General features: G+C 35.7%; 2 protein-coding genes across 2 annotated transcripts; one reads left to right on the forward strand and one right to left on the reverse strand.

Annotated features, from left to right (window-relative positions):
- Nucleotides 1–23,021: 23,021 nt before the first annotated feature.
- IL16 (interleukin 16) lies at nucleotides 23,022–192,091 on the forward strand. The gene is made up of 19 exons (XM_051981168.1): nucleotides 23,022–23,519; nucleotides 75,892–76,304; nucleotides 121,804–121,912; nucleotides 134,808–134,950; nucleotides 142,031–142,141; nucleotides 144,229–144,343; nucleotides 150,268–150,341; nucleotides 151,178–151,394; nucleotides 152,882–152,999; nucleotides 154,272–154,404; nucleotides 157,783–157,870; nucleotides 161,107–161,588; nucleotides 167,220–167,376; nucleotides 170,196–171,285; nucleotides 172,207–172,384; nucleotides 178,838–178,939; nucleotides 179,486–179,735; nucleotides 189,600–189,725; nucleotides 191,582–192,091. Exons 1-19 carry the CDS (start codon nucleotides 23,480–23,482, stop codon nucleotides 191,767–191,769), a joined length of 4,134 nt encoding a protein of 1,377 aa, XP_051837128.1. The 5' UTR covers nucleotides 23,022–23,479; the 3' UTR covers nucleotides 191,770–192,091.
- A 1,408-nt stretch (nucleotides 192,092–193,499) lies between these two features.
- STARD5 (StAR related lipid transfer domain containing 5) lies at nucleotides 193,500–216,386 on the reverse strand. The gene is made up of 6 exons (XM_051981169.1): nucleotides 216,228–216,386; nucleotides 215,322–215,371; nucleotides 214,721–214,853; nucleotides 209,991–210,108; nucleotides 205,164–205,257; nucleotides 193,500–196,230 (listed from the first exon to the last, which is right to left on the reverse strand). The coding sequence occupies exons 1-6, from the start codon at nucleotides 216,324–216,326 to the stop codon at nucleotides 196,083–196,085; spliced, it is 642 nt and encodes a 213-aa protein (XP_051837129.1). The 5' UTR covers nucleotides 216,327–216,386; the 3' UTR covers nucleotides 193,500–196,082.
- Nucleotides 216,387–223,795: the final 7,409 nt, after the last annotated feature.

Consider the following 223,795-nt stretch of genomic DNA (forward strand, 5'->3'; position numbering starts at 1 on the left):
CCTTCAGCTGATCCTTATCAGTGCTCTAGTAATCTCACTATTCTTTTCCCAGACATGTTTCAGCTTGTTTATATTTTTTATAAAACAGAGCAGAAAATGAATGAATAATAAAAGCATTCATGAAGAATTTACTATGTGTCAAGAGCTGGGCTTAGCTCTAGGAAAACAAAGGGAAAAAGTGAAGCAATTCATTTTTTTAATGAATTAGCATTCTGATTGGATGGAGACAATACATTTTAAAAAGTTCACCTAAGGGATAGCAGAAGTACTAGGTTTCAGCAGCAGGATGATGGTAAGATCCAGAAGTCCTTAGGTTACATACTTAGTTAAGATAATAGGCAGTGTTGGATGTGAGAACAGCACAGATGCTAAAGGCTATGGTGTAATATTCTTCTCTAAAATGTAATCTTCTCTGGGAGCAGGTTTCTTGGGGGGCTTCTGGGAGCAGCCTTTGTTTCAGTTCAGTAATCACTCCAAATGCAGCCAGATATTATTGTCTCTTTCCAAGTCTTGTCTCCTTCACTTGGGGCTTGGCTAGTTTTCTGGAGGCCTTCTGAATCTTGGTTTCAGTGTTCTCCACGGGATGGCCTGCCACCACTTCACTGTCTTCCTTAGTTCTCTCCAACTGCCGTCTCTGGCTTCTGAATCTCCCGGACTTCCAACGCTTTCTGCTTCAGCCTCCAGCCACAACAAAGGTGGAAGATGGAATGAATCTGTCTCAGCCACCCAGAGCTTTTACTGCTTTCTGGCCCTTAGAGCTCCTCCTTATATGTTCCACACTGAGCATATACCAATCATTATATCACTAGGAAACCATTATTTGTTGTATGGTTAAATCAATGCTAAACTAGATTTAACCATTGCTCCTCAATTCCACTTAGTACCTTGTTTCAAGATCTGACCCATAACATCTCCTTGTAGGATCAGATCAATCATACTGAACCATGCTAAATTAGATAATCATTGTATCTATCAATTCCACTGACTTAGCACCTTGTTTCAAGTTCTGGCCCATAACACTATGGATCCTCCATTTCACTGGAAGTAATAGAGTTCCTTACTTTTATTTTTATCTAAGCCCTGTTATCAATAAAAAAAAGCCCAGGAAAATTGCTAAGGCAAATGGGGAGGACCCCTGAAGAGATTTCCCAGATAGGCTCTTGCACAGGTGTGGTCAAGAGAGGGATAAATTGTGGGATAAAGAGTTTCCTTTCTCCTTCTCTTCTCTTCCTCTATCCTTCCCTCTTCTTATTGTTTGAATTTTCTAAAAATGGCCGATAGAAAAAACAGTTATATGAATTCTAACCTCTTAATGCAGCTCAGGAGACATCAACATTAACTCTTTTTCTATTGAGAATCCCACTTTTGATATCCCTTGAAACTCACATGAGCTTTTAATATCTGTTCCTTGGTCAAGACCAACAAATTCTAAATCCATTTAGTTTAAAACCTTTTTAAAAAAAAGTTTTATTGGTGTATTTTGTGAAGCATGATAAGGCATTAATCACTAGGGATTCCAGGAAAGATAACATGTACATATATAGATATATCAAGACCCATAGAAGGCAGAAACCAGGTAAGGAAAGGTACAAGCAATTGGAGGAATAAGGAAAGGCTTGCTAAGAAGGTGTTGCTTGAATTGAGTCTTGAAGGAAACAAAAGTTTAAGTGATAAGGGAGGAACCAAAATTTCAGAGCCACTATACCCTCCAAAATAATTCTATAATTCACTGTTAAGATGTAATATGACAGTAACTGAGAGGGCTGAAGTAAGTAAGTCAAGAAAGAGATAAGGCTTTAAATGGCAATAACTTGTGCTGAAAGTCTGGTGGAAAGGGAATGCTCCAGGGAAGGGAAAAAGTTTTCAATATTTAAACATGAAAAGATATTTCTGAATGAACATGACAAAAAGTATAGTGGAATGGAGGAGAAAGATGAAGAACTTTAAAAGAAAAACTTGGACATGCTATATTTTTAAAAAGACCAACAAAAGAGAGCTGTTCTCATAAAGTAAATTGGATTAAAGTATGAAGACATTATTAAGATCTTTAAGAGACTGTAGGAAGTTGACTAAGAGTAAAGTAGACATATACTCTGGAATGTCCAATCTAACAAATTGCAAATTGCTAGTTAAAACCACTAGAGTTTTTTTTTTTTTTAAAAAAAAGACAAATAGCACTTGTTTAAGAGAAGAATTTGAAGACAAGGAGTAGTACTTGATATTTTAGATAATCACAACAAAAGGATTTTAGAGCCAGTTAGTCAAATTTTTAAAGGGGAAAAGTATTGGTAAGCCATAGAGAAATAAATTTGCAGGTAAATTAAAAGGAAATGGAAAAGAGGAAGAACAAATAACTGTGATCTTAGGGATAAAGACTGTAGGATAACAGAGAGACTTGAGCCTGGAAATGGATATGAGTCAGTATTAAAGCTGGTCAGAAAGGAAAACAGTATGGAGAAGGGAGAAACACAACTAGGGAAAATGAAGAAAATGAGAGTGTGTTTTATTTCTAAGAAAGTTATATGAATGGTTAGATATTTGTGAGTGGTTGAATAGAAATTTATGAAAGTATTTTGAGAACGATACAGTAAGAAATATGTAGAATTTTGGCTGTGATATATACATAGTCCATGCATACCAACTTTTCTTAATAGATTCTTTTTTCTTTTATTTTATCCTCTGTTTCTAATAGAACTTAGATTGTTTTCACAGAGTATCCAAGTCTTTTTTTAAGTTTTTCAGGGAGTCTGATAATACTTAAATTATTTATCCATGATCTATCTTTTGATTAGTTATATCAGATATTTGAATTTTTCTTTTATGTTTTTTAAACTTTTAACTTTATTCTAAGCTATTTATTTAACTTCCTGCTATTTTTTTAGAGCAATTAATTTCTCTTTCATCTATTCTAGTTTTCAGGGAATACATTACTTAAATAAGATTTACCATTTTTCTTCTAAATATTCTCCTTTATTCTACCTCTCAGGATTGTTAAGAAAATTGTGAGATGGCATTTTTTAAAATAGCTTTTTACTTACAAGATATATGCATGGATAATTTTTTCAGCATTGACAATTGCAAAACCTTTCTTCCAATTTTTCCCCTCCTTCCTCCTGCCCCCTCCCCCAGATGGCAGATAGACCAATACATGTTAAATATATTAAAGTATATGTTAAATACAATATATGTATACATATCCATAAAGTTATTTTGCTGCACAAGAAGAATTGGACTTTGAAATAAGGTACAATTAACCTGTGAAGGAAATAAAAAATGCAAGCAAATAAAAACAAAGAGATTGGAAATGCTATGTAGTGGTTCACACTCATTTCCCAGAGTTTTTTCTTTGGATGTAGCTGGTTCTATTCATTTTTGAACAAATGGAACTGATTTGGTTCATCTCATTGTTGAGGAGAGCCACATTCATCAGAATTGATCATCATATAGTATTGTTGCTGAAGTGTATAATGATCTCCAGGTTCTGCTCATTTCACTCAGTATCAGTTCATATAAGTCTCTCCAGGCCTCTCTGAATTCATCCTAATGGTCTTCTTTCAGAACAATAATATTCCATAACATTCATATACCACAATTTACTCAGCCATTCTCCAATTGAGAGGCATCCATTCAGTTTCCAGTTCCTTGCCACTACAAAAATGGTTGCCACAAATATTTTTGCACATTCAGGTTCCTTTCCTTCTTTAAGGTTTTTTTTGGGACATAAACCCAGTAGTAACACTGCTATGTAGTGTTCTCTTCTTTTGTATAATATATGATGGTACTCTGGGAGCAGGTTTCTTGAGGAGCTTCTGGAGGCAGCCTTAGTTTCAATTCAGATCAATAATCACCTCAAATACATCCAGGGGTTAAAATCCAATCTTTTATTATCTCTTCCAAAATAGCCCGGTTAGTATTCTTAGAAGCCTATCTCTTTCCTTAGTTCCAAGAGTTCTTGCAGCTTCAGCCTCCAGCTCTCTCTGAATCTTGGTTCTGCTCCTATGAATACTTCATTCTGCCCAACTGCAGTCTCTAGCTTTTTAATCTCTGGAACTCAGTGACTTCTGGCTTTCAATCTTTTTCAACTGACTTCTCCTGACTGAGCTCAGCTCCTTTTATGCTCTTTTAGAGGTGTAAACTCAAAGTTTGACTCCTCCTCCCAGAGTGGGATTATGGGAGGTGTAAATTCACAAAGTTACAAAGTTAACTTTGTGTGTCGCCTGTATTTGTGAACTCCAATGTGTGAGCTCTAATGTGTGAACCAATAAGCATCGTTTCTATCAATTCCATTGAGTTAGCATTAGGATTCTAACACTGCTGGATCAAAGAGTATGCATGGTTTTTTTTGAGCATAGTTCCAAATAGTTCTCCAGATTGGCTGGATGTATTCACAATTCCACAACAATGTACCAGTGTCCTAGTTTTCCCACATCCCTTCCAACATTGTGGGATGACATTTTGAAAGTTCTTAAGATAGTGTCTGGCAAACAGAAGATACTTAATAAATACTTGTTTCATTTCTTTCTTTTAATTTTTTCCTGTAGAGCCTTTATTTCATTTTTGCTTTACTTTTACATTTATTTTCATTTTTACTTTACAAATTTTATTTCATTTGTCAACTTTTAAAATAGGAATTTATGTAGTTCTTGCAGAAAGTCTTTTTTTTTCTTTGAGTCACTGCTTTCAGTTGTTATAGAGTTAGATTTGAATTAATTTTTAATAATATTAAAAACACTGATCTATCTAGCTCTATTTAATTTTAGAATTGGGGCATCATGTCAGAAACATGCATCCAACTGTGCCATGTTTGTGGGTAGAGGTGAGAAGAACTGTTGGTCTGACCCTCAGTTTTTTACTTTTTGGGCTAACCTTCATCTCCCAGAATTCAGCCCCTCTGGATCTTTGAAGTCAAGAGAGCTTTATTTTTAGAATCTTCTCTAGTGGTTTAGGATAGAGCAATATCATATGGATTAGTGTCAGTCTGATTAGCCTTTCCCTGGAGCTTCCAAGCTCCCTAGCTTAGACATTTTTAAAGTTATCCCTCTGTTGTTGGACACAGAGCCTTGCAAGCTTTATGTGTTCCACTTTCTGTCACATCAGCACTCATTTTTCTGAAGGAGCATCCTTTCTTATTATCCTTGGGATGCTGGCTATCTTTCCGTGCAGATATAGGTTAGCAAAAGTCATTTAATCTATTTTCTAATTGGATTTCTTGATCATTATATGGTCTAGTATAAACTTTAGGGGTTTTCTTGGAGTAGATACAAAGGAGATTAGCCTGTCTATTAATTAGATTCAGGAATCTAATCTTGGCAGTAAGTCTCTGCCTTATTGCTTTGTGCAAAATCTTTGATTTGTTCATATACTGCCAAGTATGTAAAATAAACTCAGGTATATTGAAAATGCTAGAGTATTTGACGTCTATATGAGAAACTGTTTCCTATTTAAAACAGACCTCAAATACAGTAACATCAACAGCAATTAATGCCAATTTAGTATGGCATTTTTCAGGAAGATGATTGAAACCAATTAAGGTTCTGTCTAGTCTTAAATCCATTATTATCTTTGCTAAATATAACTGATTATAGTTTCCAATTTAAAGAGTGTCAGTCTTAAAGATCTTATTAATCATTTGAAATTCATGAATGATGTCAAACTTTATGGCTCCCCTGAAACTCTTAATCTTATGAAATGTTTTTCAAATTATATAAAAATGTAGATTCAATAAATATAAAATGTTTATAATATATTAAAGAAAGATATTTGGAGATCAAATTGAATCAATGGCTAAAAGTGATAATATTCTCTTGCATATGATTATTTTCATTATATAAACAAATACTAATCAACCTTTGTGGAGAGTTGAATTCGAGGTCATTTTAAAATTTCAAATCTTTTGGAAATTCACTTTGAAGTATGATAATAAAGCTAGAAATTAAGAGGAATAGAATGAGGATTAAGCAGAGATACATGTAGTTACCGGAATAAAGAACAGTGATAAAATCTAAAAGTGTCCTAAAAGATGTATCACTATTAGAAAAATTTAGTGCAGAATTTCTCAGTAATTCACAGAGAAATTCATAGAGACCACAAGGTCTCTAAATGAATTCTTCTATACAATTCACAATCTTGAATCAAAGAATTATTTCCATGTGCCTTTCTAAGAGAAAACACTGCACTATGAAAATGCTAGTTTTAGACATCCCCAAGTCACCATTCATAATTTTTTTCATAACTGATCATGTTGTCCTTAGCTATAAAATGGGTGTGTATTTTTATCTTTCTGCAATTATATCTAGTAATTAAAAGTTAATTAAATTATTTAAAAAGAAATACTTTGTTCCAGCAAGAAACTGAAGGGTTTTGAAATAAAACCATCAACTAAGTGTGTGAATATGTTGAGAGTTAATGGCGTCCTAAAATCCAAGCTGATTGGGAAGAAAACATTTAAGGCAAATAATACCTGTGAAATAGCAGGTTTAATGTTCAATTTTGAAACTGTAAAGTCTACTACCACAAATTTATAAAGTATCCCAACAAAAAACTGTGTTTTGTTAATACTAACAAAAAGCTATTTGTTAGTATTAACGAAACACAGGACCAAGAAGACTAAGGCAGCTATAGTAAGATTAAAACTTACTCATTAAAAAGGAGGAAGAACATTAATAGTTATTGTCAGAATTGATAGATTGTCAGAATTTTGTCAGAATTGTCAGAATATTGATAGATAAATAGGTTAAAAATCTATAGAAGTATTTTTGAAACAAACTGATATCATTTTATCTCACAGTTGACAATAAATATATGTAATTTGATTGGTTGCATTTAATTAAAATAATAAATCAAAAAGTCCTCCTTAGGCAATATCCACATGACCTTTGCTAACAATATGCAGACAAAAAAGTTTCAAACAAATAATACAGCCATGGATTTTTAGTTTATTATGGCAATTCAGAACCAGTATGTTGTCACCAGAAATGGCAGAAGGGTTATCCACAAAGAGTTCAGATTTCTATATCAATGTTTATTATAGAAAGAAATGGCAAAAAACAAATAATCAAATGTTTGTATAACATATACCTGTAAGGGGCAAAAAATCATCACTTATAAAAACTTAAATAGTCACAACTACAGCTACAATACTATATCTGAAATTTTCTATTTTCCAGTGGTCAGTACTATACCTGCCTCATATGAATATTTACTGATTGCTTGAGTAATATATGACAAATACTCATGTTCCAAATATCTTCAAAAATGCTATTATATATTTAACCTTATGGCAGTCAGGATTGTTGTTTAAAATCACCCAAGTATAGCATAGATTTGTGAAGCCTTAATGATAGTTTTCAACCAGATTTAGCCATACCAAAGATTCATCAAATTCAAGCTTCATGAATGAAAAGCTTTTAACATGTAAAGAAGAGATCAAAATCATTTGGTAATAGGATGAAATACATATCATTTTTAGCATCTCGTCTGCTACATGCAGTTGTAGCAAGGATATCTTCAGCAAGTCTTCAGAAGATGAGTTTCTATCTTAATACTTTTTTATTCAACTATAAAAGCAAAAAAAAATGCCAGACATTTTATCTATCACATCTTATCTATTTATGCAGTAGCCCATACATATTAAATGAAAAAGAATAGCAGCAGAATAACAAGTTGTCTACACATCATTTCTGTCTAGATTATGTCAGATAAAAGAATGTGATAATATTAGTAGTAGCTCACATTTATATAGTACTTTAGGTTTTGCTGATCACTAAATGAATAATCTTTGATTCTGTGATTCTGTGAGGTAGATAATAAGAATAATATTACCCCTATTTTACAGATGAAGGAACTAAAACTTGATTATAGTTACAAAATTTATAGATGTCAGAGATAGAATTAGAGTTCTGGGCTGCCTAAATCCAAGTCCTTAACTTTGAGAGAAAGGTCAAGAGACTAATAGACTCAACATATTGATATTAAAAAAACAAGCTTAGAAATCACTCACCCAACTCCCTCAGTCACAGGAGCTGACCCCCAAGGATTTACAAAGCTAAGGGAGACAGCCCAGTTTGCTAATATGATTCACATCCTCTGGCCAGAGATTCAGAATGGTTTTCAAATAAGTATAAAATAACCACCATAATTTTTTGGAAAGATCTTTAATGATATGAATGAACCTATCACCTCAATTTTCCTTCTTAGAAAAACTGTGAGTGATTAAAACTGAAAAAAAAATTCCCCAAAGCTCCAATGCCTTTAAATAAGTACAGTGAAATTCAGGTGGATTTGCTGCTTTCCAGGGTCAGAGGTGCCAGTGCTGCTGATTACCCACAGCAGACTGAGACATCATTCAGTGGCTTCAAACTGAGACCTCTCCACCCACCTCCTAGTTGGCTGTCATCAAATTGCTATAAATAACAGGCAGCTCTTTGAATTTAGTGCCTTCTAGAATGAGCAAAAGTGAGTCAAATGAGAAAACCATCTGCCTCACTATGAATGGGTGTGGTTTTTAAAGGCAATATTGTTTCTTGCTAAAGATGATTATTTTTGTTATAAAAGTGAGATGATAGCATGTTTTTCAGCTGCTCAGATCAGGGATTCATTTTTCTTCTGGATCCCCTTTTCCATGCCTCTAATAATCTCACAGTTTTCTAATTTTCAGAAAATGCTAAGTGTTGAGATAGTAGTATGTTTGGAGTCTTAACTGTTTTATAGATACTAAGAAAATAAATGTGGCCATGAAAATTAAGTTATAAGAAAAACTGAGTGCTGCAGAATCTATGCTTTTGAATTGTGAATGTTGAATTGAATGCTGGAGAAGAATTTTAAGAGTCCCTTGGATAGCAAATTAGTTAATATTTAAAGAAATTAATTCAAGCTATTCACTGGAAGGTCAAGATTAAATAAATACTTTGATCACATAAGGAGAAGATGAGACTCATTGGAAAAGACCTTGGTACTGGGAAAGATTGAAGGCAAAAGGAAGAGGGAATGACATAAGATGAGATGGATAGATGGTGTGATGTAAATAAGGGACATGAGTTTGGACAGGATTCAAGAGATAGTAAAGGGTAGAAGGGCCTGGAGTGCTATGGACCATAGCATCACAAAGAGTTGGATATGACTGCATGATTGAACAACAGAAAAAAGAAAATAAATTACATTCAGAATCATAAGAATCTCTGAGATGGAAGGGGACTTTAGAGACTTTTTAGAGAAAATTTTCCTGTACAACATCTTCCATCAAAGGGTTTCTAACCTTTGTATGAAGATATCTAATGAGGAGGAATCCATAATTTCCTAAGATTTCATTTTTTGAGAACTTGGATTTTCAGCGAGTTTTTCATCATATAAAAAATAAACTTGCCTCTTTACAACATCCACCTATCCCTCCTATTTCTATGTTGTAATACAACTAATCAATTCTTTTTCTATGTGACAACTCTTCAAATACTTGAAGAAAACTATTCCAACTTCATCTTTTCCTCTTCAATTTCAATTCTTTCAAAATTTCTACTTATTCTTTTAAAACCTTTATGAATTCAGATTTCTATACCCTGGACACTCCTAAGCTTATCAATACTTATTCAAAAATGTGACAAACAGACCTGAATCCAAGGATTAAAAAACAGATAACAGAAGATTATAGACTCCATTAGTCTGGACATATAATTTAAGATTCTATTAGCTTTTTTGACTATTAAGGAGAATAGTGGATAGAGCACGAGCTTGAAATCATGAAGACAAGTTGAAATCCAATCTGAGAGGCTTACCACAGGATTCTGGCAAAGCGACTTATTGCCTCAGTTCCTCAATTATAAAAAGGGAATAGTAATATTTATCTTTTAGAGTTCTTAGGAGGGTCAAATAAATGAAATAATATTTATAAAATGTTTAGTACAATATTCGGCACAGAGTAGGCTTAATAGATGAAAACATCTGCCTTTTTGTCTTCCTTCCCTTCTATATGACACTGACTAAGATGGAGATTGTAATCTATTAAAATGCAGATAATTTTCAGATGAACTATTATCTAGTCTTTCCTCCTCCCATTTTCTACTTTTGCAGTTGATTTTTAAAAATCCAAGTTACAGTTTTAAATTTAATCCCTTCTAAATTTCTTCTCAATTGATTGTACCCATCATCAAGATCTTGAATACTGATTCTTATCTAATATGTTAACTAACCATCCCAACAATTTCAATGAAATCTATGGACTCTTTTTTTTGTAATATATCCACATCTATGAGGCCTTTGGTTCAGTAAATTCAATTTTAATACTATATTAGTGATTGAAGCTAAATCAATCATCAGGGATCAATTAAATTTATCATTTTTTAAAGTGATTAAGCCCTAGCAAATGTCTAGGATGGTCACCATGGAACAAAGTGATAGAATCTTGAAGGAAAAAAAAAAAACAACTAAAAAACCCTACAATCTTTTTGAGTGACATAAGAATTATCTTTGTTGGTGGAAAATGGAATATTATTTTTAGTCAAAAAGTGCTAAATATATATTATGTATTCAATACCATGTCAGAAGGAAAAGGATAAAAAAAGAAACAAAACACTAGTTATCTTCCTTTAAGGACCTCTGTGGAGGTAGAGTCAAGGTAGTAGAGAAAAACAAGGAAATTGCCTGAATTCTCTCCAGTGACCAAGCCTCTGGCCCCAACATAAGAAAGTTGCGACATTGTCCTTTCTGCCTTAGGAGTAGAGTGGGTTAAAAAATGATCAAAACACTGGAAAAGAAAACCCTGGCCATAGAAAGCTACTATGGAAACAGGGAAGATTAAAACACAAATTCAGAAGAGGACAACAATGTCAAAATGTCTACTTGCAAAGCCTGTAAGGGAAATATAAATTGGTCTCAGGTCCAAAAAGTCTTTTTGGAAAAGTTCTAAAAAGGATTTTAAAAATGAAACAAGAGAAGTAGAAGAGTGAATTAAAAAACAAAATTCAACAATATGTTGTTTACAAAAAACACATTTGAAACAGAAACACACAGAGTAAAGGTAGATCTCTGGAGCAGAATGTATTATGCTTTAGGTGATGTTAAAAAAACAAAAACAGGAGTAGCAATCCTGAACCCAAACAAGAAAAAGCAAAAATAGATCTAATTAAAAGAGATAAGGATGAAAACAACATTTTGCTAAAATGTATCACAGACAAATTAATATCAATATTAAACCAATGTATCAACTGGTACAGCATTCAAATTCTTAGAAGAGAAATTAAGTGAGTTATAGGAAGAAATAGACAGAAAAACTATAGTAGTAAGAAATTTCAACCTCTCTCTCTCTCAAAACTAGATAGATATAGCCACAAAATAAACAAAACATGTTAAGGAATGAATAAAATTTTAGAAAAATTAGATATGATAGACCTGAAGAGAAAATTGAATAGGGAAAGGTATGTGGTAGCTACACAAAAAGTGACCATGTATCATGGCATAAAAATTTCACAATAAAATGTAGAAAGGGAGAAATAGTAAATTCTTTTCATTCAGATCATGATACAATAAAAATATATGAAATGAAGGGCCAGAAAGATTGATTTAAAATTAATTGGAAACTAAATAATCTATTCCTAAAGAATGAATGGATAAAACACTAAATATAGAATCAATTTCATCCAAGAGAATGACAATAATGAGACAACATGGCAAATTTATGGGATGCAGTCAAAGCAGTATATAGAAGACATTGTATATCTTTAAATGCTTACATAAAACAGAGAAAGAACAGATCAATGAATTGGGCATGCAACTAAAAAAGCAGAAAAAGAACAAATTAAAAATCCCCAATTAAGTACCAAATTAGAAATTCTGAGAATCAATGGAGAGATTAATAAAACTGAAAGTAAGAAAACTATTGAACTAATAAAACTAAGAACTGGTTTTACACAAAAATCCAACAAAATAGACAAAATTTTGGTTAATTTCATTAAAAAAAAGAAAGAATAAAACCAAATTACTAACAGAAAAATAAAAAAGAATAAATTCACCACCAATTGAGAGGAAATTAAAGTAATAATTAGGAGTTGCTTTGCCCAATTGTATGCCAATAAATCTGACAGTCTAAGTGAAATGGATTAATATTTACAAACATATAAATTGTCCAGATTAAAGGAAGAGGAAATAAAATAGTTATATAATCCCATTTTAGAAAAAAAGAAATTGAATAAATCATTGATGAACTCCCTAAAGAAAAAATCTCGAGGGCCAAATGGATTTACAAATGAATTCTACCAAATATTTAAAGAACAGTTAATTCCAATGCTTTACAAACTCTTATTTGAAATAATCACATGATTATTTCAATAGATACAGGAAAAGATTTTTGATAAAATACAACACCCAAAACTCCCAAAACTCCCATTAAAAACATGACAGAGTATAGGAGTAAAAGAAGTATTCTTTAAAATCATAAACAGTATCTATACAGTAGATATAACAAACAGCAGCTATAAAACCATTTTATGTATTTGGAATAAGCTAGGAGTTTTCCTGATAAGATTAGGAGTGAAACAAAGATATCTAATATCACTATTGTTTAGACTAGAAATGTTAGCTTTAGCAATAAGAGAAGAAAAAGAATTGAAGGAATTAGAACAGGCAACGAAGAAACAAAACTATCACTTTGGAGATGATATTATGGTATGCTAAGAAAATCCTAGAGAATCAACTAAAACCTACTTAAAATAATGAATAATTTTAGCAAAATTCTAGTTATAAATTAAAGCCACATAAGTCATCAGCATTTCTATATATAACAATGTTCAGTCGCAAGAGGTAGAAAAAAAATTCCATTTAAAATAACTATAGACAATATAAAACATTTTGAAGTCTACCTGCCACGACAAACCCAGGAACTATACCAACACAATTACAAAACACTTTTCACACAAATAAAGTCAGATCTAACAACTGGAAAAATATTGAAACATGGGTAGGACAAGCTAATATAATAAAAATGACAACTCAGCCTAAGTTAATATACTTATTTAGTACCATACCATCCAAACTAAAACTAAAAAAAATAATAACCAATTCATCTGAAAGAACAAAGAGTCAAAAATATTAATGGAATTAATGCAAAAATGCAAAGGAAGGTAGTCTAATCATATCAGATCTAAAACTTTATTATAAGGCATCATCATCAAAACCATTCGATTCTGGATAAAAAACAAAGTGGTAGATCAATGGAATAGCTTAAGTACACAGGACACAGTAGTAAATGACTATAGTATTTACTATTTAATAAATCCAAGGACTCCAGCTTCTGGGATAAGAACTCAGTGTTGTACAAAAATTTCTGAGAAAACTGGAAAATAGTATATTACAAACTAGGCATAGATCAATATCTCACACTGTATACCAAGATAAGTTCAAAATGGATATATGATTTAAACATAAAGGATGATGCTATAAGTAAATTAGGATAGCAAGGAATAGATTCTATGGAGTTCTATGGAGGAGGGAAGAATTTATGACCAAACAAAAGATAAAGAACATTGTGAAATGCAAAAAGGATAATTTTGATTATTTTAAATTAAAAAGGTTTTGTATAGACAAAACCAATGCAAATATAAAGTTGAGAAACAATTTTTTTTGATAAATGCTACAAGAATACAAAGGGAACATTTTCAGATGAAGAAATTAAAGTTCTCTATAGTCGTATGAAAAAAATGTTCCAAATCACTATTGGAAAAGTGCAAATCAAAACAATTCTGAAGTAAAACCTCCTATCTATCAGATTAGCTAATATGACTGAAAAGGAAAATTATAAATGTTGGAGAAAATGTGGGAAAATTGGAACACTAATGCATTGTTGATGGAGTTGTGAATTGATCCAATCATTTTGAAAATCAAAGCCCAAAGGACTATAAAACTGTTCATACTTTCTGATACAATCTTATCACTACCGAGTCTGTATCCCAAAGAGATCATTAAAAAATGAATGTTGAAAACTATCTTTACATGTAGGAAATAATTAAATACTATTGAATGGGGGAAAATAAAAGAAAAAAGGGACCTTTGAATCACTTTCACTTTTATGAAATAGGAGGTATAAGATTACATAGCCTGGTGAGTGAGAGGGGGGGAGAAACCACTATGCAAATCCTTTGCTTCACTTTCCCCCCCTCCATTTTTAATCTCTTTTTAGCCTCTTCCTTCCATCTCACTGCAGCATAATCATTTTAATGTAGCTAAAATAAATATCATGATTAGCTGTAGGCTGCAGCTTGATTATTAATAGTTCCCAGATAGCTGATTACAGTATAACTTTGGGTGGATTCATCCAATCCTGTCACTCTGGAAGTGTTTTCCTAATCTCTTATCTGTATACTACTCATTGGACCATTTCTCTTAATTGATCCTCTTGATTGCATTTCTTTCTATTTGACCTGATCTCTGATCAATAAATACTGCACAGATATTGTTAGAATTCTTAGAAAGTAATGTCAGTTGCCTAATTTAGCATAGTACTTAGCAAATCCTCTAGCTCACTAAATGTATTTAAATACTCATTGGAGTTCACACTTTTGGGAGATTCACAAGTCAGAAACCCATAATCCCACTCTCAGATCCCATCATCCCACTTTCTCAGAGGAGGAGTCAACCTTTGGGAGATTATCTATAAGAAGCTGACAGAGGCTCAATCATTTAGTTAGTTTGGAACATTGCCAGGAGTCAGAGAAAAGCACTCTGGGAGATACAGAAGCCCACAAGTCCTCTCTCAGAGGTGGAGTCAGATTCATTCCAACTTTCACCTTGGTGCTGGCTGGAGACCTTTGGAAGAAGAAAAGCCGAAGCTGGCAGAGGCAAAAGATTAGCAGCAAGAGCTCTTGAAATCAAGCAGAGAGATAGGTCTCTTAGAAAACTAATTGGGTTATTTTGGAGGAAGCAATGAAAGATCTAAACTTTTAACACCTGGCTGCATTTGGAGTGATTATTACTTTGAACTGAAACTAAGGCTGCCTCCAGAAATCTCCCCAAGAAACCTGCTCCCACAGAGAATGATCTTATATAAAAAAGAAGAGAACACCACAGATATCATCTTAGATTTGAAATATATAGAGAATGATACAATTTATTAACTCAGGTCGCTTTCTTACTTTGATATTCCTGACTTGGTGGTGGAAGACTTGGAGCTTCAGTTTTCTAAATCTGAAAAATATTGATAATCAGAAGCATGATATTTTACTGGATATTTTATTAGAGTGTATACCTGGAGGATATTTTTATTTCTTAAGGCAAGAACTTATTGAATATTTAATCATAAGGAACATTCTTACTCATCAAACTAAAGGGAGTAAAACAACTAATCTGAATTTTTAAAATTAACATCTATACTTTAAAAATATAAACACAAAAAATGAGAAACAAACATGCCGATTTTTTCATACTTTAGGGCATACCTGGGCAAAAGCAGAACACTTTGCACACATGCTTACAAGCATATTAAAATTTGTAATACTTACCTTTTAGTATTATTGTGAAGAAATTGCTTTGTAAACCTTAAGGTACTAGATAAATGAATTACTATATAAGTGAATTTTTCTTGTTCTTTTATGTTTTTCTTGTTCTTCTTGTTCTTGTTCTTCTTCTTTTTGTTCTTCTTTTTTTCTTCTTTTCCTCCTCCTCTTCCTCCTCTTTCTTCTCCTCCTTTTCTTCCATTTAGGTGGATACACAATGACCTTGCTCATGTAGTCACAACCCATCATCATTCCTTCTCATGCTATGTAATTCTTTTTTTTTCACTTAATAGCATTTTGTTTTTTAATTACATGTAAAATAGTTTTCAATGTTTATTTCTGAACAATTTTGAGTTCTAAAGTTTTTCTTCTCTCCCTCCTTTTTTCCTTCTTCCCAAGACAGTAAGTAATCTGATATAGGTTATACATGTCACTTTAAACATATTTCCATATTAATCATGTTGGAAAGAAATGAAACAAAAAGGAAAAACCATGAGAAAGAAAAAAAACTAAAAAATGAAAAAAAGTATGCTTTGATCTAATCATCTGACATAATTGGGACATTATTAGCCTTAAAAAATTGATTTTGCATCAGGGAAAGGCATAGAATCATTAAAGATTCTGTGAAATTTCTGAAATACCATTCAATCATTCTCTTCAAATAGTTTTTGTCCTCCAGTCTATTCAAGGTACTCAATGGGTAGCCCATTCAATTGCATTTCATAGTCAGAAGGATACAACTTCTTTTTTTCCTTTTGTGCATAACTAGGCTAATCACTTTTGAGAGATTTGAAAACACAGAAGAAATACTTTAATATGTTGGGACATAATGCAATCAGCAAATTTTATTGGCAGATAGGAACATCTGCAGAGCATCTCTGTTTCTTTTGGATTTTATACAAAGCATCATCCATGGCAGAATTTGCACGCCTTTGGCAAGTATACATTTCCCTGTTTTATGCCTTGCTCTATATTATAATCAGAGGAACACTGAACAAAGTTATTTCTTTGATTGCATCTATTCAGAATTCTTGTCCAATCTTAGCTTATAAATTCATGGCAGACACCTGATTAAAGCAAAGTTTTTATAATCATATTTTGTCTTTTATGCCAAATGTTTTATTTTTCCTCAATAAGCAATAAATGCAGTAGGATCTTATGCTTTATACACTGGCCATTTAAATGTATGACTATAAAGATGGGATCTTCTAAAGAAATTCATCCTTAAAAACCTATTTATTCTTTCCCCATATTTTCAAGGATATCATCCATAAAACCATAGACTATTTTCATAAAATTTTTTATAGAAATGAGAAAGTAGAAATATGGATTTCTATTTGCTAAAATCTTCTTAGTCACCTTAAAAAATCCATTGCTTTATTATCTTTTCCTCTTTGTGTTATATTTGAAATCAACACCTTCAAACTTCAAATCACCTCCAGTAAGGGTATCTTCTATGTGCACTTCATTGGGTTCAACTGCTCTTCCCTAACATCATCCTTTTAAAAATCATTTTTACTTCCTCATAAAGTAAAGAGAGTTTGGATGAATTTTGCTTTTGTTGTTCTTGTTCTTGTTCTTTTTTTCTTCTTTTCCTCCTCCTCCTCCTCTTTCTTCTCCTCCTTTTCTTCCATTTAGGTGGATACACAATGACCTTGCTCATGTAGTCATAACCCATCATCATTCCTTCTCATGCTATGTAATTTTTTTCACTTACTGGCATTTTGTTTTTTTAATTACATGTAAAATAGTTTTGGATATGATTGCCAGAGAAATCTTGCCAATTTTGTTTATATGCTTTCCTATTTTAAATTTTGACTATGAATGCACAAAGGATATTCTGGTTTAGTTAGATCTCACAATAAGATTTATGCAGGTCCATCTTTCCTTCCACTTTTTTCAACATTTTGTGAAATGGCATTGCTCATATTTTTGCATCTTCCTCCATTTTTTTTTACAATTAAACCTCTACTCTAATGTAATACTTCCCTGGCTATCACATCTCTCTGCTTGTTAGGGAGATTATTTTCTGGCTGTACTAGCTTCTTGGCTCTTTTGGCATTCCTGTTGCATAATTGTTCTACATTGGTTAAGCTTCCCTAAGAAATGGTGCTCAGCAAAATTAGTCTTTACTTTAATATGATTCTTAGTTATTAGAATCAATGGCTTGTCCAAATAGGTCAAATAGAAAAATATCATAATTACATGCCATGTTTTCTCATTTTTATCTTTTTCTTTAACTTTATGACAGTTTTGACTTTTTCTCTAACAAGTTGATGGTACAAATTGATACAGCGGATTTAGAAATGATTTCTACCTCAACCAGCTATATATGTGTGTGATATTATCAAGCAGTACAAATGGACAATTCTCTCAAGCTTTCCCAGCCACCAATGGAGTGAAACAAGGCTGTGTGCTTGTTCTTATGCTTTTTAGCATGATGTTCTCAGCCATGTTGTCAAAAGCTTTCAATGAGGACAAACGTGGCATCAAAGCCAGCTACTGCACTGATAGTAAATTCTTCAACTGAAAAGGGTTACAAAGTCAAAACTGAAGTGGAGGGAGTATTGGTACATAAGTTTTTGTTTGCAGATGATTGTATGCTCAATACAACCTCTGAAGTTGAGATGCAAGAAAGTGTGGATCAATTCTCTGTTGTTTGTACCAATTTTGGTCTAACAATTAACATTTAAAAAAACATAAGTACTCTTATCAGCCAGCACGATACCATCTATATGTGGAACTCTCAGTTACAACAAATGACGATGTTCTGAATGTGTAGATAAGCTCTCTTACCTTAGTAGTATACTTTCCAGGGATATTCACATTGATAATGAGATTGACACATGCATTGCTAGAACTAGCTCAGTGTTTGAGAGGCTCCAATGGAAAGTGTGGGAGAAAAGAGGTATTAAACCAAACTGAAGGTCAACAGAACCATTGTGCTGACCTGATTGTATGCCTTCAAAATCTGGATGGCATACCGGCACGGTGCCAGAAAACTGAATTGCTTCCATCTGAATTGTCTTGGAAAGATTCTGAAGATCACTTGGCTGGATAAGATAGCAAATACTGAGGTCCTTTCTTGAACTAAATTACCAAGCATTCCATCTCTATTGCAGAAAGCCCAACTCCATTGGGATGACCAAATTGTTTGAATGCCAAATGTATGCTTGTTAAAAAAATTTTTGTGGAGAATTCACACAGGGGTAGTGCTCACAAGGTGGTCAGAAAAAGTGAACATAAGGACTCTCTCAAGGTATCAATTAAGAACTTTACAATCAATTGCATGACATAAGGAGTCTTTACATTTTAAAGGTTGGACATCACTATGTCATGGGAAGAACCCTCAACTTTTAATCAAGAAACTTGGGTTCAAATTCTGATTTCTTTATTCATTATCCATATAATTATGGACAAAATTCTTAAACTGAGCCTCATTCTTCTCATTTCCTAAAATGGAGATAATATACCTGAACCATTTCCTCTGAAGCACCATTCATTCATTCATCCATGCAATAAAAAGTCCCAGGTCAAGTTTACTTGGTCTTTGTTTTAATCTTACTTGCCTCAAAATGAATGTAAATAGCAATTGTTGTTTGAACGGACTTTGCCTCAGTCAGACTGAAACCTATTAAAGATACTCTTAAGAAAGTTCAAAAATCTCTCATTGTATCCAAGGCTATCTTTAGTTGTTCTAATCTATATCTGGCTATTGAATTAGGGTAGTTTCAGAAGAAATAGTGAGGTTGGTAATCTTGCACAGCCTCCCTCCCTCAAATCCAATTCACTTGCATGTTATAGTCATCATAGTGATTAGAACAAAAGACAAACAACAATATTCATCTATCTGCTTATTTATAGTTGCCATATTTAGCCATTCATTTACCCATTTGTTCATTCACCTATTTAATCATCTATCTATCAATCTATCTATCTATCTATCTATCTATCAGTTTGGGGGAGGCTAGACTTGTGAATTCACTCCTTCTTTCAAAGTATATTAGTATCTACTTCTGTTTTGCTGGGGCTCTGAGAAGTTAAGTGATTTGTTTAGTCACACAGTCAGTTTGTATGTCAGACTTTGAACTTAGTTCTTTTTTATTCTGATTTTAGCATTCTTCCCATTATGCTCTGTTGATGCAAAAGTTTTCTCTCTCTATTGCTTTATTAAGAGATATGTCATGATGGCTAGAGGGATAGATATAAGGTTTAGGAGATCTGAGTTTGAGTTTTGCCTTTGACAACATGCATGCTCTGTGACTATTCAATTATAATCATTATATTATTTTTTCATATAAATATATTATATTTTCATACAAATATATGTTGAATACATTTGTAAATAACATAACAGACAAAATTCAAAATTATCTATAATACATTCATATCCAATATGTTATATTTAATATAATAGATCAACATTAGTCAAAATTTATGGAGGCCTTAAGGAGAGAACAATAGAGTTCCTATGACAAAGAGAAATGAAAAACACACATGAAGAGATAAAAGAATAAGGTAACTAGAACCCCCTAAAAGGCGGTTAAAAAAGAGATCAGCAGGCCTAAAGCTGAAATAGATAGGGGAAAAGGAATGTGGTGCTGAATTAATTGGCATACAATACTTCTGAATGAAGAAATTCTCTCTACCAATGCAAGGTAGTACTTTCTCTGCAAATAATGTCTTAGAAAGTTGCCTAGAATAGGGAGAACTTAAATGATTTGTTCAGGTTACACAGATGGTATTTATTAGAAGGTAGACTTGAACCCAGATTTTTCCTGACTCTGGGGCCTGCTGTCTATCTACTATTTTGTTTCTCATACTGAAACGAATGAAAAAAAAAATTCCTGTTCACTTCCATCTTTTTTCTTCACCTGTGGATCTTTACCATTAACTTGAGCCAAAGAAGTTTGTTTTAGCTCATTAACTATCCTGAGACATTCCTTTGGCTTAGATTCAAATATTAAAGTGAGGAGTAGATATCATGCTGAGATCTAGTCTCTGAGAGAGATGGAACCTTTTTTAAATTCTTGGGTTTATCCACCTATGAAAACAATTTTAGATTCTGCTATCATCATAAAAACTTACTGGAGTCATAACTTGGAGATTTTTTGACCGGGGTGAATATCACAAACTGAACCCAGGAGAAGCAGCATAAAATGCACATGAAATAGCATGGAGCATCACCTTATGGGGAGACAACAGAGAACTTGAGATGCTATGAAACCTTTGCTGGGGAGACCACCCAGTGTTGGCGGGAAGAGGTAGGAGTGATGTGAAGGACAAGACAAGTCAATAGAAAACTTCTATACAATTTCTGGGAACTTCCTATTTTAGTTTTTCTTGCTCTAAGTTTTGTGGTACAGTAGAAAGCTCATGGAAATTGAAGTCAGAAGCTACTGCTTTGTATGCTGGCTCTGTTAGTTGCTATAATTCTGATCTATGACCTTCAGGTTCTCGGACCCAGATAACCTTCGAGGTCCCTTCTAGTTCTTGAACTTTAATATAAATGAATTAATATGTTGTCAGCATCCTCCAAATTCTGTATTTCTAAATTTATTGACCTAAGATAAGACACTAGTTACTCCATCTAGTTCTGGCTCTGAGCTCACACATGACTTTCCCTTACACTTACAGAACGATCCATCTCTTATATCAGAGATACTGAATGTAAATTAAGTAGCTCAAGGAGAATAGGTTCTAGCTAAGCCTTAGTGTAGAGGTCCAAAAACTTTCTTAGAATCTTTCAGCTTGGAGTTCACCTCCACTCCTTTGATGTGCTGCCATGGATCACTTTTTAATTGTAGCTCCAGGTTGCATCTTATATTATATTTTTTTGGAAGTCTTAACATCTGTTTCAGAAGAAAATTTCAGTGGAATCAAGGAGGAAGGCCTGCTCAAGGAAACAAAGGATTAATTAATATTAGCTTACATTTCTATAAGGCTTTATAGTTTTAAAAGTGTTTCACTTATAATTCCTTGTAATTTACATTGAATACAATGAAATTTAAAAGGAATTACAAATTGCACATAATAGATTTGCACTTTCATGTGCAATCATTTTTTGGGGGGTTATATTATGTTATGGAAATGCTTGTTTAAAAGGAATCACAAGTTGTTCATAACAGATTTGCAATTTCATTGCAGTCTTTTTTTTGTCATACTACGTTATGAAAATGCTTGCTTTATTCCATAAATTAAATTAAAAAAAAACCTTAGTAGTACAAGTATTGCCACCCCCATTTACAGATGGAGAAACTGAAGCTTAGAGAAATTAAATAACTTAGAGAAATTAAATAAATAGAAAAAATAAATAAAAATAAATTAACATGACTAATAAATGCTAGAGCAGGAAGTCAAATCTGAGATTTTCCTTGACTTCAGGGTGAGTACTCTTTCCACTGTGCCATGGAATTTCCACAAAGATCTGAAGCAATATTTGGCTTAGTTGTTGGTGAAGGATCCAGCCAGAGATCCCCTAAATAAAGAAGCCCTTGGGGTGAAGCATTGTTTCTACTCAGGGTAAATAAAGGAGTAAGCTGAGAATCTTAGCTAGACACTATATAGGATGACAGCCAGACCTGAATCTTTAGATAATTTTATCTCTTAATCAGTAGTTCTTTTCAACCTTTCATCTTGCCCCGAGACCAATAATAATTAGCAGCTATGCATAATGTCTAATTTTATCCTCATAATAATCCTTATTATTATCACTGTTTTATATATGAGGAAACTGAGGCAGACAGGGTCTAAGAGATTTGGGGAGTCACACAGCCAGAAAAATATCTGATTGTAGGTCTAATGTTCTACCACTGCACTCCTTACTTTCTCCTACGTAGCTCTGAGCAAGTTTAATAACAGTCAATAAATGAGTATGGAGTGTTACATGATCTGTCCCTGCTTGTCCAAAGACAAGCGGCCCAGTAGCCCCAATTCACGGCCCCTTGGGGACAGCGCTACCTTTAGATGGTTGGCAATCTGGGAGGGGAGCACGATTGCACAGTCAAGACATAGATCATTTGTAAAGATAGTTGCGTGTCTTCCAAGTCCACAAATGAGATCTAGGGAGAAGTCCGCAGCAACATGTGGCTTGGGAGCACAGAGAGCAAAACAATAAACAAAACAGGATTGAACATCAGACTTGCTAATTGTTCAGTGTGGAAATTCTCCTCCCTCCCCTTCCCCCCATTATCCAACTTTATGCTTCCCCTTACACAGAAGAGGGTCTCAGCTCCCTCTATTTGTTTTGGGTCACTCCTGCCTCCACCTTTCCCCTGAGTTAAACTCGAACTTTTCAAGACACAGACTTTATTCACTTAGGGGGCGGTCCTCCCCAAGCCTTTTGCAGAGTTTATGAAAGGCGTTTTCACTTGGATTAAACAACCACACTGTGTGTGTGTGTGTGTGTGTGTGTGTGTGTGTGTGTGTGTGTGTGTGTGTTTAAATGAGGAGCAAATGAATCATTTCAATTTTGGGCAAGGAGTTGAGGTGTTGTATTTGTACCATGCAATTATATAAAAGCACCAAGGGCCAGTTAACCAGTGAGGGGGCAGGGATTCCAGAGCCCCAACCACTCTAAGGATTTTAGCACATTTTCCATACATTAGCCCTCCAGAGAAGGGGTATTTTACCTTCTTCTAACGGACACAGAGTCCAAAGGAAAGTTTGAGGTTTTACATTTCTGTTTGTAGTACAGGAAAAGGGTTACGATCTGAGTGGTGGATTCAGTGAAATTATACTGCCATTATACACATCTGCCTAGCTAAGAGGGAGGCAGTTGTAAGTTCCCAATCTTAAACATTAAAGATTTGTTGGCAAAAAAAGGGGGGGGGAGGAACTTTCGGCTGAGGAAAAGTTGCTATATTAAGAAGGCAGTCTGCTCACTTAAGAGTTACTTTCAAACACTAAAAAAAAAAAAAAAAAAAAAAAAGTAGGAGTTGCCATCTCTCGTCCACAATATATTGAACATCCTGAAGGGAGCTGTTTTCATCCATGAAATAACAGTTATGAGCCTGCAAAAGAAGATATTTTTAAGACGTGACAATGGTAAGTATAACTTTCTTTTATGATTTTTATACATTTATTCTTGAGACTTCAGCCTGGGAACAGACCCAGTTCTAAAAGTATGACTATTTAGTTCAATTTCATGTTGTGAGGGAGTGTTTGTGTGTGGGGAAATATACTTAAGAAAACGTTTACCATTTAAAGGTATTTTTGAAAAAGGAAAGCTTCTGAATTGGTTGTATTCATTAGAGCACTTTATAATCCAAAGTGGCAAAGTTTGGCTGAAGAAGTGATCAGTATTTGGATTGGGTGTGTGTGGGGTGGGGAGGGTGGGTGGGTGGGGAAAGAGGAGCAGGGGTCTCTGATCTTCAAAGAGGCTTTCAAAGTGATAAAATTTGCAAATGATGGCTATTCTCTGTTCTCTGGCATTTCTTTTTGAGTTCCCTTCTTGAATTCCGTGCGGGTGTCAGCGTGTGGACTGTCTGGACTGTCAGGGTCTCCCCTAGCTCAGATTTCAGTGAGATGGAAAAGGGAAGTGATACTAAGCAAATCGGGCAGTTTGAAAGGCCAGGGAGTGTGGAGAATACTAGAGGAGAATCATAGAATCAAAATATCATAGTTCTTAGACTTCAAAAGCACCTCCACTGTCTTCAGGCAGGTAAGATATTAAAATTGAGCTCATTTAAAAAACCTGTTTCTTTTCAGTCAAAAACCTACATAAACAAGAATCAGAAAGAAGGACTTTAACCCCTTTTTCCATCTTTTAAAGTCAACACAGAGCCTGGCTTTATGTCAGCTCTGTTGTAACTTTGGCATTTGAAAGTAAACACATGGTTTTCTTTAAAAAAAAATGAGGAGAAGAAAAGGCACATTTTGATTTTTCTAACTCCAGGGAGATATGGCCATGACCCTGGGATTAATTTACTTTGGTTCCATTAAAACATCCTCTGAAGTCAGAAAAAATTTAGAGACTAATAAGCTCCTTCTCCCATTTAGTAGACTTAGAGTAGGAATTATCTGATATCCAAAGCTTGTGGATGTCAATGAACACATTTAACTGTACCCAAGCGGCCCAATAGAATCAATGTGCCCCTGGTTATAACTAGTTGGGGGGAGAAGAGGGGGTTGAAACACTGAGATTCTATGTACATTAATTGGGAGGTTCTGTGGTAGAAGTGACTCAAGAGTAGAAATCAGAAGAACTGACTTCTAATCGTGGCTTATCCAATAATGAGCTATGTGACCTTAGGTAAGTCATATAACTCATTTCACTTAGATGTAAGATAAGGGAACTGGACTAGAGACTATTCAAAGGTCTAAAGATGATCAATTTTGGAGTAAAAATGAGCTCAAATTCTACTACTGTTACCAACTCCCTATTGTACCTTCAGCAAATCACTGAATTCTCTGGAGCTCAGTCTCTTCACTCCAAAGCATGGGGATTGAATGAGATGACCTCTAAGGTACTTTTTAGCTTTAGTTTGGTAATACCTAAGATCCTTCTAGCTTTAAACTTCTGTGATTCATATTGTATTTTTGTTTGTCTCATTCATTAGTCTTTCACTTCAGTTGTTAAAGTTAAATAGAAGCAGGGCTACTGATCCTTATATGAGGATCCCCAGAGGACACATATTGATTTAGTTTTAAAATGTGATAATATCTGAATTTTTATTTATTTTGCTAAATATTTTTCAATTATATTTTAATCTGGTTCAAGCCTCACTGGGGAGTATTGTGGGCTGTACACTGCCCCCAGGCCTCATGACTGATACCTCTGCTCTAGAGGAAAAAATACAAATGGCAGTCAAGGGGGCCCAGGAGGGAGCACAGTATTGTGGAAAGATGATTGTACTTTTCATCACCATGAATGTTGATTAATTTCGTGATTGTGACAAGTTATTTAATATCTCTAAGCCTCAGTTTCTTTATTTGAAAAGCAGAAAAAATGTTTCTCATAGCTTTAGTATGAATAGCAAATGAGATAATGTACATAAATATATTTAGTAAACTTTTTAGGGCTATATGAAAGTAATCTAGTTTTATCATAGTTGTTGCTCTATCACTGATAATGTGATTATGAGAAAATAATTGGACTCTTTCCCTAAGTTCTCCTATTGGTAGAATAAGGGAGTTCGGCTAGATGATCCCTAAATCAAAGGTCATAGGATCTGGATCTGGAAGAATATTTAAATCGTCTCACCCTTTCATTTTATCAATGAAGAACCCAAGACCAAAAGTTTTGCTCAAAGTCACATAGGTAGTAGATGTCTCTTTTTGGTTGTAAAGATATGATTTCATATGTTAGAAAAATAAGCTCTTATATAAACCTGTCTATAGAAAATGTTATATATATATATAGAGAGAGAGAGGCATGTACATTAAAAGGTTGCATTCAATGCAACAAATTTAAAAAATATTTTAAAATATTTTTATTGAATTTTAAAAATATCATCTATGTTTCTCAAGGTATTTTCCCCTTATCTCTTATAAAAGAGTGCCATCCTTTATAACTAAGAATTACAATGGGTTGAGGAGAATGGGGAAAAAGGGATGATAAAATAATTTGACTAATCTATCAAACATATCAAAAACTCTGTTATCATATGAATTGTTTCACATTCATAGCCCTTTCCCCTCCTACCTCTTCCGAGAAGCAGGAGGAGGTATCTTATATCTCTCCTTTGGGTCAAGATTGGTCCCTAAATCTTTTTAGCATTCAGTTTTAATTTGTTTGTGGCTGTTCTTTCCACAAACATTAGTGTAATCATGGTTTATGTTAATTTCCTGTTTCTGTTTATTTTGCATCAGTTCACATGTCTTCTTCTTATTTTTTAGAGCACAGCAATATTATATCACATTCTTTTGCAACTGTATGCTTAGTCCTTGTCCAATCAATGAGCAACTCCTTTATTTTAGGATTGATTTGTTACTACAAAATGATCCTATAATGTGTGTGTGTGTGTGTGTGTGTGTGTGTGTGTGTGTGTGTTTGTGTATTAGGATCTATTTTGAATTTAATTGTTACTAACCTCTTTGGGATGTATACCTAACAGTGGAATCTCTGGGTCAAAAAAAGATACTTTAGTCACTTGCTTCAAATTATTCCAAATTACTTTCCATATTGGTTGGACTACTTTGTAGTTCAAAAAATAATGCATTGACATATCCTTTTTCTATAACTCCTTGAAGCTTATTCCTACTTTTTGTCATTTTTGTTAATTTTGTGGGTATGATTAAAGCTCAGAATTGTTTTGGTTTGTATTTCTTTTAATATTAATGATGTGGAACTTCCTTTTTTATGATTAATATTAATTCATAATTATTCTGTAGAGAACATTTTGTTCATATTCTTTGATCATTTATTTATTGGGGGATGGCTTTTGCATTATATATATATATATATGTATATATATAGATATATATCTATATGTATATGGTAATTACCTACCTATCAAACCTTCATCAGGAATTTTGATACAAATATTTTCCCTGGTTAATTATTTTCCTTCTTTTCTTAGTTGTATTAATTTTGTCCATGCAGCTACTTCACAATTCATGTAACTAAATTTGTCTATTTTGTAATCACTTCTGATTTATTTAAGAATCTACCTCTTGGCCATACTGAAACATATTTGATCTTATTCTTTAAATTTTTTTGATATGATCTTTAATATTCAGGTCATATATCCATTTTGAGTTTATTGTGATATATGGTATAAAAATTAGTCTAAGTAGAATTTTTGCCAAATTGTAATTTCTAAGTTTCCTAGAAATTATTGGCAAAAAGGGAATTCTTTAGTTGAGAATTCATATTTTAAAGTATGTTTAAGGCCTGAATTGAATTCATTATTTCTTGTTCTTCCTTGTATGGTCTGTTCTATTGATCTACTTTTCTATTTTTAACTAATAGCAAATAATTTGCATGTCTACTCCTTTATGAGAGAGATGAGGTAAAGATATTTTTATATCTTTTTTATCATAACTTAATTTTTTTCCCTTTGATATTCTAGATATTTTGTTTCTTCATATGAATTTTGGGATCTTGTCTAGCAGTGTAAAGTATCCACTTAGTATATTTGATTTATATAGAACTAAGCCTAGTAATTAACTTTAGTGTGATTATTATTTTTTATTATATTGGCATAGTACTGAATATCCCTTTAATTATTTAAGTTGCTCTTTAACTGGCATAGTCTCAAGCACATTGTAAGAGATTCATAAACTCTTGTTACTTTACTTTATTTAAAGAGAATTTTGTAATCATTTTTATGAATATAAGTGTTTTTTGCAAGACTGACTAACAAATAATTTATTTTAAATAAGACTCCCCTTTCTATTATTACCTAATAGATTTTTTATTGTTATTTTAAAATGCTATTGATTTGTCATTTTATTTTTTAAAACTATTACTTTAATAAGCCTATTATTTATTCTCAATTAATTTTTTGACTGATTCTCTGGGATTTTCTAAGCAAATCATCATGCCATCTGCAATTATGGATGATTTTCTTTTCTTTTTCTTTATCTCTAAACCTTTAATTTCTCCTCTTGCTTTATTGTCATTGTTAGTATTTTCAGAATTGTGTCAAATAAAATACAGGAAAAAAGGGGCTAACAAAACTTTATTGAGTAATTATCATGTGCTCAATGTTGTGCTTATAGCACAGGTAGTGAAGAATCTACCTTTAAGGAACTTATGATCTAGATGGAAATTTGATGAGATGAATATGTATGAAGTAATTAGAGTAGAGTGAAAAAGCACAATTAAATGCAAAATCAAACAGTATTAGATTTCAGTCTTTTGTGGGCTTGAGTTGTAAAGAAAGGTGTTATTGGATTTGAGTTAGACTCTCAAGAGTTTGGATTGGCAAAGAGAAAGATAGACATAAATATTTTACCTGGGAGAAAACACTGTGAAGAAATGTGCTTGAAAGAGTCATAGTGCTTGAGAAAATTAGACTATTACTCTGAAAAAGAAGATACATATTTATATATATAGCATTAGAGGAAGATGAGTTTTGATTAGACAGATACTGCCAAAATAAGGAAGGTTCCATTGGTCAGGATGAGAATTTAGAATTTGACTTACGAGGTCATGATGAAATTATACAAATTTTTCATTGGGGCAATAGTTTATTTAAATTTTAGCAGAAGACTTGAAAAAAGTTTTTCATGTTTTTCTTGATAGAAGGGTAAGCTAGATAATATATCAGCACAATTAGGTGATTCTGGAACAGGGTAGACCTAAATCATAGTCATTAATGTTTTAAAATCAGTTTGACCCTCTTTCCTTTGACTTTCTGCCACTTAACATTTTTATTAATGGCTTAGATAGAGGTAGAACTAATATAGTTATCAAATTTTCAGATCATAAAAAAACTGACACTGCATGACAGTCAGGATCCAAAATGATCTTGAAGGACTAGAATGTTGTGCTAAATATGATAAGATGAAATTTAATACAATTACATGTTAATTTACACTTGGTTTCAAAAAAGTTTATTTTTAGAAGCACAAGACTGGAAATAAATGGTTAAATAATAATTTGAGAAAATCTGAAATTTAAAAGTTTTAGAGGATGGCACATTTAATATGAATGCTGTGATATAGCAGTAAAAAAAAAAATAAACCCTAATACTAGAGACTTTAGTAAGAGAGAGAAATGGCTTTCAGTAATAAGGATAGTCTCATTATATGACAAACATTTTTTTTTAAGTCTGGGCAACCTATTTTGGAAGGACATGGAAAAGATGGAGAGTCCAGAGGATGGCAAACAGTGTGATGATGGGCCTTGGATCCAGATCTAGACTTATTGAAAAACTGAAGATGCTTAGTTTGGAGGAAGGAATATAGAGTGGGAAGGAAAATAGGAATAGCTGTTTTAATGTATCTGAAGGAATGTTATGTGGAAGAGAAATTAGACTTGTTCTGTTTGCCCCAAAGACAAAACTGACAGTGAAGAATGAGAGTTACAAAGACAAATTTTAGTATTATATAAAGATACAGAGAAAAACTTCTTAATTTTTGTAGTTTTAAAGTTGTGTCTAACTTTCTATGAACTAATTTTGGGGTTTTCTTGGTAAAGATATTGGAGTAGTTTGTCATTTCCTTCTTCATGAGGAAACTGAAGCAGACAGGGTTATTATAGAAGCTAGAAAGCTTCTAACGTCAGATTTTAACTCAGGAAGATGAGTCTTTCTGACTCTAGACCTACTGCTCTATCCATTGAGCCATCTAACTGACCTTAGAGATGTCTAAAGTGGAATAGACTATATCAGAAAGTACGGGGTTTCTCAGGCCCTCTACAGCTCTTTGGGACTCCATCCAATAGCATTCATTTTAGACTTTTTTTTTTTTTGACTTCTCCATGCCCTAGCATGTCTGACGTCCCCACCTCTGTCTCTCCCTTTTTAGCTCCCTTTTCAGTGCTGTCTTCTAGCATTCAAATTATAAACTCCTTATAGGACTATATCGTCCTTATAGGACTGCCTTTCTTTTTTTAAAAAAAAAAATGTTTCCCTGGAGTTTAGCACAGTGCCTGACACACAGTAAGCATTTAATAAATGCTTATTATTATTTATTATTTATTAACTCTTATTAGACTTAAGCAAACTTGAATGACCATTTGTTAAGTATGTTGTAGTGAAAATTTGGAGGGGAATATAGGCTGAACTATGCAGCCACTGAAGCTTCTTCGAACTCTAAAATGTTGAGATTTTTCATGATTAGATACAACTACTTGTGTAATTTTGGGTAAAGCACTCAAATCCTCAGAACTCTAATGTTCTTATATCAAAAGATGAACTACTAATACTTATCTTGTCTACTCTCCAGGGTTTTTATAAAGGAAGTACTTTGCAAAAATTGAAGCTTTACCTAAATATGAGTTAATATTATTAAGGAAATCTCTAATCCAGTGCTTTGTGTTATTAATAATTTTACTACTAAGTTGGATAAGGACATAAATTACATACTTACCATATTGACAGATGATAGAAAAAGATCTCAATAGGTTAGAAAGTTAGACAGGATTTGAGATAAAATTTAAGAATACCATATACTTGGGCTCAATAAATCAACTTTATAAATTCAAAATGGTAGTGGAAGTATATCTAGATAGCAGTTCATTGTAAATAAATCTTGATGGATAGCAAATTCTTTATGAATCAGTAATATATCTACCCAATAGCCAGCATTTAGGTAGTACTTTGAAGTTTGTAACGTGATTTACAAGTATTTTCTCATTTGATCCTCACAACAACTAGAAATTAGGTACTATTATTAATCACATGTTTCATATGAGAAAACAGATACAGAGCAAATGCAGTATCTTTGATGTTCTAGGTTACTGTATCCTCACTCAGCTCTATTTCCAGCTCTTTTGTTATATGAAAGTTCTCCTGTTTTTGTTACAGTTCCTTTAACTAGAAGATGGAGAACAGGATATCTGGGTCCTTACAATGACTAATAACACAGGAGAAATCTTTGAGTTCTTTGAAAATAGTCAAAATAATTCCATGTATCATGCAGTTTGCACAATTAGTTATGCTGGTTTGAAGTAACCTAAGTCAGCACAGGGAAGTCTTGTACATAGCTATTCATGAGTGGTAAAATTCAACTTCTCTTAGGATAGTAGTAGCGAAAAGATGTTCTTTCTTGCTCTGCATCTTCAGAGCAAAATTTCACTCTGAGAACTTGGAATGGGAATTTATAACTGCTGTGCATGCTTTTATTTCTGTAAAAGTATATGTGTCTACATTTATGGCTGCAAAATACAGCATACATATAGATGTATACATATGTATGCATAGATACAATTTTATGTATATGGGCATGTGTAGGTCATAATAATTATAAATTTTCTCATTCCCTACTCCCATTAAGAAGTTGGATGCTCAGAGATAAATTTGATATATCTCTTCTTTAGAATTATAGGGGTTTGGGGGGGATATCCCTGAAGAAGTCAGGAGTTATTCTCTAATGATACCAGCTTGAGTCCCCTACCTGTGTGATTCTCTCCAAGATAATTAGTTAAAACTGAATTTCATCACTCATCTTTAAATAGCTTTTAAAAGGTAATATTCAATGAGGTAAGTAATAGCAATAATTTGGTATAAAACATTTTCTTCCAAGTCTGTGGCACATTCTTCCACAAGTCAGGGAAAAACTGACTCAAGCTTAGAGACTACATGTTGGCTAATTTCATAGTTCCTGGATACTGGGAGTTTTTTTCCTCCCATTCATGGGGTACTCAAGGAATTTCCTCTTAACCATGCATCCATATTTCTTTGATTTCAAAGTAAATATTGTTTTCAGCTAGTCTTAGGATATAGTTATAATACTGATGAGAAGATGGTGGCCACTTATGACCTTGGGGGTACAATGGTAGGATACCAATGGGAAGATGGAAAGTCAAGTATCCTTCAGATTCTTCAAAACTGGAAGTTCCTCCTTTAGTTAAAACTGGTGGGGGAAGATAGAATAAGACTTGATTAAGACCGAAGCCAAGGTCTCTGCTCCCTTCCAGAAGGTTTTCTTTTTAAGAATGTTCTGGAAAACCATACTTGGTCCATTTTCTGGAATAGTTTCCCAAGTCAAGGTAACTCAATGATTTTTATCTAGGATGTGGAGATGGTAATAAAATTCCATAGCTAATTGGAACAGATTTCTTGTTTGGAATATTTCACTTCAACTAAAACCTTCCAAAGACTTTTCATATTTAGTCATTAGTTTTTTGATCAGGCTAAAATGAGGTGCCATGATTTTGATTCAATGATTTCATATATATAAGTATATGCATATATGTATACACACATCATACATACATACATTACATACACACAGAGGCAGTTATATCATTATGGGATATAAGCATTTCCCAAAAGCATTGCACTATGCAAAATTCACAGTAAAAAATTCACAGAGCTTATGGGGGAAATGGAATTAAGGGCACAACACTCAAAAACTTCATCAGTGACACATACAGTAAATGACAAACAATAAAAACAGTCATACAGTTTTCTAAACATGAAATAGTTGAGATATATAAATATTGGAGAGTGGCTATAATAGTGCTTGGACCGTGGCAAAAGTGAATGGATATGCAAAAGAAAAATGATATGGACCTTTTCTTCCAATCACAACTCCTACCACCCTAGAAAAGATATACACAATAAATATAGCATTTTACTGTGAAAAAAAAGCCAGAATTTGTTAAAGTGGGTATTAGAAGTGTTGCATTTGCAAGGGTCAATGCTGAGAAATTACCAATGCATATATCTTGTAAATAAAAAGCTATAATAAAAAAAAGAAGTGTTGCAGATTATGAGGTACATATCTAGATTCATATTTGCATAATCTATATAATCTATATGATAATATATGTGATTTTATTGGCATAAGGAGCTCTAGGTAAAAAACTAAACCTTAAAGTGGCCCTAAAACTTTGGACTTTTGTCCAGCACAATATCTGAATTTAGGCAAATAAGAGCATAGATTTTTCTGATTATGCATATACCCATGTATAGTTGTAATTTTTATCTGTCTATTTCTCTGTCTATAACAAAGATTCACAGTGTACGGTTGTATAAATCACTCTATTCATATATAGGAGAGATTTTAAGTCTTTTTTTTAAGACAGAGGAGGAATAATTCCTACACTGACCACTGTGTAAGAGGTGAGGCTAAATGTGTTGCAGATGAATGACAGGATTATGCCTGCAGATGATTACGTTTCATCTAAATTTTATGGGTTGAACATGGTTGCTGAAGTCTTTTCCAACTCCAGTATTCTGGGGTGTCCATGCTTATTTGGGATTAAATGGAAATTGATCTAAGCTTTTCTTCATTTATTGGGGAAAGGAGACTTGTACTTTGTACAATTTCTTTTTTCTACTTCCAGGCAAATTTTATTACACATGTGGGTGTTTATCTCATTCATTCTTAAACAACTCTTACAAAGGATATTCCCCTCACTAACAAGGCAACTGGTAGCAGAGTGGATAGAATGCTGGTCCTGAGGAAGATCTAAATTCCAAACTAGAATTTTTTATACTTCTTAGCTGTGTGATCCTGGGCAAGTCACTTGATCTCTATTTGCCTTACTTTTCTTAATTGTAAAATGAAGATAATAAAAGCATCTGCCTCCCAGAGTTGTATGGATCTTATGAGATAATAAGTGTTAAAAAAATTCAGTAGTACACAGAGTAGGCACTCTATCTATCTACCTACCTATCTATCTATCTACTTATTGTTCACTTCCCTTGATTTCAGTGGCTTTAGCACTGTGAGGCTATATGTGTATATATATATATATATATATATATATATATATATATATATATATATACTATATATATGAATATGGATAAATTAGAAGCATAGAAGCATTCAATTTGTCTAACTGTTCACATTATATGATGTCTTAAGGCTTTCAAAGTGTTTCCCTTTCCCTTCTCTTTCTCTATTCCTCTGAGGTAGGCAGAGCAATAATACTATCCTAATTTAATAAGTGAAGAGAAATAATCCAAAAGGTAAATGACTTTCCTATGGTTAGATATTTGTAAATGTCAGAGACAGGATTTGGACCCAGATCTCCTGATTCAGGAAAATGGCTTACTTGGGGATATAGTATGAGTCCTAGAGTTTGGAAAACCTGTCTGAGTTTAAATAACAATTCAGACAATTATTACACTGGGCTAGTTACTTAATCTCTGTTTGTCCAAGAACCAATTGCAGAGCTTAATGGATAGCGTGTTGAGCTTGGAGTCAGGAAAATCTGAGTTCAAAACTGGCCTTAGATACTTGCTGCCTGCATGAGCGAGTTACTCTACTGGAGAAGGAAATGTCAGATCACTCCAATAACTCTGCCAAGAAAACCTTATGGACAATATTGATATACTACAATTCGCGAGATCATGAAGAGTCACACCTGAATGACAATTCCTGTTTCCCAGTTCAACACTTTTTTCACTGGACACTAATTCCAGATCCACCTCTCCACTCACTGGGAAAGCAGTCATTCTTTTTGATATGTCTGCAAACTCTAGTTCCACACAAAGGCAGGAAGGACTAAACTAATTTATTTATTTATTAATGTCTTTAACATGCCAAACTACATTTCTGTAGCTTTTGTCACAAGGTAAGCAGATGTGCACTGTGTCTTATTCATTTGTGTTTTCCCCATCCCACTGATGTCTTGCATGTGTTAGACTCAATAAATACTTGTTGAATTAATGAAAGAGGAAGAAAGAACCACTTAACTCTTCTTTTGAATGATGGTCAATGAATGAGACTGATAGAAAATTCAATTATCATTGTATATCTCTATCTTTACTGTTAGGAAGTTATTCCCAAAATCAAAACTGGATCATTCCAGGGTCTTTTCTTTCTCTTTCTAGTTATTAGAAAGTGAGTAATCAATGAACAAAAATGATAGGCTATAGCTAAACCTCTAGAACAAATCCCTAGAAGCAGGGCAGTGCAATGGAAAGACATGAACTTGGACCTGAGTTCCAAACTTTGCTTTGCTGGGTTACTACCTCATTTAACCTTTTCATATCTCAGTTTCTTTATTTCTAAAATAAGGAGTTTTGACAAATGACTGCTAAAGTCCCTTGAAACTCTAAGATCTTGGTGTAGAATAGCAACAAACATATCATTTCTCTATTTGTGGGTTCCTTGGAAAAAAGAGTGAGGAGAGTATTTTTAAAATTTTATTTAATGCAGGATATAATCAATTACAGTTGATATTCCCAAACTCCTGGAACTATAATGAATCTTAGAGAAGTATATTGGATCAATATTGGATCAATTGGATCAATTGAGACCAAGATTTGAGTGCTGACTTAGTTGCTATGTAAGCCTTGGTAAATCCTTTACGTTCTCTGAATCTCAGTTCCATTTTTTTTTTTTTTTGGTAAATGAGGGATAGCAGTAAACTGCAATATCTGACTCACAAACATTTGGTGGAAAGTATGAGATAATTTATATCAAATATTTTGTAGAGCCTTATTAGCTAATATTAATTTAATCCTATCATTTTATAGATGGGGAAACTGAGGTTCAAAATTTGCTTGCTATCCTATTTAGTTGTAGTTCAAACTACAATCCAGGTCTCATGCATTTCATTCTAGTGCTTTACCCACTATTCTATAGTGTCTATCATTGCTGAAATAACAACTTTTCTCCAAGTTATAATAAATCCATCTGACTATTGCCAAAAATATTTAAAGTCAATGGAGGTATAATGTCTTAGCAAACTGTGAAAAACAGGGATGTTAACTGCATTGAAAGGAGACTTTGTACATCACTGTGTAATGGAGAGAGCTCACTAAACCTTTATGAACTGCTTCCTTTGTGCCAAACCACGTACTAGCCACTAGGGATTCAAAAGACAACAGTTCCTGCTCTCATGGAGCTATTAGACTATGAGCTCCTTGAGAGTAGGAACTGTGTTTTGCCTCTTTTGGGATCACTTGAGCTAAGCACAGGATCTAGAAAATAGATGTAAATGTTTATCAACTAATATTCTACTGAATTTGGGAGGGGATGACAATCTTTTCACAGATAAATGAAAAAATGTACACAGAGTAAATTCAAGGTAATATTAAATAGGAAAAACAATGGAAATTGGGGAATTAGAAAAGATATTATAAAAGTTGATGGATATGACCTAAGTCTTGATGGATGACAAGAGGTAGAAGTAACATTGTTATTCTTGTCAAAGACACTGGAGTAGTTTGCATTTTTTTCCTCCTTATGGATTAAGGCAAATAGAAGTTAAGGGATTTGAACTCACATCTTCCTGACTCCAGGCCCAATGTTCTATCCATGAGCCACCTACCTGCCTTCTGATTGAAATAACTGAATGCATTATAAAGATAAGGGACAGTGCATTCAATTCACCACTAAGAATTAATTTCACATACCAGGCACTATGTTATGTCCTGGAAGTGCAAATGAAGGCACAGGATAATTTCTGTTCTCAAGAGACTCACAGCCTAACAAAGGAGACACCAAGCAAAAAATTAAGTACAAAGATACTCTAGACAGGATAAAGTGTAGACAATTCACAGAGGGAAGGAATCAATAGTAAGGGGGATCAGGAAAGTCTTCCTATACATGATGAACCAATCTGGAATTCTAAAGAAGTTAAGGAAGGCCAGAGGTAAAGGCGTGAAGTGATAATATTCCAGACAAGGGGGAGAAAATGCCAAGACTCCGGAGGTAGAGTATTGTTATGAGCCAGAACTTGAAACAAGGTGCTAAGAGTGTGGAATTACTAAATGGAATTGAAGAGGCAATGGATAAATGTAGTTTAGCATTGATTTAATCCTACAACAAATAATGGTTTCCTAGTGACATAATGATTGATGTATACTTAGTGTGGGGCATATAAGCAAGAAGCTCTCAGGGCCAAAAGGACAAGCACACTAGAAGCTCTTGCAGGCTGAGACAGATTCATTCCATTGTCCACCTTTGTTGTGGCTGGAGGCTGAAGCACAAACCCTTGGAAGTCAAGGAGATTCAGAAGCCAGAGAAGGCAGGCAGGAATTCAATCTCTCAGAACCAAGGCCAGACTGAAAGGCTCTCCAGAAAGCTGCCCAGCCCCAGGAAGGAGATAATAAAGGATTTGGACTATAAGAAAGCTATCTGGATCGCAGGAAAGGAGACAAAACTTGGAAAGAGACAATAAAGGATTTGGACTTTAACCCCTGGCTGCACTTGTGGCGATTACTGAACTGAAAAGAAGGCTGCCTTCAGAGACCCCAAGAAAACCCCAAATAAGAGAATATTACAGAGTATTTTATGTGAAAAAGAGTAAGGAAGGCAATAGCATTGGATTTCTGAATCTGTGGGGAGAGGGTATAGTTTAAGGTATGAAAAGATTGGAAAAGCAGAAAGGGGCCAGATTGTGAAGAGCTTTGACTACCAAGCAGAGGATTTTATTTTTATTCCTATAGATGAAGGGAGCCATTGGAGTTTATTGAGTAGGAGGATAACATAGAGCTACAATTTAGGGAGATTGCTTTGCTAAATGAGTGGAAGATTAATGTAGACTGATGTAGGGCAGACTTGAGGCAGGCAGATGCACCAGCACTCTATTGCAATATTCCAGGCATGAAACAATGACCACTTGTGTTCACCAAGGTGATGGAAGAATCAGAGGAATGGAAGAGGGCATAGGGAAGAGATGCTACAAAGGACCAAATGCAAAATTTGGGGACTACTAGGTTGGCTAATATGGTGAATTTAAGAATGTGTGAAGGAAAATAATAATTATTGAAAGGCAGATTGTGAAAAAAATTAAGTCAATTCCATTTTGAGCTTAAGATGCCTGTGACATATATGATGAAAACTTCTAGCATATAATAATTTGGAATTGGGGCATGAGGAAAGATTTGGGATGGATACTCAGATTTCAAACTTCCACTCCTCTTGGTCTTGGAAAAGTCACTTAAACTCCCTGGCCCTCAATGTACACATCATCTTTATCAATGTAGGGATGTCTAAGGTTCCTATTAGCTCTCATTCCTATGATCATAAAAATCTTGTCACTGAAAGAGTTCTTTAATTTTGGGACAAAGTTGGAGTTGAGTACAAAAATATTGAAATCCATTTCAATGCTTGTTTGAATATTGTTTGAAGGAACTAGGGTTATTTAGCCCAATGAAGTAAGAATACTCTTCTGAGAAGTGCACTTTTGAGTATTACCAGCAGGACATATGTAGCATGTGGTTGGTTAATGGATATATTGTGTTGTAGCACAATTGTAGCATTTTAGGACTATGTTCTTTGGCTTTTCCTAGTCCTGCATTCACCTACCCCATCAGTGTGGTTTGACATATAATATTTAATACAAAAAGCTATTCCATTGCAACCACTCATTTCTTTTCACTTAGACTATTGTGATAACTTCAAAGTCCTGCTTCCTGTCTTTCCTTTTTACCTTTTTAAGCATAATAGTGCTACCGAGTAGCCTTCTTGAGACATTGTCTCTGTGGTACATAATAATATCATAGATGTATTTTCATGTGCTGTACAATCAGTGTTGTTTACTTCAGTCTCTTGAACTTGAATGTGGGTAAGTTTGTTTTTGTTTGTTTGTTTGTTTTTGCTGAGACAGTTGGAGTTAAGTGACTTGCCCAGGATCACACAGCTAGGAAGTGTTAAGTGCCTGAGGTTAGATTTGAACTCAGGTCCTCCTGACTTCAGGGAAGTTTTAAAAAGAAGATTGATAGAACACTCTGGGAAAAAGTACTGAGACAGTAAAGGTAGAAGGCAAGGTAGTATATAATATCTGTAGGGATATCTTGAAAGCAATGGAAAAGGAAACTGAAGAGTTTTGGAGGATAAAAGAGAGGAAGATCTTGGCTAATGCCAATTCAGATACTGGAGTGTACCAACATCCTTTGTGATCGTTGATGAATATCATTTTTATTAAATACCCTTAGGTTTGTTCTATAGAACTCTATAAAGTTTATCACTGTATTAGCTAAACTTGGGATTAATGAGAATCTTTTACATTGAAAAGAAGCAAAAGATGGGTAATATAATTTGTCATCAGTTATCATAATGGTTGGCATTTCTAAGCTTTGAAGCACTCATCCTCTCACTTTTGAGTGGCACATTGGCTACAGAACACTACAACAGGGACAGAGTCTCTTCCCATGCAAATGTTAACCCAACTGCTCATATGAAAAATTAGCAGCTCCAAATGTTGAAGAGTGAATCCCCTTCCCCCTCAGCTGCAGCAAACTCAATCAGAGTAGTTGTGCAAATGGGATAAACCACTATCTCAAGGTACCAATCTTGGGGCATAGAGTCAAGAAGAAAGAAGCAGGAAATAGAATGAGATAGATCCATGGAATGCCATGATAGCATAAGTCACCAACAAAGCTGATGAAAAAGGAGAGAAAGTTCTGACAAAAAACTTCTCTTGTAGCAGAAGTAGTGGTCATACCCACTAGATCAGGCTAAGTAAGTCTAACTTCTCTGCAGCTCTAGCTTCTGGACTTCTGTGACATGCAGGAATAGTGAAGATGAGAAGAGATTTCTGTACCTCCTAACACTATTCTAGCCAGCATAGAACCTGCCAAAAGTTGAGGTTGGATACTTCATAGCTCAGGTTGAAGACTACCAAGCTTGGGATTGAGGAAAGACTGCAACAGAAAGTGATGACTTGGTCATATAGAGGCAAAGTCACTTCTGGTCATATAGTGTCTAGAAGCAAAAAGTGCTATGTGGATAAGATCAAATAGTATCAAGAAGCTAGTAAAGATATATTATCTAAGGACCAAGATTAATAAGCATTTCATGCTGATATAATTAGAGAATGAAGCTAGATAGCATAGTGGATCGAATGTTAGGCCTGGGGTCAGGAATACTTACCTTCCTGAGTTCAAACTTGATCTCAGATACTTACAAGCTGTGTTACCATGGGCAAATCATTTAACCCTGTTTGCCTCAGTTTCCTCATTTGTAAAATGAGCTAGAGAAGGACATGGCAATCTACTCTAGTATCTTTGCCAAGAAAACCCCAAATAGTTTTCAGACATAGCTGAAAATTATTGAACTGCTGTTCTACAATAGAATAGAGAGTATTTGTGTTTTGTATTAAGAATACATAATTTGGGAGTATCATTGATTCCTCTTCCTAGCAAGTAAAAACTTGGGTTCCTTACATAATTAAAAAATTGGATGTTGGCTAAATTCTACTAAATAAACAATGCTACTCAGGAGAGTTATGTAATGAGAAATTAACAAGTACACAGGCTTTGGGGGAATTTCAAATGCAGGACAAACATAAGAACTCATCAAATGTGATTTCCATAAAGAGAGGAGATAATTCTTTACAGTAACTCTAAAGATACAGATATACAAACATTTCTGTAAAGAATAAGAGATCAGATTACCTTCTTTTGTCTCAAATAGTGAAGTAATTCAGGCTTTTTACCTCCTAAGCAAAGAGAAGCAGAGAGAGATGGATGCAGAGAAACTGGGTCTGGGTGTTCCTTTATCCATCAGGTCAAACTGATGCTAGCTGCTGTTTCATCATCCACGAGAACAGGAACAATCCATCAATCAAGAAACATTTATCAAAAGCTTATTACTTATATTTATACTCCTATCGCTAGGAGTATAAATATAAGTAAAAAGAAAGGCAATCACTGCCCTCAAGAGCTTAAAATTTAAAGGGAAGAAAATACATAAGAAAAAACTGGAAAAGGGGAGAGGGGAGACAGTGCTGAATATAGGGACATGATGAAGCACAAAGGAGGGCATCTTGGTGGTAAATGAAGACACAAAACAATAGACACTTGCTCTGCTCAAAAAGAAGGGAGTGAAATGATCAGAACATCAAAGATGAGCTCTTTGGTAAATCCTTTCTACTCTTCTCAGTCTAGTTAAGTCACAGATAATTTATTAGAAGCAATACCAAATCATTCCTTTTGCTTGTCAAGCTCTACAAAAGACATAAAGTACCATTGGGGGTTGGGTGTGCTGCCCTCTTGAAAGGAGTAATTTTAAGTCAAAGAGATTTAATTTTCTATAGCTAAACTGAAAGGTTCTTCTGATTTCAACTTTGTGAAACAAGATTTCCTTCTCAGGTAAGTGTAGAGGGCAGGAACTCTGAAAAAGTATACTTAAGGCTCAGTATGATTGATTTAATCTTACAACAAGGTGTTAACTCAGTGGAATTGAGATAATGTTTACTTGTACTTAGTACTTAGTATAATTCTACAAATTGACACTATTCTACAAGATTGCACCAATGATAACGTACTTAGAGTATATAAGAGCTAAGAGCTCTGGGAAAGAGATAGACTTAGAGAAGACAGAAGACTGGAGGCTGGAGGCCAGAATTAAAGACAAAGACCCTTGTGGTGGCTCTCCTGTCTCCTTCACTTCTCTACTAAGACCAAGGCCCATCTGAAGGTCCCCCAGAAAGCTAACCAGGCTTCAGGTGAAGGAGACAGACAGTAAGGAGATAATAAAGACTTTGGACTTTATTCCTGACTATTCTTGTGGTGATCATTCTGCTGAAACCAAGTCCATTCTGAGGACCTCCAGAGAGCTAGTCAGAACATTACAGGTAAACATATTACCTCTAATCTCTTCATTATGCTGTGAACTCAGGCAACCCAACTCAACTGATACTGCATCCCTCTACATTCCCTTCTTTCTGGTTAAAGATCTGAAGAGTGGAGTAACAAATTCCTCCCAATGCCTTCCTTTATAGAGGGCAGAAATGGAGCTTTTTGGCTCACTTTACTCTGTTGCTCTGCTTGGTTTCAACTCCATAGAGCAAGATGGATACCCTCTGATTTCTGCCTCCTTCCTTCCTTCCTGCCTCCTTTAAAGTGCTGTGTACTTCCTCTCATTAGGTTGCAAGCTCCTTGAGAGCAGGGACTGACTTTCTTTTTATTTGTTGTATCCTCAGTACTTAGCACAGTGTCTGACAAATGTTTGTTGGGATAGATCAATACAAGATAGCTGCCTTCAAGTATTTGAAGAGCCATCATGAAGAGCCATACAAGACAAAATAGCTTACTTTTTTGGCCCCATTGAATCAATTGATGTAGATTAAAGGGAGTCAGGATCTTGAATGATATAAGGAAAGACTCCCAAATAATCATACTTGTTCAAAACTGGGACTAAGATATGTTGATGATAGTGAGCTTCCCTTAACCAGAGATAGGTAGAGCCTGGATGACCTTTTGTTAGCAGGTTATAAAGGAGATTTCAATTGAGTTCTTGGCTCAAGCAATTTTTAGCTTATTTTAATTGTTTGCTTCCAGGCCTGGCACTCTATCACTATGCCACCAGTGAGATGACTTTTCCCCCTGTCACAGAGCTACTTATTATTAAGCCAGAACTAGAATTTGAATGTTCTTGCTTCTAGTGCAAGTGCTCTTTCCACCACACCACACATTGTTTTCTTAAATTAAGTTCTTAAAATGTTTCCAAAATATGCTTCCAAATCTGAGTTTATGACTTCACAATTTCATGATTCCAGTTGAGTTTTGGGGAATTCCAAATTTCCTTAATTTATTTTTAAAAAGCCCTCAAATGACACTATTTTCCCTTAAGAAATTCATCTTCAATTTCATCTTTATAGAAAAATAAGTTTGGAAAATTCTGAAGAGAGGGTAATTCAGATAAAACAAAACGACAAAGCAACCACCCCAAACAACAAAATAAGGCACTTTCTACTGATATTTAGTATCTTTGCTAGCTTTACTTCTTTATGTCCACCAGGATTTTACAATTAAAATCTTCTTATTGATGTGAAAATGTATTTGAAACATATAGTGTTTAATGTAAGAAAATAGTGTGATCTAAGGAAAAGGGCACAGAGTCATTAAGAAGTTTTGTGACTTTGAGAATATCACTTAATCTTTCCCAGCCTCAATTTCCTCTGTAAAATTAGGCCCTGTCAGGCCTATGATCTTATGATACTCATTTACAAAAAAAAAAAAATGTTATCAGCATTTGTTTTTTCAGAAATAATTCAAGGATATAAACTGTGGTACATATGAGTCTGTGTGAATAAAATATTCCTCCAGTAATTCTTAAGAGTACAGAAAGTTGAATTATCTACTTTACAAGACCATTGTAGGAAAAGTGCTTTAAGACACTATGCAAAATGAGCATCATTATCCCTATTTACAGATGAGAAGACAGAGAATTTGGTGGTGGTTGTTTTTATTTTAAAGTACTTTATTTTTATATATTTTTAAAATATAACTTTTCATGGATAACTTTTCAAAATTAACCCTTGAAAAACCTTTTGTTCCAGTTTCGTCCCCTTCCCTCAACCCTTCCTGTAGATAACAAGTAATCTAATGTATTTTAAACATAGTAAAAAATATGTGTTAAATCCAATATATACATACATATTTATACAATTATCTTGCTGCACAAGAAAAATCAAATCAAAAAGGGGAAAAAATGAGAAAGAAAATAAAATACAAGCAAACAACAAAAGGTGAAAATGCTATGTTGTGATCCATACTCAGTTCCCACAATCCTCTCTCTGGAGTGTAGATGGCTCTCTTCATCACAAGATCATTGGAACTGGAAAATTTGTAACCTAGTCAAGGTCACATATCTAGTAAATGGCAGAATTGGGACTTAATACTCAAGTCATTTGAGTCAAGGTCAAGTTCTTGCCATTTTTTTCCACATTGCCTTCGATGAGGAAATAATGCTATTTCAATTGAACTTGTTGGCATACTCTTTTACACAATGATTTCCATAAGCCTGCATATGTTAGTCTGTACTCTCCAAAATTCATACATGTGCACATGCAGGCCTACTTTGATTGAAATTCTAGAATTGTTCCTGACAAGTTGCATATGAATCAAAATATTAATAGAATGGGTGTTGGGGGTGGGGAAGGAACAGTAAAAAAGCAGGAGTTAAGAAAGCAAAGGTCTGGGTTTAGTTTGGTCCTGGAGCTGAGGGCTAAAATGGAAAAATGCTCTTGAAAGGAAAGATATTAACTATAAATCTCTGCCCTTGTACTTGGAGTCCAGAGTGCCTGTGTGCATTTATGTAGTAACTTACAGAAATACTAAAAATGTCATGAATAAGTTTCTAAGGTATGAGCAAAGTACTACATTATTCCAACTCATGAATTTTTATAATAATTATAACAATAACTAACATATACATAGCACTTACTATGTGCCAAATGCTATACTTAGCACTTTGTAAAAATTTTCACTTGATCCTCACAAGAAATGTGTGAGATCTGCGCTATGATTACCCCCATTTTGCAGATAAGGAAACTGAGGTTAAATGGCTTGCCTGTAGTCATACAACTAATTGGTATCTGAGGCTGTATTTGAACTCGGGTCTTCTGCTTCCAGACCTGGCACTCATCACTGTGTCACTAGTGAAATGACTTTTTCCAGTGACAGAGAGTTACTTAGTGATGAAACCAGAACCAGAATTTGAGTTTCCTTACTTCCAATGAAAAATGCCCTTTCCACCACAACACACATTGTCTTATTAAGTCAACTTTTTGAAATTGCATTTCTCAAAATATTTTGGCTTGGTTCCTCCTTTGCATATCAGAAGTATTTATGATCTTGCATTTCTACCCATTATAGGTTTTTTAAAAGCGAGATTGTATCTTACTTAACTTTGTATCTTCAGTACCCAGTAAAGTGCCTTGGCCATTGATAAATATTTCAGTCTTTATAGACATCTTGGAGAGGATACCTTGATATGGGCTGGAGGGGTTGATGAAAGGCTTCCCAAGGCAGGGCCATGAGCTAATCTTTGAAGGGTGGGTAGTATTTAAGTAGACAGAGACGAAGGAAAGCATTCCATGCTCAGGGAGCACCATGATGTAACAGAGTGCCCTTTTATACCATCTTAAATAGAAGAGGAATGAGTACTGCATATGGGGATAACTGTCTCGAGGACAGGAGTATATTGGTTAACAATGGGAAAGGAGATGGGATTAGGGGCCAGAGCATACAGGGTCTTAAAAGGGGGAGGAGGGTCAAAAGTGTTTCCACTAGTGACTGTGGGCAGTGGGCTGCTGCTGAATGTTTTGTCTGAACACAAGGATAATTGTCCCAGTTTAGCTATATATTTTCATTTGTTACCTATTTTCCACATGGTAGAAGAGATAGGAAACATGATGAACTTCATTGTCTCTCTAAGTCACTTAATAATAGTGAGTTGGATTTAGTTTAGGTAGAGGGACTGATTCTGGAAGCACTCCTAAGTGGAGACTTTTTGGGAGCACATAGATTCAAAAGTAGAATTTAGGAAAGAATACAGGTCTGAGGGCCTGACTAGGGGATTAGTAAACACAGACCCTTGATGTTAACATTCCTCAATCTCTTTTCCTTCCAAGGCTCACACTGTAAAATTGAAAATAGGCATTGTCCAACAAAGGCAGCTTTATTGAAAGTATGCTGTTTATGAGATGCCTTCCATACAATTGTTGGCCTTCTATCTACCCTGGACTGTGAGTACAGCTTTCTCTGTCACGTGCTCTGCAACACACCAGCCTTTCATGAAATTTCAAGGGCTTCCTACATGTTTCACCTACACATTCATTAAAACCTACTTTTAGGCCCCCAGAGAGGCCTGAAAACATCTGGTTGTGAGGATTGGGGAGTCCCCTGCTGTTCCAGAGAGTGTGTGGAACATTATCCCTTTTCTTTATCCAGTGAAAACAGTATGTTCTAAAGAAGTAAAAAATAGAGCTTTTCAACATAACAAATGCCAATGATTAATAAAAACATCTCTTTGAAATTTGTTGCATATAGCGTGTCCAGAATAGAACAGACATATGAAATTCCACCCATAGATAAAGGCAATACCATTGTCCTTTGTCTTTAGGGGGGAGGTATCTAAAAGGGTAGGAGTATCTCAGCTCTTTACAGTAATTCTTACCATGGGGGTTTTCAATTTGAGGAAAAATATACCCCCAGGGGATACAAGAATTTTGTCAAGGTACATGTGGACTTTATTTTTCTCTTGAAATAATCCAAATAATCCAAAAGTAGTTATGTTGTTGTGAATAAAGTTTTCTCTCTAGGAGACAATTAGCTAGAATACTGGACCCAGAGTCAAAAAGATGAGAATTCAAAGACAAGTTGTATGATTTTGAGCAAGTCACTTCATCTGTTTGCTCATCTGTAAAATGGGGATCATAATAATACCTACTAGTCAGAACTGTTGCAAAGATCAAGTGGGAGAATGTTTGTAACTGCATTGCAAACCTTAATGTGCTATAGGAATGCTAGCAATGATAATTTATGAAACATCAATGTCCACTTTATTTACATGCACATGCACAATAAAATCTAAAATGTACAAGGGGTACAAGAAGGTTTACTAAGGCAAGGGGTTCAAGGATCAAAAAAGTTGGAAACTCTTGTCTTGGTGGCTGAAAAAAACAAGTCTTTATATAAATTTTCAATGTTTTGTAAGTTGGAAACTCTTGTCTTGGTGGCTGAAAAAAACAAGTCTTTATATAAATTTTCAATGTTTTGTAAGTTGGATGGTAATGATCTTAGCTTTGATGATCTCTAAGTAGAGGAAGTCAAATTCGGAAAGGTAAAGGGTCTTGAAAAGTACATTACAAATCAGTAGCAAAACTTTGAATGGAATAAAATGACTCATTCAGTAACTCTTCTCCATCTCTGAGACCTTCTTTTCTCTGCCTTCCTCATTTCATTATAGGACAGTGCCCTTTAAATTCTAGATCAACTTGACAAATGGTATCATCTTCTGTGAAGATGAAGATAAAGCAGTATTCAAAATGGAAATTTGCCAGTGAATCCAAGCTTCCTTCTGGACTTATGTGGGGGTGGGGGTATACATATGGTAGATATTCCTATGGAGAAGCCAGATGGACTGGTTGGGGAGTAACTCTTTATCTATATTCTTTGCCAATTTGGACATTATTTATCCTTCTGAGTCACCTGCCCTTGACAGGTGACAAGAGCTAAACCCTGGTTGACAGATCCAGAATAATTGAACTCTATACTTTCAAATCATTGCAGCTTGGATATTATAATGGAAATTGGTCTTCCTTCTTTGAAAAGTGACTTCATTCCTACCTTATTGTGACTTGGTTTACTGTGGCTTTGAAAAATGAACTCTTGTTCTTCCCGATTACTGCTCCATTGAGATGGTATGAAAATTCAGAAAAGAAAAAAAAACAACAAAAGAGTTTTTCTGAATATTGGAAGAGTGAAAAAGGCACAAGGTAAATCATCATTTTGAGGGATATTTGGAAGTACTAATACACAGGTGAGTTGCCCAGGTATTGTTCTTTTTTCTTATAGATATTCATCTGTATATCTTTTTTTCAACTTTGTATTGCTATTGAATGAGTAAACCCAAGGATAAATTACTTGTCTTTTTTTTTTTTTTTTTGAGGCAGGATCACAATTATTAAATGTCTGAGATAAGCTTTGAACTTGGGTCTTCCTGACTACAGGACCAGTGCTATATCCACTGTTACCCAGCTGCCCCTATTTACTTGTTTTTGCAGTGAGGTTTGCTGCTACCACCCAAGGACATAGTGAAGCCTGTTTCGCTTTTCATTTTTGGACACATAATGATCCTTTCTGTATGTTCTTCTATTTTAATCTCTGTAATGTTCCTTTCATGATTCTTTTTAGGGTTTTCTTGTCAAAGATACTAGAATGGTTTGCTATTTCCTTCTCTAGCTCATTTTAGTGATGGCAAAACTGAGGCAAATAGGGTTAAGTGACTTGCTTTGGGTCACACAGTTATAAGGGCCTAAGGCAGATTTGAACTCAACTCTTCATTATTCCAGATCTAGCATTCTATCTTCTATCTGTAATAAGACACTCCTATTATCCTGACTAATAGAAAACAACCTTATTTCAGTTGTGAGGATCTTTCAGGTTGCAAAACATGTAAGATTTCATACAAGTTTCAGGTAAAATGTTAATATCATTGAACTCTAAAGTTTTCAGAGTAAAATGTTATTTAGGTTTTTTTCATATTTTAAAAATATACATACATGTAATATACACATATTTTATATACACACACTTGTATATATGTGTCTGTGTGTGTACATGTGTTTGATCTCACCTTTTATTTCATCAGTACAGGGAGCTTCTGGTGAAGAACTCTTTTTACCAAAATAATCTGGTATTTTCCCCTTCAATTTTTAGTCTTAAAAGCATTCCTGAAGACACTGGGAGGTGAAGTCATTTGTCCTATGTCATCTGTCCAGTATATGCCATTCCAAAGTCAGTTCTCCATTCACTATGTCTTGTTGCCTTTCATTAATTCTAAAGGATCAAGGTATTTTGAGCTGAAAGAGACTTGGGAGATTATACAGCCCAATACTTTTATTTGACAGTTGAATTAATCCAGTACCAGAGAGACAGAGAGACCTTATCTAGTCACACAGGTAATAAGAATGTCTCTATATCCAATCAATTTCTGACTTAGGCCCTTTTCTATGGGACCATATGAGATGGGTTCTATGATACTCCTGCTTTGAAACCAAGTTAATGCTCTGTGACATCTTTCTATTCATTGAGGAAATAGGCTTCCTCTCCAAAGTTCCTTGCTTAGTCCCAAAACAGCTGAACTCTCTGGCTTTCTAGTTCCCCTGAGTTTTTGAGTCTAATTTCCAGCTTTGATGACTGTCCTCTCTTACTTCTTTCTAATATCTACTTTAGATTAGATATTTGGGGGAAAGCACTAAAATTTTTTTTATTTTCCTGACTTTCAAGGGGGAAAAAGAGGATCAATATGTTATATAATTCTTGGCCCTTTTTAAAAAAAGGATACTTTTTACCCCTTCAGAGCAAAAAAAAAAAAGTGACTGCATTAAATCCAAGTTGGAATTTTGTTTATGGTTCTTAAAATACAGGGCAATCTAATGTTGGCAACCTGATTTTGCACATGTGGAAAGACCAGGGATTTTGTTGTTGCCAGGTATACAATAGTAAATGCAAGAACACAGTGCAGAGTTAAAGGCTTAACTTTCATCAAATTCTTTAGTTTTTGCTCCTAGCTTCATTTGCATGCTGATCTAGGAGCAAAAAGGAAAGCCTCATTGAGGAAGCTCTCATTTCAACTCCTCTGGGTTTGTTTTTGGTGGAAACCCCCAAAGAAGTTTTAGGGACAAAGATGAAGAAACATTGCTCCAATTTATATGTTACATTGAGCTTCTCAAAAGGCTGAGATCATGGCATTTAATTATATCTCAGTCAAGGCCCTTTTGTCAAACTCTGATAGAATATGAACAAGCCATGTTGTTTTTTGATGTTCTAGTTAAGCTATAAGGATAGAGTTTTAAGAATCTAAAAGAATGGAGAGTTAGCATGTCATTTACATTGTTTCTTTTATATATGAGATGGCTCAAGTGAATGCTTGATACATGTTCTGGAATATAGTCAATACATGGATGAATTTTCTGATGAGTGCCAACATTCTGTGTTGTTGACTGAAGAAAGATCCATGTGCTTTAGATACCAGACTGCAGGAGGCTGAATTGACATTCTATTGTGAAAGTTTGGAAGCTTGATTTGTATCCTCGCCCAGACACGCCATCCCATTTCCACCCAGATGTCTGTGGGTAGGGCCAATATTTTCCTCAAAAGAGCTTTGAATCTGCCTAAGCATTTGAACAAATGTTCATTGGAGAGCCCAGAGTTCTGCACCATAAAATATGAAATAGACAATTTTGGCCTGAAAAAAAATTGAAAAGCAGGTGTTTTCAATTGACTGTCTTGACCATAAAAGTACCCTTTAGAATGACCTTTGTAGAACTTTTGATATTCAGTAGGACTGTAACCTGATGGGTAAAATAGGATGAGATGGCTGTAAAACGTGTCTCCAAGTAGCTGATCTTCAATTATAGACTTTCAGTCAGCTAAATGAACTGACTTTCAGTCATAGAATGTTAAAATCAGAAGTCTTAGAGAAAATCCAGTTCAAGTTGCTCCTTCATTCTTTAGATGTGGGCACTGAGGACCAGAATGGAGGAAAGGATTTACTCATGTTTCCCTAGAGGGCTACATTCAGATTCTAAACAAATCCTAACTCCTATTCTACCACACAATGTCCTGTTGGGTGAGATTTTTACATATTGTCCATTTTGAATATTATAGGTATGATGATTTTAGTTTGAGTGCAGATGGTCTTAACATGCCTTTCTTTCTACTTTGACTTATCAGCCTGTGGTAGAAACTATGTGTTTTATAATATGGACAGAAGGTTCCTTTGGAAATTAAGCCTGATAAATTGTCATCATAGAAATTTCCCGTCTTCCTATTCTGGTTATCTCTGAACATTTCTGTTGTTCTTAACAGTAGAGTCTATTGCCTCTAAGTCAAAACATAAACTTCTCTTTTGATATGTAAGGTCTTTCACAATCTTGTTCCTATCTATTTTCCTTGGATAGTTGCACATTATTTTCTTTCTCTTCCTACCTTTCCCCACCTTCCAGTCTTTGGTATTGCTTAGGGGTTTCTTTATAAAAAAATTTCAAGGAAATGTGAGAAATATTTGGAAAATAGATATATTTTCCTACTTATTTTAATCTCATTTAATTTTTATGTGTATATGCATCATTAATTTTAGGATTTATTTCCTTCCACATTGAATCTGATTCTTTCCTTGCATGTTGTATGGAAATGTTTACTGAAAGCCAAGGGATATAGGAATTGCAAAGGTTTGTTCTAGGGACAGGAATAAGGATTTATATAGGTCCTCTTCTGAGCCAGGGATTGGCTAACTGACCTATTTGGTGCCTGGTATGGAATATCTCATCTCCAATCTCTAGACTTTTGCACAGGCTATCCTTTTCTTCCTAGAATGTTTTCCTTCCTCACTTCTACTTTTGGGACTCCTGCTCCTTTCAACGCTCAATTTGAGCTTTCTAAAAGCATCCTCTCTTGATTTACCCAGATCTTATTCCCCATCAAAAAGTGACTTTTCTTTATTTGTATATATTTTATATTTCATTTCCTGTGTAAACATTGCTTCCCAATAACTCTTTCCCTCCTACTGCAAGTTGAATGTAGTCTCCATGAGTTCAGGGTTATTTCCTTTTTCCTTTGTATTCCCAGTACCTATCAAATAGTTGGTGATTAATAAATGCATGTTGAATTTAATTGAATTGGACATGTTATAGCTTATTTTTCTAGTGCCATTCTCTGAATTTCTGTAGGGATGATGGTGGTGAGAATGGCTCTAAAATCTTTGCTTGAAGATTCTGTTCATTCTGTCACTCAAAGTCCTTTCTACAAGAGTCCATGTAATAAATTATTGCTTGAATTTAGTTCTAGGAAATATTTTGTCTGCTTTCCGCTGTCAGAAAACACACACACAAACTCCCCCTATGTAACTATGCATATTTTCTCTTTCTCCTTGGCAGCCAAAAAACAATGAAATTTATTGTATTGTGTTGTCGCCTACTCAATTTTGGAGTTTGAGTGCTGATTTTTTTCTGATCTTTGTAGAGGATGACTGTTAAGTTTTAGGCTAAAATCTGTACAGTGCTTTTGGCTGTGTATTAGCTTATAAACCATCCCAAGCCCTTTAGGAAGTGGATGGATATAAATTTTAAATATACTTTAAAATGTTTATTCAAGCTCAATAATCCTGGGGATCCAATATTTATTTGTCCTCTTATTTTTTCTTCAAATCATCCTGTTAGCATTTATTCAATATTCCTTTGTTCAGTTCTAATTTTTAGTGAATAATTTTCTTCAGTTAGCTTTTTTGCCTCTTTTTGCAATTGACCAATTGTACTTTTCAGGAGTTGTTTTGTTCAGTGGATTTTTTTTTCCATTTCACCAATTCTATTTTTTAAGGAGTCATTCCTTCAGTATATATTTTTTCATTTCATCAAATTTACTTTTTAAGTAAATTTCTTCAATTTTCTTTTCTTTTCTTCAATTTCTGTGCTTTTCCCCCCTCAAAATGTTGATTTCTTCCCCACCCTAAACTTTCATAACTCTCTTGCAGTGCTCTCATTTCCTTTCCCCATTTTTCTTCTCTCTTTTTAGATCCTTTTTGAACTCTTTCAAGAAAGCCTTTTGAACAGGAGACCATTTCTTATTCCTCTTTGAGGCTTCATCTGCCTGCATTTTGCATTTGCTTTCCTTTTCTGGGTTTGTGTTCTGGTCTTCCCTGTCTCCATTCTCTATGGTCAGATCTCTTTTTGCTTTTTTGCTCACTTTTAAAGACTGAGGTCTGCTCTTAGGGCACAGGGGAGATTTTCCCAAGGTTTCTCTGCAGAGTAATTTCACTGGGGCTGGTACTACAGGATTTCCCACTGAGCTGAGTGGTTTGGCCACATCCCACCTAATATGCTGAGGTTCAGGAGCTCAGAATTTGCCTTCTGTAGTTGTGTTGGAAGTCTCACAGCTGGTCTGCTGATTTAGCCTTCTGAATCAGGACAGAATAATGAAAGCTGCTCTATTTTGGCTAAGAGTCTCCTGCTAGATTCTCTGTAGAAGGCCTCCCTACCCTGGGCTTCCCCACACTGGGACCTCCCAGCACCAAGCTTGAGATGAACTTCATTCCACCTCTGCCCAATTGAGACAGACCTTTCCTGAAGTCATTCCAAGATATCTTAAGCTGGAAAATTATTATACTCTGAATGTGCGTGGTTCTATCACTTCTAAATCTGTTTAGAATCTTGATCTAGTGTTGCTTCTGAGAGAATCCAGGAAGAACTCAGGCAATGTCATGCATACTTTCCTCCATCTTGGCTCTGCCCTCAACATTTCCTTGTTAACCGATTTTTTCAGTGGCACCTCAAATGAACTAGATTTGAATTCTCCAATCTTTAATAGCAAGAATTCTTAATGACATCAACAAACTTAAAAAAGCAACCCATCATTTTGGTATCCATTTCAATAGAACTGGTTTCCTTGGCAATTCTTTGTACTTTTTTTTTTTTGCATTTAAAAATATTATTCTGAAAGGGGGTCCTTCGGTAATCATAAGACTGCCAAAGGGCTTCATATACACATAAAAAGGTGAAGAACTGGCTATTGCTCCAAAATTTCATACTGGACATAAGAGAGCAATAAGGAGAAATATAAAGCCATTTTTGCTTTTGTTGTCAGGTCTGACTCTTCCTTACTTAAGTTGGAGTTTTCTTGGCAGAGATATTGTAGTGGTTTGCCATTTCCTTCTCCAATTTATTTTACAGATGAGGAAACTGAGGCAAACAAAACTAAATGACTTGCCCAGAGTCACAGGCCTAATTTCTGAGGCCAAATTTGGACTTATGAAGATAAGCCTCCCCATTTTTTAATCCTAATGCTTTTCACATCTCATTATTTGTATATATTTTGTATTTAACTTCCTGTGAATATTTTGCTTCCCAATCCATCTTTCTCCTCTTCCCCAAATTTCCTTCCATATGACAAACCAATCCCTCTCCCACCCCTGCCTCATCCCCTATATTTTCAATTTTTAAAAGTACTTTTGTGTCCTGTCTCATCTTTGTCACTGAGTTAATCGAAGAGCAAGGAACATGGCTGCTCTCCATGGTGAAAATCAACTTATAGGTTTGCAGAGATGACATAGGAACATGGCAATATAAGCATAGACTCATTGGTCCAAAAAACCAAAAGTCAAAATATCCAGGAGAATGAGAGATAATTTATCTCAGATAGTCAACAATATTTAAGAAAGACTTAAACTTAATCATTCTAGCTGGAAGGAAGTAGTTGTTAAGAATGAGCTATCAAGTCCAAGATCAAAGATGGCATTTTCTGAGCATCAGCACTCATCAATTATTTTGTTTTATCACACACACTGCCATCCTTCTGTGCAGGAGAAGAAGATAGCATCTCCATACCTCTCCATTCTGCTTAGTGAGCTAAAGCTATAACATTATAGATGGTTATAGACACTTGGGTGAGGAAACTTGTCAGAAAATCTGACTATTATCTAGTCCTGGACAGCCTTCCCATCCTCTCACTCCCCATCCCCCACACTAACTTTACATGCTTTCAAAGATTCTGAAAGAATTACTTTCTTTTCCTGGACAGAGCCAGGGCCAGGGCCAATAATGTATCACATTCCTTGTGTAGAAACTTCCCCCACTGATTTCTATAACATATACAGATGTTTTTAAAATATACTTTGGGGACCCTTGGGTATTCCCAAGATCCCTTGAAGGAATCTATTTTCATGATACTAATAGGATATTTTCATTATATATGGTTAAATATTCATAGATATGATGCATACAAACAAAAGCTCTCTGGGATTCTCAATAATTTTTAAGAATATAAAGGAGTGGGGCAGCTAGATTGTGCAGTGAACAGAGCACCATCCCTGAAGTGAGGAGGACTGAGTTCAAATCTGTCCTCAGACACTTAACAATTCCTAGCTGTGTGACCTTGGGCAAGTCAGTTAATTCCAATTGCCTCAGCAAAAAAAAAAAAAAAAAAAAAAAAAATATAAAGGAGTCCTGACACATAAAAGTTGAGAATCACTTACTTATAGTCTTAAAGATTAAATAATTTAGTAATTTATATATCCAATATCACATAGCTAGCATAAACATATATGTATATATGTGTGTGTATGAATATATATATGTGTGTGTATGTATTTATTCTATATAAATTGATATATGTATATACACATAAAATGCACCAAGATTTGGGGGATATTCTGTTAACATTTATGTGTATTAATACACATAAATTTATAATGTATGTATTATGTAATATGTGTTTATATGTATGAATGTGTATTAAATGTATTGATATATAGAAATACTTGGTCAACCTGCAATTTGGGGGAAGGGGTGGGAGGAAGGAGGAAAAGTTGGAACAAAAGGATATGCAACTGTCAATGCTGAAAAATTACCTATACATATATCTTGTAAATAAAAAGCTATAATAATAATAAAAAGATATATAGAAATATTTATTATGTGTATATATAACATACATGTGTATATACATTTGTATATATATATCTAAATATATGTATATGCACATGTATGTATATGCATATAAAATATATTTGTATAAGTATATTCAGTATAAGTTAACAAACAGTTATGAAGCACTTATATGTATCAGGTCCTGTGCTAAGTGCTGGGGATACAAAAAGAAGCCAAAAATAGTCCCTGTCCTTAAAGAACTTATAAGCTAATGGGGAGACAATATGCCAACAAATATAAACAAAGCAGGCTGTATGAAGTTTAAATAGGAAATAGTTAACAGGAGGAAAATACTGGAATTAGGAGGGTTTGGGGAAGGCTTCCTGTAGAAAATGGGATTTTAATTAGGAATTAAAGAAAGGCTTATAGTTGTAGTGAAGGAAGAAGGGCATTCCAGGCATTGGGAACATCCATAAAGAAGGGCTAGAGCCACTAGATATTCACAAGATAGCAAGAAGGATCAAAAAGTATGTGACAAGGAGTAAGATGTAAAAGACTGGAAAAGTAAGAGAGGGATGGATTATAAAGTGTTTCATCAGAGTAGTTTGTATTTCCTCCTGGAGGTAATAGGAAGCCACTGGATTTTATTGAGTGGGAGTGTGTGTGTTTGTATGTGACATAATCAGACTCACCTAATAAAGTAAAATATAGTATAGAATAGTATGGCATGGTATGGGGAGATCTGGTCTTATATGATGTGGTATATACTATACCATACTATGGTATAATATAGTGTGTGATATAAATATATATATGTGTGTATCTATTCATTTCATATAAATCTATCTATTTGCCTGCATATGTAGTTATCCCTTCCACACCAGGGGATTAGGGGGATGGCATTCCCTCCCCCAATCTGGAAAATCCCTATAAAATTTTTGGTCCTTCCCTCATAACAGAGGGAAAAGTCTGAATTTTTTCTTTTTATGAAGTGTTTACAATACCTTATTGTAAAATTTGATTAAGTATTTGGTCAAAGGCTCTATATTGTCTACTGGCCTTTGTATGTTGTTTGTAGTTTTAGCAAAACTCTTCCCAAATTCCCATTTAATTTCTTATGCCAATCCATGATATATTGAAAACATGATGGGGAAAATCATGATGTAGAAGGGATAACTGTAGTTTTTTTTTTTTAAATTTTATTTTATTTAATAATAACTTCGCATTGACAGAATCCATGCCAGGATAATTTCTACACGACATTATCCCTTGCAATCACTTATGTTTCATTTTTTCCCCTCCCTCCCTCCTCCCCCCCCCCCCAGGATGGCAAGCAGTCCTATATATGCTAAACATGTTGCAGTATATCCTAGATACAATACATATTTGCAGAACCGAACAGTTCTCTTGTTGCACAGGGAGAATTGGATTCAGAAGGTAAAAATAACTCGGGAAGAAAATCAAAAATGCAAATAGTTCACATTCATTTCCCAGTATTCCTTCTTTGGGTGTAGCTGTTTCTGTCCATCATTTCTCCAATGAAATTCAGTTAAGTCTCTTTGTCAGAGAAATCCACTTCCATCAGAATACATCCTCATACAATATCGTTGTCGAAGTGTATAATGATCTCCTGGTTCTGCTCATCTCACTTAGCATCAGTCCATGTAGGTCTCTCCAAGCCTCTCTGTATTCATCCTGCTGGTCATTCCTTACAGAGCAATAATATTCCATAACATTCATATACCACAATTTACCCAGCCATTCTCCAATTGATGGGCATCCATTCATTTTCCAGTTTCTGGCCACTACAAACAGGGCTGCTACAAACATTTTGGCACATACAGGTCCCCTTCCCTTTTTTAGTATCTCTTTGGGGTATAAGCCCAATAGAAACACTGCTGGATCAAAGGGTATGCACAGTTTGATAACTTTTTGGGCATAATTCCAGATCGCTCTCCAGAATGGCTGGATTCGTTCATAACTCCACCAACAATGCATCAATGTCCCCGTTTTACCGCATCCCCTCCAACATTCATCATTGTTTTTTCCTGTCATCTTAGCCAATCTGACAGGTGTGTAGTGGTATCTCAGAGTTGTCTTAATTTGCATTTCTCTGATCAATAGTGATTTGGAACACTCTTTCATGTGAGTGGTAATAGTTTCAATTTCTTCATCTGAAAATTGTCTGTTCATATCCTTTGACCATTTATCAATTGGAGAATGGCTTGATTTTTTATAAATTTGAGTCAGTTCTCTATATATTTTGGAAATGAGGCCTTTATCAGAACCTTTAATTGTAAAGATGTTTTCCCAGTTTGTTACTTCCCTACTAATCTTGTTTGCATTCGTTCTGTTTGTACAAAGGCTTTTTAATTTGATATAATCAAAATTTTCTATTTTGTGATTGGTAATGGTCTCTAGTTCATCTTTGGTCACAAATTTCTTTCTCCTCCACATGTCTGAGAGATAAACTATCCTATGTTCCTCTAATTTATTTATAATCTCGTTCTTTATGCCTAGGTCATGGACCCATTTTGATCTTATCTTGGTATGTGGTGTTAAGTGTGGGTCCTTGCCTAATTTCTGCCATACTAATTTCCAGGGGATAACTGTAGATTTAAGCTATTAGAATCTAGTGTATACACATGAAGAAGAACTTGTATCCAAGCCTTCCTAATTCTGAGCCTAATTTTATTTCCATTATTTCAAATTATCTTCTGAATTAGTTTCCTGGATTTTATAGATAAAGGGACTGAGACTCTATGAGGTCAGGTCATTTGGTCATGACCATGCAGCTAAATAACTATTAGAGACCAGATTTTAACTGAGGTCTCCTTGATTTGAAATGGCCTTTTCTTTATTTCCCAGCAACACTATATGATGAATGAACACACTCTGGGCATGGGACATAATTTGTGTGAGGTCACAGAGTTAGGGCATAGAGTGGTGAGTTTTCAGGTCCAGTTGGGCTGGAACTTTGAATGGTTGAAAAAGAATAATAAATTATTTCTCAATACTAGAAATGTAGATAGGAACTAGTCTGTGAAGGACTCAGAATCCAGGCTATTTCATACCAAGGCACTGGGAAGGTAATGAAGATGCTTGAATTAAAACTTGATATGATTAGTACTGTGCCTTAAGAAAATCATTTTGGTAGTTGTGTGAAGGACACTTAGAAAAGGGAGAAAATGGAAACGGAGAAATTTATTAAAAAACACTATTACAAGTAAGAGGTGATGAAGGCTTGATTTAATATGGTGGCTCTTTCAGTAAAGAGAAGGGATTGATTGTGATCAAAGTGGTATAGTTGGAGGCAGCTAGGTGCTGCAGCAGAAAGAGCTGAGCTTTAAGTTAGTAAGACTCATCTCCCTGAATTCTTATATAACCTTACAAGTTGTATGATCCTGAGTAAGTCATTTTACATTGTTAGCCTCAGTTTCCTCTTCTGTAAAAATGAATTGGAAAAAGAAATGACAATCATTCCAGTATTTTTGTCAAGAAAACCCCCAATACAGTCATGAAGAGTTGGACATAACTGAAAAAAATGACCAAACTATGTTAGTAAAATCATCAGACTTTTACAAATTATTGGATATTCAAGAGGAGTGCGAGAGAGGAAAGTTCAGTGATGACACAGAAGTTTCAAGTCTGAGTGATTGGGATAATGGTGTTGTCTACAATAGAAATAACTCAAAGTTTAGAGGAAAGGTAGGATTAGTGGAGAAAATAAGAATTTTTGTTTGGGGCATATTAAGTTTGATATGCTAATGCAGGGGTGGGGAACCTTTTTTTCTGTCAAAGACCATTTGGATATTAATATGTCATACAAAATTATCAAGTTATACAACTCAAACAGTGGGAATTGTTTTGTTGTACCTAGCTTTCAGCTTCATCATCCCCTGTGGTTGCCTTAGCAAATGATTTCTGGACTTTCTCCATAGCTGTGCTAGTGGGAAATCTAGATGAAGATGTCTTAGCAGGCAATTAAAGATATAGGGCAGTAATTTAAAAGAGCAATTAGGACTGGATCTATATGTGTATGCATCAATATTTTTGGGGGGTCATCTGAATGGACATAACCCAAATCCATGAAAGCAGAAGAGATCACTAAAAGAGAGAGGTAAAAGAGAAAGAAAGGGGTCTGGGAGAGAGACCTATAGGTCATCTGTATAAAGAGAGCAGAAGGAAAAGGATAATCCAGCACAAACATCTGAGGAGTCATGTCATCCAGAATTGAAATCTAGGAGTTAATTTCGACCTTCAGTCAGGCTGAAAGGAGCAATGTCACTGAAATCAAGGAAGGAAAATGTCTAGGAGGAGGAGTGTGTAATAAACACCATCAAGAGTCAAAGAGAATTCTGAGAGCCAGGGACTAAGAAGTGACTGATTACAGAGAGTATAGATGATTCTAGGAATTTTGCAATAAAGGGAAGAAATATGTTGGATGACAGAGTGAAGGAAGGCATGATAAGATTAAGTTTTGTTTTTTTTAAGGATGAAGCAGACATTAAGAATTTGTAAGCAGCAGGGAAGATAATGAGTAAGGAAGAATTGAGAAAGGAGAGAGGGGATAAGAGAAGGTGAGGTTAGAATGAGAGATTATTTGAAAAAGAGGGAGATATTTAGAAAAAAATAGAAAAGAATTGAGCTAAGATTGTGTGAAGGAACAGGAAGAAAGGCTGGCCTTGCCAAGGAAAAGGCCCTCTTCCTCAGAGGCAAAATAAAGGAGAAATGGAATGGATGGGTGAAGATGAAGAGGGTTGTTAGAGGAGATAAAGGGAGCTGATGAAGAATGGCCTCAATTTTCTCAGAAAAGTAAGGAGTAAGGATACCTATGCAAAGACAAAGGTATTGGGGAGGCATGGGAGTCTGGATTAAAGGACAAAACTTGGCACAGATGTTGAGAATACTGGGAGAAAGATTTAACAAAGGACAAAAAAGTTTTTGCTGTATTGTAGTGAGGATCAGGTTGGACTTAAGTAACGTGAATTTATAATGGACCCAATCACAAAATGGTGTGAGTTCTTCTAGCACTCAGTCTCAAGGGAGTAAGGGCAGAAAAATCTAGTAATTGGGAAAATCTAATGTTGCATATTTTCCTATTTGGAAACAATATTAACTTTCCAAAAACAACAATAATAATGAGGAGGGTGAATCATATTTCTTTGGTCCATTGAGAATTTTTAGAACATTTGTCTCACAACCACCATATGAGGTCAGTCATTCAAAATCCCCATTTTACAGATGAGGAAGCTGAGGATTAGGTGACTAAAGTACTTTCTCCATAATTATATAGTCAATAGACATTGGAGGTAGGATTTGAACCCCATTTCTCTTGCCTCCAAGTCTAGCACTCCAATGTTTGCTTAAGTATTTAATGAATCTCCTTGTTGATTTAGCAGCTATCAGTGACTGTTATGGGATAGTTTACTAAATTACTTGGGAAATGGATGAGCTCTTGATTTCTTTGATACTCAGTTATCTTTATATTTGTCTTACTGTTTAACAGAGTACATAGCCCAGCCATTGTCATCACCTGTCAGGAGCATGCCCATGCTGAAAGTCCTGTAAGTGGAAAAGATCTGAGAGGATCTGGGGCTAGCCCATGTTTTCTTGTATTATCTTTTCCTTGGTGGTGGAGGTCCTTTTCATTTTCCTGCTTGAGAAGGAAATTTAATTGGTTTCTAGTTTCTTGGTTGCCAGTCATGTGACTGATCTCCTCAGGTCCTTGTTGAGTCAGTCCAGGAAGTTCTGTCTTTGATTAGTTCAGTTTATTCTCCCTTCATAGATAGAGCAATTCTAGGAAAACTTTAGCATAGACATGGATGAAGCAAATGGCCCAGGGAGCCCAGAGTGAAGTAAAAGGCAGTACAGAGACGCCAGTCTCATAAGGGCTTGCCAGGTCTGCAGGGTTAACGCCCCATTCTCCAGAGAGTGGACTCACATTGGGCTGTGTTTCTCTGGCGCTGCTGACATTTTGTTCAATTAGGAAACAATAGTTGGTTCCAATGACCTGAATAAAATTACTGAAGCTAAGCCATGTGACTATGTGGATGTGTTTTCAATTATTCTCTCTCTCTCTCTCCCTCCCTTCCCCTCCCCCTCCCCCCAATCCCAGGCCTAAGAAGAAAAACAGCCCTTACAGAAGTCAAGTTTTTAATTCTCATTTGAATTCTTTTGTAATTATTCCCTGCTTTAAAAAGTTCTTCACAGTAATACTGCTCATTTCTGTAAATTATCTTTGCTATTTACTGAAAGGAGTTAAGTCACTGCCCCCTGGTTTTTCCTTTCTCTCCTACCCCACCCAATGTTTTCCTCTTCCCCCCTTCCCCTGAGCTTGGAAACCAACTAACTCATCAGTGATGCTTCTACCTCCCTGGAAAGACTCAAGCCTGAAACTGAGAGTGCTCATCAGATTCTCATTTAAAATGGGATGCTAGAGATTATGCTGTTACCACCAAGTAATTTAAAACCTCCTGTTGTTGCAGGCACCAGCAATGCCTAACTTTTCCACTGCTTAGTTAATAACAGAGCATTGCTGCCTGGTCTAGGAAGTGTCCCTAAATGGGTTTTCTCCTTGTAAATACTAGGTTTAATATCCTCATTCCAATTACTGGGGCTTTGGTGATTTGGGAGGAGAATAATGAGAGTAAGATCTGTAATATGAAGCTCTGAAGAAGAAAAAGGGGATTGGATGGAAAGGTAGAGTTTGACTTAAATTCAGATAAACAAGCCAATGTCTACTGGCAGTGTTCTGTGGAACAAGGGAGCAAAAGAATATAAAAAAAAAGGTGTGGGCACTGGGGAAATAGAAGTAATTTGGAACTTGGAAATAACTGGCTTTTCTCCTGTGACATTTAGCATCTAGTCTTGCTGCTAGATCAAGAAGGATTTGGAAAGCCTCTCAGTTCTTGGGCACCATCATTTTCCATGCTAGAAGCCATAAGCAAAAGAAAGTCTGCAAGGTTCCTAGGAAGCTTTTAAAAAAGACATTTTAGTGATAAGACTTTGATTTTTTGTAAACTTTTCAGATTTTCTACTTCTAGGCAAGTTATTGTTCGACTATTTGAACCAGTGCCATGCTAATGTAGTCTCCCTTTTGACCAAATCATATATGAATTGAAAGTAGTCCCTGTTGGGCTGAAGTCAGGGTAATCCAAATGGAACTGAAAGTTTTTCTATATTCTGTAAACTTCCCATGCAACAAATATTTATTGAAAGACAATTGTGTGACAATTGCAGTTTCCCAGCTGCCATACTTGTAAGTGCCATACTTGTTAACACTTAAGAACTTGGCAGTATTCTTGGGGCCATCTTATATAGACCAAGACCAGGATTGGCCTAATAATGTGGAACTTTTCAAGAAAAGTCTGTTCTGTTGATAACAACCACCTAGTATAAAGAAGCAAACTAAGGAAATAAAAGGCTGAAAACATTTTTAATTGTACTGCATGATTTTCTTTTGAAAATTGGTATGATTTTTTTATATTTAAGATAAAATATCAGAATAAAAAGTAAATTTTTTAAAAAAGAAAGACAATTGTGTTACGAATGTGTATTAATACTTATGGTCCTTTTTATGTTGAATATGGACATACAACAGGACAAAAGAATTCCTGGAAGACATGATGGGAGAATACAAACTGTGAACAATGGCATTGGAAGTAGGGAGAACCATTTGGAAGAAATGTGGAGCTTCTGGAGAAACTGTAGCTTCAGAAGAGGCGTTGAAATTTTTAAGTCAGAGTGGCTCAGTGTTTCTGGAAGATTTGTGCCAGGTAATAGAAGTTTCAAGATTCAGGTGGCTGAGAGGAGGACATTTTTGACGTAGAACTGGTGAATGGCCATGGAGTCCAGGCAAAAAGGTCGTCCATGACTAGTGCAGCTGAGCCAACTGTGATGTCTTGACTTTGGTCTCAGGAGAGAAGGAAAAGGGAAATAGTAAAGAGAATGGAAAATAACTGTATGATTCTGGTTTGTATGACTTTGAACAGTGGTACCTTTATTAACAAATTCTTAAGGTGTTCAATTCAGTTTGAATGAAGTGGATGTTGGCTTGTCTTTCCTCCACCTCATTTTCATAAACAAGTAGTATAGTTGATTAGAAGGCTTTCCCTGGAGTAAGGAAGATCAGAGGATAAAGCTTGCTTTTGACATATACTGGTTGTGTTACTCTACATTGCTTCTCAGTTCTCTGGGACATTCTTTAAGATTTTAGGTTTCTGAGCGTCCTAGTATGCATCAATATTTTGCAATAACAATAAAATCATGAGACCTTTTCTTTTTCATAAATTAATTCACAGGGGCATGATCCTATACAAGATTAGAAAGATGCGAGAAACAGAAGCTCTATCTCCTTTTTTCATAGGGCTTATGGATTCATTGTTGTCCACCAGATAAATCAGGGGAGATGTAATGAGCAAGCAGGGAGCCATTGATGTTTCCCCCTCATGTCCTCCCCCCCTACCTTTTCTATCCCTCTTCTCTCTTTTTCCTTTTTTTTTTTTTTTCTATTCCTATTCCTCTCTGTGTCCCTTTTCACCTTCTTTTTCTTCCTTCTCTTCTTTTTCTCTCTTCTTCTCTTTCCTCTTCCTTGTCCTGGTCTCTTCCTCAAATTTAGCCATAGGTACAGAAAGTGGCAGGAGCAGCCTGATTTAGGTCTGAGTGGGCTCAAGGGCTGCAACCCATCTCATTTGAAGAGCAGGTCTGTGCCTCTTTCTGGCTAAGTGGTTTCCATGGCAAAGGTGATTTCTAGAGGGCCTGCTGGGTAAGTGTTGATTGGTCTTGACATCCTGGCTGAGGCCCAGACATGCTGGCCCTTGAAAGATCCAAAGGCTGGTCCATCTGGCCCTGGTCATTTCCTACTACTTCAGTTAGCAACCAGGCCAGTTTAGAGGTAAAGACCCTCTATCATCAACTGTGTATTCCATCTGTGGGTAAATGTGATTTTAAAATTAAACATAAATTGCTATATTTCCTTCAAAGTTTTAAAAGAAATGTTATATGTTAATATTCAGATTAAAATATAATTTTTAAATAGTAGAACTAAAACCAGAAGAGATATGAAATACTGATGTGCCCCCTCTTTTTCCTTTTTAAGGTTTAAATTGCTATAGAAATGGAACTAGTATTAAAGCTATCTCTGGTAACAAAGATTCCAACATCCAAGAGTATGTTAGAATAAATTTTCTCTCCTAATAGAGGGATCTTGGTCATATGAGACTGTTTACCTATAATGTTCCCATTTTGTGTATTATTTGCATCCAGAGAGTCCATTGCCTTCTAGAGAAGTAGTTGTTCACTTTAAGGAGACTCCCAGAGAATTAGTATGGGTGTAGGGGGAGGGGGAAGTAGGAAAAATTGGGGGTGGGGGGTGGTGTTGTGATGCTCCAGCTCTCAGTATTTGGATAAGAAATCTGATCCTTTGAGTGGTGGGGATAATAAATTACTCAGGCAGCAGTGGCCTTCTTTATAGGAATGCCCTGAGGCTGTGTATGGTCAGATATGCTGAACCAGCAGATCTGGAACCAGCAATGCCATATACAGGTGTTAAACACATAAAGAAATACTGGGTGTGGTGACATAGGAAGAAGAGAAATCGAATAGAAAAGCAGATATACCACTCTAAGTCTGGATGGGATTTCTCTGAGCAGCTATATGAGCAGAAATTACAAAGGAATGGTAAAGATACCATATCTGGAACCTTGGGACTTGGATTCAAATTCTAACACTACTTTTCATTATTTAACTTTGGGTAAGTCACTTAAAGATATTTGCTTTCTTATCTGAAAAATGAGGAGACTGGATTGAAAGTCACTTTCCGTGACCCAAGGTTGTAAGAAATATGATGAGGTGATTTGTTTAGTACTTATGAGATATTTTAAGATGCTAGGATGCTTTAATAAGTGCAAAATGTAAAATTATTTGAAATTTATGAGGGTCTGAGCTCAGTGCAACTATAAAATTAAAACAAAATTAAAATAAACAAAACAAAATAAAGATTGTCATAGTAACAGAAAGGTTAACAGGTCTATGTGGATGTCAGATCAGTGCAAATATAAAATGAAAGCAAAAATAAAATAAAAATAAAAACAAATAAAACAAAACAAACAAAACCAAGATTGTCATAGTATCAAAAAAGTTAACTGCACATGTGGATGTGATAAATAATCTATCTCAAATCAATTCACCAAGACTTTGGACCAGTTTTTTCATTCATCTTGATTGAGTAACAATATATGTCAGATGAATGTCAGCTTCTTGAAAAGATAAGCTAGCTGCTTAATTCTTTGTATCTATATCTCTAATTTGTTGGTTGGTTGCTTTCCTTCTTTCTGGAAGAAGACCAAAATGACCTCACTGTGTTAGAGTAGAGTTACAGTGTGTCCAACTGCAGCTGATCACACCAATCAATACAAGCTTAGAATGCTCTGCTGCAGGTCAGATGTAAATAATATCTGTGAACATTTGGGGTGAATGGCACATAGAACAGTATCTATGTTCAGTCAAGAAACATTAGTTGATTGATTCACTAATTAATAGAAAATAATGGAAACTAATATAAATAATATAATAACTAATATATGTAATATTATATAACATATAATGAAATAATAAAAAATAAAATGGATCCCTTTTCTTTTCCAAGGTGAACCTTTCTTTTCTATAAAACTTTGGCAGCTAACAGAAGAGAACTAAGTTGATAATTTGATATAATAATCACTTAAAAGAAATTTTTTTCTTAGGATAAGGGAAACCTAAGCATGTATAAAAGAAGAGAAGGGATATTAAAAAGGAGAGAGTGAAGAAACCCAAAGAAAATAAGGGATAAATGAAAAGAGAAAGACTAGGAAGAGATACGATAAGGTGAGAAGAGGTTAAGACTTGGGAAGCTTTCTCTAAGACAGGAGAAAAAGATGAGAAAATTATTAAGATGGATTCAAGCATATTGTGTAGCAGGGAAGAGAAGGAAGATCATGCAAACAACATTGTTGTTATTATTGTTGTTGCTGTTGGTAGTGGTAGTGGTATTTTTAGGAAAGTAATAGTTGACATTTATACAGGATGTCCTGAAGGACTTCTGTAGTTTTAAGCTTTAATAGTGTCCAAAGTAGAAATGTGACCAACTTAAAAGAAACATCATTTGAAAATTAACTATGTACATTTTTTACATCTATTTTTTTGTGAATTTTGAAGAGTAACAGTTTATTTTTAATTTTAATTTTAACAACATGAAGCATTTTGTCATCATGCATTGTTTATGCCACAGTTTCTGGATGATACCTTCTCAGACTGGCAGATTGCTAGAGGAAATCCTCTTTCTTGACAGCCTCAGTCACCTGACCTATCTCCATTAGACTTTTTTTTTTTTTTAATGGGGTTATATCAAAATTGTAATGTGTGTGTGTGTGTCTGCATCAAGACCTCAGTCTTTAAGTGAATCTTATTGCTGGGTGTAGTTACAAAGGCAATTCTCTTAATTACTGAGTTATAGATGAGAAAAGTTTTTACAAATTTCAAAAATCAACCAGAGTGCTTTAGAGCCCAAGAGGGGGCTCATGTTAAATTTTAATAAAAAAGAATCAATATTTTAACATTTGAAATTGATCTTTCAAAAGTTGCTCTTTATAAGTTTGTAGCATTTGTATTTCAAAAGTTATTAAAACTTAAAACCACATTAAGACTTTTGGGCCACCTTGTATAATTCACTCCTGAAATCAGGAGTATTCATTTCCTGGACAAATGACTTTGGACAAATCACTTACTCCTGTTTGCCTCAGTTTCCTTAATTGTAAAATGATCTGAAGGAGATGGCAATCCAATCCAGGATCTCTGCCAAGAAAACCTCAAAAGAGATCATGAAGAGTTGAATATGACTGAAATATCTGAACAACAAAAACTGAAATATCTGAACAACAAAAACAAATATTGGTATTTCATATATTATTAAAGCGTGGAACTTGCAATAAGACTTGAATAATCTTCAAAGTAGAAGGTCTTTAGAAAATAGTAGGAATGGGTAATTGGGATTGGGGTTTTCAAGAGATAGCACCAGAGAATCAACAAACTATGGATAAAAGGAATGCTAAGCTACAAGATATCAGCAGAATCCCCCATAACTGGTCATTTAATTAGTGGATCTATAAATTAGTCACTCAATCAACATTTTATTAAATGTCTACCTTGTACCAAGATAAGCAACAGAGATAAAAAAAAGGAGGCAAAAATAGATGGTTACTTCCTGTAGGATGTGGGATTTTAATTTAAAGATTAATCTTAAATTAGATTTAAAGAATTTAATTTTAAAGATTAAATTTAAATCTTAAAATTTAAAGAAAAATCAGCAGTTAAAGACAAGGAGGGAAAGGTTCCAGACATGAAGAACAAACAGAGAGAAGTATCTTGATCCTGGAACAGCCAGGAAGCCAGTGTTATTGGTTCAAAGAGAATATATTGGGAAATAAGGTGCAAAGAAGAGTGGAAATTTTATAAAGGATTTTTGAATTCCAAACAAAACATTTTGTATTTGTTCCTGAAGATAACAGGAAACCATTGGTGAGTTTACTGAGTAAGGACAGGGATGGAATGCAATATGATTAGACTTGCATTTTGGGGAAATTATTTTGATGGCTGGATGGAGGATGGATTGAAGTAAAGAGAGACTTGAGGCAGGCAGATCCATCAACAAGCTATTGCAATAATCCAGACATGAGATGATGAGGACCTTTACTAGGATAGTAGCAGTATCAGAAGAAAGAAGGAAACATCTTTGAGAGATGCCACAAAAATAAATTGACAGGCATTGGCATTAGCTTGGATATTAATGTATGAGAGACATAGTGAAGAATCCAGAATGATCACTAGATTTTAAGCTTAAGATTAATGGGAGAATACAGTAATGTGGAAGATAGGAGGTGGTTGGGGAGAAAACATTAAGGAAAAAGATAATGAGCTCTGTTTTGGACATGATGAATTTAAGATGTCTACAGGACATCCATTTTGATATATCTGAAAGGCAATCAGAGATGAAAGAAAAAAGGTCATTGGCTGAGACAGGTGGGAATCTCTTTCCTCCTTCAACCTATGAGAATTATGAAAGTAAAAGGGCACAACCTCTTTATACTCTTTTAATAAATACCTACTAAACATTTTGTTGGGTAAAAAATGACCAAAGATCACTGATTCATGCAATCTTAGAGATGGATGGAATCTCAGGAGTGTAATTCTTATTATATAATTCCTAATAAGTGATAATCTAGTCTCTTTAAATAGATTTGCTGATGGGGACCTCACTATCTTATCTTTCCTTCCCTCTCCTCTCTTCTTATCTCCTTTTTTGCTTCTTATCTATATTCTCATTTCTTCTTTTCTTTTCTCCTCCTTATAGAGATAATTTTAAGATGAAGCAAGGTCAGTTCAATAAATTTCAGTTGTTAATATATGATATCATCAACTGTCATAAAGTTTGGGGGATCTCATGTAGTCAGAAGCATATTTTAGAAATGGCAAAAGATCACTAAATTTGTGTGTGGGTGTATGGAATTTCCATTTTTGAAGAGCTTTTATTAAGTGCATGCATGTGCGTATGTGTATGTGTGTGTGTCTATTTTCTCTCTTTATATACACATACATATATATATATATCAATACATTAATTTTTGCTAATAGTGTGGAGTTTTACATGTTTAAAGCATTTTTCAAGAGACTGGTTTTACTCAATATTCACTAAAGATGGGGATTAGAATAGGTCCCCCATAGTAAGAGTATCTCATCTTATTAATCAGAGTAACTATAAATTGAAATAAATAACTAGGTGCACTGTGATTAGAAAGGTCCAAGGTGCTATGTGCTCTCATCTGGACTGGAATACAGAATACAGAAACCATCCTGGCAACATTAGAAGCCAATGGACCATGAATCTTCCCTGGCAACTAAACTGGCTCTTAGCCACTTGGTAGCAGCTGTGTGGCCTGAAATAGCATTATCACTTGGCTGGAGAAGATCAGTAAGATCCAGCCCAACCTTAGCTATTCTTGTGCTACATATACTCTTGTCTAGTGCAGAATTAAACTTGCCTTTGGGTCAAGAAGGCAGAATGACACTGGATTCTGTAAAGAGTAAAAAACATAGACATAAAAATGAAAGAGACTTATTACAAAATATCCTAAGAGAAAAGAGAATCTGAATTCAAAGTTCAAACATAGATCACTCACTGTATAGCTTTTTTTAATCTGCCAAGAGATTAACCCTACCAGATATGCTTGTGTAGTGACATTTTTTGTTGGGGGTCAGTCCTTCTGAGATCTCCTAGACTTATAGTATTTAGGCTTTCCCATTTCTGCTAGTCTGGAAAGGATTAAAAATCTTTCCTCCCTTAATCCACATGAGGCAGGATAAGATCTGAAGTGCTCCAATGCCTCACCAAGGTGTGGACTCTTGTGTTCTTAATGGCTAGACCAATGAAGTGTAAACCCCAAAAGGTCCTAACTATCAAGTTGCAAAAGCTTTGAATGTGCATCTGAGTAGATTTTAAATCTGTTGTTTAAGGATCAGTTTGGCTAAATTCAGAGAAACTCATCTCTATGAGATTGGAAATGAGATGAGAAATTCATTTTGATCATAAAAACTCAAGAAATCATCTATCAACAATACAAGGAGGCATTACAATCTGCTGATATGAGTGGAATTAGAAATCTTCAAAGGTAGGCTTTAATATTTAAATTCAATTCAAACTCACCAAGCATATCATGTTCTAGGAACTGTTAGGTACTGAATAATTACAGTAAGCATTATATGTAATGCTTTACAAACATTATCTCATTTGTACCTCACAATGACCTTCTGAGGTAGAAGCATTTTATAACTGAAGAAACTGAGGTAGGCAGAGATTAAGATCCAAACAGCTAGTAAATTTTTGAGATTGGATTTGAACTTTATTTTTCCTGACTCCAGGCCCAAAGCCCTATCCACTGAGCTATTCTCACTGAAAAGATGAAGTAAAAAATGAAAACATTTATTGTATTCAAGGACTTTATATTTTACTATTCAAGTAATGGAACTAACAAGCAAGCATGAAAAGTCAAGTTTAGGTTGTTAGTTCACTAAGATTCTCAAAATTATACCCAACAAGTACTTACTAGGTGCAGAGTACTTCCTCAGATACTGTGCTATAAAACAAAATAAAATAATGCCTGTCCTTAAGGAGCTCATCTCTCTTGGTAAATGACATACATATAGGTGGGAAACTGGATACTTTCTGTACCAAGAGAAATGAACTTGAGGAGAAAGGTACACTAATAACTGAGAGAGGGGAATTAGGGAAAACTTTGTACAGGAAGCAGCATTGTGGTCCATCCTGGAAGAGATATTAGGAATCTAAAAGGATTGAGGAAAGATTGTATGCTTATAAGGTTTATTTATTTTTTAAACTCAAGTTTAGAATTTTATGTTTGTTCCTAGTAAAATTATTATTGAAATTTGGTTTAGATGATTCAATAAGTTCTGGATCTATCTATCTATCCTATGATCTATTTCATATCCCTATATTTTGTCAGCAAAGGTTACATGAAAGACCTTGTCAAGTGATTATGTACTTGTTGTCACCTCCTTTAGAATATTAGTTCCTAGAGGGCAGGTCCTGTTTTTTTTTTTTTTCTTTTCTTTCTTTCTTTCTTTTTATCCTCTCAGCACAGTATCTGACATATAGTAGATGCTTGTTGATTGATTTACTGAATGAATGACTAAAAAAGCATTTGTTAAACACTTAACATTCCAAGCACTGTATGAGGGATTAAAGATATAAATAGAAAAGCAAGACAGATCTTGTTGTTGGGCACCTCAAATTCTAATTGGACAGACAAAACATATAGATTTCAGCTTTCAGTATTTTGGAAAGGCCCAGTGTTCTTTAAGAGTGTAGCATAGCAGCGAAGCAGATTGCAACATAGCTTCCTTATATGATTTCCATTGATAAAATCATTCATTTCTGTGCTGGGAACAGGGTTGGTAGTTTGTAAGGTGCTACTGCTACTGGGATTTTTGACTCAGACTTCTGGGCTGTTTCTACTTTGGTCTGAGAGGAGGACATGGTGAAGTTGTTGGTACTGGTGTTTTTACCTGTCTGACCCTGTCTCTCTTTCAGGATGCCCTTTTGATCCTTCTAGTCTGGCTTGTGTATACAACTGGTAACAGATGAAATCTGAGAATATGATACTTGATCTACCAGCTTGACCATTCCCCCGTCAAAAAGGAAATAAGTAGTCTGCCATCACCTATTCTGAATGAAACCATGTGGACTATTAGTGAACTCCACTTCCACTTCCAAATGCTTATAAATTGCCTAAGAAAATATTTTTAAGATTTTGCAGGAATGGAAATCGAACTCCTAGGCCTATGGTATATTACACTCTACTCTCTTGCCTTTTTTTTTTAACTGGGGCATATTCATCTCATCATTCTATACTTGCCTTGTTCTTCTTGATCATTCAAATGTCTGTCTAATAGTTCTTGGTGGTTATGTTTTGATCAGGCATTTCTTCTGGCTATCCTAAGCTGCTTTTGTCTGTCCCTCTTGCCCTTTGCGTTTCCCATCTCCATTCCGGTGATACTTTGTTCCAGTACCAGCTCCTTCATCAGCTGAATTAGCATTTTTTGTGTCATGTCTGGCTTTCTCTGAGCACACTGAAATCGACTGATCTTGTGTCATTTAATGCTATCTGTGCAGCTTTGCCAGCTGTTTTTACTTTCTTATAACATGCAAAAAAAATGTGCTCCTCCTATTCTTCTGTTCAGTTTCTGTATCCCTGAAAGCTTGATTTTGTGGCTTCTATCTCACCACTAGGATGCCACAATTGAATAAGAAATAAAGAAAACCTCATGGAACATGGGCTGGGAGTCAGCACTGAGTGGTGATCTCTTTTGGCCTTTATGGTGTCTTCAATGATTCATCTTGCCCCTCATCCTTTCTAGAGTTTTTTAGTTATCACATTCCCTTGTTTATTCCTCCTCCAAGTAAAGAGGGACCATAGCTTCAGGGACAATCTGTTACAACCCCAAAACGCTTAAGATCAAGCCTTGGATTACCTGTTGTAGCTCAAGCCATTCTCTAGAAAAGTCTCCTGGGATAGTATTCATTCTCAGGAAGTTTTCCCCAGTGGTTACTAACTACCATGCCAGTGGGGAGAAGATTTGCTGCAGACCTCATTTATCACTGGGATTAATTGAATCTCACAGGACTTTCTGGAAGTCTGAAAGGTATCCTGCAAGACCTCCATCCACTTCTTCAGCTTTTGTTTGATTTTAGATTTTGAACTCTTTGTTCAAATCATCTTCCTTGATATTTTCATGGAGGGAAAACCCAATTTTTCATGTGAAACCCAATATCTTGAACCCAATTACAAAGAAAAGAAAATATCTTACCTGACAAATGAATAGCAATGAGCAGGTGTGTCCCCAAAACATAATGTAAATGATACTTTTCTTCTTCTGTCCTGCCTTAGGGTGGCACCATGTTTATAGGAACACAGCAAAATCATGCACGCTAGATATCTATTGTGTATGTGCCTGCACTATACCCATCTGTGTTTATGTTTCCTTTATTAGAATGTAAGCTCCTTGAGGCTGTTTCCCCTTCCTTCTGTTTTTCTTTGTATTACCAAAGCTTAACACAGTGCTCCACAGCAAAAGCTTAATAACACTTGAAGATTAATTGATCTCATTTCATTTTACACATGAAGAATCCAAGATCTTGAGAATTTAAGTAATTTACCCACAATCCCTCTGGCAGTTAGAAGCTAGGTCGAGCCTGGAACAAAACTCAGGCCTTCTGATTTCTGACCTCTGGCCACACTGCACCACAGTGCCTCTCTGGAAAAATGAGGGATCTTTCATCTTTATAAGCTGCTTTTCTGAGGCTGGAGTTCTTTCTTGCAAAGCAAATAGATAAAACAACATATGGTCCTAAGCTTCAGAGGGAAGAACTTCCCTCCTCCTTCCCTTCCTTCTCCTCTTGTCCAGTCTTGTCTCCTAATTTCCTTCAACAGCCTGGCTAATAACTGCCAGTCATTTGGCTGCTGCTGTTGCTGCAGGACTCTTCAGGCTGCAAAGCAGCGTGGAGAAAAAAATCAGTTCAGGAATCTCTTAGAGAAGCTAGAGAGTCCTGTGATAAATGTTCCCAGAGCACTATTCTCTCTGGTTTTATCACTTATCACCCCCTCCTTTTAGCATTCACTTGGTTAGAGCTGCAGAATCTAGGGAACAAGAGAATAAATTTCTCCATTCTTGAAGCATCACCCTGTCTTCCCCTCCCACCTCCATTCTAGGGCTGGGTTCCACAGCTTTATTACTTTCTGCTCTTCCTATTACAGAAAAATGAAGTTCAGTGTTTTGTTTTTTCAGATGCCTCTTTGCAAGCTAGCTTCTATGTAAGTATGCCTTAGAAGAATGAAGCCTAGCTGGGCATCCAAAAACCTGACTTCCTGTCCAGGATTCACAAACTAGTCAGTAGTGGGATTTTTGTGTAAGCCATTTCATTTATCTGAACCTCATTTACCCCTTCTGTAAAATGGAGACAATAATATTTGCACTGCTTAGTAGAGAGGGAGGCTGGTGAAGTGAATAGACTATCGAGCTTAAAGTCAGAAAAACCTTAGTTCAAGTCCCATCTTTGACACATGCTGTACTATGTGACTTTGGGCAAATCTGTGCTCTTAAGCTACTTGAAGGTGTAGAAAAGGTGCTGACTTCACAATGGAACTTTCCCAAGAATTCCCTATGTTGATTAGATCACAGGTATTATCCCAATCTATATTAGAGGTTTGGGGTAAGGTTTGCATGAGAATCCACATATAGCACTTTGTAATTTCAGCACCTTGTATAGATGTAAGGTATTTTTAGGATACTGGCATCCTTATTTTGGATCAACAGATGAAGAAATTGAGATACTGAGAAGTTTGATTTTATTCAGGATTGACAGCAAAGCACAATCTGGATCTTTGGCTTTTATTTTAGTTATTTTGTAGCCCTACTGAATTAGATTCTTTGAAACCATTTAGAATAATGATCCTGCCTATTGCTGGGGATGGTTGGCTTCAAGAATGCCCAAGTGAAAAAGGTAACAAGGAAATTCTAAAAGTTATATAATTTCAGTGTTTGGAAGAACATTTTTTAAAATTGTTTTAATGACAATATCGGTAGACTTCTGTGTTTGTGTTTGTGGCTTGGGCATGCAGAAGCAATCCTTTTTTTTTTTTTTTTACCAATAAAAGTTTTACAGATGTATTTTTTGATACCCCCTCCTCCCCAGTTGAACAAACAGTCATCAAAAGTCAAGAAGGTGAAGACATCTGTTCTTGGGCTGGGAGAGATACAAAGTTTAGATAAGAAATTATCCTTGTTTTTTGGAGATAATAGGAAAGATAATCATATTTGTAACAATCATCCTTCTTCCAGCAAGAACATACAGATACTTGAGAAAGACAAATAGATACTTTCTTTAACTCATTGGACTTAACCAAGGGACTGAAGAACTTCAATGTTAGATATTTCACTACTGTCTATAGAGGTAGGAAGCAAACATTTATTAAGCACTTAACTATGTGCCTCATCCTTTGCTAAACACTTAAAACATGGGCTTATTCAATCTACACAATAATCCTAGGAAGTTATTATCTTCATTTTATAGCTGAAAAAACTGAGGCAGACAGATGTTAAGTGATTTATTCAGTTAGGTAGCTAATAAGTGCTTATATACTAGTTTCAGCCTACCTCTAGTTATAACTCCTCTGAGAAGTGTGGCATAGGGAAGGAAAAATTGGGTGTTGTCAGTGTGCACAAATGAAGAGAGGGGGTACATTTGGGGAGTGTTCTCTAATCAGTAAATAGTAGGCATAGGTATGTTCCCCCATTATCGAAAATTATGATAGTGGGCTGAGACTAGTCTTCCCTCTCTTTGGTTGCAAATATCCCATTTGGGGTCAAGTTATAAGTAAATCAAGTCCTTAGGGGTATAAATTCAGGAGATATGGATTTAAATCCTGGACTTTGCCACTTGATCTTCCTTGGCATCAGTTTCCCAAATTGTAAAGTGAGGTAGTTTGATTAGATGTCTTATTTATAAGCTTTTATCTCTAAAATTTTTGGTCTTCTGAATTATTAATTATATGACCTTGGGACAATATTTTCTGAGTCTGTTTTCTTATTAAAACAAATAAGCAAATAAAAGCAATGGACTAGATTTAGGACAATATTAGGATTGTAAGGGCTTTTGTCTGTCATTCAGACCACGTGTTCTTAACAACTTTTGTTTCATGGACTCCTCTGGCAATTTAGTGAAGCCTATGGATCCCTTATCACAATGTTTTAAAATTAGTAGACTAAAATATATGTGATAATATTGGAAATCAATTCTATTGAAATAAAGATATAAAATTATAATTTTTCTCATTCAAATTTATATATCCCTTGAAATCTCTATAAAAGGGCCTTAGGTATCTATGGACTTCAGGTTGGGCATGTGTGATTTAGTCCAATCACTTATTTTTATAGATAATGAAACTGACTCTCAGAGATGTAGAATGCCCTGCCTTATATAACACAAAACAGTATCAGATCCATGACCAGAATCCCACATTTTACAGAATTCTGCCACTGTGCCCCTGACAAGATCTGTTCCAGTTCTAGCATTTAATGATTCAAGACTATGATTTATGCCATCTTGTTCATTGGGGGCTTAATCATACTGTGTCTGGAAGCCAGAAGGTATGGTAACACCCAGAGACATTTGCTCAGATGTCCCAGCCAGCCCAAAATAGCAGCAAGGAAGGATGCAGGGGTTGGTTTGGGAGCTCGGAGTCCAGCACTAGAATGAAATGGAGCAGTTTTAAGTCATGAGGCACCATGTGGCTGCTGCTGTCCAGAAGAGGCTCTGTTTATTTGGTTTACTCAGGATTTTCCAATGATTCTGTTAGTTAGTTGCAACTAACCACTCCTTTTTTTTCTTTTTTTTCTTCCTTTTTCTTTCAGGACCTTATGAGGCTTCTGAAAAACCCAATCAAGCAGTCTCCTCATCTGTGCCAAATCAGTGGGAGCAGCAAAGGAAAAGGGGCAGCATCACTTCCTCGCTGAAGATGGAGCAGCAGAGTAGTGCTGGGAAGAGCAGGAAATCCAAAAAGTTTCGTTCCATTTCCCGGTCCTTGATTCTCTGCCATGCCAAGAGCAGTGATGATGGATCTAGTCCTGATGAGAAATGTACCGATCCTTTTGAGATAACTGCAGACTATGCCCACGAGGGAGCTTTCCATTGCTCTGGGCAACTGGCAGACACATCAGAAGCAGAGCCAGGCATTCCTGATCTAACTCTGGGCTCCAAGGCTGCGCAGCTCCACACATCAGTGAATGACCGTGGCAAGATCCCCAGGCGAAAATGCTTTATTAAGGTATGTCCAGTGCCTGTCAACCCCAACAAAACAGCAGTGAGATTTCTGAGTTTTAAAATCTTTGGGCTAGTTTCTTAAGGAAAAAAAAAAAAGAATCAGGGATCCAGATGTTCCATCTGAAGGAAAAATATATCTATTTTATGGACGAATATAAAAGAGACTAATATTTTAGGTGGTTTAGAGACCACAGTTTTAACTTCTAATTTCTTAAAACAAAACAAACTCAGGGCTCCAGATGTTTTATCTAAAAAAAACAAATATCTTTTATATGGATGAAAAAATTAGGGATTAATATTTATCAGGTTGAATAAAGACTCTAGAGCCTTAACTTCTGGGTTAGTTTCTTTTTAAAAAAAAATCAGAGCTGCAAATGTTCTATTTAAAAAATGTTTTTAATATATAAACAGAATAGGGATTTAATATTTCTTAGATGGAATAAAAACCAGAGACTTATTCTGCTTAAGCCCAGAGAGAGAACCCTGATCAATGGATAGAAGCTATAAGTCTGCAGAGTTAGGCTTAATATAGGAGAGGAACTTAAGGACAATTATCCTATGATAAAATGAACTATTTATGAGGGAGTGACTTTCCATTCACTCCAATTATAAGCAAAGACAGGATGATCAATTATAGGGGACTTTGTGCTTTGTCCATCAGACAACATCAGACAGCAGAACCCCAGGTTGAAGGGTCTTCAGAAATCACCTAGTGCAACATATATTTGAACAGGAAGCTTCTCATTCATGTCCCTAAAAAGTGGTCAGCCAGCCTGTACTTGCATACCTCCAGTGGAGTGTTTGAGTATAGTCAGTGTAGTGGGCTCTCACTACCTCCATATTCTATTTTGGGGCAGCTCTAATTATTAGGAAGTTTTTCCTCTCATCATGCCCAACTCTCTGTAAATTTCATCCATCACTCCCAAGTCTTCTCTCTGGAGCCAAGTAATACAAATCTAATTCCTCTTCCAAGTCTAGGAATTTATAATTGACTACTGCAATGAACAGTATTGTTATTCAATCAAGGTCTTTATTAAGTGCTATTGGCTTCCTGATGGCTTCAAGGAAACACTATGTCTTGATAATCCTGACAATTAAAGAAAGTTATAATCAAACCTAGATCCTTACTGAATAGAAATTTTTTTTTTAATGTGTATGGCTCCAAGACTAAGAAAAGTACCTGGCACACAGGAGGTACTTAATAGATTTTTGTAGAATTGAATGCAATTGAATTTATCAAGGTGCTTAATATATTCTTGTGGAATTGAATTTAATTGTATTCATTATTATCATTGTAGAACTGCTGGTGAGATGGAAAATACATTTTAATTTATAGATAGGTATTTTCAAATTTAAATAAGGCAGGTTGTTCACATAAGTCAGAAATATTATTAAAATTATGGGGGTTATGAAGGAAAAAAGTTGATACTTTGCATTATTTTTCCTTTCAAATGAGATAACGTATGTTAAGGTATCTCATAAAGTACTATAAAAACTTGAGCTGTTGTTGGTATGGCAGTGGCTCCCTGGGGCATGGACTTTGTTTTTGCTTTTTTAATATATATATATCTTCATCCCTTAGCTCAGTATCTGGCACATAGGACACTTAAGAAATATTTATTTGGGGCAGAAAGGTGGCATAGTAGATAGAAAGCCGATCCTGGAGTCAGGAGGACCTGAATTCAAATGCAATCTCAGCCACTTACTAGTTGTGTGGCTTGGGCAAGTCACTTAAACCTGATTGCCTCAAAAAAGAAAAAAGAAAAAAAAAGAAAGAAGAAAGAAAGAAATGCTTATTCACTGTTGATTCAGTGGCAATGTTACTGAAGATAGCTAACTTTCCTCCTTGCCATTTCTCTTGAAAGTTTGATTGTTTTTAATCTTGAAAGTTCCACTTTTTTTTTGCTTTTGTTTCTATCTGAGAACAGAAAATAATAGTGGCCTAATGATGAGAAAGCAGTCTTGAAGTCTGGAAGATTGAGTTTAAGTCAACTTCTGCCTCTGGCATACACTGGCTACATTGAAAGGTTATTTAATCTCTCAGTGCACTGGACCAGGGCTTAAACTTTTTCCGTTTACAACCTCTTTTTATCCCCCAAATTTTAATGACTTCAGGGTATATGGGTATATAAAATCCATATACATATCATATACTAATAACACATCATAATTTTGTGACCCTCACATTCAGTTATGGAATCCCCATATGGGGTCAAGAGTAATAAGCTGAGTGTCTAGGCAACTCTCTGAGATTAGAAGTTGCCAAGATGTACTTTAATAGGGGAGTTTTTTCACCTTGGATTTCCTTATACTAAGGAAATTAGTCTTTTCCCTTCCTTCTGCCTAATTTTATTTATTAAAGAAAGGTTTCATCATGCTATATGATCATAGATAATTCATGTAATGTAGTGGTAGCTCAGTTTCCAAATCTGTAAAATGAGGGGGGGGTTAATTATAGCATTTCATAAGTCACTTCCAGATCTAAATTTCTATAAAATTTTACAAGATTGGAGTTTGAAGAAATTGTCTGCTTCACTTATCTTCTTGCACTCACAGATACCTGGATCTCCCCTGAAAGTACTCCATCCTTTGATGCCCTCTCTAGTACTGAATGTACCTTCTCTCATGGATCTTTGTCCCATTGGGGTAGAAGGAGCCATAGAAATGTTTCTTGTAGGCCATTGACCCTCCCAGGTTCTCCCCATATCACATACCACTTCTTGGCTTTCCTTCTTTGACTTTCAACCCATCCAGATCTTAGTTCCCATTCCTTACCAGTATCCTGGGTTTGGCTCATTGTATTTCTTTCTACCTTACCTATAGCTGGGAAATTTCATTTACATGCAGATATTTCCTCAAAGACTCTTGCTGCCCAGTTTTTTAATCTCACCAGTTTCTAGAATCTGTGCTATCATTCCCTGTCAACCATAGTCAGGGATAGATATTCCTTGGTATCCTTCTTACTCACAAGAGATCCACTTCCATAATCCACAATAGTGAAACCTCAACATCTCAACATGATGTCTTGCCCTGCCAGCTTTTTCTGTGTCTTACTCTTCCTTAATACAATCTCTACCATCAGAGATTTTATTCCTTCCTGAGTTGATCCAGGCCATCATCTCTGATATGATCTATTTTCCTTTTTTAAACTCTTGGCTCTTTAGTTCAAGTTCAAACTGTCATTAGTACTTAAATTCCTTGTCCCATTGGTATGCTGACTTATTTTTTTTCTAAACCTCTCTTCTCTTTACCTACTATCTTACTTAGATTGTTCCTTCTCATCATCTACTTTCTTCTTTCTGATTCTAATGCTCCTGGAGGAAGGTACACAACCAAATGGCTGGATCCACTGGAGCCAACTCAAGCTTAGTTTTGATATAAAAATAAATTTGAATTGGTCACTGCATTGATTCCTCATAATTGCTATTTCAAAACTTCTCTTCTGATTCTCTCCCCTCACTTAGCAGAGGCCTTTTCACTTACACTTTAGTGAAAAGATTAAAGCTATCTATGATTTCCTACTTCCAATAATCTTCAAAACATGCCCATCTTCTACACCATTGCTCCAGATTCAGAGGGTGATGCAACCCTTATCAAAAGCAAACACTTATGTCCTTGATCTCATTCTGTCTCATCTTCTCACACAGCATTTCCCTTTGATTATTTCCTCTCTCTCCTAACTTTTTAACCTCTATGGATCTTTCTCTATTTCTTATAAGGATATAGAAGTAAAGATTTGATCCTGTTATCCTCATATTATCATATGAGGATATTATATTCTTCCTTTTCATGAATAAATTCTGGAACTGAAGTGAGATGGGAGAACTTTTTCTACTCCTTGCTTCCATTTTTTGGCTTCCATTTATTTTTCAACCTCTTACAATTTGACTTTCATTTCTACTAATAGAATAAATCTGTTCCCTCAAAGTCAGCAGTGATCTCTTTTACTGATTGTCTTGTAGACATTTTAAACTCAACATGTCCCAAATTGGACTTTCTATCCCTTTCCACCCCTCCCTGCCCCAAGAAAATCTTTATTTTTCTAACTTCCCTATTATTGGTAAAAGTATAATTCATTGTCTTTTGAGTGACTAAGGTTTTAAAGTGTCTTCTTTGACTATTCACTCTCCCTGACCCCTTCTCCCCATTTCCAATTTTTTGTCAAGGCCTATCTCTTTTATCTTTGTAACTTCTCTCATATATACACACTTTCCTTCTCCTCATCTTATTCAATAAACTCTAGTGGCTCTCGACATCTCCAAGATCAAACAAAATTCTCTCTTGGGGTTTCAATGTCCTTTATAATTTGCTTTCCAACATCCTCTGCTTCCTCCCATTTCCATTATCCCAACTTTTTCCTTACTTCCAACTACATAACTAGTGACTTTGGACTGATTACTGCTCTTCACCTAAGGCTCTCCCTTTATTATCATTAAGCATGTTCATTGACTTTCTCCTAAGTATATAGTGCTCTCTGTTTTCATCCCTGCTTCCTACTTTCCTTGGCTTTGATTCCTAAAGGAAGAAGCTAATCTTCTACAGAAAGTCTTTAAGGATCCCTCTTAATTCTAGTGTCTCTACTCTGTTGATTATCTCCAGTTTATATTCTCTACTTTATCATGTTTGTAACATAATTATTTGCATGTTGTCTCCCCTCATTGGATTGTGAGATCCTTTGGAGTTGGGACTTAAAAAAAAACCAAAAAAACAAAAACAAAAACAAAAAACCTTTCTTTGTATTCCTAATGCTTAGCATATTGGCTGGCACATTGTAGATACTGAATAAATGCTTATTGACTGAGTCATTGACTTTATTGCTAACTCCAATGACCTTTTTTTCAGTCTTTATCCTTCTTAACTTTTCTGCAGCATCTCACACTATAGACCACTCCCTCCTTCTCTACACATTCTTTTCTCTCTGAGCATTAAAGAACAACATTGTTCTGTGGTTATCCTCTTCCCTTCCAAATCCAATTTTTTTTCCATCTCCTTTACATATTCATCATTTGTGTCTCATAATCTTTGAATGGAGATACAACATGGCTCTGGCCAAAGTCTGCTTCTTTTCACCCTCAGCCCTCAATATTAGGGCTTCCTAATCTTTTTGTGTGTATCATGGATCCAGGGATATATTGGAGTCATAGTGACTCTTGAGAGTTAATGATAAAATTTTCAGTGAGTGCATTTGATGCAGCTAGTGACAGTGCAGAGAGTTGAGGTATGAGAATACCCTTCTGGTTGGCACAGGTTCAATGTGAAAGAATTCATGAACCCCCAAAGTTTGACTGGCAAAAGGGAAGTTTTACTGGCATGAAAAGTCAGCTTTGCTAGGAAGACTGACTTCCTCAGTGGTAAGGTCCTGGTAGAGAAATAATTAAAGGTGTTCATTGAGAAAAGGTTCTCTTCACAGTGGGCAGGAGTCCTGACAGGCAGCTATGCCAAGGAGAAAGGTTCCTTGACAAGGTATAATCCTACTTTGGATATTATGCAAGTTATGAGTTTAAAATTGTGTTTTTTTATAGGAAATCTGAGACTGAGGTTTCAATTGAATGAGATTGCTTCAATGTTGTCATTCCTAGATTTCCAATTAAATGAGATCAACTAAATTCCAGCTATTAGGAGTGGTCCTGAACTAATTTTTAACTCAATAGAGGATGCAGCTAGTCCCAACAAGATAACAGAATAAAGCCACTTTATCTTGATTCCCTGAGGCGGGCCTCTCCCAGAGGAGAGTTTCTCAGAGTTCACCCCTATGGCTTCCACCCCTCTCCCCCCATAGTCAGGGAAGACATTTTCAGGGTTTCCCACATAACATTCAGACCTTGGAAATCACCAGACACTACATGTCAGGATTTGGTTTATTTTGTTGATTGACTAAGTTTAAAGTAATGGAGAAAATGTTAATAAGGTAGACTAAACTTAAAAGGATGTCATGTTTTTGGAAATTTGATTGTTAAACATTTACCAGCATAACTCTCCATGAAAATTATTGGCAATATGGCAAAGCCTATGGACCCTTCATAGAGCAATTTTTGCTGCTTATATTAATGATTGAAATAAATGCTACATATCAGTTTGAGATTCTAGTTGATTTATTAATTTAAAAAGGAACATCTCTTTGATTTACAGTTGCAACTGGATAATTTATATATTCTAACTAAATGCCAGCTCACAGTGTTTTCTGGGCGGCTAGGAAAATAAACTTGGATTAAACAAAAAAAATTTCCAAAACCAAATCTTTAAGAGAGAATGCAGGCTTTGAGATAAGAATTCAAATCTTGACCCTTAATAGCTAGCTGATTTGGATGAGTCACTTAACCTTCAAATGCTTTCAGAAGAAGAGGTGTCTCCTTCTCTCTCTCTCTCTCTCTCTCTCTCTCTCCTCGCTCTCGCTCTCGCTCTCTTTTTTTGGTCTTTTTTTCTTTTCTTTTGGATAATCTACAAAGTACAAACATAAAACCAGCAGCTCTCATTTATACTTAGAGAAAGAGGAACTTGGCAAAATGTAATCTACAACATGTAATTCTCCAAGTTTCCTATTTGTCAATTCATAGTTTCAGTTACTTTACACTGCAAATTTTCCCCAAGAATTTTCAGTTAGGGATAACAGCAATAATTAATTTGATTTTCATTTAAATGTGAATTAACCTTAGTTATCTAGTTGTATCAGTGAATTCTAAAAAGATTCCCTTAATTTTCAATTTTTTAAATGAGTCAATCAGAAAAACGTGTCTTTTAAGCCTTTAATTAACTGATTTCTCAAATGATTAACATTTTAAAATCTTTTTTTTTTTTTTTTTGGCTTTTAACTTTAAAGCTAATTGATTGAAGTTAATATCTGTGTTACAATCTATTCAGTCCCACTCCCTGAGGGTCATCATTCATTTAGCCATTCATTGAACAAATATTGAGGGTCATTTTTTTATTGATCCCAAACCATTCCTTCTTTTGTTCATCTGCTCATGAATTTGCATCAGTAATTCTGCTTTTTTGGGTTAAGATATCAGCACCTTCCCTTTACTAACAGTACTAAAGTAGAAAAGTTCATTTTAAGAAAGTCTTCCAATGTATCTTGTAAAGTTTCTGACTTCTGACTATAAGACTTTGCTTTATATAGAGGATGCTGATACAGTTCAACTTTGCATAGTCTTATAAATGCCAGAAAAATCAGTACTATTAGCATGTCAGCTATGCAGGAATAGAAAGCTGAAGCATAATTATGGATGCTATCTACTAGAATATCTGGAGGAAAACATGATCAAGAAAAGTTTGCAGAAAAGTAGATACCTTTTCCCAAATCTCATTTACTAAGAAAATATTGTTTTTTTGCTTTATGCTACAAAAATGGAAATATTAGATTCATCATTATCTCCCCAAAATGCTGTTTCTGTTGTTGCAAAGAACTGAAAAGAAAGGGGGGGGGGTTGCTGAATAATAGTGACTGAGCAAAGTATAGTGCAGAGTGTATATGTGTGTGTATGTGTATTTGTGTGTTTATATATAATACATGTGTATATATATATAATTTTATTTTATTTTACTGAGTTAATTGGGGTTATGTAACTTGCTTAGGGTCACAGACGTAGTAAATGTTCAGTGTCTGAGGCTGGATTTGAATTCAGATCCTCCTGACTTTAGGGCTGGTACTCCATCTACTTTGCTTTCTAGTTGCCCTTCAAAGTATAGTATATTAATGTAATGGATTATTCTTGATCATTATGAAAGACTGAAAGGCATGGTGTTAGAGAAATTGGAGATGACTTTCAAGAATTAATGTAGAGTGCAGTTATAAGAAAGCAATTTTTATGGTGACTATAATATTATAAATGAAAATGACTTTGAAACAATAGTTAATTCTGATTAATGTAATTTCCAATCATGACTTCAGAAAATTAATGAGTTATGCTTTCCTATTTTTTGGCAGAAAAGTATTGGAGGTACGTGATGAGCCATACATTTTCAGATCTAGCCAATTAATTAAAAGGAAGGCTTTTACTTTTTAGTAGGGGAGATTTGTAGTTGGGAGTAAGAAATAGTAATATTGATGCAAAAAAGAAAAAAAAGTTCAAACATACAAATAAACAAAAATATATATAGAAGAGAGGAGAGGGAAGTTTGGAAGGGACAATAGAAACTGGGCAATGTTGGCAGTATTATGTTAAATTTAATATATACTTGAAAATCATAAACTACACATAGTATAGTTTCATATATACTCCTTTCTATTCTTTGGATTTGGCAATATTCAAATTTGATGATATTTGTCAAATACAAAATAATATAAGAAATTTTTAAAAGGAACAAAAGGAATGAAGTAGGTAACTATTATCCACATGTTATGATTTGATATTATGACAAAAAAAGAGATTTTCCCCATGAATTTCAATGAATCAGGCAATACCCCCAGGAAGGTTACTCTTTAAAATTTTATTTCTAGGAGTCCTCTATTAACATTTCTGGACGAATAGGATGTTAAGTTGTTATGAGCTATTTTAATATCTTATGTATGAATTCCATGATAGAATATTTGTGGATCACATATCCTTCATCTAATGAATAAGAGAGCAGGGTCTTAAAGAAATGAAGACACAGGAAGAAGAACAAAGATCAAGCAAGGTTATAGAGATCAAGAACAGCACAGAAAGGGGAGGTGGCAGGATATCAAAGACAAATGTAAACAGTTTTTCATTGGCCTGGTATGATCCTACTTTAAAAGTACTTGGTAACAATCTCCTCTTTTATTTGGTCGTTGTGAATGAGACTCAATATTGCTATCATGGGATTATACAAAAGTTAAAATAAAATTTTTGAAATAATCTATAAAGGAAGTAGAGGAGCTGACAATGAAAAAAGCCAGCAACGAAAACAATGATGTCCTTTATTCAGATGTAGCCTGATTTTCCTGTGACTTGCATATGCCCAGAAATGTACTATGGGATTGAGAGATTGTGGCTGGTTATTTGATACTAGAAAAAGACAGTCATAAATATAGGGATTCTGCCCACTGGGCAGAATGAGCTCCGTCTGGTAGAGGGCAAGCTCACTGTGTGGGTGGGAATTACTTTTCAAACCCACCTGATTTTCAAGTCATAGTTTGGCAAGAAAGTTATTAAATGAAGAAATCCAACTTGTTTCTATTTATTGGGGGGGGGAAGAGAAGCCATAATATGGGATAGGGTACCATAAAGAGCCAGTTTTAATCACCTATTATAGACCACAACAGATTTAACAGAAACACAGACTTCTTTCCCCTTTTCAAAATGTCAGTCAAGTCACTCTCATATGCTTAATTAATTGACTCACTATTTTCTTACTGCCAGCACAAAGCACCAGTTTATTCCATTTCAAGCTCAGTGTATATGCATGATGAGGCTCAGGATGAGAGACATAGGATTCACTATCCTCCAGCGGTGCCATGGTTACACTCCTTTCAAAATAACATCTGGATTGAGAAATTTGGAGATTGCTCTGTCTCTTTCTCTGTCTCTCTGCCTCTGTTTCTGTCTCTGTTCTGTCTGTTTTTCCTTCTCCTTCTCTCTCCTTCCCTCTCTCTCCACTTCTTCTTTTTCTCTCTCCTTCCTTCCCTCCTTCCCTACCCCCTTCTTTTCCCATAAATGTATAACATAAAAATTAAAGGAAAAGGAATTATGGAATCAACCAAGATAAAACCATTCTAGTGTGGCATATATTTGGCAGGACCCAAAAGGATTAAATCATTAGTCCCATTACATGCTGGATTGGTAGATGTAAATGCACTTTGGATCCAAATTAAGCACTGACCTAGCAGTCAGCACCTCTAAAGATCAGAGAATCACTGAAGTTAATTTCCTAGTCAACAACAACAAAAAAAGAAAAACAAGTATACCTAGGATTATTGGGAGGGAAAAAAGATCAGTAGCTTTGTGCCACAGAACACATTAGAGGAGAGAGAACAGGATTGGTGGGAGGAAATCCAGGGAGTCTGAGAGAATAGGGAGACAGCCTTGTGAGGCTAAAGGTGGAGAGAAGAGGTCCCCAAGAAACATAAATTCAATCCCCAAAATGTTTCAAGCTGTATCAACACAGGGAATTTTATTCTTAGCTTTTCAACTCAGAATTGACTCTATGTTTATATCCTTCCCCTCCATTTAACTCCCCTCCCCCTTTTCTGAACCTGTGATTTCTTCTAATTAGAAACTTCTAACATGGAAACTCCCTCTCCCAATACAGATCCATAACTTCTAGTTATGTTAAGAAAGCTTCCTGAGACACTGAGACATTATATACTTAGCCTGGAGTCAGGGGTGAGAGTTGGAGGTAGGAGCATACAATTAGCAGGTACCAGATTGAACCCACACCAAAGTCTATCCACTGGGCATCCTGCTTTCTTTGGACCCTTAAAATGCTAAAATGCTCTTCAGGACTAGGGAGAATGTCCCAATCATTTGGCACTTGAAATGGAAAGCAAATTCTATAACCTTGATACGCTAAACAAGAGAAAGAGGCTAATAGAAGGCCATTGAATCAGAGAAGACAATTTCACATATTAATGGTACCCTGGGGTGGATAAAGCACTTACCTTATGGCCCTATGAGGCAGATAAGTTCATGTGTTACTAAATCCAATTTACAGATGAGAAAATAGAGGCTCAGAGATGTAAAATTACTTGCCCAAAGTCACATCATAGCTAATAAGTTGCAGAGCCGCGATTCAAACTTGTATCTTCCAACTTTAAATCCATTGTATATTCTATTACATCACACTATCTCAAATAAAAAAAATTTTTATCCATTAGATTTTATCCATTTTTTAAAATTTGTGATAACTGGTGTAGGTGTCAGGGACTCAGACATAATATTCTTGCTACACATTCATGACCAAAATGATGACAATGACTTTGTGTACCTAGGACTGAGTGTTTCTGAGGCAATTCTAAACCCAGTGTTTTATCCATTGAGCCACCTAGTTGCCTTCTAAGTTGCTTATGTAGCTACGTCCTTTTTTTTTTTTCAATTTCCTGTACTCAAAATTATTTTCTCTTTTTAATATAGCAAATAGATTAATTATAACTCTGTAAATATTTTTTAGCAGAAGATCTGACTCTAGGTCAAGTTTAGAAATAGTGGTTTTCCTTCCCCTCTCATTTTGTACCTTCTGACACTTCTGGCTACTCCTTTCTCTGTACCTCCACCCCTAACCCCACTTTTCTCTCTGTCCAGCATTCCTTACACTGACACCCTACCTAGACCTGTCCTCCTTTGGAATGTTCTGTGACATACAGCTACTCAATTATTTTCCTTCCTCCAAAAAACTACCATCCTTTTAGTGCAACGATCATAGCAAGGAGGTAGAGATAAAACGAATCCACCATAAGGTGATGAACTTTCCCTGCTAAACCTTCACAATCCTTCAGTCACTTAAAATCATGATTTATCAGATCTGGAAGAAACCTTTTTTGTTGTTATTTAGTCATGTGACTCTTCATGATGACTCCATGGACCCCAAGATGAATCTTCCTGACTTCCTGACTCCAAGCTCAGAACTCTATCTACTAGACCACCTAGCTGCCTGAAAGGAGCTTTAGATATTCTGTAATCCAACTTCTTCATTTTATAAAAGAGAAAACAGCAGTGCAAATCTCTTCCCCAAGGTCCCATAGCTATCCAGTGACAGTTAGTAGCAGAACCTGGATTTTCTGATTCACAGATTAATGTTCTTCCTGACACATCATGTTACCTCTCTTAAATATCTTTTGTATATAATTACACCCCTTTCATTTTTCCTAATATTCCTCCTTCTAATGGTTCCAGAGAACCATTCCTTATAATAATAGGAGAAAAAGAAACAAAAATCAAAGAGTTCAGCAAAAAGAACCAACATAACAGTTGAATCTTAAAATATATGCCCCCACTCTCACCTCAGCAGAAAGAAAGACAGGGGGATTCTCATCTTTCTCATCTATGATCAAATTTGGTCCTTATATTTATACACTGTTCAATTTTTTTGCTTTTGTTTTTCTCTTCCTCTCCCCCTAATATTGTTGCAGTAATTGTATACATTGCCCTTTTGTTTCTATTAACTTCATTTTGGATCAGTTGATATAATTTTTCATACAGTGCTACCTCTCTTGATCCTCTTGTTTGAAATTCATTTTCTAGCTCAAAAACTCTGATTCCCAGATTAATGTTCACCCTTACACATTATGTTACCTTTCCTTTAAAACTGTCTTTTGTATTTATACCTTTTATTTTGTCATAATATTCCCCCTCCTTCCTTATAGAATCAAAAAATCTATAACCCATGGCATTTTACTGAGTGTGTGAAGTAGATAGAATTTGTGTGTGTGTGTGTATGTGTGTGTGTGTGTGTGTGTGTGTGTGTGGTGATGGTGTGTGTGGGGATGAGTCTTCCCAGATCTCTAAAATTAAATTCAAGAGGTAAGGGCTGGCCTTGACTGGCAGTTTATTCTTTTGGCAGTGAATGAAAGGAAATACATATCCCATGATACTAGGGCTAGAAAACTTGGGGAAACCCACCTGCCTAGAAAACGGGCCAATTTGATTTGAAAACACTCTACAAGTATGGCTTACTTTGTAGTCTCGTTCATCTAAGGAAAACTAAGCAGCATGGCAAGAGCTACAGGAGAGGGGAAAAAATTAATAAATTGAATGAGAACTCAAGAAGCCAAGAAACATTAAAGAATAAACTCTAAACAAATTGGCAGCTGGCACTTTAACCGGTCTGTTCCTTACACAACACACCACATCTGTTTTGAATTAGCTTTATGTAACAGCAAGTCATTTTAATCATCGTTAGCACATACCAATCAATAGCAGTTCACATTTCTGTAGAGCATTTCAGGTTACCAAGAACTTTCTTCACCACAATTCTCTGAGGTGGATAATATAGGTATTATAACCTCCCTCTATTTTTATATGTATTTTTGAGGGGGAGGAAACAAGTTAAAGAGAATAGTGGTAGATATAGAATTTGAAGCCAGGTCTTATTATTCAAAACCCAAAGACTTTCCTATTATATCACTTTGATTCCTAGCAAAAGTTATTCCCGAAATATTTATGCCCAGATTTATTTGGAGGATTTTCAACTATTGGGTAATCAAGACACCCTATTATAACTTATCTGTGTCTGCATATATCAATAAATATATTTATTTTAAAAATAAGAATTTATCCTGATGTGTGTGTTTAGGTATGTGTATATATGGACAGGTATGTATATATATACACACATATAAATATATATTTATATACATACATATACATATCTCAGTCTATTGATCTATCTATCTAAATTTGCCAGGGAAAGTTTTCTAACCTTTCATTTTAAGATTCAAGACATTCTGAGTTATGATAAGTCCCAGAGCAGGAACAATTATCACATAATGTTTAGAGTGTACATCACTTTATGGATTTCAACCACTTTCATGTCTGTTATATTATTTTTTGATGACCACAACTGTCAAGTAGAAAAAAAGAATGATAAGAACTCACATTTATACATTACTTCACAGTAGGCAAAGATCTTTCAAATAATGATCTAAAGCCGTTTGATGTGAGGAATTATTTTTCCTATTTTTTAAATAGGTTGGAAGTAAGATGAGTTTTCCAAGTCTCATTGTTTGTAGGTAGAAGGGCTAAGAGTAATACTAAATCTCCTGACTTCTACTCTAACGAAGTAATTAGTGCACCAGGCTTTGGCTTAAATCCAAAGAGTAACAATATGAAAATTATCCATAAGTTTTAGTGTCCTGTAAATTAAAAATGAGTCAGTTGTGCCATAAGACAGCCAAAAACAATCTGCTTCTTTTCTAAGCTACACCAAAAGAAATATAGTACTCAGGATAAAAATAAAAACAAAAAAGTGATAATATCTGTATGATATTTTCTCTCCTAGTCAATCCATGAAAGGAGAATGATGTTTAATCCTGGGCATCATTTTTGATATACATTTAATATTATGCTTGTCTTCTTCTCCAGATATCAAAATAGTATGATGGATATAAATAAATTAACCAATGATTATCCATGAACACCTTCTGTGACTTAAAAGGAATTCTACAAACTTTTATTTTTGGCTTTATCTTACTTATTCATAATAGCATATCAAAGGTACATGAGATTTTCTTACACTATGTTGATATGTTTGGTTTTGTTCATTTCCATTTGTGAATAAATGATTTGTTTCTTCTTTTGTACTTGATATTGAAATCTTCTACTTCTGTCAACTTCATGTCTGAAAACATCCTTCTTCCCTCCTCTACCAAAGAGAGCTAATTCTATAACAAAAATTAGAAAACAAAGTGGAAAAAAAACTTATAAAAAACTAACCAGGTTGCTATTATTTGTAAAAGTTTCCAGGTTGCTCCACCTACTTTCAGGAAAAACCATACAACCCTTACTATTAATTGCTCAAGCAATGGTTCAGTTATATCTGGAAAGGGCTAACTCCCTGGGAGCAGTTTTGTGTGTAAATCATTTCCTTGAGACAAAGACAGGTACCCAGTGAGGCAGAATGAAGTAGAATTTGTCCATGACTTTTTGTATCTTTCCTGCATGAGTAAGTGTGTTCACTGAACTGATCTGTATGCTTCTAATAAACCCGACAGTGAAATGAACAGAACGTGAACATTTATCTCTTCACTTTTAAATTCCCTATTTGATTAGCACACCATTTAAGAAGGATATGAAGAGCTGAAGAGTATAAAGGAGAGCATTCAGGTTGGTTGACCTTGGCTTTTGAAGGTTAGTTGAAAGAACTGGGAAGATTTAGTGCCTACAAGTGAAAGGTATTTGTAACTATCTCTGAAGGACAGTAGTGTGGAAAAGGAACTTGTTTTACTTAGGGCCATAAACTAAAGCTGCAAGCAACTAGGAGTACTCTTCCCTTTGTAGACCATCTAGTAAGAAAGCTTTGTGCAGTTTTTGAATTTTCAGAAGATGGTGACTGAAATGATGAGATATCTGGAAATTATGCCATTTGAAGAAAAGTTGAAGAAACCTAGCAATGAAGAAGGGAAGACTAGAGAGGGTGGGTGAATGTTGAAGTATAGATTATATTATACTTTATGTAAAGAAAAAGAATCCTAACAAGTAGTTATCCTAAAGTAGAATTGGGGTAAGCAGGTAACAAAATAAAGGGTGAGATCTCAAGTCAGGATCCTGAGTTTTCATCTGGCCTTAATCACTTACTAGTTGTGTGATCCTGGCAAATCACTTCATGTTGTTTGCCTCAATTTCTTCATCTGTAAAATGAACAGGAGAAGGAAATTATAAATCTCTCTAGTATCTTTGCCAAGAAAACCTCCAAAAAGGGTCACAAAGAATCAGACATGATTTAAAAATGGCTGTATAACAAAAAAGTAAAATAAATTGCCTCAGAAAATGGCGGGTTTTCCATCCAAAGTATTTAAGGTTGAATTATCAATTCTAGAGTATATTACAGAATGAATACTCTATAAATAAATATATGCTGTATTAAATAGTCTTTAAGGTCCCTTCAGATGGTATGATTTTCATTTTGTGGTCCTGTGACCTTTGTTTCATTTTAACCAAATTCATTAAGCACTTACACTATGCAAAGCCCTTTCTTAGGCTTATTATTAGGGTATACAGAACTTTTATTTTGATATTTTAGAGGATTCTTGAATCAGCTTACATTATTCCCATGATGAGCAGTCAGTGAGAAGTTACATGTGGGAACTGGACCATCCACCAACACTTCTTGTCTACTCTTTAAATGAGCAGATTGGTTTTATGTGGAAAACTATTGCATTCTCACACACAGAGGACACATTAGAGCAGTCCCAGCACCATGTGACATGTGGATTCCACCAGTCACACAACAGTTTTCCAAATACTTACTTCTATATCAACTAATCAGTGTGTTTATTGAGTGACAAAACATATGTCTAGTATCATGCTAGGCACTGTTAAGAATACAAAGATAGGTTTATGTTGACTAAAAGGAAAAAGCAACATGAGAAGGAATTATGGAATAATTCAGGGCTGAATTATGTGGTCATTGTTATAAGCACAGTAGTCATTTTGAAAGGAGATAATCATAGAATAGTGCCAAGGACACTTGATTTGGAGTTAAGGAGACCTGTGTTCAAATGCCAGTTCTCTTACATACTATTTATATGATGGGAAAATTATTTCCTTTCTTTGGGCTTCAGTTTTCTCAGCTGTAAAATTAAAGTATTGAACTAAGATGATTCTTAAGATTCCTTTCTGCTCTCTATACTCATTTTTCTAAGTAAGAATTAAGGGAAAGCTAGATAAGTAAGAGAAGGATTGATAAAAGAGAGGAAACTTATACTGGTATAAGTTATACTGGTAGTTGGTATAAAGGACATAGGATACATACCATTTTTTTTTCATGTTCACCATTATAGTACAAATATAGATTGGGGAAAACTTAATTTATATGAAAAATTATGAATTTTAGTGAATTCAAAGCTCAACATAAGCAAATGAAGTGACATGATAGCACCCAAAAGCTAATGTCCTTAGGCCATATTAATTGAGTTATAATGTATAGAAGAGAAATTACTACCATATACAACCACCTAGTGAGGGAGAATTGTGTTCATTTCTCACATGTTCAGAAGGTGGAGATCAAGAAGATGGGATGCCTAGATGTTATGTAATTCAAAGAAATGTTCAAGGGACTTGAAGAGAAAACTTGAGAGAGTGAAGGATGTTTGAAGTTTTTGAAGAGCTATCAGGGGGTAAAATTTCTTTTGCATGATGAAGAACTAGGAACATTGGCTAGAATTTGTAACAAGGCGAATTTAACTTAGTGTAAGGGAAAATTCCCAAAGAATTAACACAAAACAAAGAATTGATATTTCTTTTTTAAAAAAAATAATCATAGCTTTTTATTGACAGAACCTATGCCTGGGTAATTTTTTACAACATTATCCCTTGCACTCACTTCTGTTTCAATTTTCCCCCTCCCTTCCTCTATCTCCTCCCCCAGATGGCAAGCAGTCCTATACATGTTAAATATGTCACAGTATATCCTAGAAACAATATATGTGGGCAGAATTGAACAGTTCTCTTGTTGTACAGGAAGAGTTTACAGGAAGGTAAAAATAACCCGGGAAGAAAAACAAAAATGCAAACAGTTTACATTCATTTCCTAGTATTCTTTCTTTGAATGTAGCTGCTTCTGTCCATCATTGATCAATTGAAACTGAGTTAGATCTTCTCTTTGTTGAAGAAATCCACTTCCATCAGAATACATCCTCTTACAGTATCGTTGTTGAAATATATAATGATCTCCTGGTTCTGCTCATTTCACTTAGCATCAGTTCATGTAAGTCTCTCCAAGCCTCCCTATATTCATCCTGCTGGTCATAAGAATTGATATTTCAAAAATTTTGGAATGGATTGCCTTGGAGGAGTGGGACCTCCATTAATGGGGGTCTTTAAACTATCTGGATGACTACTTGCCAGGGGAATTGTAATGGGATTCATGCTTGTATACAGGTTGGACTAGATGACCCTTGTGATTCCTTCTATCATAGTCTGTTATAGCACAGTTGGGCTCTTCACTGTGAAGTGAAGTGAAGTTCCCTCTTCACCGAGGAGAGAATGAGTTTCAAAATGAAGAATCAGTTGTAGAGTTCTGAGGACAAATCTATAAGACATGTTTTCTGGATGTCTCATATCAGATTCCTAAAGTAGCTTATGATTTGACTTTGGACAGCATAAGAGCCACAAAGAGACACAGATGTCATATAAACTTCTTCCTAACTGCCCTTCTAAAGGTATATGCAGGAATATTTAGTATCGTAACACCAGCAAGGATTGGAAGAGGTGACTTCAAACCACCATCCTTAGGCCTCTACAAACTTCTTGAAGACAACAGCCATTCATTTTTCCAGTTTTTCATAAACCAAAGCCAAGCTAGTCCTAATAAACACATTAGCACCAAAGTAGTGAAGCACTAACTTCAATGTTTGCTAGTATAAATGGAGGACTGTATCAATATAAATTGATAGACATATTATCCTATGGTAGGCATTAAGCATGGACAGCTTTGTGGGTATGTTCAATGCTTAGTGTGAAGAATTCCGTAATTCCAGTATCAGGATCCTAAGGGTTGGAGTTGGGAGGAATCCTAGAAACCATTTAATTTAACTCTACACATGATATAGGAATCTTCTCTATCATATCCCAGATAATATGTTTGTTTCCTACTTGAAGAAGGATCTTGTTCATTCTATTGTTGGATAATTTAATTATTACAAAGTTTTTCTTATGTTGAGCCAAAATCTTCTACCTCAAACTCTGTACTCATTGAACCAAGGTCTGCCCTCTGGAATAACAAAAAATGAACTGACTATCTTTTCTCATGTAGTAGCCTTTAGTTAAAGACTACTGTCATGTATTTTCTTGGGATTTTCTTCTTTCTGCTTTTTTAACTATTTCTCATTTGACATGGCTTCCAGAGCCATCATAATTATTCCCTAGAGGCACTCTGGTTTGTTAACCAGAAGACGTTTTATCATAAGGCATAATATTAATGTTAGATCCTATGATCTGAACATTATTCTGCTATTAATGATCCCTAAGGCCACATTAGTTTGCTCAAAAACTAAATCACATTATTGGCAAATATTTGATTTGTGATCAACTAAAGCATCCAGAGCTTTTTCAAGTAAATTATCACCAAGCCAAATATCCCCTTTTTATATTTGTGGGTTTTTTTTTTTTTTTTTAGTTTTTGAATCCAAATGGAGGATTTTGCATTTTATTCTCATTATTTTTTGTCATTTCTAATATGTTAATGATTTTGAATTTTGATTTGAATATCTGCCATATTAGCCATCTTTTATAACTCTGTGTAACCTGAAAAGTTGTTTTAAATTTAATTTAATTTAATTTTTCAGTTCTGGAATCTTACTTGTCTCTTCTCTCCTCCATTGATTAAACAAAGAAAAACAAAATTCCTATTACAAACATTTATAGTCAAGCAAAACAATTTCTACAATGGCCATTCTCTCCCCCTCCCCCCAAGGAAAAAAAGTATGAGTCCATGACCTCTTTATCAAGAAGTAGCTAGCATGTTATCATTATGAGTCTTCTAGAATTGTGGTTGATCACTTTTTTGATAAGTACTCCTATTTTTTTTCTAAATTGTCTTTATAATATTGTTATTATAGTATAAAATGTTCTGTCATTTGAAAATTTGATAAATATGTCTTTTTTGTGCTTATCTAAGTATCAATAAAAGGTCAGAATTTTCTGGAACTTTGCCAGAGATATTCTGCCAACCAACTATTAATGAGTACCTGTTGAGAATCAACAAAACTTTGTACTAACTCAAATGAAAGCATCTAATTACAAAAGCATAAAAAAGACTTTTATAAAATATCCTAAAATCCAGGTATATTGCATATTTATGACATCCCCTTGATCCACTGGCCAATTTTATTAAAAAGAAGAAATTAGTTTAATTTGGCATGATCTGTTCTTAATGAATTTGTTTTACCCATAATGATCATATTCTTTACTAAATAGTCACAAGTATTTAATAGTACATTTTAGAAAATTACCAAAGATATTTTATATAGAAAGAGATAAATCTCTTTATATATCTCTGTGTGTATATAATTTATATACATATATATGGATTATGTACATTTCAAAATATATGTATGTGTATTTATTTATAAAATTTACATAGTTGTAGTTGCAGTGATAGGTGTATTAAGAAGAAGCATGTAGAAGAATACTAAGAACTAAGTTGGAGATTTCTTTGTAAGAGCAGTATAACTCTGGAAATCTGTGGTTTCTTGGTAACATGTTTCCCTTCATGTTCCTCCGTGTGACCCTGGGGAAGTCTTGTGCAGTGGGCTATACTACAAGTTGCCTGAGGATTTGATCACAAGAATTACTGAAGGGGTGATTGATGATTCTATCACAAGACCAGAAATCACTGTGTCCTTGACAAAACCTCTATTTTCTTGGGTATGCCTGTGTTGGAGATCATGAGATTCTCACACTAATAACACTAGCACATCATGGTGTCAACTCCACATTTCCCCTTCACTTGAATTGTTTGGTGAACAGAGTGCAAGCCTTAGGTCAGTAACTTCATTGATTGTAGGAATCATTATATGATCACAGTCCCTCAGGGCTTTCGATAATGGATTTTCTAATGGTTCTTGACTCAGCAATTATATCTCAGGCTTTTTTTTTTTTTAAGTCACAGAAGGAAGAAAGAGTAATAGTATCAGCTGATCTTTAGGATTCAGCCTGGAACTTTTCCCATTGATTGGATATAGACTATATTCATTATAGGGAAGATGAGAAATGATGGATTTAATTGGATGATATGCTTGCTGGGGGAAAGGGGGACCTCCAGAATTTAAAGATCAACTTTGGTTGATCTTTTAATATTGTATATAAAACAGGTAGAGAAACTAGGATTTACATATATTGATGTAGCCTGTCAATATTTTAAATTAGAAAGAGGTAATTCTATGGAAAATTTCTAGAAATCTCTAATGGCATCCTGAAAAACTAGAAAAAGAAGTGAGCTTGGGGTCAGGATGAGTGGAATGTGCCACCAGGCAAGCAAAAGAACCCTGAAATTTAGATAGGTCAGGATCCTTTTCGGATGAGAAATTTTTCAGCTTTTCTAAATCTGTGCTTCAGAGTGGTATCTTTAAATGCCAGTGGGACTTAGCCTGGGACAATAGAAAGGAGCCTTTAGGAAAGCAGAAGAAAGTCTGACTAAGGCTAGAAAATCTTAACTCCCCCCCCCCACTCCCAATGTCCAGTCATATTGGCCTGGTTGGTGACCTCAGGACTAAATGAAGATGAGAAAAATATACTTCCTTCATATGAGCAGGGATCTGCTATCACAGCAAAACAATAATACAAAATCATTTAGGAGGAAGGATGGTACCTAAAGATATATAAGATTGCAAGGGAAGATAGAACTGATTGACATTCTTCCTATTAATCTTGCCTGTAAGAAGTTTGGGTCAAGAGGCCATAAGTGTGGAAGTATAAGAAGCCTCCAGGAGATAAAGCTGTTCAAGCTTACTCCTCAATTGGCACAACATAGAAAGGGGACCAAGTAAGGAACCTAAGGTTTATGGCTCCAGATAGATTCCCAAAAATACAAAGAAGGCATTGGACATGATTAGTGTTGCTTAGAACTTCAGGAGAAGAACAGAAATGAAGATCGGCTAAAAGAAAAGGTAGAATATATAGAAAAAGCTCATAAATCATTTTTATGGGTGCTGTGCTGCAGCCCTAGGAAGAAATGGACAAGCAGTGGTAAGAAATGAGAACTTTTTTCATGCATAACCTAGTTCCCTAATCTACCTTCTTTCCTTTTTTCTTACAAGGGTTATATGGAAAAATACATAACCAACCCTTTTCTGGAGATGGAGGAAGGATAGCGCTTAGATGAGGAATCATTACTATGATTAGAGAGGCAAAGCGGTTTATAGTTGGGGGTAGAAAGTTAGCAGTTGTTGTTAGTGACCTTGAGAAAAAAAAATTATTTTCCCCACCTTTCAGCTGCATGTAGGCAGCTCATAAAAGCAGGAAGATCCAGAGCTTCTGGGATGGTGCTTGGGTTGGTCTGTTATCCCAAAGCCTCAGAGCTGGGTTTATTGGAAAGAAAGAGAGTAAGAAGACTTCTTTTTGGTGGAGACATGAGAATCTGGGGTTCCTGAAATGCTTTCCTTTTGAGTCTGTGGTTATGTCTCTCTGTGATGTCCTTGGGTAAGCCTTGCATACCAAATCACGCTACAAGTTGCATGAGGTTTTTGAATACAAAGAATACTCCCCCTCACCCCCCACAAAAAAATGGGTAAAGATGACTTTGTTGGAAGTTCAGTGACATTTGTGTTTTTGACATCATCTTCTGGGTCCTTCTGTATTCTCTTAAGCATGACTGTGTGAGAGATCCTTGGCCCCTGCTAGTTTCTGCCTGAAGAAATAGGGAAAAAAAAAGATCAGTATGTTTAGATTGAAGGCAGTGGTAGAGGGAAAAGGAAATTTAAGACTGTCTTCAGAAGGGATTAGGTACTACTGCACAATGGTTTATGTCATCTTGGCGTCCAAACCAGCAGACAATTAGGGGGTCTGAGGTGAGGGGAAGAGGGAAGGGACTCTCCTATACTTCTTGAAAGTTGCTTTGAGGTCAGTTGGTATGAAAATGAATTTTATTTCACACTTCTGCCCAACACTCTTAAAGGATGTTTAACTAGTGTCTTTCTGGCTACAAAGAAGAGGATCAGAATTAATCTGCTTTTAATATGAAGGATGGCTTTGCATAGGAAAGACTGTTCTTTTCTTTTTAAATAGGAATGGTTTCTTTTTTTTTTTAAATAGGAATGTCATTTCTTGTAGTTGGGAGTAGCAACCAAACAGTTTACATAGACCTTAAAATTGAGAAAGACTGGGTCAGTGCAATATCCAAGTGGACTATTTACATTTGAACATGGGTGTGCCAGGCCTCTGTAACGGTTTAACGGGTTTATGAATGTTTCATTGTGTGACACATGAGACCAGGTCTTTAGAGACTGTGAAATCTGATCCTTTGGCCCCTTGCCTCTTCCTGACACAGGAGAGCAGCGTCTGGAAGCAGTGCATAGCCACTGGGAGTGAAGGGCTGGGTATCCAAGTCTCCCAGACAACCATCGGTACCTCCTTTGGGAAGGGGTTTGCTGTCAGCCATGTGATGGGAGGAGGGGCCACCTACAGGTACAGTTAACACTCAGTGTCAAAAGTATTTCATGTGGTTTACAGACAGCCATTTGCAGGAACTGTGGGCCCAGTTATCTAAACTCAGGAAAGTCTCTTTCTTATGTCAGCTGCGGTGGGAGAGGTGGTCCCTGGAACTTAGATGAAGCCTGATTTGGCTGTGACAGAAATGGATTTAAGTCCTGGGTAGGTCAGACAAAGATTTTATTTTGTGAAACAGAATGAAACTAGCCAGCAGTGGGGCTGGGATAACTGGTCTCTAAGGGCCTTTCAGACTCTTTCTTTCCCAGAGGAGAGACTCCAAACCTCCCAGAGCTGTAGTTAAAGCCACAAAGGAATGTCTGCAATAGATGTAGTTTGAATTGGGAGCAAGCTGGGATGGATGTGTGGTTGGAGGGATGGGGGAGGGTTCAGAAGGGAACTTGGGACTGTTTTTCCTTTCCTTCTACATTGGGAATGGACAAATTGGTCATGTCTTCTCTTAATATACTTCTTTCTGTTGTTGTTAGATAGACTGATAGTCTGTACAGCAACTACCAGTGTTAGGTAAACAACTGATAATCTGACATGTATATCAATCCTGGTTGAGGGGAGAATATGAAAGAGAAATAGAAGAAAGGTTTTCTCTTCCTGACTCTGAGGGGTGAGAAGAGTGGAGAAGAGAAGGATGAATCATGTTATTGCATATTGTCTGGCTCTTACAAGAAAAATAGTTTGTGATTTTACAATGTTGGCACTCATTTTGTAAATTTGGGATTTGAAAAGCAGCCCTAATCAGAGCCCTAATTGGAAATTTTTAGAATTGGGGTAAGCAGCATGAAAGGTGGTAGCAGTGTCCCCATCAATAATTTTATTATTCCACTTAGTGGAGCAGAAGCAGTTTGGGACACAGGCAGTTAGCTACTAAAAAGGCTTATCTTTATCCTCTTCTCTCCCTGATCTCCTTCCCCACGTCAAAAGCAGGCCATCTGAGAGCTTTATATTTCAACAAATTATTTTTGGTAACTAGGTGCTAAGTTGCTATTGTTTTTTCATACTTGGTATTTGAGAAACCTGGCTACTAGGGCTAGTGATGGAGGAGAAATTCTAAATTTTTTCTAGAGATATGTTTTCAGGGAAGTGATTGAAATAAAGATGGAATCAACTTCCCCACTCCAAGCCCTCAAAGTATCATGTCATAGCTGGAAGAGGCCTTAGGGATCAACTAGTCCAAGACTTTCATTTTAGAAGAGGAACATGAAATCTTGGAGAGAATTAACTTGTCTAAGGTCACAGAGGAAAGTTTATTTAATTCTCATTGAGATTGAGGATGAATTTAGGTAGAGTCAGAATCAAAATCTTTATCACAAATTGTTTGAGCTAGAAGGGACCCTAGAGATTGCCTTTTCCAGTCCCCTCAGTTGGAAGTGGAAAACAAAGCTTAGAATCAGTGTTGCAATGTCAGATTTCCTGACTCCCAAGCCAGAGTTGAAATGGTCCTTTTACAGCCAGCTCCTGATCTCACAAATCAAGACAAGCTGAAGAGGAAGTGGGTATATTCTGGTTCCAGGTTCAGCACCTCTACCCCCATACTCTGGTCTTAGAAAACTTGGAAGGGAAAGAACAAATATCCAGGAAGGTATAACTCTAGTCAGGCCTATGACTTTGTTTCCCTTCCCCAGTTTGTTCCTTTAAAACATTATGTTCCATTATCCTCACCTCTCTTTTGGGGTATTACCAAGAGGCACTGAAGAATCCTGAGGTGTGAGGTGCCATTAATTACTATCTTCCTGAAGCAGCCTTTGTCCTGATCTGAAGAGAGACTCAAGGCTCTGATATGGCACCCTATTGCCTAACCAGATACCCCAGTATTTCCTGGGCCCATCACACTATTTGTCCTGACAATCCTGTCTACTAAACAGTGGAAAAATTAGAAAGTCATAGCATTCTAGAAGGGACTGAGGCAAATTTTTCCCCTTAGTTGCCCCACTTAAAGGATCTCTTTTCTTAGAGATAATGAGGTAAGGCATTTTTCCAGGGTGCTGATTTTTTTTTTTTACACTTCAGAAGAATTTGGTTGCTTAAAGATTATTAAGAAATGCTAATTCCCTTAACACTTCTTTTTCTCTTTGTATTCCTTATTCTAATTGCCTTTCTAGCATCTTCTTCGGGAGCACAATAGAAATCTACATTCAATTGTACATTTGTTCTTATCTTTTAGTGCATAGATCATTAAGAAGCTATCTGCTATTAGCACTTTAAAATTAATTAGTTTTGCCAGAGATTGGCAAGCTTATCTTCTTGGGGAACTAGTGAAAGGTTAGCTTAAGTAAGGAAGAAAGAAAGGTATGGAACATGGGACATTATTATAATGGCCAGATCTAGGGTAGGTCCCGAGGAGGAAAAATCTGGATATTTGAAGGGACAACATAATGAAACTGGGTGTGAAAGGGGTGAAGAAAGAGTGAAGAAAGGAACTGTGGAACATTATCAAAGCAAACCTTATCATTTAATAGAAGAACTAGGTATGCCAATTGACAAGAAGTTTTTTATAACTATAAAAATGGTATTCTAAAACTTTCTTATAATTTTTCCTATGTAAATGCCTTTTAAATATGATAATAAATTATAAATTATAAAAATATAAATAAAAATAAAAAGTAAAACAAAAATATAAAAATTATAAAAATATACAATTTTTATAAAATATATTAAATTAAATGGTGATATTATGTTTATTTTAAAATAAAAAATCCTATCTCCAGTATGTGCAAATGTACAATATTTTGTTAATGCAGCTTGATTCTTTGAGATATTTTAAAAATTCTGTTCCTTGTTAACTAAAACTGCTCTTTCCAAAATTAATAATGGTTGTTTAGTAGTTATCTAATAGCCTTTTCCCACTCGTCTTTTTTCCAACTTCTGCATCCTTTGATAGTGTTAATCACTCTCATCTGGATATTCTCTCCTGGTTTTCTTCCTACTTGTCTAAACATCTATTATATTCCTTTTCTGGCTCATCATTGCATTCCAGTACTCTTAGTATTTCCCAAGGCTCTGTCATGGTTCCTCTTTTCTCTCTTGACTCTCTTGGTAATTTCATCAATGCTCATAGGTTTAATTATCATCTAAATGCATATTATGTATCTAGCCTAAATTTCTCCCTGGAACTGCCCATGTCACTTTCCCCAATTAGACATTCAAACTGAACTGGAGCATTTCAATCTCAACATGTCTAAAGCAGAACTCATCCCCCTCCTCTCCATCCCCCAAAAAAACAAACAACCCACCTCTCTTCCACATTTTCCTATCCCTGTGCAGGCATTAACTTTGACTTTCTTGCTTGTTCTTTTTTCATGTATCTAATCTGCTCAGTTATAAACTTTTCACCTTTCTAGCTCTGTCTTATGATCCCTTCCTGAACAACTATCACTTTGGTTCAGACCCCTTTTACCCATTGTATCAGCCCCCTAAGTGGTCTGCCTGCCTCAAATCTCTGCATGCTCTACACCATTTCCTTTTTCTTTTTCTTTTTTTTTAATTATTATTTTTTATTATAATAACTTTTTACTGACAGAACCCATGCCAAGGTAATTTTTTACAACATTATCCCTTGCACTCACTTCTGTTCCGATTTTTCCCGTCTCTCCCTCTACCTCCTCCCCTAGATGGCAAGCAGTCCTATATATGTTAAATATGTCGCAGTGTATCCTAGATACAATATATGTGTGCAGAACTGAACAGTTCTCTTGTTGCACAGGGAGAATTGGATTCAGAAGGTAGAAATAACACAGGAAGAAAAACAAAAATGCAAACAGTTTACATTCATTTCCCAGTGTTCTTTCTTTGGGTGTAGCTGCTTCTGTCCATCATTGATCAATTGAAACTGAGTTAGATCTTCTCTTTGTCAAAGAAATCCACTTCCATCAGAATACATCCTCATACAGTATTGTTGTTGAAGTATATAATGATCCCCTGGTTCTGCTCATTTCACTTAGCAACAGTTCATGTAAGTCTCTCCAAGCCTCTCTGTATTCATCTTGCTGGTCATTTCTTACAGAACAATAATATTCCATAACATCCATATACCACAATTTACCCAGCCATTCTCTAATTGATGGGCATCCATTCATTTTCCAGTTTCTAGCCACTACAAACAGGGCTGCCACAAATATTTTGGCACATATAGGTCCCTTTCCCTTCTTTAGTATCTCTTTGAGGTATAAACCCAGTAGTAGGATCAAAGGGTATGCACAGTTTGGTAACTTTTTGGACATAATTCCAGATTGTCTCCAGAATGGTTGGATGTGTTCACAACTCCACCAACAATGCATCAGTGTCCCAGTTTTCCCGCATCCCCTCCAACATTCATCATTATTTTTTCCTGTCATTTTAGCCCATCTGACAGGTGCTCTACACCATTTTGAACATGGCTATCAAATGGATTTTTTAAGCATACTTCTGACCAAATCATCCCTCTAATTAACTAAACTTCAGAGGCTTTCTATTGCCAAAAAATGAAATATAAATTTTTCTGTTTTTTTAAGTGCCTCTATATCCTGTCTCCAAATTATCCTTCTAGTCTCATTATGCCTTATTCCTTTTTCCACACTTTCTGATTCAGCCAAACTGGTCATCTTTTTATTCCATGGGCTTAAGTCTTAGTCAGGACATTTGCTTTAAATCTTTAAAAGTCATCATTTCACAGATAAAGCCATTGAAGTATCAAGAGGTTAAGTGACTTGTTTACTAAGTATCAAAGTCCCTTTTTATTCTTAATCTCTGTAGCTGACATATAAGGCCCCCTGGGAGAAGAGATTTGAGGACATTGACCAATGGGGGAATGATGGTGCAGAGATCTCAGGATCTTATTAACACATCACTTTTCAGGAAGCTGCCAACAAGTGAGAGAGCATAGGAGAATCTCACTTGGAATGCAGGGAGACCTGAGAACTCACCTTGGTGGGCATATTTTGGTCTTTATTGGAGCACAAATAATTTTCCTGTAAGCTACTTGAAATTGAATACAGTCTCATCCCAGCTGATGATGTCCAGGCTCTCAGAGAAGTGGAGAGAGAGATAATAGTCAAGTGGGGCAAGCTGTAGTAGCAGCTGGTCCTCTTGACCTCAGAATATGGTGAGAATGTGCTTGTTATACAACAGAATGACCATAGGCCAGATTCAAGATTATGGGATGAAAGTGGTGGTAGGTATCCTGGGTTGGATAAAAGAGAGGTGGTCATATTGCTGATGTCAGGGTGTTTTGGAAGTTGAGTAGAGAACTATACTGTGTGAGAGAACTATTTGTGTGACCAGAATAGTGTTTGGGAAATAATTCCTGAAGCAAAGATGCAATAGATCAGTCTTGATTTTTATTGTTATTTATTTGATTCTCCATGACCCCATTTGGGCTTTTCTTGGCAAAGATACTGGAGTGGTTTTCCATTTCCTTCTCCAGTTCATTTTACAGATGAGAAAACTGAGGCAAAGTTAAGTGACTTTCTCAGGAGCACATAGCTAATAAGTGTCTGAGGCCAGATTTGTACTCAGGAAGATTGGTCTTCCTGACTTCAACCCCAGCACTCTGTGCACTAAGGTCCTGGTTATAATCCTACTTCTGTAATCACAAGCACCAGTCCCAATCTGAGGTCTTTGACTCCTGATTCCCCTTCTCTCACCATCACCTTCCTATCTGTGTCATCTCTTGCTTTTGAACCAAACACGTATTTCTAGTCTCTAAATCCATCTATCAGCCCTCTCTTCTGACTATATACAAGTCTCACCCCCACCCCATACACACACTCCAAAGCCAACAACTCTAAAGTGATTTTTCCATCCCTTTGGACTCTTACATCCCTCTAAAGATCTTCTGAGTCTACCATACTGATTCCTGATCCTGCATCATGCCTAACTCTTTACTTCAACTCCCAGGCTAGAAGTTCTAATGAAAAACAAAAAGGCAACCCTGAGCAAATTTGTAGCTTCACACTGCTCAATTCAATTTCAAATTGGCCCTTGCGATTCCTCCACCATCCTTTAATTCCTATCTCATTACCTCTCTAATATACCCCATCATACTCATTATTCCAGATCATTTCTCTTCATAGATGCCCATTTCCTCCTCAACCCTCATTTTCACCAAATGATTTTTTCCCTTTTCTTTAGAATTTTGGTCACATTCCACATGAGTTACCTCATTTGCCCCCTTCATCAAGACAGCCCTTCATTGTCCTGACACATGTTTTTTCATCTATTTTTCTAGTCTCTCTCTTCCCCTGCAATGTTACCTCTGATCTCATCTTTTCCCACTTCCTCAGTACTCCAGTGCCATGATTTTGCCCATCTTTCCCTCTCTATGGGGTCCTTCCTCTACTGCTTTCATATGAGCCATCTGCAGATCTTAGAAGCTATGTGATACTGTATAAGTTAATTAATCTCTCTCAACTTTCCTAATCTATACAATTTCAATAATACTTGAGATTATGAGTGTGACATGTTACAGGATTATGAGTGTCAAATGAAATGTATGTAATTACATAAATGTGAATTATTATGCCTCCATGAGAGGAAGTCTGGATTCTAGTCCTGACTCAGACATATCCCAGATGTGTGATCCTGGACAAGACACTTAAATTCTCAGTGGTCTAGGAAACTAAGACAATCAGTTTCAGAGAAAGTGAAAACTTATACTGGGGAATGATTGTCTTCCTCTGGGAATTCTCTATTCTAACGAAATTATATCCCTATATCAATTATGAATAGTAATGATAAAATTAGCATTCCAAAGCTGTCACGTTATGAGAAGGTATAGGCTGAATTGAATGAGGCTAATTTGAAGAGGCTAGAAAGGATTGTCCAGACAACTAGCTTGAATTAACCCCCTTCATAGAATACACTTTTCATTTTAGCTAAATAAGTCATGTTCGTGGATAGGGAAGTACCAGAAGAGCAAAGAGAGAAGGAAGGATGAGAGCAGTACTGAGATTGAGATTTGGTAAGGAGCACAGCAAGGTCAAAAGGGACCAGCAAGTATATATAGGAGTCAGAGGGAGATATCAAGAAAAAGAGTAGTAAATTTGTTGTTATTATTCAGTTATTTTTCAATATGTATGACTTTTTGTGACCCCCATTTGGAATATTTCTTGGCAAAGATACTGAAGTGATATGTTAATTCCTTCTCCAACTCATTTTTACAGATGAGGAAACTGAGGCAAGAGTGAAGTGACTTGCCAGGGTTGTAAATGTCTGAGGTCAAATTTAAAATTAGGAAGAGGAATTTTCCTGACTTCAGGCCTGGCACTCTGTCTATTGTGCCACTTAGCTACCCCAAGAGACTAGCAAATAGGTAAGACCAAAAAGGCTGTGAGCCTAAACTAGTTAAACTAGAGTACTAGTGAATCTCATCTTGTCTTCTCCTACTTTGTATAGCTCATTATTCAAGACAAAAAACATACTCCCTCTTCTTAATTTTGTTTTTTTTTCTTTTTAAAAGAAAAATTAATTCATTTAAAAAGTTTTGAATTCCAAGTTCTCCAAATCTTCCCTCCAGCTTCTCTCTCACCAATTGAGAAAACAAGCACTGTGATATTCATTATATATGTGAAATCATAAAAATATATCTTCATATTAGCCATGTTGCCAAAAAAAGGTAAGAAAAAAGTATACTTCAACTTGCACTCAGAGTTTATCCGTTCTTTCTTAGAGGTAGATAACATTCTTTATCTTGAATCTTTTGAAACTGTCATAGATTATTGTGTTGATCAGAGCAACTAAGTCTTTTACAGTTGATTACAATGTTCTGGTTCTGCTCTTTTCACTTTGCATCGGTTTATATGAGCATTGCCAGCTTTTTTCAAAACCATCTTGGTTGTCATACCATAGTATCCCATGACAAACATAAACCACAACTTGTTTATCCTTTCTCCAGTTAGTGGACATCCCCTATTCCCAGAAGTTTTTGTCAGTTCTCTCCCATACCTTCCAAATAAAAATGATCTCTCCCTTTCCAAATTGTCTTGATAGATTTTGTTTAGATGATTCTTTTGCCCTAATCAATTCTATCTTGCCTTATACTTGTTTGTATGCCTGTCATATTCTATTGAATTATAAGCTCCATGATAGTAGTGACTTCAGTGACTCTAGACTGGACAAGACACTTAAACTCTCAATGGTTTAGGAAACTAAGACAATCAGTTTCAAAGAAAGTGACAACACACTGGGGAATGAGTCTCCTTCTCTGGGAATTCTCTATTCTAATGAAATTATATCCCTATGTTTATTATGAATAATAATGATAGAATTAGCATTCCAAAGCTGTTACCTTATGAGAAGATATAGGCAAGAGTGAATGAGGCTAATTTGAAGAAGTTAGAAAGGACTGTCCAGACAACTAGCTTGAATTAACCCCCTTCATAGAATACACTTTTCATTTTAGCTAAATAAGTCATATCTGTGGACAGGGAAGTACTAGAGTATTAACAAAGTACTCTGAACTTAACAAAAAAGTCTGGTATATGGTAGGCACTTGAACCATTGATGAAATAAATGTAATTGAAATAAAAAGGACTTGTCTATAAATTCATTGAACTAGTAATCAGGAAGACAAGCTGAAATGCTTTCACAGACACTTAGTGTATGATCCACAAATAATTCACTTAACTTCTCAACCTCAATTTCCTCATCTGTAAAACGATAATAATACTAGTGCCAAATATAAAGTTGTCATGAGGCTCAAATGAAATGGTATATGTAAGGTGTTTTGTAAACCTTCAAGCATTATATAAATGTTCACTATAACGTAAAGATTTTCCAGTTGGTATGGGAAGTATGATAGAAGATCATTTTGGCAGAAGAATCAAACATAGCATAGAGGAAAAAACACTAGAAAGGAGAAAAATATCTGGGCTCAAGTCTAGGCAGTAATATTTGCTAGCTTTGTGATATTTGAGGGAGATCATTTAACCTTACTTTACTTCCTGAGCTGAAGAAGGAGTAATAGTGTTTGTTCTATCTTTCTTGTAAGGTTGTTGTGAGGATCAAACAATAAACAAACAAACAAAAAAAAAACTCTATTACTTTTAACCACTGTGTAAACCGAAGTGATACCATTATTGAAAAACTGACTACAACTTGTCATAACCATGGTCAGTGAGCCCTTTGGACAATGTTTGCCATGCTTCTTAGTACCAAAGCTCAATTGAATATCTTAGAGAAACTCCTGACCAATTCCTAAGGAAAATCATAGAGAAGAATTTCTCAATACTGAAGCTTTAAAATAAATCTGAGGAGCCTTTTGACATTGTTGGTAGCTAGTTGAGTGACCTTCAGCAGGTCATTTTAATTTAATGGACCTTAGTCTTAGGAAATGAGGATGTTGGAAGAGAAGATCTCTAAGGTTCCTTCCAACTAAAAAATTGTGATTCTGTCCCCTGAGGGTTTGAGTCTGTCCATAGTATAGCCAAGTTTTAATTATTCAGGATCTGATTATGTGTTGGTAGATTAATGAGGCCTTTGGATTTCTACTCTTTCTCAGCTCTCTTGCTATCAGCATTCTAATTTCACATTCTGTTAGTTCCCCCACCAAAGGGAAGGAATCAGCAAAATTTGGATGAATCTGATGGAGTAGCCTACTATCAATTCCAGGAAAGTGTTGATGCTATGCAGGTTGAAAATACTTTGTATAACTCCAAAACATGGCAATTAAATTCAGTTATTTAGATTTAAAATGAAAATAACATTTCTTTCCTTTTCTTTCTTTTAGTTGATTAACTATAAGACATTATCTTTTAATGATAATGAAATGATTAATTAAAAGTTTAGAGTACTTCTTTGACTTTTAACCTTTAAACTACTGTAGTTAAAGGAAATCAATCCCTATCTGGATCTGTAATCTTTTCTCTCTAGACCTCTTTTATCATTCAGTAAGCATTTAGGTACTTTACACTGAATCATTATGAAGCACCAACAGGGTAGAGAATTATGTGCTAAAAGGTGAGGGAAAGCATGAGTTTGGATGAAACACAATCATTACAGTCACCAATAGTTTACAAATACAGAGTTTACAAATCCATTTCTTGAAAGCATTATTTTCCCCACTTTTATAGACAGAAAAACTTTAGAGCTTATGTGACTTGTTTCCAGTAAGAAATTAGTTTACAAATATTTAGTGTCTGCTATGTAGGCACTCTTATTATAAAGAAAAAAATAATCCTTACCCCCAAAGAAATTACATTTTAATAGGATATATATATACATATATAAGACATCATAAATAGAAAGTGGGTAAATAAAATATATGCAAAGTAGTTAAATACAAAATAAGTTGAGAGGGAGCATTAGTAAGAGTCTGGTGTCCAACCCAAGTCTTCTTATACTTTACACTAAGATACTTTTCAGGGAGTTAACAATATAAAGGGGATATGATGTATACACAAATAATTTAAATATACAATATTATGCAAATGCCTAAAAGAGGTAATAAGTGCATGTGTATTTTGAGGGCAAAAGTAAGAGGCTGACTGTAGTTTTCTGTGGAAGAGCTAGAAAGCCAGTGTCTCTGCATTGAAAAATACTTGATGGGGGAGTAAGTGTAAAATGATGGGAAAATAGGAAGAGGCTAGATTATGAAAGACTCAGAAATTCCACATAAAGTATTTTGTATTTGATATGGTTAAATAAGTGTAAGAACCCCATAGTGGGAATTCAGGTATAGATATTCCATAGATAACTATATATACAATTTTGGAGCTCAGAAGAAAGGTGAGGTTTTGATTTGGGAATTATCTGTGTTATGGTAATAAATGAAATACTAAAGGAAATATTTAGGGGAAAAAGCTTATAAAGAAGGAGGCCAGAAACAGAGGGACAGAGGCTTGGAGAATACTCATCTTAAAGGTTCAAGAAGATAAAAAGCCAATGAAGGAGTCTCAAAATTAAATTCAAGAATTATTAATTATCAATTAATTACCAATGATTAGCAAATTAAAATATTAATAATAAAATATTTGTATCTCATTGTCCAAAGGAGAACAGATTGTTTAATAGGATGAGAATGGTAATCCACAATGTAAAATGCTACAAAGAGAATAAGGAGAATGAAGATTGAAAACAGGCAATTGAGGAGCAGACAGGTGGTATGATGGATAAAGCACCAGGCCTAGAGTCAAGTGGACCTGAATTCAAATCTAGCTATGTGACCCTAGGTAAATCACAACCCCAATTGCCTTCCAAAAAGAAAAGAAGTAATTGAATTTGACAGTTATGAAGACATTATTTACCTCTGAGAACCATTTTAATAGTATAATAGAAGGGAAGTCAAATTTATAAGAAGTTGATGAGAGAATGAGTGGCGAGGAAGCAGAGGCATTCTATGTTACACTACTTTTAAAATAACCTTTACAATATAGAGGAAGGAAGCGTTGGGAAGGCAGAGGGCTGGTTTAGAAAGGTCAGTTTACATGACGGGGTTTGAGAAATAGAGAGAGCTGGGTAGATTGTAGGCAGATGGGAATAGCCAGTGGAAGGGCAGAAATAATGATAATCATCAGTGATTTCCTTATACCAACTTCAGATGAATAATGAAAATATTATTATTCCCATTTTTCAGATGTGGAAAATGAGGCTGAATTGTGACAAGACTTGCTCATGATAACAGCCATTTCCGAGGAGAAAATCAAACTTCACTTGAATCAAAGTCTAATGCTTTTTTTTATAACACACCATGCTACAAAAAGGATATGGGGATAGTTGCTAGACGCATCATGAGATGATGGGAAAGAGTGCTGAATTTATGATCACAAAACCTGGGTTAAGATTCCAGCTCCTCTGCTTAAGTGGTTAAGTGACCCTGGGCAAGTCAGGTCTCTCTGGGCCTTAAGTTTTCATCTGTAAAATGAAGATGGTCATTCTTATCTTGAAATCTATGATCCTAGAGAAAGATGTTGATAATTGAACAAGAGAATGACATCAAGAATATAAATGGAATTAATAATCTTAATGAAGAAGGGAATACCTTTTCCTCTGTGATAAGAAGGAAGGAGAAGATAGTGAATGATGATGTTGAGAAGTTCTGGGAAATGGTTACAGCTGTTACAGTAAAGTAGGAAGCCAAGTCCCCTACTAATAGATAGGTGTTAAAGGGTACAATCAACTGGGGGTGTGACATAAATAAATAAAAAGTTTGAAATAATTGCTGAGGGAATGCATTAGCGAACCAATAAAAGCGAAGTAAGATTTCCAGGCAGCAGTGAGGATCCATGAGGAGCATGCATTTGACATAGGCAAAATCAGCTCAATTTCACTACATCCACCAGCAATAACTTTTGGTATATGTTAACATGAATCATATAATGGGGATTATCCAGCTCAAAAATAACAGATCAAGGGGATGAAGGGTAGATTTTAGGGTAGCAAGTAATAAAAGAAGAAATCTATGAGGTCAAGGTTATATATGAAGGCAAATGAAGCAGAGTAGTAACAAAGAGTGTTAACTCTGGAGTCAGAAAACTATGATTCTCATATGTATGACCTTAACCTTCTCCGTTCTCCATTCCTCACTTGTAAGATGAACTTTGAATTTCCATGAGATCTGTGATCTTATGATCTTAAGTATTGAGAGTAGACTGATAGATTGGAAGAAATCAACAGATTGGAGGCTTTAATAAGGGTGAAGCTCAAGCTTAGCAAGAGAGAAAAGGAGAGGGAGTCATACCTAGGAGTAGAATTTTGAATTTCAGGATCTTGGCGGTGGTATAATTCCATGAGATGGCATAGTCTAAGACATCATTGAAGTGGGAGATTATTGGAATTTAGGAGATTAAAGAATTATGTGCTCAGGCAATGTTGCAGAAGTTATTTACGTTTTTGTTTTTGTGGTTTGTTTTTTGGTGATATGGATCTTCTTTGGCAGTTAGTCCAGTAAAAGTCTATGGTTACTTTCTCAGAATAATGTTTTTAAATGCACAAAGTAAATATACATAGAATTATAGAGGAAGCTAAAGGAAAGTAAAAATAGTTGTAATTTTTTCCCATTCAAATTTATATGCTCCCTAAAATTTATCTACCAATCTCTTGGGATATGTTTAGACCTCAGGTTATAACTCTTATCTTAGACAATTAGCTAGTATAACTTGAAATTTCCAGAGAGAATGATGACTGGGATTTGAGATAGAGAGAAGACTATGAGCCAGTTGCTAAAGTCATAGAATTAAGAAGGAATTATGGAAGTAAGCATTGATAGCAGCCATGAGAGTAAGCCAATGATATAAATGGACTTGAGAAAGAAAGAATGTCCAGTGATTGACTAGAAGTATGATTTGAAAATAGTAAATAGTAAAACAGGTAAGGAATATACCACTCCCTCCTTCCAAAGTCTTAAGAGTTGGTCATGGGGATGAGAGAAGTGAGAGAGAGTGGATTATAACTGTTAAGAGTTACAAGGGACAGAATATCCTTAAGGAAAAACCAGGTTTTACTTAAAGCAAAAGGGTAAAAGGAATGTTTGGAAAATGGAAAGAGAGTGAATTTTATTGAGAATAGACAAAATCCACAATGGCATGGGCCAGGAGATGAATTGACTGGATTGGCTTAAACCTGGGAAACATCAAGGCTGATAAAAAAGATACTGAATGAATGGATCACTAAATGAATATCTTCAGACTAGGAGAGCAACACCTCATTTTCACTAAAACACTTTAACTCATCAGCTTTTCTCATCCAACTAGACCCAATCAACCCATTTTTACCTTCTCTGTTCCCTGGAAATATCTTTCCCTTTTAACTAATTAAACAACTAGTTAACTCCCAAGAATGTATGCATGATCCATTTATTAGGTATTTACTATGCATTGAGCACAAGGATTACAAATAGTTGAGTAAGAGGGTCCTTGTTTTTGAGTTCAAATTCTAATGGGAAAAGCAACAGGTATGGAAGGTTTCCAGCTATCCTTATCTGTAGGACAACAGAGAGTTTGCCTGCCTTTATGACTGTACACAAGATAAAAAGGGGAGATACTTTCAGCAAATTCTCAGTCAGACACCAATTGCTTGCCCCAGGATCCATTTGGATTTGTAACATAGTTCTCCTGGACAAACTGTTTCATATCTGGAGCAGGCTGCCTTACTTCCAACCTTGCTTATAGATGGCAATTTGTGTTCTGGTACCTATTCCCTGATATTAATTTAAAACAGAATCATCAGTATTATGCAATAATATCAAAAGCAATAGGTTACTTTTGTAGAGTACTTTATATTTTCACATACATAAACTATTTAGTATGTTCTTTAATTTTGGAGGAACACATGATCCAGCGCTCTCAATATGCCAAATAACTTTACAATTCTTAAGTTCTGGTTCAATCATTTTTTAGCATGTCCAACTCTTCATGATCCCATTTGGGGCTTCCGTGGCAAAGATTCTGGAGCAGTTTGCAATTTCCTTCACCAATTCACTTTATAAATTAAAAAAAAAACTGAAGGAAACAGGGTTAAGTGACTTGCCCAGGGTCACACAGCTAGTAAGAAGCCCCTGAGACTGAGTTTGAACTTTTGGAAGACAAGTCTTCCTGATTCCAAGCCTAGTGCTCTATCCACTTCATATCTAGATGCCTCAAAAAGTCTTATACAGTAAAAAGATGCAAAAACAAGCACATACCAACTAAAATATTAGTTAACAAAGAGGCAATTATAGGAGAAAAATTCATTTATTCATGTAACAAGTATTTATTAACATGTTATAGTTTGAGAGGATAACAAAGAAATAAAATGTAGATGCAAACTCCATTTCAGACCCTTGCACTATGTGACTCAAGGCAAATTCCTTAAGCATTTTATGCCTCATTTTCCTTTTCTTCAAAATGATTTCATTGGACTAGGCTTTTAACTATCATTCTAGAACTAAATCTGTGATTCTGTATGTCTTTGTTTTCTAAGAAAATGTTGGGTGGCCAATTCCAAATGCAATTTGTGGGTCATAGAGTCAGATTAAAAAGCATTTCCTGGAGATTAGGATTCCCTTCCTGTGTTTGGAGGGAACACATAATTCAATCTAGAGAGAAGTAAAAGGGGTGGGTGATTCACTAACAGAGCAAAGATCAGAGGTAGGCTTGTCTGACCCCAAATGTAGTATTCTTTCTACTATCCCCTAATTCCTACTCCCAGGAGAGTTGTCTCATATTCATATCATTTCTAACATTACTCCCTGTTCTAAAGAATCCCCAGTTTTTTTTTTTAGTATATTCCTTAATATTTGTGTTCTTGATGGGCCCCACAGAATAATAATGTATCCCTGAGAAAGAACTATAAATCTAGATTATCCTTTGGTTCTTCTATTCATGGATAATTGAATATACAAGGACCAACAGAGAAATTACCATAGATTGCATTTACTATAAGGTAGCTACGTGGTACAATGGATATATTGCTGGACTTTGAGTTAGGAAGGTCTAACTTCATGAATTCAAATCCAGCCTGAGACATTTACAAGTTGAGTGACCCAGGGGAAGTTAACCTGTTTGTCTCAGTTTCCTTATCTGTAAAATGAGTTAGAAATGGAAATGGCATAACTCCAGTAAGTTTGTCAAGAAATCTCCTCCAAACAGGCTCACGAAGAGTCAGACATGACTGAAATTACTGATCAACAACAACAATATGTTTACTGTACAGCTATGTCTTAGTAATAGTCACAGAATATCTGAACTAGCACATTTGGTCCAGTGCTTAGCCCATGAGCAAAAGTTCATAAAAAGAATTTCTGAAAAGTTGTGTGTAAATATTAATCTACTGTATGTCAGAAGCTGGCATACTAATGATCTGGCATGCAAAGATGAAAAATGGTGCTATCTCTACCCCCATAATTAGCTTATAATTCAATAAAAGGGTCAAGGCATTAAGGCAATAGGCACTGGACATATGATTTCATTGAAGGAGGAAACTCCCAGGTGAGAAAACTCCCTTTTCCATTCTAAGTCAGTACCTTCTCAATAACTTTTAAGTCTTAGAGAGTTGTCTAGAACACTAGAAGTTCATTGACTTGCCAGGGCAATCAGTATGTGTCAGAAAACAGACATGAATCTAGATCTTCCAGGCACTGTCCATTAAATATATAGTGAAATATAATAGGAGAATGGAAGCCTTTATGGAGGAGAAGGAAAGAAGAGGACTTTAGCAGATGCAGAGAAGAGGACATTATATGTTGGGGGAAGAAGGGGAATCCTGAGTGAATACATTGAGACAAGAGAGGTCACGGGTGAAATCAGGGAACAGCCCATGTAGAGTGTGGGAAGGGAAACTAGTAAGACTTAGCTTTGGCAGGGGTTCCTGGCAATTTAGCTTTAAGTCTTTCTGCCCCTTGATCTTTGCTGTCAAGTTGTTCTGTAAACAAATACTTATGTATTCTCCAGGGAGCTCACACTTGAAAGGAGCCATGGGATAACCCTTCCCATATAAAAGTGAATAATCATTCTTCAATCCTCCTTTTGGTGTGTTTTGGCTTTCAGATAGACTGCTTTTCTTTAAAGCAGAGCACATAGAATTGGGAGTTGGGCTCTTCTTTGATTTTAGGACAGAATAGACTGCATCATGAAAAAAAGTGAAAAATGGGTCCTTCTTTTATGTCTCTACCTTAGGACTAGAATTTTTACTTAAATAATCTTGACTAAAAGAAGATATGGACAATGACCATGTGTGCTTTCTGATGATGTCCAATAATACCACTTAGAGTATGGTATGTTATAAAGCTAGAATAGGAATGGACAGTTGGTTTGTAATGTAAGATCTATTGCTAATTAGTGATCATCCCCTGCCCTACCTCTAATTACCTTGCCTTTATATCTTCCTATGGCAATTGCTACAAAGAAAGCTTTGCATTATTGGTTTGTTAATTGCCTAAACCTAATGAGGCTATGGAAATATTTTAATAATTCAGATGAAATCTGAAAAAAAAAGTATTATGCATGCTTTTCCCCCTGGAGAGCTGAAATAGACTCTTGGTAAGATTAGATTAACTTTAGAGTCTCTATTAGTTCTAATAGTCTATGACTTTTTTTTACTAGATTAAAATGTGATTACTTCATTCATTTCAGCTGTTTCAATGATTAAAACTGGTTGCTATGTGACTAATTTGAACAGTGATTTGATCAATGAACTTAAATGAATATAGTTGAATTAACTGTTCCATGACCCATTTTGACTAGGGTATAGAAAGTGCCTTAATACTAGAAGAAATCGTTAAATTGAACTTGGAAAGCCTAAAAGTCCCATTGTTCTTTCTTCAGTGTCTGAATATCCATATAGGGAGGTAGCGTGATATAGAAGGAAGTATATAGGCATTGGAGTCAGAGGATTTGGATTCAAATTCTGCCTCAATGCTTCCAACCTACATGACCATTTAACTTTCCTTGACTTCCATTTTTTCATTTGTTAAAAGAAGTTGTTGGAATAGATGATCTCTATGATCCTTTTGAGTTCTGATGTTGTGACTATATCTCAAAGTGGGGAGCAATACAATGACAAATAACATTGACTTTGGGGTTCTAGGTACCAGGTTCAGATCCTATCTCTTATGTTTATGTGGTCTTGGGCAGGTCACCTAATAAGTCTAAGTTGGGCTAGAGAGTCTCTGAAGTCCCTTCCAGCTATAGAATCATGATTTTTGTTCTCTTATAAAGTCAAATTTGATATGAGCCATCAAGAATCTCAACCAACTGAGTTCTGGTGTCCACTATGTAGATCCAATGGGAATCATCACATGCTTTTTTCCCTACTCTTAGAGATGGCCGATTAGCACCAGGAGATGAGCTGTTGACACTTAACGGACAATCTCCTAAGGAACTCTCCAGCCAGGAATCGAAATCTCTCATTCAGTCAGCAACGGGCTTGGTCAATTTAGGGATTGCCAATGAGGTAAGCACAGGAATTTTAGACCCACAAGATAACTACCTAAACCTGAGACTTCTTGGTCCCAGAAAAGAAAGAGGGAAAAATTTGGTTTGGAAGTACTCTCTTCCCCTCCCACCTTCACCACAATCCATCAACACTAGCAATGACCAAACCTCAGCTCATGAAGTCTGTATTAACTCTGAAGGATGGAATAGAAGACCTTTGTGTCAGTGGAAAGCATAAAACTGTTGACGTGTTAGCTAGGATCCTGCACTTACTCTTTGATCTATGACTATTCCAACCAGAACACATTTTCCATGAATGTGACCAAGCATCACTCTGAGCCAAGGACAGATATTTCACTCCATTAGCACTTTCTCTTTCCAATCATTCTCAGACATTATATAGTCTGTAGAGGCAGAGGTCCTTGTAGCAACTTAGACACACTCATCATTTAGCTCAGACTTATAGGACTTATTTTCATCAGAAAAATAAATTCCGAATTCTGAGCTGAAGAATCTTAGAGACCATTTTTTATTTAGAGGAGGAAACTGAAGTCCAGAGAAGACCAAATGTTTTGCCTCCAAGTCACACAGCTAGATAGAAATGGAACTTGAACACAGGGTTTATCCTAGTGTTTCCTAGAATTTCTACTAAGAGAGCAGGCCTTTTCATGTCTAAAACATATTGTACTGGGGGTAAAATACATTTTTAATGAAAAATAAGAGTTTTTGGTCATAATTAAAAGGAAGCAGATTTCCCCTTGTTTTCATAGCTTATATCAGGGCTTTTGTGGCTAAAACAGGGTAAGGGGCGAAAGAATAGCAGACATAGCTTTAGAATACCTAGCTTCACATCTTGGTTTTTGCCACCAATCAGCTGTGTGATTTTGAGAAAGTTCTTGGACCTTTCTGAGCTTCAGTTTTCTTATTTATAAAGAGGTCCTGATAATATTTGTGTTTCATACCATATGGGATATCTTGTGGACCAAATTAGGTTGTGTATATAAAGTATTTCTATGCTTTCAGATACTCTCTTATTAATCTTGGTCAGTGTTTCTTTGAGGTAATTGGCTATACCCTCTTTGCTTGTCCCAAATGGAGATATCAAAAAATCTTCTATGTGTTTTATTGAGGCTTAAAACTTTCAAGAAACATGGATTGAACTTATTTTGTATCTCCCTCTAATTCATGCTAAAATGTAACCTTTTGTTGCTATAGGAATTATATAGTAAGATAATTTATACCACAGCTATAAAATCTTAGGTACCATTCAGTATTACAAAAGTATCCAGCTAATTTAAACAGTATTCACCAGTCCTTGACACTTTGAGCCTATAGAAAAGTTCTGATCCAGTGGGCACTTGCAGACAGTCTATAGGTTGACCTAGATGGGGAGAGTTTTACAAGCTCTGTTCTACCCTATTCCCTGATACCATATTCTCCTAGAAATGTACCTCGTATAGGACTAACTATGTCACTGACATGGCTCACTGTCCATCCTAAGTCACTGATATCCAGTGACATCCAGTGTATACACACATGCACACACATACATATACACACATGCACACACACACATATACACACATATCCCTTATGTGTGCAAGTGCATGTGTTTAATGCATGTATACATATTGTATATTTATAGTATAAATTCACATATATAAATACATATGTATGTGTATGTATAAACATATATACACATACATACACATGTACACTGCCTAAATAATATATGTAGGGGTTTAATAAATATTTATTGATTGATTGGCATCTGAACTTTATAACTAACTTGCTATTTACACAGAAAAAAGCCAAAAAAATTAACTCAACTAACTTTATAATCATTAGGAAAAAATGTTTTTAAAGGAAATTCTGCAAGCAAGAGCAATACTAATACGACAAATTGCTAAGCTTTATTTTTCTAGTTTGTTCATGCTCCTGATGGGTAGGACACAAGTAGCAGTTGAAATCCAGCTTTTTATTTACCTACACAAACTATTACTTATACAGGAAGACATGGAACAAGGGAGTGTTTATTTATATGAGTGGGTGTTGAAAGGAGACTTGAGTTCTAATGGAGAATAGCAGAATTTTGGACTTGGAATCAGAAAGACAAACATTTGAATTCCATTTCTAATACTTACTAGCGGTGTGAACCCAAGTGAAGTAGTTCAATATCTTCAGTCTTAGTTTCTAATCTGTAAAATAGAGATAATACCTATAACTATGTATATTAAAGGGTCTAGTAAAATGTAAGCTCTTTAAGGGCAGATACTGTTTTTCACCCCCATCACCATACCCAATACTGGTATAAAGCCTTGAACTTAATTGTTTGTTGTTAGTCTTGAATAGTTTCAGATGTATTCAACTCCCCATGACCTCATTTAGGGTTTTCTTGGCAGAGATACTAAGGTGGTTTGCCACTTGCCCCTCTAGCTCATTTTACAGATGAGGAAACTGAGGCAAAAACAGGGATAGGTGATTTGATCAGGACCACCCCGCTAGTAAATGCCTGAGGCTAGAATCTGAATTCAGGTAGTCCTGACTCCAGGCTCAGAACTTTTTTCACTATACCACCTAGTTACCTAACAGTCTGTGATTATATAATTCTATTTCAATAGTGGATAAAGGATCATGAACTGACCCTCTGAAATTCCTGAAATGAATTAATGGAACATGGTTCCAAAAATCATCTTTGATCAATTAATCCACTAACTTTTTAAAAAATGGAATTTGTTTTTAAGAATCCACAGAATTAAAGTTTGGCCTAAGTGAATAGATTGCTTTGTTTGACTTGGTAGTGCCATCTGGTGTTGAAAAAGGAAAATGATTCCTCAGTTCTCCAGTTCTCCAGGCTGGTTTGTATGCTGTTACATATGGAAAGACACTGGATTATTTCTGAATCAATTCATAGACTTACAAAATGGTCAAACTGAAATCACCTTGTTGAACCCTTTTATTTTACAAATAGGAAATTAGAAGAACTCTTGGTGGATCACTATAGGAACTATTGAAAGAACTACCATTTCACAGAAAGGCAGCAAGATTAAGATAATACTTATCTCACAGTGTTATCAATATTAAGTAAAATAATAACAGGTAGATAAAGCTACGTCTCTACAGATATAGATAGATGTATAGATATAAATATGTGAGGTGTTGGGTGGTACAGTGAATAGGAATCAGGAATCAGGAAGCAGGAAGACCTAAATTCTAACAATGTATGACCTAGGCAAGCTACCTAATCTGTGTCAATCTCTGTTTTTTTAACTGACAAAAAGAATATTACAGATCTATTGTAAGGATCAGATACATTAATAATATATATGCATGTAAGTATGTTACAAATGCATATACATACCTATATATGCATAGACACACATGTATATACATGCATGAATATATAAGGTAAACCAGACATATATATATGTGTGTGTCTATGTATACATATATATATATATTTGCAATCTTAGACTGCTCTACAAATACCAGATATTGTTCTTGTAGCTTACTTTTCTGCTACTGAAATGACATGACTAAGAGCATAATGATAATAATGATAAATTTATATATGTATGCATATATGTGTATATATATCCATAATGATATAAAGTTATATCAAAGCACTTGGATTATTTCATTTGATTCTGATGCCAACTCATGGTTGAGAGGAAAAAGCCCAGTTTTGAAGTTTTGTAGAGTGGACTCTATTAAAAACCATACTCTGAGCTTTACTATATCTATAACTTTGACTCAATCTGGTTCTCAGTTTCCCCATATGAAAAATGAGTGTTGGACAAGGTAATCTCTAAAATGTCTCTTGGCTCTTAATCTGTAACTGCTTTAAGATTTCATAGTTCACTAATAATACAAGTACAGTCTTACATACACACCAATTAAGTAGTTTTTGGAATAGATTTGAATTCACACCTTCAAATCTACCGATTCACCTTTAAAAGGAAGGAATTTGACTTATGATTACAATATATGGCTTTAAAATTATGTGATCTTAAAGATCCCTAGTTTAGAACTCTTTTCTTTCCTCCCTCCCTCCCTCTTCTCTCCCTTCCCTCATTTCTTTCCTCCTTTTCTCCCTCCTTTCCCTCCTTCCCTCCCTCCCTCCCTTTCTTCCTTCCTCCTTTTTTCCTCCCACCCTTCTTCCTTTCTCCTTTCTTTTCTTCCTTCCTTCTTTCCTTCCTTCCTTCCTTCCTTCCTTTCTTCTTTCCTTCCTTCATCCCTCCTTCACTTTTCTCTTCCCCCTCTCCCTCACTTGCTCCTTCTTCCTCTCTTCCCCCTCTCTTTTCATCTCTCTTTCACAGAGTTTAGTGACTTACTCAGGATCACATAGCTAGCAAGTTTCTGAACTCATATTTGAATCTGGCTTTTCCCAACTTGAGAACCTATACTCTTATCTACTGTGCCCCATCTCTCTATTCTGTCTCTTTCTGTCTCTCTGATTCTGTCTCTATTTCTATCTCTTTCTCTACCTGTCTCTATCTCTCTGTTTCTCTTAAAGTAAATATGATTGGCTACTTTTTTTTCTTGAAATTCAACTCCACAGATATTTTTTTAAGTGTTAGGTGCTACATATATGAGTTAGGCTCTGAGGATACAAAAATGAAAAAAAAAAAAAAAAACCAGTAGGATTCCTGCTCTCAAAAAGCTTACATTCTAACAGGGAGTTGGTAGGCTGGAATAAGGATTCTCTATACAAAAACAAGGTTGTTTACTTGCATCCTCGCGAAAGGATATAAGTTTTGAATTGTCACAAGCAACAACGATTTCTTGCTGGATCCATCTTCTTGGCTGATCCTTGTCATAACTAATTGCATATTTTATGATAAAGCTAATTAGGACAACAAGCTTGCTCTAAATAATTAATTGAAATGATATTGGGATTATTTTGCAGGAATCTTCAACAGCTACCTTTCGAGAAAAGTCCAGTAAACTGGAAGCCCAAAATAACAGTTTCCTGCACCCCAAAACCACTGGTCAGAGGACACGCAGCAACTCAACAAGTAAGTAGCACTTCAAATAGTTCTGCTCACTTTGCCTTGTGTTTGTTTAACTCCTGGTTCTATTTTTTGATTGTAACAAAGCCATAACTATTATGGGGTGACTAGAGCTTTTATTCCAAAGTGCTACCAGGAGAAGCAGGTATCCCATAATCCCATTCTGGCTCTTATCCCCCATTCTTCAAATGCCTCCTTTTCCAAGAGTCCTATCACTACTAAACCCATCTCTAAAAGTCCACATTCCCCTACTGCTCCATCAATGAAACTGTAGTGGATTGGGATGAGGTACTTACATTATACTATTGGGTTTAGGCAATAGGTTCCAGATGCAACTAGGTAGAGCAGTAGCTAAAGCGTGAGGGCTGAAATCAGGAAAACCTGAGTTCAGATTCAGTCTCAGACACTTACTGTATGATTCTGGGCAAGTCACTTAACTTTTATCTGCCTCAACTGTAAAATGGGGATAATAAGAAAATTTACCTCCCAGGGTGGTTGTGAGAATTAAATGAGATTATCTGTAAAGGATTTAGCTTCCCCTTTCTGGAAATTTATACCTTGAATGACACCCAGTATCCAAAATTGGGTCAGTGTCAGTAGTTGGACTCAGCCTCAAGCTCTTTTTCTCCTCCAGCTCTCCTCACCTGAGTTCCCCTGAGGTATCAGAAATTCTAGGAATGGCTCTAAGTGGTGACATCATTCAAGTTTATACAACTGTGGCTATTGTGGCTTAGCTTTATGATAGTCAATACAAATGAATCTCACAGACATATTTATAGTAGGGACTCTGTAAGACTGAAACAATGAGGTCCTTACCCCATGCAGAGTTTGTGTAGGTGACTCACTAAGCTGTGATCTCTCTCTCTCTTTCTGTCTTGGTTTTAGTCTCTCTGCCTCTCTGTCTCTCTCTGTCTCTCTGTGTCTCTTTCTATCTCTGCCTCTCTCTGTCTCTCTCTCTCTCTCTCTCTTTCTCTCTCCTTCTCCACATCAACATGAGTAGCAGACAATATGGCATGTAGAATGAAGGGATTTGGGTTCTAGTCCTACTGTGGATTCAGTTGTCCAAGTCTTAACTCTCACATACATAAAATGCAGAAGTTGAATCAGATAAGTCCAAAAGTCTCTTCATGATCTAGTATTCTATGATTCTGGAGTTTTGGGGGAGGGGAAGGAAGAACTAGATATGTAGTCAGAAAACCTGAGTCTAAGAATGAGTTCTGTTACATATTTATGTAATGATGAAAAAGTTATTTTAAGTCTATGAACCTCAGTTTCTCCATCTATTAAAAAAAAAAAAAAACCCTTTTTCTATTTCCTCACAGAGAGTATTGTTCTTCAGTTATATCCAACTCTTCATGATCCTATTTGAGGTTTTCTTGGTAAAGATACCACAGTACTCTGCAATTGCCTTCTCCAACTCATTTTACAGATGAAGAAATTAAGGCAAGCAGGCTTAAGTGACTTTCCCAGGGTCACATAGCGAGTAAGTGTCTGAGGCCAGATTTGAACTCAGGGAGATAAGTCTGCCTTACTTCAGGCCTAGCACACTATCCCCTGTGCCATCTACCTTCTCTTATCTCACAATAAAGATATTTATCAGAATTTGAGCTAGTGTCTTTATTATCTAATCTTTCAGTTCTATATCATTTAGCTATAGCTTTTATAAATATGATCAGACATTATACATTCAAAGTCCAGAAATTATACTGATTATTTTGGGCCTTTATTTGATATTTCCTTTTGGAAGGGTTATATATCGAGTTAATTATAAAGTATCTGACTCTTGTTTTAAAGAAAATCTCTGCATCCACATAAACAATATTTTAAGTGGAATTATCTTCCGCAAACGGGCTTGATATTGATATAGCCTGATGTCATTAAGGCAGCATGATACAGAGAAGTCAGGAAGAAATGAGTTCAGACCCTACTGCTGATGACAGCTCTGTGATCACAGGCAACTTGCTTAACCTCATAGAGCAGTGGTCCTCAGAGTGTTGTCCAAAGAATTGCTGGAGTCTTTGAAACCCTTTCAGAGGGTCTACAAATTCAAATTATTTTTTATTTCTAATATAGTAAATAACTATAAATATAACCCATGTGAACAAAAACTCTTTGAACAGATCTTCGATAGTTTTTTTTAACAACATGAAGATACTGAGAACAAAGGTTTGAGAACCACTGTCATAGAGTCTCAGAAAACCTCATCTGTAAAATGATAATAATTAAGCTTGTTATTACCTGTCCCTTAGGAATTTTCAGAGAAAACTACCTTGTAAAATTTAAAACAAGAGCATTGATCTGGAGTCAGAAGGATCTGAGTTCAAATACAGGTCAGATACTTAGTAGTTGTGTGACTCTGAGCAAATCATTTGACCCCAATTGCTTTCAAAAATATTTAAAATACTACATAAATGTGAGTTGTGATTATCTCAGGGAAAAGGAATGCATAAAGACATGATAAGAATCTCTTCCTTCAAGGAGCTTGCCATCTATTTGCTTGTCTTTAATTCTTAGTATGTGCAAATTGTCTAATGTCACATCAGAATGACAGAGAATAAAAGCACAAAAACAATAATGGTAATAGCTTACATGCCGATAATCCTCTTTGATTTACAATGTGTTGGCTTCCCCATGAGAGCTGCTAAGTGGCGCCATAGTGCACAGAGTGCTGAGTTTTGGAATCAGGAAATCTCATTTTACTTTTAGTTCAAATTTGGCTTCAAATACTAGCTGTGTGATCCTGAACCAGTCATTTAATGCTATTTGCCTTAATTTCTTCATCTTTAAATTGACCTAGAGAAGGAAATGGCAAATCACTCTACTATCTTTTCCAAGAAAATCCCCAATAGTACCACAAAGAGTTGGACATGATTGAAAGTGACTGACAACAAAACTTATAATTGGGATATGATGTAAACAGTGATTGTATTTACCAATAATGTAAAACTAGTTTTGAATAAAATGACAAATAAGTTTGCTTTGAGAAATGGATTTTAAAAAATGAATGGAGGCAGTTTTGCATCAAACTCTCTCTTCTAGACTCTCTCCTCATTTCCTTGGAGAGGCAACATTGGCCTTCAATGAGACAAAACATGGATCAAATCAAAGTCAACTACTGCACTATGAAGGCAAATTCTTCAACTTGAAAAGACTACAAACCAAAACTAAAGTACAGGGAGCATTGGTGCTTAATTTTTTATTTGTAGATGATTGTGCACGCATTGAAGTCTCTGAAGTTGAGATGCAACAAAATATGGATCAATTCTCTGCTACTTATGCCCATTTTGGCCAAATAATTAACACCATGAAAACACTGGTCCTCCATCAGCTGCACCACACCATCCAGAGGTGGACCCATCAGTTACAGTAAATGGTGAAATTTCAAATGCTCCGGATAAGTTCTCTTGCCTTGGCAGTTACTTTCCAGGGATGTCCACACTGATAATGTGATTGACACTTGCATTGCCAGAGCTAGCTCAGTGTTTGGGAGTCTCCAGAGGAAACTGTGGGAGAGGAGAGATATTAAACTAACTACCAAACTGAAGGTCTATAGAGCTGTTATGCTAATCTCATTGTTGTATGTCCCAAAAGCTGGACAGTCTACCAGTGCCATGCTGGGAAACTGAATCACTTTCATTTGAATTGTCTTAGGAAGGTTCTAAAGCTCACCTGGCAGAGTAAGACACCAGACACTGATGTCCTTTCTCAAATTAAAGTGCCAATAATTCCAGCTCTATTGCAGAGAGAACACAATTGCTCATTTCCTTGGAGAGGCAACATCATACAGTAGAGTGAACATTAGAAGCTACAGCAAAAAGGATCACATTGAGACCTTGTTCTTCTTGCTGGAACCTGTGTGTTCTTGGACAAATCATTTAACATCTTTCTATGATGTTATAAATGTTAGAAAGATGTTAGAAAAATTAGAGAAATTTTTTTTCGTAGGGGAAAGATCACTTGATTTGGAGCCAGTGGCTCTGGGTTCAAATTCTGCTTCCATCACTATATGGATGACCTAATTTTTAACCAATTAGGATCTCAGTTTACTCACATGTAAAATTGAGTCATTTGAGGTCTCTTCTAGCTCAAAATCTATGATCATATATTTTATAAAGTGATTTAACCATAAAATGCAGTATAAAGTTATATTATTGGTTTAACTTTTTAAAAAAAAAATTTTTTCTCCAGGGTTTTATGAGGGCTTGGGTTAATCAACCATACTTGGAGGAAATGGAGCCTCTCTTTCATTGTCACTCAATAGAGGTTAGGTTATACCAGATCTGAACCATTATGTTCACATGTTTGGATCAAGAGCTAGGAAAAAAAGACTGATTACATTTCTCTAGCCTCAGTAATTGTTTTTAATGGGGAACATGAAGAGACAAACTCTCTCTCACCCTCCTACATAGCTTCAGGACATAAAATCATCAGGCTAGACAAATTATATCCCAAAGCAGTTGTGTGCCAATAAACATTTAACAACTGATTCTCCAAAAAAAGGCAGGGGGAGAGTAAGCTGGACACACTTTTAAATTTAATCTGTATGAATATTTTCTCTATAACTTTCCTAAGTCAGATCAGTCAATGAAACAATAAATCAACCCCCTATCTGGAGCCTTTGCATATGTGTAAGGTGTAAAATGTTCATACTGATAAGCAACTGACTTCTGCAAAACAGTTCCAGCTGATTCTAGCACACTCCTGTCCCCAAATAGTGAACTGTAAGACACAATGACTGAGCTATTGTCAATGATCTTTTCAATAGAAAGGATGCCACAGGATTGAGGAAGGGTAAATGTTGTATTGATTTTCATAATAGGGAAGATAGCGTGGAGTCTATAAACCAGAGAGCAGCAAGTCTCACTGAAATTACAAGCAAAATTAGTAACAATTTTTTTTTTTTGACTATTGCACATCCATGTACAATTCCCTTTGGCAACTTAAGCTGTGCAGTGTTATGGGCCTGAACTTTGAACTTGAAACAAAGGATTCTTACAAGGTACTAAGTCAGTGGAATTGATAGAGACAATAGTTATCTAATTTAGCATGGTTCAGTATGATTGATCCAATCCTACAAGGAGATGTTAGAGGCCGGATCTTGAAACAAGGTACTAAGTGGAATTGAGGAGACAATGGTTAAATCTAATTTAGCATTGATTTTATCCTTCAACAAATAATGGTTTCCTAGTGATATAATTGCTTTGTACTCAGTGTGGAGGATATAAGCTAGAGCCAGAGAGATTCAGAGACAAGTGGACAGAAGGCTGGAGGCTGAAGGCTGGAGCACAAACCCTTGGACTCAGACAGATTCATCCCATCTCACACCAGCTTGGTGGCAGGCTCTCCTCCTTCGCTTCCCCACTGAAACCAAGGCTCTGGAATGCCCCCAGAAAACTAGCTGAGCCCCAAGTGCAGGAGATAGGACTTGGAGACAATAAAAGATTTGGACTTGAACCCCTGGCTACTCTGTGGTGATTACTGAACTGAAACGAAGGCTGCTCTCAGAGACCCCAAGAAAACCTCAACAGAGAACCTTACATTTTAAGAGAATATTACAGTTTTTAATTAATTAATTAAATTTTTCATGCCCTCCACAACTGTGCTTTGGGTCAGGCGGGAGGAAGTTGCCCATCAACTGGGAAAATAGGGGTGGGGATCTGAATCTGGAGACTAGAGAGACTACTGCTGAGAAGTAGTTGGGAGAAAGGGCAATAGGTAGAGAGTGCTGGGGGGAGACTTACTGGGGGAGAAAGACCTGATGTTTCATAGCTTCTCATTTCATCTTGCTAACTAGGTTCCAAGATCTCTTCTTTCTCTGCTGCTGAAGGACTAAAAATGCTATGTCAGTGCCCTCTAAATTTTTGCTCTGGAACAAAGCCATAGCAGCTTGAACTTAAATACTACCAAAATAAAGATGGAAGGGAAATTGTGTTTTTTTGCATACATAATCATATGCAATTGCAGGGTTCCTTATTCCTCTGAAAGTAATGCTTCCTCTCCTTCATTGCTTGCCTTTTGCAACATTCAAAAAGAGCTACTCTTAATAGAAAAAAGGCATTAAAATGCATTTAATTAAAATTTTTAAAATAATGATAATGATAAGTTAGTATTGTAATGCCGGAGAAACTGAGGCAGGAGAGAGATTAGAGAGTCTTTAATATTTTATTAATGGGAGAGTAAGATTGACTGGACAGGACTCTCATCTCAAATTATCCAATCAGACAGAGATAAAGATATACTGGGACCAAGGAATCCATGTTGGTCCCAGGTCTGGAGGAGACTGTCATCTCAAAGAATCCAGTGTCCAACATACAGCCAGCTGCCATTCTCCAGCAAATGAATAGAGGAACCCGAACTTCTTAAATACCTTTGGAGACAAAGAAGAGGGAAAGAGAGGGAAAGTCCCTATCAAAGCCATAAACCAAAAAACCCAGAGACAGGATGTCTGAATACCCAGAGATATCTTGGAATATTTTAGAGGGATGTTGTAAATTCTTGAGGACAGAAGATAATCAGAAAGTCTACTCTCTTGTTTATCTTGCTTGGGCTAACAATTTATAACCTTAGAGTAATTGGTCCTCAGCCTTCATGGACCAGAGGGAGATTTACAGCTTAGGGGAGTAATTAGGGAGACTGAGACAAGGAGAACTTGTACAAGGAAACTGAGTCAGGACAGTTAAAGAGAACTGTGGCATAACAGTATTTTCATAACAGCCTGAAAAAGGCTTTCTAAGTATCATATTTTAAATTCAAATGAACCCAATGATGTTAATGAGATTATCATTTCCATTTTATAAATGGAGAAACTGAGCCAGATAGAGATTTCTTAACTTGGCTAGGGTCACCGAACTAATCAGAATTTGAAATCAAATATGAACTCAAATCTTCCCAACACTAGGCTCAGTACTCTATCTATAATACTGCCTTGCTGCCTTAAAAAAAAATTGGTATTTTCATTCTAAACAAATTTGTACTCAGGAAGAAAAAACTGGAACTTATATTAGGAGTGATGTCCATAATATTTTAAAGTGTCCATAATGTCCATAATATTTTATGTCCATAATATTTTAAGATGATTTACATATATTTAAATTCATAAAATTGTCCTTTTTTCTTTTCGTTGCCATGTCTCATATGTTAAAGTGCATCTACAGGAATTAAAAGACCTAATTCTTCCATTTACTGTGTAACTGTGGGACTGGTTATAACCTCCTTGAGTTTCAAGTTCCTCATTTGCAAAATAGACATAATACAACTAGTTCTGCTTGATTTATAAGAAAACATCTTGCAAATTGTTAAGTACTATATAAATGTGAACCTTTAACCCAAACAATTTTAACTCTTTAATCACCCAGAATTGAATTAATTTCAAGACTTTAATGCCACAAATGCCATAAAACTAATTGTATCATTTGAGTAGCAATATGGTCAAAATCTTCTGTACTAATGGGGCTCCAGAAACTCTTATGGAATAGTTTACATAGAAATCTAGCGTAAGGGTGAGAAAAGGAGACTTTGGTGGGTTACCCCAAATGATCAGTACCCCTTTGAAGCTTCCATGGTTACATGATATTAATGAATTTGGATAAGCTGCTAAAAGACAAAAACATTCAGGGAACTATGGTTTCTTCAGGTAAGGTACACTCCTTTCACTACTATGATTTAGAAGGCAAGTTTGAGAGAATCATCTGAGATATAGAGATATTAAATGACTTAACTGGGTCATATAGCTAACGAATGTCTAGTCTGCTTTCCTTATGGCCACTGACCATTTCTTAGTCCTGTGCCTTTAGTCTTTAGTGATTAAAGGGATAAAATATAAAAAAGTCTGCTTCTTATTTCCTATTGCACTAATTGATTCATCTTCTCTCTCCTCCTATTTAAACTGACAGGGATAAATAAAGATAAGTTTCCAGCCAGGAGGGGTGGGACCAATTGAATGTTCAAGGACACCTTTTCATTGGCATCCCATGAGGAAGAATCACAGATGCTGTAATAACATCTTAACATTTATATAAGCCTTTTCACATTTTACAAAAGGATTTTCACATATATATTGTCTCCTCTAGTCCTCAAAATAATTCCAGGGAGTAAGCAGGGCAGGTGCTGTTATTTTCCTTTTACACAAAAGGAAAGGGAAGTTTGGAGAAGTGATTTTCTATGGATTATCTAACTAGAAAGCAAGGGAGCTGGAATGAAGACTTAGTTCTTTTCCTATGTTTTTTCAAATACACAATGGCTACCCTCCAAATAGACTAGAGACAATGCATCTACAAATATCTCTTTTGGGTACAATCTATAATCAATCTACACTTAATAAGTACCTTCTAAGTGCTAGGCACTGAGAATAAAAAAACAAAAATATAAGTCCCTGCCCTCCAGGGGCTTATATATTCAATCAGGAGGAAAGAAACCTTCACATCCATAGGTATGTATAAAATAGATATGAGGAATTTTTCTGTTTTTGGAGAAAGAACAATACGAGAAGATAGCCAGATGGCATAGTGGATAAAGTGCTATGCTTGAAGTCAGCAAGATCTGAGTTTAAATCTGGCTTCAGACACTTAACAAGCTGTGTGACCCTTAAGTCACTTAACTCTGTTTGCCTCAGTTTTCTCATCTGTAAAATGAGCTGGAGAAGGAAATGGCAAACCATTTTAGTATCTTTTCCAAGAAAACCCCAAATGGGATCATGAAGAATTGGACATGACTAAAATGAATGAACAACAAGAGTATTAGAAATTGGGGAGAACAGGAGAAAAGGGCTGCTAGAGAAGGAAGTACTTGATCTGATTTTTGAAGAAAACCTAAAGACTTTAAAAAGGAGTTTTACAAGTAGCACATTTGTTTGGAGCTGTGATAAGTTAGAATCTATTTCTCTTCTAAGTAGACCAATATCATGGCTTCCTCAAGACTTAAGATATTTTGTAGTTTGGGTAGAGGGCCACATCCAGAAGCACCATTTGTTAGTTCTTTGATTTTTCTGGCTTTCTTCTTTTGCCATCCCCACTAAGGTACAGGAATCTAGCTAAGACACAGATCAAACACTGAGAGGAAGCTGGAGATGAGCAACGCATTTTGAGTAAGCTGATCTCTATGACCAGCTCGCCAACTTTGCTATTGCTAAGTGTTTTCAGACTCTCATCATAGCATTGCTGATGGCCTATTCTGATGAGGCAAGATTGCTCCCATTCTAGCTTCAGTATTTAACATCCAGCCATCTTAAAAGACACCTTCTTCCCTTCCCTGCCTTCGGCCCTCTAGCTAAGAGAAGGAGGTCATCTTGAATTTCTTTTCTCTGTTGCTTAGGCAACAGATGGGATGGTGAAAAGCTACAATGCTGACCTCATTGCTAAGGGGCATTGAATGCCAATGTCACATATGACTAGTATGCCTTTAGTTATAAAACTAACGCTTTACATCACCTTAGTCCCCAGTAAGGTTGACCCTGAATTGGAGCTCTGATCTCTTTTCTATACCTAGTATATTTTATCCTTTTAAAAAAACTAGCTAAGTCATGGATATTTATACAACACTCTCTGAACATAAATCTTTTTTTAAAGATAGGGTTATATTTCAGCCTCACAAATATGTATTTATCCTAAAAGAAGTTATGCTTTAGCCACGGAAAATATTTTTAATGGAAATTGTTCATACTTAGTACAGTATTTATTCAGACTCACTTTTTTTATGCAAACTAGCATTATTTATTTCTCTAATAAATATAGAATGGTAAAACTGAAAAGAGACTTTGAGGTTATCATCTAGTTCAATAGATTTCTTGCCCGCACCTTTCTTTCCTCTTCGTAGCCATTCAATTTACTGCATCTTCAGTAAGTCAGTTCCTCCCTGCCATGGAGGCTTTAAAACTTAAAGCCAACTTGCTGCAGAGCCTATTATTTTCTTTAGTCAAGCAAAATAATCAAGCACTGTAGACTCCTAGAGAGGAGTCATATTATATGTTTGTCATAAATGTGGGTGTTTGTGCAATAACGTGTTTGACAGAGCTCTCTCCTCTAATAGAATGCTAGTTCTGGGTTTACTCAGACTGGTCTCATATTGAGGGGAATATAGTTTTTAAAGAGAAAGATCAAGCTCTTTTCTGATAGTCTCTGGCTCTTTATGCCTCTACCCTATAGCTATAGAAAAAATGACTGAAAGATTAGTCTTGGCTCATATCTAAGTTCTCCCCCAAAATAAAATAGAAATGTAACTAATGTACAGTAAAGTTTTGCTATCTGTTGCTCAGTCATTCAGTTTTGTCTGTCTCTTTGTAACCTCATGTACTTGCTCCATAGTGTTGTCTCTACAAAAATTCTAGAGTGGTTTGCTATTTCTTTTCTGCAGTGTGCCTCTAATTTTTATATGAAGAACTGAGATGACTAGGAGTTAAGTGACTTGGTTACATAATTAATGTTTGAGGTTGTATTCAAACTCGGATTTTCCTGATTCCAGGCTCAGTGCTTTATCTACTGTGTCAGTATGGGAAAGCTATTTATTTCCTTTACAGAAAAAAAAATGCTTAAAACATGAAAAGCTGTTATGGGCCAGAACTCTGAACTTGAAACAAAGGATTCTTACAAGGTACTAAGTCAGTGGAATTGATAGACAACAGTTATCTAATTTAGCTTGGTTCAGTATGATTGATCTGATCCTACAAGGAGATGTTATGGGCCAGAACTTGAAACAAGGTACTAAGTGGAATTGAGGAATCAATAGTTAAATCTAGTTTAGCATTGATTTAATCCTACAACAAATAATGGTTTCTTAGTGATGTAATGATTGATTTGTACTCAGTGTAGAGGATATAAGCTAGAAGCCTCAGCCCGAGAGATTTAGAGACAAGTGGACAGAAGGCTGGAGGCTGAAGGCTGGAGCACAAACCCTTGGACTCAGACAGATTCATCCCTTTTCACACCAGCTTGGTGGCAGGCTCTCCTCCTTCGCTTCCCTACTGAAATCAAGGCTCTAGAAGGCCTCCAGAAAACTAGCTGAGCCCCAAGTGAAGGAATAGGATTTTGAAAGAGATAATAAAGGATTTGGACTTTAACACCTGGCTACAGATGTTACTGAACTGAAGCAAAGGTTGCCTCCAGAGATCCCAAGAAAACCTCAACAGAGAATATTACATTTTAGAGAGATCATTACAAAAAGCTTCTAAACTTAAATATGAAATAGTTGTCTGTGACTTTGATTGTATTGTTAGGAAGCTGATACTTAAAACTTTAAAACCCAATACACTTTGGAACTATTGAAAAGGTATTTCACTACTTTAGATCTGCCCTGTTTTCACAAGTCTCTTAAAGTTCTTAAGTTTTTTAATCTTCTGATTACACATGGATTTGAACTAATACTTTTTTGTGGTCATTTTCTCCAAGAAATGTAGTTGCAGAAACTTCCTCCTACTTCAGAGGGAATGTCTTTAGGGCTGGAGGCAGCTTTCTTTATTATCACTGTTCAATTGTCTATGATCAGGAAAAGAAACGTAAGGGGAAGAGACAGCAGGAGCCCGAGGCCCAGGCGTGTGCTCACTGCTCTTAATATTGGAAGCCCCAGAAAGAGTTCATTTTACTTAGTCTGAAGAGATGAAGAAAAAGGGAGAGAGGAATTTGTTTTTGTCCCTAAAGTGAGCTGAGTTGGTATTTCTTCAGGCTCCAGGTTCAATCTTCTTTGATATAGTCTTCATGGGACTAGGGCAATGGTGTGCTGGAGCCAGGTCAACCCTACTCATGAGAGTAGAAATGTAACTAAGACACAGTGAAGTTTTGCTATCTGTTACTCATTCAGTTTTGTCTGTCTCCTTGTAACTCCACGATTTAACTTTTCAATGTGAGCATTTGCATCTTGTGACTTTGCAAAAATTCTAAATTGGAGCTTGATTTATTGTTCTGTTGTTTATCTACAGTAATAGATAAAATATTAATCATGCAGATTAAATTTAAATTTGTATTGTGTTCATTTTTTGGGGGGCAGACATTTGTCAAATATTTATTAGTACACCATTGGACCAAGAGTCCAATAAAGGGATTGTTTTGTTAGCCCAAAGCACCCAGTGAGTACACATAGCTCACTGGAAATGGCCCAATATTCTGTAGCTCGCAGGGCTTACATTTACCCCCATTTTATTTGTAAATATGTATATATCTGAGGGAATAAAGCCAGCTGCCAGGAGACTATTGGGCAAGAGTGTTAACAAACAGTGAAAGATGATTTGAACTTGAATGTATGGAGGGCGAAGTGAGGAAACCTGAGAGCAGAAAGCTATAGTATTCTGAGAGGCAGTTGAATATAGTAGGTGTATTGTAATAGAAGTTGCTCAACACACATTAATAAGCACTTGCTATGTACTAAGTCCTGTAATAAGTTCTGGGCTGACAGAGAAAGTTTCTGCTTTGAAACTTATACTTTAATGAAGACAATATACAAGTAATTGTGCTCATACAAGGTATATGCAATATAAAAAGAAGTAATTTTATAGGGAAGGCACTGGGAGATGAGGAGAAGGGAAAGGAAAGATTTCTTACAGAATTGTGACTTGAGATGTGACACTCTATCCATTGCAGCACCTATAACTATACAAAGTAGAATATATCAATAGGTCTTGAGCATTTATCACTAGGGACTTAGGAAAGTCTTTTTGGAGGAAATGTTCTTAGTATTAAAGGGAGGTAGGAATTGTAGGAGACAGAGATAAGGAGGGGATACATTCTAGATTTAGGGAAAACTTTCACAAAGACACAGAGGTAAGAGACCATGTTATGCAGGAGTAACAGATTATCTCAAGGTATATAACCAGGAATGAGGAAGCAACAGACAAACTGAGATGGAATGTATTTTCACTCAACCTCATATATCAAGAGAACTATTTCACTGATATTTTCTCTTTTCTCTCCTGATTTAGGTGTGAATCCATATTGGATTGGTGAAATTGATTTCCCAATGACCAAAAAATCTGCTGCTTGTAGAGACAGACAACCTTATTCTCTTTATAGCAACAGAAAGTCACTGTCTCAGCAACTGGACTGCTCAGCAGGAAAAACTACAGTAAGTTTTATAAATCTGTATTTAAAACGAGAGGCAATATCTACACATATAGGTAGGTACAAAACAGATAATGATAAACTGGTTGGAGAAGGAATTAGCAGCTCAGAGGACTTGGAAAGTCCTTATGTGGCAGATAATATTTGAATTGCATCTTGAAGGAATAGTGATTCTAAAAGATGGTGATAATGAGGGAGGTATGAAGGAAGCCAGAAAAAAAGCATAGATATAAGGATGGAATGCCATATATGAAGGACAGAGAAAAGACTAGGTTGTAGAGTGTTTAGAAGGGAATCATAAGACATCAAAAGTAGGATGGAGCGAGTTTGTGAATGCAAATAGAAAGTTTAGAGTTGATTCTAGAAGGAAAAGAAGTTACTGGAATCTTTAAAATTTATTTTATTTTCAATCTATGGAACAAAATTAACATTTCTATAACACAGTACATACACAAAAAGATGACTTCCTATGAAATGCAAATTTATCATATACAACTTGCTGTTCCCGCTAAATATACAGCAAGGTTATCATATGAATTTCTTTTTTTCCCTTTTTTTCCTTCTTTTTCCTGCCCTTGCCCTAGAAATGGCTACCATTAGATACAAATAGGTATATAAACAGATACCCAAATACTTCTAATTATCACTTTTCTCTGGAGCACTGGAATTGATTGAATGTTCCTGGAGCTGGTGGAAAGTGGGTTGTGGGATGGGGAAGGAAGGCTTATATGTTTAGACTGGTACATTAGGAAAATCACTTTGTCCATTGGGTGAAGGATGAATTGGAATAGAGAGAAACTTGAGGTGGGGAGATCAATTGGGAAATTCCTACAAAAGTCCAGGAAGAGATAAAGAGGCTTTGAATTAGGATGCTGGTTGTGTTAGTAGAGAGGAAGGAACATAGTCAAAGTGCTGAGTTAAAAATAATAACATTTTAGTGTAAAGTTTCTCTATACTGAGATACAAAATGACTTCAGTCTCTTTCAACCCCAGGAGAACAATAATCAAAGTTTACTTCATTCCTTCTGCTTCCCCAAGTTAAAAGAAGACAAAGTCAGTTCAGACTCATAGTCCTGGTGATAAAACTCTGGTAGCTTATGCTGATTGCCCCTTCAGTTTCTTTCCCTTGGGTCTCAGGGAACCGGTTTAGAATAATGCTGACTTCCCTGGGATGGCTTCAGCCTTGTTATATCTCTGAAACATGCATCAGAACATAAGCCCTTTGTGGGTAGGGACTGTTTCATTCTTTGTACTTGAATTCCCAGATTTAAATTTAACACAATGCTTGGCATATAATAGGTACTTAATAAATGTTTTTTGATTGATTGATGCCACAGCCAAGACACATTGGGCAGCTCAGCTATTTCTCACTGTTTTCTCTCCAGTAGGCTGCAATGATGCATTATGATCCAAAGACTCTTTAACTTTTCTACCTCTATAATTCTTCCTTCACATATGGCACCTATGTCTTTCCTAGTCCATATTTACCTGGTGAAATCCTGACTTCAGGCACACAGAACCACAGCAATCTTGCTCAATGAAGCTTTATTCACCATCTATGCGAAAGTCACACCTGTGGGTTGATGAAACTGCCCATTAAGGGTCAGAGGCCATCCCTACCCACAGTATATCTCCCTTTCCTGCCTGTTTTCATATTACACTCCTATCATTCTATATTCAAGCAGAAGAAAAAGGGAAAGAACGTGCCTTAATTAAATACTTACCATAGGCCAGATACTGTGCTAATAAGCATTTACAAATATCTCATTTGATCTTCACAACAATCCTGGGAGGTAGATGCTATTATGATCCTGATTTAATAAGTGAAGAAACTGAAGCCAGAGAGGTTTAATGACTCCTTTTATTTCTCCAGTGTTTAGCACAGGGCCTGGATAATAAACACAATAAATTTTTATTGACTGACTCAGCTAGTAAGTGTTTGAAGTTAAATTTGAACTCGAGTTCCCATGATTCTGGACCCAGTGCTTTATCCATTGCACCATCCAGTTGTCATTTTCTGTCATCACCTTCTGCCTTTGTGTCCTTGCTTATAGTGTTCTATGTAAGTGGAAGATTTTCTCTCTTTCTTTTTGGATATTGAATTCATCTCTCTCTCTCTCTCTCTCTCTTTCTTTTTTTGATGAGACAAGTTAAGTGACTTGCCCAGGGTCACACAGTTATGAAGTGTTAAGTGTCTGAGACCAGATCTGAACTCAGGTCCTTTTGACTTCATGGCTGGTGCTCTATCCACTGTGCCACCTAGCTGCCCCCTATATCTTTTCTTTAAAGCCCATCTCAAATGTCCTCTCCTCTAGGAAGTCTTTTTTGATATTTCCCCAGTTAGCAACAACCTTTCCCAGCAGATATCATATTGCAATTTTGCTTCTTTAATCTTTAATATGCTTATCAGAGCAAATCACTCTGGCATCTTTGCCAAGAAAACCTAAACCTGAAAAATAAAGAAGAAAAAAAGAAAAAGAAATATAATAGTTTAAGACAATTCCAAAAGTCTCATGATGGAAAATGTTATCAGCATCCAGAGAAAGAACTATGGAGTCTGAATGCAGATCAAAACATACTATTTTTATTTTTTTTGTGGAGGTTGTTTTGTCTTTCTTTTGGCTTTTCTCTCTCTCTCTCTCTCTCTCTCTTTTTTGATTCTTCTTTCATAACATGACTAATGTGGCAATATGTTTAATATGCTTGTACATGTATAACTTATACCAGATTGCTTGCTCTCTTGGGGAGCACAAAGGAGAGGGAAGGAATGAGAAAAAAATTGGAAATCAAAATCTTATAAAAGTGTTTTTACATGTAATTGGGAAAAAAATTTATTAAGTGAAAAAAACACAGGGCAAAATATAAAAAAAGAAAACCTAAACTTGGTCATGAAGAGTAAACATGACTGAAAAATGACTCACAAATATACTTATCATGTAATTCTGTCTGTTATAGTTATCTTTCCCTCCCCAAAGAGATGTGTTCATCTCCTAATCCCCCTAGTGGATTCTAAATTCTATCAACATCAATACATCTCCCCCAACTCATCACAATGCTCTTCACTTAGTAGGTGCTTAATAAATGCTTGTTTTATTGTATTGTTGAAACTCTCATTTATCTGACATTCTGTGATTCTTTGAAACCCAAATAAATTTTTTAAAAGAGTTTGTGAAACTAAAAGTTAAATCATTTAAAATCAAATAAGCAAAAATCACAACAAAAATTTTTTTAAGATTCCTGGAAAATCAGACCTTTCAGATTAGCTGCTTTTGGTTTTTGGTTGGCCAAGAATGATATCTATCCCTTGGTAATGGGATTAGAGTCATAGGACAATATAGATTCTCTCTGCTGCTAATAATGGCAACATTCACCTCTTCTTTCTTTTTCTTGCTCTTGCTACATCCTGCTTATTTACATCATTGCTCACTCAGGAAATGCAGAGGCTGAACCCCAGCATGGGCCCCACATTGCCCTGTTTTGTGCATCAGTTCTGCTCAGTTACATAAATAGACATGGACAAATTCAGAACGGAGTTCAAGTATGACTTAAAAGCTTTATTGTCATCTCATGAATTCTCAGCTTGGGGCACTAATAATCATTATTGCTTGAGCTTTTTAGCTTTCAAAATGCTTTTCCCTTCATTTTTTTTATTCAATTAATTTCATTCAATAAAATTTCAATTTAGTAATAATTTAATTCATTTAATCATAGAAATTTTGTGATGGAGGCAAAGTAGGTCTTATTACTCCCATTTCAAAGAGGAAACGAGAGGTTCAATGAGGCTAAATGACTTGTTCAAAGTTACACAGCTAGCAGAACCAAGTTTCCTGGTACTTCTTATTGTCTCTGTGCATTGTGACATGTTTCCTTTTGAACTTAAATATTTACTCATTTTTATTTGTACAAGCAAGTAGAAATTGACAAAAGAAAACCTTTGGAAACAATTTGGAGAGAAGTATGGAAGAAATTAAATTTGCACCAGTACCTCACATCTAATACAAAGATAAACCCTAAATGGGTACATCACCTAGAAATTAAAAGTCATATCATAAAGGCATTAGAGAAACATACTAAAAGTTATTTATCAGATATGTAAATAGAAAAAAAATTCATGACCAAATCAGGGATTGAGAATATTACAGAAAATAGTATTGATAGCTTTTATTGAATAAAATTTAAAATTTCTGTACAAATTCAACAAACCTAACATTAAAAGAGAACTAAAAGGAAAAAATCAAATCTTTGAAGCAAGTTTCTCTGAAAAAGCTCTCATTTCCAAGACTTACAAGAAACTGCTTTAATTTTTCAACAGCCATAAATATATGCTTTAAAATGGTATTAATTAGAGAAATGCAAATGAAAGTAATTCTGAGATTTTATCTCATAACCATAAGAGTGGCAAAAATGACAAAAAAAAAGAAAATGAAAAATGTTGCAGAGGTTATGGGGAAAAAGGTACATTGATGTGTTGTTGGTGGAGTTCTAATGGGTATATTTAATATGAAAAGCAATTCAAAATTATACACAGTTACTAAACAGTGTGTAATTTTTGACTGTTAGCACTGCTAAGCCTTTATCCAAAATGAATGAAAGAGGTGAAAGTCCTTTATACCCCAAAATATGTATGGCAACTCTTGATGTAATAGCAAAAACCTGAAAATTAAGGAAATGTCTATCAATTGAGAACTGGATGAATATGTTATAGCATATGAATTTGACAGAATACTATTATGCTATAAAAATGAGGAAATCAATTATTTTTAGCAATTTTAAAAAGACATAGAAAAATCTATATGTACTGATGCAGGATGATGGACATGGAACCCAAAGAACAAGTTTATGCAATAAGATCAATATTATAAAAATGAACAATTTTATACATTGATGGAAACTGAAGTGAATATAACCAGAAGAACAATTTATATAATACCAAAAACTCTGAAAAACAAAACAACTTTGAAAGCCATAAGAACTATGATCAATACAATAAATATCTACAATTCCAGAGAACTGATAATGAAAGAAAGATCCTTTCAATTATAGAGGGGATGAATTTAGAGTGCAAAAGAATGCCCATGATAGAGTTAGAAAGATAGATAAGATAGATAGTAGATAGACAGATAGGTAGATGTATTTGTGTAAATTTAGGAAATATGTTTTACTTGACTATACATATCTGTTAGATGAAATTTTTTCTTTTCCTATGCATTTAGGTTAATTTTTTAAAATTAAGAACCAGATGGATTTATTATATTATTAGTTTTCCTTTCTTATATTCTTAATAAGTGGTAGTAAATTCTAAATATTTGTATAGTAAAAAAGAAATATAGTGATAACAGTTTTTAAAAAGTCATCTATGGTGAAATAAAAATAGAAATTAAAAGTATAATGGTATTGTTAAATAAGTTGTTTTTTAGCTTTGTTTTAAAACTTTCTTGATATATTCTGTGACTTATTTTAGCAACTTCAGTTGCCTATAATGGAATGTGGTCTATGGCAAAGAGTAGCTTATAAAAATTTCAGGGCATCAATTGTACAGAAATTAAATTTTAAATATTTATTCAATTCAACAATCATTTTTATGTGCCTCCTGTGTATAAGACACCAAACCTGGAAATATAAAATTAAAGAAAATCCAAACATTGCTCTAATGAAGTTCACAATCTAATAGTGAAAAAGGAAAGGTTACTTTCAGATTCACTGTTAAGGGGTTGGGGAAGTGAATTTGAGAAGTCTTTACGGAAAGGATGATATCCAAGAAAAGGAATCAGTACATGGAAATTGAGCAAGGGAGAATATTTATGGTACAGATTATAGAGAATAAAGGCATAGAAAGGTTAGTATATGTCTATTTTGTTTTCAATCTGATTAGAAATAAGCATAAAAAAGATTATATTAGATAAGAAACATTGGGAATAGATTAAAGGAGAAACTTGAATAGGGATAAAGACTGCATTGGTCCAGGTCAACTATCTGGTTATGAAAATCCATAAATTCAACATGGCTAATCTTTTGCCTAATAGAGAATGGGGCCCCAGAATCACAACCCAAACGTCCAGTTAGAAGAGGATAAATGATAATAACCAGAGTATAGGTGACATGCTTTGAAAATGGATGGAAAGTGACATGTAGTGTATTAGTCAACTGGGTTGCCATCTGGGGGAGGGGTTGGGGGAAAGGAGGGGAAAAATTGGAACAAAAAGATTTATAATTGTCAATGCTGAAAAACTACCCATGCATACATCTTGTAAATAAAAAGCTATAATAAAAAAAAAGAAAGTGACATGTAGGTTTGGTTGGTTCTGGGCAAGGTGAGACAAAACTCATCTATATTTTATACTTTATGATACTCAGATCCTATATTAAACCTTGTTTTAATAATAGCCCAAATTTTGGGAAGACAGTATAGTATAGTCCTATATGTACTACAAAATAAAATCACTAACACCAATATTATCTTTATCATCACCTGTAATTCAAATCTTTCACTAATTTGAATCTGCCTTATTCTCTGTTCACTTGAGTTGATGAACTCCTGCCTCTTATTTGCTTTTCATTTTTTTAAAAAATAATTTTTTATTGACAGAACCCATGCCAGGGTAATTTTTTACAACATTATCGCTTGCACTCTCTTCTGTTCTGATTTTTCCCCTCCTTCCCTCCACCCCCTCCCCCAGATGGCAAGCAGTCCTATACATGTTAAATAGGTTACAGTATATCCTAGATACAATATATGTGTGCAGAACCGAACAGTTTTCTTGTTGCACAGGGAGAATTGGATTCAGAAGGTATAAATAACCCATGAAGAAAAGCAAAAATGCAAGCAGTTTATATTTATTTCCCAGTGTCCTTTCTTTGGGTGTAGCTGCTTCTGTCCATCCTTGATCAATTGAAACTGAGTTAGCTCTCTTTGTCGAAGAAATCCACTTCCATCATAATACATCCTCAGTATCGTCGTTGAGGTATATAATGATCTCCTGGTTCTGCTCATTTCACTTAGCATCAGTTCATGTAAGTCTCCCCAGTCCTCTCTATATTCATCCTGCTGGTCATTTCTTACATTGTTCTTTATTTTTGTTTGCAGGCAATTTCAAGACCTTCTCGGTCTCTGAGCACAGCACAGCTCACACAGCCACCGGGTGGCTTGCAGGCTTCTGTCATCTCTAACATAGTGTTGATGAAGGGCCAGGCCAAGGTAAGAAATATATGTTTGCTAATAGGAAAAAAAATAAGAATTATATGGTTTAAATGAGCTCCAAACTCTTCTAGTTCTGAAATTTTATATTTATGAATTTTCCCCCAAAGCAAAACTAGGGTGACTTGGGTAGATTGTAAATAGGGACTGGTAATGGGAAACTCATGAATTCACATCAATGTTTCTGAACTAGAGATGGTTTCTTAGATTTAGTGCTAAGTAAAATTATGAAGAAGGAAACATTTGTGTTGTTAACCTAGCACAGGTTTACTAAATGCTTATTAATTGATTGATGTTGCTGTTGAAATCTCTTCCATTTTCCCTCTTAAAACCTAATTTCAGGAAGTGATCTGATCAATTCATTCACACTTTTATAATGTATAAGTATCTGTTAAAGCTAAAAGTTAATTTATAAGGAGAATATATAGGAAATGTGGGTCTATTGGGGGAGGAGCAGAAGAGAGATAGTGAAAGAAAGAGAGAGACAGAGGCAGAGAGAAAAACATAGAGAGACAAAAACAGATGGAAAGAGAATGAGAGGGAGGGAGAAAGGGAAAGGAAAGCTGAGAGAGGGGGAGACAGGGAGATGAGAGGATAGGGGAGGGGAAAAGGGAGAAAAGTGAAGAGGGGGAGAGAGAGAGAGAAGGTTAAATGGAGTTCTTTTTTGTTAGAGGGAGAAGGGTAAGGGAGACTTGAAATTTTTCCCAGAATCTATGTTGTTGCTTAAAGAATACAAGACTTCTCTCTACACTACCAATTTGGTACTTAAGCAGCATCTGCCATTTTCCCTTGCCCAAACCCTGAAGCAGACACATTCTCAATCAAATCTCTGAAAAGGAAGGACAAAATTACAGAGAAAGTATATTATGGAGTGTGTGTGTATATATACATATATATATATATATATATATATATATATATATATATATATATATATATATATATATATTGTGTATGTGTGTGTGTGTGTCAAATGCATTATTCTGACTTCTTTAGAAGGCATGTTTTGAGGAACTTACTGTTGAATTCAAGCAATAAAAACAGAAGATAAAAGACTATTGAGAAAGAAAATGTAAATATCTAAAAGTTACTGTCAGTGACACAAATTCTAACCTCAAGTGGCAAAAAAAATCTAAAGGAGAAGTTTTTTTACTTCTTCTAAACATCATTTTGTCAGTCACTCTACTACCTTCCCAAATCCCTTTTAATCCCAGTGTCTTCCTCTTGTTAATTATTTCTTATTTATTCTGCACCTAGTTTACTTTGTGTATATTTGTTTGCATGTTGTCCTCCTCATTAGATGGTAAATTCCTTGAAAGCAGGGATTATTTTTTGCTTCTTTATATTCCCAGCACTTATCATGGAGCTTGGCACACAGTAGGTGCTTACTAAATGTTTATTGAATTGAATTCATTTTTATAATTGAGCACACTAATGCCTAGAGAGATAAATTCATTGTCCAAAATCATACAGCCTAGCATTCAAATCTCAGTTTTCATAATTACTAAAAAAGACAATGAAATCTATTAAACTCCCAAAGCCTGTTTCTTTATCACTAAAAAAAGAAAATGTATTTAATTTTTTCTATTCAGTTGTCTTCTCTTAAGCCAAGTGGATACACAACTACAAAGCTAAGTGTACAGTGTATGCATGTGTGTATCTCTGCACACATGCATGAGCACACACACACACACACACACACACACAAAACCTAGCTAGCTTGGGGTGAAGGGATACACTAGTTACCATTAACAGGAGGAAGAGATAATGGACTTATTTTTCTTCGTCCCAGAGTATTGACTTAGAAGATATAATTGAAATTTGCAGAAGTAAAGTTAATCTTCACGTAAATCAAAACAACCTAAAATTTGGAATTTCTAAAAAAATTCAAATTTGCAGTGGGTTCAACTGAAAGTATTTTAGCCAAAAGTGAATGATGATTTGTTGGGAGTGTTGCAGAGAGGACTCATATTCAGGTTGAATTTTGAATGACATGATTATAAAAGGCACTTCTGACTTTTAAGAATCTTTGTTTCTACTGACAAAACACAAATTATAATTACAACCCTTCTCCATCCTTTCTTTAGGGATTGGGTTTTAGTATTGTTGGTGGGAAGGACAGCATCTATGGTCCTATTGGTATCTATGTCAAGACAATCTTTGCTGGGGGAGCAGCTGCTGCTGATGGAAGGTTACAAGAAGGTAGGATTTTTTCCAATAATGATCTATGTCAAGAAAAATTTTGGAGATGAAATAAAAAAGCAAAAAACAGGCATTAGACCAGTGGAAAGACTTAATGTTCAAGATCTATTTAAATTCTTCAGGCTAAGAATAGTATTTATCATAAAATATAAGTATAGGGTAAGCAAAAGGAAAATATCTCAACTTGAAATTCCATATGTAAGTTGCCCAATTGATTACATCATCTATATAGGCCACTGTTTGCTCACATGTGACAGTTTTGCACATATCCCTTAGGTAGGAATGGAGGTCCCACTAGAGAGGATGAAGAAATTCATCTTTTCTACTCACCTCTATGTTTTTTCCCCTTATCACTTCATTCTCCCTGATTGCTGTTACTTCCCTCCTATTCTCCCTTCTCTCTTCTATAAAATTCCCTACTAATAATATTGCCAGCCACCTTTGTTCCACTACATCTGTGCTATATTTGCAGTTTTTACATAGAGAGACTGGATAACTCGTCATTAGGACCCAATCATATTTCCCATAACCCCTATCTTCCCTATCTCTATTCTACTTATAAGGAGAAGTAGCACCTTGGTTCTCCAAGCTAAGTGGTGGTAATCAAGGGCTCTTCCTCAGTTTTAAAGCTCCTTAGCTACCTCCCTTTGTTAAAGTTTACATCCAGTTTCGAGGTTAAGACTCGTCATCTCCCCTCTCTCTGATTTCCAGGAATGGGATCCAGAGATTTGTTTGAGATATTAGGCAATGGGTATTGCCTAATGTGAACTCCATACTGTTGTATAAGGGCAAGGGATTGGGATTAGGACAATCACAGAGACTGGATCTGTTTAAAAGCTAGGGATTTACTTTTTTTTTTAAACTGTTTTTATATGTTCTAAATAAAGTAATATGGCATAGGGATAGAGAGCTATCCTTAGAAATAAGAAGAACCTGGATTCAAGTCCAACCACTGACACTGACTATAGACAAATCAGTTAACCTCTTGTTTCTAGGCACCTCTTTAAGATGATAAATTGAAGAGAAGCCAATGTCCTCTTGGTACAGGGAGTTTCCTCATTCAGGAATTTCTATGCCAATGACCAATGGCCAATCATCATTCTGTTCCAATTCACTTTTCTATGTTTATCCAGGCCAGAGTCTACCTCGGGGGCATCTTACAAAACTTCTCTATTTAGCTGATGACTCCACACAACGTTTTGCTCAAGTCAGAATACTAAAGAGCCCCCAGTTCCCATGTTAGCAATTAGGCTTAATAAATCACTGAATATGAATCAGGCATTATTACTAAGACACACACACAGAGACAATGAAAAAGACAAACAAACAAATGAATAAATAAATTGTAAAGGACTTTTATCTGAGGCAATACACAATTAAAACAAATCCCTTCCACTTTAGAGAATTTTCACCTCCCCAAAAGGCTTATATAACTCTGGGGTTGAATATTCCCTCTTTCTCTTCATCTTCTCCTCCCAGGCTTCCCCCCCCCAAAAAAAAAAAAAAAAAGCATTTTGGTGTCCTAGAGAGTTAAGTACTTTACATCCTCTGATGAGTCATGCCTTTCCTAGAGACCTACATAAGCTTTCAGATTCAGAAGACCACCCAACAATGAGAGACCCCTTTTCTTTTTTTTTCTTTTTTTATTTTAATAGCCTTTTATTTACAGCTTATATGTATGGGTAACTTTACAGCATTGACAATTGCCAAACCTCTTGTTCCAATTTTTCCTCTCCTTCCCTCACCCCCTCCCCCAGATGGCGGATGACCAATAGATGTTAAATACATTAAAATATAAATTAGATACACAATAAGTATACATGACCAAACTGTTATTTTGCTGTACAAAAAAAAAATTGGACTCTGAAATATTGTACAATTAGCCTGTGAAGGAACTCAAAAATGCAGGTGTACAAAAATAGAGGGACTGGGAATTCAATGTAATGGTTCTTAGTCATCTCCCAGAGTTCTGTTCTGTCACTGGGTGTAGCTGGTTCAGTTCATTACTGCTCCATTGGAACTGATTTGGTTCATCTCATTGCTGAGGATGGTCAGGTCCATCATAATTGGTCATTATATAGTATTGTTGTTGAAGTATATAATATTCTCCTGGTCCTGCTCATTTCACTCAGCATCAGTTCATGTAAGTCTCTCCAGGCCTTTCTGAAATCCCTGTTGGTCATTTCTTACTGGACAATAATATTCCATAATATTCAAATACCACAATTTATTCAGCCATTCTCCAATTGATAGGCATCCACTCAGTTTCCAGTTTCTGGCCACTACAAACAGAGCTGCCACAAACATTCATGCACATACAGGTCCCTGTCCCTTCTTTATGATCTCTTTGGGATATAAGCCCAGTAGTAACATTGCTGGATCAAAGGGTATGTACAGTTTGATAACTTTTTGAGCATAGTTCCAAATTGCTCTCCAGAATGGTTGGATGTATTCACAATTCCACCAACAATGTATTTATTGGTGTCCCTGTTTTCCCACATCCCCTCCAACATTCTGCATTATCTTTTCCTGTCATTCTAGCCAGTCTGACAAGTGTGTAGTGGTATCTCAGAGTTGTCTTAATTTGCATTTCTCTGATTAATAATGACTTGGAGCATCTTTTCATATGACTAGAAATAGTTTCAATTTCTTCGTCTAAGAACTGGAGAGACCCCTTTTCAATAGAAAAACTCTTGTCTCTATTAGAGAGTTTAGTGACCCTTCTCAGTGATAAGCTGCCTTCTTTTGGGATTTATATAGGCCACATTTTTCCCAATACCTTCGAAGAGATTTATGTCTTCACACCATAATTGTCCTTCATTTCTCCTTGATTCTAGTTTACACTTAATTCTGGAACTCTTCTATAAGTGCTTCACTGACATTTCATTGCTGCTGTCTTTAATCTACCGTTGCTTCTTACATATACCATCTTTGGGGTTCCATCATTCCCCATGGAGGACTCAAAAGTTAAGTCTTTGTGCAGCATCTCACTTTTCTGAATATACTGGCTGACCTATTCCTAATATCTCTGTTTTTCCTTATTAAGGCTGTCTCAAGGGTGGAGCTCAGGTGTATCAAATAAAAAAATCAAATCAAATCAAATTAAAAAATCAACCATCCTCAATGTGTTTGTTGTTAAAGGAGTTGGGGAGAGGGGAGGAAAGACTAGTTGATTTCATATCTTAATAAAGAGCTAGATTTGTAAAAAGGATTTTAATAACTCATTAAGGAATTATGGGAATTTGGGAGGGTCTTATCAGAATGTTCCAATGTATACACCTTACATTTAAATATATTGTATCATTAAGAAAAATGTAATTTCATAAATTTCTGTTTTATTCACCATTTTTTCATTGCAAATGTATATGATTTTAGCTATATTATGGGTTACATTAGTTTTCCTGGGTTGGCCTGGGAACCTAACTGCTATTTATAAGATTGTTTCTTTGGGAAAATCCATTTGGATTTCCAAGCACCCAAACACAAAACAAAATTTTGGAAAATGATCTGTTCATAAACCTAACTTTGACTGATGAACCCAATTACTCTCATATCCACATTTCCAAGAAGTCATAATTTAGAGAATTTGTTGCTGCTTTCAATACATATTATGGGGTGGTTTGTATGTATGACATATCTATGCCATACTTTATTCTTAGAGTTTTTAATTGAAAAAAATAAAGGAGTATTCAGTGAATGAAAATATTTAGTATTCCTATCTCCAAGTGAGGAAAATCTAGTTAATTTCCTTTATTCTTATCAGAAATAGACACTATTCTATATAATACTAGAACTAGATTGGAGTCAAACCAAACTGTTCTAGAGTCTAGCTTCTTAAAGTATGGTTTTTGATCCCATATAGGATCTTATAACTGAATGTGAGGATCATGAAATTATAATTTTTTTTACCAGCAAATGTTTGATTTGTTTACCTATTTTGTATACCTATATATTTGAACTCACATAAAAATTTCTCTTATAAAAAGGGGTGGCCATTGACCCACACTTAACACCATACACCAAGATAAGGTCAAAATGGGTTCATGACCTAGGCGTAAAGAATGAGATTATAAATAAATTGGAAGAGCATAGGATAGTTTATCTCTCAGACCTGTGGAAGAGGGAGGAATTTATTACCAAAGAAGAACTAGAGATCATTACTGATCACAAAATAGAAAATTTTGATTATATCAAATTGAAAAGTTTTTGTACAAACAAAACAAATGCAGACAAGATTAGAAGGGAAACAATAATCTGGGAAAACATTTTTGCAGTCGAAGGTTCTGATAAAGTCCTCATTTCCAAAATATATAGAGAATTGACTCTAATTTATAAGAAATCAAGCTATTCTCCAATTGATAAATGGTCAAAGGATATGAACAGACAATTCTCAGATGAAGAAATTAAAACTATTTCTAGCCATATGAAAATATGCTCCAAGTCATTATTAATCAGAGAAATGCAAATTAAGACAACTCTGAGATACCACTATATACCTGTCAGATTGGCTAGAATGACAGGAAAAGATAATGCAGAATGTTGGAGGGGATGTGGGAAAACAGGGACACTGATACATTGTTGGTGGAATTGTGCTGGAGAGCAATTTGGAACTATGCTTAAAAAGTTATCAAATTGTGCATACCCTTTGATCCAGCAGTGTTTCTACTGGGCTTATACCCCAAAGAGATACTAAAGAAGGGAAAGGAACCTGTATGGGCCAAAATGTTTGTGGCAGCCCTGTTTGTAGTGGCTAGAAGCTGGAAAATGAATGGATGCCCATCAATTGGAGAATGGTTGAGTCAATTGTGGCATATGAACATTATGGAATATTATTGTTCTGTAAGAAATGACCAGCAGGATGAATACAGAGAGGACTGGCGAATCTTATATGAACTGATGCTAAGTGAAATGAGCAGAACCAGGAGATCATTATACACTTCGACAACGATATTGTTTGAGGATGTATTCTGATGGAAGTCGATCTCTTCGATAAAAAGAGCTCGTTCAGTTTCAATTGATCAAGGATGGACAGAAGCAGCTACACCCAAAGAAAGAACACTGGGAAATAAATATAAACTGCTTGCATTTTTGTTTTTCTTCCCAGGTTATTTATACCTTCTGAATCCAATTCTCCCTGTGCAACAAGAGAAATGTTCGGTTCTGCACACATATATTGTATCTAGGATATACTGTAACCTATTTAACATGTAAAGGACTGCTTGCCATCTGGGGGAGGGAGTGGAGGGAAGGAAGGGGAAAACTGGAACAGAAGTGAGTTCAAGGGATAATGCTGTAAAAAATTACCCTGGCATGGATTCTGTCAATATAAAGTTATTAAAAAAAATAAAAAGGGGTGGCAAGTAGAAAGGCCAGGGATTAACACTGCAACTTTATAGATGAAGTAATTGAGGCTCAGATAGATTAATTGCCTTAGATAAAATGAAACAATATTTGTAAAGCATGTAGGCACAGTGCTTGACAGAGAGTAGGTGCTTCATATATGTGTATCCCTTCCCCTTCTCAACATTCTATAGCTAGTACTATAAGTGGCAGAATTAGCCCTAAAACCAAAGTCTTCAGACTCTTTTTTTAATGTTCTATTAATGTGTACTGTCATACTTTTATTAAAATTTAACTTTGTTTTGATTGAGTTGAATCTGGATGGATTGTCACATAATCCAAAATAAGGAAAAAATGGAACTGTAGGATTCTCATTTAGCAGGAATTTTCAGCATGGTGAATACAAGTTAGAATTATAAATTGTTTAGTATATATGCTTGTTCAAAGTAGTAGAATGACTTCATCTAGGGGAAAATAGATTTTCAGATATATTACTACCTTCATGTACCCATAAATATCTCTTGAATTCTAATATATTTGGATTAGGTACTAATTTTCTTGCATTTTTCCTTTATCCAAAACAGGGGATGAGATTCTGGAACTCAATGGAGAATCAATGGATGGATTAACACATAATGATGCTTTGCAGAAATTCAAGGTAATCCTGTTTTATTTCATGGCTTCTTTGGAATGCAGGAGTTTCTTTGTTTTTAGATATGGATTAAACACACACATACACCCGCGCGCGCACACACACACACACACAAAGCAACAGTGAAAGCTCATTCATTTAACTTCTACTAATCAAGAATTTATGATGATTAAATCAGGAGTTTAGCAAAAGATTAATTTTGTTTTTAAAAAGAAGACTGCTTAGAAAACTAATGGCATTAAGCAAGATTATGGAGCAAATGTGTAAATTACTTAAAAATCCAAAAGTTTTCAAGAACTTTAGAAACACTAATTTGTAAAGCAATTCATATGCTAATTATAAATCAGTTTTACATATTCATTGAAACAGGTCTTATAAAAATTGCTTCTAGGTAACTGTCTAGTTCTAGTTATTTAACCTTCAACAAATAGCTTTCCAGTGTTTGTGCAAGGCACTAGGATTACAAAGATGAACTAGATAGAATTCTGTCTTTAGAGAAACTAATCTCCTAGTGGAGATGATTTCTATATTATAACACAGTGCTAAGGACCAATTGGGGGGGGGAGGGGAAAGAACCATATTCTGTGAGTGGATAGAGTGGGTACTTCTTTCTCAAAAGGATTCTTTTCATGGAGAAGATATTTGACCTTGTCTACTCTGCAACAAGTCTTGAAGAATAGAAAAGATTTTGGTGGGATCATGATAGGTAGTGGTGGTACCAAGTATCTATTTCTCACATTCAGTCTTTTCACTGTCTTTTCACTATCAGTTGAAGATCTCTGCTGATTAATTTGAGTACCTGGTTTTTGAATATTTTGTAATATCTTATTTTCTTTTTATAGCAAGCCAAAAGAGGGCTTCTCACTCTCACAGTCAGGACCAGCCTGAGTGCTCCCCATTCAGTGTCCAACTACCTCTCTCCTCAACTATGTCGTTCACTTAGTTCAAGTACCTGTATCACCAAGGAAAATAGTTCTTTTGGTCTGGAAAACTCATCCTTTTCAGCCAACACTGCCAAGCCCAATGATAGGATCATAATGGAAGTTTCTTTAAAGAAAGGTATGAACTTCTGGTTTGTTCTGAAGAGCACTATCCTTCAGGCTTTTCTTTAACCAACCCCATCCTTTTCTTGAATTACTGCATCACTGATCTCCAGAGGTATTTCATGCTTTTATTTGGAGAAAGCACAGTAACAATAAAAAGCACAAACTTTAGACTGATTTTATTTCACTATTATTCAGGACTCCCTCTCCTTTTTCTCTATACCTTCTCTCTTGACAGAAACCATCCATTTCTGTGCTAGAACGATGATAAATATCTTCAAGTCTATGTCTAGATGTACATCTTCAAGTCCAAACATAAATATGTATGTTACTCTCTCAGCCTCCAGAAGTCTGAATTCTAGTAATGCTAGTTTTGTTATTCATCTTACTATAGAGTGAAGATGACCTTTATGTTGAACTCTGTGTGTGTATATATATGTATGTGTGTGTGCATGTGTGTGTGTGTGTGTGTGTGTGTATGTGAGAGAGAGAGAACACACAGCACAAAGGTTATCTTCACTCTATAGTAATATACATGTGTATTTATGTATGTGTGTATATCTATCTAAAATAAATAAAAACAAAAATTTAATTAATAAAAATTTAAATATGATAACTATATAAATAATTTCTGTATTTTATTTATTTGTATATATCAGCACAGAGGAGATTTTCTTTAGGAAATCTTACATGGTTTCATCAATCAGAAGCAATGTTTAATACTTCTCTCATGAAACATTACTTTCTTTCTGATAGTTGTTTGTACATATGTGAGCTTATATCTTATTCCCCTTTTTAAATTATAAAATTCTTGAGGACAGAGATCCTGCTTAATTCATCTTTTTAACCTTCACAAAGCATAACAGAGCTTTTCCCATGTGAGAAAAGGTAATCAATATTTATTGATACATACTTAGTTTATAGAGAGGGCTGGGAGCAGACAAATAGAATAGAATAGGATAAAACATGTCATTAAGTACATGCAACTTACCAGGCACTATTAAATGAATAAATGATGGAATAAATAAATGAATAATACAATAAGGCTCTGCAAATGATGGACATCAACAAGGATATTTAGAGTTCTTAGAGAGAGTCAACTGAATTCCATATTCTCTGAAAGACATATTGCTCCTCATAATCTAATTTGGCATGCTCAAACATTTTGGCTATAAATTCTTTTTAGACTTCTGAAAATTATTCAGGATACCCCCTCCTCCCCAACCAAAGAGCTCTGTTTATACAGATTTTGTATGTATTTACTATATTGTAAATTAAAGCTCATTGTTATGAAAATAGTTTTAAACCTGTGGAATCTCTAAAAGAATCTTGAGGATCCTATAATGAATCCAGACCACACAATGATCTATTCAAAGACCATCTAGTTTAGGATTGGAATATAGAATTCTTTATATCATTAGTATGTTTCTGGTATACAGTGTAGCAAATGTAGATCCAACATTTAGTTAATTTGTCACTAAAATTTCACATTTTCCTTTCTAGAAGCTGGAGTGGGCTTGGGAATTGGATTATGCAGTATCCCTTACTTCCAGTGTATCTCTGGGATATTTATTCATACTCTGTCCCCAGGATCAGTGGCACATTTAGATGGACGCCTCAGGTATGATATCATATTTATTTCTCAAAAGGGATTGCCCTTTTGTAGGTGGTAAAAACTCATGTTAGACTGTGAAGGATCTTTTGGATTTGAGGGAGAGTTGTGGTGAGGTGTATGATATCTAAGTTTATTGATTTTTTTAAAAGAAGTTTTAAATGTAGTTAGGACTCAGATTTACATGTTTATGACAAGTCATTTTGTCTGTCAATATTTATCAAGTTTTAGTTCACATACATTCTAACCGGATGTCTTTGGGCAAAATTAATTACCTATCTAATTCCATTTCCCCATGAAAGGAAAAAAGAAGAAATCAGTATCTGCTCTTGCCTGTTTTATTAAGATTGAAAGGATAAAACCTAAAAGTGCTTTGGAGATTGTAAAATGCTAGAGGAATCCAGATTATCATTATTATTTGCATGATTCTTTCACCTGGGCCTGTTGGAAAAGTATGTCAGTCCCCACTTGAAACCATTAGTTAACGAACACATAATAATATGCCAGTCAACCAGAGTACTTATTAGTTCAGCGAAAGACATTTAATCAGACAGCATCATAAGTAGAAAAGATCTGAACATCTCTATATAGGGGTCTCTAAGAGATTGGATGTCATGATGAAGACAAAGATTGTAGTTTGGAGTTTTAAGGCAGGAGGAGTAGCAGCCCTACATTGTGATCAGATAAGGGAATTTCATGGAAGTGATTCATTTGTAGGTGATGAAAAGATCAAAGGCATGATTACCTCTATGTGTTGCTGAAGTGAGGTGAAGAAATAGGTTATGGGAAATGGGTAAATTAAATAATTGTGAATTTAAGTATTAGAGGGAGTATGAATATGTATGTTGAAGCTGTTTATTTGAACAATAGTCCATTATTTCTTTTGACAGTTTTTCTTCACATTCCCTTGGCCCTTACCTTTCCACACAGCAAAGGGAGGGAAAGGTATTTTCTTTCTCTCCTCATTTTCCCATTGTCCTGCAATTGCAGTATAATTTATATCCCATACAAAGAAGTTTTGATGACAGCTTCATTTTCTGGGGTGTGTTAAATATTGTGTCTGAGGAAATTGCTCCTTTCCCCTGTTTTTGTGTTAAGTTTCAATAGGGGAAAGGAAATCCAAAGACTGATTTAATTTCCAACTGCATCAGAAATCAGCCCAATCCTTCTTGAACAAGTTGCTATAGGAGCATTGTAACCAAGCTTTGAAAGTCTGCATGTCATTTTGCTTTGAATTATGTTTCTGGGATCATGGATCTCTTACTGATGTTTATTTTGCAGATGTGGTGATGAAATCATAGAGATTAATGATATCTCAGTTCAAAACATGACACTCAATGAAGTGTATGCCATTCTAAGTCACTGTGATCCTGGAGCAGTCCCAGTGATTATCAGTAGGCACCCTGATCCCCAGGTAAAACCTCAAATATTTCTAGTTTTTTTTTCAGTTGCAATCACAGAAGACAAAATCTGGAAATCAATCTTATAGAAATGAAGATATTCCTGAAAAATTTTACCAAAGAATGAATGTTCAGTATAAGCATGATAATCTTTATGTAGTGACTAAAATCTATAGCAAATAAGAATAGCAATAACAATAACAACAAAAAAAAAAAACAAAAAACAAAAACAAGAACAGAGAATTCATGGATGGGGATATTGGGAAGGATCATTATTAGGGGAAGTATAATCCTGTTTCTGGATTGTAGAGATGTGTTGCTTGATCCTGGAGTCCTACTGTGAAATGCATTGTTCTCAATCATATTTATAGAATTTTAAGCATATTTCAGTTTATTCTCATTGTACTTATAAATGAAGGAAAAGAAATTTAAATTATTTAAAATTATTATTTATTAAAATTATTATTTAAATCATTTAAGATAATTAGACTAGATTAGATAATAGAAGAGCCCGGTCAAATCAAAACAAGCTTTTATTATTCACTATGTGTCAAGTACTGTGCTAGAGCTGGGGATTCAAAAAAAAAGCAAAAAATAGTCCCTATCCTCAGGGAGCTCATAGTTTAATAAAGGAAACAACAAAGAAACAATTATGTAGACACAAGATATAGACAGGATAAATTGGAGATAATTTCAGTGAGGAGGCACTAGCATTATGTGGGATCTGGAAAGACTTTTTTCAGATTGGGATTTCAGCTGAGATTTGAAGGAAGCTATGGAGTTTACAAGGTAGAGATGAGCTGAGTGAGTTCCAGACATGAGGTAATATCTATCAATAAAAATGCTCAGAATTAGAAGATTGGAGGAACGTATTTGGGAGGAATAGCAAGGGTAAGTCATTGGGCCCTAGAGTGTATGGAGGAAGTAATTTTTAAGAAGATTGGAAAATTAGGAGAGGGGCAGGTTATGAAGGACTTTGAATGCCAATGTGTGTGTGTGTGTGTGTGTGTGTGTGTGTGGTGGTGGTGGGGGGGGATGAATTGTCAAACATATTCTAGGAAGATCAATTTGATGGCTGAATGGAAGATGGAGTAGTGTCAGGGACATCAACTAGAAATCTATTTCAAATAGTGTAGGTGTGAGATTTTGAGGGCTTGCATCACAGACACAGATATCAGTGTCAGAGACAAAAGAGGCTGTTGTGAAGGGTGTTGTGAAGATAAAATTAACAGGTCTTGGCAAGAGAATGGATATGGTGGATGAGAGAGTGTGAGGAGACAAGAATGACATTTAGCATGTAAGCATGGAGAATTGGGATGTTGATGGTGCCCTGAACAGTAATAGGGAATTTAGGAAGAGGAGATGATTTGAGAGGAAAGAGAATGAGTTCAGTTTTGGATATGTCAGTTTTAAGATTTCTAAGTATATTCAGATTCAGATGTCTAAGAGTAAAGTAGATCCTTTAATTTGCTAGATGTTTTTCTTTTTTGCTATGATTTAATTTGTTGTTTTTAATTGTGATCTATGTATTTAAATACCAGAACAATTTTTCATTAAAGGAGTATCTTTGGATAGTTTCCAAACTTTTGGATAGTTTTGTATTAGGTCACCAAAAGTTTTAATCAATTTGTTATTTTCTGGAATACTCAAAGGATTTAGATCTGGAGGGGTCAAAGAGATTATCTAGTTTGATCCCAAGTCTTTACATATAAGGAAACTGAGGTTTAGAGATGTAAAATGATTCCATCATAGTGATATAACTAGTGTACAAATTCATGTGTCAACTCAAAACATAACATTCTAGCTTTTGCACCATCCTATCAACAATTTTAAGAACGTACATCATTATTGACAAGCATTCATTGATGGATCTGTCTAGTAAAAAGTGTGAAACTATAATGTCCTGGTTGGTTTTCTGGAAATCTTGGGACCAGCCTTCATTTCAGTAAAGTAATCATCACCAGAATAGCCAGAGATAAAGTCCAAATTCTTTATTATCTCTTTCAAAGTCTTGTTTCCTTGTCTGAGGCCTGGGCTAGCTTTCTTGAGGTCCTCTGGAATGTGTCTTGGCTTCTGTGGGGGAGACCACGACAGTCTCTGTCTTGAAGTCTGTCTCAGTCCAAGGGCTTGTGCTCCAGCCTTCAGCCCTCTGTCTTCTCCCAGTCTGTCTCTGAGCCCCCTCAGAGTCTGACCCTGGGCCTTCTGAGAGAAGGTCTCTCAGGAGAGCCACCAGGAGCCTGATCACAGATGCAGTGTCTCTCTCTCTATCCTTGTTGGCTTCTTATATACTTTATTATAATTACATCATCGTAGATATAGAATCTTGTAGAACTATATTAAGTACTAAGTTCATGTACTGAATTAGAGAACTATTAATCACCATGCTAAACTAGATAACCATTGTCTTATCAATTCCACTGACTTAACATCTTGTAAGAATCCTTGTTTCAAATACAGAGTTCTGGCTCATAACATGAAACAAAATATGTTTCCTCCTCATTGGGAGAACTTGGTTGAGAGAATAGAATCTAAACACAAAGGGATTAATCATTATACTACAACATCATATGGGCAAGCACCAACCTAGAGATTCTGATAATAAGCTGTATAGGTAGAGAGAAAGAACTATTCTCAAAATGCCACTCAACTCTAAATGGTTCGATTCTGATGCTATGATTTTGATAGACTTGAGAATCAAGGACATGGAATCCAGAACTCCTAGGTTCTTATCTCAGTCCAAATTTTAACTAGCTGTGTGACCTTCAGACAAGTAAATAATTTTATCTCTTTGGCTCTTACTTTTCTCATTTGTAAAGATTAGAGGAGATCTACAATCTTAAATTTAAAATTTAGATTATCTCTATAGTCTTACTCTGCACAGAAACTCTAGGATTTTATCCTTGGAGGAAGTAATTGATCTGGAGTTTGAAAGAAGGTGAAACTTAAAGAGGGGAAGGAATCCTAGGCAAAAGAGCATGAGCACAATCAAGAATATACACAACATGTATATGGGGACAGATGAATTTGACAAGAACAAAGGGTTCATGTAAGGAAAGTAATGGGAAATAAAATTGGGGACAGATTGTGGGTCTTATAGATTTAAGAATTTTACAATGGATCTTATAAACGGAAATTATTGAAGTTTTTAAAGAGGGGTGTGTGTATGTGTGTGTGTACGTGTGTGTGTGTGTGTGTCTTTAGAGAAGATGATATGAATGAAACTGCTTTAAAAAGATTACTCTGTCAGAATAGATGGAAGGAGAGAGAAAACAGGCAATAAAAGTAGTAAGAGATTAATACAATAACCTCAACTTGGCATGAGGTAATAATTAGATTCTCAGTTCTCTTTTAGTTCCTAATGCAAGTTCACAAAGTGAGGTGATATTTTTTAGGTGTCTGAACAGCAATTAAAAGAAGCTGTGGCCCAGGCTGTAGAGAATAGCAAATTTGGAAAAGAGAGACATCAGTGGAGCTTGGAAGGTAAGAAAAATAATGAAGCCAAACTAATCCTTTTCCTCCTTTGCATGTGGGTGACATAAGGCTGTTGATTACAGAGTACAACAAATGCCTAAAATGAAACTTGCTATGTCAGGATTTATAAGCTACCACTTTCTTATGCTTTAAGAGTTTAAAATTGCCCTTAGACTTTGAGACAGCCTGTAAAAAGCTCTCCTTTCTGCTTTCAGGCTGATTTGGACAGTGAACACATTTATTTATTTTTACATTGAATTATTTATTTATCTTCATGTAACTTCCATTTCATTTTTTCCCTATTAAAAAGCATTTATTTTCTCTCTCTCCTACCTCTTCACATTGTAAAAAGAAAACGAAAGTCAAAACCCTTATAAGAAATATTCATAGTCAAGCAAAACATAACAAATTCCCTCCTTGGCTATATCCAAAAATATTTGTCTTATCCTTCATGCTGAATTCATCACCTCTCTGTCAAGATGAGGAGCATGCTTTACCATCAATGTTCTGGAATCTGATTGACTATTTCATTGATCAGAATTCTTACCCTATCAAAATTTGTTTTTATAATTCTCATGTTATGTCTCATTAACTTCTTATTTGGACTGGTCCAATAGATATTTAATTGGCTGCTTCTCCAATTTATCCTATGTATCTGAAACCTTAACAATCTTCTTTAAGCAACTGGATGGCATAGTGGTAGTTGGGTGACATAAGGGATAAAATACTGGATTTGGAGGGAGGGAAAACCTGAGCTCTAACATTCATTAGCTGTGTGACACTAGGAAAGCTAAACCTCATTTTCCTCAACTGTAAAATGAGGGCTTAAACTAATAGCCTCTAAGGTCCTTTACAATTCTAAATTTATGACCTTAGATCTTAAGCCTAGATCTCATCATATCAATCCCCTGCTCAGTGGTTTCCTCACTTCCTGCTAGATAAAGTTTCAATGACTTGGCATGAAAGAGGTCCAGGATCTCCCTCCAACTTAACATTCTAGTTTGTCCCCAACTATTTGCCTTTGTGCATCCTTTCCTCTAGGTAAACTTGAGAATATACCAGTTTCCGGGACATATCATTCACATTAGTACTTAATAAATATTTGTTGATTAGAGTTGAATACTTATAAATTATTAGGTTAAATTCTTAATTGGATAACAATCATCAAAATAATTGGGAGTCAAGAAAAGTTTAAAGAGGCAGAAATTTAAGCTGATCATGAACTTCAACTGGTAAGATGAAAAGTCTAGATCAATGGACAAAACAATTACAAATAAGACATTTATGTGTCTGGTTGGAAGCCTACAGGGTGATCACAGAAGACCTTGAACCATAAGAGTGATACAATAAGAGCTAAGCATTGTTCAAAGATATAGCATGGCATCTATCTTTCTTTCCCTCTCCTTTGTCATAGTCTTATCTTATAATATGGTATAGTAGAAACAACATTTGGTAAAGAATCAAGGGGGAAAATGATTTCTATCATCAACTTTGTCATCAACTGTATGAGCTTGGATTTAACTCTTAAATACCTCTTGGTTTTAATTATTGCAACTATAAATTCAGGGAAATTAATTGAAAACTACTTAGTCTTTAAGGTCTCCTACATCTATTATTCTATGATTTATAATAAATATCTGCTCCAATTTTCTAACCACTGAGATGATGAGAATTTTGTTCCTTGACAGATCTTGTAGGGGAGGTAAAGTCATTTCTGGATTATCTACTCTTCTAAAAGAATCTCTTTCTCTTTCCTTCACCTTCATCTATCTGTATGTGTGTATATGTGTTTATATATGTATATATACATAAACATATATAGACACACATATATATGTTGTATGTGTATACATATAGATATACTTATAGACATAGTAACCCACATATACTACTTCATTCATCATAATCTCACCTTTTATGGAAGATTTCAACATACTAAATATAAGTCCATAGTCTTAACAAAATTGGCTAGTTCAACAATCAATTATGATAGAATAAGCACTGCTTTTGGGACCAAGGATGTTTTTTTTTTAATTAGGTTTTTCAGTTGGCTATTTGAGTAATGGTAGAATGAAATAGAAATTAACTTATCTATATGAAGGATTAAATCTACTGTAGAGGTGAAATTACTAAGCTGTATTGTTTACATGACCCTTAAGGGGAAAAAAGATCAGCATAGCTGGGCTCATATATATCCAATAGTAACATGGATCTATTCCTTTCCCAAGTGGCTGAGAGAATAGGGTGCTAGATCTGGAGTCAGGAAGGCCTGAATTTAAATCCAGCCTCAGATACTTCCTAATCATATGATCCTGAGTCACTTAACCTCTGTCAGGCTCAGTTTCCTCATCTGCAAAATGCAGATAATGTTAACATCCATCTTCCAGGACTGTTACAAGGATGAAATGAAATATTTGTAAAGTATGTTACAATTCTTAAAGCAATATATAAATGCCAGCTATTATTCTAGCCAGTACTGAGACACATGTGGATTGTCTAAGGCTGGAGGGAAGGTAGGATTCACTAGAGAGGAGGATTGTTTTTGATATCCTTTGAAGAAGGAATAATAGCTTGTATTTATTTAGGGCTGTAAGATTTGTAAAATGTTTTACATGTATTATTCTATTTTATATTCATGACTCTGTGAGATAGGTACTATTATTATCCTTATTTTTCAGATGAGACTAATGCAGGATCACACAGTTAAGTTATCTAAGACAAGGAAAGAAAAAAAAATTTTCCTAACTGTCAAAGGCATGGGTATGAACCTCATATTCATTTTTTGAGTCAGGTTAGACAGAATATATTCTGTATTTGATTTCTTGTTAAATCAAAACGTTAACCACTTGAGGGGAAACTGAGGACTCTTATAGGGAGAAATAGGAGCACAATTATAATTATAAAGAAAATTATAGATGAAGCCAAGAGTCAAAAAGACTTGATCTCTGATCAAGATTACATCCAGATCCATGATGACACAGTCTATAATACTATTTATTCATAACTTATCTATATGTTCTTTGGCAATCAAGGTAACAGGCTTCAAACTATAAAGTGTAGATAAAAGTCCTGTCCTGCCAGACAAGCATGAGCTCCTTGAAGGTAGGGACTATTTTTATCAAATACTTCTGTTGTATTCTAGTGATACTTAGTATAATTTGGTAACATAAGAAATCATGTAAAATTTGTTTCTGTGTTCTAAATAAATCTTATTCAAGAAGTTTTGACTAATAATCTAATTGCAGGTATCAAAAGACTAGAGAGTAGCTGGCATGGCAGACCCACATGTGAAAAGGAGAGTGAGAAGAGTTATGTTCCTTTCCACCGGAGATCTCAAAAAGTCATGATCCGATCTAGTAGTGAGGGCAGTTACACTCCAGCCTCATCGATTGGGAACAGCAGTAACAACAGCCCGCAGCAGCCTTCAGACTTGGAGACAGGAGCGGCCAGTGTGAATGCTCCAATGACCCAGGAACCTAGTTTGTTGATTTCATCTTCAAGAACCAGCTCAGAGAGACAAACTCCAGTGGGGATTGAGGAGAGTCACCCACCCTTGAAAATCAAGAAATCTTTCGAGATTCTGGTTAGAAAGCCCACTTCTTCCAAGCCCAAACCTCCACCCAGAAAATACTTTAAAACGGATGCAGCCACTAGTGACCAGCAGCAGAACCTTGATGGAAAAGAGATTTCATTATCAGTTGAACAAATATCTCCAGCTAAGAACCAAGTAAGATGTTACTGTGTTAAAATAAACTAAATGTTTACTATAAGTGAAGCACTGGGGATCCACATACCATCAGATGTTCTAATCAGACCAGTAGATCTAAATAAAGGATTTCAATTACTCTACCAGAGTTTCTCTTAATATATAATCAGGCAGGAGTTTTTTCATCCTGAGCTTGTTTAAATTTAGAAGAGCATGTTTGAATCTAGGTGGAGCTAGCAAATAAATGTACTGTCTTTATGACAGTTCTTAAGTTGCTATAGCTATAAGGAAGCTTAGATATTATTTGCTTCATGCTTGTCATCTTATAGATGAGACTCCGGGTACATCTACAGTGGACCTCATAGGAATCTCCCTGATATTTTGGATCACATGCATATTAAATGCATAAATAGTCATTAAAACCTATCTTCCATTTATAGTATAATCCAAATAGAATGACAAGAGACCTAAGTTTTTACCCCATCTCTGTTAAAACTGGGTGAGCTTTGTCACTTAAACTTTTTTAGACCTCTCTAAAGAGGTACATCTATGTAATGAGAGAATTGGGATAAATGACTTTTAGGATCCTGTTTCTAAAATGTTCCAAAAGAAATTAAGCATTTAGTCAACTCGATAATAATTTACTATCTCTGTCTATGTCTATTTCAAAACAACTGCCAATAGAAGTGATGGAGATTTTTTGGTTAGTTAGAAACTCCCTTTTTTTTTTTTTTTTTTTTTTTTTTTTTGGTAATAGTTTAGAAGTATATCTACCTACATTGTGAATGTATACCATCCTCTATGTAGGACTATGAGAACATTATAAAAAATTTCTCCAGATTGATTCTAGATCTTAGGATTCCATAGAATCCTGTGCTAACAGGTAAGGCTTATGTAATTCTAATTTTTTTTTAGTCCAAACCAACAATTCTTAAGGCAGACTCAAAGCAGCATCAATACAGGGACATCACCGAATTAAATTTAGAAATGATTCTTAAACTCAGGATAGACTAAATGAGTCTTGACCTTATCGATGATTAACCTTATGGTTAAGGGTATATGACCAACCCAGTTAATATAGAATAGGAAAAGGGGCCAGACCTGAACTTTCATTAGTATAAAGATTCTATCTCTATCAAGGCAGATTGAAGCCTTCTCTGAATGTTATTCTCTTGGAGAGAGAATAACTCTCCTAGCTATGGATAGATTAAATAAGTTGTTCAGAGTCAGTATGGTCAGAAGTCAGGTCCATCTTCCTTTGAGGCTGCCTCCCTATTCATTATCTACATTATCCACAATCTAAGTTATAAGGACAATAAACGTTGTTTAAAAGGCCATTTAAGATCATAGGGTCATAAGCCTAGAGCTACAAAGGATTTCGGAAGCTTTTAGTCCAACTCCCTCACTTATTCCCTCCTGTGTCCTCTGCCTCCAGAGCCAGAACTGTTAGGTGAAAAGATTCAGATACTTGGTACACTTTCTTTTTGACTTGTTAAGGGTGAAAGTGTAGCAGAAACATTTAGCTATGAGAGGCTGGCGAGGGAATTATTTTTTTTTCAGAATGGATGCCTTGAATTGTTTCTCAGGCTATTGTATCCACCACAGGTCAAGCCTGAGGTAAATAAATCTACCTCAGGCAATGGTTATGTGATCAGGAAGTTTAGCCCTCAGAAGGACATAGACATGAACAGAAACCACAAGTCTTTTTTTTTTTTTTTTTTTTTTGGATATATAGAACTATTATCTGGCTTTAACATCAAAACTATGTCAGTGGTATTTATTCTGTCTTATGGGGATGAGACCAGCTACCTTTTCTTTACCATTCCAGTCTGCCATGCTTCTCAGACCCAATATATGTTTTAAGGAGAAATCATACTGTCTTATCATTCTGTGTCCGTATTGCCCCTCCTTATGGAATTAAGCTCTTGATGAGGGCTATTTCATTTTTGCCTGACTTGGCACACAGTAGACACTTAGTAAATGCTAGTTAACTGATTAATGTCCATTTAGATGGAGATGAACATTTTGGGTTTCCTTACTCTTTTTTTCATGTAGTTTCTAAGGAGTTTTTGCTGTTGCATGCTTCTTCCATTTCTTACCATTTAAATAAATACTTTTCTGATTGTTACTCATTGTTGAGTCCTTTATCCAGCCTTGTTCCAGGATAGAACAGCCAGACTATGGGATTTCATTATATTTTATTAGGTCTAACATCTAAATTCTCATAGTCAATTTAGCTACTTAGTACCAAAGATCTTATTGAAGTCTTATACAATAATACATGAATAATTAGGTTCATATGGGGTATCTCGGTGATACTGTAGATAAAGGGCCAGTGACAGAGTCAGAAAGACCTGAGTTCAAATCTGGTTTCAGACCTTTACTAGCTGTATGACCCTGGGCAAGTCACTCAACCCTGTTTGCCTCAGTTTCCTTATCTGTAAAATAAGCTGGAGAAGGAAATGCAAACCACTCCATCATCTTTGCCAAGAAAATCCAACTTGGATCATGGAGAGTTGGAGAGTTGGACACAACTGAAACAATTCAGTATCTTGGAGATTTAGAGATTGAGAGCTAAAAAGCATCTTAGAGGTATTTTAGTCTAACCCCCCTCATTTTACAGATGAGGAGACTGAGGTGTCGAGAGGTTAAGTGATGGGCCAGCCCAATGTCACATAGAAAATGACAGACCCAGGATTTGAATTCTTAAGAGCTTTGGAATTAGAATTTGTATGATTAAAAAAAAACAATTACTGAACAAAGAAACAAACTGAGCTGTTTGCAGTATTATGAGAGCCTGAAATCTTGAAGAGGAAGAGGAACTCAGGTTGCTAAAAAGGAAGTTTAGTTCCTCAAAGAGCAGGATGTGGTTGCTTTTGTACTTAGCTAATGAGTTCTTCCTTTTTAAAAAATGGATGTCATTTGTTTTTGTGACTGAGAGCCTAGGAGAGCAAAAGGAAAACTTAAGAGATTTTTAGCAGCTGGGCTGTAAAGCCACTGGTTAGGAAATAGAGTGCAAGGAGCACCCACACACACTTTCTGAGGACCTTAAGGTCACCTTTTTGGTGACCCTGTGGACAGAACAGGAAGTAAAGGAGCTATACTAAGCATTGAAGCATAACCACTTAAGTGAAAGTCCTTGGGTAGGCATGAGCTGGTGCTGTTGGAGGCCAGAGTTTCACTAATGGACTCTTTTTAGCAGGAAAAAATAACATGGCTCCCACTTATAGAGCTAGAAGGCAATTCTCAGCAATAAATTTTTTTTTTTTTTTAAAGCTGCTCTGCCATAAATTAGAAAAAAATAGTTTAGGAGGCTGAATAAGGTTCTCCCAAAGAGCCTGTTAGGAAAATAAAATGGATGGCATATATGTCTAGTACAAGCAAACAGAGGAAGAACATGTATTCTGCCCAGGGGCATGACAAATATTTGTCTGATTATGGAAGAACCTCTGTCCAGAATGCTTGGGCTACAGAGATAGTACAGAGAGAGTTGGCCAATAAAGTGTTTTCTTTCATTCTGTTTTATATCATATCACATTCCTTTGGGTACACAGTATCCTTACATGTTTGTTTTGAAATTAAATGTAATTTCTTCTGAAGGAAAGAAAATTCCATTAAAAGTATCATATTTTTAGTTCTTTTGTGTTCTGTGGAAATATATCTCCATTGTAGACCATCATAGATTGAGAATTCGAAATGAACTTTGAGGTTATCAAGTAATATGATTATAAACTGAGAGTTGTATGGGACCTTACAGGTTGCCCACAACAACCTTCTCATTTTAGAGCTGAGGAAGTGCAGCCCAGAGAAAGTTAAGGGAGTTCCCCATACAATCACATAAGTAGAAGTAACAAACCCATAATTTAAGCTTGGGTCCTCTATCATGGAGCTGACATTCTTTCCTTTATGCTACATAGCCATTGTGCCCTCTATGATGTTCCATTATCTTTAAGATCATTATCTTAGTGGAAATACAAACAGTCCTTCTAAATTCATCATTTTAAGATAGACTGACCCAGCTTACATTTGAGTTTTGTTTATTTTTTATTTAAATTATTTTTCCTATTTACACATTCCTTTAGGAATTCTATCAGTATAATAGATTTAGAGCTAGAAAGAATCTTAAAAGTCATTCATTCCAACTTCCACATTTTGTAGATGTGCAAATAGAGGCCCAGACAGGTTTAGTGACTTGACCAGGTCACATAGCTAATAAATCTCCAGAGTTTTCCACTCCCAGGTTGATTCTTTTGTGAAGGCAAATTAAGCCAATTTGCCTCCATTTTGAACTAGCCTTTTATTATTGAATGGGTGCTGCCTCAGAGAAACTGAGACCTGGGAACGACCTCAGCTTAGAAAGACTAAGGTCCCCCATTGTATCTGAAGCCATTGCTACTCATCATGACCTATATCTTGCCCCTGGATTCTGATGATTCTGAACAAAAAAGTAAGGTTGATGACTTTGCACAATTCTGCCTCACTTAAATCTAATTCACTTGCAAGTCAAGAAATTACCTTATCGATATTGTTCCTCTTGGAAAACAAAGGATAAATAAGAAAATCCAAGAGCAGATTTGCATCAAGGTCTTCTCAATCTCAAGTCCCTATTTCATCTGCTATACCATCTTGCCATTAAATACCATGTGAATGGCTGTCTGTCTAGATATTGATGTTGAGGCAGTTTAAACTCTAAGGCCTTTTATGATCCAGTTTAATATTTCATAGCAGAAACTTTCTCTGCCTTTATGGTCTTGTTAACTTAAAAAAAGCCCAAAGGACCTTGCAGCAATTAATTTTTTTAAATGAGAAGAACACAAAGGAAAGAACAGCTCTGAATAGTATTTTAATTTGCAAAATGTTAGAGAGTTATTTCAATGATGTCTTTCTCAGATGGTAATCTGTTCTCAGCATGCACAGATCAGAGACATAAAATTCAATAGAAGATGGAAAACACAAACCACCGACTTAATTGTTTCCTCTGAAGAGCAGAGCAGGTGACAAGAGGAGGTCCAGGAAACATGCTGCTGCCCTAGCAGCTGAACCTTGGGGACTGTCAAGCAGGCGGGAATCTTGACCCTATGATTAAATAATAATCCTTTTGACCTTTTTCCTTGAAAATCAAAAAAAGTTTTCAGGCTTTTCTCCTCATGTCTATCCTCAAAGTACAGCTTTTCCTGCTTATCATCTCCCGGCCCCCCACTCCATATCTGAGGTCCCATGTAATCCTTTTGTTTGGTTTCCAGTGAAGTATAAGCTCAGCATTGAATTTAATTTTGTGACAAACCAACTTTCTGCAAACTAACCGGTTAGAAAAAAATGTGATAGTTTCTGCATTGAAATTGTTTTTAAAGCAACGGGAAATCAATGCCACAAGGTTGATTGGTCCAGTGACTGTAACTAATTTTAGAGCTACACAAATGCATAGAAAGAGATATTATTAAACTCTTTCCATCATGCTTCGCACCACCACCATCCCCACCAAATAGTTGAAATGGCCTATTATGAAGATGTTAAAATTTTTTTCATCTAAAGCAAAAGTCTGATCAATCCTTAAGATTTCTACTAAGGATACAGAGATGGCTTTGCCCATAGCGATTCTTACCATTTATAGCATGGCATTTTTACAGACTGTGTTTCCTGTTTACACCACAGGAAGTGGGAAACCTGCAGCTACGGGGAAAGAAAACTGCTATAACTCTGAGTGAAGTCTCATCTTGTTCAGAATCAAGAGTTTCGGTTCAAGCAGAGGGTGCTGAGGCTCTTGCCTCAACTCCAGTAGAGTCAGAGCAAGAGAATGTAACAAGGACAGGTATGTTTGGACTTATAAGTGGTTTTAGATGCTTCTGAATATCTTCTGAACATCTGTCTGGGGGTTGGATATATTTGTAAGTTGTGAAAATGAACTTGAAAAGTTTGATTCCAAAATTTGAGTGGAAGTTAGTCATTTTGGGTATTTGTGCATGCATTAACCTCTCTTAAAAGTGTGCCAGAAGGCAGGATTTTAACCCAAGTTTTCCTGATTTTTATGCCATCTTTCTATGCAAGGTATTATACTGTTTCTTCTCCTAAACACTAGCAGATGAAGATTCAAATCCTCTTTTTCCTTCTCTTCCTCTTCCTCTTCTCCCCTTCCTTCCCCTTCTCTTTCTCTTATGGAAGCTGCATTTAAAATAAAAGTTATTTAAACTGACATGTCCATTATTATCTCACAATATGAAACATGCTGTTAGAAGGCATAAAACCTATTATCTAGAAGGTCTTAGGTCTATGATATGTAGAAAACAGAGAAAAGATGTAATTGAATGATATATCTACAAATGCTTCAATATGAGGTAGTTTTCTAGTGATGAAGAATACTCTAGATCAAAAGTAGTTTTAAGGAAAGGTAATTTTGAAATGAACAGCGTTCAAAAAAATCTTCTTCTATAGGAATTAGGATTTCCACCAAAAGAGCTCCTGACTTTGAGTTCAAACTCAATTTGTTTGAGTCAAATTAGTTTTGTGACCCTTCTTGTTTCAAAGCCTCAGTTTCTTCATTTCTAAAATAAAGATTATAATATCCATTGTCCTTATCCAAGAGACTTGTTTGAAGGTCTACCTGAGTTGCTGACTCTGCTTCTTAGCTTTGTGACTTTGACAAGTCATTCATCTCTCTAGGTCTTACAAAGTTCTCTCTCCCCCTCTCCCCTCTCCATGTCCCTCTCCCTTTCCCTCTCTCTCTTCCTTTCCTTCTCTGTCTCTGTCTGTCTGTCTGTCTGTCTGTCTCTGTTTGTCTCTGTCTCTCTCTCTCTCTCTCTCTTTCCATTCCAAGAAAAACACAATCCATTTATTTATTTTTCTCAAAATCATTATTATCATCAGCAGGGTATCAAAACATTTATGTAGTACAAAACATTTATGTATGTTGCAAAACTCTTTACATATGTCATTTTATTTGTTCTCTACAACAACCCTGTGAAATAGATATTATTTTCCCTATTGATGAATAAACTGATGGAAATTAGGGTTGTCCAGTGTTGCACAGGTAGTAAGTATCTTTTAGACAGGCTTCAAACTCAATTATTCCTAATTTTAATTCCAACATTTTACACTGTGCCACTACCAGTTGTTGCCCAGATCCTAAGTTTAATCATAAGCATAAATAGTTTAAGGAATTAATTATTTCTTTCTTGTATGTAATAACTAATTATTGAATCAGGGCCAAGGTTTTTCCCCTTTTCTACTTCTGCTTCCAAAAACCAACCAGTGTGAGAAATCTCTCAAGAGACTTACCCTCACCAAGATCTAATGAGATAGTAAAAGAAATTCTAATTTTAGGCTAATGGGTGTATTCTTGTTTATTACATTTGCTGAGACAAATCTGGGAAAATGTGCATCCTCCCTTTTGTCAGACAGGTAATATGGAAATTGATATCTCTCAGATTAAGATATGGGGTTATACTAGTCATACACAACCAAGGCACTCATTTTAATATAGCCCACCTTTCTTTGTGTTAACCAAGCTCATTGGAGTGAGTTCACAATTTATATGTCTTTGAAGAGTGAGTGTTTCTAAGGATGGCAATCAACTCTGATTGATTAATCATTTTTAAAATAAGACCATCATGTTACTAATTAACCCAGAAACAATGTCTTTTGAATTATTTTTATCATCACACTATTACAGTTGAGTAGGTATAGTACTAGACTTGGAGTTGGTTTAGCTTCAAATCCTACTCAGTGCACTCACTGGCTATGTGACCCTAGACAAGTTGTGTCCAGCCCCAATTTTTACTCATTTGTTAAATAGATTGTTGAACTAGATGACCCTGATGTCCCTACAACTTGTGAACAAGTCAAGGTTAGCATGTTTGAATTCAGAGCTGTCTCTGACTCTTAATAAATAATGAAGTCATTTATACTCACCATATTTTAAAAATAGAATTAAAAGCTAAATACCAAAAGAAAATGTTAAATCTTTAAAAGTTAAAGGAATGAAATTTAATTTTTGAATTATTTCATTGGAAGTCACTGGGTTATTGCCAAAAGAACACTGCTCAGAACAGGGAGATTGGGAATCTATTTATGTCTGTGAGGCTGTGGACTTCTCTGCTCCTCAGATTCTTTAATCAATTAAAACAAAAGACAGCTTTTGGACAATCTCTCAGGTTCCCTCCACCTCCAAAGTGCCTTGATTCTATGAAGTTAATTCCCATGTTTTCTAAATTCAAAACCTAACTCAGACACTTATTACCTGCATGAACCTGGGAAAATCATTTAGCTTCTGTCAGTCTCAATTTCCTCATTTATAAAATGGGAATAATAATAGCATCTCTCCTAGGGTTGTTGTGAGGATCAAATTTAATGATATTTGTAAAGTTTTCAGTATAGTGCCTGGCACATTGCAGGCAATTAACAAATGTACCCTTCCTTTCCTTTTTCCCTTTTACCCTTTGTAGAATCAATTAAATCTGACTAGGACTTAGATGACAATGCCCTAACCAACATCATCACCCTTCCAAGTCACAAATATGATAACGAACCCTCTTATTTTAGCTCTTTCCTCTCTATTAGAAATACTAACTTTTAAACTAGTCTATTCTCACATAAAGTTTAAATTTTGAGTTTTTCTTTCTCTTTGTTGTTTAGGTGCCATCTCACTAGTGAAGCATCCTATACTTAAGAGACAAGCCCGGGTGGATTATAGCTTCGACACTACTGTGGAAGATCCTTGGGTTAGAATTTCAGACTGCATCAAAAATTTATTTAGCCCCACCATGAGTGAAGACCATGCTCACCTAGAACTCAGGTCTAATGTTAGTTCCAGTGAAGAAAATCACAAATGCGGCATTTCTGATGGAGTGCTACAGAAACTTGAAAATACAGGTGACATTTCCAAAGGCTACAAAGCTGAAGAAAATGGCACCGTGAAGAAAGGTCCTCCAGTAGCACCCAAACCAGCCTGGTTTCGTCAGAGTTTGAAAGGCCTAAGGAGTCGATCAGGAATGACAGACTCCAAAACACTACCAGATCAAAGCACTCCCACCCAACCCAGTCCAACTTCCAGGGAGCGCTCTTTGTTCTCGGGCAGAGCTTCATCAATCAAACAAAGGATCAGTTCTTTTGAGACATTCAGTACATCTCATCCTTCAGAGAAAGGAAATCAGAGACTGTTTCCCAAACTCTCCCTCGGAGAGAGAGAAAAATCTGGTAAACAAGACACAGGAATCACTACTGGTCTTTTCCCTCAAGGAGCCCACCGTACTACTGATCAGCAGACTTCTGCAAAGACCCCTCTGCCCCTGGACTCATCTGCTATTTCAGTTCCCAAGGATGTAGACTCGTCTGATTCACCCCCACCAGCACGTCCATCCAGCCCTCAGAAGGACCACAACACTGACAGTGACCTCTTGAGTCTGCTTCAGGCACAGATCACTGAATCGCAGTGCCTCCTTGTGAATAATGCTCCAATCCAGCGAGCTCGGAGCTTCCCCCTGACCACACACCAAGCTTGTGAGCTGAAGGCCACAGAAGAGAAATCTAGCAAGCTCTACTCCATCAGCAGCCAGGTGTCATCAGCCTTAATGAAATCTTTCCTCTGCCTTCCTCCATCTCCAGTCTCCTGTGGACACAGTCCCTGGAACCCTCGAGAAAGGTCATCTCCAACCCCTGTGGAAGATATGAGGGCTGGCAGTCCTTCAAATGAAAATTCTTCTATGGACACAGGCTTTTCGCTGAAGTAAGCCATTTAAAGTATTGTCTATGAATAGATTATGAATCCCAAGAGTCTCTGCTGTAGAGCACATGCCCAAAGGAACTCTGTCCAATCCTGTTTGTATTCAAAGGACAGTTTATTCCCATTATTAGTTTATAGTTCAGACTTTGAGCAGACTTGGTGATGAATTAGAATCTAAGGACATTTCTTGGAAATCTTACACTCCTGTGAAAATAAATATATAAAATCTATAAATTATATAAAAATATACATAAAATGGGTCTGGGAGAATTCCCTTAGCATCTATGCATTAGAAAAGTTTTGATCAGACTTTCCCTGTTTAAGACCTTTACCCAAAGATTGGATCTTAATTGAATTTGCTTTGTAAGATTATAAGTAGGATTTAAATTTGGAAAGGGTTTTAGAAAATATCTGTCTCACTTTATAAAAAAGAAAACTGAGATAGGTGATACAATTTGTCCAAGGTTATACAAGTAAATTAAGTAACAGACTAGAAGAAGGTCCTCTGACTGCAAGCCCAGTGTTCTTTCTAACTATTGACTTCCTGCCAACCCCATCTTCTGAAGCATTTTATCAGATACCTGGGTCATCTGGAATTATAACAGACAATTATTACACATAGTTGTGTGCACAGACCATTTGCTGGGATGATTTCTGTTAAGGGTATTCTGTCTTGTCTTGCCTTACCTTACCTTCCTTTCCCTTCCCTTCTCTCTAAAAGGCTCTTTCATTTAATGATTATTAAGCCAGTTATTTATTTATTTATTTATTTTTATCATTTTCCAACACTTTATGGTTTACTTGAGCACACACAGACTATAAATGGTATCAATTGCAGTTTTCCAAAATTTTGTTGTCCATGGTGGAGTGAAACTTTTCTCATGGTACATTATTTTTCTCTCTTGTCCCACTAACTTCTGGAAGCCTTTCTGAGCTGAGAGACTATTCTGAGGGTCTAACAGAGAATGAGGAGACTGAAGATAATAGCAACTCTCCTCAGTCTACATGTGGATCTGGGCAATCTGTCATCTCTCTACTTACTCGGGAAGAATTAAAAAAGCTCATAGAAGAAGTGAAGGCACTAGATGAAGCTACATTAAAGGTATGTGTTCTTTCTAAGCATTAGATCTTAACCATCAAATTGCTTTGTTAATGTGATATTTTCCCTGTAGTGGTCTAAGAGTAAAGATTCTGCAAATGATAATTCAATAAATTGGCTGATCTAGGGCAACTTGCAGCATTTTTAAAAGTTATTTTTAATTTTTTTTGAGTTTGATTTCTGAATTACCTTCTTCCCTACATTAAGAAGGCAAACAATATGATCTCAAGTATACATGTGAAATCATACAAAACATTTTCATATAAACCATGTTGCCAAAAAAGCAATAAAAATAAAGAGAGAGATTTATACTTCAATTTGCATTCGAGAGTTCTTCAGTTGGAAGTGGATAACATTTTTCATCATAAGTCTTTCAGAATTGCTTTTCATCTTTGTTTTGATCAGAGTAGCTATCTTTTACAGTTAATCATAATTACAATAAGGCTATCACTGTGCATAATATTCTTCTAGTTCTATTCATTTTACCTTGCATTAGTTCATATAGATTTTCTGAGCATTCCTCTCATCATTTCTTATAGCATAATAGTATTCCATCACAATTATATGCCACAATTTGTTCAGCCATTCCCTAATTGTTGAGCATCCCCTCAATTTCCAATTCTTTGTCATCACAAAAACAGCTACTCTAAATATTTTTGTATAGGTTTTTTCTTTTTTCTTTCTGATGTTTAGACCTACTAGTAGTATTTCTGGATCAAAGGATATACTCAGTTTTATAGCTCTTTGGGCTTAGTTCCAAATTGTTCTTCAGAATGGTTGGACCGGTTTACAACTCTATCAACAGTTCATTAGGGTACCTATTCCCACATCCCTCTAGTTTTGGTCATTTCTCATATGTGTGAGTTGGTATTTCCGAGTTGTTTTAATTTTCATTTCACTAGCAATAGTGTTTTTTGGCTTTTTCATATGACTTACAGATAGCTTCGATTTTCCGCCCCCAAGAAACCACCTGTTCACATTTGTTGACCATTTGTCAACTGGGGAATGGCTATTTTTTTTTTTTATAAATTTGAATCAATTCCCTTTATGTATGAGAAATGAGGCCTTTATTAAGAAATTTGCTTGATTTTTTGATATTATTTTATTGTGTATAATATCTTTAAACAAAATGTTAGTTTCTCTGATTATCTCTTAATTAAGTCTTGTTTTATTTTTGCTTTATCTGTAATAACATGGATCTTTAAAGGGATAATTACTAAAATTACAGAAGGGAAAGCAAGAATTGGTATTATTTTATCTAAAGAAATCAAGGACATACTACTGATTTAATTGGGGCAGTGGACAGTATAATGATTAGAATGCCAAGCCTGGAGTCAGGAGGACCTAGTTCAAATGTGGTGTCAAACACATGGTAGCTGTATGACCCTTGCTAAGTCACTTAAGTCTGTCTGCCTTAGTTTCTCATTTGTAAAATGAACTGGAGAAGGAAATGGCAAACTACTCTAATATTTTTGTCAATAAAACCCCCATAAATGGACATAAAAACACAGCTGAAATGACTCAACAACAACACAGATACCAATTTACTCAGATTCTAGTCAAGCATATAACTATCTTTCATGCTAATCTTGAGGTAAAGATTAGAAGATATCATTCAAATATTACTGAAATTTGATACATTTGGAGCAAGTTGGAGGATTGGACCTTGAATAACCACATCCTGGTGTATGTAATCTTTAATAAAGAGACATTAACTCAGAAGCCTCTAGTGGAGTGCCCCTTTATTACTTTGTCAATCTCTGCTTGGTTTTATGTTTAACACTTTATCAGTTATTTAGAAAGGGACAGCTCACATTGAATGACAATGCAAATCCAAGAAGTTCCTGACAAGTTAGAATGATAGGCCAACTCTCATAAGATTAAATTTAGTGGAGATAAATATATAAAGCCCAATTTAAGAAAATTAGCTTAAAGTTTAAGACATGGATAAACTATTGTGTACACAGTTCATCTGAAGGAAAAAAAAATCTGTGAAAGAAAATTGTCAATGATTCATAGTTAATCTGGAAGAAAAATAAAATTTTGAGGATTTTAGTGTTCTACAAGCTCAATGTGGGTCAAAATGGGATATGGATGTCAAACTGTTAATGCATGTTTTAGACTACAAATTGAACTTAATACAATAAATATGGAAAATGGAACTATCTCCTTTTGTTCCATATCTCAGTTAGATAGTATTTTTTTGTGATCTAGATGTCACATCTTAAGGAGGACATTGAGAAGCTAGAAAATAATGACAATCGTCATTGTTTCAAAAAAGCATTAATTGAAGGAACTAGTGATATTTAGCTTGGAGAAGGGAGGACTTAACAATTGTCATAGTAGCTATTTCCAAATATTTAAAAGGTTATCATATGAAACTATGATTTTTTTATGGTAGCCTTATCTTCTAATTATTCGTACATGAATGCATGATTTGGGCATATAGGAGGTGTGGTCAATAGAGCTCTGAGTTTGGAGCCAAGAAGACTTGAGTTCATATCCAGTCTCAGATAAGTATTAGCTGTATGACCCTGGACAAGTCACTTAACTCTGTCTGCTTCAGTTTCCTCATCTATAAAATGAGCTGAAAAGGGGAATGGCAAACCATTCCAGTATCTTTGTCCTCCCAAAAAAACCCCAAATGGGATCATGAAGAGCTGGACATGACTAAAACAACTGAATGATGACAACATATAGAAAAATTAGGATTTTTTTTCTGTTTTTCTTTAGAATAAAAAATTGAGAGTAAGTAGAAATTGCAAGGAGGATTTAGGCTCAATGTAGCATCATTGCCTAACACAACTACCCCAAAGTAAACTGGGTTGCCCTGAAAGGTAGTGGTTCCTCCCAACTAGAGTTCTTCACAAGAAAGTTCCTGATGTTGCAGAAGAGATTCCTATCCTGGTATAGGTTGAGCTCATTGGCCTCTAGGGTCTCTTCCAATTCTGAAATTTTGTGAGTCTTGTCATTCTGTGACTATGCTAAGATCTTATGTATCATGATATGAGATTAGAATCATGATGTAGGGAAAAGAATGCCAGACTGCAAGTCAGGAGACCTGATTTCTTGTCTTAGTTCTATCATTTTGGGAAAGTTATTCCTGGCTTTACTACCCATTATCTGTATCACAAGTAGAAAGCCGGGTGGTGCAGTGGATGAAGTGTTGGATGTAGACTCAGAAAGAGTTCACTAAGTCCAAATTTCACCTCAGATACTTACAAGCTATGGCCTCTGGGGCAATTAACTTAACCTTCCTCTGCCTCAATTTCCTCATCCCTAAAATACGGATAAAAATAGTAGCTATCTCTATTAATAATAGGATTGTTGTGAGCTTCAAATGAGCTGATATTTGCAAGGTGTTTTGCAAACCTGAAAGCACTGTATAAATGCTAGTTATTATTAGTTATTATAAAGTCATTTATATTCTCAGACCCTTGATTTCCAGATCTGTCAGATAAGGCCATTTAAGCTCTAAATTATTTAATCTAGACTCACTTTACAAAACTCTTCTAAATGGGCACACATGTGGTTAATCCTATGATCCATTAATGGATTCAGTTGTTGGTGAGAAGAAAACAAAGAAATAGTTTTAGAAAGAAATTTATTAGATCTAGAGGAGTGAGAGGAAAAAAAGAGACATGACTCCCTCTAGTCCAGGCTCTGGAAGGTTTGCATTAGAGATATTTCTCACTTTAGCCTCTAAATAAGAGAAAGAGACAGAGAGAGAGAAAGAGACAGAGAGAAAGAGAGAGAGAGAGAGAGAGAGAGAGAGAGAGAGAGAGAGAGAGAGAGAGAGAGAGAGAGAGAGAGAGAGAAGGGGCCATGGAGGAAGGGGACAAGCACATGGTTCAAGGACATGTCAGGGCCAGGGACAAAGAAGCAGGACTAAGAGGAGGTATGCTCTGGGCAGGAACCTGGCTAGAACCTAAAAGCAGAATAGGAAGATGGCAGGCATGGCAGTGCCAGACAGGGAAACAGATAGGAAATGACAAATGCCATGCAGGCACCTGGGGCAGACACATATAGTACCCCTGTGCAGGCAGACAGAAGACAGACACCAGAACTGGACACACAGGAGGGCCAAGCAGGCAAAGATTCCCTCTCTGCCTGCCAAAGTTCTCAAACATGGTTGAGGCAGAGGATGGTCATGGTGCTAGTAGAGAGTAGAGAGAGAAAGACATAGTACTAGTAGTACAGTAAAGTTAACATAGGTTTTTTTTTTTTTTTTTTAGAATGTTGATTTCTTTCAGAATTCTTTATGTAGAGTCAAATTTAAATAATGCAAACTTATCTAAAGCCAGAACTATCTGTATATGGATTTAAACAAGGACACATGCACAAGAACTATATGTACATAATTAAATAATATAGATTAAGATAGATGGGTATAAACATCCAATAAAATCTGGACAAAGTCAAAATACTAGGAAACCTAAGAAACAAAAACACCTAAAATAAAACCTGAATTTGGAGATCTAAAACAAGAAAGTTTTGGGTAAATTAAGTACCTAGGAAAATCCCAAATCTTTGTTAGCCATTTTCTGAATTTCTGGAGAATTACTGGGGTGGGGTGACATTTGGGGTACAGAATATAATCACATAGAGTTGGATTTAAACAGAATCAATCATTTTCCCCAAACAATAAAATAAACATTTTTTTCTATACAATTCATTCATTCCTATAATTGCAAAAGAGGTCATAATGGTTCATTCATTGATTTAAAGTATTAATAGGCCACATTTATATAATGTTTTATAGTTCAAGTGTTTTCTTGGACTTTGAAGGAAGAGAAAGCCTTGGGATCATGGAATCATTGGATTTAGGACTGGAAAAGGTCTTAGAAGATCTTGTTTGAAAATCCCACTTTATCGATGAAGAACCTGAGGCTTAGTGAGGAAAAGCAGCTTACCTAAAATCCTACAACCAATAAATGGCTTGGACTATTGATCCAATTTTACTTATTAACGCTGGTTGTGACTGTAACTACCATTTGGTTCAATCCCCACAAATGAAGAAACCATCAGAGAAGTGAAATGATTGGCTGAAGGGCATATAGAGACTTATAAATCATTTGGCAAGCAATTAATATTATTAACATGGCTCTAGCTCAAGTCTATTCCATGGCAATGAAATGAGGTCTATACTTGGAGGTAGAAGATCTGTCTGTGTTCAGGTTACACTGACACCTACAAATGACATGACTTTGGGCAAACCACTCTCCTCTCTGGGTCTCAATTTGTCAGAGAATAGTTGAGTGACATAGTCTCAAAGGTCCTCTCCAGCTCTGAGAGTTTCATGATTTTTTCAGTAATATGTGTTTGTCATAGAAAGTAACTCTCATTTTATGGATGAGGAAACTGAAGCTAAGAGAAAAGAAGAACCTTGCCAAAGTCACACAGATCATCAAGGGTAGGACAAAGACCCAAGTCTGGGCTGTATGATTACAAGGCTAATGTTCTTTCCATACAATGAAGATTTTTAAAATAATAGGGGGAGAAAGAAAATAATAGGGGAGAAAGATAGAGACAGAGAAATAGAGACAAAGAGACAGAGAAGGAGGGAAAGAGAAAGAGGAAAAAAACATAGAGAGAGGGAGGGAGGAAAAGAGAGACAAAGATACAGAGAGACAGACAGACACACAGACACACAGAAAAACATACACACACAGATGGAGAGACAGAGAGAGAGAAAGAGAGAGAGAGAAGGAGGGAGGGAGAGAGACAGAAAGAGACAGATCCAGAAATAGAGAAAGAAGGAGGGAGAGAGAAAGAGGCAAAGACAGAGAAAGAGGGAAGAGACACACACACACACACACACACACAGAGGGGGAGAGAGAGAGAGAGAGAGAGACAGAGACAGAGAGAGACAGAGAGAGAGAGAGAGACAGAGAGAGACAGAGAGAGAAAAAGATTCAGAGAAAGACAGAGAGAGGACAGACCTATTCATGGATACAAATATATGCAGAAAGTGGCAACTCCTTTTGCATTTGCTGGCCTTAAATCCACTATTTTTATTATTGTCTGAGAAATTATAATACATCATGGTCTAAGATAAAATTCACACTATCAAAGTAGTTGGAATAGAAGCACATAGAAAATTTTAGTCAGGAGAATTGATGTTTAATTAGTGAAAGGAAAACATTAATTAATATAACTGACCTAAAAGAAATTAATTTCAAGAAGGAACAAATTAAATTCTGCTAGGGAAAGAGCAGGGAAATCATCATGGAACTGACAACCTCTGAGTTGGACTTTGAAGGAAGAGAAAGCCTTGGGATCATGGAATCATTGGATTCAGGACTGGAAAAGGTCTTATTGTTTGAATCTCCCATTTTATCAATGAAGAACCTGAGGCCCAGTGAGGAAAAGCAGCTTACCTAAGATCCTACAACCAATAAATGGCTTGGACTATTGATCTAAATGCATTTAAACGTATTTTTTTCCTTTCCATAGCAATTTGACAGCATTCATGTGACCATTTTGCATAAGGAAGAAGGGGCTGGCCTTGGATTCAGTCTAGCAGGAGGAGTTGATCTAGAAAATAAAGCAATCACAGTAAGTAGTCACAGTTTCTAGTCACAGCTCAGGCCTCAGGGACTTTGGATAGGGACTGCTCAGTGATTTGAACTTGGAGGGTCAGAAAGTCTTGCTAAGAATGAGTCCCTTCTACTCACCAAATAAGCAAACGTTTACAGTGGCAGCTGCCCCTCAGCCCCCATCCTAAGTGAAGTTTCTGGAGTCAGTCAGGACTTCTGGGAATTCTTGCTATCTGCTAAGTCAAGCTGCCTTTCCACATTCAAACCATACTAAATAGTAATATATACGTTATCTACCTCATAGGATTGTGGTGAGGAAAGTGCCTTATAATCCTAAAATACTACACAGATATAAGTGGTTATTATTATTATTGATTATGTTCAATGTTCAATTATTTGGGATGAAGAGAATAAGCAAACACTTTGTTTCATCTTTAGTTCCAGACATTTGATAGTGTGATAGAGTTCCATTGTGACACAATCATCTGGCAGTTTCATAGATTTTGTTGGAATGGAATTCTCTTTGTTCTCATATATTGGTCTTTAATCTTTGTGTTATATTCAGGTTCACCGAGTATTTCCTAATGGACTAGCCTTTCAAGAAGGGACCATACAGAAAGGAGATGAGGTTCTTTCCATTAATGGGAAATCTCTTAAAGGTACCACACATAATGAAGCCTTGGCCATTATTCGCCAAGCTCGAGACCCAAAGCAAGCCGTTATCGTTACAAGGAAGATACAAGAATATGAGACAGGGCTGAATTCTTCCATTGAGTCTGCATCGTCAGCAGCCAGTGAGATTTCCACAGAATCAAGTAAGTTTTCCCCATTTTCTGAAGTTCATGGATATCATGGCACCTTATAACCCTATTATTTCTTTCCTGCAGTGTAGCTAAGTACTTTCCTGCCAAAGATTTGTCACCTGGTCATGGGACATCTTAGGAAATGGTATTTGTGTTCTGGATAACTCACAGTATTCAGGAACTTTTGTATTTTAAGAGTACCCCCATAATATCCCTTAAGGTCAAGTAACAGTAGTTGTAGTGGCAGGATACTGAAGTCTGACATGCACTTCTTCGTCTAGATCAGGAGTTCTTCATATTTTTGCATTATGTCCCATTTGGGCAACTGATGAGGCCTATGGAGGTTTTCTCAGGATGTGTTTCTAAAAGTATGAAATAAAATATGAAAATAAAATACACAGGATTACAAAGGAAACCAATTATGTTGAAGTAAAATTATGTTCAATGGGGTATTTTAGACTCAGAATATTTCTCTTGCTCTGGGCCTCATCCCCCATGTCTTTTGACCCATAGCTACCATCACACTCTGATGTCTGGAGTTTCCAGCAATGGAAGGAAAGGCAACCCGACAGGTATCTTTTCCTGCAAAGCTAGCTTTGCATATTCTGTAGTCATTGTCAACAATGAAAGCAGTAATAACATTATCCATGGAGAACTTTGAAGTGGAAAATTTAAACACTTAAGAGAGAAAAAGGTGGTGTCCCACCTGAAAGAGGGTAGGGGGAGACAAGTGAGGGAGCTCACAGTTCTTGGGTGGAAGAACTCACAGCTCTTAGATAAAAAAAAAAAGCTCAAAGCTCTGCACTTTTCATATAACATGGTAATTGTATTTATCTCTGGTGTATCCCCATTCTAAGTTATAATTTCCATGAGACCAGGAACCATGAACTATTTAGTATTTCTATCACCCTTAACTGACATACAATATGGAAAAGTGAATAAAGAATTGACAAACTTAAGTCAAAGATGATTTTAGCTGGTCTTCCTTTAGGTAATAAATAAGGGCATGCTTCTTAACAGTCAACTGAACTCCAAGTTATCACATTTTGCTTCAGGAATGACTTTGTTTAAGGGGTAAGACAACTCAATATTAATATTTATAGATTCCTTTGCTTTGAGGAAGTGACCCATTTTTACTTATACTCACACATGAAATCTGGTTTCTATTCCCATAACTCTACAGAAATCATCCTTTCCAAGGTCATAAGTCATCTCCTAATCACTTTGACTCTCTGAAGCATTCCACCTTACTGAATGTAACCTCCCAACCCTATCCTTATCTTTTAGAAATTCTCTTTTTCCTTTTGCCTCTGTGAAACTATTTTATCCTAGTTCCTCTCTTGTCTGTCTGACTGTTTGATCTAGTCCCTCTTCTTCTAGTCCCTAAGCCAAGGACATCCTTAAATAAATCTTGTATTCCCCTGATCTTCTCTTTTTATTCTCCTCAAATGAGATTATTTACTCACTCCATAAATTTAATTTTATTTGCAAATTTTGCAATGACATTTCTTTGGAGTCAATTTATTATTATCTCACCTATCAGGTGGATCTCTTCAGTACCTTCATGCCATGGTAAAAATAAGTATTGGTCTATATAATTGGATGCTCTGCTTATACAATTGAAATTTTAGCATTTTCATGGATAATTTCTGTGAATGGAACACTTTCTATTTCTCTCCTTTCTAGTTTTTTTCCTTTAAAAAAAATACTTATTTATTCATCCCCATGGGGAGTCCCTAGAATGAAACCAGATTTTAAGGCAATATTCCAAAGTGATAGCACATAGAATGCTTGAAACCAAAAAGTTCTTTCATTCATATAGAGGTAGAATTTTATTCCAAATTAGAATCAGACAATTTTAATGCTGAAAGAGAACTTAAAGCTCATTAAATGACTAATTTCCAATCCAGTTCTCTTATTCTCTGATAAGGAAATCAAGGTCCAGATATTGCCATGTAGGAGAGCAATTTCTAGTTGTAAATGATATGTTTGGAGTTCAGTGCTAAATGATGTTATTGATGTTCAGGCATCAAATGGACTTCGGTCATGTGAAGAATTCACAATGACTATTCTCTTTGGCAAAAGGTAGGTTTAGTTAGGAAAAGAGGTTATAGACAAAAAGAAAAGATAAAATAGATACCAGAAATGGTAAATGTGAAATAGAAATAGAAATAGAAATAGTAAGCAAGGCAAGGGGTTATAACAATGACTAAATCATGGAAAAGACAAGTTCTTTAGTGGAACTCTAACCAGGAGAAAGGGAATACCCCCATGAGGCTGGAGTGTGCTCTTAGCTGGAAGGCTAAATCTATAGAGGAATATTGCACCCTAAAAGGGTTAGTTAGCTATAAGAAGGAAAAAAAGAATAGAGACATGATAGAGTATGAGAGGAGAAACACCACATGGCATGGGAGGGGGGGAAAATGGGAAAGACACCATGAGGTAGAGTGCTGTAGTGGGCTATAACCAAAAGGAGTTCAGCAAAGATAGTGTAAGCCATGGACAGATTTATAGGGGAAATTTAATCTCAGAGGTTTGACATAATTCAATTCTTAATTCTGACTAGACATAGCAAGATGGGACTGCCCAGGACCTCCATAGAGAGTGGCACTATGAGGTTAAACTAATCTCCACCAGTGCCCTTCCTGCTTACTTCAGGGAGTAATTCCATCAATACTCAGGTCCTTAGCACACACACACAGAAATAAACTAAGTTGTCTAAAATCACACAGCTAGTGGCAAACTGAGATTAAAATTCGTCTAATACATCTTCTGGGAATTAAGGTTCTTTCAATTATGTCATTCTGGGAATAGAGGAAGGTAGGAAGAATTCTGTTCTATTTTAACTCTTGGTCAGAGGCACAATTTCTAGCTGAAGTAGACCATGGACTGGTAAAGTCTCACATCATTGAGACATTTGTGAGTGGAGGAGGGGACATATGATGGTTGTATACAGTCACGCCTAGGTGCAGGAACATCCAGAAAGAGGTGGGAACAACCTTCACTTGTCAAAAGGAGGCTGACTTTTTTGTGAAAGAAAATGATTGACCTCAAGAAGAAAAAAAAATTGTAGAATTTATTGAACAACTGAATAATGAGGAAAGGAAATGAGAGTGAACTCGAATAAGGAAGATAATAATGATATCAAGATGAATAATTAGATCTTGTGCAAAAAAATAAAAAATAAAAAAAATGGAAGAGGGAAGGGAGAAGCAGCTATTTTGGAGAGAAGAAGAGGAATTTAGTTCTAAACATGTTAAATTTTTGTAAGGCCATATAAGTCTATTGCTCTGTTGCTGATGTGTGTCTCTTGTGTCCCTTCCAGGAAATTACAGATTTGAAGTTGGATGATATGTTAAGGTTAGAAATGGAGTTTAGGGAGTATACTTTGTAGCAAAACAGAGTCAGGACTGAACAATAGAATGGAGTGTTTCAAATCTTAGACACATCTTAGCTTACTCTCCCATTCTGCAGCTGACACAATAACTGAAAAGAAATAAACAAACAAAACCAAAAATATGCTGATTACTGTGTTTGATGCTGACTGGAGTCATTTTGGAATAAAACAGACTTAGCAGGGAGAACAGATTTGCATGGATTCCTTTTTATTCCATTCACTGCACTCCTGAAAACACTATAGGTATGACTTTTAATAGTTTTCTTTGTTGCTGGCATTGAACTGTGTACACTCATTTCTTTGTTAGCACAGTAGCCCCAAGGAGGTCTATTTGGCTGATATTCAAGAATACTGTGTGAAGCCTTAGAAAAGTGCCTTTTAAAATGTTGCAAAAGAAACTCAACTCATTAAGAAGCTTGTTGGCTTTAATTGGGGCAACCTCATTCCTCTGGAAGCAAGGAAATGAAGTAAATGCTGACAAACAAGTTATATTAGTTCCTCCAGCTACTCAAGGAATATTATAACTGTCAATGAGATAATTTCTGGAGTAGACCCAGCATATGAACAAACTCAATCATTCAAATTACATTTAAACAGAATTTTTGTCATGAAATGACAAAATGCCAGGACAAAAGAATAGCTTCTTTTTACTGTTTTCTCTATAAATTCAGTGACTGATTTTCTTATTGTATATGTCACTGACTGTGGGAATGCTGAAGTCAATTCTATTTAATTTAGGGCAGAAACAGTTGGTTTCTTCTGGTGCAGAGGTTCTACACATTTTTGTGCTTCAGAATCCTGTTTAATAAGTGGATAAAACATTTTGGAACCCTTTTTAGAATTTTTTTTTTCCCTGCATAAAATAAAATACATAGGATAACAAAGGAAATCAGTTACATTGGAGCAAACATCTAATTTCTTTCTCTCACTCGATCCCCAAGTTCAAAGATCCTCTGAAATCTGTCTTTGGGGTGGAACGCATTTCAAGATTTCTTGTGATAATCTCTCTAGAAATGCAGTTTTGCTGTGCTTTGTCTTAAATATTGGTATCATTCTCTTTTCATATACTCGAATAATAAAAAAATATAGCTTTTTATATACAAAATATATGCATGGGTAATTTTTCAATATTGGCCCTTACAAAAACTTCTGTTTCAACTTTTCCCCTCCTTCCTTCCACCCCCTCCCCTAGATGGCAACTCCTATGGTTTTAAGTTTATGATGATTTCATTAAAATGGTAACCTGAGGTGGGGGAAGGGATGAAGACTTCTGTCTAACAAGGCAAATTGTTATCTGCTTTGCCATTTACTGTGCTTGATGCTGAAAGAAGTAATTTTGGAATAAAACTGGCTGAGGAAGAACAGATTTGCATGGATTTCTTTTACTCCATTTATAACACACCTGAAAATATTAGGTATGTTAGGAAGGTCAGATAAGTCTTAGGAGAGTAGCCTAGGAAATTGAGAATTGAGTTAATTTTCTTTTCTTTTCTTCTAATTACTATTTATTTTATTTTTTATTTATGGAATAAAACAAGTATTTCTACATAGTGCAAGAAAAAAAAAAGGTTGCATAATTAATTTTTTTCCAGAGTCACAAGGCTGCTATGTCAGAGAAAGAACTGAACTTAGTTCTTTTTTGGTTCATTCTCTCTTTCTCTCTCTCTCTCTCTCTCTCTCTCTCTCTCTCTCTCTCTCTCTCTCCATTCATTTGTATATGGGTGTGTCCTAGAGTTCTAGTTCTGATCACCACCTTGAGTTCCACAATTCCACATAGATTTCCATCTCTATTAAGAATGTGCCAGTGAAATTTCCAATTTAACATTTTCAAAACAGATGTTATTCTCTATACCCCAATATCTCTCCTGATTCAAACCCCCCCCCCCCCTGCAACCAACCAGCCAACCACAACCATCACTACAATAAAAACTCTGATAAAAATAGGCCACTTTTCCAAATGTCCCTACTTCTATTGACCAAGATCAACAACCTTGATCAGTCACTCAGGTGCAAAAACATTGCATGCTTTTTTTCCCCCTCTGTTCTCTCCCTCATAGCTCATGATTAGCCAACAGTTACAAAGACATATTGATTTATGACTGTAATATTACTCAAGCATATCTCCTCCTTTCTAGCCTGTTTGCTTTAGACAGGTGTTGGAATAGCTCATACTGACTTTAGAGGGAAGGGATCGATACATTTTCAGCATGTGCATATTGCAAACTGGCAAATGCTATAGATCAGGGCTTTTTAAAAATCATTTTGTTAATTGTCTAGATATGAAAATCATGGAGAAAATATAAACAATTCAGATTAAATCTAAAAGTATGCAAGTACTTTTTTTTTTTTCTTTTGAAAGATCTGAATTCAAATACCAACTCAGGTACTTGCTAGCTGAGACTGTGGGCAAACCATTTAATCTCCTCAATTTAGTCCCTCGATTCTCTGTTCAGTAAAATGGGAATAACAATAGGACGAACCTTACACAGCTGTTGTGAGAATTAAATATAATAACATATACAGATGCTTTGAATCCCTTATATGACTAGTGAGCCAAAGTAATAGAATGCAAGCAGAAATTGTCCCTTTAAAAAGCCCCTTAATCTAATATAAAGGCATATTTGGAATTTAAAGATTTTCACTACCTGGATCTTTCCCACTTTTCTGGCATTCTTGTACATATTATTTTCTTCCATGTAGTCTTCAGGCAAGCCCCATGCATGATAATCTATTTCTCATCCTTGCTATCCTAAATGCTTGTGCTGTTCTCCCTCCTCATTGCCATATCTTGAAGAAAACTCAGCTCAAACTCCTGCCCTTTCTGTAGGAGATCTTTCTTGATTCTTCCTTCCTCTCAGCTTCTAAAATGTTCCTCCTCCCCACCTTTCCATCCCAAGTTGCATTGTGTCTACTTTGTATGTATTTGTAGATGTTACCTAGATGTGTACATATATGTGTATATGTGAACATGTAAATATATGTGTGTGTGTGTATTTATACACATACCTACATTTATATACAAACAGAACAAAGCAGCATGTCATTTAGTTAATTAAAATGTAAATTTTTTGAGGTTTAGGACTATTCCTCTTTGGTCTTTGTATTGCAGTGCCCAGCAAAGTGTCTGACACTATGCTTAATAAAGCTTCCTGGTAGATTGATTTCTACCCATGCATATTCCCCAAGGCTCTGTCTTGGTCCCTTTTCTCTTTACTCTGTTTCCCTTGATGATCTCATCAATTCATAGAACACACTCTCTCTCCTTCTCTCTCTTTCCCCCTATCAGATCAAATTAGTTGTCGAATCCTGTAGATTCCCTCCATAACATCTCATATACATACTAATCTCCTTCTCATTTCTGATTGCCATTACTACTCTTGTACAATCTTCATCACCTCAAACCTAGACTCTTCAGTAGAATGCTGCTCTCCACTTCACTATCAACTTAATCTTCCTAAAATGTCACTCTCTTCCACCTCACTTCTCTCATTCAACAAACTCTTGTGACTCCCTATTACCTGAAGAATCAAATATGAAATTCTGTGGTTTATAAAGCCCTCTATAATCTGGCCTTTTTCTCCTTTTCCAGTTTTTTTTTTTAATACCTACCTTCCCTTTAATATGTATTTTGCAATCCAATAACACTATCCTCTTTACTATTCCTCATGTAAGATACTCTATCTCTTGATTCCAAATATTTTCACTTGCTTAGTTTCCTAATGCTTAGGACTTTCTTTCTCTTCTCCACTTTCTAATATTCCTGTCTTTCTTCAAATCTCAACTAAAGTCTCACCTTCTGCAAGAAACCTTCTCAATCTCTCTAAATACTAATAATTTCTTTGTTGAGATTATTTCCAATTTATCCTGTATATATCTTGTTTGTACATTGTCATTTCTATGTTGTCTCCCCATTAGATTGTGAGCCTCTTAGAAGGAACTGTCTTTTGCTTTTCTCTACTGATTAACATAGAACATAGTAGGTGTTTAATAAATGCTAATCAATTGTGTGATTAAGAAGCTCAATTATTTGGAATATGGGAATATGTTGGTAAATAAATCGGGCTAAATTCAATCACATATAGTGGTCTATGATGGGGAAGGAATCCTAGACTTCAGCCTAAGGCAGCATCTTCAGAATGACCAGCTGATACTTGGCCATTACTACATAGGTATTCCTCCATAGTGTCCTTCATAACCTGAAAAAGAGTAAAACTTACTTAATTTTAAAGCTAAATTTATATTTTAAATAAGGTTCTCTCTACAACATTTTATCAGGGACTAACTTCTTCAACCATCAATTATGACATAAGAGAGGCTTGACTATTTCCAAAAATTAGATACTCTAATTTTAAAAGAATTCTAAGATATCTAAGACATAATAATAAGACATATCCAGAAATGGATAATTCTAGACAAAAGGAAATGACCCTATCCTAACATTCTTAAAAGTTTGGCTTATTATTTATTGAGAAGTATCTTTGGGAACTATGTCCTTAAATGTGGGATTGTTAATCTCCCCTGAGAACAGTCTTTTAAATCAAAAATAGTCTTGAAGCAGTAAATCTATTTGAAGGTACTGGACTGGAGGTAAGTTTTGCAGAGAATGGGCAGAGAAGGTAGTCATAAGCTTTCCATTTTTGGGGGAAAGGTATTATGCTAAGCCAGACCACTATTAGAATTACTTCCATTCCACCTATAAAGAAGTAGATTTCTAATTTACATACATTTCTTTACATATATTTGTATATAAACATATAAATCATAAAATTATAATATAATAGAATTCTTATGTGAGACATTTATGTTATATAGATACATATTTATTTTAATATGTGTATACATACAACATAATTATCCATATAAATTTTAAACATATTACATCCACATAGGATATAGTACATATTATATACACATGTAATATGGTATATTACATACACATATAATATTATATATGTACACACGTATATAATATTTTATATGTTATATATATGAACATATATCACACCCACATTAATATGTCCATTAAAGGTCAAAGGTCTAGATTTGGTGCTAATAATAGATTTAGAGATTCTTAAGAGCTGAAAGAAACCTTAGAGATTGTCTGGTCCAACACACTTATTTTATAAATAAGGATCCTAATAAAGCCTAGTAGAGATTGAACCCAAGTCTCTCATCCCCACCCTCCTGCTTCTCCCCCTACTCATATAGTTCTTTATATATTATAGAACACTAGCCTTCCAAGAACCCTGTGAAGAAAATAGTTATAATATCATTAGCCTCATTTTATAGATAAGAAAATGGAGGATCAAATCCATATCTTTTGACTCATTGATCCCAGCACATAACCCAAAGAAGTTACAGACAGAAACAAAGATATATATTTTAAAAAATCTTGCAAACAAAGTTGAATGCCTATCAATTGGGGATAATTGAAAAAAAACTATGGTTTGTGAATATAATGTAATACTATTGTAAAGAAAAATAATAAATATGAGAAATTCAGAGAAATGGGTAGATTTATATAAACGGACAAAAGTGAAAACAAGAGAATTAACTTGAATCTCTACATAATGACTACAACAATGTCAATAAAAGGCTTACTAAATAGTTGAATTCTGAGTAATTTAAAAACCAAGGAAGATCTTAGGGAAAAGATAATGAAATATAATGTCCTCCTCACAATGGAGAGTCAGTAGACCAAATAGAATTGCCCACATTGTCAGATGCAGTTGTATTAGATTTTTTTGCTTTTTTTCTCTATCATAAGGCAGGGCTTAATGTAGGATAGAGGGTCAGTGTTGAAATGACTGAGATATAAAGACAAAAGGCAACAAGATAGCATTTGTTTAAGAAAAGAAAGAAAATAGGGACTCAGTGCTATTAAATGATTTGTCCAAAGTCAGCCAGCTATTAAACAATAGCTGGACATGGACCCACTTCTCCTAATTCTATTCCTACATTCTTACCATTATATTACAATTCCTCTCAAAGAGTCTAGAGACCAGAATAAGTACAGGGACTTGGGGGTGGGGTGGGTTAGTACAGCTAGTATTGAGAACGGAAGAAATTATGAGGCTAATAAATAGTTATTGAATATCAGAGAAGACAGAACTCTTCAACTGAAGATCCAAGAAATGCTTAGGCTGTCCATCAGAGACTGGGAACCAAGGACAAAGAGCCCTCTGGGTGAAGTTGCAGCCTTTTAGGTCCCGGAAGATTGGGTGGAATTAGAATTTCAGAGGTCCTCTCAGTCCCAGGTGATATACAACCAACCCCTCCCGCTCCCTTGAGGAAGTTAGTGTCATTATAAGTGGAGCTACTTTTGTCAAAATGGTGGCAGATTCCGTGAAGGAAGTATGATGGTCAGTAAATGCGCACAACAGCTAGTTTTTTTTTTTTTTTTTTTGCCAACAATGTCTCAATAAATGGGCCTGAAAGAAGATTAAATTTCCTTTATGTGACTTTTTGTGTTTCCTCAGCAACTGAAGTTACCATCTATACCATAACTCTCGAGAAGACATCTGCTGGTTTAGGATTCAGTCTGGAAGGAGGAAAAGGCTCCATTCATGGAGATAAACCTATATCAGTTAATAGGATTTTCAAAGGTATGCAATTAATAGAGTGTCAATCTTTTTCCTCAAGGCAAATGAAAAAACTCCCTGAAATAATTTAATATTTTCTAGTCCATAAATATTTCACCTGGACTATACTGCGTCTGAGAAGTAACACGGCATAGTGGATAGAATGTTGAATCTTAAATCAGAAAGATCTGGATTTAAATCTCACCTTTTATACTTTTTTTAACTATCTCAATCAGAGCAAGCCCTTATCTACTCTGTCTCAGGCAAATCTCTAAGATTTATCTAATCATATTACTACATTTAAAACTCTTGATAACCTCCCTTCTTACCTTTCTAGCCTTCATAAAAATTACTCCAAGATCTGGCTACACTGGCATGTTTACTGTTCCTCACACCTGATCCTCCATCATCAAATTCTACTATGTATTCACTGTTCCCTACACTGGAATATTTTTTCTACTAACTTCTGATTGCTAGCTCTCTTTAAGACTGGACTCAAATCCTACCCTCTTGTGGGAGAACTTTCATAGTTCTTCTCTTCCCTCTCACCCATTCCTCTGAGATTACTTTCCATTTATACTGAATATATGTGTATGAACAGATTTATTTGCACATTCCCTATTAGAATGTAAACTTCTAGAGAAGAGATTCCTTGACTTCTCCTTTTTTATATCCCTGATTGAGTTCCTGACTTTGAGGGGCAGTAGATGAATATCTGATATGGAATGAAGCTTACTTCCTCCTTTTTTCTTACTACCTCATTTGAAGATGAGGAAACTGAGGCAGATCTGCTCAAGGTCTCTTCCACATCTAGTAAATGGAAGAGTTTGGATTTGAATTTAGTTCTCCAGACTTCTGATCCAATGCACTTTTCACTGCAACCTAGGGATATCCATGAGTATGGCTCTGGGAAATACAAATGAGAATGTTTGTATGAATACCATCACCCTGTGTGACAGTATTCTCTTGCCTCCATGTCTCCTTGTTCCCAGGCCTCAGAGGCATCAGAAATATGCTCAGTAGCATGAGAGCAGCTCTGTAGGCAGAAGGAATGCTATTGTTAGAATGTGAAGAGGCATATTGTTCTCTATATAATTTTCAAGATTTTTGATTCACTTCAGATTATCCAGTTCCTCTGAGACCACTGGGAACCTGGGAGTGCCTAAAAATCTACCCTGTCTGCTAAACATACTCTCTGGCCAGGAGGCTATCTTAACCAAGGGATCCTCAGTCTAGAAGTGTGGAAAACTGCATTTTCAGTCAGTCAATAAACATCTATTAAATGCCTACTATATACCAGGGGAACCCAAGTGACACAGTGGATAGAGTTCCAGGCCTAAAATCAGGAAGATTCACCTTCTGAGTTCAAATCTGGTCTCAGACACTTTTTAGTTCTGAGCAAGTCACATAACTCTGATTGCCTCAGTTTCCTCATCTATAAAATGAACTGAAGAAGGAAATGGCAAACCATTTCAGTATCTTTGCCAAGAAAGCCCCAGATAGGTTCCAGAATAAATGGACATGACTAAACAATAACACTGTGCCATACAATGTACTAAGCACCGGGGATATAAAGAAAGGCAAAAGATATTTTCTGTACAAAAGGAATTCTCAGTTCAATAGAGTACTGTTACATCTGGCAAAAACACTAGGAAATGTGTAGCCCGATTTCTGAATAATCCTGAGAATCTCTGGGATGTCTTAGATTGCAATTAATTTAATGGGGAAATTTCTAATAGGTCTGATTTCTTTAGATATTCCCTAGCATTTTTGAAGCATACATTTATTCTCTTGGATATTTTTTTCTCCAAGCAAAATATCAGAAGAACCTCTTTCATATTTTTTTTTCTTTGCCATCAATTCTTCTTCCCTCTTCTCAGGGATAGCTTCAGAACAGAGTGATACAGTCCAGCCAGGAGATGAAATATTGCAGCTCAACACCACCACAATGCAAGGACTTACTCGTTTTGAAGCCTGGAATGTTATCAAGTCTTTACCTGATGGGCCCATTACAGCTGTCATCAGGAGAAAAGGACTCCATCCTTCCCTGGCCAAGTCTTCTGAATAGTCCCAGGAGAAGGACATAGCCCAGAAGTAACAAACATCTCCCTCCCTCAAATTGTTCTCTCTCAGGACCTCTTCTCCCACAGTGCAGATGTTGGGAAAATCCAGATGCTTCACTCTGGCACTTGCTGGATATCATCAGCTTTCTGGGATATGATCCAAACAGCAGGTTGTCCAGAAAATGAAGATCCATAACTGCCTCCAGAATTTCAATATTCTCCAACAGCTCATTGTAAAACTGTGTAGACTTTGTAAAAAGAATATACATATATAGAGATCATGTTGGTGATACAATGGTATAATAAAAAATAGATGAATTTAATTCACTTCAAAAGCCTTTTTTTGCTTTTAAGATAATTTTAATTCGGCTAGGGAGAGCAATGGGAAATTTGGTGTGGGAAGGAGATTATGAGGGTTGTATAAGTTTGGAAGACAACACTGATACCAATGGAGAGGATTTCTTAAGCAAATCAGGGCATGTTTGTGATGAGAGTATGTAAGAAGAGGAAATGAGGATTGCTTGATGGCAGGTTTTTGTATATGGTTTAAGACTTTATACACTTGAAAGGAATCACCGGGGAAAAGGGGGAAGAAGGGGCTAATATGTCCAAGTGAAATGTATGTGTGTGTGTGCATGTGCTAAAAGTAATGTTATATTTCTATTTTATTCAGTGATCTCAAAGTACTTTATCTCAGTTTCTGTATTTGTCTCTCCTAGAGGGCTAGTTTCCTATTCCAATCCTGGCAACTGATTGGGTAATTAGGTGGCAGTGGATAGATTGCTAAATTCAGAGTCATGAAGGTCTGAGTTCAAATTCTACCTGAGACAATAGGTATGTGACCTGGGCAAGTCATTTAATTTCTGCCTACTTCAGTTTTCTTATCTACAAAAGAATAATAGATAATTTTATATGTAAAGTGCTATGCAATTCTTAAATTACTATATAAATGTTAGTTGCTACTACTAGTTAGCTACTAGTACCATATTACTACTATGCTGGTGACATAGGGAAGGGAAAGTGTTACACACTATGAAAATGACACTGTCCTGACAGATCCAATATTCCCCCTTATAAGCCAAGTGACCTCTGCAAAGTTAATCTTTCTGAGCCCTAGCTTCCTTATCTGAATAAACTGGATTGTTGTAGCTATTAAATGTGATAACCCTATATCTTGAAAGAACTTGAAAATAGAATTGTGGAGCTGAATTTTGAATGATCATGAATATAGGAGAGATATTTTGGGACAAGAGAAAGGCAAATGTTACAATAGGTAGAGAATGAAGCATGAAGAAAATAACACCAGTGAATTTGATTTTAGTCCTCAACAGCTTGCTTGAATATATATTTTTAAATGGTCGTAAGGATCCAGTACAGTTTCACCAAGAACTGGTCATGCCAGACAAGTCTTTTTTCCCTTTTTTGACAAGGTTACTGAATTTGGTTTTCTACAAACAAGGTTACTGAGCAATAGAAGCCCATAAATGACTTCACTAAATTGATAGACAAGGAGTTCTTGTTTCCATATCTGAAGTCATTTCTCATGTCCTCTTTGTGGATAGAAGGAAGAAATAGAACACGTAGACAGATTCAAAGCAGGGAACTAAGTTACAAGAATTCATGACTTGATGTCAGTTTGGAGAGACATCTCCAGTGAAATGCCCCAGGGATTTGTGCTTCAGGGATTTCTCCATGTTTGACTATAGTGTCAACGAAAGAAAAAAAATAGTCACAATGAACAAAAGCAGAATTTTAATGAGGCAGTTATCCATATTCTTCACCCTGGAAATGCTTAGATTAAGCAATTATCACTGTCAAGTGAAGACATGGAGAAAGGCAGAGGATCATTCAACTCTCAGCTCACTAAAACAAAAGTGAAAGACTTGAGCTATATCACAGACCCACATAGAATCCCCCAAGCTTCTCCAGTCTGTTCCCTTCAGCAAAGTTAATAATCTCTTTACATCTTGATTAGACCAACAAGTTGGGAATCAACCAATTACTTTAACCCTTCCCACATTATATACCTACTCCTCTAGATAACAGGCATGTTATCTAGTTATTTCAAGAGTCAGCAAGAACAGGATTCAAGTTCTTCCTGTGATATATACCGACTATGTAATCATGAGCAATTCCCTTAACTTCTCAGTGCTCTGAGAACTATCAATTGCTAAAAAGTAGTGGATCTTCATTGGTAAGAATATTTCCTTATCTGGAAGTTCCCCACATCAGTGAAATCACAAGTCTAATCCTTATAACTGTTCATCTAAATTTTATATCACAAACTTTCAGTTGAAAGGTTCCTCAGAGGTCATATCTAGTCCACTCCTGACTTGAACAAGACTTCAACATAACCCAAGTGGGTGTTCATCTATCTCTTGGACCCTTCAAAGAGAGTAGAGGAGCATAGCATTTCAAAAGACCTCATTTTATCCTTGGGTAGTTCTAATTGTTAATAAGTTTTGCTTTTTTGAAACTTTTATTCTTTGAGACATCTATCGAGTCTAAACCCTAATTCATGTGCTACACTTTGAAATACATGGAGAAGGCTATCATACACCATCAACCTTAATCTCTCTTTTCCATTTTAAGCATCATGAAATGGTTTAGTCAACAATTAAATTTTACATATAAGATATGTACATGAATAAGAAAACACTTTGTAATCAATTTACAAATTCAACTGAGACCACATTTAAACAGGAACATTTTATAACTATGTCTCAGACCACATAACTCTTCAGAGGTTGCACAAGTAGGCTAAGGGTTAGAGTCAAATAATGGATAATAATAGATCAGGATCAATCAATTAAACATAAGTAACTTCCTGTAGAAATTGGCAATAAACACAAAACAAGTATGTTGATAAAGTTTATAGATAACAAAATAATCTGAGACATGGGATAGAAGTTTCCTTGGAAAAACAAAAGAGAATAAAATTACGAAGTCACTGAAAAGTAAAATTCAGCACAGAACAAGGAAAAAAAATTCTTTATAATTAAAGCTACTCAGAAGTAGAATGTATTTCCTCTGAAAGTAATAAATTCTCTAACTTTAATGTGGTTCCAAAAGAGAATGATTGAGCATTAGTTGCTAATAGAATTCATACTCTAAATCTAAGGGGGGATTGTACTAGATATTTGAAGTCCCTTCCAACTTTAAGATCTTATATTAATGTTCACAAACTGGAGGTCTGGACAAAAAAAAAAAAAGACAAAATAAAATATTCATGCTAGAGAATATCGAGGTTGTAAAGTACTTACAAATACATTCTCATTGTATCTTTAAGTTAAAACAGGTGTTATTATTCCTATTTTTACAAATGAGAAATGGACTCTCAGAGAGGTAGAGAAGCTGTAGCCTCAGAGATGACTAGATTCAGTGCTTTTTCAAAAACATCATAGAAGCTTCTTAAAGTTCAAAAAAGACAAATACAGGGTAATTATAAATGGGGAAAAGAACCAACTACTAAAACACAAGGAGGAAAAGACTAGCTATATAAGCATTACACAAAAATCTAACAAATCAAACAGCAAGATCCCAATAAATCTGAAAATCAGGTAGATTTTACCTTTGGTAGCCCTTGCATAACCAAATAGGGTCTGTCTTACTGCATAGTGCCTTCTATTCCCAAATCACTTTTCTATCTTAATTAAATTTCTATTTCCTCAGTGCATAAAAAAATAATCTGATCAATGTAATTATCACTGAAGTATGAAATTCTATTAGAGTTAATCCTTAGAATTGTTCATTTAGAACTGGAAGAAGTCTTAAATATCATCCAGGCTGAATTCCCTTATTTTTATAGACGAGGAAATTGAGGCCCAGAAGGATCAAATGATACAAAATATCACAGATAGTAAATAGCAAAACCAGAGTTTGAAACCATGTTTTCTCATTCAAAATTCAAAACTACTTCCATATTAACTGTGTAGGAATCACCCATAAATAAATGCCAATAAAGCCAAAGACAAGATATCTTATTCGTTAAAAGACTTTACAAATCTGCTTCCTTTTCTTTTGCTTTCCATTTTCCTTTTTTTTTTTTTTTTTTTTTTTTTTTTTTTTTGGTGAAGGACATGGAGAAGGTGGAAGAGAAAAGGAAATATGTTAGTAGCTGGTGTCAAGGAAAGAAATCTTTGTTGGATAGCTTCATTTTCTTCTTCTGGTTTTGTTTGTTTGTTGGCTTGTTTGTTTGCTTGTTGATTTTTAGAACACAAACCCCAATCAGAGTTCTGCTATTTACCAAGTCACTTGTGTCCCAATAATTCCAGTTTCTGAATGAGTTAAATGGGATGTTTTTCCATGGAGAAGAGTGTCATTCTTGAAGTTTGTTCACTACTTTTTGAAGATTATTGTAAAACTCAGCCATACTGTGAGGGAAAAAGGAGTTCACCACATTCTGGGGAAGGTAGCCACTGAGATCAGTCTGAAAGAAACTGACAACGTGGGTCTTGTTTGGCTCCCTGTGAAATCAAAAAATGTCTTATGTCATTATCCTATAGATACATATGCAAGAGCAAGAGCAATATAGAATATATTATAGGATTATAACATATTGCTTTAGAACTGTGCTGAAAAGGTCATCTACTCAAAAGATATGACATCTTGGACATGTTATACTATCTTTTCTTAAATACTTATCTCACAAGGCACCTCATTATGTTTTTGGTTAGTTCAGATTCTTAGGAAATCCTTTCAAATTGTAAGTTGAAATTTTAGTTTTTACTCATTGATCCTCACCTAATCTCTGGAGCTAAACAATAAAACTAATCCCTTTATCCTATGAAAACAATTTTAAAATATTAAACGAAATCTATGATGTCTACCTACTTGCTTCCCCTGATTCTTTGTAACTTGCTTTTCTTCTTTTACCTAATTCTTCAACCCCAATTTGCTATTCCTAGAAGCAGCAGTAATCATAAATCAAGTTAAATTCTTCAGCTCCAGAAAATGGATTAAAACTTAGATATTTCAGAAAGCAGGGACTTTTTTAACACATTAATTATTTATGTAATTTCTTTTATAAACATTTACATTTAAGTTAAAAAAAATCAAACATATTCCATATATAAAATTTAAGTTTTGTTCATGCTATCCAAAATAGGCATGTAGGAAATAGTTTGGCAGAATAATCCTAATGCAGACATGGCAGGTCTTGTTTTTTCCAACAAAACTCTTTATTGGAGACATATTATTCATCCTACATTTATTACTATGCCAGGGGTCAATGTGTAAGCATGTTGTAATTGGAAAACTTGAATGATACCTTCCCTGTCGTCCCCTTTACTCCCTTGTTCTTTACCATTTGGACTCCTGCTCTTCTAGATGGTAAAGTAGGTGTGTTTTCACACCAATCCACAGAGTAGAAGGGGACCTCTTCTTATTAACCAAGTATAGAGCTTTAATTTGATTTGTGAGTAGCAAAGGTTCTACCCCTTAAAGAATCTAGGGGAATTGAATAGGTGAATGTTCTAATAGGACTCATATAGAAGATAAATGGGCAAGAGTGTGAGCACGCTGGAATAGGGTTCTACCGAGTTGTATTTTCAACTATGAACACTTTGTTGCTAAGAAAGCATAGCCCCCAGTGGTGACACACATGTTTTTTTCATACCTTGTTTCTTTTGTTTGGAATATATCACCTTTGCCTCTTGTAGGCTTTACCTCAAAGACCTAAGCCAGGGATTTTCTTTTTTTTTAATTGTAGTAACTTTATTTATTTTTAATACACAATACTTTATGAATCTTGTTGAGAAAAATCAGAGAAAAAGGAAACAACCAAGGGATTTTCTTCTTTAACATGTCTTTCTTACTCTCCCTACATAGTACTCTCTCCCTTCTTAAATTATTTTTTGAGGGAAAGAATTATAAATGTGTTTATGTGCCTAACTTTAGTATATTTGATAAATGTTTACTGACTTTAATCGAAGAGGTAGACAGTATAAGTAGTCAACATATTTTAGAGGTTTATAAATTTAAATAAGTCAAATTAAAAAACCACTGAAGACAAAGTCAAATAAAAATCATTGCACAACTTAATATACTGAATAATACTGATTTCTCTAAAACCAGCTCATTGAAAATACGATTGGAAACAGCTTAATTGTCCCATGAGAATCATATTTAATATTTCATTATACCTCAGAATGATCTCTTTCAAGTACAGAAATCAAAATCAATAGTCTTTGGGAACAGCTTCAGTTACTAAAGAGATAGGAGATCTCAGAGATTAGGTAATTTGACCAAGATCACACAGCAGATAACAAATAAGAATCAGAGGTAGTAGAAGCTTTTTGGGTTTTAATGTAATTCATCCTTTTTCTCCATCAAGATCATAAGACTGATTTTTCTCTCCCACTCCCATCCTCCCTACAAGCAGGGATCATGTATCCTTAGTACGTGGCCATGTGCTCTACATACTCTAAGTGATAAATGTTTGATGATAATGGGGTTGGACACTACAAGTAGTCTTTCACTCTTGGGTAGTAACTTTACAGCAGTGGAGCAGATATCCAGTTTACTTACATTGTGAGTAAGCACGCAATATAATGGATCAATATGTCAAGTTTGATATCTTATTAAACTTCTTTAGTTTAATATCTAGTGAACAATCAAAAATACTTTATTTACAAAAAAGTCATGAAGGATATGTTTCATTACATGACTCTTGGTGGTATCAAAGAATGCCCCAAATGAGATTTTGGTAAATGGAACAGATGCAGATTCTAGTGCATGGCACTGTTAGTAAATATTTCAGGGTAGGGGGAGAGGAACAAGAAAGAAATTAAAATCAGAGTCTTATCGAAGTCCATCTGGCCTTTTAAGGCCTCACTTTCTCTACTGGCAAAATGAAAATGACACAGTGGTAGAACTTGAAGCAAGGAGACTTGGTTCTGATTCTGACATCACTCCTATGGGAATCTGGAGTTGTCATTCCATCTCACTTTCCTTTTCTATAAAATCTATTAAATACTACTTACAGTTACTATAGGGCTTTGGAAAATTTCTTTGTAAATCTTAATAGACTATAAAAATGAAATATCCTTATGGATAATGATACATAAAAATATTCTAAAGTCTTTAAAGCAAGATAACATGAATAAAGAAAGTTAAATGAACTTATTAATTGAATGCCTATATCTAGAAATAGTTGTCTTCCTCTTGTAGCTCCCCAAACTCTCTAGCTCCTAAGAATAAAAACCATGAAAGGCATAAAATCCCAGCCAACACATCTTGTCAATATAAAGAAAAGCACTAAATGGGTTTGAAACCAGTAGCCCTGAGCCCAAGTCAATGATCTTGAGATTAGGAAAACACAGAATTATTCCTATCTTGAGCATTGTTCAGTTGTTTTTCAGTCATGTTTGACTCTTTGTGACCTAGCTGGGGTTTAAGCAACTAGAGTGATTTGCTATTTCCTTCTATAATTCATTTTATAGATAAGAAAACTTAGTCACACAAAGTAATAAGTGTCTAAGACTGGATTTGAACTTATGAAGATGTTTTTCTTACTCTAGGCCTAGCACTCTGAGCACTATAGTGTCACCTAGCTGAGCAGCAAAACTTCAAAGATCATTGAGTACAAACACTTTCCCCCTTTATTTCAGCACTAAGGAAACAGAGATGATACCCCAAGAATATCCCACCTTGTTAGTGGCAGATCTAGGATTAGAATCCAGTTCTCTCTTCTCATCTAGTACTCTTTCCATCACATTATGGGCTGTGGAAGCTATGATATCTTTAAAGTTTGTAACTTTAACAGTATATTTTTAAAACTACTTTTATTTTTTAAAAATTTCTACAGTATTTTATATTTCCAATTTATATGTAAAGATAGTTTTTATTATTTATTTATGTAAGATTTTGAGTTTCAAATGTTCTTTTTTCCTCTCTCCTTCCCTTTCTTTTCCCCTTCCAAGATTGGAAGCAACCTCATATAGGTTATACATGTACAATCATTTAAAACTACTTTTAAATGTTGCTTCTAAAAATATAGTTATGCTGAATGAGTTATTTTTTTTATATACACATGCAACACATTATTGTTGAGTAGAAATGATACTGATTGAGCATCAGAAGATGTGGATTTGAAACCAGGCCTTTTTCTTAAATTCTCAGGGCTTCTTTATTTTAAAATGGGAAGGACTTTTAAGGTCTTTCCAAATGGAAATCCTATAACCAATACCCCCTGACCAAAACTGGGGGACTAACTTACACATAGAAAAAGAAGATATAAACACTTGAGGAAAGAATGGCCCTTGACTTTGGGGTCACAAGGTTCACAGTTTCTGGGTTCACAGATTAGTTCTGTTGCTCTCTAACCATTTGATCCTGGGCAAGCCGGGATACAGATTTCCCATGCTCTTAAAAATCCTTTCCTTCTTCTCTTCTTCAAGTAAGTAAGCACTGCAGAGATCAGCTAGCAAACAATTTCCGGGTGTTACCTGGCACAGTTGTTTGGGCTGGTCCCAGCTTGAGCCATAAGGGATTCAGAATAGCAAGTGATAGGGTGCAGATACTGATTCATCTGGTGACTCAGTTCTGGAGCTAGCTCAGTTCTGTTTCTATTCAATTATGGATCTAGCCTAATTTCTGTCTTGTAAGAAAACTTTATTCAACTTTGGAAATTGTCAGAAAACTTTATTGCATTATTTAAATTGCATCACCTCTCTCTGCTCCTTAGAAACCCTTAACTGAGCTCACGAGAAACCTGGTCAGATCCAAAGACAGAGACGGAGTTTTCTCACAATTATACCTCTCAAGCAATGCATGTGTCTTATCTGAAAACTGGCCCCTCACTGAATGGGGGGGGATTATTATTGATCAATCATTGATCAATCATTATTTCTGTGTTCCTTTGATTGAATATAGTCACTTAGGGGGAACAGGACATTTCTTTTTTCTCAGAGAATTGTACCTGTTTGTTCTCCTCCAGACTTGGAAAGTTCCTAATCTTTCCTCAAATTAGAAATTAGATTACCTAATTTTGTAGCCTAGTTTTACTTGAGTAATTGTTTTTAATACATAACAATTTGTCCCATGCCAAATCTGAGGAAGACCACTGGTTTCGATTTGTTATGCAATTGGATGCATTGCTTAATAAATCGATATGCTCAGTAGCTCAAACCTTTGTTCCCTCAGTCATTTCATCTTTTACACACTACAACAGGCAACCTGAAATAAACTGATCAAGGTTTAGTTAAAGAGAGGTGACCTAAATTAAGTACTGAGAGACCTTCTTATTATTAGCTTTATCACTGATTAGATATATATTTTAACTTCTTTGTCTCAATTCTTTGAAAATCATGGGTGGTAGAAATACACAACAGTGGCAAATTATCAATTTGCTTTCAGTTTATACATTATTTTTCATACCATTGAAATCACAGATCCTGTCCAAAATTACCAACCTTATAGGACTGTTGCAAGTCCTTTCTTGTTGCAAAGAAAGCACTATGTAAACCTTAAAGCACTATATAAATGGAAACTATTTATTTATTTATTTTGAGTAATATAACCCAAATTTCCAAAGTGAGTCTTGACTTCATATTTTAAAAATCTCTTAATTTTGCCTATTTTAATATAAAACTACCATTCTACCTTAACTATGTGCATGTGTGCATATGTTCTTGTACACTCCCTCCCTGCAACACAAAAATTGGTGCAATGAGTTTATTCATTGTGGTGAGCTTTTCTCTTCTCAGAACGCAGCCAGGTGATAAAAGTTCAGATCTTTTATTATCTTCAATATAGCCCGGTTAGCTTAGAGGCCTATCTCTCTGCTTGGTTCCAAGAGCTCTATCCAAATGTCTTTAAATCCAAAGGTCTGGTCCTTCAGCCTCTGCCTCTGCTTTCTTCAGCCTCCAGCCAGCTCCAACTCTTCATGTCATTCCGCTGAAATCTCGACTTGTAGCGTCTTCACTCTCTGAAGAACACTTCTGCCACCAGCCAGCCAAGTGGAAAATATTCTGCCTTGCCTCGGAGAGAGGGCTTCTGGCGTAACTCTACTGAAATCTCACCGAGAGCTTCTGTCTGTTTCTTTTATCCAAGAGGGAGGAATTGTGGGATACGAGAGAGAGGGATTATGGGTTTTCTCCCATAGTGCTCTCTGGCCCAACGAGCTTCAAGGGAGGTGTGAACTCATTGAACTTAGTTCTACTTAGTACCTTGTTTCAGGTTCTGCCCAAAACATCTTCTTGTAAGATTAGATCAACTCTAATTACTTAGCAGTTAGTAAGGATTCCAACATCTCCCCCTTTCTTTTGTTTTAAAACATAGGGGGTTTCTGAGGGGGTACACATAAATCCATCAATATGGGCCAGAACTTTGTAACAGATATACATGGTATACATAAATCCATCAATATGGGAGGCATTATACATAATTTACAAAAGCATACAGCAATATAACACAGGCTAGTGGTAATGTAACAAATAACATGAATCAACATGAAAATTTAACTACTGCAAAAAGTCTCATCAACAATCTTTCATCTCAAGAAATCCAATGATTCTTGCAATTGCTTAAAATACATAAGCACATAGTAATATAACACAGGCTAGTAGTAATGTAACAACATAAATCGACCTGAAAATTTACAAATGTCCATAAGTCCTAGAAATAGTCCATAAGGAATCCATTGTTCATTAGTTCATGCGCCAGGAATCTAATAATTCCTGTAAGCTCTGAAGTACTGCAAAAAGTCTCATCAACAATTTTTCATCTCAGGGAATCCAGTGATTCTTGCTGGTTTTTCAGGAACTGAAAGCTGAAGATTTTAAAGTTCTTTTGACAGTCTCATTGTTAGCCATCTGATTCCTTTTCCACCTGTGGAAATATAAGCAGATCCTCTTCCCCAAGCAGTTAACCTATCTAATTCTCTTCTGTTTACCACTTTTGGGATTTCTCCTCATCATCTGGTAATTACATTGGAGCTGTTTGCATTGGATATTGTCTTGTTGTCTTAAAAGGGTTGTATTCTCCCCAACTGTAATCCTGATTGCTTTTCTGTTGGTTGATGACATCAGAGTTCTGAATTTCTAAAGTCTCTCTGGGTGTAACCTCGGCTGCTATCATGCCCCACCTGTCCTTTGATTGATACTTTGGAGCTGGGCCTTGCCTCTCATTCTTCTGGGTCAATATACATTTAGAAGCCCAGTGAAAGCCTTGGTTACATTTTGGACATGGGGTTTTGGGTTTTCTCTCACCCTGTCTTCTCACTTTATCTCCATTTCTACATTGGGCTCTTAGATGTCCAATTTTTCCGCACTGGAAACATCGACGAGTTTCTCTATAATTCCTTTGCCAAGAAGGACCTTGTCTTTCCATGTTCATCATAGTCTGGGTATAATAAGCATTTGTGCCCACTGTGGCACAGCGTCTAATGATTTCTTCTAAAGGAGCATTTTTGTCTAGCCCCCATATAATTCTCTTGCAAATCTCATTGGCATTTTCCTTAGCCAAATGTCTAGTCATTATTTCTATTGCTGCATTGTCTCCAATGGTTCTTATTACAGCTGTTTGTAAACGTCCCACAAAATCTGCAAAAGGTTCATTGGGACCTTGCTCTATTTTTGTGAAAGCATTATTTCCATCTTTCTGTCCAGGGAGAGAATTCCAAGCTTTTATTGCAGCCTTAGAAATTTGCTCATATACTGTTATGGGATAATAAATCTGTTCTGAGCTCTCTGCATACTGACCTTCACCAGCTAGTTGGTCAAAAGCAACTTGTACAATAGCTCCTGTTTGCCTATTGTGTTGGGCTTGAATCCTACATAATTCATGAAACTCCGAAAGCCACAATAAATTTTGTCCCGGTTCTAGACAAGTTTTCGTTATGGATTTCCAGTCATTCGGGGTTAGGATTTCATTAGACAAATTATCCAGTAACATCTTCACATAAGATGATGTAGCCCCATAAAGAGTGCAACTCTTTTTCAAATCTTTAATTTTTTCCAAATTAAAAGGAGTGTATTTTCTCTCTTTTTGACATGAGGAGTTGAGCTCTTCAATCACAGGATATGCATTTATAAAATCAGATATATCTTCTCCTTCATTTTTTGCCTTAATTAATGCTTTTTCTAATCTTGTTAAATTCTGCTTTACAGGAGAAGCTGACTGTGTTTCTGTCTCTCTCCCTCCCCCTTGTTCCACCCATGAAGGGTTAATTGTGGGGGGAGGGTCATGAGATGTGGAATCACCTAATTCCTCCTGCTGTGAAGTATCATACTCAGAATTGTAATTAACTCCATTCTCATCTGATTCGTCCTCCTTTTCACCTAGTAAAGTTGGCAATTTTTCCTCCTGTACTTTCCTTTTCATCATTCTATCACTTAAATAACTTCTTATAGCCAATTGTATTACATTATATGTATTAATTATTGAGTTAGGCCCATTTTTATCATAGAATTGACAAAGATCCTCTCCAACCAATTTCCATTCATTTAGATCTAATTCCTTATCAAGAGAGAAACAAGGACATATGTCCTTTACAGTTTGTAAAAGTTCAGTGATTTGCTGTAAACTTATAATTAAACCTTGGCTTTCCATAATTTTGACAATGCTCTCTAAACATTTTCCTTGAACAGAAACAGACTGTTTTCTAAATATCTGTCCCATCTTAGATGAAATTCTACTTTAACTCTTCTAACAAAATTTCTTTGTTGCACTCACCCTAATTTCTGGGTTGAAGTTTTTTCCACTGGATCAGGATCAGAGGCTTTTCCACTTGAATCAGGATCGGAGCTTTTCCACTGAAATCCACTGAGGGGTCTGTTTGTCCCACGTTCAGGGCGCCAAAGTGTGGTGATCTTTTCTTCTCAAAAAGCAGCCAGGTGATAAAAGTTCAGATCTTTTATTATCTTCAATATAGCCCGGTTAGCTTAGAGGCCTATCTCTCTGCTTGGTTCCAAGAGCTCTATCCAAATGTCTTTAAATCCAAAGGTCTGGTCCTTCAGCCTCTGCCTCTGCTTTCTTCAGCCTCCAGCCAGCTCCAACTCTTCATGTCATTCCGCTGAAATCTCGACTTGTAGCGTCTTCACTCTCTGAAGAACACTTCTGCCACCAGCCAGCCAAGTGGAAAATATTCTGCCTTGCCTCGGAGAGAGGGCTTCTGGCGTAACTCTACTGAAATCTCACCGAGAGCTTCTGTCTGTTTCTTTTATCCAAGAGGGAGGAATTGTGGGATACGAGAGAGAGGGATTATGGGTTTTCTCCCATAGTGCTCTCTGGCCCAACGAGCTTCAAGGGAGGTGTGAACTCATTGAACTTAGTTCTACTTAGTACCTTGTTTCAGGTTCTGCCCAAAACATCTTCTTGTAAGATTAGATCAACTCTAATTACTTAGCAGTTAGTAAGGATTCCAACATTCATAAAAGACAACAAATTTTTTTCTTACCCTGGAACAGGTTCACAAAAGCAACCACATGGATGATTAAACCCTCTCACATAACCTGATTGTGGAGGACAAGGTGGATAGTCTACGTAGGTAGCTAGAAAACAAAATGCAGAGGAACAGTCACTGACCTTGATTTAGTGTGAAGAGTATTCAGAAAATTTAATTGTATGACATGCCACAAGGAGGGGTCAAGGAAAGCAGGGACAAAGGAAGCTGCCTAGGACTAATATGTAGGAAATGTGAACAGTATGCCATGGAAAGGGAATTTCAGGATACAGATATGAGAAGAAATGAAAATGAGGATATCAAGAACTTGTAACCGTTCTCAGATTAAATTCCTATGTGTCCAGAAATATAGATTCTGAGAGCTAGAAGAACTCTTAGAGATCATCTATATAAAGGAGAAAATATAACCAAAAGGGAAGTTGAGAATTCCCCCTGTCCAACCCTGATCTTACAGCTGAGGAAACTTGAACACAGAACTTGGAAGTGACTTGTTCAAAGTCACCAAGGTAGTAATGATGCAGAACTGGGGCTTCTGATCCTGTGCTCTTGCTATCATCCAAAAGAGTTCAAGATAAGAACTCTGAAATATCTTTATTTGATAATAATCTCTCATCATTCCATCTCTCCCTATACTTAAAGCCTCTTGGACTTATTCTTTACCTTCTTCATGACCTTCAATACAGGCCATCAAACCCACTATTTTTGTTAGAATTTCCTCCCCAGTTTTGATATTCTAGTGATCCATGTAATTCTATGCTATACTCCCTACCAGCTAGTCAATTGGCAATTATTTAGGGTTGGGGATTCAAAGAAAGACAATGTTGTTTTGCAGTAGGACGATGTCTTATGTATTTGGGCCTGCAGGTCATAGCATTGTGGTTGTTCAGTTTTTAGTCATATCTGACAATTTTGTGACCCTATATTGGGTTTTCTTGGCAAAAATACAGGAATGATTTACCATTTCTTTCTCCAGCACATTATGGCAAACATGTTAAGTGACTTGCCTACAGTTTTACAGCTAGTTAGTGTCTGAGATCAAATTTGAACTCAGGTCTTCTTGACTCCAGTCCCAGGAACCATCTAACTTCTTGGTAAAGATTAAGCATTTAATCATCACTCCTCAATTAATTTACTAATTTATCTTAATTCTGGTGCCTTCTATCTGTTATTACCTGTTTATCCTGAATATACATTATATATACTAGTGTTGAATCCTCCATTATCTTGGAAACTTCTTGAGGCAAGAGACTATCTTTTGCCTCTTTTTGCATATCTATAGCTTAGCACAATTCCTGATATGTAGTAGGTAATTAGTAAATATTTGTTTATAGATTAATGTCATTAAAATAGCTTTGGTTCTGATTGCCTCTGAAGCAAAACATTATCATTTCTATTTGACCCTGAAGGGCTTTCATTATCTGGCTCTGACCCATCTTAACAAATCTGTTTTCTGTTATTTACCTTCATGTGGTAGACTTCTAGCCAATCCAATGTTCTCCTTACATAGCACTTCACTTCTTGACTTAATGCTGTCTCCTTTGTCTGAGATGTTTACCCCTCTTACCTTTACCCTTTGCAATCTCTGGCTCTTGAGAGAGCTCAAGTGAAACCTCCTAAAAAGGTCACTTTTCTGATTCTCTCAGTTGCCAGTGCTTCCTATTTTATCCCTCTGCATCTCTTAAGTTACTTTGCATTTATTTTACAAGTATATTAACTTCTCTTTGTAAATGTTGTATCTACTCAGAAGAATGTAAGTTTTTAAGGCCCAAAATGGTTTCATTTTTGAAAGCACCTAACATACTATCTGAAGCATAGTAGTTATTTATTAATGCTTGTGGAATTGAATTGATCCAGCACAATGTCCTCTGCAAATATATACACATCTGGGGAACTTTAGAATCTTGAAGGAAGACTTCTCTCCTTTTAACTTCCCCTTGAAGATCCTCCACGACCAGAAAAACATTCTTGTATCTCTCAGTTTAATGATTCCTTCAATACTAATAACCAAAGTTTCCAACAAAGCGATTTTCATCATTACAATCTTACTAGTGCAGGAGGCTCTTTTCGCAGTCTCTAAAGTAACATTTTATGTTATTGAATCAAATGCTTGTTGTTATTTTTAAAAAACAAAACAGTGGGGTTTTTTGTTTTTGTTTTACAAATGTACACCATGAGCACTACAATACAAGATGATCAAATGTCCCATGAAATGATATTTCTTTTATCTTTAGATCCTTGATAAAAGCAACTCATATCAGAGATGAGAACAACTTACAGTTTACTTAGTCCAAGGCATCTCTGAAAAAGAACCTTTCCTTGTAACATATCCACTAACTATGTGTTCAAGACAACCTGTGAGGGGGAACCCTTGCTTGGGCTGGGGGAAAAAGGTTTTTGGGGAGCTGAATGGGCTTTAAAAGGAGAACCTTCCACTGAACTACAATTTTCTCTTGTTTTATAGATCACTGGATCATATATTTAAAGCTAGAAAAGAGCTAAGAGATGATTTAGAACTATCCTTTCATTATAAAGATGAAAAAATTGAAACTTAGAGATATTAAGACATTTCACTAAGTTCAAATGAGTAGTAAGCCTCAGAGGTCAGATTTCAACCTATGGATTCTGACTACAGAGCCCATGTTTTTTCTACTTTGACATCATTTATAGTGAGAATCTCAATATTTATATGATTCAGTTTCCTCCAGTAATATGTTACCTGGGACACTGGATGAAATTTTGAAAAACAAACAGCTAATTTAATGTTTAGAAATTGTTTTAAAATTGTGAGTCTTAGCACTTCCCCATGCATCTTCTATTATTTTACTATACTTTTGCTTTTACTTCACTGTAGAATTGAAAGAGGATAAAGCAGAATCAAGATCCTTTATTTGTTTTATGGGTTTAGTTGGTCAAAAAACTCATCAGTTGGTGATCAATCTATAAGTGAGTGAACCTCTTTATGCTTAGGCTGGTCTTAAGAAAGTTTTCTTTTTTTTTAACAATTGATATCTCTGGTTTGTATTTTCCAATGTATTTTTCTTTTTTCTCTTAGATTAGAAATCTAAGGTCTAGAGAGGAGATCTCCTCCTAGAGAGGAATGTCTTAGAGAATAAAAGAAAAGAAAAAAAGATAAGCAAAATTAGCTAACATATTAAAAATTCTGAAATCACATACAACATTCTATACTTATAGTTCTCCAGTTCTGCAAAGAAGTAGAAAGTATGAAGATGCTTTTTTAGAAGGCTTTTTTAGCATAATGGAAAGTACCATAACTTATGTTCTTCCAGCATAATCTTCAATAATTCACATCATTTTCAATGGATGAACAGGTCCCAGAACATGAATTTGTGGAGGACTGGATAAGTACACAACTCAAATATAAGAAATTAGAATTTAAAGACATGATAGGATCATAAAACTAAAAGAAACATTAACAATGTCACCTAAAAGTAGTAGGTGGAATGATAATTAGAACACAAGGATTGAAGTCAGAAAGACCTGAATTGAAACTTGGCTTCAGACACCTAATTGTGTGAACCCAGGAGAGTAAATTAAATTATATGTGCCTCACTTTTCTCAACTGTGAAATGGGGCTAACAATAGTACCTATTTTACAGGATTAATGTGAGGAGCAAATGAGATAATATTTGAAAAGTTCTTAGCATACTTAATAAATGCTTGTTCCCTTCTTCCTCCTCTCAGTTCTCATTTTAAAGATGAGAGAATTGAGGACAAAAGAGATGAAATACCTTGCCCCAAATTACATAAGTAGTAAACAATAAAACTAGGATCCCAGATCCATCACTGTCTAAACCAAATCACCTTCAAAATAAAGAGCTTTTTAGATAGTGTAGAAATAATTTCCAGCTAGGGCCTTCAAAATAAACACTTAATTCAGAAAAGCAAAATTCCCAGGGTCTCCTCATGGGCCTCATGAACTACATTAAGAAATAGCAGAAGGGTAGAATAAGCTCCATTTAACCCTGAGATACTGCAATTCTGCAGCTGATATAATTCTGACTGGATGACAACAAGCCCAATGTAAAGTTTTCATATTCTCTGGCATCAACCGCCCATTCCACCTATGTTGTTTAATGTGTCTCTGGTATTATGGTTCTAGTGGCCATAGAGTAGAAGCAGAAATGAAGTGAGGATACAGACAATACAGAAGCAAAGTTTTACAAGCAGAAAATATAATCAGCAAGAAAGTTCAATAGGCAAAAAAAGATATGAGGTATTGTATCCTTGTTAGATATTTATGTTACATCATTTTATGCTACTCATTATTACAGGCTTATGCTACTCAATATTTGTCTTAGTCTCTAATAAATTCTAGGATCAGGATTATTCAAAATGAGTTTTGGCCTCATGGAAAACATCAGCTCTATTAGCTTTCTAAACTTAAAGAAGTGACTATAAATGAAACTATGAACTAAAAATAAAAGTAAATTCCTAAATCAAAAATTATGTGCTCTGATTTCTCTCATTGGAATCCTCTCTCTCTGCATCCAGAAAAGGGGTCCCTAGAAAATGATCTAAGTCAAAATATGGATGAGGAAGGCCCCAAAGAGTTCATTCTCTTTTGTAAATTAAAATAACAATAAGGAATATCATCTGCTTAGAGAGAGGTGGGATAGGAAGAAATGAAGTAAAACTGAAAGAAGAAAAGAAAAGGTTGGAACTAGTTGGTGTAGAGGAGATAGGAAATGGAAGTTTCTCCCCTCCTCCCAACTCCACAAAGACAACTATGCAATGGTGAGAGCCCAAACAACAAAACACACACACTGAAATGAAAATAAAACACACAAAACTACAGCTCACCATTAGAAGTTATAGTCCCATCATCATATTTCTTGACTAGTACCAGGTCTACGAAGTCTCTAGGAGAAATAAGTTTCATGGCAGCTGATGGTGTGATTGTTCTGGTAATGAAGAGATCCTGTCAAATTTATGAAAAAAAAAATGTATTTGTATATTACCTTTTCAATAATAAAATCTCCTTGATTCTTCTTCTTCTTCTTTTTTTTTTTTAAACATAGTTACATCCCAACATAGCTCTTAAGTTATAGTTGGGAGCTGGAAGAAATCTTAGATATCATCTAGTCAAGAAATGTCAAACATGAAGCCCATGGGCCAAATACAGCCCACAACAGTACTGAGTGCAGCTCAAACCAGATTAAAATGTAATTTGGAAATATTTAACAAAATAAATAAAAATATAATAAACCATAGGTTAAATTTACATTTTATAATTAAATCAACATATGGTGTGCAGAGATCTTTTATGCATAGTTTTGGGGCCCCCATTTCTATTTGAATTTGATTCCATTGATCTACACTAACCTCTTCATTTTATAAATGAAAAAAAATCAGACCCAGAAAAATTGAAGTTAAATGATTAGACTACAGTCACAAAAATACTCAGCAATAGAAACAGTATTCTAATTCAAGTCCTGGGATTTCAATGCCATTGTTCTTTCTACTTTATCATGGGAAAAAAAAAGTAGCATAAGGTTAGTGTTATACTTTAGGAAAAATAGAAATGAAACAACAACAAAAAGAGACATTTCTTTAAAAAGAGACTACCAAAGAAGAAATTAACAGGGAGTAGCACCAATGTCACTGGTGGGAACTTGGGGAATAACTGAAAGCAATGGCTGCTGAGAGCCACATCTCAAGTTTCCCTATATGTGACTGAGGCTCTACAGTCTCTGGGGAAAGATTATTCTTTGGTGGGTATCTTTTTTTTCCTGTGAGTTCTTTTTGCTTTTTTTCAACCAGAAAAAATATTTTGTATTTTATTTCTTATTGGGGAAAGGGGGAAAGAGAATAAGTAATAATTAAAAGAAGCCTAGAAAGGGGAAAAAATGAAACAAAATGAGGACAGCCTGCAAATAACAGTAAACTTTCACATCTATAAAGAAAACATGCTTTCTAAACATCATGCATGTTACATATGTATAAAATTAAATTTAAAATCTGTATGGTAAAATTGAAAATATAAAGAAAAAATACTTTTCCTTAAAGCTCTTTCCAGGCTTCAAGAAAACTCACTGGAAAGGTGGATGGTGAATTGAAGACAAAAAGCCTTTCTTACAGAAAGGGATAAAAGATACGCTAGAGAAGACCCCAGCCTTCTTCAATCCTGAAACAACTGAAACTCATCCAAAGGAAAAGTGCTTTCAACAGAAAACCACTTGCTTAGTCTATTCAGTTAGATTTCCCTACAGAGATTTCTGGCAAGATCTCTATAGATTATTCAGAAAGCGTGTTCCAAGAGAAATCTGATGAAATGTTAAGACTATCTTTTCCTTATTAAAAATCCCTCTAAATGTTACCCGAAATATTTTCAGACAAATTCTTGTCTGAGGACATGGGGGACTATGCCATTTTGGACATCTGTCTTTTATAAAGGATTTGGATATGGGTTGGTAAAGGTCAAATTAAATAAAATTGATTCTGGCAGACTGATATCTAAATACAGACAACAGTATTAGTATTTTTTTCTTTGACACTTAATTTTTGTTAAAATCATCAGGCAAGGATAAGGAAGGTACAGATATCATCATATTGTTGTTATGTTCTTGTGGACAGAGTGGTGAGGTATAAATTATTTTTAATAGAAAATATAACATTTCGGGAAGATCCTGTAATCCTAAAACAATATTCTTATATGAAACCATTATTGGCTATGTTCTATGCTCTATGAGCATTAAATTTTTTTATTTCTTTTTGATGATAAAATCATATAATTTTAGAACTAAAAGGACCTTGGAAATCAAGAGAATCTGGGATTCAGGAACCCTGCGTTCTGATTTCTGCCTTGTCACAAAAGGGCAAGCCATTACATCCTTTTGGTTCTTCTAATATAATGAGGAAACATTCATATTGAAGTCAGAGAATAGAATTTAGACCCAGGCTCTGCCACAAATAACTTGTGTGACTTTCTTTTTATCTTTCTGAGTCTCAGTTTCCTCTTTCATAAAATCAAGTCAAGCTTATTCATTATAGTAAGGTAGCTCAGAAGATACAGTCAAGGACAGGAGGCAGGAAGATAAATTCAATTTCTATCTTGGTTGGAAACATGCTAACTATATGACCTTGACACAGTTTCCTCATCTGTAAAATGGGAACAATAAGAGCACTTAGCATGTAAGATTGGTATAAGGATCAAATGAGTCAATACACAAAACAGTTTGTAAACTATAACTATATAAATACTTATTGTTATTATTGTTACACTTGCATAAACAGCTTCATCTGATTTAGTTATTTCTCATATACTTAAGGAAAAAAGGCATCCTAACTTTACAAAAAAGTGAAGTAGAGAAAATTTAAGTAATCTCCCCTGAGACCTTAAGCCAGTCTATGGGGAAATCATACCAAAGGGTCACATCAATGATGGGAACTCAATCTAGGGAAAGATGTTGCCTTACATAGTAATGAAAGACATTGTAAGAAGTTCTGTTGTGTTCAAATGCCACAAAACGGTTAAAGTGACAAGGAATAAGTATGTAGTTCTGTGGATAAAGATCTGGACCTAGGGTCATTAAACTCTCTTCTTGAGTTCGAATCTGGCTTCAGGCAATTACTATTTGTGTGACCCTGAGCAAGTCATCTAACCCTATTTCCTTCAGTTCCTCATTTATAAAAATGAGTCAGATTAGAAAATAGTAAACCCCTTCAGTATCCTTGACAAGAAAATTACATGAGTTGGATAGGACTGAAATGATTAAACAACAACAACAAAAATGTCATGAGGTCAGAGTGCCTCATTTATCCTTGATGTGCCTTCCAGATGTTATCTACATAGTAGTCCACAGAATGAATGGAATTCTGAGAACCAGGATCAAGGTGCTCTTATGTTTTGTTTAAATTTATATTTTTTATTACATTTTTTATATTACATTTTCAGACATTACTTCCTGTCCATGAGAAGTCTCTTGAAACAAAGTAAAACAATTGAATAAAACTAACAATACCTGCTCTGAAACTGTGTGCAACATTTCACATGTGTAGCAACCCTCAAGTTCTCTATTTCTTAAAAAATTAGTTTTTATTAAGAGAGACTTATGTTCTTTCTCTTCCATCTCCTCAATCCCACTAAAAAAGAGAAAGTTTAAAAAAATCCTTAAAATAGCTGTTCTAAGGTCAAGCAAAACCAATTTTTTTATTGACTGTGTATAAAAATTAGTAAATCTCATTCTGCACCCTAAACCTCTGTCAGGATATAGATTGCACATTTCATTACCAGTCTGGTCATTTTTAAATATTCTGGATTTTTAAACATCCCTGATGGAAAAATTTCAGCTGAGAAGAAATTATGAAGTACAAATATGGGAATCAAAAGAAAATTAAGATTAAATAAAAGCACCAAGGAAATCTTCCAAACCACCCACATTAGTCATAGGATCAAGGAAAGGAGTGGCAATAAAGCCAGCAACCACACTAATCAAGATAGTTACTATTCTACTAGGAAATAGCAAACTAGTTACTTAATTACCTAATACTGCACCTATCTTGTTTAGGGTAGAGAGAGGAAGGTAGAGGACATAGCCAAAATACAGTATTAGATGAGTGAGGCTTGGTATTCCCATTACGATTCTCCCACCTCTTTTTCATCATGATCCTTTTAACTTAAAACCCAGAAGTCTGGACAAATCAAACAATATCAAATGTAAGCGCTATTATCTAATGTAACCCACTGATTTCACATATTAGAAATAAGAATTCAACTAGATTGGGATCCTTAGCTGGAATGTATGGATAGATTTCAGGAAGCTGGTGAAGTTAAAAAGAGAAAAAAAATGGTCATTTTTATTTTTATTTTCCTCTAAATGATAATTAGCATTTCCTCCAATGATTTAAAAGTAGCATTCTGTAAAGGGGTCTATATGGTCAAAGGAATCTAAAAAAAAAAAAAAAGTTTAAAAACTTTTGAGCTAGATGATCTTCCAGACCTTCCAGGTTTAACTATCAGGAATAATTAATACTTATGATGTCATGAGCTCATCCATCCGTGTCATGCTTTTCAAAACATTATAGGGCCATCAAGGAGTGACCAGTCATAAAATGTTAGAGCTGGAAAGAAACTTGGGGATCAACAAAACCAATCACCTTATTTTACAGATAAACCTGAGACTTGCTCAGGGTCACACAGCTAATAAATGGCAGAAACAAAGTAGGTCTTCTGACTCCTAATTGAATGTATTTCTCATACTTAGTGCTTCCTTCTAACGTATATCACTATAATATTTTATAACCAATATCAAAGAGGTAATAATTAAATTACTATGTGATTTGGAACTATGATTTCATTCCTGTAAAGAAATCCTGGTATGAAAATTCCTTTCACTGATAAAAATCATCAACTTGCCTGTAACTTGAATCTTGGAAAGATGTCTGGGGAACTAAGAGGTTAAATGATAGTCATCATATGTCAGAGACAGGACTTGAACCCAGTATTCCTGATTCCAAAGTTGGCCTTCTATCACTGAGTGCACAGGGATTGTCATGATTAATATTGTATTACAACATTTAAGATGGCTTACATCTTTGATCAATTCAAGAACATGAAAGTCTTTCACATTATCATCCCATTTTGCCCGTAGTCCATTATCTGCTGGGGCTAAGAATTTCCAAACCTCTTCAGGGATGCCATATATGATTCCTTCTCCTTTGTACCTGGGAGGAGAAGAGGAAGAAAAATCGGCACTGAGGTATTACAACTCATCTTTGGAGAAATTGTTATTTATTTATTTGATAAATATAGAGTGAACAGAGAAGCCATTATCAATGGTCTTTGTACTCCCAGAATTGTGTTCATTAATAAATGCTTCCTAATGATGCACTTAATAAATGCTTCTTGATTTAATGAATCATTGAGTGATAACTCTGAGAGGAAATCTGAGAGGAAAATCAAAAGCTTATCAGCCCACTCCCCCTTATACCTGTACATAACATATCTATGTTTCCACATTCCATTCGAGTTTATTGAAAATGAGTTGTTTCAAATTAATTTCCAGAAAAATAATCCTGATGGACTGACCTCAAAAGGTCCTTGTAATAATCCTACGGAATTTAGTAAGTGTGTAGGATTTTAGCGAGAAAGATTCAGCATCTTCTATAGTTCAAAGAAACACCTTAACTTACAGGTTCCCAGGAAACTCCGTAGAAGGCCTCCAAGAAATTGTAACTCCTTTCTGTTAACACAATTATTGAAGAGAAAAAAACACTTGATAAGGAAGTCTCAACCTGATTTAAAATGTCATTGGAATTTTCAAATTACATCACACTCTCAGATGCACAAACAAACAAACAAAAACAGTTTACAAACAAACAAAAAAACTTTACACAATTTAGAGCCTCTATTAAAATTTAAATTTTTCAAGAAGTGAAACCGTTTATTTACCATCCAAGCAAGGCTTATGCATTTTCAGGGAAACATAGTCATAACCTACCTATCTTTATATCTCCCCTGTCTAACTCAGTGTAGGTGATATGTTAACATTTGTTGAATGGGAATTTCTGTTTACGATTTCTGAGAATAAAATCCTCTTTTATATGGGAGCTCTGAATTTTCGGCTTGATTCATCTAGAGCAGTTTTGAGTTCTGAGATTCCATTGGAGGAGAGCGGATATTAGAACTCTTGGAAATTTTCAGGCATGACGGGACTAAAAGCGATTGTGTGATTGAGGAAGGTGGAGGCTGGGTGTGTGTGCTGATGAGACTCCTGGGGGAACGGAGGCATCACGGAGTAGATGGACAGAACGTCTGAGCTGAGGAGGGGAAGATCCTTTGTTTTGGGTAGAGGGAGCAAAGACTAGAACAAGTACTAAGGCTGTGAGAAGAGCGCAGAGGCCCGGAAGAGGCGGGGGAAGAAAAAAGGAGCTGGCAACAAGGGTGAGCAGAGCACAGTCCCCCAAGGAGACATAGATTTAGAGGGAGAATACACTGTGCCAGCGGGTAGGAGGAAGGAGAAAAAGCGAAGAATCTAAGTTCTCAGTTGGTACCGCCCCAAGTCCGACTGTCCGGTGCCCCGGGGCCCCATCACTCACGCCGCTCCTACACGTCTTCCATCCACTCTCATCCTTTCGATAGAGCAACATTTTCTCGGCCACTGCTCCGGCCGTCTCGGCCGCCTGAGCTGGGTCCATGGTGAGAAATGAGGGGTGCCCTACGGAGGCAGGTACACTCAGAGCTGACAGTCCTCACCACGTGGGGCGGAGTCGGCCCAGACCCCGCCCCCATCCCATAGATTGGTCCGAAAGTCCCCATTCTCGGGGACCGTCCCTCTCATTCCCGGGTTGGCCCTTCAAGGCAAGGCCTCACACGGTCTATCCAATGAGCTCTAAATTTCGTTCATTGCTTCCTGATGGCTGGTTTTTGTGGAATCCAGCTCTGCCTGGTTTTGTAAAGAAGGCGCCTGGGGCTTCCCTGGTTGGTAAAGGTCGGGAGACGCCCGTGGCGAGATAGGCGGAGCGAATCCCAGCTCCAGTGTTATGTAAAAGAGAATCAAATTCAGCTAGTCTGGGACCGGCGCCGGGCCGAACTAGGATTACTGTTGCCTACGCTTCTCCTACCTGGAAGAGAATTTTTCCCACCTTGCTACTCTCACTTGACCTCAGCAAACCAACTCTTTAGAATGAATAGGAAGAGGTCATCCTATCTTCCCAGCTCATCGGAAGTTCCAAGTGAAAAAGCATCCCAATTCTGTAAAAGATAACTTGCTTTCTGGATTTTTTTCCTTCTGAACTCCTGGAGGTCTCTGTAACCATGGGCAAGTCGCTGATTGAATTCGAATAGGAGCCTGGGATAGGATCGAATTTCAGGGGATTGGTGAACTTGGGTAGGGTAAAAAAAATTGTGCCTTCATTTTCAATAACTAAATGAACTTTTAACATTTCCTTCGGTTATTTAAATACTGAAATAGCCCAGGCAATAAAATTCAAGACCACCATAGTAATTCATAATTTAGAAATAATTTATTTGTAACTGGCCTAGATGGTCTGCATGGCCAGGATGGACCTCCAGTAGGATTCTGGCATGGTTCCGTGCCCAACTGAAGTAAGTAAAGCCTTATAAGCATTCTTGTTCACCCTTGCTGGCACCTTTGACATTAAACAGTAACTCGACTTTACAGGAAGAAAGATACAAAGGCAGATGTTTTAACATGGATAGGGATCAGGATTAGGTGACCACCCTCATGGAACAGATATCCTTGGGAGCATTGTTGATCTGGCACTTTGAAGTGCAAAAGAAGTCCCCTAATCTAGCTAAGCAGACCCTTCTCTGGGCCCTTTAAGCTAAGACTGAGGAAGGGGAGGGGAGGCCAGTCCTTTGTCCAGTTCACTCCCCCCTTTTTATGCTCATAGTTGTGACTCATCTGAGGCCAACCAGGAATAAGGCATCTTAAGAGCGAAAAGTTCCAGGGTCTGTATGCCATCCTGAACGTAAGAGATGAGGCACTTTCTTATGCCAGGAGCTATGAGGAAGAGGAGAAGGAACAAGAGGACTGGGCCTGTACCTCTCGAGGAGGGTGGTCAGCCAGTCAAAGAGTGACCGATTGAAGCCTCATGACTGGCCTCCCGGTCATCTAACTACTTATACAGGGAAGCAAGAGATTCCCTAATGATGCCCAACCGATTTGCATAGAAGCAACATGATTCTCCTAGTGTCATGCACAGACCCTTTGCTTCACGAACAGTGGATCTAACCCACAGCGGGTCTGTAACACAACTTCTGCCACTGACCTTCCTAGACGAGTAAGGAGACCCTCTAGGATCCAAATGTCTGCATAGACCTGAGAACTAACAAGGCAAATGTAAGGCCGGAGAGACTGAGGCAAGACAGAGATCAGAGAGCTCCCAACATTCTATCAATGGGAGAATCTGATTGACTGGACAGGACTCTATTCTCAAAGTATCCAGTGGTTAATGTGAGTTCTCAATGACATGTATACACACACATGGTACAACCACAGGGGTAAACCAAGGCAGGGGCAGAATCAGAACACAGAGAATGGGAACAGACTATGGATCTGGTTCTGACAGCGTGATGGGAGACACTGGACATTCTGATAGGAGCTGGGAAATCTGGCCTCCCCCTTATCTTGAGTCTCACATTAATATTTTATAACCTTAGAGCAAGAGGCCCTCAATCTTTAATGAACCAGAAGCAGGGTTTGCAACTAAGGGGATCAGGCAGAACAGTTAAGGAAACTTGAGGCAGAACAATTTAGGGAAACTGAGTCAGCACAATTAAAGAGAACTGTGGCCCAACATTAAATAAAACTAGAAAAATTCAAGGACAAGTCTCTTCCTGATAACCCCAGAGTGAACAGCAGTACCAAGGCTCCCTGTTACCAAGCATGTCAGGTCCTCTATAGTTGAGGCACCATCACAGCCAGAGAATCCAGTGTGAGATGGACAGTTTGCTGTGAGTTAGGTCTGTGGTTATTTGTGCACTTAACTCAGTCTCTGCTTACAGAGCAGCAGGGCTCAAGGCTCAAGCCCATTCAGAGGGGTAGATCTCTCCATGGGGGAAGGATGAGGCTTATAGTAGCTCCACCAGTCCCCGCCCAGAGAAACAGGGCTGCTACTAGAATACAGATTTCTGAGCAGATTATGTACAGTCAGACCATCAAGGCAGGCAAACTCCGAACTTTTTAGGTGCCTCATGCCAAACTTCAAGGTCCTTTGAAATGCTGAAATACTTAATGAACTGGGGTTACAGGACTGAAGAAAAACAGATCAAAGAGACTGCCAGTCCCAGGACAGGTGTCTGATTTCTAAAACTTTTCTAACCAAAATAATACCCAAAACTGAGTCTGCCAGGGCAATTTTAACAAAATAAGGGATTCTAAAGCTAAAGCATCCAAATTCAATCTGAACTAGTGAGATAGGGCATGGGACAGAAGTGCCTAAGGCAAAGTGAATAGGAGCTAGGGGTTCCCATTCTTTCAGGTATTTTGAAAAAAATATACCAGTTTCCCCAATGTTCTATCTCTTCCTCCCCCTTTTTTTTCTCACAGAAAGGAATTATCAAATGACCATTCCACATTTAAATCCCAAGAGTGAACCAAAATCCCTATACATAACAGACTAGTACAGTAGCAGTTCCTAAAAATCCCTCAAACATAACAGCCGTAATTACATAGTTTTAATAAATCCCATCCCAAATCTTAAATACACAGTAATAGATGATCCAAGCAAGGTTTAACAGTCAGTCATCAACCATTCCCAAAGTCCCTCATATCAGTCCAAAGTACACTTGATGCAGGGTCCAATCCATGGTCTCATTTAAGAAAACTGCTGCTTCAGGCTGTGAAATGATAGGAGGATCTCATTCCTTGCAGAAAGTGGGTGTGTCATGCTAACAATCAAAGCTGATCCAGGTTCCAGAAGCAAGCTAATATCTGTAATTTGACCAAAATCTAGAACAAAAACACAAATCTAACACATAAAGATTAGATCAGTCTCAGATAAAAGACTCAGTTCACCAGACTGCTGCAAAACATGAGGAGGCCAAAATGGATTGGCCAGCAGTTTCCTGTGTGAAGAGATGAGTTTGCTTTACAAGCCAAGCAAACAGGTGTAGTCCCAAGTTGTAACATCAGTGAGGTTTCACAGACCCCTGTTAATTGTCCTCTTATCGTGTAGAAACCTCAAAGAAACAAAACACAAATATCCAGTAACAGACAGATGACCAGGCGAAATACTCAGTTGCCCAGGCATTTAGGATACAATGATTACATAGAACCAAACTGAAAATAGCAAGGCATGACATAATTGAATTGCATTAACAGTTTCTATTGACCATTGCTCTGATCATAGAGATCAGTTACAGAAGGAAAAATGCAAGAACATAACTATAACATAACATAAGCAGTTCAGTTGAGTTTTAACTGCTTATTGATTGTCCCAGTAACTGTCAGAGGGTGGAGCTTTAAAACTCCCAAATAGCATTAACTAATTAACTCTAACCCCAAGAAATTTTACTCCCAATAACAAATTTCATTAATCAAATTTCTGATAACTCCTAAACAAAGATTTACCATAATCTTATAGTAACAATAGAAATTTTGCCTCAGTAAGTTCACAACTTAGAACAATTATCATATCTAGGTAGATGTTACATAAGTGAAAATTATACAAATACAAATCATTTTCAAAAGGACAAAAAACTTATGTTCAGAGGCCCTTTAAATAACCTCAGGATTACCCAATACAATCAATTTAAAGTTATACAAAAGACCCAATTCCACATAAAAGAATTCAAGAAGTTTCTTAAAAATAGCAATTAAACTTTTAGAAATATTCCTACCAAAGTATGGATCACATTTATGACCATATTCCTTAAACAAGAAAACCTTTATGTATCAAAAAAACCAAATATTCAATCAATTAATCTAAAAGTAAGCATGCCCTTAAAAATCACAGTTTGCTGCACTGGCCGTAATCAGATAAGAAAAAAACGACAGGAACATACTCAACGGGGTGAGGGGAGGAGAGGATTCCACATAGCCACCCTTCTCCCATCAAGCCCCCTAGAAAAAAACTTCCCTCAGGTTCCCCACTCAGTTTCCTACATGGGGATCCTTTTCAAGATTTAGCCCATCAATTTCCCAACATCAGGTTTCTTCCCAAATCCACCCACTTCCAACTTTCTCTTTCTCCCTGACTACATACTTGAACAATCTCCTCAAAGAACTTTCCTACCAGATGCTCCTTTGGTAAAGTAGTAGAAGACAGTGGGGGTGGGTGGCTCCCTCCCCCACCTCTTCACCTACTCTCAAAATTTTTCTTTCACCTTCCTAAAACCATTCAAACCTCTAATTTCCCCTACAAATTAGTCCTTCCTAAATCACCTACATTCCTCTTTCTCTTTTCCTTCAAAAACCTGTAAGATTCACACTATAGTGAATAGCCCAAACCTCCATAAAACCCACACATGTCCAGCAGAACTGGATTTAAAATATAACTTATGTTAACAAATAACTCAATATATTTCAGAAGGTGACAAACTCTGAACCAAACTAATACAGGGCTCTTACAAATGCTTTTTTCTTATTCTACCTGAGTGTTGTCAGACAGTAATTAGCATCTCTAAGCAGAGCTTCCATGACCAAGCCCAGGCTAAATTGGAATTCTATTGTTCTCTTTTTTTTCTTCTTTCTTCCTTTTTAGTAAAAAAGTTATCAATATTCAAATAAATTCCAAGATCTTATACTCAGAATAAACAAATTTAGCATGCAAAGACTATAGCATAATCATTTCTCACAATTTTTTTCCTTTTCAGAACCATCCCAAAATTCTTAATCAAATTCCTTCCAGGAAAGACTTAGCCAATTCCATTCACTTACAAATTAAAAAATTTAACCAATTCCCAAATTTCTAAATCATTGTTCTTAAAACTTAACAAAGTTCTTAAATCAGCAAACAGACTAGGGGCTTTTTCCAGGATCTCTGCCCCAGAGAGAAGTTTGTTTCACCTTGAATTCTCTTTTTCCCTTCCAGAATCCAAAGGGGCTTCTGTGAACTTGCAAGCCCATTTAGTGCTGTCTCTGCATTCACAGAGAATGCCTAGATATTTCATTCAAACTTCTTTTCTTTAAATATTAGCACACTGCTCCTCTCTCTCTCTCTCTCTCTCTCTCTCTCTCTCTCTCTCTCTCTCTCTCTCTCTCTCTCTCTCTCTATATATATATATATATATATATATATATATATATATATATACTTTCCAAACTTTCAAATCCTTTTCAATCTATTTTTTAAAATTTATTTCTTATTTTTTTTATTTCTTCCTTTCTCTCCCTTTTCTCCCTTTTTCTCACAGGCTGCTGCAGAGTCAGCCAGAGACAGAGAAAGGGAGAGAAAAAGATTTTTCAAACTTGATATTTTCTAAGTCTGCAACACAGAGGCTGAATTCTTATCTCTTACAAGCTTGCTAACTTTTAACACAGAACACAAAATACAAAGCAAACAAACACACACACAGACTCCATTTTCACCTTTTACATTTTTTTAAAATCCTGTTGCTGCTTTTTGCTTACGAATTAGTGCAACAGATTAAAAGTTAGAAATCTCAATTTTAAACTAAACACCGTTGCAACGTTGTTAACAAAGCTTTTAGACAGAAAAATCACACAGAACACACAGAACATAGACCACAACCAACAGCAACCAACAAAACAGACAGACAAATCACACAGAACACACAGAACATACAGACTAGTCTTCCAGAACTAGGTCAGGATTCTTACTATGGCGTCCCATGAAGAGCCGGCAAGGGTCACCATCAAACACTGCGTCCAGCTAGGCCCACTTGCTACAGATACAGGAGTACTCAACAGACCAGACAGGTGGCTGCAGGATAGGCAGCTGCAGCTGCAGGGGCCCCTCAAAACAACCAGAACTGGCTTTTAGAATGCTTTATGCCAATTTTGGACCGAATTCAAAATTTGGGTCTCACTCTCCTGGTCTGCAGAAAAGAGATTACTGAATACTAGAGGCTGAGGAAGGTCTCTCAGTGGCCATCCCCTAGGATCCATAATCTCTTTCCCCCTCCAGGGAGAGGGACTGGCCCTCAGAATGAGCCAAAAGCTTATCTCCATAGGACCTCCAAGTGAAATAGCCCAAGCAATAAAATTCAAGATGGCCATAGTAATTCATAATTTAGAAATAATTTATTTGTAACTGGCCTAGATGGTCTGCATGGCCAGGATGGGCCTCCAGTAGGATTCTGGCATGGTTCCGTGCCCAACTGAAGTAGGGACAGCCTTATAAGCATTCTTGTTCATGCTTGCTGGCACTTTTGACCATTAAACAGTAACTCGACTTTACAGGGATCCTTGGGAGCATTGTTGATCTGGCACTTTGAAGTGCAAAATAAGTCCCCTGATCTAGCTAAGCAGACCCTTCTCTGAGGGAGGGGAGGGGAGGCCAGTCCTTTGTCTATTTCAATACCATGTCTGGAAGGAGTCCCTAGACATTGCTGGATTGTCAAAGGGGGCTGGAATTATGGGACCTGGAACAGATTCCCTTGAGCTGAGGCTGGGCCATCATCAAAGTTTAGATCCTTATCACCTCTTATCTGGATCATTTCAGTAGCCTACAAATCAATTTCTCCACTTCAGACACTCAATTCTGTTCTCTAATATACAGCTGTCAAAGTGATTTCCCCCCTACAATACAAATATGACCTTATTTCTATTGTCTCTAGGTTAAATATAAACTCATCTAAATCTGCTTCATTATGCCTTTCAAACCTTATTACACATTACTCTTGTTTATACCCATTTCACTGCAGCCAAAATAAACCACCAAGGTAGTTTAGTAGATAGAGTGCCAGAATTGGATTAAAAGAAGATTGAATTAAAACGCTGGTTTATGCACTTACTAGCTATGTTATCCAAGGCAAACCACTTAAACTTTCTTAAATCTCAGTTTCTTCATCTATAAAATAGGGTAATAACAGCACTTGTATCATAAGGCTGTTTTGAGAATCACAGGAGAAAAATATCTAAAGTGCATTGCAAATCTGAAAGCACTATATAAAGGCAATCTAGCATCAAAATCATTATAGTCATATTGACCTTTTTGATAATCTTTACAGATAACAT

The sequence above is a fragment of the Antechinus flavipes genome, chromosome 2, assembly GCF_016432865.1.
Source record: "Antechinus flavipes isolate AdamAnt ecotype Samford, QLD, Australia chromosome 2, AdamAnt_v2, whole genome shotgun sequence".
Lineage (NCBI taxonomy): Eukaryota > Metazoa > Chordata > Mammalia > Dasyuromorphia > Dasyuridae > Antechinus > Antechinus flavipes.

What these genes read in the sequence shown, in the direction of transcription:
- IL16 (XM_051981168.1), top strand. Translation starts at nt 23,480, where the DNA reads ATGAGCCTGCAAAAGAAGATATTTTTAAGACGTGACAATG. An exon ending in TGATGAAGGGCCAGGCCAAG is followed by an intron (nt 142,142 to 144,228) that starts GTAAGAAATATA and finishes TCCTTTCTTTAG; the next exon opens with GGATTGGGTTTTAGTATTGT. An exon ending in ATGCTTTGCAGAAATTCAAG is followed by an intron (nt 150,342 to 151,177) that starts GTAATCCTGTTT and finishes TTCTTTTTATAG; the next exon opens with CAAGCCAAAAGAGGGCTTCT.
- STARD5 (XM_051981169.1), bottom strand. Translation starts at nt 216,326, where the DNA reads ATGGACCCAGCTCAGGCGGCCGAGACGGCCGGAGCAGTGGCCGAGAAA. An exon ending in TGGGACTATAACTTCTAATG is followed by an intron (nt 205,258 to 209,990) that starts GTGAGCTGTAGT and finishes TTTGTTTTCTAG; the next exon opens with CTACCTACGTAGACTATCCA. An exon ending in TTTTGTGAACCTGTTCCAGG is followed by an intron (nt 196,231 to 205,163) that starts GTAAGAAAAAAA and finishes TTGATTTCACAG; the next exon opens with GGAGCCAAACAAGACCCACG.